The 288,358-nt window shown below is 37.3% G+C and overlaps 1 protein-coding gene across 1 annotated transcript; it reads right to left on the reverse strand.

Moving 5' to 3' along the window:
• Positions 1–6,214: 6,214 nt before the first annotated feature.
• On the reverse strand, positions 6,215–222,884 carry DIAPH3 (diaphanous related formin 3). The gene is made up of 28 exons (XM_061354886.1): positions 222,682–222,884; positions 212,351–212,383; positions 209,832–210,005; positions 204,431–204,535; positions 196,357–196,487; positions 192,626–192,700; positions 192,472–192,541; positions 191,945–192,081; positions 191,367–191,472; positions 180,239–180,349; positions 179,690–179,808; positions 179,427–179,543; positions 177,914–178,032; positions 177,715–177,779; positions 177,015–177,119; positions 174,229–174,567; positions 173,572–173,686; positions 137,972–138,067; positions 136,999–137,093; positions 130,007–130,108; positions 114,920–115,159; positions 109,792–109,921; positions 96,790–96,914; positions 84,957–85,121; positions 79,654–79,789; positions 66,593–66,688; positions 66,126–66,185; positions 6,215–8,403 (listed from the first exon to the last, which is right to left on the reverse strand). The coding sequence occupies exons 1-28, from the start codon at positions 222,835–222,837 to the stop codon at positions 8,147–8,149; spliced, it is 3,579 nt and encodes a 1,192-aa protein (XP_061210870.1). The 5' UTR covers positions 222,838–222,884; the 3' UTR covers positions 6,215–8,146.
• Between the last annotated feature and the right edge of the window lie 65,474 nt (positions 222,885–288,358).

Consider the following 288,358-nt stretch of genomic DNA (forward strand, 5'->3'; position numbering starts at 1 on the left):
TTTAAGGAAAATGAGAACCATATGAGATCCATCCTGAGTCTTGCTTGGCCTCCTCTTCCTCTTCCTCCTTTCTCTTTTCTCTTCCCTCTTCCTCCTTTCTCTTTTCTCTTCCCTCTTCCTCTTCTTCTCTTTTCCCTTCCCTTCCCTTCCTCTTCTTCTCCCTTCCCTTCCCTTCCCTTCCCTTCCCTTCCCTTCCCTTCCCTTCCCTTCCCTTCCCTTCCCTTCCCTTCCCTTCCCTTCCCTTCCCTTCCCTTCCCTTCCCTTCCCTTCCCTTCCCTTCCCTTCCCTTCCCTTCCCTTCCCTTCCCTTCCCTTCCCTGTGATGGTAACACATAACCCCTTCCCTTCCCTGTGATGGCAACACATAACCCCTTCCCTTCCCTTCCCTTCCCTTCCCTTCCCTTCCCTTCCCTTCCCTTCCCCTTCCCTTCCCTTCCCTTCCCTTCCCTTCCCTTCCCTTCCCTTCCCTTCCCTGTGATGGCAACACATAACTGTCAAGTGAAATCTTGATTGCAGGGTCATTTTCTCTGGTTGAAATTTCAGGCAGGAATTCAATTCACCTTTTCAGCATCTTATTTTTGGGCTGGCAACTAGAAAATAATTACACTTAAAAACTGCACAGATTGGAGCTGGAAGCAATGAGATAATAAAGCCCCATAATACCAGCTGTATAGCTGCCTCCAGGCTAGAGGCGCACTTTGAGTTATGCCATTTAGGAGCTGTCTCCATCAAACACTGAAGTCAACAGAAGCCTTTGATTTCTTCTCAGTAGCTGTTGGATCAGATTGCTGTAGTCTCCTTTCAAAGTCTAAGAACAAGGGGGCAAAACACAAGTTTAATGAGCTACATTGTATAGATAGAATAATACCACTTTAAGAAGAACCATTCCCTTTGCAGGAACATCAGATTTGCAGGGGGTAAGAGTTCAGGGGACTTCGATTACTACAATAACAATTAACAGTGTAGTTTGCATGCAAGGTGCTTGAAGTTAAAAAGGTATTTTACACACATCTAAAACTTCACAGTGATGTGAGATGTATCTGCTGTATATATGTGCAACACACCAATCATTTGGCAAAAAATTACCCAAAAATTCAGTTGTATGAATTGGTTAAAGCATTAGTTAAAGCATTTCCCATTCCCTTCTCAAAGCCAGTCACACAGGGGTCAGGCTGTTCTGCCAGGAAAATGTCCTAAGAGGAATATTTTATTTTACCTTTGTCAGCACTTAGGAGAGGATTTTGCTCAAGTCACCTCTGTATATTTTATTCATTAGGGCATGATCCCAAAAAGCTATAGTAACCCTCTGCTTGTAATGATTTTGTGCAGTCTGAGGGTGATGAGTACTTGTGAGGACGTGCAAGGGACCTCACAGGGTTAGGTCCTTACTTAGGCCATCTGTGTTCATATACCTGATTTCTTTTCTGAGTTAAAAAATGGGACAGGTTAATTCTTTGAGAAAAGGTGCTGAAACTGTGCTAATCAAAGCATCCTAAAGGTGCAGGATGAATGATGAATCTTCTTGGTTTATCTAATTAAAAGCAGTTCTAACTTTATTTTAATATAGGTTTGTGTATTTAGTATTAAAGATATTGGAGATGGAAAAGGAAGAAACAATCCTGCACAGCCTTTCACAGGAAGGGCTTAATTTATTCTTGCCTGCTGATTTTGATGCTCTGTCTCGGTGCTATCGAATTTTAACTGTTTATTAGCTTGTGGAAAGATTTACCGTATTTCATTCCTTCTGAGGGAAATAAAAACTTTTCATCCCTCTTTGGGGATTTGGTAATCAAGGAATAGAAAACTGTGTTACAGAGCTGAAGTTAATGAGAGCTAATTCTGTTCCTTGTGGACCAGAGACGCCCCATGTTCCCTGCAGAGGGAACAGGGAGAAAGCTGCTTCTTCCACTCTACCATCCTGAGGCTTAAGCAGTTAATCTGTAGCATGGGTTTGCAGGTTGGAACCTGTTACTCCTCAAGTGAAAAGAATTCTCTTAATACTATAGTTACGATTCCCTCTGATTCTCCACAATGTCAGTGGATTCAAGGATAGATAGGAAGATAATATTCCAGTTATCTGAACGTGATGCTGCGGCATGAAATGGCGAGGTGCCACCAACTGCACGGAGGGATCATATTTTTTTCTGTCTAAGCATTTTTAATGCAGTGCCCAGGCACCTTGGAGATAAATTCATCATAATCAATTCCACTTTTAAAGGGGTGGAAAGCTCTCATTCAATTTTTCATTTCAAACCACTCTTTGTGGTTCCTCTGCCTCAGTGGTCGTCTTTCAGAAGCAACGGTGATGGGTTGTGCTCCAAGATTCATTACTAAAGAAGTTGTGTGTGTGAAATTGATGGGTCTTGCATTATACTATCAAGGTGACTTGTTTCACTGGACTACTTTGCTATCCTATCCATTAGCAGAAAGTACTCTTCATTAGTAAAAAATCCAATCGGCAGACTGCATAATTGCCACTTCTGTCTTACTTAATGGAAGGAATCTTGTACTGCATGTTTTCAGCTACGTGCAACAACCTTCACATTAAAATGCAACAAATTAAGCAGAGTTATTACAAAAGCCGTTTTTTTTTTTTTTACTAACAGTTACAGACTGCAAAGTTTATATGGCTTGCTTTGGACTGAAAATTTCAATTAGAGGTTGAACTATATATAACAAAGAAGCCTAAATAACTGAGAATTAAAGCTCCTTCTGAATGTGTAGCTTGTGCATATTCACCAGGCTTGAAGAGTTGATGTCATGGCTGTCTTTAGAAGACATCAGAAGTATGCACACATTCTGCTGCCATTTTGACACCTGAACATTTTAGAAGACAGTTATTCTAGTCAACATGTGGCTGTGGAGTTGTGGGGTTTTTATTGTGATCCCATTATTTGAGCTCACATTTCCTGGCCATTGCCCTTGTGGCTTTCTCCACAGTCTGAAAGACCAGAAGGGCAGGGTGTCACCTGTGCTACCTTCTGTGTGTCACCCATGGTAGATACCAGAGCAGTATTTTCTGGCATGGCAGTATAGAGATGTATGGCCATTATGTGGACTCTCTATCCTCGTGCCCTTCCTTTAGCTATCAGTGTGAATAGAAGGAGCAGGACTGATGCTTGAATTTAAGACAAAAATAGTCTTAGGTTTTATGAGGCTTCATATTTATCTTTGTCAGACATTTCCTTCCTCTTATTCATCTGAGGGCTTTGAGAACTAACAGTCCAACAGCATTGCTATTCTGAGGACATTCTGATATATGTCTTCAAATACACACCACACCTGTGGCCATACCAACTCTAGATTAGCCACCATCGTTTCCTTCATGACCTTTAAAGATGTCAGATGAGACTGTTTTTTTCCCCTGTTGCTTCATTTTGCGCTAGATGCAATTTCAGGTCCCAGAAGTAAAATCAGGCAGCACATTAATCAACTCTGCTTCCCAGTCTCTGCACTTCTGTCTTTCCATAGTTTATTTTTCTGTCTAATAAAACACAGATTTAAAAATAGGGGTATATTACCCTCTCAAAATGCATATGATTCTGGTATCAGCAGTGGAATAAGCTCATTTAGATGAAAGGAACTCTTTTCTTTCAGTGGACTGAAATGCCTTATCTGCCTCTGTTTGGATGACATTCAAGTGTTTGCCTCCTACGGTATATAGGACTGATGTTACATGCAAGGCATCTGCTCAGTGTATTTTCGATATGCTGCTGGAAAATATTTCCCTTAATAATTCTTCAGTGTATGCCTGTGCATGGATCACAAAAAGGAAAAGCTGCATTACTGAAATAAAACTACAGAAGGGTTTTAAATGTGCCCAGCTAACATATGAAACGGCTATCTCTGCAGCTGGAAGGGAGGAAAAAGCATGTCTGAACCACCTCTTGTTTATTCTTCTCTGATGTCAGTGACCAGAATGCTTTATGAGCATGGTTTTATAGTGAGATGTATAGCCCTCATCTTAATAATATACTTCATGTAAAACACACAACAGTGCAATGTAGGAAGTGTATTTGGAAAGCAAGAAAGTGTGCTTGCTTTGTGTGCCAAGAAAATTTAAATCAAATTTATTAGTTGGTGGCACAGTTAATTTAATAGTAGATAATTTTAGAATTACTGGCATACAAAAGTTGCCATAAGATTAGACTGAAAATTAATGAAATCAGCAATTCATCTAATTCCTTTTATTTCATAGAATAGAGAAACATTTCCTCAAACTTCTAAGTGAAGTTATTTTTCTGCTGCAGTTCAGTTGTGTAAAACCCACATATCACATTAAAAAGAAATAGAAAATGGTATAGCAATGCTTTATTTTCTTCTGGAGAAAACAATGTTGTCATGTAATTGCTTTTTTCCTGAGCTCTTTCACTTGACCCTGGTTGCTTATTATAAAGTTTTAGAAGCCACAGCATAGGGTTTATCGACCCCTGCTTGTTGCCCATTTGTTTTGAGTTACTGAGCACTGTAAGGCTTGGAAAGATTAGTGTAAAAATTATAATTTGGTCCCGCTTGTTAGAAATGGATGTGGAAAAAGTGTTAGCAGAAAATGTCCTCTTTTTCAGCGTTTATTATAAAAGCCTGAAGGACTGCAGTACCTCAAGCAGCTCAGCATTAACTTGTTCAGTTCTGGAAAGTGTGCCTTTGGATGGGCCAGGCTGATGATTGGTCATATGAGGCAAAACAAGGAAAACTGTTGGAGGGAAGCAGTTTATAAAAGCTTCAGCTGAGACTACTTTTCCCCCCACATATAGCCTTTCCAGTCCCCTAAGCAGGAGTGTTGAGATTATTAATTGGGAACCAAAACCCAACTACATCTTTTCAGGTTGCTGGCCCAAGCTCCTTTAACACAGGGTCCAATGCAGAGCTCTGTCACATCTCATGGCATCCACCACCTCCTGATACTGCTGTACTATTCTGTAATAAAAAGTTGCTACCATAATTTTTCCTTCTGAGCTTACAGACTAGTATATTACCCACGGCCCATAAGCCAGGTGTCAAGCTTGGCTGCCTTCAGCTTGAAGAGACTGATCACAAACATTCATATCCTGAGAAGGTCAAAACATTCGAGTATTACATATGAATTTAGACCACTGCCATAAATAATCTGGTGTATACATAAAGTAAAAAATGATGTAGTCATCAACATTCTTTTACTGAGTAAAATGAAAAGTCATCCAAAATAAATGTGAAAAATCAAACAGATGCATTAGACTTTTACAGTTTTACTGGTGCAAAAAGCCATGAGTGTTTGTGCCTTCTGTCTGCTGCTCATGTAGAGAAGGAGCAGTGGAACGTACCTTGCAAGATTACTTCAAATGCTGAACTCAGGACAGCTTTTATCTGAGGAGTCATGTTTGAAGAAATCAGGAAGCTCTTTTTATAGGGATTTAGTTTCAGGTGTAAATTACAGAAAGAGAAGGGTTTGCACGGTATGTGAAACCAGTATCTAACGTAAGTGATGTATAGGTCAATCCCTCTGTTCAAGGAATGAATGACTAAAAAATGTCTTCCTAAAATAACTAGCACACACCACTAAAGCTCTTCCATAACTATTTTTAGATTTATTTAATTTTAAATAGAATAAATTTATTAATTTCAAAATTTAACTAAAGCAATTTACTCCATATAATTCAGAAGCTGAGTTTTATACTTTTATAAAGCCATAAAAGCATGGAAATAGAATACATACACAACATTTTCCAAGTTATTTTTACTTGAACTTAGCAAATACAAGCATTTTTTCCTATCAAAAATGGCATGTGTATTTGCTTCTAAAGGAAGATAAAGAAAGATGAAATGCATAAAGAAAGATGAAATGTATAAAGAAAACTTACTGTGTACTTCAACTGGACTGTATACTTTAATTCCAAATACATCAAATTATGATGTACAAAGAAATACTGAGGCGAGGAGGGAGAATTACATACTGTATGTACATGGAGTCTAAGAATTTGTATAGCTTTTTCTACTCTCCTAGTTACACAAAAGACACTGTGAATTAACTTGATGTCCGCTTGAAAGGATTAATTCAGAAATACAGTATCTTAGAAGGATGGAAATCCCTGGAATACATTTCTAAAAGCTTCTCAAACTGTAAGAAAAGGTAACTTAAGGTCTGTAATTTTAGATGTAAATATTTATTTTAAAACCAGAAGATGCTAGGCTGCTACTAGCATTTGTTCATTGAAAATATCAGTAGATGGTTTTGTAACTTTGCTTGATAAACTACTCAGTAGTGACCTGAACTGTCAGTTTTCTGTCGTAGACTATTACCCACTAATTCAAATGAACAAGTTTACTATGTTCAGGAAAATGAGGCTGCACTTCCACCTTCACTTGGTAGGTCATACTTCCAGCATTTCAGACATGGGTCTCTATTCCTAGCCCTTTTATTTTAGCATGTCCTTAGCAAGTGACATTATGCAGTGAGTGAATGGTTATATTTTTCCCTTTTACATATGTTTTCTTTGTGACTGAAACCCCATTTTATTTAGTCAAACATATTGCACTTTGCAGATAGCAATTTTTACTGCACCCTGTATACAAGGGTAGTAAGTCTTAACAGTGGAGGTGAAGACTTTAGTGGAACAATTAGCAGTAGTTGTATCTCCAGTTATCCACTAAAGGTCCATTAAGTCCCAGTTCTGTGGTTACTATACACCATTTCAAGTTACCAAAGGTGGCCCCGTGTGACAGCTTTGCCCACAGTTTGCAAGGGGAGCTGAAGAAATGACTGTGTGATAGGCTTTCCCTGTGTCTTCCCCTGACTTCTGTTAATACCTCTTATTTTTTTTTCAGTTAATGTGGGAAATGTAATTGGAGTATATAAAGACACAACAGCTGCAGAAACAAGAGGTTGATTCCCATAATGGCTGCAAACCCCTCCATGCAGTATGTATAAACAGGCCCAGTTTCTGAGCTCTAATTAACTTTATTAATGTTTGGTGCAGGAAGTACAAAGGCAACTTCAACAAGGATATAAAAAGCACTGGAGCATTGAAACACTGGTTTCATGTAACTGACTCTTGTTGAAAGATGTATTTTTCAAGCATTTTGTAAAGGAAAATAGAGTAATTTAGAAGAAAGATACTAGATACACTCTTATAATAAGGAAGCTTTAAATAATGGAGCAAAGATACTAATAATAGCTTTCTACTTGGTAACATAGGTAGCAATTCTTTATGAAGTGCAATTAATAAATACGATAGTGAACACATAATGTACAATGACAGGGCAATAAAAGAGATGCAATTACATGCAAAATTCCTATTGTGCCAGCAAATAGGACTTTGTGGGCTACTGGAAAATGAGTTTGTGAAAAACCAATTGTTAAAACTTTTTTCATTACATGTTACTTTTATAGAAGCATACTAACTCACATGTAAAAGATAAAATATTAACTGGTAAATAACCATAAAGACATTTTCTCCCACTATGGACACAATTGCAAAACCTTGCAATCACAGAAATTATATATATTATTTTGATATAATATTCGTAACTAAGCTTAAAAGCAGTGTTATATTAATCACACATAAAGTATATTATTTGTATAGATTGTTTGTTTACTGTGCATGGATTTCTATTTTGTAAACACATAGAAGCTTTGGTGCTCTCCAATGAACTCAAACTGGAATATGCTGATTTATGATATGTATTTCCTATTACTATAACTGCAGTGGATGCTATAATACTACTTTTTAGGTGCTAAAACTTTTTAAGTATAGAAATTGGAGTAGAAAATAAAGGAATACCTTTTCTGTTATTTACTGACCCTTATTTCCAGGCATAATGATTAAACAATATTTAAAAGATATTCTTATTTTGTGAAGCTCTCAAAACATGCGGTCAGCAGCTTGTCCATGAAAGGGATTGTGCCTTGGAATAATTTAGGATCTGTTTTTTTCCGATATTTTTGTATGCTAAGTAGGTGAAAACATAAAAATCATCTTGCAGTTATGCAAAACTATAGTATATTTTGTAAAGCCTTGCAAACAAACAGCTTAGAAATAGATCATTCAGCCATAGAGAACTTAGGAACTCAGAAGTATGTGATGTCAACAATAGAAAATGAGTGTATCTTTGAAGATGTAGTCTCTTATAGCCTGGTTTTAAGCTCTGAGTTAATCCTTTATATGTTTATTCTATAGCGCTCGCAGTCTTGCCAGAAGGGCTTCTACTTCTGGAATGTCTTCTCCCTTAGAAGGAGATACCATATGACCTGTTTTCTTTTCTTTATTGTCTTCTCCATGACAGGCTTCCTTTTTCCCAACAGGCTTATTCCACACCGCAGAACTTGTTACAACATCATAAGTAGCTTCTTTGGTAACTGGGCTTCTTGTCAGGTTTAAACTGATACTGTGGTGCGAACATGATTTTTCTAGTTGTCCTTTCTGGTTCTCTGCAGAAGACAAACCAAACAAACATTGTTTCACTATTAAAATACTTAGTTTCACTATTCTGTAATATAAAAAGACCTCTTGATCAGACAAAATTTTACACACAGATGAGGAACTAGAAGAAGTAATGATAGCCAAGGAGACAGAGAGGAGCAGACTTTGGCCTCTTCAGGAATCTGCTTAGTAAGGTTCCATGGGATATAGCTCTAGGGGGCAGGGGGCCCAAGACTCTTGGTTGATATTCAACGATCACCTGCTACAAGCTCAGGAGTGTTCTGTCCTGATTAGAAGGAAGTGCAGCAGGAGGGCCAGGAGACCTCCTTGAGTGGAAAAGGAGCTGCTGAGGAAAATTTGAAGGAAAAAAGAGGTTTATAAAAGGTGGAAGCAAGGACAGGGGGCCTGGGAAGAGTACAGGGGTGTTGTCCGGGAAGCCAGGGACCAGGTTAGGAAGCACTAAGGCCCAATTAGAATTAAACTTGGCTAGGGATTTTAAAGATAGCAGGAAGGGATTCTACAGGTACATAGCAAATAAAAAATAGACTAGGGACAACGCAGGCCCCCTCAGGAAGCTCTCAGGTGAACTAGCTGCACAGGATTTGGAGAAGGCTGAGGTTCTGAATGACTTCTTTGCCCTGGTCTTCACTGGCAAAGGCTCTGACCGCACCACCCAAGTCTTGGAAGGCAGAAGCAGGGACGATGAGAATGAAGACCCTAGGCCCACTGTAGGAGAGGATCTGGCTCGAGCATCTTAAGAACCTGAATGTGCACAAGTCCATGGGACCTGATGAAATCCATCCGCGGGTCCTGAAGGAGCTGGTGAATGAAGTTGGTAAGACGCTGGCCATCAAAGCTGAAAAATCATGGCAGTCAGGTGAAGCTCCCAACGACTGGAAAAAGGGAACTATAACCCCCATTTTCAAGAAGGGGAAAATGGATGACCCAGGGAATTACAGACCAGTCAGTCTCACCTCTGTGCCTGGCAAAATCTTGGAGCAGATTCTCCTGGAAGGCATGCTAAGGCACATGAAAAACAACAAGGTGCTTGGTGACAGCCAGCATGGCTTCACCAAGGGGAAATCCTGCCTGACCAATTTGGTGGCCTTCTATGATGGGGCTACAGAACTGATGGACAGTGGTAGAGCAGTTGATGTCATCTACCTGGACTTGTGCAAAGCGTTCGACACTGTCCCACATGACATCCTTGTCTCTAAATTGGAGAGACATCAATTTGATAGGTGGACCACTTGGTGGATAAAGAACTGGCTGGATGGCTGCACACAAAGAGTTGTGGTCAATGGCTCAATGTCCAGCTGGAGACCAGTAATGAGTGGTGTCCCTCAGGGATCGGTGTTGGGACCGGTCTTGTTCAACATCTTTGTCAGTGACATGGACAGTGGGATTGAGTGCGCCCTCAGCAAGTTTGCCGATGACACCAAGCTGTGTGGTTTGGTTGATACGCTGGAGGGAAGGAATGCCATCCAGAGGCACCTTGACACGCTTGTGAGGTGGGCTGATGCCAACCTCATGAAGTTTAACCATGCCAAGTGCAAGGTCCTACACCTGGGTTGGAGCAATCCCAGACACAGCTACAGGTTGGGCAGAGAAGAGATTCAGAGCAGCCCTGCAGAGAAGGACTTGGGGGTGCTGGTCGATGAGAAAATGAACATGAGCCGGTAGCATGCGCTTGCAGCCCAGAAAGCCAACCGTATCCTGGGCTGCATCAAAAGGAGTGTGACCAGCAGGTCAAAGGAGCTGATCCTGCCCCTTTACTCTGCTCTTGTGAGACCTCACTTGAGAATATTATGTGCAGTTCTGGTGTCCTCAACATAAAAAGGACATGGAACTGTTGGAACAAGTCCAGAGGAGGGCCACGAGGATGATCAGGGGACTGGAGCACCTCCCATATGAAGATAGGCTGAGAAAGTTGGGGCTGTTCAGCCTGGAGAAGAGAAGGCTGCGTGGAGACCTCATAGCAGCCTTCCAGTATCTGAAGGGGGCCTACAGGGATGCTGGGAAGGGACTCTTCATAAGGGACTGCAGTGATAGGACAAGGGGTAATGGGTTCAAACTTAAACAGGGGAAGTTCAGATTGGATATAAGGAGGAAATTCTTTCCTGTTAGGGTGGTGAGGCCCTGGAATAGGTTGCCCAGGGAAGTTGTGAATGCTCCATCCCTGGCAGTGTTCAAGACCAGGTTGGACGAGGCCTTGGTTTAGTGTGAGGTGTCCCTGCCCATGGCAGGGGGGTTGGAACTTGTTGATCTTAAGGTCCTTTCCAACCCTAACTATTCTATGATTCTATAAGACAAAAAATATTATGAACTTCAAAAGCAGTAAGCTTGGTCTCTTGGAAGTGATTCAATCTTTACATAACTTCATTAGATTAGCATCCATATTTCCTACAATATCACAGCCAGAGCCTGAAAGGATCCTCTTTTCTTACTGGAATAAAGGGAAAAACAGTACTTGGCACCTCTCAGTGTCTTCCAAAGTTTTACCTGGTTAATTACATTTCCTACATATGTTTTATTTAATGTCCACATTTTAAAATGTGTTTTTTAAAGTATATGTTACACGTTTCTTTTTTTTGTTACCCTCCCCAGTCAAGTGGCTCTTCTCTAAACCAGCATTTGAGTGGTCCCTCTCATAGATCACAAACTTTTCTGAAACAAGTGTTCTCAGTATTCATGTAACCTTGAGCAAGGCTTGAAAATGGCTTCAACAAACTTGACATGACATTTAAAGTTTTTTGGTTATTCGTGGAAAGATGTTCCATCATCCCAATAGTAATGACTTTGGAGCACAGGCAGTCACTCATGACAGTGTGTTTTATGTGAGTGCTGAAAATTCCTACTGAAAACAGCTTGTACATTAAAAGGCAGCTGCTGAAGATATTTACTGCACTGTCATTCCCTGACCAGGGGCTCTCAGTGATGGATGTGGATTTTACACACTTTCTTGGACAATCTCAGCAAATTTTGTAAGTACGATCACCTTTTGGCAAGTGGAGGAAAATAAATACCTTCTTTCTATCATCTTCCAAATCAGATAAACAATTCTTAATTAAAATTTGATAAAAGCCAGATTTTGCACTTGGCTGAAAAATTTAATTTCTATTTTACACTATAGAAAATAATTTGACCCTGAAGATGCGGCAGCACACATTTCAGTTCTCCTGCCATCACAGGAGGCCAAAGATTGTTTATGAACACACCTTTCTAATTACAGGTAATAAACCCAGCATATATAATTAAAAATCCCTGGTATGTAAACTCTTGAATAGCCCATTCTACTTAAATGTTTATATTTATTGATGTTGAACACATATTTGTATGTTGATAAAAGCATGGTACCTGTATCAATATACAAAATACTAGTTGCATCATAGCCCTTTTTGTTTATATTCAATCTAGGGGCAGCAGGAAAAATATGTGGTATACTCTTAAACACCTTGTACTGCTCCACACACTGATTCAAAACGTGCATGCACTGGTGATTTGGTACCCTATCCCATTCCACTGCCATGACTCTGGATTGTTACCACACCTCCCTCAAATCTTATGCTATAGCAGTAAAATCAAAGAAAGAATTGCATTTTCAACCTATAATTGTTGAGGTGGGTGCTTTAAAGAAGCCAGTGCACTTTGCATATGAACTTAAAACTACAAGGGTGGAAGCTGCTACAGGTTAGCATGTAACTTTGATCACAACAATAGAAAAGCTGCACTTACTTAGTTCTGCGTGATAAAGGCTATAAAGCATATAGTTATTTACTTTCAAGAAAAGCACCAAGTTGAGATTAACTGACAAAATAAGCACAAGAATAAATAGCCAATAATATGTTCCTATTAGAAATTAAAACCTTTTGAACCATCAGAGCAATAAAGGTTTGGAATGCACATATATAGAAGTGAGAACAAAAAATCCTCATCAGTTATAAGTAGGAATTTGATCTATTTCTGAAGACAACATTTGATATAACTTCCTGCCACAGCAAAGAGATGGCTTATTGACATTGGCCACCATTTTAATTCTACATTTCTAGAACAAAGGTTCCCACAGACAATCCAAAAACCATATGAATACCAACAGACTTTTCCTAAACTACTTCAAACCATTACAGCATGGACATACACAAATTTGGTTTGTGCTTTTGGCAGGAAACTATATTTGAAACAAATTGTGGGGTAAAATAAATATATTTACACACACACCTTGGTTCAAATACACTTTTAAAGAACTGAATATATTAAAGTTATAGAAGGTTAATGGGAAAAGGGAAGGTTAAAAGGAAACTACTCATGGAAAGGCACTTCTACATGAAGTCTGGTTAAGAAGAAAGCTTACATTTCTGGAGATGCACTATTTGTCCACCTACTGTAGCAACGTGTACCTTTCAGCAGTAGCAAGACAAAAAAAAGCCAAACATTAAAAATTAGCGGAAAAAGACAGAAGTTATTAACTTGTTATATATATTGGAAGTAGTTGAGACAAGTTTCTAATGTTTGGTCATTTGTAGTAATCAAAACCTGCCATTGACATGTACCATAACAATCACTAGGCAGGTAAAAAAAAAAGCAAAATTTGAATTCATGTTCAAGTTTTCTAAATGCTGGAGTGAGAAGACATTTACCCATAATAGTTTTGACTTAAACAGTTTTGACTTTGATATTGAATTCTTGCAGGTACAGGTTACACAGAGATCACACTGTATAAAGTCTCCATATCTAGATTCTGTGACATTTGAATCTTTTTATTTCCCTTGTTCAATATCTAACACTTGTGCGTCCTTCAGACCTACTAAAATTCATTTTTTTTAGATACGACTTTCCTGAATGATGCTGTTAATCAAAATCATTTCAAAATCATATTCACATAACCTAGAGCCAAATAGCTGCTATCATCTAGATACAAGTCTTGAAATTACTTTGATTAACAGCAATACTCAGGAAATTCAGTTGAGAGAAAATTGTGCTTAATAGGTTTCCATAGTTTAAATGGTGTCCTAGCATAGAATAACTTATAACGATATGCTTATACTCTATTAAAGGCTGCACACTTTATATTCAGAAAAAGGAAATTGTGCACTAGCATGTGAACAAAGAAAAATCAGTAGTATAAGACCTGTCTGTTGTGAACTCCGGGAAGCAAAATATGATCAGTTGGAGATTTTTAAAACCTGCAAAACACTGTTATATACTACCTTTAATAGAGAACAGAAATGACTGCAAGATGCTCACTTGAGATATGGAATTTTTTAAAACAACAAATAAATATTTAAAATAAAAAGGACTTTGAAAAGCTTTATTTCATTGTGCAGTTTCTCAATAAAAGTCTAGATACTGAGGACATATTTAGTTTTTATGTAAATACTTGTACACTGATTGAAAAATAACCCTTGCAAATACAATAGAGGGAACTGCATTACATGACATTATATGCGTGTATTACATTCATATATCTCAATGTGGGTCATGACAAAGCCATAACATAAGAAATAACAATTGTAGTTACAACCTCATTAAACCTTTTACCGAGTTAACAGAGAAAACTGCTTAAACCCCTGGTGGAATACTTCTTATTTCTCTGACTTGTGCTCCACATGCTACACCATACTCCTGACTTTTTGTCTCTGTTTCCCTGTCTCTGATGCATTGAACTGAAAGTCAGAGAAAAGCTACACCACGACATTGCTGCTATGCTCATGTGTTTTCCCAGTAGGAAAACACATTTTCCTCATCAGGGGAAAAGAGCATGTGTTTTTGACAGCAGTTTTTTTTTTTGTTTGTTTGTTTTGTTTTTTTTTTTTGACAGTACTTTTGTTTCACACTGTCCAAATCAGTAGTTATATGGACAGATATATATATATATACATATATATATATGTAATAAATTAATTTTCCCCAAGGTGAAACTGTTTTGCCTGTGACAGTAATTGACAGTTCTCCCTGTATTTACCTTGGATCATGAGCTTTCCTGCTCCTGTTCTTCTTATTCTGCTCTCTGTCCTATCCCACCAAAAGAGGGACTGAATGAGCACCTGGGTGGGAGTTGGTCTGCTGCTTAAGACCCAACCCACCACAACAGCTTAGAGATAAGATGATTACGTCTGTCTTTTAGGATTCCTTATTTGAAATTTTCCAATTTAAAACCCTCACAAATTCTGAAAATTGTGATTTTGGATTTCCAGATTCCAAATTCTTGGCTTTTTACTATCAGAAGCACCAACAAGAATTAATTCTTGGTTTCCTCTCAAGTATGAAACGAGGGTCTTGTTTTCTGCACTGACCCCCTCACCCCCATTCCACTTACTCCTAAGATGCTGGACAGTTGCAAGCCCTGATATTTTTCAAGCACCCATGTTTCCTCAATGTCATTTATACAGCCCAAAGTTGGTCTTTTGAAATCCATTCCCAGACCTTGGCATTGGTGTTAGAATATAACAAGACATTTCTTAAAAGTTTGCCTTACCACCCAGAAGCAGAATTTAGAGAGAGATTGCTATAGATAGAGGATCCGTGTCTATTACATAATACCATTAATAAAAAATGGGATAGGTCCTTGATGGATACTATAACGGAAAATACTTTAAATACTTTCTATTGCCACTTTTTATTAGTTTCATATTTTTTCAACAATTTCTGTGACTGACAAGGGTAGGATTGAAGAATATCCCTGAAATGTTAAAGGAGTGCTGTGTATTGTTATGACTTATTTTAGTTATGCCCTGCAGCCCCAGCCCTAACATGGAGGAATCGCACCTGTACTTGAATGATCCTTGCTTGAAAAGTAATTTCTTACATCTTAGCATGTCATGCTAAATCTTGGCAACTTGACTAATCTAAAGCAGACAATAATGAGGCATGGAAAAGTGTTACTGATTTTCAGGACATTTAGAAAATATTTTTTATGCACACTTTATTGAAAAGTTGCTGCTATTCTTGAGTATTATTTAAAAAGACGTGAAACACAAGGAATAAACACTAACCAGTAAGTCCAGTTTAGATGAGACAAAGTTTTCAGATACAGTGAATATAGGTTTGTTTGTTGTTTTCAAAGGCAAGAGTAGAGGATGCCAGCACTAAAGTGAAGCTAGCACAGAGGATCCACAGAAACGAATTTCAAAAAAAAAAAAAAAATAATTAAAAACTGTCAGCAAACCACTCTGTGACAAGAGGAACTATGCTGGACCAGCTCCCCTTTAATCAGCGCTAAAGCAAAGCCTTTAAAAACTCTCTTAATCCCTTCCCCTCCTGCATCTTCTCAAAGACTACTTTTAAGTTCCTGTTGATCAGTCCATTCAATCTTTTTCCTATCTTTTCCAAATGTACTTTGCATTTGCATTGAGATGGGACCAATTTCTCTGTTTAATATATCCTCACCTCTAATATGGTAATTATTTTTGTTACAAGAAACGCAACTTTAAGTTACTGGGATTTAAATGAAAGTCTTGAGTGCCTGTCAAGATAAAAAGAGACTAGAAGCAATGACAGAAATCACCCAAGGTTTTTATGTAAGTGAGAGAAGAAACTTCTGAAGGTTTCTGACAGCTAACTCAGATTTAGGAGTTTGTTATTCTCCCTATTTCACTCTGATTACAGTGGAACTTCCATGTCTTCTCATGCACCTTTTCCAAAACGAAAGCACATTGGGAAGTTCCTAGGAAACTGCAAAATGGGAACTTCCAAAATACAAACCTATTTTGTGGTCATTATTGATTTTTATTTATTTTTTTTATTAAAATCATTTTCATAAAACATGGGATTTATGTGCAAGTCTCATTTCAAAATGGGTAAATATTTTGGCATAACTTTATTATTAATAAATAATGAAATGGTCTCCTTATTTATGTTGGGATAAAGGGGGTAAAAAGATAAATACTGATCTACATGGTTACCCAGTGGCAGTGGGTCTTCAGGAAGTGGCCAGAAATATTATGCAGCCCAGGCATTCATGGGATTTCTCCCAAATAGGATAAACATCAGCTTTTTCTCTTCTTTAAGTCAGGAAATGATCAAGAAATTACAAGAAACTGGAAGTCAACATATTTAGAAACACTGAAATTCCTGAAATGTGGTTTATGACTTTTTTACTTTGTTCACAAGTATACTGTAGCTTGCCATTCCAAATCCTCTTTAGAGATAAAAGAGAGTGAAAAATGATGACTGTATAAGTTGGTGATCTTTGACAAGATACATAGAGGTCCATAGTCTAAAGCTGACAATAATTTATGTAGATCCCATACACTAAACTGCCACTGATGCCTTTGAGCAGTAGACAAGTTTAGTCTCTAAACCTGTCTGCATAGCGTCTGCCTATAGGTGAATACTGCTTTCAAGGTAAACTTTGATAAAGAATTTCAGGGATATGCATAAAGACTGCTGCCATCAAAGGAAAGCTACTGGCAGCTGCAGTGGATAATGATAAGTAGTATGCTGATGAAGATAACCAAAATGGAAAGGAAACACATAATTTGTGCCTTCCTTTACCGTTTGTTGCTGGAAAAATCCCACAGTAGGAAGCCTCCTACCTCTGGAAAATAAAAATCCCAACAAGTCCAATCAACAAAGCAAGCCTTAAAGACTGACCTGATATTTATGAGATTGCACTCACTGCAGTTCTAAATAACATGGTCGTTTCTGTTTTGTATTTACTATTTAGCATGATCAGTTTAAAACCCCTCTATAACTATTTCTTGTAACTGCTTTAAGAGTTTAACGCCAAATTATTTCTTATCCAGTATTATTGATACAAGCTATTTGCTAGCTATTCTAATAACTGCTACAAACCTATACAATTTGTATTTCCTATTTTTTGGCCCAAACTTCCTTTCCCAGGTTTATATAAGCCAGAGTATTAGTAGGTTGCATTGCCTGAAGGTACGGCATGAATATCTTGTAATAACAGATCAAACCGATTGTTTTTCCCTCATCCTGTTGCAATTCTCTCCTGCAAATGTTTTCGGAAGAGAAATCCATCTGCAGACTCCTGCAAACATATCTGGGAGCAGCATAAAGATGAAAGGCTAGAGCTGAGAGCAAATTAGGTGGGTCTTAGTTTCAGCAGTTGAATAGAAACGTAATTTTCTCGTATTCCTGTAACAGGCACCAGACCAAAGTCCTGGGGCAGTTCTTGCCCATACAGGTCACAGTCACAGTGGATTGTTGTTCACTATTATCCAGAAGACTGCATGAATAGCACATTGCTCTCAGTTCCTCTCATTTTAAAACTTTTAAAAATAAGTCTCCAAAGGGAAGAGGGACAACAGAGAGCACTGCGTGCCGTTAATGATATGTCAGGTAAAAGTCTAGATATTTACTGACCTGGAAAAGGATTTATGATAACTCCAAATCCTAAGTAGATTGAGAAAAGATTTACACAACATTGATGTCAGCTTAAAGATATCTGTGCGTGTTTGTAGCGTGGGTGCTTCCCAACAGGATAGAGGCAGACCTGATTGTGAAGTTTAACCCATGTAAACTAACATCCTAGATCGCCTTCATGAATACACTGGAGATAGGATGAAATTAAATCATTTAGTTCATGAACCTTTCATTGTTTAAATATTATTATTATTATTATTATTGTCCTTTCTTTCCTCTGAGAAAACTCTACAGAAAACACTTAAAAGCATGGTGTCAAGGAGACTGAAACTGTGCAGCAGGAAATAGTAAATTTTCAAGAGGGTCTTCACACAAAACTAAATATTGGGGAATAAAGACAGAGGAAAAGTGATTCATCTTCCCCTTGCTCTGCAGGATTGCATATGCACTCCTTTGACAATTTTTCTCTCTTTATATGAAGCTCTCATTAATGCTTTCACTTAATTATTTCCTCTCTTTGGGATGGACTCTAATTGGGCCTTGCTCATGTGTGGAGAGGTAGGATACAAAAAGGAATGTGTCTACTCCACACATAATCCAGCTGTATGTATATTTGACACCAACAACTGTACTTTGCAAGTGTGACAAATTGCTTTGAAAAAGGATCAAAATTCCAACACAGTCTAAAAGAGGAATTATTTTTTAAAGATGGCTTTTACTGACTCTTCCAAACATCACTGAATTATCATATGAGACAAATCCGAGATACATTGTCATGGGTAATTAATCCAGTCATTGTGAATTCAAAATGCTGTTTTTAACATCATCATCACATGAAAAATGCGTACTGTTAATGAACATGTTTACTACCCTACATTCTAACAGTTAGACTCTTAGCAGCCACTTTAGTATGTAAAAAAAAACATCAGAAGCCAACTGTAGCATTTCCAGTTTCCTCTTTTGCTGATCAATTGCATGCATTTACTGTTTAGCAAACACCAGCTAACGGAATTTAATCTTTCTATCAGAGGATTTTTTTTTTTATTCCAAGAAATCTAAGACACAACACAACTTTGTGCTTACAGAAGAAACCTCTCCCTCACTTACGAAGGAACTTAAAGAGAAAATTTTACATAGAATATGAAAAAATAAGAGAGACTGAAAAATCAAATCCTTTACAATCACTGAGAAATCAAGGCAGAAGGCAGCAGGACCTCCCAAGCCACTGAAACAAAGGATTCTTACATATAGTCTTGGTTTTCCTTTGTCTGTTATGACTTACAAAGCAGCCCTGCAAAAATGTTTAGCTCAAAAGATGACATTAAAAACAAATGGTTAGAGATCATCATGGTATATTAATTATGCAAAAGAAGCCAAACTGAATTTAATCAGAAACAGCAGACTCCAAACAGGAAAAATCTTCTCTCTTTTTATGACAGAGACGGTTACGAAAACATTTATGGTAATGCCAGAGCATCTGCTGATTACAGTCAAAGCTGCAGGATGCCAACATTAAATCACTGAACCATCTTGACAGCTTCTGGGTACTCGAGTTTAATTCTAATAATAATTTGCTGTGAAATGCACCCAAATCTGAATATTAGCCAGAAAATGTTTACAAAGAATATAGGTAAGGGCAAATAAATGAGACACAAAATTGATCTGTGTCTGAAAAAAACCCAACTTAAAATAGATATTTGTCACTCAGACATTTCAGAGCTGCATGTAAGTTGGTAAATCTCTAGAAAAGACTAAGCCCTTTAAGAACAGAATATAATTTTACCTGTTGATGGTGACCTATCACTTTTTTTTTTTTTGCTTAAAACTGTTACATGCTTGTTTGCTTAATATAAATACAGATTAGGCATTTGAAGAAGGCCTGCACCATTTAAAATAAATTTTTAATTCTGGACACCTGAGGATTCTACACAGAACAATATACTTCATTGTAAAGCTTTAATTGATGCATCTATGTGCTGCAGAGGGTGATTACTTGAATAGTAACTATAAGAGTCGTGTGATCTGGTTGCTAAGCAAATGTGAGTAAGAGAAAAAGCCCAAGAAAGGATCTAACAATGAATCAAGGTTTGATGACAGGGTAATTATTCTACGAACTGTCATGTTGAAGGACTCGCAAAACATTGACCTGCACATGATCACACATCAGAAGATTGTCTGAAGGGTAATTAAAATACTAATACAGAAGTTCAGTCAATCAGAAAGAGAAAAATATAAGCTTAACTTATTTCTCTGTAGCACACATGGTCAAATGTATTCTCATGTTAAATGTAAATGCTTGAACAGTGCAAGGATTCAGAAGACAACAGATTATGGCAAAGACCACTGAAGTTTATATGAATTAGCACTAATACTTTTCTTTCTTCAGCTACTTTGGGCATTCAACTAAATATTATTCATACTATGACACATTAAAGTGTAAAACCTGTGAACCAACTTTCTGAAGGACGTAGGAAAAAAATGTTATCTTTTTAAAATTGCACGTAAGGTTACTACTTTGCAACTATACTGATTATAAATGCCTACAGATGTCTACTCAGTGTAGACCAAAAAATAACCCATAAAGCAACCTACCTCCAGAACCAAGTTAGTCTGTGATGAAAAACACTCGGGTGCTCAGATTAAAAAATTCAGAAATTTCCCCCCCCCCCCCATCCCCCCCCGTACATCAATTCATGAAGACCAGGATGTCCACAGGTTATTCTCATTTGATACATAGGCACAATTATCGCACAATTACCAAACAGTAAATACTTTTTCTCCTACCATATTTTAAAGAGATACTAAAACCAGCTAGGACAGATGGATGGATGGCTGATGGTCAGGGTCAACCCACCACAACAGTATTTCTTTTTTAACATGTTACAACCTTGAACATATTTTGAAAGGGTTACATTAGAAACACAATCTATATAAATAATTATCATAATGGCACTTCCTTTTAGAATGAATATGTTCTGTAAACACATTGCTAGCTCATCAGTTAAGTTACTCACTCATACTAAATATGCTAGTTATATTCTCAAATTTTTCTAGCATCTTCATTAGTGCTTATTTCAAAAGACTAATGCCATACCCAAATAGCTTTGAATGCAAAGAAGGAAAACAAATGCTAAAGAAAAATCTCCCAATATTCATCAGCTTGCTGTGGTCTAAGTACAACTTATTAAAATGCAAATTTCAAGCACATCAGTAGTAATTTCAAAGTAGCATCTTACAGTAAATACATAATTTTCAGTTTTGTATAACAAAATAATAACGCAAATCTAGATTCTCAACATTAGCCAGCGGTATTAAGAATAACAATTCAGCAGTCTCCAAAGACATTTGTAAAAATTTTGAAGCAAAAGTACTAGAACAGATATTTATATATTTTTACTCCAGAAACATCTTAATGGAGGAAAACTATGGGGAAGGGAATGGGTAAGGCAGAATAACCTCTACCTCTAAGGATTCAGCTATCGCAACTGAGAATTTATCTGACAACTTCTCTTAAAAATGTTTGCTTTTTCTGAGATTACTAACCACATACTTTTTCCCATAAATTAAGCTTAATATCAGGGCAGTTTCAATAAGCTGAAGTAGATGTATAAATTTATTTCTTTTGTTATCTAAGAGTATGCATCTTAAACTAAAGTTTGATTGCATTTGTATAGGTGCACTTCTCTTTAAATTAATAAACTTTTTTTTTGGTCTTAATGAATACTCTAAAATGTTCTCAGTTAAAGTTCAAAACAGGAAACAAACTAAAATGATGTAATACATATAATTTGATGACAACGAATAGATACATATCACAAGTACAGAAAGAAAACTAGATCTTTCCTTTAGTGGTGCATAAAATTGGGCATGCTTAGTTTTGTACGTCCTTGTGCCTGACCAAAGGCCATGAGATTCACTGGATGAAATGAATTTGTGCTGGTTGCCTTAGGCTCCCTTCACAGTAAATGAGAAGTAACAAGCACTTCTAAACTGTGCTTCATTTCACCCTAATGTAGATACTTTAAACAGGTAAAGAGAGTTTACAGGTGATTAACTCAGATGTGAATTTGTGCACTCCAGGCATCTAAACTTCTGTATATGGAAGCTTCTCACTTTTCACTGCAGCAAAGTCTGCATAAAAAGATTTCCTAATCTGGAGAGTGACAGCAGATTGTAGAGATCATACATTCTCTATGAGGGAGGAAAGGGTGCAGATCTTGCAAATTAAAGGCCTGATAGAACATTATGGGTACTTATGACTTACTTAATACAAACTACAGAATTTCACAAAGGTTTTTCTGGCTGCTTAAGAAATATGAAAATAGAATTGAAATTATATTCTGGTTGCTACAGTCATTAGCTGTCACAATTTTTTCCATTTTAAAAATCTTCCATGTTCACTAAACTTTTTCTTAAATAGACACAGATCTTATAGTTATTCAGGCTCCTATCTCTTGCAGATTTGTGATACCCATACTTTTGTGCAGCTTTGCAAGATTCTGACAAGCTTGAAACATTCTAGATTTAAAATCAGCCTATATCATAAATGATTCCTACTTCTGTACTGGTATGTGCAAAGCTACCCTTCCACATGAAAATCACCACTGCTATAAACTGAAGTTGGCAAAGACTTAGTCCTGGGTATGCAAAACTTGAAAATCCAGTAGCGTACATTCAAATTTAAGAATCTCACATCCACGGAGGACTAAGTGTTTAAGTTTAGCCTTTAGGGATGAAGATATAAATGTGAAGCTTTTTATGGCAAGGCAACTCTGTGATTTTTAGATAGTACTCAGTCTTGTGTGTTTGAATTTTTGCTTGATAGCTAGCTTTGTGGATGAAAAAAATTAAGGCAAAGTGATTTGAATCCCATGAAAATATTTTATGAACTCCCTCTTAAAAAGAAAAAATCCCATAACAGTGCTTATATAGAGTATATAGCAAGATTTAAAAAAAGTATAAAAATAGTATGCAGTGCTAAAAACTCTTAACAGCACCTGTTATTCAACACTACTTAAATTCATATAGTCTCGTTGCCATTCAAAATAAGCAGTAAAAATAATATTTTCTTTGGATCTTATAATAATACTTTATTATAATACTTTATTATATATATATTAAAATCATTTGCCTCTTGCTTATAAACATACAAGATATGATGCTAAATTTGAAATATTCCATTAAAAAATAAAGCTAAAGAATCAGTAAAGAAAAGCATTAACGTTTCAACATAGGAAAGGCAATAATATTAAAAAAATTGTGGTATGAAACAAACACAAGCAGTTACTTAGGACTCAATCTTTTGAAAAGATTGTTTTGATAAGTCTTTTTATTATGTTTAGTAGACTGTAACACTATATTTCACCTTTCATTCGGAAACAAATCCAAATGACCTATGCCCATCAGAGTTAAAATAGAAATGATGTTTTCCACATCAGATTATGCACACCTTTTTATTCTTTCATGAATGTAAGAATGACTGATAAACGAAGATCCAGCTGAAATGTATTGCAAATTTAGGAGACACCTTCGTGTGTAACACAAAATGTGGGATGTTGCCTACAGATTCTATGCATGCACTAGCACTGTATTTCACTGAAACAATTTTTTTCTAGAGTATGGTAGACACAATACAGAATCATTGATGCCCTGATGCTCAGGGGGACCTTATTGCTCTTTACAACTACCTGAAATGGAGTGAGGAGGTGGTGATCTCCCAAGTAACAAGCTATAGCACAAGAGGTAACTGCCTCAAATTGCACCAGGCGAGGTTTAGATTGGATATTAGGAAAAATGTCTTCACTGAGAAGGTTGTCAGGCATTGGAACAGGCTTCCCAGGGAAGTGGTGGAATCACCATCCCTGGATATGTTAATGTAGATTAGGCCGACTTAGTGGTAGACTTGGCAGTAGCAGTTGGACTTCATGATCTTAAAGGTCTTTTCCAGCCTAATTGATTCTATTAATCTTTGATTATGCCTGACTCTGCAGGACAATAATGGCAAAGAGACTGCACTGTCAAGGGACTAGTCAAGGAAGAAAGGTAATCTTCAGAGCACAATTAAAAGCCCATACTTTAGACATGTAGTACTTTATTTTGATTCAAGAGAGAGCCATCTTAGATTAGTTTTAAACAGATAGCAAATCAGATCCCATGTAATTAAGCAGAAGATGCCAACATCAGACTGTGGACTTTATTTACCTGCCTTACATGTGTCTAAACGTGCTGGAGAACTGCCAGCTGTGAACGGCAACTTCTGATGATACTCTAAAAAAGTATTTTCAAAGAGAAGTGATGTAAGTCATATAGAGAAGTGGGCTCAAGTAGCTAAATGGAGTATGTGACAGACAGACACTGTTGACAGAATTGTTGTGGATGATGGCTATCTGGCTGTAGAGAATGCACTGACATGACTGAAAGGTTGGACCAGATGATCCTCAGGGTCCTTCCAACATGGTCTTCTATGATTCCCTGACTACCTCTGGAAAGACTGGTAAACCTCGGACTCCTCACCTGCCATTGGAAGACATTCCTGCTACTCAGAAAGCAATTCTTGACTACTTTAAAAGTGAAGGTCATTAGGAGGAGACTGTACTTTTTGTGTTTGTTCCCTAAGAACAGACTAGTTTCAACATTAATTCTAAATCAGTCATGAGAGGATAGCTTGCCTTCTAACCCTGGGAATTTCACTAGTTTTAGGTTTAACCAACTGTTGGTATTTGCAGGTTTTCACTTTGTTTTAAATGGTGTTTAAGAATTCTTAAAAAAGACAGTTTTGTAAAATTTCTAATGGCAATAAAATTATTGTGAGATACAGTTTATTCTATATTTATATAAAACACTGACTATATATGAATCTGCAATAGATAAGGCATCTTGGAAAGAATTAAACACTTACGATGGATGAGACCATTTCGGAAAATAATTTTCTGCTATTTTCAGCTGCACCTGATCGCATAGAGGGAAAGGAAGTAGAGGGAAGGGCCAGATACGCAAATTTATGATTGTATAAATCTAGAGCTTAGAACTGCACTTAAATTTTGTGCAGACTTATTTGACTTGAAGACATGAAATCCACTAACTAGGAGCATTGAACAATAGGAAGTTGCAATACAGTAGGATGCTGGGTCCAATTTAAGAAAGCACTCCATCACCTGCATTTTTTAGGTGCTCTTTTCATAAAAACAGTACAGAAAGTTTAGAAATAAGGAAATAAGATGATGATGAAAAAAATCACTGATGTCACATATGTTTTGACTGATGCTTCATACTGTTTCTCTTTACATCCATTAACTGTCCTTTATTTTTACCAAAGAATGAGGGTTTTTTTTTTAATTGGGTTGAAGTAATATACATCTAGACATAGCAACAGTTAAGTATTTTACTAGTTACATCTTCTCACCATATTTATTCAAATATGAACATAATATTAAAAAATACCTCTTACAGGGTGGATTGAATATTCAGCAATGTGAAATCACCAATCATGGAACTATTATTGTTTCAATGTAAATATGTGGAGGTTAGAAGCTACAATTATACATGGGCTATCAAAGAAAATATATGCATTATGTGAAGAAAACCATTAGGTTTCTCAGACAAAATTTAAAGTCCTTTTTAGTAAGGTCTTCACATAAAATGTTTGAGTAATTGCCATAATATTTCACAAAATAACAATGAAATGCAAGAGCTGATTGAAAATAAATAGTCATATTTCATCCTCACTATTTGAAGAAGATTTTTTATCTTTGTAAATACTTTACTAGCAGGTTTTACCCCCATGAACACTATGTTTGTCTTCATTTGAAAATGTGGTCTACCAATGTTTAATATTTTGTGTTTGACAATTCTGAATCCAAATATACGGTATTGTCCCTTTTACTACAGAGAAACACTGGTTTAGAGTAGGTTGTATACTACTGCAAGTAAGACTGTGGTAGCTGTATCACAATTCGTTGGTAGCCAGTTTTCTAACAAATGCAATTGAGTAGTAGCAGAGGAAACATCCTTATTTAAGACTATAAGGAATACAGAATAGACAGAAGCAATTAAAAAGATATGCACTAGTACACCTTTTAGAAATGGGCATTGGGAAACATCTACTGTCCAGTGCTAGTTAAAGACATTAGACAACTTCTTGTGGTAAATAATCCTCCAGAGAAATAAAAAGCAAAACACACTCTACTCTGGGTAATACTGATACTGTATATGAAGAATCTTCAATTCTTTGAAGATCAGCTTTCATCACCGGCCATAAATCAGTTTATTGTAATTATCACTGTGCTACCACATGACTTACTATTTGGGAAAAAAAGAACAAAATAGCAATTTTTAATTCTCATGGCATTTATTGCTTTTAAGCAGCAGTAATTTTCCAATCGTGCACAACTGCTTGCTTCCTTTCCCCTTGAAACAACAGTAATGTTGCTTAAATAATTGTTCATTTCAGATTATTTGGTTTATTTTTATATATAGCTTTCAGTTAATTTCAGTTAAAAGAAATACCGGACACTTATTAATAGTGCATTACTACAGTATGAAATTGAGGGCATTTTAAAAACCTGTCACTTAATGCAGTTACTGTTTCGCAATGGGAGGAATAATTTCTTGTAGACTGACATGTTTCCTTATGTCATAGCCATTCTTCCTTTACAAAAGCTGTTACTTTGATGGGGAGGACAAATGCCTGCCATATATTACTATTCAGTCCATTACAATAGGTTCATTCATATTTATAATACAATCTGTGATGTTGATGCAATCACTTTAGACTTCACTGTTATTTCAAACAAATCCATAACTGTGAAAAAGGCAGGCTGTTGACAGGAGTTAATGTGGGTTTTACTCTGTTTACAATTGCTTTCTAATCTACTAAATGGCTGTGAAAATTGATGCACTGTTAGAAGTGCTTTTATACACTACTACAGATAAAGGGCTGTTACACTGCAGTAGTAATCTCTGCAATGCTAAATTGAATTTTTGACAGTGCTTTTTTATTGTTTTTCCAATTTGAATGTGACAAGGTGGGCTACTCAATTTATGGTAAGCTTAATTTCATCAATGCAAAGTATTTTTCCATCTTTATTAATTGAGATGCCTATTATTGCTAGGAAAAAAAAAAAGAAGTTAAAACTTGGGACTATCACGATATGTACTTTAGGGAAAATCTCTTGGCCAAAGCATGGGCCAGAGTCACTAAATTTTGTTACCACATTTGTGATCTCTGGAGACTATGCAAGTGAATTCTGTAGTTAAACATTGTAGTGGAGCTCGCAGAACTGCTCACCTTGCCATAAAGGTAAACAGATTCTGTTTCAACATCACAAAATTAAATTTAAGATTAGATTATTTGCCAGAAATTAACTTTCCAGTGGAATTTTAGGGATACATGTAATGATAGTGTTTTAGCTACATAACCAATGAAATCACAGTCATAAAAAAGTCCAAAGAATGTATACTTTAGTGTACTACCCTAAAATGTCAATTGGAAAAAATATAATAAATTTTTTTAAGCTTCAGATTTCCCTGACAAAGAAGGTGCTTTGGTACAAAGACAACTTTGGTACCTTAGAATGGGTGCCCTAAAAAAATTTCTCACACAATTCTCTGAAATGTCTGGTGTCTCATTAAAACTTGAGGAATGCAAGACATAATGTCTTTTTATGTTAATTAAGGAGTTGCTAATTTTCTATATGAATATGAAAATATTACTAAAAAGTAATGAACAGAACTTTTAAATAGCTTCTGATGGAAAAAAAAATCCTTTATATTCAAGCCGTTTGCATGACTAATAACTTTAAAATTTGCTTATGTCTTTTAATACTAAAAGATCTAATAAAGAGGCATAGTTCTTAGATAACAGAATAATTTATCTCTGGAGACATTCAAGACCCGCCTGGACACGTTCCTGTGTAACCTTATCTAGGTGTTCCTGCTCCGGCAGGGGGATTGGACTAGATGATCTTTTGAGGTCCCTTCCAATCTCTAACATACTGTGACACTGTGATACTGTGATGTTGGAGGATACCTCTCTCCAGGTCATCTGGTTCAAACCCAGCTTCAAAGTGAAACACAGTTGTTAAGCCAGACCATAAAATTTTTCAAAAAATAGGATGTTAGAGATTCAAGCTTCAGAATTCAACTTTGGTGACATTTAATCACATCAGTTGAATTCAGTAGTCCAACATAACACAAAAAATGCCCACGTGTTTCATGCAAGACACATGTTTCATGCAAGACACGTGTTTCATGCAAGACACGTGTTTCATGCAAGACACGTGTTTCATGCAAGACACAAGATTATTCTATGCAGAGTACTAAGTAAAATTCACTTAAACAGTCTATCAAGGAACACAAACGTGTAGTAAGCAGGCTTCATGAACAATAAAGCTCAAAGAGAGGGTTTTTTTTGTGCTGTACAACTTATTTATTTTCTTGAATGCTCAGTTCTCTCCATGTTCAAAAGAAAAAGGGCTTAAGAACTAAGTTCTTTAATTCTTACAGACTCAGAGAAAGAAGAATTATTAAAGTTAAGTGCTACCGAATAAGTCTTACAGATTCTGCAACATAAAGAATAAATGAAAGCTTGTTTTCCAAAGACAGAATATTAGAAGATAAATCATAAGTAGGTACTTCTGAAGTTGCTTTAAAATGTACTGGGAACAATCATCACTGGTAAGCTAACACTGATTGTTTAAAAGTACCCTATTGTTGAAGTTGCAAATGGAATTTCTTCCCCTAATAAATTAAGTAAAATATTACACAAAGGCGTTCTACAGAAAAGTGATTATTTTGCTTGAGCAGGGTTAAGAAAAATCTGCTGTCACACTCCAATATTATTTTGTTATATTAGATCAGCTAATACAACCTTCAAGGAACAAAAATTTTTCTTCAAAAAATTACTGGGCATCTTGTAGACACTGTTCAGTATCATTTCATCCTAACTTGTAGTTACTTCTGAAACACAACCAAAGAAGACATGTAGTTTATCAGCCCTGCATATTCCAAATACTGTCATTCTTCACAGCTGTTCATGTTCAAGTCTATTGTATCGGTAGAGGTCCTGCTCTACAACACTGCATTACATAGTGTTCCTTTCAAATTTTTAAATATCCAAAACATTCCTGCAAAACTATATTTGAACAAAAAAGATTTTAAAAGGTAGTTTTATAATACATGAAAACATAGCCTTTCTTAGACTATAGAGTGTGGTATCTCCTTCATTAGTCACAAAGTTGAGAAAGTTCATATAGAGAGTGTCCCCTTTGGTCCATTGTATTTACCACATAGCACTTCAAAGTACAGGTGAATGACCTATCCCTAAATATGACTGAAAGGCTTCGCTATGTCCAACTCGGTTCAACCTTGTGCACATTTTATCCTTTGAATATTTCAAGAGTCAAGCTTTTTTCCCTCCCTACAATTAAAATTGAAATCAGGTAAGAGTTGTTCTGCTTATAAAACATTAAAAACCTCAACAATTATGATTTTGGAAACGCTAAGATCTAATCTAGTAACTCATAGGTTTCCATTAAGCACAGTGGCCATGAAAGCCCCATATGCTAACATTTTGGAAGGCTGACTCATGAAGGAAAGGTAGAAATTATGTAATTAGAGCATCCTGTACAACCTAAGGGAAAAGAGATGATGAAGAATGAACAAGTATATGCCTGTAAATGTATGCTTTGTCTAGGAGAATAAGAGGTCAAAACATGGCAATCGCATACGGGTCATCGGATATTATATTCCCTCACCTGTATAAGCAAACTACAGTTTTGCTGTCTGGAATCAATCTGAAATATTAATGAGATTTCTTTTTAGGCATTCATATGAATGCACCATACTTAAGAAACAAGTTTGTCCTCCAAATGGCATGAAGATGGCTTCTTGTCTGTTGCCGTAATTATTCACTGCAAATAATTTCCCAGAGTACTCTGCAACAGGCAGTAGATATGAGGATTACTTTCACAGAAACAAACACTTAAACTGTATCAGTCCCCTATGTATGTTACAGTTAAGAATCACCTACAGAATATGAAACTGGACATGGGGGTAAACGATCATCTCCCATCCTTCCTAAGAGTCTGTATAAGTGCATTCATTGGGTAAAGGCTTGCTAATTAGGGATGGACAGCAGGTCTGTCTTGGATCCAGCTGGCACTGTCCATAGTCCACTATGTCCACTGGACATAGGGAAAGCTTTTGGCATCTTCTCACAGAAACTACCCCAGTAACCCCACTGCTACCAAAACCTTACCACACAAACCCAGTTCACTATATAAGTGAATATGACCACGCAACAGATGAGAAATCTCACTAAAGGTTCCATAAAGCTTTTCTTTAAAACTTTAACATTGACTACGGTCCATTTACACAAGCAGTATTACAAGAGAGGAGTATTTTTTGCAAGGCCTGATTAGATTTGTAGAAAATCACAAAACATTTGGATGGGTACAACTGAACTCCAGTGCCATGTCTTTGCTCTGCTGCATTTATAACAGCTGCTTGAAATTGCAGCCATTGGGCAAAATTCCACCATCTATTTCTATTCTAGCAGCTGCAATTCACTACAGAAGCTCATTTCTCTTTCTTCAAGTACTATTTTTACTTGGCTGCATTTTCCCTGCATTTTTATTCTAACATCAAAATGTTAGTAATAACATAAAATACACTAGTCGCAAACTGATTCCCTCATGCAAACAATCAGACTGAAACTTAACCCAGATTTTGCTGCAATCCAGTGTAAGTGGAATGCCCTCTAAGTATCTAGTTTTCAAAGCATTCAAGTTGCCTTTGGCATGCTTTGTAGCCAAAACATGCAACTGTTACCCGACTAGTTTCTGTGAAATTCTGAGCTTTGGTAGAAGAGCTGTGGTAGCTAAATCTGTTTCACTTTTTAATAAATTACATTTCCTGAAATGCTATTCAATGAAAACAAAAAGGAAAGGATGATGTGTGACCAAATATAATTAAAATTGCAGCGACTTTTCAGTATGCAATATTTTTAATGTTTGAAACTAATGTCATTTACAGTTTTATGTCTAGCATACGGTAAACTTACTTTGTACAAAATGATGTTTCAAAAAGAAATAAACCAGATTGCTTTGTAAGTACTTGTATCTCTCTGAATTCATTCTTTAGTAGGAAGGAGACTTTGAAAGGGAAAAACTTATACTAGTCAGTTCAGTTTCTTAAAGTACTATCTCTTATTTTGGTTTCACTATTTCTAAAATAAAATATCAGATAAAGCCTGTCTTCAAAAGTATGAATTTTATAATTTAGCATCTGTGATAGTTGTCTTTTCCCCCTATACATTCTGTTTGTACAAAAGAGAAAAAGAAATGAAATACAGGTTTTATATTTTCTATTTCTTGCAATCATGACCTTAAATCATGACCTTACGGTACTTTCCAACCCTAACCATTCTATGATTCTAAGTCTTAAAGATACAATCAATTGGAAAGAAAAATCAATTACAAATGTCATCTTTTTTTTTTTTTTAAATATGCATACACATTGGTAATAATACAGAAGCTGTAGTGTAGAAGCACATAATTTAAGTCCAGATTTCCTGATTTACATTACTGACGCCCTAATCTAGTGCACTTGAACACTGAATTTAAATAGAGGTGCTTAAGTCAGGAGGGACTTCTGTATGTGCTTATATGCTGTGCTGGAGGAACATCCCATTGCAGCAGACCACAAGTACAGCATGTTTAACAAGCGTAACATGGCAACCATATTTATCAATCCATAATAAAGCTAAAAATGACATCTCCTCTATGCATTTTTGTTAGGAGAAATCAGTAAGCAACAATAACCTTACTTACTACCCACTTTTCCTTAGAAAGAATTATTTAGCATAATAAACCAAAACCGGAGCATGTATTTTGGAGTTGAAAGTGAAAGGTCCAAACTGGCATGCTTCAGCTGTTAACTGTTTTTCTCCTAATGAATTGCCCTGTTGCTCTGCATCATTCTGATTGCATTATAACAGCTTTCATTAGTCATGATAAATATGGCTTTGTGGCATGTTATTTACTTTCTTATTGCAAATAGCTAGAGCTGCACATTATAATAACTCAGGGTATTTCTGCACTTGCTGAAAAATAATCTGGTAATGCCTAATATATGATTTTACCTTAAAAAACCTTAAACCCAAATATTTAAGTTTTTGGATTAGTGGGGTTTTTCTGATACTTTCCAACCAGCATTATTCCACCACGGGCAAAGTTCTTGCCAATAACAAGGCTAAGGGGATCAGAATTTTACTGCAATTAGACTTTGCAAACTGGGTTTCTTTTCTGGTAGAACTGTCACAAGGAGAAACTGATATTCAAAGCTTTAAATATGATTATTGCTTGAAAATGAAGTAGCAGTGTAAATATGCATAAAAATGAGCTTAGGAAAAATCTGAATCACAAATATGGACAATAATAAATATTAATCAGTAATAGGATGGTTTTCATAATATACAACTTTTCCAGATATTTTCAGTACATTTCATTACGAAGCTTCATTTTCTTACCACTTTAGCAGGTCAAAAAGAGGGTAACAACTGCTATCTGAAATACTATTTGACGGCAGAGGTTCTTTGTAAAATACTTTTTATTAACGACTCTATTTTTTCCTAGGTCAATCTAAAGTCAATGAATTTCAGACATAAGTAACCTGCTCTGAATTCTAGTCAGTGATTTAGGTACAAAAGTTGGCATTTTTATCATCCAAAAGTGAAAGAATTCACTTTTTTCCTTTTTTTTTTTTTAATTTTTAAAATCAAACTGCTTCCCTAAAGTTGAAAATTGAAAGGAACTAAAACTATATTTACATTGAATAGTAACGATTACAGAGACTATTTGTCACTACTACTATTTTTTAAACCCATTACTTTGGTATTACTGAAAAATGAATGCCTGACACTAATGAGTATTAGTGTTGATATGTACATATATTTGTTTATATGTACATATAAAAATAATGGTCTGCACACATTTTATACCCACACAGATATTACATGTGCATATACATTATATTCACCTTTTTTTACTCAATGGGCTTTAGTATAATTATTAATGCCAACACAAATTTTGTTAGCAATATATGCCAATACTTTGAAAGAGTGACTTCAGAAAATCCCAACTGGCAATCTAAACTCAGTTAGAAAAAGGCACTTCACCTACAAACTAACTTACGCTGCCAAAGAAAGATTTCTCAAGTGTACTGCAAGGATTCCAAAATAATATTTACATAATATAATGGGAAAAAATACAAAGGTGTGAAAAGACATCTATAAATGAGGCTTAGTCAACAAAAGAAAAAATTAAAGATAATAAGACACCTTTGAAAGAACAACAGTGGTATTTTTTAAATTCATTTTTAACCTTCCTAAGATCAGAAATTGAACATCTTGTTCAAATAGTAAGATCTTTTCAATGAATAGAAAAAAATATTCTTGCATTTAGCATGTTCCCCTCTGTCTAGCTTTTATATTAATCTCCTCAAATTCAAACTGTATTCAGCATCTCCTGACCTACACTGCTGCTGAAAATAAACATTCTACTGTGGTTTTACAGGCTATAAAATTTTAGCAAATAGAAAACTTTTTTAATTTGATGGATGTGATATTAGGTACATTTAGTTTGTCACCCGGCTGCTTTTCTTCCCAATTACATGTTGGCAATACAATCTTCAAAGGCGCTTCTTTCCCCTAGTAACTGATTACAAGCCGTACATTAGAAATGTGGCACCTACAATACATCTGTGTAACATTTTTGGCAATGTAACTACTTAATTCCATGGCAGAACTTGTTCTCAGCACTATTTTTATATTCTTTTAAACATTTGAAATGTTCTTCTAATGTTAAACCTCCAGACACAATCTACAGGCTTTCTCTTGAATGCTAGAATCATTTTCCACCCAGTGAAGATGAAGAACACAGTGTTAATGCTGGTCAGCTGCTGCAGAGGTGAAGCTAGTTAACTGCTCATTTATCAAAGTCTCATATGGTAATTGTAATGGAAAACATTACATCTCCATTTCTAATGAAATTATTGTGTAATTACTGTATTAACAGATTCCAATGTTTTCACTACCAATGAGACCAATTTGGCATAACTATACTTAGTTTCTAGCATCAGAGTATTGCACATAGCTCAGAAAAATAACGAGCAAACTCCTTCCATCCATGTACTGCACATATTCTAGACTAATTCTAGAATACACAGGACGGTAAGTTTAGAAAGGTAGAAAAAAATATACAGATGAGGAAGTTTTTAAATATATTCAATAAAGATGTTGAATTTAATAAGATGAACATTCTGAATATAATAAATTTATATATACTAAACCTATTATATAGGTTTATAAAATGTCAAAATCAAGTAAAGCTTAGTGCTTTTTGGTGTGCATATCAGTCATTAACTATCAAGTGGTCTCAGACTCAAGGTATCTGAAATGTTCTGCATTTCCCAAATGCCACTAAAAATATTTTCTACACTTTTGTTATTTGCAGTCTTTTACAAATTATTCAAGAGTATGCTATCCATCTTCAATGTTGGTTGCATGGAAGAACAAACAGATGGGCATGAAGAGCTATCTATATTAATGGCTTAATCTGGGAGATCAGAAATTTTATCAACCCGAATTCTTACCAGAAATGGATTCTGAAATACTCCAGAAATCAGAAATGGTGTCAGGCAACATCTATATTCTATTTTTTTATATGTATCTTCTCACATGTAATTAAGGAATAGAATTAAACCTGATTTTCTCCAGAAAAGTATATTGTTCTATTTAAAAAACAACATTTTCAAGTCACTGAATACTTTAAGAGGTGAAATTAGTACTACTTATTAACAAAAATAGGTTGGAACACCAACATTTTAATTTAGATTAATGCTATGAATAATTCATATTTTTCTTAAAAAAAAAAAAAGCTTTGGAAAAGGAGAAATTAGCAGAGGCTTTATTAGCTTCATTGCAAACACAGCCTGTATTATGTTCTGCACAAAAGAAAGCTCCCATAGCAAGAAATACTAGGAAAAATGGGACTTAAAAATATTGGCACTTTAAAAGAATTCAATATAAAAGTAAAGAAAACCTGTTATCTCATTGCAGAGAAAGTACAGAAAAGATAGTAAGAAATAAACTTGATTAATTCACAAAGCCTTCTATGACTTGAAATTCAGAAAGGAAAAGCCCAAAATATAGTAATTGGATAAAATTATTAAGGAGGAATATACAAAGAATAATCCAATTGTGTAAGGACAAAATAACATTAGGAACAAAATGAGATACACTTAGCAAAGAAAGAAAGAAAAAAAAATCGGTCTATAAATACACCAGATAAAGAGAAGGAGACAAAATAAACACCCAGTACATTACTCAAAAGGGAAAGAAAGCCTCGTGTGGAAGAGGCCACCACAGCCAAAATGTTTAATGGCTTACTTTACTTCAGTGTTCACTAAGATTACATTTTAAACATCATTAATGCCAGTGACAGAGCACTAAGGCACAGCTAGCCCTGGAACTTTCTCAATAAAAAAACCCCAAAACCTAAGTCAGTTAAAAACTGACCCAGGGTATCGGTTAAAGTAACCTCAAAGCAAATTGCAGACACACCTGACAACTTCTTTATAATAACTTCCAATAAAACTGGAAGAATGCAAAAGTTGTGACCTTAATAATAACAAAGAAGAGAAGTGGCAGCGAATTGCTCAACACAACTCAAAATGTTGGGCTGTTTCTAGGAGTTATGAAAGGAGCATCATCTTTCTAGATATGTGAAATCATGCTTTAATTCTCCCGTTCATCAGCTTCAACTCCTTGTCCAGTACTAGACACTGAACTAAGGTTCAGAGGTTGACTTTTTACCTTTATATATCAAAATACTAATAAAAAGCATGATCATCTGAAAATCCTAATCCACAAGAACAGAAAAAAAATAAATAAAAATAAATTGTTCTGTTTAGTCTACAGACAACAAAATACCAAGGAAAACATAGAACAATAAAGGTACTTCAAAAGGCCACATAAGCCTTTCTTATTCCCAAGATCAGTGCTGTCTATTGTCTCTTACAGCAAGACACTCTATTCAGTAATATTTTTTAATATATACAAAGAAGAAAAAAAGGGAACAAAAATGAGAAAGAACAAACATGCTGTTCTTTTTGTTCAATGTGGATGTATTTGTCTAATTATTTTCTTAGAAAGCTGCATCAAGAATGGGATCTGTATCCTCAAACTGACTGTGTGCAAGAGAAATAGATTAAATAAACTCTTAGCTATCATACGTTTTATGATTATTAAGCATAGTGAGAGGAAAAAGAGCTATTCACCATGAGAAAAAAAATATTATTTCTCCTGATTAATATATTTTGTATTACTCAAAATCAAGGAAAATACAGCAGTACGTCAAGATTCACTAATAAGGTATATATGGATTTGCTGGGAAAAAAAAATCAAACAACAACATGTAGCTCATCTTTCACACAGAACGTGAAACTTTACTTTATTCTTGCTAAAGCATCAATGTGAAGACAACAGTGGGCTAGCAGTTAAACTGCGCTTGTGAGCCAGCATTTTAAAGTAAACTTCCTTATGGCATTCATTAAGAGAAATTCTACAGTGAGAATAAACAGAGCTAAGAGAGACAACTCCAAGTTTATTTGTTTAAGTATTTAAAATAGTCAAATAAGTTAAACCTAATTTTTCTGGGAAGTTAGACAAATACAAAACAACAGCTTAAGAACAGAATTGTACTGCAGCATCCTAGTGAAAGCCTGACTCCTTAAGCCTTGTAGTCAATGTAGTCTATATTGAAGCATTTGTACTTGTCTGTTTCTTCCTACAGAATCAAAGTTGGGGTTTGATAACAGCAATAGTCTAAGAATCTATAAATAGTCCAACTTGAGCTACATAAGAACAAAATAATATATTGATTTTATTTGGAAATTATTGCTGTAGTTACATTAAAAGTCTGAATGAACTCAAAAACATTGAAACAAACTTATATAAGAGCTTTTATCAGAATAATCTTAAGTTATTTATATGAAAAAATGAATACAAAATGAACTACTGTGGTACTCAGGCTCTATCAGAGGTGATAACTCTTCTCCCCTTTTTTCAAATAGTTTTCTTCCTGGCTACATATTTTCCTTCGAAGTACTATACTTAACAATCTGTTTCATTAGATTTCCAAAATGTAAATTTCTGTAGTGATGAATATGGAAACTATGAAGTAACTCCGTGAATAAGCTGGTGAGCTATGCAGTAAACAAACATTTATATAACATTTGGTAGAAATAAAGGTTTTAATATTAGAATGGCAGTTAAACACCCAGTCATTTAGATCTAGAGGTCAGGCTATGTACTCATTTCCATTCCCAATTATAATACTTTAAGGGTCAGTTTCCCAAACAGATATTCTTTAAACCCCTATGACAGATCCAACACAAGAGGGATGCAGATCTGCTCAAGTGAGTCCAGAGGGCCACAAAGAAGATCAGGGCTTTGATCTTTGTCTTTATAGAATAGGGCTGGAGAACCTATTCTATAAAGACGAGCTAAATGAGTTGGGCATGCTCAGCCTGGAGAAGAGAAGGCTCTTACAGCAGCCTTGCCTAACGGGGGTCTACAAGAAATCTAGAGAGGGACTTTTTACAAGGACATGTAGTGACAGGACAAGGGGGAATGGCTTTAAATTGAAAGAGGGTAGATTTAGATTAGATATTAGGAAAAAAATCTTCACTCTGGGGGTCGTGAGACTGGCACATGCTGCCCAAAGAAGCTGTGGCTGTCCCATCCCTGGCAGTTTCAAGGCAAGGTTGGATGGAGCTTGGAACAACCTGGTCTAGTAGAAGGTGGCCCTGCCAGAGGCATGCGAGTGGGAACTGGGTGATCTATAACGTCCCTTCAACCCTAACCATTTTATGATTCTATAATCCACAGTTTAGGATTACCCTTCCTAGATGAGAATTACCATTCTCAAACTAATTGTTGTCCATTTGTGGTAGGTTTCCCATAGCTTTTCTCCCTGACTTGGGATAAGACTCTTAAGTTATCAAGTGCCTAAGTACTAGCCTACTAAGGAACAGCCCTTCTTTCTGTTTTACTATCCATACAGTACGTTTAGACTCTTTTCTAGCAACACACAAATGTTACATACATTTATCTCTTAACAGTATTAGGTACCATAACCTACAATACTTCTCTAAAACAAGTCATTTTCATTTGGAATACCTCTTCACACAGAGACAACATGCATTACATTAACATACATTAACATGAAACTGATGTAGAAGCAGATAATGAATATTATAGTCACATACTTAAAAGTATTCAAAGTCATCTCAAACTACTGAAGATTTGGCATGGCTAGGGCAGATTCTGAGATATATACATACTTATGATGCAACAATGTATACTTAGAAATCCTATAGGTCTTAACACATTAGAAGCACACTCATACATGTGCATGCATACAAATGATGAAAGGGTTAGTAGAAGTCCATTGGCTGTCCTTTAAAATGTCTTAATAAAAACTACTGCGAAAGGTGATCATCGTGTTGTAATTTTTAGGTTTGCAAAGTTTCAGAACTCAGAAGCTTAAATAGCATTCTAAGAACGTAGAGGCATCATTTATATTCTCCTCTGCTCAAGAAAACAGAAAAAAATGGTGAAAGAGAAAATTGAAAGGTTTTGGGAAGACAAAGAATGATGGAGATTGTTCAGTACCTCAGTAGGATTTAGTTAGGCTTTTGGTTAAACGTTTTCAAGTGCTTTAGAAAAAGAACACAGCTAACTTAGAAATCAAATTTGCCTAACTGCAATTTAAAGAAACAAAATAAAAGAAAAAAATTCCAACCTTTAAAGTGACATTCTGCATTATTTACCTTGCTTATTAATTTCCTCTTCTGCACTGGTCTTTTGCAAAGCAATAATGGACAGAAAACTATGAAAAATAATAATAAAGCCACAGAAAGTAGAAATTGAATACATAATTAGGTATAAATGCATACAATTAAAATTTCAAGCTAAAATGTGTGTGCGCCCTGAAAACTTCTAACACTAAGAATTAAGCTGTAAATATATAATCTACTGCAATATAGCATGGCCTTACCCTTCAAGGCAGGAGAAAGGGGAGGAAAGCAAACAAAAAAAAAGAGAGCAGCTAAAAATAAAAATCTTTTATAAGAAAGAAATAAAACCTAATCTAAAGATTCATGGACAATGTTGCAGAGGCAAACAGTGAAAGCTTTCTTTGCTCCCCTCCCCACCAACACGCTAGATAACTTTTAAAGACCTTAAAGTGATCCAATTTATCTCAACTTACTGCTAGGTAACAACATTATATAGAAAATAGCTGCAAAGCTTGTTTGCTCACAGTTTGCTGCATGCATGCAGTAACCTCCATTTTGTGAAAAGCCTATGGCAGAAGGCAGGAAGGCTGCCTGTTTACCATCTCCTGACCATTGCGGAGCAGGTGAATTTGAACATTCCAGAGATGGGGCAATTTACTCCTTGCTTGAAGAAGTAATCATGCTCAGCTTTAGGCATGTTTCTTAATTCAGGATGGAGGAGGGATGCACTTCTGCAGAGGACACTGAGGGCAGGATACAAATGAGTTCTAAACTGGCTCACCCACCAGTTTTGATTTTTCACCACATACATAGTTATTTGTTTTTATGTTCCTATATAATGGGAAGATAAATAGGGAGCCTTTGGTGCACTTCCTTTAAAGCTCTGCCTGAATTGCAGTCGCATCATTTTATTCTAATCGAAAAACATGCAAGTTCCTAGGGCTTTTGACATGCCAGCCTCAGACGCAAGAAGCACCTTGGGAAATCTCAAAGGTGAATTGGCCTCAAGCTACATCAAGTCAAATAACAGTCTGATGAGTTACTATGTAAGCGTTAATGAAACACTCTCCAAAATGTTTACGGTCTAATGCAGGTGACCAGGAGAGTCTCTGAACAAGTACACTGAGAAAAATTGGTAGCTACATATTAGCTTCATAGCAAGTTTTTGAAGTAGTGGAATCACATTAACGAAAACAAACTATTCATCTGTAACTAAGCTCAAATGCCATACCTTATTTAGCTCACACGATAAATAAATCTAGATTTTACCTTTGAATGGTTCCACAGAATCATAGAATAGGTAGGGTTGGAAAGGACCTTAAGATCATCTAGTTCCAACCCCCCCCTGCCATGGGCAGGGACCTCACACTAAACCATGTCACAAAAGGCTCTGTCCAACCTGGCCTTGAACACTTCCAGGAATGGAGCATTCACAGCTTCCCTGGGCAACCCATTCCAGTGCCTCACCACCCTCACAGGAAAGAACTTCTTCCTTATATCTAATTTAAACTTCCCCTGCTTAAGTTTTAATCCACTACCTTTTGTCCTATCACCACAGTCCCAAGTGAAAAGTCTTTCTCCAGCATCCTTATAGGCCCCCTTCAGATACTGGAAGGCTGCTATGAGGTCTCCACACAGCCTTCTCTTCTCCAGGCTGAACAGCCCCAACTTTCTCAGCCTATCTTCATATGGGAGGTGCTCCAGTCCCCTGATCATCCTCGTGGTCCTCCTCTGGACTTGTTCCAACAGTTCCATGTCCTTTTTATGTTGAGGACACCAGAACTGTACACAATACTCCAAGTGAGGTCTCACGAGAGCAGAGTAGAGGGGCAGGATCACCTCCTTTGACCTGCTGGTCATGCTCCGACCCAGGTGTAGAACCCTGAACTTGGCATGGCTAAACTTCATAAGGTTGGCATCAGCCCACCTCACAAGCGTGTCAAGGTCCCTCTGGATGGCATTCCTTCCCTCCAGAGTATCAACCAAACCACACAGCTTGGTGTCATCGGCAAACTTGCTGAAGGTGCACTCAATCCCACTGTCCCTGTCAGCAACGAAGATGTTGAACAAGACCGGTCCCAACACAGACCCCTGAGGGACAGCACTTGTTACTGGTCTCCAGCCAGACATTGAGCCATTGACTCTTTGCGTGCAGCCATCCAGCCAGTTCTTTATCCACCAAGTGCTCCACCTATCAAACTGATGTTTCTCCAGTTTAGAGACAAGGATGTCGTGTGGGACAGTGTTGAACACTTTGCACAAGTCCAGGTAGATGACATCAACTGCTCTACCCCATCCATCAGTTCTGTACCCCATCAAAGAAGGCCACCAAATTGGTCAGGCAGGATTTCCCCTTAGTGAAGCCATGCTGGCTGTCACCAAGCACCTTGCTGTTTTTCATGTGCCTTAGCATGCCTTCCAGGAGAATTCTGATCCAAGATTTTGCCAGGCACAGAGGTGAGACTTACTGGTCTGTAATTCCCTGGGTCACCCATTTTCCCGTTCTTGAAAATGGGGGTTATATTTCCCTTTTTCCAGTAATCGGGAACTTCACCTGACTGCCATGATTTTTCAAACGTGATGGACAGTGACTTAGCAACTTCATTCACCAGCTCCTTCAGGACCCATGGATGGATTTCATCAGGTCCCATGGACTTGTGTATGTTCAGGCTATTAAGACGGTCTTGAACCAGATCCTCTCCTACAGTGAGCCTAGGGTCTTCATTCTCACAGTCCCTGTCTTCATTCTCACAGTCTATTTAGTATAAATATTGGTTCTGGAATTGCTTACTATTACATGGCTCATGTGAAATAGTTATACCTAAAGAAAAGAGAGCTCACAATATCTAAGGGAAGGTAGGGAATTTGTAAAATATTTACCCTTAAGGTCAGAGGCTGGAGTTTCAATGTATTCTAGCAACTTTCTTTAAATTTTGTTAAGAGAATATGAGTCTAAAACAGCAAGCAGTAAACAAAAACTGTGCAATAGTGGTGGAAGGAAATACCACTTTAATAAATGAAGTGATTTTTCAGATTTTTTTTCTGTGGGAAGGAAGAAGGTAAGGGTTAGAAACTTGTAGTATAACGAGCATACCATGAGCACAGAACAGCCAGTTTTAGCTCTATATCTCACTAAAAGTCCTCAGTGCACTGCCAGCTCCGTAATGATCAAGCATTCTGCCCAACTAGGGAACCTACTGTGTTAAACAAATCTTGGGATACAAAAATGCACTTCTTGTGGAAAAAAGTGTAAAGAGATCAGCATTAATGACGAAGTAGAGCACATAAAACAGCGAGACAAGGACACAGAAGCTCCACTAGCTTAGACACATCATTAAGCACAACACCTTTGACATGAGCAGTTTTGATATTTTACTACGCCATCTGTGTCAAAAGCCATGAACTTCAGCATGTTGGAATGGTGTCTGAAAGATTGCAGCTAATTAACCCAGACTGTCTTCTGCAAGTTCTAGACCTGTTTCCTGTGGGAAAGACCTTCCATGGTTTTGTACAGCTTAAATTGACTGGATTTACAGCGTTACTCTTCATTATAAACATGGCATAGAAGTAGACACCAAATGCATAGTTTTCTATGAGTTGTGTAGTGCTTTCAGTCATTATTTCTACATATATGGCAGTTAGTCAATAACCTAAATTAGCATATCGTCTGTCTGCTTTGATGTCTTGCTGCGGTTGTATCCAGGTAACATGTAAGAAAATAAAGACTGTAAGAAGTCTAAATAATTTAGATCCCAATTCTTCAGAAACTGTTTCTTCTCACAGGGTATTTTTAAGTATCTGTTCCTAGAGCAACATATTCAGGAGCTGGAACAGTTAGCACACTACAAGTTTCAAAGTCAAATTCTTCAAGATTATACCTGTAATATTGCCTTTACCTACATCTTTAATCCTAGTTGTTTCGATTTTCATGCTCTTTTTGGGTTCATTGCAGACTTCAATACTCCTTTTGTGTCTTCTTTAAATGTTAGCTTCAAGTGTTTTATCAAAACACCCATGTAATCGAAACAGATTTACACTTCTTATCCACCTAACACCCTCTTTAGATTGGATTTTTTTCTAGAAGCAGTATGAAATATGATCCCTCTTCACCTCCAACAGTTGTCTTTTCCTTCTTCATCCTACCTACTCTGAAATGAATATCCATCAGCATAAAACAAAATTTCACATTTTTTTTAAACAAGGATATGCTATAAAATGGAAAGAATTTAGGGATGCTTACATATATTTTAAAGACCTAATTATATTCAACATTTAGAGTGCAAAACACAATGTTTTTATTAATGTAACACAAATTGAACCAATGACCATCTTTCTGGGAGAGCATTTTGCCTAAAAAAGATCAGGAGCCTTGTAAGCATACAGGCATAGACTCAAAAAGATTACAAAAGACGGTGAAAAAAAATCAAAGTTAAAAACAGTGTCTGTAAGTCTTAAGAGATTCCAGTTGCCAATTATATTCAATGATGATGCTAATATACATTCATTTGTTGATTAATAGATGAAGTTTTTTAATATTTGACCAACCACCCATCCTACTAGAACGCTATTTTTGAAACTTCACTTGTTACTACTCTCCACTTGCTCTTGTATTTATGCTGTCAGCTAACTCAACATTTCTTCTTCCATATTTACCTTCCCATATACATACATAGCATATGTATTATAACTGTACCTTATTATATTTTAGATATGTGTATATTTTACACACACGCGTGTATATAGGTAACCATATACTTTCTTGCCTTTGCTGTGTTAGACTAAACAAACCAGGCTGTTTCAACCACTTAAATAGTCTCTGTTCTTCTACCTTATCCTAACAGCCCTGCTCTACATTTATTCTAGTTGTATTAAGTGGTATTAACAAACAATTCTGATCTTTCCACCTCTCTATGTTCTTCCTAGCTCATGAATCCCCTGTTTATAGAAAGAATATGCCTCCTCATCTCTCACATTTTCACATATATAAAATAATTATTGACACATACTACTATTTGAGAATAAAATCTGTAACTAATTGGTATACTTCATACTTACAAATGAGAAAAAGGGGAATGCACCCATGACTTCCATGCAATTATACCAAAACATGTTTTGCATATTTCTTCAGATAATTCTCTGCAGTGTGTTTTCTAATTCCATAATCCTTATCCTTGTAGGGAATGGTGAAGCAGACAATCTGTCTTTGTTCATTAACTCAACTGTAAACCTCAAACTTCTAAAGTGTTCAGGAATCAAAAAAATTACAGAGAAACAAGTAAGGTTTTTTGGACTTTATACTACAGAGTAATTCCCCCAGGCCTTATTCAATAGTCCTATTAGGTCTCCAATAGCCATCATTATTTTTCTTTCTTTTCGTTTTTTTTTTTTTTTAAACCACAAATCCCAGAGTATTACAGCGGATCAAAGTTTCATAGTGGCACTTTACAGTCACTGTAGGCATAACTGGGACAGATACTGCATCAGGGGAAAAGCTTTATCAAAAGACTAAACTGAATGAAATATTATAAGCTGCTGTTCAAGGCAAAGAAGAAAAAAGGTCTCTTTATCCATGCAAATCCTTTTAGGTCATAATACATCTATTATATTAATGGCATAATATATGATAAACCCATTTCCAGACTAACCTAAAAACTAATTGCACCTCAGTCTAAAAATTCTGATTTATAAAACATTTTGACAAACATACCCCTTTAAATCATACAACTTTGCCTCTGTGGAGTCATGTCACTTCCTTTTCATGTCAATTCTCTGCACTGCTGCATTGCCACAGTCTGCGGTGGCCACTAGAGCTCAAGTCAGACGGAGCTATCAAATCAATTATAACAGCCTGCCACTGTCTTACACCGACAACAAATGATTGATAACAAAACCTGCCTACTTTCAGTTCTCATCTGACAGCAACAAAACAGTCCCTGCCTGCTTTTACTGGCATTTGTCATAAATCAATAGCAATTTCATCACTCAGAAAGGTGCTGTCAACTCTACTCAGTCCATCTGGTTTCACTTTGCCAGTATAATTTTTAACGCATAAACTGTTCAGGAAGGTTAATGTATAAAAGTGATTTCTTTTAGAATCTCCTATACATTGGCACCAGAGCAATACTTAAAAAATATAAAGCATCAATCATTTTTAAAGATGGGAAGAGGAACAAGAGAATCACAGCCCATAATCTTACAATATATCTAAACCTGTCTTTCCTGGGAATTCTTTTTATTAGGTAATGCTATCATCTGATAAAAAAAAATTTGCTTTTTCTGAACTGTTGTTATGGCCTTACAGTAATTATAAATGCAAGTTAAAACAGTGAATCATTTAAACAAAACTCAGACTTTTCAAGTGTGAGGTGATAAATAAGATCTGTAGTCTTCCTACCATTCCCAGAAGGGTATCAGTATGATAAAACAAAGAAGTAGATCTTCAATGTTTTACATGCTTGAAAAAGAATAATTATAATATTTTGAAACAACATGAGTAGTCAGAAATATAAATTTGTACTATACTACAGAATTCAGTGATGTACTAAGTGGTGCAATGAATTGCGTGGCAACAGAAACACTATTTTAGCACACCAAAGTTTCCAGGGCTGATCTGAAAAGAACTGTATTACTAAATGAACTGCAATCTTCATTTGCTTAAAGCAGTTGGTGAATGTTTCAACTTTGTTGCAGCGTGTGAAGCTCTGAACCACATAATTTATCAGATTATAGTCTATGCTTAAGAAATACAGTTTTCTAGCAAACCACTGTTCAGGTGTTGCTGGGGGATAATGTTTTAATAGTTCATGCCTGCATTTGGGGATACAAGCCATGTTGTATTTCCACCTGGAATAACAATTATACTTCTATAGTGGTCTTGATAATTTCACAATTTGGATTAATAATACTTGCATTGACTAAATTAAATCCTTATTTAAGTCACTTAGTTTATTTCTGATGCATAATATTAATATTAGATAGTTAAGCTAGCAGGCAATAGGTCCATTAACACCTAACTCTTCTATAAGCAGCACTACAGTATGTACTCTTCTGACGGAGAATACTGATTGATCAGTTTCCTCTGTAAAAAACCATAAAACTTCCTTCTCTATAAAAAACCAAAACCAAAGCACTAACACTTTCGCAGCCATTCACAGGGTGCCCGATGTTAAACTCTAAAGGACTAATGAAAGAACACAGCGAAGTGGGTTGAAGTAACTCAAACTGAATCCTGGCAGTTTTAGGACATCCAACTTTACAAAATAAAATAAATCCCCAAATCAAGTGACATGTCCAGGCTGACTGAAACTCCCTGTCTGATGTTCCTGAGTGCTGCCACTTTCTCCTCCACATACTCCCTTTGTTAACTGAACATCTTTTGGGATCTTCCACTTGTACTTATAGCAAGGCTGTAAGATCATAACCAGTTTCCACATGACTTGGCTCTCTGAGTTTTCTTCCCTGGGTACTTAGGGCAAGTGATACCGACTAACAACCTTGTATATTTTCTATTTAACAGGTAGACCAAGACATCAAAGAACCCGTGGGTTTTAAAGGAACAAATGACGTACAAATTTAGAATGCCACAGGTGAATTAAACAAGAGGCTGCTCTCCTACAGAAAGCCAGAACACTTGACCTGCTATCCAAATGAACATTTATGCCTGAATTATCTTAGCGCTGCCAATCAATTACATAAACCATTCTAAAAGTGTGTTTTCTTCCTTATGTTTCACTGTAACAGATATATAAAAACCTAGGAATTCATTTTGAGAAATGAATGAGCTGATGAGGTGATGGAAGATGCTAGCATTACAATGCAAAATCCCCAAAAGAATGAATTCATAAAATGTATAGACCTGGAAGGACATTTTCATTTGGGTTGAAAGCCTAACATAAATGCTAGCTTAAATCGTTATGTTAGTGCATAAAAATATGGTAGGGACATCAGAAACATATGCTGTGCTCTTCAATGCTTATCTTAACCACAACAAATGGGTAGAAAAGAAGATAAAAAACCACAAAATAGATAAAATATCCAGAAAACAAGTAGTTAGTACTTGCACACCAGAGCTTAATTCATATTGATAACTATTTGAAAGAAAAATACAAGAGCCTTTTTACTGAAATTACAGAATTGATCTTGCTTCTGTCTAAATTGATGTACCATCGTTTTAAAACAATTTCTTCCATGAAAGACCCAGAAAAGGGCAATGAGGGAGATGATCTGGAAAAATATGAAGTCAAATCTCAGAAGTCACTATGTTCATTTGAATTTTCTACCAAAATATGAACCTCCAAAAGCAAAGAAAGAAAGAAAAAAAAACCCCATGCAATAGTAGTTTTGGTCCTATGAGCCACAGAACTATGTCAAACACGCTGTCTTTTATTCCCAAGGTATTCAGGGAAGGTGCCTTGGGACTGTGTCTCCAAAGACAGATAAAGAAACCTGTCATTTATTGTGGCACGTTTTCTGGGTTATTACAAACAGAAGAGTTGTACAAGAGATGAGAAAAGAAAGGCTGCAGGCATGTTTTCTTTCGATTTTACTAGCACATTCTCCACAGAGAAAATCCTGCACCTCACAAAACAGGCTTACAGATCAATGTAAATATTTTTAAATTTTTATGCCCTGACCTAAGGGTGATCTAAATTGTAATAACTAAGGCCATAGACCTTGCAACTTCACCTAAAAAGTCAGTTGTTGATTCAATGCAGTGGCTGGGTATCTTGATTAGCTTTGTCAGACCCATTTCTCACTGAGACTTAAGTTAGACTCTCAGCCCATCAGGATTGTTCCACTACTTATAGCATGCACCAACTGGGAAAGAGAAGCTAACCTGGTGGGCAGGTGACTTCTTTATTTCTAGAAAATTCGCAGATACTCTTAAGCAAAGAAACTGAACCTCTGTTTCTCATATCCTGGCTAAATGATGAAGTAATCTGGCTGCTCAGCAAAGGCAGCAACGTCCATCTCCTTCTCTATTGCTTTTCTTTCTTTCTCTCAGAAAAGCAAATATTCCATGCCAAATGGAAAGGAATATGAGTTTTCAATACAATGCAGAATACCATACTTTTTTGGTAGACTCATATTTTCTGTCTTCCTACCAGAAAAAGAAGAATAGGTATGCACAGCTCTGCTCTGGACATTTTTCTCCAGTAATAGATTCACAAACTCCTCACCAAGTAACCCATTCCATAATTCCCCTCTTTCCCCAAACATATCTTCAATCGCAAAAGTGCTTCTTAGTGGCAGTCAGCCTGCTGTTCAATGACAGACTCACTTAAAGAAGACGTACCACCTTTATCTTCAGCATAGGATTTCTCCTTAGTCTTTCTGGGTATTGCATTACAACCTTTAACAACGCCCTCTCCCTCCAAAAAAAAACCCCAAAACCCTCCCAAAATGAAACCCAAACCAATAAACCCCTCATTTTACAAGCAGTTTCAAATATTTTCCTGGTGTTGAAAGAATTGAGTGAGAGGATTAGATGTCAGAAACAAATACACGCGCACAGACAGAAAAGCAGAAAGACAAACATTCTGCCATTTAAGCCAGTTTATGTGGCATAATGGTAATAGAAATCTCTGTCATCTGAAAATACAGTAACCAGTTCTATCAGTGAACAAGTTTTCACCTTTCAGAAACAAACACAAATGATACCCTTCTTTGATGAAATTTTTAAGGCTGAAAGTAATTGGCTATTTTACCACGGCTTAAAAACTCCATTTAGAGAAGAGTAAGTAGAACACACATTTGAAACTACGGAAAAAGGAAAAGTTATGTGACCACCAAAGCTCGCTGCTACCTATTAACAAGTAAGAAGGACAGTTTCATTTTTATGCCATTTTCATGGATGGCAATTAGAGTGCCTGTGCTACAAGGAACCACGTCCACCCCTAGGTAAAACTGAAACCCAAAATATTTAATTGCATCAGCACTAGTTTCCTGAGATTAATGCCAGCATTATTTATCAAATCTACCTTTTAAGCCATGTGCATCACTTCTTTTCACCACCTAGCAGAAAAAAACACCTACAATTACAAAGTTTTGCTTAAACATGCAACAGCTTTTGACACGCTGCAGCAGCCTTTGGGTGAGCCTCTCTTCAGCCGGGGATGAAGGAAGGCTTTTTGCCAGCCAGAGGTTTGAGGGTCACTAACATCCAGCTGGCATCTCAAAGATATCCTTTTACTTTTCCATCTTAATTCACAAGGATCTGATTTTCTTCATCCTTCAACCTTCTCTCCTCCCTTTCCAGCCTATGGTCCATCCAGGTCAATTTTAATAACCAGGAACAGCTGAAATACCTTTCTCACTCCTTCCCTTACACAGCCATAAACCACCTGGAACACAGCCAGTCAAGAAAATGCAAGAAGTCTATCCAAATATGCTGATTTTTTTACAGGTGGTTTACATTCCTTTCACAACAACTGATGGAGAGAAGAAAAGATTTATTCCTAAATAACGGAGCTGCTATAGCAATGGAGTGAAGGCAACTATAGGGGTGGGCAATAGTCTGCATGGTGAGCCAAGATAAGAGGAGACTGTAATTTAATTATCCCAAAGCACATGGAGGTGTTAATTTGAGCTGAATTTGAATTAACAGAAAATATTGTACCAGAAAATAAAACATGTAAATAAAATGCTTTAGAAGCACACTTCAAAACTTTTAACCGAAACAAACAGAGAACTTCATGCTGCTTTCGCCTGTTGGGCCACACATTTAAGTCAGGAAGCTGCTGTGAATTTTTAAACCTTTAAAAACAACTACTTTTTTTTTTGTGATAATGCTTACAGAATTTATCAAATGCAAACTCCACTCAGAATAATGGCAATAAAAGGTCCTTCAGCTGACTCATGCTAATGCAGCTAGGCCGATGAATTAAAATGTCTAGAAACTAGTGCACTTAAAGTCTGCAAGAGTCAGTTTGGCTATGATGTCAGCTGCCACATTTTTTGACAGTTTCCTATATGTTGGGAAAAAGTAAAAATTAAGTTATTTTATCAAATTCTTTCTGCAAAATAAGTCCTTTCTTTACTCTTTGTTAACATGTACAGAATGGCTGTTACCAGAGTAAATTAAAAAGTGACTATCAAAAGATAAAACACAGTCTCATTTCTAGCACTCCTGTTTCTGTGAAATAATTTATTTCCCTATTCCCTTTCATATTCAAAAGTAGCAAAGGAATGAGCACAAACCAATTAATTTCTAAAAATAAAAAAGCAAGAAAACTGAAGCACTTTTTCTTTAAACTGAAAGTCCCTCTGCCCCAAGCTCTACTTGTAAGATAACTATTTCTATTGCATTAGAAATCAAACTCTTAGGTAAACTTTGATTTCAATAAAGAACTACACAATTTTTTTATCTTAAGTGCTGCTAATGGCGTTTATTGGATAATTGATATATTATCCTGTTGCTGCTTTGGAAGATAGTTTTATTAACTTGTTTTAAGCTTTAACTTAGTTTGAAAAATAATTTTGGTTAGACCACCATATTTCTTGTTTCCCTTAAACTGCTGAAAATGGAATTCATCAACAAGAAAAGTAAATTAATTGGAAACCTAACTTTGAGATAAAGAGTATCCCAGAAAAATCACTGCTTCTGTTTGATTGTTGCACTATGATCTAGTGAGTTTCAAGGTTTACTCAATTTTTGGTTAATAATTAATGGAATTTTATTTACAAAAATGTAAAATGAAAATGAGTACCGATACTTCCTATGAATATAAATTACAACAGAATACCCCTCGTGCATTGATCAGTAATGAGGCATTATACGCACTCCAATCATAAATCCCAGTGGAAAGTTTAACTGATAGAAGTTCTGTTCTTAGGTTGACTTAATAAGCCTGGGCTGATTTACTGAGCAAACTGAAAAACTGGATAAAACCTTCTTTGTCTGAATTTGTTCACTTCCACACACCACTTCTACACAAGTATAAGAGCTAATATTAAATGCAACACCACACAACTCAGCTCATGTACCTCAAAGATAAGGAACTCCTCAAAAGCAATGGATAAAACATCTGTTAAAGTACATGTTACTTTCATTAAAAGAAGGAGAAAAGATTTAAACATGCACTGAAGATGGCATAGATTCAAAGCTCAACTTTAACTTTGATACACCAAACAAGAGCATGTTAAAAGGACTTGAAATACCAATTATGATACGTTTAATACTATGTGGTGCGATATCCACCAAACTCTTTTCGTCCTGAAGACATGCAACAGAAATTGGTATTACAGAGAAGCATTGTGCTTCTATGGAACAAAAACATTCAAGGGTGATATATTCTTTTATTTTTTTATTTATTTTTTGCCAGTATACATCATGCAAACATACCAAGTATAAAATAAGCTCCAAAATCTGAAAATCTGGTTTAGCACAGCAATGCTGCAGTCTTTTCTGACTATAAAGCACCTTGAAGTGGACTTATCCACTAGCATGCTCATCATATTCCAAGAAAAACAACAGATTATAATTTTTTACTGCACTCTATTTGGTTTTTGAAAGCTGACAGATGTAAAGAGAATTTCACATTAATAACAAATAAATTAAAGCTGAAATCTACAGCTGAAGACAAGAGCATAAGGCAGTGCACTGCGCCCTTTACTAATATATACATTGGCAGCTTAAAAAGACTTTTTGCATTTTTCATATTTTCCTAACCTGTTCAGTTTGGCTTCAACAAAGCCAGACCTTGAAAGATTGATTTTAGTCCAACTTTATTTCCATACAAAATACAGTTAGTATTCTTGCTAAAAAGTGTTCTTGACCAAATAAGTTTTCTTATCACTTGCCTCAATGTATTACTGCAAACATTTAAACAACTTCCACTATGTCACTGCAGGCTAAGGGAATAAAGATTTGCAAACTAAAAATAAACAAATCCTGTGGGTTTGGGGGGTTTATTTATTTTTTGTTTGCTTGTTTTAAACTGAGCTAAATTAAAAGCTGAGATGTGCTAAGTATAAGAGAAAGTACATTCTAACTATTCAATATACTTACATTGTAGGAGCACAGAAAACCCTGTTGGATTATGGTGCACTACTAGAGCTAGCAGTTCTGAAAGTACATCTTACAGAAATTTCTGAACAAATCCAACTTCTAAGTGGCACAGTTTTGGATGGGAAATCTAAATATGCAATGCTTGAACCCCACCCCAGCACCTTTCTCTTGGATCTTTAAAATGACACAAACATTATGGCTATTTAATTGAAAAATATTTTATGAAGTTTGGACATACATTAAGTTATTGCTGACCTGCCTCTCATTTGGCTTTCTCTTAAATAGCTAGAACATACTTTTTTAAATACATCCCTTTGCACTGACAGGTATTAGAAAAATAACAGTCAAAAGTATAATGTATTTTTGTGTTACTATAGCTTTCCCAGAAAAGATCAGCTGGAGATCCTTTGCAGCCTTTTCGGTTGCTTAGTTCCTTCAACATGCACAATTTCATCAAAGCCTTACGACTAATGTGAGTGTAAACAATTTCTATCAAAAGTAATATTCGCATTTAGGCCACAGTGCATATTATAGTTCATTGGTACAGGTCAAAAATGCCCTTTTTATTAGGCTAAATCTGCAGTTACAGGTTGAAGTAGGAGTAAAATGTTTTATATACTATAGTTAAGTGGTACAGTTGAACGTGCTAATGTACTATAGCACTGATAGATGAGTAAGAAAGATGGACTTGGGAAAAGGAGGCGACAAGATGTCGCTGGGAAGAAGAAAAATTATCATTAGGTGTAACTTACACAGTCTCAGAAAAAAATAGAAATAAAGCAGTGAAAAAAGATCCGTGAAGGAAGGTCTGACCTCAAACTGAGAGATTAGGATATAGCTAGTAGTATCCTCAACTAAAGACACAGCTGTTAGCACTTTATTTTTTAACTTCTAACAATGAAGGCAAATCTTGTTTTTTTTTTTTTCTTTTTTCATTGACTGTCACTGTAATGGGAAAAATAGAAAAAAAAAATTCTACTTCAGCATGCTTTGTCTGTCCCATAGGAAGCAACTATTCCAAATAACATCTGATCTTAGACTGTAAGATTCACACATTTTTGACCCCACTGAAACAAACCCAACATTTTATAACAGGAGATCTCACTATATCAGAAGTTTTCAATAAAGTGATCTCAGAGCAACTGCTGTTAGGTGGATAAACAGAGACTGGCTAAAGTCAGCGGAGAGTAATTGGCTGTGTCCTGTTTTCATTCAGCAGCTGGCAACAGAGAAAGAACAGACTTAAAGCACTGGGGCAAGCTTGGAGACTGATTAGTCAGGAAGCTATTCCTAAAGGCAGCAAGAGTAGGAGCTCTCCCAAGAGCTCTCTCACAGCAGTTTTCTTTGCCCTGTGAGACACAACTGGAAATCCCTTAATGCACTCTGCCCTTCATTTATTTTTGCTACTGGACATTTGAGAGCATTTAAGAATGCTTCTTTGAGTAGTTGCCTGATGATGGATCACGCAGAATTAAAATGATTTTATATTTCTTAGGGAAAGGGGAAGACTACCATCTACAGTACAATTATAAAACTAGGGGATTACCTGATAGCAAAGTACCTTTTATTCTGTTGTCCTGGGTTCAGCAGTAGCAGTCATTTTTTCTCCTTCTTAGTAGCTGGTGCAGCACTGTGTTTTTTGGCTTTCGGCCTGGGAACAGTGCTGATAACACCAATGTTTTTAGTTGATGATCAAATGTTTAGTCTGACCAAGGATTTTGTGAGCCTCATGCTTTGCCAGGGAGGAGGGGAAGCCGGGAGGAAGCAGAGACAGGACACCTGATCCAAACTAGCCAAAGAGGTATTCCATACCACAGCACATCATACCCAGGAGGTAAGGGAGAGTTATGAGGAAGGGCTAAGCACACTGCTGGGGGCTGGGGGAGGTATCGGTCTGCGGGTGCTGAGGTGTTGTATTCTCTTCCCTTGCTATTTCCCTTATCATTATTATGACTGGTGGTAGCAGTAGTGATTTGTGTTATACCTTGGTTACTGGACTGTTCTTATCTCAACCCGTGGGAGTTACATTCTTTTGATTCTCCTTCCATCCCTCCGGGAGCAGGGGGAAGAAAGAGGGGGAGGGGGCGGTAGACTGCGTGGTTCGGACTTACAGCCTGAGCTTAAACCACGACAGTTCTTTTTGGAGCCCAACATGGGGCTCGAAGGGTTGAGGTAAGGACAGATCTGACTGGAGTGTGTTTAATCATATTTCCGATAAGCATTCATTGGTTTGGATTAATAGTCACTCATCACAATGATGATTTATTGGCTCTCAAAGTTGTTTCTCTTGATCTGACAGTTTCAGCATAACATACCTTACTTACAGCCTGGGCTTAAACCACAACATCTGTGCTGATTTACTCTTTACACTGAAATTATAAACTTATCTTGCAGAGAAAAAAGTTACATAGCTTAAGGCCATGGTACTGATTCATTTACTTTTAATCCATATAGTCTAATGAAACATTAGTACACTCAAAAATATTAGCATTGCAGCTAGCAGTAAAATATCAATTATACAAACACTCCATAGTAAAGGGAAAAAGTTGAGTATCAAAGTACTAGAATTTGGAAGCACAACAAAGCTATCCAAAATTTATGTAAATTTTATATATATGCATTGTAACATGATCTACATTTAACTTTTTTCCCCTCACAAGCCTATGACAGAATGTACTAACTTAAAGAGCACCTACTCAAGCTATTGTTTTATCTTCAGTATTGGGTGTGCTGTGCCATGTGTTACTAACTTTATTACAGATAGAGAACTAAAAGATGGAGTAACCTCTTCAGTCTCTTGGCCTCAATCACTTTAAATTAGAGGCCTGAACTTACTGACCATTAACAATTTATATAAGCTAACCCCTATGAAAGATAGGTATGCCCCTCTCTCTAGCCTGTATAAGGACCCATAGCTCTCTAGGTTGTGTATCTATGTTTACAACGTATTATACAACTTCAAGAGATTAAATACATACATTAATTCTGGGAGATGAGTTAAAAATGCTTAATACCTGATATCCGAAAGTAATTAACATGATAAAGCACTTCATGTGTTTAGTATTTGGATCATCCTGCGATTGTAGATGCTTGGTACATCTGTAAAGCAGCACCTGCAGATGTCTGCTTAAGAACCAAACAGTATAAACTGCGAAAAAAACCAAACAATCTAAAACCAAAGCAAATCCCACCCCCTCTATGGTTTAGGACCATAGGAAAGGATAGGGCTCTCTACTAGCTTCTAGCATTTCTTTTGATGTGACTCTTATTTAATCTTACCTCATTTTTTAAATAGTGACCAAAATTTAAAAGTCCTCCCCTAGCTCCTCCATCAGCTTAACTGCTTAATTTGGCATCGTGTTCATATGAGTTATCAGCACGTTTGGACACATTAGATCAACTCACCTAGTTCTTCAGCTAATGATGGTGAAGTGGAAGATCAGACATCATAAAGTTTACTTCTCATGGAAAAGATAGTTCAAATAAAATATTTATATTTTAGAATGTAGGAAGAAAAAAAAATTAGGCCTCCAGTAATAACAGCAATAAAAAGTACCCACAGAAATAGGAATAGGTCCTGAGATAAATTTCTCAGGAGACAGTTCTTATGCACAGAACAGAAAACAATTTTGGTAAGGAATTGAAGTATTTAGGAATGTATTTTTACTTTGAAACTATGGAAACATAAAAAAAAACAAACCACCAAATATAATTATTAATACAGTAAAACTCAAACAAAACTCCAACTTTATACAAAGTTCAGAAAACAAAAGAAGCCTTCATGTAGTAATCGAGTATATATTATGATCCCTTGTCCAGAGGCAAAAGAAAACAACTGGAAGGTCAATATATCTCATCAGTCTCCACCTTGAAGAATAATTTTTTTCTGGCTAACACATCTGCGCTATCTCAGATTGCTATCCGTCAGTTAATACACACAATTATATCATTTCTTCTTCTGTTAATTCAGTTACCAAACTAAAAGACAATTAAAATTTAGGTGTCAAAGTCAACCTGGGTAATGAAAACTCTCACTCAGCTGTGTTGAAGCCTGTTTCATCCACATCCCATTATCATCACAGAAACAAAGAATCATGTAGGTTGGAAAAGACTTTTAAGATCGAGTCCACCTGATATCCTAGCACTGACAAGTCCACCACTAAACCACAGCCCTAAGCACCACAGCTACACATCTTCTAAATACCTCCAGGGACAGTGACTCCACCACTTCCCTGGGCAGCCTGTTCCAATGCTTCACCTTTTGGTGAAGACATTTTTCTTAATATCCATTCTAAACCTTCCCAGTACAGCTTTAGGATGTTTCCTCTTGTTATTTGGGAGAATAGACCAACACCCCCACCTGACTACAACCTCCTTTCAGGTAGTTGTAGAAAGCCGTAAGATTTCCCCTGAGCCTCCTTTACCAGCTTCATTCTTTCAGGGACAGGATTTAAATCATGTTTTCCATATCCCTGGGAAGTTCCCTTCTGTTCATTATCCCCTCTTCTCATAGAGTTCCACTATAAGTAACAAATATGTCTGAGTCTAGTTATTCAAATATTCATATTGAATAGGGAAGGCTGACAATTATTCCCGTCACAAAAATCCAGGAGTACCATGACCTGGAAGCCATGAAAATATCAGCCTCTCAACTTGTGTTGCATTAGGCAGGCATATGCCAAGAAATAGCTTACCTGTGGTTCTATTAAGCTCTTCTATCTGTCAGTGAACTGAACATAATCTGAGGCATATCCTGTTTTCAGATTACTTAAAATGGTTTCCCTCTTTCTCTTTATGAAAAACAATTATCAGAAAATGCTGTCTTTCTTGCCACTATAGGTTTCCAAATTGCAGGGAAGAACCCAAGTGACAAAGCGATTCTAGATATAAAAACATATAACCTATTAAATTGGTTAATTTAGATCTTAGAAATAGAAACCTATCAAAAGAGTGCTCATTACAGAAGTGCATCCTACTTTTCTGTGGTTGAAGGCTTGTTAAAATTCTTGGACATTGCTCCTGAAATTGCATAGCTCAATTAGGTGCTGTAAACAGATACCCACATTTGTTTTGAAACCTGAAAACTGGCTTGTGATACCCACTTTTGTTCCTGCCCCAAAAGCTATCCTGATTCAAGTAGACAAAGCCGTCTGTCCAGAGGTAACTGAAGTATTGGTATGTGTTCTGTACTGTAACATACCATGTACACTCATCTATTTTCAAGTACAAAGAAATCAGCTTAAAGCCTAAGAAAGATAAGAAGAAAAAACTCTGTAACAATTATTTGTTCATGCTGAATATCTGCTGAGATTTCATTCCGTTTCTCTGTTTATGACACTAAGGATTCTTGATGTTATCATTTCAATTTCATATTTTATCATTTTCCTATGCCACAAGGAGAGGGGAAAAAATAAATCAACAATTGCAAGTTTGAATACAGTCTAGAATAAATTCATTCTTAGTTTTCTAAACCTCAGTTTTCACATTTTTGAAAACCTAGGGAAAATATGGTCAAGCTTGTAGGGTCCGATAACAGTTTTTTCTTTGATTGCCCTATATGAAGTTAGATAAACATAATCAGACAAGAAAGCATGAGAAAAACTCTTTCCCCCAATGAAATAAAAACCGTCACAAAAAAGTTCTCTTTTTAAGGTATCATCATAAACTATTGTAACATCAAGACCATGCTACTAACAAGGTATTGTTACAGTATTTCAGACAAAGAAAGAGCAGATATTAGCAATCCTGATTTTTGCAAACTTTGAGGAAAAAAAATTTGCTAGGAAATTGCATAAAGTAGTTCTTCTGATCATCCTTTAAAGAGTTGTTTTTTATAAAACATCACCATACCAAGAACAAGGATCAAACTACTTTACAGTGCATGCTGAAAGTGAAGAGATTGATTAGCCCAATATCCTCCAAAATCCAAACATTCTTTCCTGAAATTACTTAACTGTAGCTTCTTCATCTTCGTTTTGTAAGAAAAGAGGAGTTACAGTCCCAACTACCTCACATTACCCCGGATCATTTAGCCTAAGTCTGGCTATCATCTTTCCTTCTGCCATTAAAATGAAAACTGCATTTGCTCCCTACATTTTCTTCCTTTTCCACTCATGATGTATAAGTTTGAGCCACCTAGAAAAATTCTCTGACTTTTCTGCTGATTATTTTGCTGGGTGATTGATGTAGATATTGCCTTAGGCATGTATGATAGAAATAAAAAAGACATCTATTTTTGGAATGAAACAAAGAGATACTGCATTTATCAAGCAACTTACAGACACAACCCACCAGTTGTGGTTCAATTTAAATGCCAACTTCCCTTTAGAGTATTCCAAAACTTGAAAATAAAGCTTCCAAATGTTCCTACCCCAACAAAGGGAAAAAGCAGAAGGATACCTTGGTTTTTCCCTACATCTATTTAATGTCCCTTATTTGTACCTTTGCAAAGCATTGTCTTATAATAAAAAACCCCAAAATAAACAAACAAAAAACCCCAAACCAAAACACCTAACAAAACCAAGAACCCCCCCAAACCCCAACAAATAAACAACAAACAAATAAACAAAGAAAACCAAAACACCAACCAAAAAAAAACCCACAACCCAACCCCAGACAGAAAGATAACTCCAGTATTTCAGTATTTCTTTTGCATTGTACATTTGTGCTTTGATGCAACAACAACTTTGGAAAAAATGAAAATAAATTCTCCTACAGGAGGAAAAAAACCCAGAACATTAAGGGAACACATCCACTTACATGGCAAAGAAAGATGAATTAAGAAGTGTGCTTAAAGAATTTCATGAGTAACATTTTGTGTTTTCTCTACACCCTTTGAATTACTGGCTAAACAATGCTTCACAAACCAGACAGCACTCGAGTCACAAAACAGACTCAAGTCAGGGCGGATACAGTTTCACTGCTTGTTTCCAGCTCAGATTTTGTCCCCTATGTACATAGAGGAGAGTCATTTTAACCAGAGAAAACTGATTTCTAATGTCTAGCTGATATTTCCTTACTCGAGATTTATTTAAGAAAAATATCCCCCTTCAGAAGATGTACATATATTAAACAATGTAAAGAGCATTATGGCTGTTGTTCAGTCAATAGATACATAATTCATTCTATTTGGATCAGAGTTCCTAAAGATTTTGAAGAAAGGTGCAGGAGTTTAGATACCTGTTTAGTCTACTTGTTCTTAACATTCAGAAAACAGAAGTGAAAGAGTCTGGCAAATTTATACCTAAAATCTAGTTTAACAAACATGGAAGTGACTTGCAAAATACTCTGAGAAGTCACAGAACCTCTTTGCTATATAGATCAACTCAGTAATTCTCTTTGAACGGGAAGTTCCGCGTGACTAAATAATGAAAAGACAAATATGGGTAAATTGCTGGCAATTTACAGCTCCCTCTGCAGATTTAAGATTGCCCAGTGATGCATATGCAGAAGACTGCTTTGAATATATAACTTGCCTGCTGTAGCTTTTGGAAATCTGGTTACCTAGCTAGACTATTATGAAACTGACATTTAATGTATGTGCAATTATGGAATATACAGTGTCACTGCTTTCAAATGTCACCTCTTTGCCACAGTTCTTATCTTGCAGAAAATGTCCTTGCCTCCCTTGAGAGAAGCAGTTTGATTCAACTAGCACCAAGGAACACTGGCAAGATATTTACAAAAGCAATTAGCTCTTCTGAGTGCCTAATTTGACCTCTTCAAAGGGTCTCACTTTATAAATAAAGTTGTCAAACCGCTGGAGAATAAGCCCTATTATAAGTCCCCCCTCTTCGAAAGGCAGCACCTTTTTTACTCTTAAAAGGCTTTGATTCTTGTCTATGCTATGTTCACATATAATTCTTTATGAAAAGACACAGAATGGAGAATAGGCATGTCACTTTATTCATGGAAAGTCTCACAAGACTATATAAGACAATGAAATAGCCACAGACATTTTTTTGTGGGATTACAGTTCCTCCTCTCCTCTAAATATAGGCAGCGCTAAGGTTGACAGTGTGTGCTTGGGTTATATGAAGGGCAAGTTAACTTTATTTTTTTCTGTCTATACCAATATTTTCAGAGTACTAATATGCATTAACTACTAATTTGAAAAACCCATTTCCATTCTTAAGAGAGCTTGCATCCATTTTGCAGTATTTGGCATTTAAAAATAAATATAAATAAATAGATGAGTGTTTTATACCTCTCTTTATGTCAGCCTTTATTATAAAGATATATTTTTATTAACTTTCTTGGAAAGAGATATTTTGGAATGCAATTTTTCTCGGACCATCTCTGTGAGAGACTGTATGCATCTGCAAGTATGGCATTGCAGAAATAGTTCTAAACAAACAAATATCAATGAGTAAATTCACTTTTCTTGTCTGGATATTTTTTTTTCTAGACATGCAAAATTGACTCTCATGGTCACAGTTTGTTTGAACTCTGCTGCCTGATCTAGGAAAACACTCTATTATAAACAGTGCAGATGGTTTCAGGGGAATTATTTCTGTTAGAATAAGCAACAATTTTCCTTGACCTAAGCCAATATTGAAGTGAAGCTTTGGTCTTAAAATCGGAACAACTGAGAACTATGTTTTGGTGTTTTTTAATAGAAATTCTATTATATGTTTTCATTTCATAACAATGCCTGCAGATATTCCAAGTCTGCTGCCAAGAAAACTTGTCTATCGAGTAAAACTTCACAAAGGCTAACACTTTTTTTCTCCACCAGAGGTACAAACACCGATGGTTTTAGATCAAACATAGAAAGAAAAACAGTATCTACCATGAAGAACTGGTAGTAGTCAAGAATACACCTTTCCTACTAAAATGTACTGGGTAAAAAGTTACCGTCACAGGTTTCATTGTTTCTCCAGTTTTAGGTACTTTCTAATGTTTAGTACATATAGTTGTGGAAAAGACAGTAACATACAAAGCAAAGAAATAAGGAAAGAACTGGGTTGAAATGTCAATCATAGTTTGCTGTCATATACAGCTATGCTGAAATAAAAGTGACCCCTAAGTGACTGGACTGTGGGTTTCAAGAATTAAGATTAGCCTGAGCTCACTGTCAACTATGATTGTCAAAAATAAGGTAGCAGAGACATTAATATGAACCTCAGATGACAGTTCCATTACAAACAAGAGATGAAAAAACCCCAATGAACATACCAAAAAAAAAAAGGGTTTTCTTCGCCTTAATTTGGCCAAGAACGACATTACTTGACAAGGATTTTATTTAACAGAGGTGTTTAATATGCTTCAGATGAAATGTGACATGAAAATTATTCTATTGTTTATAGACTCACTGAACAAACAGCTATAGCAATTATGACTACCTCTTACCATGGAAGTTTGATTTGAATATAGAAACAAGACTTTACTGTTACCTTTGGAAATACAGTCCAAAACCCAATTAATGATTGCAACAGAAAGATTTATTTCAACCTTTTTCAGTCACAAAAAACAATTTGTATTTTTTTACTTCCATTTTATTATAGCTTTTCTTTACTCACAGCATTCTGAATAAAACCTAGTTGTAAAGAAAAATGTTTTCTGCTGCATTTGAGGTAAATATACATGTAATCAAAGCTGCATCTGAAATTCATTTTTGTGCATTTCAGATAACATTACCTTGGCTAATGTTACTGTAAATAAGTGTGTAGCCACAGCAGCAGAGAACTTGATGCAGACTGCAAAGTCTGACTGAAAACTTAGTGAATAATACAGCTTCCTGTGCTGCAGTGGGCTCCGTGCTGCCTTTGATATGCTGCTATGTCTATTTGAACTAGCTTGAAATAAATGTGCAAGCTGCAAATATGCCTTGACTGTTGTAAATAACTGAAATCAGATCAGCCATAGCTATTAGCTGCTTGAGATGATCTTCTAATGTGCAAAATCCTGATCACTGAAAATTAAGGGCTTTCTTCTACTCCCTGAATAAAATAAAAAAGCTCCCATAAGATGCTCTTGAACTACAAATTTACCAAAGTACAACACTAAAACTATACTAACACTTCACTTTGTGTCATACAGAGCTCTGAATGGGAATTAAGAGTGAAAGCATACACCACAGTATTGACAGCAGTTTGTGGCTCTTTGCAGTTAAAGTAAACTAATATTAACAGGTAGTTTTGAACATATAGGTAATTTAATTGTTAATTTAAAAATAAAAAGCACCATAAATGGAAACAAAGGAAACAAAGATACCAATACGTCAATAAAAAAATCTAGTAAAAATGATTTGTATTCAGGTGCTAGAACATTTCCAAAATCTAACAATTCCAAATGTGTATTATTTCTATTACTTATGCAGCAGGGCTTTTCCTCAACAAGAAATTATCTGACTTCATAGGCCTTGTCACGAGCAGAAAAAATATGTAATGTAATTCCAATCATGGAAAGAGAATTGATTTAAACTTGACAAAATCCACATACCATGTTACAAAGAAGCAATCTGTTCAATAACAGAAGAGTGCAGTAGGACTGAAAATAAAATAACACACCCAAGAGGCTTCCCTGGGATGCAGCATGAGAACCAGTACTCTTTCTTAATAAGAAATATATCAGTTGAAACCTACCAAAGCTTTCTGGGGACCTCAACAGATCATGAAGAGAAAAGTGGCCAAAACATGGCTAGTATTCCAGTAAACCTACTGTTCTTCTTTTTTCCTTTTTACCTTAAACAGTCCATTTAGATAAAGGAAAGAATTTCAGTTCTCAGTTCTAGAGCTAAGTAGTATTGGATTGCTCATCTGTATTACTTTGTTTTATGGGGCTTGGCTCAGCCTCACAAGCAAGTGATGGTTTGGTATGTTGAGCAGTATCATTCTGAGGATGACAGTGGTAATGGTTAGAGAGATTTCTTTCCTGCTTCCAATTTATGTTAGAGCTATGAAGTAAGCGCACACATTCTGCCTGTATTTCTCTCTCACAGCACCTTCTGTGAGACATGGAACCACTACTCTCTAGTTCCCATGTATGTTTGGGTCTGATTTATATTCCACTTTTTTAGCAAAATATCTTTACTCATATAAAGACTAAGTTTTTATTCATTTGCTTACTTTTGTTTTGAAACTGAAGGGATTAGCTACAACTTGAGGGCATCTGCCCAACAGATTGCTATACTCTGAATGATTCAGAGGACAAACATTTCAAGTCATGGCTTGTAATTCTTTTTGACTGCATGATGAGTCAAAGAACTTCATCCTAGATATGAATTTGCAGCATCTATTAAAGTATATCTACTGTAAGTGAATCTGTTAGTCTCGGCAGAATAAGCAGTAACCAAACAGTGGTTACCAGTTAAGCCAAACATCCAAAGCCAGTAGAGAAACAAAGAAGGAAAATGCTTGAATTGCTGCTTGAGGGCTTTTATCAGACTCCACATATTTTAAGCTTAGAGTAAGCCCGTGTTTTTTTTTGCCATTATATAAAATTTAGCACCCATTTGATACATTAGGTTGGGAAAAAGAGCAAATCAATGAACAACCAAGCCAATACTTTTGTCTAATGACATACCCTAATTTGTCTGAAACGGCCACATTTTTAACTTCAGTAAAGTTATTATTATCTAAAAATAAACTTTGATCCTGAGGGTCTAGTATTAATTCTAGACAGTAAGCAATCTACATAATTTCTGGTTTCCCAATAACAATACAAATTATTAAAAGTAAATTCCCAATTTACCTACAAAGATCTTGAATAGCAAAAAAAATAAATAGATATTCACTTCAAAGGGAACTTGGAGCAATGAATGACTATATAATTCTATCATAAAACAAAAAAGTCTTTGATACATTGTCGTGGTTTAACCGCAGCCAGAGGGCTTGTGCACTCACTCCCAGTGATTGGTGCTGGGCTGGAAGCAATCGAGGCCCACGCCCCCCACCCCCTCCCCAGGGGCTGCCCCCCCTTCCCAGCTCCCAGAGGGATGGGGAGGAGAATCGAAAGAATGCAACTCCCACGGGCTGAGATAAGAACAGTCCAGCAACCAATGTACAACACAAATCACCACCACTACCACCACCAACAACAATGATAAGAGATAATAGCAAGGGAAAAGAGTACAATACCACCTGCTGAACAACGAGTCCGACCCGGCAGACCCCCTGTCCTTCCGGGTAACTCCCAGTTCCCCCTGGGCATGACGTGCTGTGGTATGGAATACCTCTTTAGTCAGTTTGGGTCCTGTCTCTGCTTCCTCCCAGCTTCCCCTCCTCCCTGGCAGAGCATGAGGCTCACAAAGTCCTTGGCCAAACCAAAACATCATTTTTATCAGCTTTGTTCCCAGCCCGAAAGTCAAAACACAGCACTGCACCAGCTACCAAGAAAGAGAAAAATGACTGCTACTGCTAAACCCAGGACATTATCCACCCCTTATTCCATACCATTCACGTCATGCTCAGATCCCACATTTTCAATATACCATCACTCTGATCTCAGTGCACTTCTATCTTAGTGCATGGACTAGTCCCTGTAAAGCTGCTGAGTCCATCTGGTCCATGATGTCAGGCTCCATCTCTTGTATCAGTCTTTCAGAACAGAGAGGCTGCGTGCAGTATTGGGTTGTTGCCTGCTGATGGTGATCATTCCCTTACTGTAGAACTGGTTCTGTCAAAGTTCATTCTCTGTTGGGATGATGGTTGAAGGGAAGTCAGAGCTAGTCGCGGAGGCCTGAAGACATCTGGTTGATGGGCTATTAAAGTATTACACAGCAGGCAACAACATACAATTACTGCACGGAGCCTCTCTGTTCTGAAAGACTGTTACAAGAGATGGAGCCTGACATCATGGACCAGATGGACTCAGCAGCTTTATAGGGACTAGCCCATGCACTAAGATAGAAGTGCACTGAGATCAGAGTGATGGTATATTGAAAATGTGGGATCTGAGCATGACGTGAATGGTATGGAATAAGGGGTGAATAATGTCCTGGGTTTAGCAGTAGCAGTCATTTTTATCAGCTTTGTTCCCAGCCCGAAAGTCAAAACACAGCACTGCACCAGCTACTAAGAAGGAGAAAAATGACTGCTACTGCTAAACCCAGGACATACATAAACTCACCATAATCTACATCAAGTTTAATGCTCTCTTAGGCTCAAGATAGGTTGATGTAACATGTAGATACTGTGACAAGTGTCAACAAATCAAAACCATATTAATGAATTCTTTAAAAGCAAGCTCTGAGTTGTGTTATCCTGGTCCTGAGATAACAAGTGAAAGAGCTTGGGTTTTTTTTGGTGTTTCTGGTGCACAGCCCAAATACAGTTTGTCCAAATACAGTTAATTTGAAAACTGGAAATTACACTATCTGTCCATAGACAGCTAGAAAGATAGATCGAAAGGGTTGAAAAGAAGAAAAATTCAACATAATTTTTCTTATTAGCAGAAACACTTATAGGATGAACTCAGATGTGCTCTACAGTCATTATTCAAATATCAATGTTACGTGCCAGACAAGCACTTGTCAAATATACTTGATTCTTCTCTGAGCCAATTCCTATAAGTGAATTAATTACCTTTAAACTGTCCTTCCAGCTCTATTTTCTTAAACTTTGTGTTTAAGGTAATCCCAAATTCTGTATGCTTTTTGGGGGCTATTGACAAACAACAACGATTTAAACACGAGGAATAATTAATATCATCAATTTGATAGCATTTGCTTTATAAACTCCACAATGCATTAACATATCAAAGGATAATGCATTCTATTTAAAAAAAGAAGAAAGGAGATATTTTGATTTTTTCCCCTATAAGTTTAAAAGAAAAAAATCTCTTTAACAGAGGTATTACAGATATAAGCTTTTTCCAGAAACCACTGAAAACAGTCACTCTGGACCCCCCCCAAGCTTAACTAAAACACACCTAATCTAACAATATTCCACAGACTGTCTAACAAAGCTAACAAGCATCCACACCCTTATTGTAACTTTTCAAATATGACTAAGTCATATTTGATTACAGCGAGATAGTTCAGAAGCTTACAAATAAGCATATAGGACTAATGTTCAAAATCTGGAGAAAAATTTTGCCATGAAGTAACAGATTCATTTACTCGTACTTTGTTAATACAACATAACTTTTGCATTAAGCTGGTAAATGATAGCTTAATCAATTCCATTACTATAGGATCAAGAAAACCAAAACAAAGGAAAACAAAACAAATGCAAAAATTTTTCTGATTCAGTATCATAAGTACTTAGTAACCTTTAAAATATTCCAAAATCTCTGCTTTCTGCTATATTTCCAAAACCCATTAAAAAAATCTGCATAATTGTTCTTAAGGACTATGAAAGTACTACATTTACAAATATACCCAAGTTTTAAATACTCCCCCCCCCCAAAGATAGAAGAGTTTTCCAAAGTAATCAGTAAGTGCAGTTTCAGGTGATTTTAAAAAGCAGGTTCCAATACACTTTCAGTATTCCACCAAGGCAGAAACTGAAAAAAATCACAGCAGTCCTTTGAAAGCACAGAACAACTACATAAGCTAAGAGCAGCATGCAATTCATGAATATGGTTCATTACCATGGTTACAAGCTGTCAGCACAGGCCGCTGTGTGGTTGGACTGAGATTTTGCAGTATGTCTGCAAAAGAAGGAAACAATGGAAATGAAACACATCTTTGAAAGTTACTGAAATATTCTAACAACATTACTAAGCAGAATTATGTAGAAGTTGGATGTTCCTAGGTGTAAAGTGACAATTACATACCAGTGACACTTTTTGATTCATTTATAGGGCAAGATGACTTTTACTTTCCCCATTCAACTAAAACATTAAAGTACACGTGGCTGTATTGAGGAGATTTGTCATAATAATCATGCTATGTTAAGCTCAGTAAATTAATCTCTTAAGTGCTACTACCATCAGCAAACCAGCCTGAACACCCCTAAAAGTTATCACTGCAAGAAAAAAATTAAACCAAATAGCACTCAAATTCTACAGCTCTTGTAACTTTCTATGGGACATAAAATGTAAAGTAGAATATTCACCTTTAGACCTCGGTGCCCTTTTCCTTCGGTCTCGAAAAGCTGCACCTGATTGCAAGGCCTCCAACAGGCTATCCATCACACCAGTCTCCTCACCTTCTGTAAAGGAGAGAGAAGGAACCCTCTAGGTTACCATAGCAATATCAAAGCATAAATAATAACTATAAACAACAATAATGAAAGGTATTAAGGGTACTATTAAAACTTTTTATTTCAAACTTAGACCAGGGTTTTAACATTCACAATTTGCTCTCTTGCAATTAATCATAACTGATTTGGTCTTCTATACATTGAACTAGGCTTAATTTTATTTCATTCATTTCACATTCCTCTTTCTCTATAGTGAGAGTGAAGTAGTTTTAAGTGAAATGCCATTTCACTCATATTTTCATTTCAGTACCCTTTTGCAACCACAAATAATCATCTTCATGTCAGCTTTCAAGAGCTGTCCCTAAAAATTATTTGCTACATTAGACAGGAGATCATTTCAGTTATTGTTATAAAACATTGAAATTGTTTCTCAGCAGGAAGCTGAGTGAACAAGATTGGACTGGATAGGTAGCTTTAATCAAAAGCCGTTTTCCCTTCCTATTTAATGACTGCTGACCGATGTTAAATAATAGATGTAGCTCAGGAAAATTCTACTTATCCTATTACACATGTATGTGTAATACCCATCCAAAGACTTATGAATGTTACTGTGAAATGATAATTAAATGCAAGCACTAAAAACCCTGCTTTTATTTTCTCAAATAAAAACATCAGCAGATGTTAGACTTTTGAACCTCGTTAACCCCTTGTGTCTGCGCCTGGCAGGAGAAAGAACGCTACTCCAAGGATTTACTATATGATGAAAAATCACCATGGAGGAATAAAGAATTACATGACAGAAATATCATTATGCCTCACTGGGCAAAACTCCCTCAGTCAACACGCTACCTTGGATACAGTCAGACACATCACATGATTCTGCAGTCATTGATAACAGTGAATATTCAAATCAGGATCTAAACTAGTTGATGGGTATAACAAGATGCCGCATCACTAAAATGGAATTCTGAAAGCACTGGACGATGAATAAGGAAGCAAGGCAATCTTCTAGACCTGAAATTGGGGGAAAATTAGTATGGGAAATGTTCCTTTCCAACACTGTTTCTGTCTCTTTCTCTGCTTTAAATTTCATCTTTCAATAAGCTTTAAAGAATTCTAGCATCATCTTTCTAAGGTAAGTGGTTTCAAGGGTAACAAAAGTAATTCAGACAAAAAAGCTCAAAGTTGCAAACAGGAAGGTCTGGCAAAGTACTGTAAAACCAGCATGGACCAAAGCATGACTATGACATTCTAGAAAAAAAACATATTTACTTTCATTATTCAACATGTAAGTGAAGAGTTGAATCTAATTTAGCTTCTGAGAACCCCAAGTCTGGGTATCATTTAAAAGCAGAAAACAAAAACAAACAGAAAGAGGCACAAGAATTTGGGAACTGAGATACGCAAAAGATTATTTAAAAAAAATAATCATTTCTTGTCTCAAAATTTGAGCTTTCCATCAACAAATTGAAGAAAAATGTCCTTCATTTATATTTTAAAGTCACATAGTGGTCACCTCATAATAAGAGTTTATATGCACTTAAACATGTGTAAAGATCACAACACATGCTAATTAATATTGACTTTAATTTAAATTACATTTTCATAAACATTTTTAATTTTCTGTATTACACCAGTAACTAATTTATTATTTACAGGACCAAAATAATTTAATTGAAAATATCTTTTTGTGCAATTGTATTACAAATTGCATTTAGTAGGCACTTCAGTTACTTTTGCTTGCATTTTTACCTTTCTTTAATTTCTGCTAATTCTACATGTATATTTGGCTTTAGTGAGTAATTTTGTTTTCACTTTTAGAATGTCATGAATTTTTCCACCAAGAAGAGTCCTCTTCCTTCCTTGTAGTATTTGAATTGCCACTCTCCCAGGATGCTGGTCCTTAAAATGACAAAACTATAACCTGAGAACACCCTTAGAATAATAGAATTCTATAGGCTGGAAAATGCCAAGATCACCTTATCCAATCATAAACCTAACACTGCCGAGTTCACCACTAAGCCATGTCCCTAAACACCACATGTACACATACTGTAAATACCTACAGGGCTGGTCACTCCATCACTTCCCTAGGCAGCCTGTTCCAATGCCTGACAACCCTCTCAGTGAAGAATTTTTTCCTAATATCCAATCTAAACCTCCCCTCGTGCAACCTGAGGCTATTTCCTCTCATCCTATCACTCACTACCTGGGAGAAGAGACACCTCACTACAGCCTCCTTTCAGGTAGCTGTGGAGAGCAATAAGATCTCCCAGTTCCTTCAGTTGTTTCTCATAAGACTTGTGCTCCAGACCCTTCACCACCTTCGTTGCTCTTCTTTGGACATGCTCCAGAACCTCAGTATCTTTCTTGTAGTCAAGGGCCCAAACTGAATGCAGGATTCAAGGTGAGGTCTCACCAGTGCTGAGTACAGGGGGATGATCACTGCACTGGCCCTCCTGGCCACACTATTACTGATACAGACCAGGATGCCGTTGGCCTTCTTGCCTATCTGGGCACAAGCTGGCTCATGTTCAGTCAATCAGCAACCCCAGGTCGTTTTCCACTAAACATTTTTCCAGCCACTCCTTCCCAAGACTGGAGCGCTGCACAGGGTTGTTATGGCCTAAAGACAGGACCTGGAACTTTGCCTTGCTGAACATCACACCACTGGTCACAGGCCATTGATCCAGCCTGTCCAGATCCCTTTGTAGATCCTTCCTACCCTCCAGCAGATAACCCTGCCAACCAGCTTGGTGTTGTCTGCAAATTTACTGAGAGTGCACTCGATCCCCTTCACTAGATCATCAGTAAAGATATCAAACAGAACTGGCTCCAGTCCTGAGTCCTAGAGATCACCATTTGTTTAGTTTCCTATGACTAATGAACTATCACAACTATGAATATGGTTTGAAATGTACATAACAAATATAATTTAATTATGTATTCAGCTTCATTTTTTTAACTTTCCCTTTCTCCAACTGATGCCATGCAATTCCTTAAAATGCATATGTCTGGAATGAAAAACTCAGTGAAGAATTTAAAACCAAAATCATGCTTGAAGAAACTTTGAGGCCAAGCCATTAGCTACAGTAAAGTACATGAATGCTGGGGGAAAGTTTATAAGCATTTTTGGTAATAGTAATGCAAAAAAGACTGAATAATATCACAGTCCCAAAAAGTATACTGTAAATTTTATGGAAAAGAGTTCATAAGCTTTGGTTTAGGAAGCAGGAATAAGACAAGAAGAATTTCAATCCTATTTCAGCATGTAATCTCTTTCCTTTTAAGCCTATCCAAGACTACTATGGATATCATAGTTATTTCAAAAAATTAACAGTTTTCAGTAGAAAAAAAGAATTCCTGGAGCATTATCTGCTAAACTATAAAAAGACCCACCAAATAAACAAAAAAAACTAAATAATGGAATATAAATACTAAAAAGCCACAACTTTTTGTATCATAGCTGTAACATATTTATCTATTTTTCATACTTATCTGAAACATACCATAGTCAGAAACTAGATTATAAATTAGTGCTTCTGCTGACACGCAAAACAGTTAACAGAAGAAGAAACAAAGTGTATAGAAACTTGAATTTAAAAACCTCCCTAGTAGTTTCCCTGTATGCATGGATGGTATTGAAAAAAGTTAACCGCTGCAAACAAAACCATTCATAGTTAATAATCTATGTACCTGAAACATGCAGAAAGCTCATTTTTCAAACTCCTACTCCTTCAGTTAGGCTCCAAATTCTGGGATTTTTTTTTTCTGATTCCTAAGTGAACAGTTGACACCTTCTATGAAGCTACAGAACTAGCTATAAATACTCATACTATCCACAATGTTGTCCAAGTTTATATGATGGGAATTTTAAGAAATGAAAATGTAACATGCAGTATTTTAGAAATCTTAAATTGTCCCAGGACAACTGCATACAACATTGCTACAGTGATAGTATAAGAGTCACACATATTGTCCAATATTAACAATTCCTATGGGACCTTTAAATCGGCTTTCACAAGCTGCTACAGACTACTGCCACCAATCCAAACTGGCTTCCTAATTAGTCAAGTGTATACATCTTTTGACATCCTAGAATGAGTAATTCCAGTTGGCTTGCAGATAGTTGGATAGCCCACAATAATTCCTTTGAGGAATACACCCTCTTATGATCTAAATAATCTCTTTTAACTGCAGAATGCATTTAAATACTTTTTAATATCGTACCCAATTAAGACTCATACAAGTGTCTTTTAAATGCCATCTAAAGCAGAAGTAAACTTGTCAAAATAGCAGGTAAATTTTGCCCTTGACATTTCAGTACCAGATATAAACTACCTAATTTCATATTGTGTCTTTAAAAATGTTAAGAATATTAGAGACCCTCCTCTTCAGTGTGCTTTTATAAGCTTTACAGTATGAATTTAGTATATTTTATGATGATAACAACAGACACTGCAGTTAGTAATGAGTCCTGTATTTTAAGTTCTTATTAAGGAAAAAATTACATATACCATAATACCAGAAGCATGTCCACTGACATGACAGAAACACAAATATCATTAGCAATATAGATTTAAAATAAGAGTGGGTGCAACAACATTACTTTGTAAGAAAAATGTTTCATTTTTACAGTTCCCCTGCATCTTTCCAATACAAACTAAAACATCACACTCAACACCAGGACACTAGAAGCTTACTTTACCAGGAGGAAAACAGAAGAATATATCTATTTCCTCTTTCAAGAAATTAAAGCTTTATTCAGCTACTCAATAAAAACAAAAAGAAAAATCTGCTTTTTTTTTCCCCTCAATGAAGGCAAAAACTAAGACACTTCACAAAACCCAAGAATGCTTTAGCATATTTTTTTTTTAATCTCAGTCCATACAATAAACAGATTTATCTACAGGGACTTTGACTGTCATTTTCTACTGAGATCTATTTATGGCACTGCAATTACATATAGCTTTTTGTTACACTGTAAATAATGGAAAGGATCAGCTCATAAAGCCAGTCTCTGAATACTAAGCCCCACCTGAAATTAAAAGCTTGGACTAATGCATACATTAAAAACAGACCTGCAAATTTTGTAGTGTAACAGAACAAAAATTGTGTGCAAAAACTCAAGGGCTACTCATCAAGTTATCTGAATTAGGAGTCACTTTAATAATCTTTAATTATTTAATTATATGAATTAGCAAAGACTCCATGGCAGAACACAAGCTTTTATATAATCTAAAAACAAACTTGGAGTGCTGAAGCTATTGGATTTGTTCTTGTAGTCTGAAGTCCTGATCTCACAGTTCAGTAATTACCAGAATGAATACTTTTTTATCCTTGTTTAACTAGAATATAAGACCTAATATAAGTCTATGTGTGCGTGAACATCTGTCTCTTGGTTACTGTGTTTCTCTGAAGGAGTTCACCAAGCACAGGGAAAGACATTACTATTTCCATTCAAATTTATAAACAGATAAATCAGAAAATATACACAATAATCACTCATACTGACAGCTTTGTTACAGAGATGAGGGGCTGACGGAAAAATTAGAAGTTAAACAATTTTTCACTTGTGGAGTGAGATAAAGTTCTGAATGGATTACATGACTGAGCTTAGTCAAAATAAAAGCTTCCAGACAGTTTTGGGTGGGCAAGACCCTATTCATTTGGGTGGCTATAAATGCACGAAATTACCCAGGAGAATCAGATCGAAGGCCCTTTGTATGCTAGTAGCCAACAGCAAACATCTATAAAAGCGACAGGATAAATATGCAATGACATTTCTAGAATGGTCTCTTGGTCTCCAGCCATTTGTGATTCAGAGTTTTTATTTTCATTTAATAACTTTCAATGGATAGCAGCTGTCAGAGAAACCAAGTAACTTCTGTCAGCAAGCTTCAGAGCTTCAGAATATTTCGGTATGCAGTAACAACACTGTACTTCTGTACAACCACTGAGGTATTGCCGAGTGAAGATAAGCGTCACAGTGAACAGCATAGAAATAGAAGCAACAGCAGATTCAGTTTGAAGAAGGAGTAAAAGACATGACCTTCTCTTCTGCTAGCTTTCCAACAATGACAAAGGAGGTTCTTGACTCTTTTATAACCTTGGACTAAGGAAAGTAAAAATAAAGCGTACCCTCTAATGCTTTGGTAAGGATATTTATTCTTCCTGTCCTCTGAAACTTGAAAGAAGAAACTTTTGATGACTCAGGGAAAAAAAACAAAGAATAAAAACATTTACACATAGCAGGAATGGGAGCTTAAAGAGGACTCTGATGTCTACCTCCTTATGGAGACATGCAGCAGTATTTGGAGTACTAAATGCTTACTCAAACCAAAACCTATCATCTGCATATATGTTAAGAGTTCCTAATCTCAGATATGGCTCCAGGGACTGTAATTTTTTTTTCATGGTAATGCCAGTTTAAGTTTGCAGCATTCTTTTCATATTTGTTTAGAAATTTTACTGCTACAACACAAATGACAAGTCTTATAAGAATATTTATCTGCAGACATTACTTTATTGATCCTTAATTTTTTCAACAGTTCTGTTTGTTTTGACAATTTCTCTCTCTCCCAAACACAGCTGCTATTTATTTTTTCAGGGGCTTTGTGTAAACCTCAGATTCACAAATGCCTTTCAGCTACTATCTCCAAAGGTTCCACTTCTAAGTAAAATTTTCAGAAAGAAAATTTCTTCAAAGCATCTTGCTCTTTTGGAGCTACTACTTAGTAAAAACAAATAGCTACTGATGCATTCTGAGCCCATGGGTTGCCAACAAGTTCATGAACTAGATCGCCATGTTTGAGAAGATTTAGCACCTTTGAGATCTTGTTAGAACGACTTGTTCCTATTAGAATTGATCTGAATGTACATTAATTAAACCCCAAAAACTATTTTCTCTGCACTAAAAACATCCAGTTCCCTGAAGATCCAGCAGTGCAAGACTTGATAAGATTTTGGTGTACCTCATCTTTTGCTGTGGTATCTCCAGATGTATCCCACATGGCCTTGTTATTTATTTTTAAATGGAACTTACCTGTATTTTATGATTCTCTGTATAATTTGCAAGTACAAATGTGACAACTATTTTTGAGGGAATGTCTGTTGTAAGCAGTTTACCCAGATTTATACTTCACTGTCAAAATGATACAATTGCAGCTGAAAAACAACCTCCATAATTAGTGACATATCGGGTGACATCATTCCAGTAGATTTGTGGTCCATGCGTGTCATAACTCATTCTTCATGTATATGACTTTATTTACTTCTAACGGGCATATAGCAAAATTCGATCTAATTTCTAAGCTGTCATGGCCTTAATGTCAACTGTCCACTAATTATTAACATGAGTAAGTATTGAGCAGGCTACTTTATAAAGGTCCCACAGTTCTTTCTGCTCATTATTATTCAATATAAGAGGAAGAAGTTACACTCCTCACAGTTATTTCTTCCCCGCTGGCCTCACAATAAAAGCAATCCTTAAGAATAACTTTAAATAACAAAAAGTGATCTCAGGAGTCCTCTTGGAGAAGCGGTTCCAATTTGAGGCCAGCTGGAGGCAGTCATGGAACAACTGTAAAAAGTAATAAGCACCACGGATGAACCAGGATGAATGGATTAAAAAAGGGGAAATTCCCTACAGTAGAGAGCCCTTCCACAAAACAGTTGTTGGATATTAATATTATAACATCAAGATTTCTTTATATATATAGCACTATCAGATCTTTAGTCCCCTTCACAGTAAATTTAGTTGCACAAACCATATACCTAAATGCCCAAAATCTAGCAATAAACTTACTGCTGTCCAAAATTTTTGTTTTTCAGGAAAGTGGTCCAGCAGACAATTTAAAACAATGAATTATCAATATATGCTTGAAATTACTGACGTCATCTCGATTGTAATAGAACTTGAGCAATTTTGATAATCTGTGACATCTGCAGTCCTTCATTCCCCTCAAATGCTATTAAGAAGTACTGATTCTCCTCTCCCATTGAGAAGAAAGTAATAAAATGGAGGACTGACAAACTTGAGATAGGCAGGGAAAACAGGGTCTTTGAGGGCACCTACTAATACAAGTAGGTTTGAGGATTTTTTAATTTATCTCAAAGGCAAGAATATTATCTGTTGAAATCTGAATTTCAATTACCTAATTATGTTTACCATTCTTACTGCTTAAGCTGTCAGTGCTGGGATCCATGGTGTCCTTTTGTTCTGCAGAACACTGCAGAAATAATGAAAATATTCATACTGCACAACTTAGTAGATGGTAATAAAGCAGTAAATGTTTGTAGAACCAAAACCTAAAACACTCTTAGCTAGCTCGAGACATGAATCTATTTTTCTCCAAAACCAGACAAACAATATAAAACGTCTGCAGAAATAATTGTTTCAAAATTGGTTGCTAATAAGTTCATAACTGTCTAAATGAACTGAAACACAGATTCAAAACCATTTAGTTGCAATAAAAGTGAAACTAACACAATTGAAAACTAATATTTTAGATTGGAAATCAGATATTTTAGAGAACATTTTGGCATCTCTTCACTGTTTTAGTGTAAGAAAGGGCAGCCTTTGTAAATAACCACGGATTAAAGTGGGTTGTTACTTAAATAGTATTCAAAGTAAGACACAGTGAAGATGCCACAATGATGGAGTTCTCAATTAAATTACAACGAATTTAGCTGGTGTTATCACAGTTATAGAATTCTTTACACCGTGATAAGATCAAAATAATTGATTGGTGTGCTTTCTACTGAGAACCTGAACAGCACGAGAAAGTATGTATCTGAATGTTAACAGTATGCAGACAAGTGGCATTTACATAAAGATCCCCATCCGCTGGCTATTTACCTTTGGAAGGACAGCATGTGATAGTTTGAACTGGCTTCAAAGAAGCAAGTAAAGCAACCTTATTGACAAAGCATCTCACAATGGATATAATTTTGTAGCCCAGAGAATATTCTGAGGATAGATTTTGTTATCATAAATTTCAAAATACCAAGTACCATTCACTGCGTAGACTTTCAAAAATTTTATTGAATTCCACACACTTTTCAAGCTAAGGATAAAGCTGAAAGGAAAATATGGAGCTGATATTTTTACACTTAACCTTTTTTATCAGTGAAGCATTTGAGCTATGATCGTTAGGACACTTAAGTAGCACCGCCTATGATGTAAGGTAGAGATTGAGAATTTTAGCAAATTACAATTTAGTGATCCAAATCTGACATTGGCTTCAGGTCCAAATCTCAAAAAAACACTTGCAAGGGTAAGTCAAACAATTGCATATAATTAAGAAACCCTAACTATGGTCTTATAAGCAGAAGTCCAAATTTGTATTATAAAGCCTACCTAAAACTTCAAGTCTTTCTAAAAGACACCACACTACATATTCATAAAACTCTACACACTTCACAATCTATGTATATATTTATACCTGAAATATATAACAAAAATCAAACTGAAAACTTTATGAGGATTTATCACAGTATACATATTTATTTATTTTTAGAAAGTGACCTTATCAACACTGGGCTTGGTGTAACAGTATTTCAAAGGCAGTCTGAGGCAGAGGTATGGATGACAAACCTGTGATCTAGATGACTAAGCTGTCACCTGTGTATGAAAGGCACAGCATAGGCTAGAAAAGACTACTACAGTTAATGAGAAGGCTGGTATATGGTAGGAGCACCTTGAATTTCATGTTTGGAATATATGTCGGTTACTAGTAATGAAATTATTGTTTTCACCCAGAAGGAATTAGTTTAGGCTAAAAATCAGGAGTTACCTTAAATACAGAATCATCTTCCTTTTGGGTTAATAAGGTCTATGTAGTGCTGGTCAAACTTCATTTAATAAAGTCCTAATGTGCTATATGCAACCTACTAACTCAACTCACATATTTCGTAGACATTAATAAGATCTATATTTAGGTACATATTTCTTTAAGATCTTAAGTTTTATGTGAATGCAGAAAAAATGTCAGTAATACCCTCCAAATAGCTAAAGACTTTTTCAGTATTATGTAGGTCACATTTATGAGAAGAAACGGATCTCTCTTTCCTCCATCTTATATAGCCAAAGGAGGCACCGTAGGCAACAAAACGCAACGCTTCAAATAACTTCCAAAAGCAGATGAAAGCTGAAGAAATCCACAGAAAAGGACTTCAAGAACACAGGAGAATCTAGGACAGGTTAAATGTCTGTGTTTTAAATTAGACCATGGCTAACAAAACAATCATAGGATGTTGATATAAATCCTGTTTAAGCTTTGGATAGCAGCCCAGGCCTTGAAAGGTATGGGCACAAGCTGAAAGCAGAAGCTCCAGAACCTTAAACTAGTCACTAATGGCCAATTAAAGGTCAGTGAAAAAATAGCACAATCTCAAGCACTGGGAAAAGACTGCTCTTACATTAACAAAAGAAGCAGCGGCTAAGCAAGGGAAAAGTATCCAGCTGAAGGCACTGCTGGGGAATTAACATCCCTCCCCCTTTGCATCCTGTAATCTAGAGAAGAGGGTCAGGAACTGTCTAGAAACTAAACCGTTTTATAATAGAATAGGATCCCAAACTGGGAGCACGGAAGGGAAGAGAAGATGGTAGAGAAGACAAAACAATACCCACTTCGGTTCTAGCTTTCCTTGCAGAAGACCTATCAAGTTTCAACATGACTTCTCAACTAAGACCATCACTAGTAGCCACCATTGCCAACTTTACGTTATCAGCTCCACGGGATTTTATATTCACATCAAATTTAGGACACAGATGTTAAGGCTTTATTATGTAGTGTTAGTGATACTAAAAAGTAATTTGTAGTGGTAGTGATAATGTCATTCAAGTAATAATTGAAATAATGTTTCTACAAATCCAGCATCTGATCCAGTCACCATATCATGAAAAGATATGCAGCAAAATTCAGTTACTCCACAGTCACAGTCCAAGTGAGAGTGTTTTGCTATTTTGACAGAGGGCAAACCTGGCTAGAAATTTGTCAGCAGGTCAGATATAAACATTTTGTCACTGATTTACAGATTCTAAATCAGAAAGCAGCTTGCAATGAACTAGTTCTGGCTAGGAAAACAAAAAGAATTAGTTTTTTAATATCTGTTAGTCTTCCATTAGAACTGGAGAAACATTTGCCTCTTCAATTAAGAAATAGTTTTCATAAGTTTTTTTTCACTGTCAGGGTCTTCTAATAGACTTTAAAAATGATGTTGCAGACAAGCAAAAGAAACCTTACAAGGAGCTTTGCAGAACAAAACCCCAACTAATCAGTGGCCAGCTTAGTGAATATAACATTCAAGACATTTAGGTAATCCTAACACCATCTTTTACCATTCTGCTGTTGTCTAGATCAGTCATTCCAGACTGAACCTTGAATGGCTGCTAACAAGGAAAGGAAAGCTCTTTCTGTAGACTTATATGATTCAATAAAACCCCAAGCTACTAAGAAACAAAGCAGCTATTTATTCAATGACCCAGCTGATCTGCAGATGACAAGTATATAGCTCCCTGCTGCATTAGCAAAAGCAGTAGGTTTAAGTAGCAGAGGCTTACATACACGTGGATTAATATATGTAAGTCCGTAATGTTGGCACCTGTATTCTGGAAAGCCTGAACATGAGATTATTAATAAAGGGACTTGAGAGAAGCTTTAATTTTCCACAGAAAACTCCTAAATCTCCACCCAAAACGCTATCAGTCATACATACAAATGTCTGAGAAAAGAATGCTTAACCTCTTTTTAGACACTTCCAAATATGCATGAATTCTTATCCTTTCCTAGTCTTCAGCATCATTCGCTATCTTCCATGGGCTTTAAAAAGATTGTCACGGATAGTCTTGTGATTGGGCTTTGAATTTACTTCTGAAGAGTTAGTAATTCTGTGTTTCAGAGAGCAGCTGCCTGGTTTCCCAACTTAAGAGAAAGGTTTACTCTTGCACTTCAAAGCATGGATGTTCTTATGGAAATAAATTAAATACTTCTGGCCTGAAGAATCTCTGAAACTAAGCACACAAACTCTGTCTACTACTGAAACATGGAAGAGACACATAATGGTTTATTCCAGGGTTTGAGTGGGGAACTATTCAACAAGATCTGCTCAGAAAAAAATGAAAGCAGCTCATGAAAATTTACACAGTAAGTCATGTGTCATTCTGAAGGATTCCAGAAGCTCAGTCTGGGATAAAATGTAGCGGTATACAGGACCATGAGGTATCTTTCCCATAACAAAGAATTCACAGTGTCTGCCTTCTCTTTTGGTAAAAAAGACAACACAGCATGAGTAACTTTAAAAATGTATGGCTGGGGTTGCTTTTTAGAAAGGTGCTTCAATAGGGACCTACTGAAATAACAGTCAACATGAAAAGCTGCTTTATTGTGAAGATGACAGAACATTGCAATAGGTTGCTCAGGGAGGTTGTCCAAGGAGTCTCCTTCCCTGAAGTTATGCAAGAGCTGTCTGGACACAATCCTGAGCAACGTGCTCTAGGTAACCCTGCTTGAACAGGGACATTGGACTAAAAGACACCCACTGGTCCCTTCCAACCTCAAGCATTTTGTGACATATTTAAACTAAAATCTTAAGAGTACTCCAGGAAGGGCTTATTCTCATAAAATAACAAAAATGAATATGTAACTTCAGTTAAAATAAAATAGCTTTGCAATTTGGAACATGTTTTCAGGTAACAAAAGGGGTTTGAGCATAATTAACATTTGTCACACAAGGTTCAATATATTCTAATAGAAAAATACAAAGCAGCATTACAAGTTCTAAATTCATGAAAACAGGTAATTAGAGGAACTCATTAACAAAATAAAATTTAAGGACCTCTTTGCCGTAAACTTTAATATGTGAAAATGTTCATTTATTCTGTCTTTTCTCATAGTATGTTCAGAGAATGAAAAAATAGCAGCTTTATTTTCAGCAAATGCTTGGTAAAATGGGTTTTCTGTGTTACTTACCTGTTTTCATTTCTAATAAGCTCTTTTTCTTTTGTTGCCTCTCTTGCTTTTCTTTTTCCGCTTTTTCCTTAGCTATTTTAGCACGCCTCTGTTTTTCTTCTGCTTCTCTCCTTCTCATATTCTCCTTTATTGCTTGCTATGAAAAAGAAAGTTCCATTAAAACTGAAGTCTTATCAAAAACAAAGCTGAACCTTAAAAACAAAGAAAAAAGCTTTAAAATCACATCTCCTAACTACCAACCTTAATTTCTCAAGGCAAATAAATATTTTACATTCCATATTTAATGCATTTTATTCAAAAAAGTAAGCAAATTCAGAATAAATACCTTAAAAGCATACTGATTGTCCCCAAATGGGGATTAGAAATTCAGCAAGAAATGCATCTTAAGAATACACACATTAATGGAAGAACAATTCAAAATATCTAAACCACTTGGTTTTACAAAACTGTTACTATTTGTATTTCTAGAATAGTTTCAACATTTATTCTTTCTCATGCTGCCGCTATGCCAAATAAAACAGGGCTGCTTGGGTAACTGTGCTTTGTTCTTATCTTATCCACATGTGCACTCATTCACTGGTCTTACAAATGTTTGTCTTCAGGTTAATACCCATATACCATTGTTTATTTTGAACTACAAATTAGTACTTCATAACTTCCAATGAAGTCCAAAACAAACCATGGGTTTTAAATCATTATTTTGCGTATTCAGACATTAAATAAGAAACTGTCACATTCAGTACTTTAACAAAGCTATTTTAGGATTATTTTTTCATTATGTCAGTGTTAACTATTTTTACTGGTAAATTCTTAGTGCCAGTGCCTCCCTTTAAATGTGAACTGCCAGGCACCTATTCTTCATTGCAGAAAGTTTATCTTTTCAGAACGCAGTTATACACAAAATCTTGTCCTTCAAAATAGATCAAAGCGTCCCCCCCTACACAATGGCTAACATCTTCACAAGGTCTGAGGCAGAGGTCCCCTGTTGGCAGGGATATATAATATCTCATGTTGGTTTTAGTGGGAAAATGCCCAGTCTGCCTCTAGGAAAAAAAAAAAAAAAAAGTAAAATAGGATTAAAGGGTACTATAAAGCACAGATTGAGGATTACTGCAATATATGCACGGGCACCGTTTGTAGCATCACTGCAATAGATAGTGAACAAAGGAAGGGAAAAAAAAATCTTGTGAGGAAATACCTGCCTTTGATAACCAAACAATAAGCTTTCAATCATGAAAAATGAGAATGAAATGGACTTTTTAAACAAAGAAAAGCTGTACTTCCGCAGTGTCTTCTCCAGAGTCACCTCTGTCAATTTTCTTGACACTACGGGAGGAGGGGAGAACCCTGCTACAAACTGCTAAAATTCTGAAGTGAATTAATTTTAACAAGTTACTTGCTGAGTTTCAGACTGGGCATTCTGTAAACTGCTAGGCAAAACTCAAACGGGACTTGATCACAAGTACATATTTGACAGAGATAACACACTTCCCTAACACAGCTGACAAGGAAATTTCTAACTTTGCATATATACTTTTCCCCAAAAAAATTATAGCAGGAGGACTCAGCCACAGACTCCAGTCATCCAAATGTAGTTGTCTATTTATTTCTAATTACACTTATTAACTGGGCTTAACTTAGTAGGTCACACCTTCATATTCAGCACTTTGAAGTATCACACCTTGCTTCCAGCCTTTCTCTATCAGGACACTGGTCTTCCATAAGTTCCGTGTCATAACTTACAATTTCATGATGATGATGTCTTGGATACTGTTTAAGACACCTCCGCAGGATACTAGGCACTTCTCTTATTAGATCTCCTTTGAGTCACTGGGTAGATAATTCTCCCAAATTCTGCTAACTGTATTGAGTATGTATCAACTTGACTGTAACATGAGATTGGACGCCCAAACTCACATTCAGATGCCAATATTTAGAAGTCTATGCCCTAGAGCCAAATCTACATGGTTCTGTGTGTTTTCAACAACAACAAAAAAAAGATGTATAAGGTTCTGCAAAATGCTTATACTACAAATTGTCAAAAAATTTACACAGATGAACACATACTTGTCTCTCATACTGTTTGCATTTCAAAGATTAAATGTCTTAACACTTCCTTGCTCAAAAGGCCTAAAGACTTTGACATGGTCTGTGCCCTAGCTTTGGTGCTCACAGGGTGTAAGTAGCTGTCACAGTCACCAAACAACACTGAAATACAAAGTGCACACCAAAGTTAAGTACAAAGCACACACCAAAGAACCTGAAGTCTGTGGCTCTATATTTAAACATGTTTTTTTTAACATTTTAAACATTTTCATTAATTGAGAACAAAAAACCCCACCAGAATATAAGTAGGTAAGTACTGTACACAAATTACCAACTTTGCCTGACAACCGGGATGACTGAACTTCACTTTCCCCACACCTACTGGTGGCTTAAGTAGTCTTTTAGTCTTGGACTTTCTAAGAAGCCAATGATTTTTCAGCACTAATTTTAAAATGATTTTGAGCTAAGTTTTCTATGATGACAACCACCTTCAGTTTCTGACAGTAATCAAGACCAATGCTAAACAATTATGAAAATCAGACCTTAGCTGTCTCACACTAGGCGTCTCAAAAATCTTTTCCAAAAGGTCTCAAAACTGAGCAGCTACTCAATATTTTATTTAGTGTCATTGAATGATAAGGGGTTTCATGCCTTATCTACACATCTTTTTCATACAGCCTTCAAACTGTGTGCTGCAAGACAGAATTATTAATTTTCCTCAAGGTTTCTTCTATCATGCTCATCAATAATACCTAACTGTTTTGAAGCATTAATTAATCTGCCTTTATAATATTGCTGCAAAGCAGAGGTTAGTATCCGTGATGATTTTACAAACACAGAAAAAAAATATGGGAGTTTCCAATTTAGGATGAACCTAAGCATTTAGAATTCTTATTCTGCAGTGTTTAAATAGCAGGTATGGTTTAACCATCAGAAAATTAAAGTAACATAAGTATTTCATAAAATTTAGCAATTTTGAAATCAGATTTCTGAGATTCATTTTAGGCACTGAACAAGTCAGGAAAATATTATCACTGCTCACATTGAAAAATCTGGCACACACAATTTGCCAAACAAAATTATTCTGATGGAAGACTGTGCCTTCTAGGTTTTTAGTTGTTAAACTGTGAAGTTGCAAGAGGCCTGGTGAGCTTTAAGTGTTCCAATGTTTGCTAAATATGGGTTCCATTTTAAGCCCTATCCTCAAAATTAAGTCCTTTCCTTTTCCTTTCTGATGAAATAAAAATTTCAAACCCTTTCTCAGTATCTACAAAAAAAGTATTTTTCCCCTATCTACATCCTCAAATATTTTTGAAATTATTAAAAAAACCCCAACCATCCAAGCAAAACCGAACAAGACTGGGGAACATGCAAACAACTTAACTGTGTTGTAACAATAAGTGTCAGGTGCAAGGAGTGGATGGTAAAATGACTAATTGAATCTTTCTACAGATCGATAGGCATGAGTTAGATCATTGCTCCAGATTTTGTCACGAAGTTCATAATTCGATAATCTTTCTGCAGGAGTGTAGTCATCAAGTTAAGACATGCAGTCATAAGTAGCCAGATGTGACATAAGCCACCTTTTCCAAGTTATCAAAATTAATAAATTCATACATAATTGGGGACCTGCCTTTTTACTCTTCCATTTCTTGAGAAAGAGTTGCTTACCAGCCAAGTGTTCACAATCCATGAGAAAAAAAACCTATTTTTGCAAGGAAAGCTTAAAAGAAACAAACCAAAATCAGTCACAACCTCCACACAAAACCAGCTTCTCCCTGCCCCCCCTAAAACTACCGATCTGAATGTAGTCCTCAGTCACCAAGACAGCAGCCCCTACTAATCCTAAATAAGAGCTCTAGAAAAGTATTTTGAATTTATATAGACATCAGCTTTCCCTGAGTTGCTTGTGTTCGGTTATTTTAAATCAATGTATATAGCAGGCTTGAGTATGTATTCTGAAGTACATCAAGCTAATCATTCTTATTCCAGGGCTACACTGACAGTGGCAAAAGAACCTACAATATTTTGGAGACCATCTGATTATCCTAAAATTTGCCAAGATGACTGTTCATGGTCATACAGAATCAGCTCCAAGAATATAAAGAAATACCCTGGTGAGAAATTTCTAACTTACTTTTCAGAAACGTCTTTTGTTAAAACCTTTAAATCAAATTTTGGTAGGGAAAAAAACCTAACAAAACCAAACCATCACACCTTCTTTGGTCCCCCAAATAGAAGAAAAAAAACCACAACAACCAACCAAAAAAAAACCCCAAAACTCCCAGAGAGTATGAACTATGGTTTAAACTATGTTCTAAGTTCTACAGAAAAGGAGCAACACAACAATAACTTGAATCAGGTCAATAAACGGGATCATCAACTTGGATGAGGCCTTGAGGAACCTGGTCTAGTGGAAGGTGTCCGTGCCCATAGCAAGAGGGTTGGAACTAGATGATCTAGATGATCTTTACGGTCCCTTCCAAACCAAACCATTCTATGATTCTATGATCAACCTAATGTCTGTTTCTCAAGTGTAATTCAAATATTTCAAAAATAACAAAACAATAAGTCTTAGCCCTTTGTCCCGAATATCACCCTTTTAACGGGAAAAGACAAATGTAAGCATTTAAGATGCATAAAACAAAGTCCTAGAAAATCTACTGTCACAAAAATTTAAGATCCTTACAAAGAGAGTCTGAGGAAAATACACTATTTTTTTTTAAGCCAGGCTAAGGAGCTCTGAGTTTCAATAGCAGGGATCCTGCTTACAATTGCAAACCTCGGCACTGATCAAATGAAAAATTAAACAAAATAAAATGAGTCTGGATTTTGCATGGGAAGAACATGCATTATAAATATAGAATTACTGTTAGAATATTTGTTGTTATGTAAATAAATTTAGTTTAAAGTAAACCACAAGCATTCTTCAAACAGAAAATGCAGTAGAAAAATAGTAGAGTTTCAGGTTTTTCCTCTTCAGGTTATATATGCATAAAAGAGGTTCAGTTCTGAATTACATTCATTGTTGTTCAGAATTTGTAATTATTTCAGAAATTAAATAATTCACAAATAATAATTGAATATGCCACTACATTTAGGATATCTTAAAAGTTTAGGATGTGCCAAGTAAAATTTCTGATATGAGTATCAGGCACCATTTGAGGAGGAAAAAATAATTTTTAGATTGTTCAGTAACTGAAAGATTAGAGAAATAATTTCTAGGAAACATTAGGCATAAAATAAACAGACCATACCATGAACATTGTCCGGAAGTTATTTAAGTCCGTTAAAAACTCCTCCACTGAAACTTTTTTCAGATCAATGGCATAATATCCCATCACGTTCTGATAAAGCTTTTCCATGTTCTCATGCATCCGTGAAAGTTTACAAAAATCTTCTTTGGCATGAACCAGAAAGCTGTACACTGCTGTTAAGGCTGCAAGAATACTCAGTGAATCCAGTTAACCCCACAGATTTTACTTAACATTGATCTATATTTCATGCACAGTTTTCACTTGCAACTATTGGAAGTATCAAAAATAATTACATCAATGTCATACACACTTCCTAGTATTCATTGTGTATATTACACTTATGAGTAAATCAAATTTCATCAAATCTTCTCAATTCTTAAAATTTAAGGATTACTCTATTATCATAATATTTTGTATGAAATGAAGTGTATGAGACTAACTTCACGCACCTATGTAGCTTAATTAGTATCACTGTCTTCTTATTGAAACTAAAGTTTCAGGTATATCAATTACTGTTTATATGGAATTTAGGCATGGGTACCAATAACTAACCTGAATACATTAAAATATAAAGGAATAGTACGGTTCCTACTAAACTTAGAGTAAAAATGGAAATACTGATAACAGTGTTAAAAGTAAAGAGGACAAAAGATAAAAACTTCTTAACAGCTTTTTTTTTTTTAAATGCTGTTGTAGCAGCAGCGATGTACTGCTTTCTGTTCCTGGTGGCTGCATCAGTTATTTATGTTTTTTCTAAGGCTATTTGCAATGTCAATACAACTTCATTAAATTACAGGTGTAAACAATAGAACTACTTCCACAAGAGATAGACAATTCATAAACAGCACCAATATACTGCATAACACAAATGAAATAACCCCCCTATGTTTATTCAAGACTTTTGATAATACAGTTTGTCAAAGAAGCTCAGCAAAGAAATATTGTGTGCAATCATTTCCTTATGCAGGACAACCTCGTACGGTGTTTACTTTAATGGAATGGTAGCTAAACAAATATTTATGTTCCATTATTTTGCTGCTGCAGGAAAGACTACGAAAGACAAGAAATGGCAATTTTACCTTTACTCCCAATTGCCCACCCAACTGTTGCAAAAGAGAATTTACTGCATTTGTATACTTTATACTAGATACATACAGTACTGTCCCTTTATTTTATGAAGCACAGGATTTTTAATCAAGTGCATTAAAATTGAGACATGCAGGATTTTTGCTCTCCATGCTGTTTTTAATACACAGTAACAACTTACTGCTGAGTGACTGCTTCCACTCTTAAAGTTTTTTATGATGCACACTTTTCTAGTTTTATTTAGAGGCTGAGTTCCATTTGAATTGTACTATTAAATATCCTTCTGGTTTGTTAATATTGCTCTTAAAATACCAAGCAGTTAATAGCTTTCTTTTTGTTATTTAGAATCCATGCCAGTGTCATATGATAATGTTCTCAGACACGTACAGGAAAGGAAAAAATTCACAGCATTCAAATTAGCCACTGTGATGGCTCTTTAGCTAGGCCTGTAAGGGTAGAACAGTCTCCACTATGTCAAACTTGCAGAAAACGAGTAACTGAAGCCTAGATTTCAATGATTTTAAATTATACCTCTTCCATCATCGCCCCAACAACTTGATTTCAGGCTTTCTCTGACAAGCCTCTTTAGCCAGTGTGAGCTTCTTTCCATTTTTCTTTAACTTCACAAGTTGCAGTTTTTGAAAAGCTTCAGACTGCCTGTGCTGACTGGCTATCAACAGCCCGAACAGAATTGATGATGTTGGCCTACGTGTTCTTCCCATATCAATTGAATCTTTCTCCTTAACTTAGCTGCAAAAATGCACAAAGCTTACAAGAATCTACCCTTCAGAACTCAGTTTCTAGAAAATTATTAAGGATGTTAAAAAGCTACTGGTGGGACAGCAAGGGAGTTGATGAGAGATTAGTATGTAACAGCTGCCCAAATATTAAAGAAAAAGGAAGGATTATGAGAAACAAGACATGACAAAACACAAGTTAACACCATGAAAAGAAATGTCAGCAGTTCAAAAGAACCCAAACAAACCAAACCAACAAACTACTATAATAAAGGAAAACAGTAAAAATAAATGATGAGAAAAACTAGAAACAAGCATTTGCACACCCTGTTTATTTTTTATTTAGGATACTTACTATTTGTGATTCTTAGATCATTAACAGAATTTAAAAAAAGCTACACTACTTTTTTTTTGCAATTATGAGGCTGTTTATTTCCACAGAGTGGAAGGGTAAAGGCAAATAAGTTAAATTTGTTTTATTGACACTATGTATGAATGCCATACATCAAATATTCAAGCAACTTTCCTCAGTTTTCTGGGAAGAAAAAACTGGGGGGGGGGAAGTTAAAATTATCAATACGATGCATACTTCATCTTGTAAATTAATGTTATGCCAAGAGTATATACTGAAATGGAAACTCAGGTGGAGAGGTGAGAGAGACAAAATTTTTGTGATATACTGCAAGACATCGCTGAAGTTACAGGTATGTTAATAGAGTCTACACAGACTGCTTAGTTTATGCTGTTAAAGCTGATTCTCCTTGTATATATGATGCATAATTTTAAACTTAAAAACAGCAGTCTGGGAAGATGTTTTACTATCCGGTATTTCAATGCCAGACATGATGAATCATGAGATTTTTATTTTTCATCTGGTGCATTATGGGATACCCTAAGCTCTTGGCATTCTACTGAGAGTATGCTTCAATTTAAGTATTTTCAGTATGTCCTCTTCCTTTTTCTCTTTAATATAGCTTTTGTTAGCCAGCACTAGCTAAACTGGAGACAACAGGGAAAACTACTGAGTACAGCAGTCCCAGCTGTCATGATTATGAATAGGTTGATATATATGCATTATCAGCTACACAATTCATTGGCTTTGCATGAATGAAGACAGAAGTACAACAGAGCTGCAACACAGGTGGGAGGAAATGAAATCAAGAAGTTTGTTATTTCTTAACTTTTTCTGAAGCAGCTTCACTTCATGGACTGCCTTTTTGGAAATCATGGGACTACAGGTCATTCTGCTCATTAATAGAACAGGAAAGCAATGCAGGGCTGAGATGAGCAAGATCCGTGGCAAAATTTCTAACTGCTGCATGTTCGGTCTTGCATAATCATGGCAGTTCTTTTCATAGTGGATTACTTGTCTGAAGTTTATATTGATTTTAATATATGGTGACATATAATATCCTAATACAATGCAGAGTAAAACAAAGTAAAGCAGATGTTACCCTAGAAGAAATGGATAAAGACCTGGCTGGATGGTCACATGCAAAGAGTTGTGGTCAATGGCTCAATGTCGAGCTGGAGACCAGTAATGAGTGGTGTCCCTCAGGGACTGGTGTTGGGACCGGTCTTGTTTAACATCTTTGTTGCTGACATGGACAGTGGGATTGAGTGCGCCCTCAGCAAGTTTGACGATGACACCAAGCTGTGTGGTTCGGTTGATACGCTGGAGGGAAGGAATGCCATTCAGAGGGACCTTGACATGCTTGTGAGGTGGGCTGATGCCAACCTCATAAAGTTTAACCATGCCAAGCGCAAGGTCCTACACCTGGGTGGGAGCAATCCCAGGCACAGCTAAAGGCTGAGCAAAGAAGAGATTCAGAGCAGCCCTGCGGAGAAGGACTTGGGGGTGCTGGTTGATGAGAAAATGAACATGAGCCAGCAATGTGTGCTCGCAGCCCAGAAAGCCAACCGTATCCTGGGCTACATCAAAAGGAGTGTGACCAGCAGGTCGAAGGAGGTGATCCTGCCCCTCTACTCTGCTCTTGTGAGCCCTCACCTGGAGTATTGTGTACAGTTCTGGTGTCCTCAACATAAAAAGGACATGGAAAGGTTGGAACAAGTCCAGAGGAGGGCCACGAGAATGATCAGGGGACTGGATCACCTCTTTTCTGAAGATAGGATGAGAAAGCTGGGGCTGTTCAGCCTGGAGAAGAGAAGGCTGCGTGGAGACCTCATAGCAGCCTTCCAGTATCTGAAGGGGGCCTATAAGTATGCTGGGCAGGGACTCTTCATTAGGGACTGTAGTGATAGGACAAGTGGTAACAGGTTAAAATTTAGACACGGGAAGTTTAGATTGGATATAAGGAGGAAGTTCTTTCCTGTGAGGGTGGTGAGGCACTGGAATGGGTTGCCCAAGGAAGTTGTGAATGCTACATTCCTGGCAGTGTTCAAGGCCAGGTTGGACAGAGCCTTGTGTGACATGATTTATTGTGAGGTGTCCCTTGCCAGGGCAGGGGGATTGGAACTTGATGATCTTAAGGTCCTTTCCAACCCTAACTATTCTGTGATTCTATGATTCTAAGAGATAATGAATGACATAAATCTGTAACAAACATTTCCTTAAAAGAACCCATATTCACCACTTATGATTAAGATGTTATTAAAAGATTAACATATGCATAGATATTGCATATATTTTATCAGAATCTTCAAAATGGAACAGACTGCCACCACAGTAGCAAACAACAGTTTTCATGAGAATATGGCAAATAGACACCCCCATATTGGGTGGGAGTGTTGATATGCTGGAAGATAAGGCGGCTCTACAGAGGAATCTGGACAGGCTGGATCGATGGGATGTGGCCAATGGTATGAGGTTCAACAAGGCAAAGTGCCGAGTCCTGCATTTAGGCCATAACAACCCCATGGAAAGCTACAGGCTTGGGGAAGAGTGGCCGGAAAGCTGCTTAGTGGAAAAAAGACCTGAAGGTGCTGACTGATGGCCACTGAACGTGGGCCAGCTTGTGCCCAGGCAGCCAAGAAGGCCAACGGCATCCTGGCCTGTATCAGCACTAGTGTGGCCAGCAGCGCCAGGGAAGTGAATATTGCACTGTACTCAGTGCTGGTAAGTTTACACCTCGAATCCTGTGTTCAGTTCTGGTCCCCTCACCACAAGAAAGACATTGAGGTGCTGGAGTGGATCCAGAAATGAGCAACAAAGCTGGTGAAAGGTCTGGAGCTCAAATCTGATGAGGAACGGCTGAGGGACCTGGGGGGTTTTAGTCTGGGGAAGGGAAGTCTCAGGGGGTAACCTTATTGCTCTCTACAATTACCCAAAAGGAAGTTGTAGTGAGGTGGGGATCGGTCTCTTCTCCCAAGTAACAAGTGATAGAACAAGAGGTAACAGCCTCAAGCTGTGCCAAGGGAGGTTTACATTGAATATTAGGAACAAATTCTTCATAGGGAAGGTCATCAGGCATTGGAAAATGCTGCCCAGGGTAGTGGTGGAATCACCATCCCTGAAAGTGTTCAAAAACTGTACTTGAGGTCCTTGTGACATGGTTTAGTGGTGGTCCTGGCTGTCCCGGAGTAATGGCTGGACTTGATTTTAAAGGTCTTTTCCAACCTAGCTGATTTGATGATTCTATGAAAGTTTTCTGAGACTAGTGCAAAAAGACTATGTATGAGGTCACTTCAAACCAGCATTTTAGAAAATAAGTTTCTGCTATGGCCAACAACTGGAAACACCATAGGGCTCCGTTGAAGATTTTCCACATCACGTTCTTGGGAAAAATCATTGCAATTATCTTAAAAATATGTGTCTCAAAGACTTCCTTTTATATACATATAATGAGGTTCAACAGTAAAATTCAATATGTGAATATAGTATTTCGAGAAAAACAGAAATACTAAGATCTTTAAATTAGTACCTTCTGAAGAGTATTTGTCAAATAATTTCACCTTGACTCACTCACCCCTACTTAGCTCTGTTATAATACTAAACCAAATTGACAGCTGCTGCATACAACATATATATGGCATATATTACAAGCAAAAAAAGGGCTAGTTATAATACATGCCTGTAGTCCAGAGCAGATACTAAAGACCAGTATAAAGGAATTATACACTTAAATTTACATTGTTTGCCAAAGCCTTATCTGTCCATATCATCAACATCTCAACAATCTCCCAAAGAGCAACATGCAATCTTTTTCCCAATAAGCTCAGGTCCTGTAATCTTTCAAAGTCCTTAGGATGTGAGGACATGTTACAGACTTCAGTTTAAGTTGTGCAGAAGGAAGTTCAAATTATGAGGCTGATAAAGTAACTGACAGTTTAGAGGCAACATGTAGTCTCTTCTTGCAGTTGAAATGGGTTTCTTGTTTCTTCTACCTAAGTTGAATCAGGCTCTGGCTTGGGTAAGTACTGTTCCTTCTTTCTCTTTTCGCAGTTTCAACAAATCAACTTAACGAAAGAGGAATAGAGAACTGATCAAATAGAAAAGATTCTGTTCCTAGCTGAAAGGCAGCAACAAACTCATTGCCTCTCAAATATTAGTTCCATAAATTAGTTCTGTAAAAATCACCACCAACACTACATTCACAGGAAGGCTGAAACTTGTCAAGAGTTTCTCAGCTGCTACTTACAAAATCATGAGATGTGAGCTGGACTGATAAAGAGCATGTTGACTAAATTACTTAGTTAAGCTTTTAATAAGCAATCTAAATACTCTCCATAAACCACTAAATCTTCATTTTTGAATGTACAAAGGTATTTTGTTCACTCTGCTTTTTATTGATCATTTCACTCAAGGGATTTAATATTCTAGATCATCATCAATTAAATATTCTTTGACTTTCTTAATTAAAGGAAACAGAAGACCTGCAATGATAACTATAATTCCTTTTTTCAGCTTGCATACATAAGATGACTGACAAACTAGCACAACATAATATGTAGGAGAAATATTCATAATTATAGACTTTGTCAATAAAAGAGTGAACCAACTGTGCATATATCTGACTTCCTAAAGGAACAAGAATGCTAATCAGTTCATTAGGGGCCTTTGGGTTGTGATATTTAGCGACAGGATGTAACAGCCTGCTTGTCCATGAAGCCTAATTGTACTCAGGATGAAAAATTATTTCCAACAAAGAACCATCCTTCCTTTTTCAGATTTCCTGCTGGTTTCTTCTTATGAGCTGCATGCTTTTCAATACATCAGCATCATTCAGCTTTCCTTGTCACAGGAACAAAAGTAAAGACAGGTCCAGGCTTCATCATGCTGTGCAGGATTATCTAACCTTTACATCAAACCATTTTTACTTTGCAATTTATTGAAGTTCCTGTTTTTCTAAAAGTGAGCTTCTTTAATTAGTGTGTTCACAGACATTACTAGAACCCATATACAACTTTACTGTTTGGAAATTACTGCCTGTCTGCTAGGAGAGGTAGTAGGTGAGGGCAAACTACTCCTGTTCATAATATTTACTGTTCAAAATACTTTATTTGAAGAGTCTAATACAATGAAATACATATTATGGCTGGTTTTACCTGACTGATATATGCTGAGTAAGACCAAATACCCATCTCAACTGCTTCTGGCAGCCGTCAATATGCCCAATGATTAGGGAAAACAAGAAGGAAACTTGGCAATCATAGCATGATAATTCAGCTGGCATAGTATTTAGTTTCTAAAAGTCTGCAGGTTGGTGGTTTTTCTAAAGCTACCTCCGGACTACTGCCATTAACAGATCCAGATGCACTATCTTTAGCTAACTATGTAAGCCTTATATGAAATTAATTTACATTTTCAGTCTCTACAACATCCTAAAAGTAAATGCTGCAGTTTGTCTGTTGTGTAATAAGATATTTCTGTTAGTACGTTTTAACCTGCCCAACTGTAATTTACATGGGATGAACCCTGGCTATTTATAATGCACAGTGGCCATGTTCCTAACTTTCCTCCTGTATGGGATAAAAAGTTTCAAGCATTTTTACTGTATTTTTCCTAACTTTTTTGATTTTCCACCCTCCCAGTCCTAATCTATTAAAATATTACTTATGCAGAAATTATTGCATATCTGTCACATCAGTACGTATACAGTATGATTTTTGAGATGGGGTGATGGAAGCATTCAAGATGTGAGTATAATTGATTTTTACAACAACTTACTTATGTTTTCTGCTTGCTCTTAACTGCAGTTGTACTCATTTATTCTAATGTCCACATCTATTACTCTATAATCATTGAAATTCACTTCCTTCTTTGTCAGCATCTGCCAATATCTCGCTTTTGACATGAGGTGTTTTTTGTTTGTTTGTTTGTTTGAAGATAATAATCCAGAAAAAATAATCATTCCACTTTTAACCTAAGAAATTTCTTTTCTTGGAAGTATTTTAATACACCATGTTGAAAGACATGTGGAAATTCAGTAAAATTCTACTGACTCTTATCTGCATGCCTTAATAGCTTTGCAAGGTATGGTTTCCCTTTACAAAACCCCTGCTGACTCTCTCCAACCATATTATATCTCCCATATATACATGTTGGTTTTGCTTTTATTCAGTCTTCATCAGCTTTCTTAGTAGAGATGCCAGATTTGCAGATCCTTGTTGTAGCCGTTTTAAGAAAGTTCAGTGCTTCTTTTCAGCTTTCAGTCCTCTGGTGTCTTGGGCTAACTTAGCTCATGCAAGATTATACAGTAAAATAGGTTTATATGTGATCTAATTTTAAGATTTTTTCAAGTCTTTTGTGACCACTGGTTACTCCTGGGGATTTGTTACTATTTATTCTTTACTTTTCTTTCTACTGATTCCTTCATTTGAAATCATCCTTTCATTCAAAATATTGCAGTGGGGTCAACCAAAACTCTCCCAAGAGAAAACTGATGCAAAGAACAAATTTAGCTTTATGGCTATGGCTTATCTCCTTGGTACACATTAACAATCTGCATCTTATCTGGCAGGATTATAGCTTTTGAGATGCCTGAAAAAGATGATATGCAGATCTCCTTTGTGTTTCCTAAAATGATCACTATCCTTTTTAAGTGATCAGTAAACTGCTCTACTTTTCTTCATATACGGGGATGGAATTCTAACCCCTGGTAAAGTTACTGTATATATTGACAAGGATCCACCTATTTAACATATTTGCATTGCATCTTAATTTTTCACACTATTTCTCTACAACTGTGACTTACTCTGTCTTAAAAACAATTCATAACATTTTATCACAGTACTCCACTCACTTCCTGCTACCTACTTTCAGGAATGCTCAATGTCCGTAACACAAAGGAAAATGAAGCATCCTACATAATTTTTTAATTTTTTAATTAATTTTAGATGTTTGATATTAGCATAGAAGTACATATTTATTCATCAACTTAATTTTCCTGTGTGAAGTTAATTTTCCTTAAATGACATTGATTTTTTTCAGGGTATTCTTTGCTCATTCTCAACTGAATTTTGGTAGTTTCTTCCCTATTTATTTTATAGCTATGGGAGTTTTATAACCACATCTCCAAAGACTAAATTATCAAACCCTAGTCCTCAATATAAAAATTCAAAAGGTTGTAAGGTATTTCAACTGCCAGCATCATGACCATTTTGGGTTAGATGATCATTGTAGGTCCCTTCCAACTCAAATAGTCTAATCAGTTCTACTCTAACAGATTAAGAAGAGTCTGTCCTTTTTCATAAGTTAGATTTCTTAATAAATGCTTCCTATTCCTTAGAATCACAGAATAGTTAGGGTTGGAAAAGACCTTAAGATCGTCAAGTTCCAACCCCCCTGCCATGGGCAGGGACACCTCACTCTAAACCATGTCACACAAGGCTCTGTCCAACCTGGCCTTGAACACTGCCAGGAATGGAGCATACACAGCTTCCTTGGGCAACCTATTTGAGTGCCTCTCAACCCTCACAGGAAAGAACTTCCTCCTTATATCCAATCTAAACTTCCCCTGTTTAAGTTTGAGCCCGTTACCCTTTCTCCTAGCACTAGAGTCCCTAATGAAGAGTCCATCCTCAGCACCCCTATAGGCCCCCTTCAGATACTGGAAGGCTGCTATGAGATCTCCACGCAGACTTCTCCACGCTGAACAGCCCCAACTTTCTCAGCCTTTCTTCATGCGCGAGGTGCTCCAGTCCCCTGATCATCCTCGTGGCCTTCCTCTGGACTTGTTCCAACCTTTCCATGTCCTTTTTATGTTGAGGACACCAGAACTGCACATAATACTCCCAACTGAGGTCTCATGAGAGCAGAATAAAGGGGCAGGATCACCTCCTTTGACCTGCTGATCATTCTCCTTTTGATGCAGCCCAGGATAACGGTTGGCTTTCTGGGCTGCAAGCGTACACTGAAGCTGGCTCATGTTCATTTTCTCATCGACCAGCACCCCAAAGTCCTTCTCCGCAGGGCTGCTCTGAAACTCTTCTCTGCCCAACCTGTAGCTGTGCCTGGGATTGCTCCCACCCAGGTGTAGGACCTTGCACTTGGCATGGTTAAACTTCATGAGGTTGGCATCAGCCCACCTCACAAGCGTGTCAAGCTCCCTCTGGATGACATTCCTTCCCTCCAGCGTATCAACCGAACCACACAGCTTGGTGTCATCATCAAACTTTTTGAAGGTGCACTCAATCCCACTGTCCATGTCAGCGACAAAGATGTTGAACAAGACCGGTCCCAACACCAATCCCTGAGTGACACCACTCGTTACTGGTCTCCAGCTGGACATTGAGCCATTGACCACAACTCTTTGCATGTGGCCATCCAGCCCTGATACACTATTGGAATATTTCTGAGAAAGCTGTCACAGATATATTTTCTGTAATTTCTTAGCAATAGTTTATCTCTTGCCTTCGGGACCCTTTTGCTAGTTCTTCCATTAGGCTATTGGTCTCTTCATGGACAGAACTTACATTTCATACTGTAGAGACACCACGCTATTAGGTTGCAAGATATCTCTCAATAATGCATTGAGCTGGAAAAAAAAAAAAAAAAAGCCAGGAAGAAAACAAGGAGGACAACTTCACCAACAAAATACCTGACCTTTGAAAAAAATCAGTAGTGACACTGGAAGATTACAGATAACCCACACTGCCCAGAGGAGGCCCAAAGCAAAGCTGTAAATGTTTTGGTTGCAGCAAGTCTACTGAAGAGGAGGCTGGCCCTAATACAGCAAGAACCAGTATATCCACTTGGCCTCAGGGATACTTGCCATCTTTTATTCAATAGTGTGAGATTAATCAAAAGGACTGTCTCCTGAGTCCCCCTGTCTTTGAACATAGCAAAGTAGTCTTCCAGCTAGGTAATAACCTAACCATGCCTGCAGAGGGAATTTCAACCTGTCTCTCTATCTGCCGATATTTCTGCTTCCAGATTAGTCTCAGTGCCAAGCACATATGACCATCATCTGCTAGGAAGGTTTAAGTGATTTTTTTTTTTAACCCTGCTTTAATTAAGTACCTTCATGTCACAAAGCCTTCTAATGAGACAGACAGGCAGTGAAGTTGGCTACAGGGTTTGGAATAAATAGTGAGAAAAGGAATTTTGGCAAAAATAAAACCAGAAACCAGTTTTCATGTGCTATAAAACTCATGTCTGAAATAAGAGAAATGCTTTGGTTCTGTGGATTCATGTACAACATTCACAGTGGTGATGCATACACTACAAAACAAATGAACCCAGGGTCACAGACATCTTTACAATATTTTCATGAAAAAAAATTAACACTAAAATGTTTTTCATTTGTATTATAACTACTTTTTACTAAGAAACACACAATGTAAAACCCAACAGTAAGCATTTTTCTCTTCATTCTATCCACTATGGATGAATCTTTAATTGGACTGTTCATGTATTTAATTTTTGAGAGGAAAAAGAGATTTCTATTTTTCAAAAATAAATACTACAGAACAGACAGAAGTGATGCAAAGAAAATTAAATTTTAAGGAGATGCAGTTAAATTACTCCTGCACTGCTGAACCCAGGACAGTGGTTTTGTCTGTTCGTGTTTGTGGGTTTTAGATTTTAAAAAGAATACTCCAAAGGATATTGACATTTTTGCTACAAACTTATCGTGCTTATCTTCAGGAACTGGAAAAGTCTTCAAATCCTTCTCAAGCTGCTGGAGTTGCTTCTCCATATGCTTCAGGCTCTTCTCCAGGTTTTCTGCTGAGACTAAAAAACAGAACATCCATTCTGTTAACAACTTAAAGACAACCCGTTGTTTGTAGAATACACGAGTTAAAACCGTACCCAAATCAGCATACTACGTTTTTCATTCTGAAGTAACAGAACACTGAACAAATTACAAAACAAGATGAGGGGGTAACTCCACAAGGTTCGGTTCCCCTCATTTAGGTGGTTGTCTTATTCTAATTAGATGTAGGCTCTTTGAACACTGCATTTTGTTTTATCTTTATGCCCAAGGTTTTGCACTGCAATTAACAATCTGTTTTAAATAACTTGAGATATACATATGCCAGTCTATTTCTTCTGATTAACCAAAGGACAGGTCCTGAAGCTACACCAAAAGCCATAAAGCTTTCTTCAGTCTCACTGGACTAAAGCAGAAAATGGGAACACTAGTATGGAAGATCACGAGGAAAGTAAGACCCTCAAAACACAGACAAAATGAGGCTACTAAACACCTATGCATGACACTCAAGATTCAATTCCATAATTTAAAAGCACAATGCTTGGTAAAAAACAAACAGAATTTGTCAGAGCAAAAGTGCTTGCCAGCTGGAGGGAAGTGCAAGCACTTGAAAGGGTGTGGCAGAATAAAACAGGGGCTTAGGAAAAAATAAAATAGTAAAGATGAAACATCAGGGATTTACAGAAGGATGTAGAAAAAGTGCAAATTTTCTTTATCAGAAAAGGAGAAATACAACTTCCATCCATTTAAGATAACACATGGAAGTTGAATGCTTTATTGAAAAACTGATTAAAATACCAAGACTAGAAGAGCAACCTGAGGATAATACCTATTCGCATGTATTCTATCTTGGATTAATATTATTGAAATCAGTTAAGACTTATTTCCTAACTGTTTATAAAGCAAACTTAACATTTAAATATATTCTGTAGGAATACATATAGATAAGAACATACTCTGTCTAGTAATTTGATTCTTTTTTAATCATTATTTACTCCATAATATGCAGCACTTACAAATGTAAAGCTATCTTAATCTAAAAAATCCCTGGACAAAGTTTGTGGTCCTATAATGTTCCTAGGATCTGACATGGTTCCACGATTTCATCCACCGATTAGACTTATGTGATAGAAAATATAAGATACTCACACTGAATACATCTTTCTCTCAAAAGATGACAGAGTCCCCAGAGGGCTAGAGTAAAATGTTGCATAGCAACTACAGTTGCATTCATAGCAGAAAGGTTAACACAACTATAAAATGATCAATGGCAACCTGTTAAAATCTTAACGGAAAATTAAAAAAAAACCAAACAAACCAAAAAGACAAAAAAGCCTACAATGCAAAAAACCCGAAAAAGGTTCACAGAGAAAGGCTGGGCAGAGAAGAGATTCAGAGCAGCCCTGCGGAGAAGGACTTGGGGATTCTGGTCAGTGAGAAAATGAACATGAGCCGAAAGCGTGTGCTTGGAGCCCAGAAAGCCAACCGTATCCTGGGCTGCATCAAAAGGAGTGTGACCAGCAGGTCAAAGGAGCTGATCCTGCCCCTCTACTCTGCTCTCAGGAGACCTCACTTGAGTATTGTGTGCAGTTCTGGTGTCCTCAACATAAAAAGGACATGGAACTGTTGGAAGAAGTCCAGAGGAGGGCCACAAGGATGATCAGGACCCTGGAACCTCCTGTATGAAGAAAGGCTGAGAAAATAGAATAGAATCATAGAATAGTTAGGGTTGGAAAGGACCTTAAGATCGTCAAGTTCCAACCCCCCTGCCATGGGCAGGGACACCTCGCTCTAAACCATATCACCCAAGGCCTCGTCCAACCTGGCCTTGAACAATGCCAGGGATGGAGCATTCACAACCTCCCTGGGCAACCCGTTCCAGTGCCTCACCACCCTAACAGCCAAGAAAATAGGGGCTGTTCAGCCTGACTTCATTAGGGACAGAGTGATAGGACAAGGGGCAATGGGTTCAAACTGAAACAGGGTAAGTTCAGGTTAGATAAAAGGGAGAAGTTCTTTACTGTGAAGGTGGTGAGGCACTGGAACAAGTTATGCCAAGTAGTGGTAAATGTTCCACCTCTGGCAGTGTTGAAGGCCAGGTTGGACAGGGCTTTCAGCAACCTGGTCTAGTGGAATGTGTCTCTGTCCATGGCAGGTTGGAAGATCGTCTCCTGATCTAACCTGTCATGAAGGGTTGGAAGTAGATTAGCTTAAGGTCCTTTCCAACCCAAACCATCCTATGATTGATATTATAATTCAGTCTTCACAGGTTCCAGAAGCAGACCTGATTTACTAGAAAGTCATGCTGTCACAAGAAGCCTTTGAGGGAGGGTACACACAATTTTAAAACAGTGATTTATATAGAAAGGTGCTAAGAAACACAGAATATAATACCTTGTGTTTGATGCAACTACTGATAGGACTTCACAGTATAGCTTGACTTGCATTAAGAGTTCACACTGTAAAAAGTGACATACTTAGAAAATGTCAGAATAATGAGACTCGGCAAGTAAACTTTAAAAAAAAACACAAAAACTTAAAACAAAAACAACCCTAAAAAACTCCAACCCACCAAAAATCTTCTGTTCTTTTGCCACTGAGCAGTTAAGCAGTTGATCAAGAATCTTCACATCTCTACCTTGTTTTGAAGGGTTTTTTTCCTGTCATGATCTTAAATTATTCCTCAGTAAAAAAAATCAGCATTCCTTTGATTTCAGCAGTGCACAACTATTAGATATATTTTACTTTAAGACTATATTTCTGTTGGTAGCTTCAAGCAGAAGCTAGCTCACAATATGCTGGTGATAGTTTGGTACTATTGTCTTTGCAACTTCCAATTTAGTGAAAACAGAGGGGAAAGAAAAAATAATCTGTAAATATAAGCAGTTCCTCAACAAAAACACGTGAAATACCCACTGACCTTCCTTAGTGCACCTCTGCAAGACATGGTATAAAATCTAAAAGCACATAGAAAAACAGCAGAAGAGGATAAAAATCCCTAACTTTGACCCCTAATTATAGGAGAATTCAGATACAAATCCAAGACAAATTAAAGTAAGCAATTTATATGATGTCTTGAAAACAAAGACAGTGTTAGTGAGCCTATAAGCCCAAGTTATCTGCTGAATACAATGCATATATACCTGCACGCTCTCTCACATGCACCCTCTGAACTCCCAGACCCTTCTTTCAAAAAGGGTCCTGAGATTTTTATAGGGAATAATTACATTTCTTCAACTTCTGCATTTCATTGTTTAAACAACTCTGTTCTTGAAGTTTTTTCTCTTGATTCAGGTTTTCCGATACCATGATTATTCCAGAAGCCTCTTCACCCACTTCTGCTTTAAAACCTTTTTGCACAGCATTTCAAGTGAGGACTCATTAGCCCTTTTAATGTTTGCATTACTATTTCTACAGTTTTACTGGAAATACCTTATTTGATTATCTTATGATAAAATATCCTTCTTTTCTTGACAGAAGCTCTTATTAGAGCATCAGGATGCATGATACGTGTACTGCATCTATGGATTATCATTTCTGTTACTCTCCTTCCTCAGGGTCATTGATGACAGTGATGACAATCCAATCCCCCTCTTGGCTGGCAAAGCTGTTTATTTGTCAGATATGCTCATTGATGTAATACCACAATTTATTTATTTTTTTGCAATAGTCCTTTTTGTCAGTACTTTATATTTCTCCCACTTTTTATTCTAAGGAATTTTCTCCCATTTTCCATAATAGCAAATCATAGATACGGTTTGATATTCTTTTATGTAGTCAAAATAGATTTCATGGGTCACAAAAAAAAAATAAATAAAAAAATCTCAAAACCAGCAGATTAGTGTGCTACAAATAACTTTATTTCCATTTTGTGCTACCCTCATTAACCTCCACATTTGACTATTCTTTCCTCCATTAATTTTCGTATCAGTAAAGTCAGGTAAAGAGATGTGGAATTGCCCAAATTATTCTTTTTTCCTTCAGTTTCTTAAATATTCTGTAGTCACACAACATTAATATAGCCACAACAAAACTTGGTAAAAATGTACTTATGAAACTTTTAGTTCCATATCTCAGTTAACTCAGAATGCAGAAATGGAAACTGGTATTTACAATATGAGAATGCAGTACTTTCAGCAAATTTATATGGAGACTTTTTGCTTCCCTCTCCCCCATATCCAGATCATTATTCTTGCTTAAAATTGAAGCAATATTTCATCTAGTTTAGAGACTATACTATCTTAAATCCAAGAAATAATACTCCAAAGCAAAGCAATACTACTTATGTGCTGTCTCATTTATATTGCTGTAAACCTTCTGCTACTTTTTGGAAGAGATATTTCAGCTGATATTTCAGAAACTCTACGTGACGCCCATGTAAGATAATTCTCTTGGATGGTTGCAATCTCCATATCAAGAAAATCTTCCTCTTGCCTACAGATATTTTGCTTCCCTTTTGCTATTCTGGCTCCTATATTCTGAAGAGAGTGACAGTGACAAGCTGATCTCCAGCCTGACACAGAAAACTATGTCATATTACTAAAATAAAAAAATCTGAAAATATATTTTTGCTTTTGCCATTTGAACTTCATACCAGGATGTTGAACAGAGTTTACTGACTGTCTGAAATTGCCAACATATTATCGATGCAAGATTTAAACTTATAGCTAAATGACAAAATATAGCCTACTTTCCTTCCCCGTAACCAACAAACCACCCTTTGTATTGTCCGATGGGTTTAAAAGCACTAACAGAGAAATGTTACAGAGGTAAAGTGTCAGATGGTTTTTGTAAACACCAGCAAAACCCTGAAGTAGCAATTAACAGTGGAATAAGAACTAGTTGGATATACCCCATGTCACAGAAAACCGAAAACTCTTTGAAATCCTTTTTTCTACAAAGCTCTGACAATGCCATTGCCTCTTGAGCCCTCACTTTCTCTTCTGTAGCCAAAGCAGACTCCACTTGCACACACAGAAAAAGCAACTCTATAAGCAGGGTTTAATTAATCTTTTTCTATTTAGAATTTAAAAGTGAGCATACTAATGTAGTGTAATTAATAAAAAATGCATAAACATTTTTGTACCCAGTTCACTAGTAATAATATTATCATCAGTAGAAACAGGCTTCAGATCTTATGCTGCATCCTATACTACCTATACAAGAGCCCTGGTCTGATACACTAGTCATAAACTTATTCTGAGAACCTCCTGGTGAAATGTAGGCTGACACCACATGCTTCTTTTTACGATGTAAAGTTTAAGCTCAAAACTTGAAAACGTGGGCAAAAGTTGGAAACAGTAAGCTCCAAATGACAAATTATTCCCTCATGGTCAGTTATTCATTACTAGATTGCTATTGGAAGAAAGAAGCAGCTGCTAAAGCAATGGCGAAGAAATGGCAAAGCAATAGGATATGGCACTTGCTTCAGCACAGGGAAGTAATAACCCTCAGTGTTGCACAGTACACAGTGATATAGTTTAATGGTGGACTACGAGCTGCCAAGCAATAGAATAATCTTTTAAACAAAGGAGTCAAATTTGGAGGAGGGAAGAGAAAGACGACCTGGAATCAGTTCTGGCTTCCCCCACTGAAAAGCTCGTAAGCCTCATCACTACAACCCTTGGGGACCCAGACCGTGACGTCCTGCGATGACTGCAGTGCATTGTACATTCATGGCTAATTTAGGATACAGTTATTAATAAATAACTGCCTTGAATATGATGTGATAGTGATTAATAATGATTAAGAACGAGCCATTAGCATGAAATGTTAATGAATATCAGTCTAGTAAAGCTTAAATAAAATTTTAAAGCCAGCCAGATTTATCACTCTTCTAAACAATCCCATCACTGCAATCTCTAACTCCCTTAGACAGATATACAGGGAGCAAGATAAACAAGCCTCAACATACGTATATATGCATTTGCAATACTTCCCTACTCATTAAAATTAAGCTTTTTCACCTCCAAGGTTCTATGCACATGCACAATGTATTCAGCTTTTCTGTTCCAATGCCCTTTCCAACATATTAAGGCTCCTCCTACAAATGATTTCTGCATAACCCATTTGATATTTTTATTTTATCTTTCTGCAGATCTCTACATTTTTTAACCACAGAGTATTGATATTATTTGTCTTAATTTCACTATCACTTACAATGCTATACAGCAATGAAAGCTTTCAATAACATCCAGATATTTATACCCAGTTTAATAAACATGAACTTAAAAGTACTGAACAGCTTTATGTGAATCCTGAGCTGTCTACAGATCAAACTGTCTACACGTTTAAATAACTGGGGGGGCCCCCGGGCAAAGGGGCTCAAGGACTGCACCAGGGATTGGCCATGATACTTAACAGTATGGGATAGTATAGCCCATACTTCATGGACTACTAACATACATCAATATCATATTAGAAATCAAAGCGCTGTTTTGGTAAAAATGTGTAAAAACCCTCTTGCTTCGTATTTGATTTGCTAATTCATGCTTGTAAGAGATGCATATATTTCCATGCCCTAAAGAAATAGAATATTTCACTTATGTTTTAGTAGTTCATTGCATGATCGTTTCTTAAAATTACTTGCCAGATAACAGTACTGTGCACAACTTAAAGCCAAACATTAAAAGAAATAAGATTATTTGCAATAAATACATAACGATAGTGCATGTTTCATCAGCTTTTAAACCCCAAAATTTTTATATGATGAAATGCACTCAGACCAAAGAAAAAAAAAGATAAATTTCAAAAGAAGCTGTGTTTAATTATTTATTTTCAGCGAGTTCACTTTCTTAAAAAATGGTTCAGACAAGATTATGTCAAGTCTATAGTGAGCTGATGTAGGATTTGTGTCCCAATAGAGCAAAAATTTTATCGATTACAGGTATAAAAACGGGGGCAAAAACAATAAACACAAAATTGCACTAATATTTAAAGGTGTACTTAAACCACACCAAAATGAATTTCCCTTTGCAAATTTTTAATGCCCCTGGTATAGAATCACAGAATGGTTTGCGTTCGAAGATAATTTAGTTCCAACCCCCCTGCCCTTCTTTGTCCATCACTACTTTGTTAAATCAGTATTTATTTTAAGGTTAATACCAATACTTCATACTTAATATGTGTCTTGTTTGAAGGCCAAATCTGACCAAAGCTTTAATTCCTATTATTTTTTATATCTTGAGACACATAATTTGGTATTTGCTACTCTGAACACCACATTTATATGATTATTGTTATAAGCAACCTATCCCCATCTTAAACACAGAATCATAGACTAGTCAGGGTTGGAAAGGACCTTAAGATCATCTAGTTCCAACCCCCCTGCCATGCCAAGGGAAGCCTCACAATAACGATATCACCCAAGGCTCTGTCCAACCTGGCCTTGGACAGCACCAGGGCTGGAGCATTCACAGCTTCCTTGCGCAACCCATTCTAGTGCCTCACCACCCTCACAGGAAAGAACTTCTTCCTTACATTCAATCTAAACTTCCTCCGCTTAAGTTGTAACCCGTTACCCCTTGTCCTATCACTACAGTCCCTAATGAAGAGTCCATCCCCAGCACCCCTTTAGGCCCCCTTCAGATACTGGAAGGCTGCTCTGAGGTCTCCTTGCAGCCTTCTCTTCTCCAGGGTGAACAGCCCCAACTTCTTAAGCCTATCTTCATCAACCTCGTGGCCCTCCTCTGGACTTTTTCCAGCACTTCCATGTCCTTTTTATGTTGAGGACACCAGAACTGCACATAATACTCCCAACGGAGGTCTCACAAGAGCAGAGTAGAGGGGCAGGATCACCTCCTTCGACCTGCTGGTCACTCTCCTTTTGATGCAGCCCAGGATGCAGTTGGCTTTCTGGGCTGCCAGCACACACTGCTGGCTCATGTTCATTTTCTCATCAACCAGCACCCCCAAGTCCTTCTCCTCACGGCTGCTCTGAATCTCTTCTCTGCCCCAACCTGTAGCTGTATCTGGGATTGCTCCCACCCAGGTGAAAGACCTTGCACTTGTTATGGTTAAACTTCACAAGGTTGGCATCAGCCCACCTCACAAGCATGTCAAGGTCCCTCTGGATGGCATTCCTTCCATCCAGCATATCAACCGAACCACACAGCTTGGTGTCATCGGCAAACTTGCTGAGGGCGCACTCAATCATCACTTGAAGTATTGTGTACAGTTCTGGTGTCCTCAACATAAAAAGGACATGAATCTGTTGGAATAAGTCCAGAGAGGGCCACGAGAATGATCAGGGGACTGGAGCACGTCCCGTATGAAGAAAGGCTGAGAAAGTTGGGGCTGTTCAGCCTGGAGAAGTCTGCATGGAGACCTCATAGCAGCCTTCCAGTACCTGAAGGGGGCATATAGGGATGCTGGGGAGGGACTCTTCATTAGGGACTGCAGTGATTGGACAAGGGGTAATGGGTTCAAACTTAAACAGGGGAAGTTTAGATTGGATATAAGGAGGAAATTCTTTCCTGTTAGGGTGGTGAGGCACTGGAATAGGTTGCCCAGGGAGGTTGTGAATGCTCCATCCCTGGCAGTGTTCAAGGCCAGGTCGGACAAGGCCTTGGGTGATATGGTTTAGAGCGAGGTGTCGCTGCCCATGGCAGAGGGGTTGGATCTTGGTGATCTTAAGGTCCTTTCCAACCCTAACTATTCTATGATTCTATGTTGAACACTTGTTACTGGTCTCCAGCTGGACATTGAGCCATTGACCACAACTCCTTGCGTGTGGCCATCCAGGCAGTTCTTTATCCACTGAGTGGTCCACCTATCAAATTGATGTCTCTCCAATTTAGAGACAAGGACGTCATGCGGGACCATATAATTGTATTTTTTTCTACCAAGGAAAATATGGCTCAAGGAGGGAATTCTGTAACCCTACTCTTTCGATAGTTAGGCACATTGACTGCATTTCTAAACTGATCTGTAATTGTGGCAATGTAATTAATAGAAGTTTTTTCTTCTTCATTACCCCATCAGCACTCTAGTCCTCTTCCTGTGATATTGAAACTCTCCTCTAACAACAGCTTTTAATTTTGTCTTATCACGTCATTTACTAGGAATTTCTACTCCTAGTGAAAGCAAATCTTTACTGAACATTACAGTAAATCTAGAAATCACAATAGGTACAACTGCTCCCCAGACAAGTAAATTCCTTTACAAAATTTGCCATAGACTTTCAGAAATTTTGCAATAGGAAAATACTCCTTTCCTTGTGATATACAGATTTCTTATAGCATACATATTAATACTGTTCTCTCTGCTGTCTTAATGGTTTTAAATATTAGTGAGGGTGTTCTGCTGTTTAATGAATATAGATTAAGCTTCAGATTTACAGTTTGGCTTCTGGATTAAAAAAATAAGAAAAAAATGAAAAAAAGTCAAAACTGAGAAAAACAATAAGTTACTTGTAAAGTGACAATGAGCTAATGACTTTTAGAGGAAGAAAAAGCTGCAGTTTTGTATTGTTATTAAAATACGAAAGGCTTTATACACTGATACCTGTACGGTCTGTGCAAATTAGAGTCAATCAATAAAACAGCAGCCTGGATAAACACAATATAAATCTTTATAGTACCATAAAATAAGAAATTAGTAAAGTGTATTAAATTACCAAAATATTTCTTCTCTAGAATACTAATAGAAAAGCAGGAACGTCATTATGTTAAAAGAGACAGCTTTAATTATATGAATCTTCAGGAACTGTCATATCAGTAAGCTCATTAGCTGCAATGAAAGTTCCTCCTGCTGATCTAAATGTACTTAAAAAACAGGATGTGTTATACTTCAAAGCAAAAAGGTATCTTTAATTCATGTACTGTAACAGTGAGTTAAGCCTACTGTTAGTATTACAAAAGTAGAAACTAAAACTTCAGCACATAATGGAAAGGGGGCAAATTAAATACTTTGAAGTAAACTACAATTGCGTAGGTCACAAGTCTCTTGCTGCTTCCCTCTCAAAGTTATATTTTTTAAAATTAGGAATTTTTTTTTCTACTGCAATCATTATTTTCATTGTGAATGTTCTACCATTACAAAATGCTAAAAAATACATGTTCACAGTTAACAGACCTTGTCACTGCTCTTAAAGTCTTCCAAACTATGTTAACAGTTTACTGTATGACAATTACTGGACAATACTTAATGAGATGAAAGGAACAGAAATACTTCTTCTAAAAAAGGATAAAAAGAAAATGAGCTGCTAAACGTTATAGTGTTCTAATGTTCACCATTTTGAATAAAAAATAACTAGAAAGAGAATTTTTAAGAATAAGCAAATACAAAATTAAAAAGATACAAAAATAGGCTGGTTGATAAAAGGCCAGTCCTGTCAAGGAAGAATTCCAAAAAGGAATCTTTCTAAGAAACTTGTGAAAGACTCAACAATCACTTGTTAGTGATCAAATCAAAACCAATAAATGCACAGTATAGTCCCATTCCTATACAGTGTGTTCAACTTCAAGTCTTCTGTTCATACTTTTCAAAAGGCATTTACATATTTCTGCCACATTATTACTTATAATTTAAAAGGAAATAGCAAAAATTATGTTTATGCCCCATACAAAATGCAGATTTATTGTATCTGAAGAAATGAATGTGCAGACAGGAAATAAAAACCAGCTCAATTGAAAAAAAAAATAGCTTGCAAAAAAGGTATAGGAAAAAAAAATATTATCAAACTTAAGTGGTTTATTCTTGTGAATTACTTTTAAAAATTACTTCAGAGCATAAAGCTCAGTGAAACCATGATGAGAAAGGCATTCCATCACCTCTACAAGGCTCTAACCTCTGAATAAAAGGTAGAAAAAAGGAGAATGCTCTAGTCCCTCAGTACCCAAATCCTGCTGAAACACAATCAGTATATCTTCTGGAATAAGCATATTTGTCTCCATGACCATCAAGATAAAAGGTGTTTGATGTCTTTCTTTCTGTCTCTCTCTGTAGCAGTCGTAATGATGCCTTGTCACATCTCCTGTGTTTCCCAGTTCACAGTGGAAGCCTCACTGCAAACCATTCTTGGTCAACCTGTTAGTCCTTCTGAGCATATTGATTAGTTACATCAGACCAGGTAAGTCCATTTTGTTGAATATGGTTGATCACAACCACAGCTTCACAATGTTTTTGAACTGACCTTTTGGCAAGCTTAAGCAGTAATAGCTACTTTGTTAAAAATTTACTCTGCAAAAGCTGATACATATTAAATCAACTTGCCTTGTAAAAACATACTTATGCAAAATTACTAAAAAGTTTTTAAAATAACCCCACATGAGCTGTAATCTTTGGAATCTGCTAAATTTTCCAAAATTCCAGTGCAGGCGGAATCTTTCAAAACAAAATGCAATTTTGCAGGCAGGAAAACAAGTATAAACACACACACTGACATGCTAATCTGTTGACGACATCCTATGCCTTTGCATTTTTCATACAGTAAAACTGAAATGTAAAATGCATCTCATAGTACACTGAAGTAAATTTGATACATAACCTTGAAAACATGGTCACTGAAACCTTGAAAACATGGTTGTTGATTTCTATTCCACAATGTACGGTGTGAGATCAAAAATTCATCTGGTCAATAGCAGATACGTAAAAAGGAACAGAAAACCTGGACTAACTGGTAATTTTATTGGGTACTCTTCAAATGGTCAGTGGTTTACATCTCATCAGCTTCATGTAAGATGGATTGTCTACACTGAAAATAAGGGCTTTTAATAAGGAATATTTTGGGGTTTCTGACTGATATAAAAAATTCAACCACAATACACCCACCACCACACTAAAACTATTAATCATCATCATCTTCAATGGCCAGGTGACACTGAAAATAATGTATAAAATACTAATTTTATGTACAACAGAAACTCCTTCTACTACCAGTACAAACACTGAGACGAACAGCTTGAAGCGTTTGACAGTTATTTAAAAATACGTGACCTTCTAAGTGGTTATGCACCAACTAAAATTTGAAACTTTAAAACCCATGAGAACAGACAGTGAACTCAACGTGAGTGACCACTGTCTCAAGTTCTCTGTCAGAAGCAGGTTTTACAAAGCTGTAGTTTGTGGCAGGAAGACTGACTGAGGCATAAAAGTGACACTGTATAAAACAATACAGATAAACAGTGACATTCTCCAAACTCACATAAAATAAAAAATTATTAACCGAGACAGCCCATCCAATCTTCTTTTACTGCAAGAGTAGGACAGTGCTAAGATGGCATCAATTTCTAACTCAGTGCTTAGTCAGTTTAAATTACTTAAGCTGTGACAAAATATGGAGAAGGCACTCTTAATTAAGATATTAACTGCAAAAGAATGTTGCTGTGTATACTAAGATTTACCATATTATATAACGCATGATGAAGCAGCAAAAAGAGGAATTTATTTTTTCAGACTTCCAGTGCTGCTGCTGCATAAGAAACATACATACAGGAAAGACAAAACTTTCTGATTCATATTCAGAAAATAAAACTAAAATAATAATAAAAAAATGAAGTGATGATATGACGGCTTTTCTGCATTTCTGAATTAAAAGACACTGAATGATCATACTACACTTATCATATAGAAGATTGAAATTTGGAAATAGTTTAAGATCTGGTAATAGAAAAGAACTTCTAAAAGAAATACATTTTGGACAATGATTCAGGAAAATATGTTAAAAGAAATGCAATGGGAAATCCTGTAGTAAATAATAGAAGACCAAATAATAAATAACTTCCAAGACCACTTGCAGCAGCTCAAATTACTGATCTATGATATAGACTATTAATATGTATTTTTTAATAATCTTAGTAAAAGATAAGCATCAGCTCATAAAATATGCATCACACTCATCACACAAAACACACTGTAATGCAGTCAGAATCAAAACTTTTAGTTTGTTATACAAACCTTTACTAGCTTTATCTAAATGTTGAAAATCCTCAACAAAACTCAGGACATCCTGATAGCTTTCTTCACAGACTTCTACTAGAAAATGGAGCAATGTTGTTTTTTGATCTGCCGACTTTGTGTCCTTCAGCTAGAGAGAAAAAAGGAAACGTTAGAACACTAAGAATAAGATTACTTCTGACTATTTTGATAATGAACATATATTTCTAATTGTGAACCGAAGAAAGGCAAGAACAAACTGCTGAACTGGTACAGCTCTTTCAAAGAAAACCCTAAGGAACATGTTGTTTCATTTACCCCCTTGCTAAAAATACCCACAAAGATCACATTAAATATTTTTAAAATTCTAAATATTTGAGTTCTGTACTCAAAACCAGTACACATTTCTCTTTTTAAAATGTAATTATTTAAGCAATATAGGAATAATTGCAAAACTGTGAATAGACTCATGAAAGTGTAGAAAAATAAAAACAAAAATCAGAGCTAAATCAACAAAAGCTAATAATACGTTGCGCATACACACTTTGTGATGTGATTTCCTTATGTGTGAAGCTAACTCTAAGATAACAATATTTATGCAGTTGAACTGCAACCTCAACCTGCACAATTTCTTCCTTTTATCAGTTCTCAATAGGGCAAACAACAGTTCATAAGCTTCATTGTTTAAAAACTTTAACTTAAAATTCTTAAGCACAAACTTTTCTTTCAGCATCCTTTACACATACAAAATTATTTTAAGCCCAGCTATTTTAAAATTTGCAGTTGCTCATGTAAAAACACTGACAACTGGCAAACATTAGGTTATATGTTACTGTTGTAGTCTCCAATTTGAGCTAGTCTTTAAAATAATAAGAGAGATTTTTAGAATTAGAAAATGACATCTCATAGGAAAGTTTTTCTTCACTACTTAAAAACTTTCTACATAAACCAATTTGAAAGTATACATGAACATAGGCACGTATAAAGTATGCACACACACTGAAGGGCTGCCACAATTGCACACAGACTTGTGTATCTGAATACTGGGGGAAAAGTCTTAAGTGCTAGTCATTATAGTGTGCTAAAGTAGAAAATTTGTGGTAGTTTGTTTCAACTTCAAGACTGTTCTTTAGTTTGGTTACTATGAAAAATACAAGTGATAAGCAATGCTCAACCAGTGTAAGAGAACTAAAGCAACAAGGCAGAGAGGAAAAATGACCTCCCTTTCCCAGGAGGTTCAAAACCAGACACAGATTTATATGGGGATTACTTCTGAACAGGAAATGAAAGCAAGATCAATCCCAACCTAAATATACATACAGTACCTGTGCAGTATCCTCAGAGATCACTTAAAGGGCATTTTATTGATCTGATTTAAAAACCAAATTATATTGTTTGCTTTTTCTATACTGTATCAAAATTAAAATAAAGAATTTTGAATGGTGGTGATCACATATGGGTGATACTTCATACTTCACTGTAAAAGTCAGTGATTACTGTCAAAGATCAAAATGACACTATCTTAATACAGAATGTATATATCTTCCTTCTGACAAATGGATTAATAACGTGAGGCGTAATTTTCAAAATAAATAAAACACACAACACATACATATCAAAACAAAGAAACATATTATATGGTCATTATTGTATGCAGTGTTATAAGTTACTTCTGCTGTAGAGAATCTCAGTGAGAAATGTCTCAATAGTTGAAACATCACGCAATTTCTATAAAGTGACACTGCTTAAAATACCTGTAGTTAACAAAAGTTAGTTTTAAAAACCAATCACTGTTATAAGCATGCATATAAGTCTAATACATCACTATTTAATAAACAATTGAGTATTAGCATCAGAACATCATACCTCTCTTCTGAGAATATGCACACATGTGATACAAAACCTTTACAGTCCAATTCTACGTGATGCAGGGAGAAGGCAAGATATAGAAGTGGAAGATACCCACTTTTCTGCAAAGTGGATAGTCCATATAGATCCCTATGCATATTTGGGCACCACTGAAGAACAAATGTTATATTCTTCAAATATTATAGACATCAACATCTTCAAAGGATAGAATCCACTTCAAATTTGTTTAGTTCTTAGAACCCCTACTGAAAACTGCTGTTTAGACAACCAAGTGGTCTGCAATTTGCAGCTTTCTAGTTTTGGGCCTTGAAGGAATACTGGTTTGGGAGGGATTTTTCCTGTTTTAATAGTAATATTTGTAATAGTTGAGCCACTTCATTATTCTCAGAACAGAGGAGATAAAGCATTAACCAAGACATTACACACAGTTAAGAAAATACCCAAATTACACATACATAGTTTTACCTCCATGTTTCCAGACAAAGTGATCTGTCTGTGTATGACACTATTTCATAACCAGTGAAGACTTGGCACTCACGGACTTCCTAAATGAGGCCACAATTGAATGAGGTAAATTAGGAAATGGTGACTAGTACCCTGATACATGTAGGATAGTAAATGCAAAGCGATTCCCTCTGAAAATCTCTCAGCCTTCAAAAGAACAAGTAGTTCAATGTAGGTTGCATTTGTCCTGGGACATCTAGTGGCAGAGATCTCAGATCTTACAGACAAAATCTAAGGTGGCCATAGTTGCTTTGCTTCCCAGAAAAACTTAACATAATTCATATTTCTTTTCTAATCATAGAACGGTTTGGCTTGGAAGGGACCTTTAAAGCTCATCCAGTCCAATGCCCCTGCCCTGGGTAGGGACATCAATGAATTCATTCAACAACCATTAAAGTTGCGTTCTTTTCTCCTAGAAAAGATTTTAAGTTCCATGGTCTGGTATTTACAAACCAGCATGAAGTGATGCCAAATAAAACATGTATGAAACCTTTGTCATTGGAACTTCATTTTTTTACTTACACATTCCTTACGTAAATGAAACATACTGAGTACTATATGTTTATGCATAAATTAATGAAGTCCTGAAAGGAGTAAAACAGTATCACCATGTCTAATCAGATGATACAATGCTAAAATGACACCATAATAAGCATTTTGATAACAGTGAGTAATTTACCTTTTTTTGGTCCTTATTGCTTTGCATCTACTTCATCTACAGATTACTGGTAGTGATCAGCATTTCCCTTGACTAGAAGGTTGGATTAGATGATTACTGACATCCCTTCCCACCTGAATTATTTCCTGATTTTAAGAAACACATAAACACTTTCCAAATAGTCAACTAAATACTCGATTCAAAATATTGCTTATTTTAGCTCTTACTTAGGTCTCAAGGAGATTTTGAGTATTATTAGCATACCTAGATTTCAAAAGCTTTGCAAAGTCTTCTTCACTACCAATTCTTAACTACCCTTGCAGCTAAAAAGCTTTCTTATCTTTTATGCAAACTTTTTTTGTTATCAGTAAAGCCAATTAATTATTTCATCTCCTACCTTAGCCACATAGAAAACAAGTGTTCAAATGCCTTCTTTATCATAAATTAATAGCAAAAGGACACTATTATGTCCTCTTCACATCCCTCTCCTTGTTTTTCCAAATTAAAAACACCCAAATGTTTTTTCTCATTTTAGAAGTGTTACATGTTACTATCATCTGGATTCTTACCAATCTTTGTTTTCTGTAGTAATTAAGACAAGACTTCACTTAAAACATTATCAGTACCAACTAAGTAGTAGATAATTACCAACTTTATCGTACATAGAGGGTCCACTAAAAGAGACATTTTTTTCTCTCTAGCAGAACAGTGTAACCTCCTGTAAAGCTAAATAACCTTTAAGAGTGCAAATCTAAGCAACTATGACATCCTAGATTATCAAATGCATTTAATGCCAGAACACTATAGAGCTACCCAGGACATAAAAGGGCATTCTGGAATTCTGCCATTCACCCCTTACTTTCAATATCTACATACATCAGTTAAATTTCCTGTATGTAGTACTTCATGGTACTCTTCAAAACTGTCATATTCTAGATGTTAAATTATTCCTCCAAGATATTTTTAAATTTGATCCTGCTCTGCAAAGTGCCAGTAACAATTACCCTCATATTGTTCTCATATTTCTTTTTTTTATTGCTGTATTTATTAAAAATACAGAAAATATAAGGAGAGCTAGAACAGCTACTTGTAAAATCATACCTAAAAAGTAAATGCACCCACCTGTAGAGAGAACCTTTAATACCTTTCCTTCTGCATATGTTTCTCAACAAATTGTACTTCAAATTTAATTTCATCTACACTGTATTTCTCTATGTGGTTGATACATGCTTAAATGTTTACTTCGGAGTAAGAAAGGTATACAGCTTATTGTCTATGAGTATTTAAGTTACAGTATCACATTCAACAGTTGAGAACCACAGTGAAAGAATTATTCCAGAAACATGGAAGAGTGTGACTAAAGAATGTAGAAGTTAACATATTGTATTTTATCTTGTGTAAAAAGATAAAGAAGCTGACAGAAGACAAAGAGTACATACAAAGTCCCCAGTAATTCCTTTCTCAAAAGGAGTATTACATACGTGCACTCTCTGCAGATTTTGCAGTGACCTTCCAGAGGGCACAGGAAAAAAAATAACAACACTTATCAAGGGGAAGGCAATAAGGATTAGAGTCAACTATAAGTTTACACTCAGAAAAGTGTAGATGTCTTCTTGTATACACCTTATATAAAAGTTTAAAGAGTGAAAATGTAAGGAAAATTAGATGAAACAGGCAACTAATGAAACTGAGCAACAATAAAAGAGAATTAAATAAAGAGAAAATATCTGTAAAAGAGAAAACATAACTTTTAAAACAGATTAAAATGCGACAGTCTTAGAAGGGCTCATACATGTAAGACTACAACATCACTATGATCGCAGTAATATGGCTTTTGCATAACCTCATTTAGTTTGGTTTGGTTCGTTTAGCATTCATTCAAAGTAAAATCTTGCAAAAGTTTAAATGCAAGCCAGTCTCAAGATGACTGTACACAGTTTAGCTGTACTGCTCAAACCATCAACTAATGTTAAGAATTATAAAATAAAAAAAAAAGAAGAAACCAAAGAATTAACTGATTAACTGCAGGAAAAACATCAAAACAAGGTATTTAAGTAGCACAATAAAAACAAATGAAAAAGTGAATGTGTTACTCAACACAGATAGTTCAAAACTCACTTTACACAGGGAGCTGAGATTATATCCAAAGGTCTGTGCATTCCGAGAACCTGCATTCATGTAGTTTCCCATTAACAGTACTAGTTCCAGCAGCTTGCTAAAGCTTTTACTCTTCTTTATCTCTTCACAGGCAGCACTGACAGCCATGATGTCAGGTTTGATGTTGTTCACCTGCTCCTCAAACTGAAGCTTAAAAAGAATAGCACTGAGCCGTGGCTGTAGTCTCTTCACGTTGCTCATCTGATTGAAAAGAAAATAGGAGATTTCCTTTAAAATTCATGGTACACTTTGGCACTGTACAAATGCATACAATCTGAAATGATTTATTGGTGTGACAGGTTTGAAGAAGCAATATATCTGCTATAACTGATAGCAAATGAATGAATGAATGAGAGACACTTGGGTAAGCAACTGAAATCCCATCTTGTGGTTAATATGAACTGCCCCCATCCTTTCCCAATAACTAGTATGTGTAAGCAATAAAAGATAAAGTGTCATCATATATCACATCTGTCAACTCATATACCAAATCCTATAAAACTAATTCAAGTTTATGACCTGGTTGTTACAAAGTAATAAAAGTACTTCACAAATTTTGTGTAACTCAGGATGTACCAAAACAAGGCAAATCTCATTTTCTGGTGCAAATATTTAAAAGCTGATTTCAATAAGAGCTTGCAGTAAACTTGCAGGAAAATAACAGCTTTGAAAAATCTCAGCTACGAAACACTTCATATAGCATACATTAATATATGCCAGTATTCGTACCCCACTGTACTCTTGCATATATTAACCGTATACAGTTAATTAGGTAAACCAGAATGATACCAGAAAACAATACCTTCTGTAGATCATATGCAAAAGACTTGGCTTTTTCTATGGTTTACTGATCAGGTATTTTCAAAAGAAGATTCAATTCCCATATAGCATAGGTCACTGAATTCCCACCCCAGACATACTTAGCACATTATTTACTATATCTAAACAAGAAGATCCCAAATGTTATCACTTCTTTAGTCAAGGAACACTGAATGCATTCAGTAAATTAAATTCCTCCATCTCTCAAGTCTCCAGTGTACTCCAACTCTATCACATAAATCTTCAAACATTTTTTGGCTTGGCATCACATACAATCCCAGATGCTTACTATTTTCCATTCTTGCTCCTTTTCTCCTTAAGCAGGCATTAAATATTCCTTGCTCTTTCCTTCTTCCATGGCAGAAATAGGGTTTTCTCCAACCTGCTCTGTTTCCACATGTAAAATACTATTCTCAAATTTTTCCATGAGCTTCTTCCCTCATTTTTCCCTCCCCATTTTCTCACCAGCTCGATGAATTCCATTAACACCTTCTTCCCCATACCTGCATTTTTTCTTTTCAAGGCAAGGTTCAAGCCAATAATGCCTTGACAATTCCTGAAATCTTTAACCAGGTTTTGGGCTTTTTAAAAATAAAACACATGTGTTATGGTTTCCAGCTATCAATACTTTTCAGTGCAAGAAAAGAAGCAATAATATTGGCGTTTCTGCAAAGTAATAGGTTTCATAAAGTAGACTTAAGTTGGCCTTTACGTTAGAAATATCCCACTCCAACCCACAGTGATGCCTAAGGTTTTGCAATACACTTCTCAACCCATACCTAGTCTATCAATGTTAAAATAGCTCTGACACTGCAACGTTCACAAGTGTTTGGTGCTGATTAACCCACAAGAGACTCAGTGATGAGCATAATGGTGACACTCTTCATCTATTACAGTGGAAAATCAAACACCTTACCTTACTTAATCTGATACTGAAGGCTGTCTAATCTAGAGTTGGTTTGATATAGAATCAGAAAAGGATGGAATTTTCAGTCTATTGGGTTTACAGTGGCAGCATTAAAAAACAAAATCAGAGTTAACATTTTATGCTACCACACCACTTCGCAATATTTGCCTAGCAGTGAAACCACCTGATGATGCCCTACTGAAGAAAACATACTGTTTGTACTTTAACACAAATAAGAAATATTGAAGTAAAATAAGCAATCTTTTCCAGTAACCACGCTTTGGTTTTGAACACAGAGCACACAAACATAATGTCTTTCAGATAAGACTAAGTTAAAAATCAACTCCAGTATTAAGATTTTATCCACAGACTGCCTTCAAATTGCTCCTAAAGTAAAACACTGAAAAGCATATAGATTGAACATTAGCTCAGTATCAACTGTAGGCAGTTATTCTGTACTCATCATAGACTCATAGAATAGTTAGTGTTGGAAAGGACCTTAGGATCACCTAGCTCCACCCCCCACTGCCATAGGCAGGGACACCTCACACTAAACCATGTCACCAAAGACTCTGTCCATCCTGGCCCTGAAAACCTCCGTGGCCCTTGTTCTCATGGGTGATTTCAACCACCCTGACATCTGTTGGAATGACAGTATGGCCTGGCACAAGCAATCCAGGAGGTTCCTTGATTGTGTGGAAGACAACTTCCTTCTGCAAGTAATAGGGGAACCGAAAAGGAGAGGTGCCATGCTTGACCTTGTGTTCACCAACAGGGAAGGGCTCGTTGGAAATGTGGCACTCCAGGGCAGCCTTGGATGCAGCAACCACGAGATGGTTGAATTTGAGATCCTTAGGACAGTGAGAAGAGCGTGCAGCAAGCTCACTGCCCTAGACTTCAAAAGAGCAGACTTTGGCATCTTCAGGAACCTGCTTAGTAAGGTTCCATGGGATATAGCCCTAGAGGGCAGGGGGGGTCAAGACTCTTGGTTGGTCTTCAAGGATCACCTGCTAGAATCTCAGGAGTGTTGCATCCCAACCAGAAGGAAGGGCAGCAGGAGGGCCAGGAGACCTCCTTGGATGGATAAGGAGCTCCTGAGGAAAATTCAGATGAAAAAAAGTTTTATAGAAAGTGGAAGCAAGGACAGGCGGCCTGGGAAGAGTACAGGGATGTTGTCCAGGAAGCCCAGGACCACCTTAGGAAAGCTAAGGCCCAGTTAGAATTAAACTTGCCTAGGGATATTAAGGATAACAGGAAGGGATTCTACAGGTACATAGCAAATAAAAAACAGATTAGGGAGAATGTAGGCCCCCTCAGGAAGCTCTCGTGTGAGCTAGCTACACAGGATTTGGAGAAGGCTGAGGTTCCAAATGACTTCTTTGCCTCGGTCTTCTCTAGCAAAGGCTCTGACCGCACCACCTAAGTCTTGGAAGGCAGATACAGGGACTGTGAGAATGGAGACCTTGGGCCCACCGTAGGAGTGGAATTGGTCCGAGACCATCTTAAAATATAAACATGCACAAGTCCATGGGACCTGATGAAATCCATCCACGGTTCCTGAAGGAGCTGGTGAATGAAGTTGCTAAGCCACTGTCCATCATATTTGAAAAAACATGGCAGTCAGGTGAAGTTCCCAACAACTGGAAAAACTGAAATATAACCCCCATTTTCAAGAAGGGGAAAATGGATGACCCAGGGAATTACAGACCAGTCAGTCTCACCTCTGTGCCTGGCAAAACCTTGGAGCAGATTCTCCTGGAAGGCATGCTAAGGCACATGAAAAACAACAAGGTGCTTGGTGACAGCCAGCATGGCTTCACTAAGGGGAGATCCTGCCTGACCAGTTTGGTGGCCTTTTATGATGGGGCTATAAAACTGATGGACAGCGGTAGAGCAGTTGATGTCATCTACCTGAATTTGTGTAAAGCGTTCGAAACTATCCCACATGACATTCTTGTCTCTAAATTGGAGAGACATCAATTTGATGAATCGACCACTCAGTGGATAAAGAACTGGCTGGAGGGCCGCACGGAAAGAGTTGTAGTCAATGGCTCAATGTGTGGCTGGAGACCAGTAACGAGTGGTATCACTCAGGGATTGGTGTTGGGACCGGTCTTGTTTAACATCTTTGTCGCTGACATGGACAGTGGGATTGAGTGCACCCTCAGCAAGTTTGCCGATGACACCAAGTTGTGTAGTTCTCTTGATACGCTGGAGGGAAGGAATGCCATGCAGAGGGACCTTGACACGCTTGTGAGGTGGGCTGATGCCAACCTCATGAAGTTTAACCATGCCAAGTGCAAGGTCCTACACCTGGGTCGGAGCAATCCCAGACACAGCTACAGGTTGGGCAGAGAAGAGATTCAGAGCAGCCCTGCAGAGAAGGACTTGGGGATTCTGGTCAGTGAGAAAATGAACATGAGCCGAAAGCGTGTGCTTGGAGCCCAGAAACCCAACCGTATCCTGGGCTGCTTCAAAAGGAGTGTGACCAGCAGGTCAAAGGAGGTGATCCTGCCCCTTTATTCTGCTCTCATGAGACCTCACTTGGAGTATTGTGTACAGTTCTGGTGTCCTCAACATAAAAAGGACATGGAAAGGTTGGAAGAAGTCCAGAGGAGGGCCACAAGAATGATCAGGGGACTGGAGCAGCTCCCATATGAAAATCGGCTGAGAAAGTTGGGGCTGTTCAGCCTGGAGAAGAGAAGGCTGCGTGGAGACCTCATAGCAGCCTTCCAGTATCTGAAGGGGGCATATAGGGATGCTGGGGATGGACTCTTCATTAGGGACTGTAGTGATAGGACAAGGGGTAATGGGTTCAAACTTAAACAGGGGAAGTTTAGATTGGATATAAGGAGGAAATTCTTTCCTGTGAGGGTGGTGAGGCACTGGAATAGTTTGCCCAGGGAGGTTGTGAATGCTCCATCCCTGGCAGTGTTCAAGGCCAGGTTGGACGAGGCCTTGGGTCATATGGTTTAGAGCGAGGTGTCCCTGCCCATGGGAGGGGGGTTGGAGCTTGATGATCTTAAGATCCTTTCCAACCGTAACTATTCTATGATTTTATGATTCCTGGGTCATCCATTTTCCCCTTCTTGAAAATGGGGGTTATATTTCCCTTTTTCCAGTCGTTGGGAACTTCACCTGACTGCAAGATTTTTTCAAATATGATGGACAGTGGCTTAGCAACTTCATTCGCCAGCTCCTCCAAGGACCCACGGATGGATTTCATTAGGTCCCACGGACTTGTGCATGTTCAAGTTCTTAAGATGGTCTTGAACAGCATCCAATAGTGTGGAAAAAATCTTGCTTAAAAACAGGTAATCAGACTTATATTTAAACAGGGCATTTCACAATTGCTCTTACAACTTTATACTTAAGAATTAATACCTAAAAGAATATTGAAGTATTGGACAGAAGCAAATTTCACAAAGTCATTCTTCCATCTCCATCAGGAAAAATCAGTATTTTTTCCTTTTCCTTAATTTATTTATTAGATATATATACACACTACTGCTTCTTAGTACATTGATAATAATAATAATAATAATAATAATAGTAATAATAATAAAGTTTTGCTCTCCATTCAGCTAGGAAAAAAATGAGATTAGCCTAGAAAAAAAAACCATAAAATTCCATTGAAATTATCAATATTTTTTCTACTTCTCCCTACTCAACATGTAATAGAGGTGATCATTAATATTAAATCATGAGTGCTAACAAAATAAAGTGTATATTGCATGGATTTTGAATGGTACCAGACTTAAGATACTACTGAGCCAGCCGATAATGCAGCACTAATTGCTTTTTGGCTTCTGAGACAGGCTAGTTCTTGAAATCAAAATAATTGGGTATTTTAGAACATAAAGATGTGTCGCACAAATGTGAGCAAGTGCACACACATAAAAGATGCAAAGTTTTCATCAAAACCAGTTGAACCACAACAAATTAAGAAGCTCTGCACATAAGTTGTAAGGATCAATATATAAATATATAATCTAAAAATAAGAAACAGAAGCACATGCTAGAAACAGAGCAGAAATGCCATTGGGTTTTTTCAAAAATTCTTTTTAAACACTCAAATCCATAGTTCATCTACAATGCATGTTCTAGCAACTATTTGTTTACCTTTTATCTAAGTCAATAACTGCGAAGGGAGGCAATGGTGAGCTCCCTTAGCAATATACGGCTTTCTTTGTGACATGTAATCTACAAATACATTAAAACTGTAAAATCTATACACCTTATCACAAGAGAGGCTAGGAATTTAAGTGCTGTGATGTTGAGAGGCTTATGTTCATGTCCTACATTTTTTATACTCAGCATATAAATACATAAGCCTAATTATGTTTTTACAGTGGAATCCTGAAAACAGAAAATCTAAATAACTAAAAAGAAAAGTTGAAGTAGAAAGCTAAAGAGAGTGGACTACACATGTCAGCGAACTCCATGTAGGGGTAACAAATTGTTTTATTTTTCCAGTAATAGTTCACAAGAATATCCTCACTGTGTGCAAGACCAAATGGGAATTGACAACTGAGTTGAGCTGTCCAGTAGTAGCTATCACAGCCCTTTATCCAACAACAAAAAGAGGTTTTTCTCTCAAATACAGCATAAATCAGAAGGCACCTCCAAGTGTGTGCCACCTAGTAAATGTGTACTTTCACTGTCTGCTTTGTTGATGTCAAGTAAAGGAACATGTCTCAGAAGTTACACTGACATAAAATTTGATCACTGAATGTGATTCATTCTTACAAGCTCGTAGAGAAAAACACTGCAAGGGTTCCAGCTTCACAATATACATTCCTTACAGAATCAACAGTACCAAGGCTTTCAGACCACCTGAAAGTGTTCCCATCCAAAAAGTAAAGTATCAGTTACAGCGAAGCCACCTAAGAGAATAAACCAGAAGGGCATTTCCTATGGAAAATGTATTGTTTTCATCACTGCAGCACCAATGAACTCTACAAAGTGCATAGGTAAAACTTGTGAATTGCTAATGCTTCTCTTCAGATGGAGGCACTTCAACAGCAGGAAAAAAGTTAAAGTGAGGAAGAACTCCCACCTTAACAGGCTTTGAATCATGTTTAAAGAAAAGAACAACAACCTGCTCAATTTGAAATGTGCAGTTAACACGCCCCAATCTTAGTGAAGACCACCAGCATTCTGGAAAGACTAAACATTATTTCAGTGTATGGGAAATCAATTTATGATAATGGAAGAGTATTTTTGTTGAGATTTTTTATGGCTATCTGGAAATGGTTCTCCTTCACCTTTGACATAATCTTTTCCTCAAATTAATGGCAGTAAAGTAAAAAACTTCCAACTCAAAATTAAAATTACTTGTGAGAGATCAGAAAGTCTTTACACTTACAACACAGATATGTGTATGTGCCTAAAACTGAATTGATGACTTTTCAGCCCTACTAGCGCTGATTGAGGGGACACCCTGCTTCCCCATTTTGAATTATAAACAGCTTGAATTTGCACTGCTGACTCAATTCCGTGCAAATTCAAGATTTTCCTAAAGGTACTCAGGGCAGAAGAGAAGGAAGTGTACTGTGACACAGGAACAATACCTATTAATTACCTCCTAGCTGCACATAGGTAGTCTTGTCTTGTGGATGACAGTGCACTGATGTACAGTGCAGAAAATCCTCAGTACTGTTTTTGATGGCATTATGTTCAACAAAGATGGACTGGTAAGATCAGTCTGCAGCTCTCAGAAATGGGGGCATTCCTTTTGAATTCTCCAGAAATCACCTGTCTTAAGAAATAGAACCAAATTGCCAATGGGGGCTACAACACAGCTGTCAAAGTAAGCCGAGTTTACAGTCTTCATGCTGAAATGCAGAAATAGGCATGTTCTACTATGACAACAAAGGGGTGACTTTGTCTTACCCAAAAAATATAATTAAATTTACTGACATCATGTCAGAAAAGAATACAGAGACAACTTTTGTTTCTCCAAGTTGAATTTAGACAATGGTACTTTCCTAAAAAGGAATTATCCAAGAATGGGAAAGTCTGAATTTCCCAAATTCTATTATTTTTAGCAGACATAACAGATGTCAGAAAACCTATTTTCATTAAAAGGTACACATGGAGCAGATGACCACTAGACTGAAAAGCTTTCCTCATGGGAAACCAAGTCAAGAGTTTAATATAGGTAAAAATCCTCTTTAAAACCTCTAATTAAGCCAGGCAGCAAAAATAAATAAATTTCTACCAGAAGCCATTGAGGAATTTAAAACAGAATAATATCATATTAAACCAAATAGAGAAAAGCTTCTAAAAGTAAAACAGATCTAGTTGTATTCCAGATAGAAAAAAAATCTCACCAGCTTCACCTCAAAATAAATGTCTCATCTTCTGCCTGGCTACTACCATGAATCCACCTCCTAATGAAAAGTAAGTATAATATTACTTCGAGTCTCCCAACATACAGGCCATGAAGATGCAGACAGATGATTCAGGTATGGATAGAAAAGTCTGAGAACCATGACAGCAGGCTTATTACTTTCCATCAGGTTGAACCACCATAACAACTCGAACATAAAAGTGGAATGCAATGCCACATAATTATTTAAGCAATACACAGTGGTATCAGACCATAGTAGCAGCTGACGATAATGTCTTTAGTGTGATAGACATGACCTGTTTCAAAAAAGCTCAGATCTCAAGAGCGATCTTCTCTAGTGATCTAGCATGGTATCCAAGTTAGTTTCCTAAGCAAGAAAGGTGAGTGTCTATGATGATGACGGTACTGGCAAAGAAAAAGCATTCCACTGTAGATCTTCTAGAGTCCTGACAATAGAGAATTCAGTAACAACTTTGGAATTTTTATCCATATGTTATTTAGTGTATTTTGAAGCACAGATTGTCTGTGGCAAAAACAATCTAACATGAAGCATTATGCAAGTGAATGCTGTGCAAGACAGCTTCCGTATCCCAAAGAAAGTTTCTCAGTTCTACAAAACGATCAAAGGGAAAGTAAATCCTAAAGCACTTGGGCACCATAGGAGCTCCATTGAGCTCTGAAGTCTAAAGTTAGAACAGGTTAAATATCTGCATAGTAATTTCAAGAGGTACTGACTAGCCTCAGAATTCTTTCAGCACAGCTACCCTACATCAGCCAGTCATTTGGAGGCCTTTCTCCATTTACATGGCTAAATTCCAAGACACCCTTCAAGCTGCCAAGTCAGAATGGCAGAATCATGTACTGATCATAGGTCTTACTCAAAACAGAAGTGTTTTTCTTAAGATGTTCAAATCATAACATGAACATTAGAGCACTGTTTACAATTCTAGTCAAGCAAAAGCAACAAATCAGATTCGGAGCAGGCTAGAAAGACATACAGACAAATCTGAAAGTGAATGACTGGAGGCACAAAATGAGAACCCTTCAGGCAAACCTCACTGATCTGAAGTTGTAGCAGTATCTGCCAAGAAGAAAACTGAGATAGCCTATGTGTGTGCTAGAAGAAACATTAACCAACCAACCACTTTCAGCCATCTGAATTAACATCAGACAGCAGTAAGACAAAATTTTTTAACCTGTTCTTTAGATTAGCTACCCAAAATAGTTTTACCAGAACTGAACAGGATAAGAGAGTGAAATCTGCTGCTACTGAAGCTTTCACAGGGACATTCCTCTATAATTCAGCATCACAATCTTTCAGTGATACAGAGGAAGTAACATAATTCAATCAAATAGCAACTGCAAATGGCCACCTTCAGAAGGTATTTCTGGAGCCTGGTTCTCCAGCCTATCTATGTCCAAGGTTTGCAAGACACTAACTTAGCTGCAATTTGTCATAAAGATCTTTTGACTGTCACAGATGGCATTTAATAGAAAGTTAATCTTTGGCAACACTTCTGGAAAGGCTGGAATTACTGATAGAGAACGCGGACGAGGCAGAGCAGCAGACACATGACTTCTAGAACACAAGAGAGGAAGGTAAGCTATACAGACAGAAATTACACAATCAAAACATCTCACAACACAGGTGCACCTCACTGCTTTGAGATTTTGTACCAAATGAAATGTCAGTAGGTGTGGCTGTGCCAAATCATAAAGTGTTAGGAAAGGCAGAGTATACCTCTGCAGGTAGAGTGGTAAGTATGACATTTTTCCAAACAACAGTAAGAAACACTAATACATTCTGAGTTATCCTCAAAGCAGACATACAAGTGAAGCCATCAGCTGAATATGGAATTGATCATTTTAAGTGTCTGCTAAATTATTTAAGACAAACTAGCTTTCATCAGGCCTCACTCTAATCTTCAATTTAATCTAGTGAAATCTTTTCCTTTGGTATGAACTCATTAAAAACACATCCGTCAACGAACAAGCTGTGAAGTGACATGAGGACTGCTTGCCAAATTCTATTTGGGTTAGTTAATAGTGTATTTCACAAGGACAGGGCATTAATTTTATTATTTCTGAAATAATAATTATTTCTGAAACAATTATTTGTTTCAGAATTATTTCTGAAACAATATTTCATAATTGCCTCAATTTTTACTTTCCAGTAAATAAGCAAGCAAGAAAAAAACTGTTTCTTTCTTTTCATTCCAGGACAATACTGGAACATACTTACAAATATCTCAAGTTTTTAAAAAAGAAAGAAAGCAGCAGCTATCACATGTGACTCTTGAGACACTATTCTCAGGCGTGAGACTGGTAGTACTGTTACCTGCACCTGAGGTCAAATGTCCACTAGTCATATCCTGACAGCTATTAGCAGCTTTTAAAATCAAAAGTGTTTATAAAGAACATCAAAATCATGATTTTTTTAAATGGAATTGCATTTATGGATTTAAAACTATATTACTAAATTAAATTTGTCCAGGATTATTTTACACCACTAAGGATTAAAGGCACTGACAAGTCTGCATGCTTACTACTTGATTCAGCTCTCCTTGCAGCATAACCAAATCAGAACTACCTTGGGGAATAGTTCCTGTCGAAAAGGCAGTTAACGTACATTGGCGCTGACAAGCCTAAAGCATTAGCGTTGTTGTGTAGGCATAAGCATGGGGAGAGGTGGACCATGCAACTCCATAAAGAATCAATTGTTTCAGTATTCTGGCACTCATTTATATAAACTGCATCCCAAATAATTTGAGGAGGGTGGGGGCAAAGACTTGGAGCCACCTGATACAACACCAAACATTGCCATGCACTTCTGTGCCTCCAAAAATGCCCTGAAATATCATGTCCAACAGGTGCAGGGATGCCTGATCACCTCTATCTGGTGACCAGTGACAGGATACAAGAAAATAGAATGAGGCTGCATCAGGAGAAGTTCAGGTTGGACATATGATTCTATGATTAGGAAAAGGCACTTCACTGAGAGGATGGTTGGCCACTGAAACAGGCTCCCCAAGCAAGCGATCATGGCATCAAGCCCGTCAGAGTTCAAGGAGAATCTGAATGATGCTCTTAGTAACATGATTTAGTTTTAGGGAGTCTTGCAAGACGCAGGCAGTTGGACTCACTCTGCATGGGTCCCTTCCAATTTAAAACAGTCTAGATTATTCATTTTCTTACTAGCCTACCAGCAAACTAAACCATGTATTTTAAAAATAGATTCAAAACAAGGATAAGTAAATCAGTGGGCAGCAACCTGGTCAATCTTTACAAGAAGCTGAAGTTAGGAGATTCTGAGATAAAGACATCCTCATGTCAACTGGTGTTTTCTGACTGTATAAAAGATCTGTCCAAAAAAGCTTGCTGTCACCAACCAAGAACCACCACAAAGATATAACATGATGTTGAGCCCTGTGTCCTCTGTGCTGCACGTCAGCAATCCTGGTCACACTGCTTGAACACACACGCAAGGTGGTGCTCAGAAGAACTGAGCTATGACAGCACAAGCGAATTAAATCTGTAAGAGACTGAGCAGGTAAAAACTAATTTACATCAAGGTTTTGTAAGTAAAAAATTACTTTTCCTTTCCCATAAAATCTCACACTGAGCATTTTTCTTCTATGCTCATTTCCCCATGCAAGTGTGAAACTCAAAAGCTTTATGTTACTCATATTCAGAAGTTCAGAAAGTATACTTTAAAAAGGCAAGCAGTAAGCTGCCCTTATCAGTTGCTTATGACCCTTACACTTTTAATATCTCAGAAAAAAACACTCAGACTGGATTAATACAAATGAACATTAACAGAAGACAATTTTTTAGTACTTGAATATTTTACATTCAAAAAGCAGTGGACAAATGTTGACTCACATCTTTTATAGCTTTATTAAATAACTATAATGAACAATGGTTTATTTTTAAACTTTCCAGCAACCTCTCAAATAACTACATATTATTTCATTTCTCATGCTATACTTTTTAAAAGGCCATAACCTTTCCTGCCTGAAGTTTATACCACTGTATTATTGGATCACATTCTTAATTATGCTGTATTTGTGCAAGTGATCTCTGCTACTTTTTTGTTCTTATTTTCACACGGTCCTATGCAACTGTTAACCATAAGTCAGAATAGTATTTAACTTGGACTTCCTATTTTTTTACAAGATAATCTGTCATTAAAAAAGGTTCACAAGAGTTCTTGTTAAAAAATATTCTACAAGTTGTGTTTCCCAATAAACCACGATTTAGAAACTTTTAGCTTCTGCTTTCTTCAACATACCTATATTGTTATTTTATTTTGTCATCCCTAAGTTCTTTTCCTATGAAGTTGAATTGCATCTCCATGGTCTAAATCCCTTTATCTTACACTTAAGATTACCCATGGTGATCTTTCTCCTTAAGTTTTGCTCATGAGATTATCTGACTTAAGGTTACTTTTTCTGAAGTTATCAGCATCTTCACTTGTCACACAAATGGGGGCTTTCGATGGCATAAGCAAGAGATACGAAAAGCAGGGCTGTCCCCAGGTTAGTCAACAGTGGACTCACACCAGAACACTGTCAGTGCCTGAAGAACAAAGGAAAACACACTCTGGTGGAGTGGAACTGAAGCAATGTTAGACATTACCTTGGCTCACATGGCCAGAGAAATGCCCTGTTGCTCCTGGAAAGCCACACAACACCCTGAGAGTTACACTAAGAGGGAAAAAACAAACTAAGATCCAACCAACAACCCACACAGCTAAAACAGCTATGCATTTTGGTTTCTGCCTCATCTCTAACCAGACACATGTTGCATGGTCACCACTGTTTCAAGACAGGTGCTACACCACTCAGACAAAACCATTAAAGTCAAAATGAAGCTGAAACTTGAGATGACCAAATAATAGCTATAATTATGTGCAGATAAACATGAGAAACTCATCAACCACTGGTAGGAAATTGTTCAGTATTTCATGGAACTATTATAGAAAACAGAAGCAGTAAGGCTGTCACAGCTTCAGTAAAATGACACAACAGGGCTGATAAATGCATTCAGTGCTAGTAGGTCTTGGTCTCTGGAAGAAGCAACTCAGAATTTCATATGCAGACAGGAGCACTTCTTTGCACAACCCAGTTTTGGAAGAAACCAATCTTTAAGAATTTCACACAATCAAGATAAGGAACTTCTACCAGCTAGAGTAAGGGTGAGAATAAAATTCAAATACATGAAAAAAAAATTATTTACATGGGGAAGATAAAAGGACAAAAACCAGCAATAAGCTCATCATTAATAGTGGAACACAAGGAAAAGATAAAACCATCAGTGCTCTAATAGGGACAAAGATAATGAAGAACATAGGTAAACTTATATTTGGATAAGAGTGACTGGATATATTGCTAGAGCAGAGTGAATGTCTAAATGGCCGGCCAAAAAAAACCCAAAACAATCAACCAACAACAAAAAAACAACCAACCAACCAACCAAAAAAAAAAAAATCAACCAAAAAAAAAAAAAACACCCAAGAAAACAAATCACCAAAAACCCCTCAAAACCAAACAGAATCACAGACTCACAGAATAATTAAGTTTGGAAAGAACCTTAAGATCATTTAGTTCCAACCCCCATGCCATGGGCAGGGACACCTTCCACTAGAGCAGATTGCTCCAAGCACGTCCAACCTGGCTTTGAACACAGGCAGGGATGGGCCAGCCACAGCTTCTCTGAGGAACCTATGCCAGCGCCTCACTATGGTGATAACAGGCAATAGGTGATAGTATGTATGCTCTGAAGCATCAGCCTAGACTAAGTAAAAGAAAGGATGTATAGGAAAATAAAGCAGTTTAGCTAAGGAAAACCTAAAGTCTGGAGGAGAAGATAAGAGTAATAAAGTATTTATGTTATACTTACTGCTGAATTAATCGAAAACATAAAAGTTCAAAATAACTTAAAAGGAGGAAGTTTGCAGTAAACACAAAAGCAACCCATAGAGTCACTACAAAAATAAAATAAAGCAGCCACACTCATGAAGGCAACCTGAAGTGTTTGTAGAGTTATGCCCTCAATGTCTTTAAGCCAACAATAAAAGTTAATTAACTTTGTTTGAAGTAGCACATGCAATACTGTAACTGTCACAGCATGCCAGTGTCTCAGGGTCTAGCCGTTTCTTTCAGAGTACTAAGTCTTGACTCTGAATTCAAAGACAGAAGGATAAAAAAGGTTTCCATCATAAAACATTTTATTATCACACAAGTAGTATTATCCGTTTATTCACTACTCAGGCTTTTCCTTGGGAGTCAAACAGTTTAGCCATTCCCTTAATCAAAACTTTAGAGCAAATTATCATGGAACTCCAAACTCTCTAAAACACCATAACTACAAGACACCACTCACCTAAAAGAAAAACTGAAATGCCCTGTACTGTGGGCTTGATTGTCCTCATTTGAAAATAGCAAAAAAACTAGGCATAAATCTGCAATTTTAAGAAAAAAAAAAACAAACCAAACACAACCCCCCCCCCAAACCAACCAAACAACCAAAACAAACAAAAAACACAACCAAAAATGAAACAAAAATGCATCAAAACCACAACCAAACAGTTATACTGGGCAGAACTGCTGACTTTTTTTTTGGCCTACAACAGTCCTTAAAGAAATTAATACAAGCTCTCAGCCTGCTTTCCAGCCAGAATAAAACAAAAGATACAACCAAGCCCAATGCAGACTGAAACGTTGATGAAAAGCAAATGCATAACATTCCATATTAAGAAAGCAAAAAAGTGACCTATTGAAAACTTCTGCCCTCCAACAGAAATTAAAAATGTTTTCATGTTAAAAACTGATTTTGACTTATACTCTTCTCCCAGTCAGGAACTTCTTCACATTTAGGAAAAAACAGCTGCTATTGTTTCTATAATATTATATTAAAATTGTATTTCACAAAAAAATAATAAAAGGGATAACAAAAGAGAACTCACCACAACTCCAAACTGCTCTGGCTCCGACAAATTATTATACTCATTCTTGAACTTAGACAATGCATTCAGTTGTTCTTGTTCAGGAAGATGTTTTATTAAATTCTATCAAGAAAAATAAAAAAGGCTTAAAAAAAATCTCAGATTCTATGTTGCTTATGTTATAGGCAAATGGTATTATATATGCATCATTACCAAACACTAAAAAGACAACACTCAAAACAAAAGCTTAAAACCATTATATATTATATTTAGCATGGAAAATTGTCAGAAGTGGGAATTCAGAGCTGGGATTCTGCTTCAGTGGAATTCAGGTGCCCATACGAGGAGGCCGGACATTTTCATAAATGAATGTCTTTTGAACACAGGTAAGGCAATCTAAATATGTTAGTTTCATCTGATATCTGCAGAATTCTCAGTTACTGGAGATTTCTGAACACTTTTAATTTTGTTCTGTATATGGTCATTATGAGTCAGTAGCTCAGTTCTGTCCCTTCCCAAGACAATTACTATAATTACTATGCAATAGTCAGGGTTCCTTTAGCCTTTGTTCTCTCTCAACTTATGACTCTCGCGTTCCTGGTTACATAGTGGCTAAGCTTCCATCACAGTAAAAAAAAAACAAGAGAGAAATTGTGTTCTTTCTTAAAATACTCCCTGGTCTATTGGTAAGATAAGTCTGAACAAAGATTCAAGCCTGCTAACAATGAATCAGGTCTAGCAGACAGTATCATAGAATCATAGAATAGTTAGGGTTGGAGAGGACCATAAGATCATCAAGTTCCAACCCCCCTGCCATGGGCAGGGACACCTCACTCTAAACCATATCACCCAAGGCCTTGTCCAACCTGGCCTTGAACACTGCCAGGGATGGAGCATTCACAACCTCCCTGGGCAACCTATTCCAGTGCCTCACCACCCTCACAGAAAAGAATTTCCTCCTTATATCCAATCTAAACTTCCCCTGTTTAAGTTTGAACCCATTACCCCTTGTCCTACCACTACAGTCCCTAGTGAAGAGTCCATCCCCAGCATCCCTATATGCCCCCTTCAGATACTGGAAGACTGCTATGAGGTCTCCACGCAGCCTTCTCTTCTCCAGGCTGAACAGCCCCAACTTTCTCAGCCGATCTTCATATGGGAGCTGCTCCAGTCCCCTGATCATTCTCGTGGCCCTCTCTGGACTTGTTCCAACAGATCCATGTCCTTATTATGCTGAGGACACCAGAACTGTACACAATACTCCAAGTGAGGTTTCACGAGAGCAGAATAAAGGGGCAGGATCACCTCCTTCGACCTGCTGGTCACACTCCTTTTGATGCAGCCCAGGATACGGTTCGCTTTCTGGGCTGCAAGTGCACACTGCCAGCTCATGTTAAGCTTCTCATAGACCAACACCACAAAGTCCTCTTCAGCGCTTCTCTCAATCCAGTCTCTGCCCAACCTGTACCTGTTCCTGGGATTCTTCCAACCTAGGTTTAGGACCTTGCACTTGGCATGGTTAAACTTCATGAGGTTGGCATCAGCCCACCTCACAAGCGTGTCAAAGTCCCTCTGCATGGCATTCCTTCCCTCCAGTGTATCAAGAGAACCACACAGCTTGGTGTCATCCACAAACTTGCTGACGGTGCGCCCAATCCCACTGCCCATGTCAGCGACAAAGATGTTAAACAAGACCGGTCCCAACACCGATCCCTGAGGGCCACCACTCGTTAGTGGTCTCCAGCCACACATTGAGCCATTGACTACAACTCTTTGCGTGCGGCCCTCCAGCCAGTTCTTTATCCACTGAGTGGTCCATTCATCAAATTGATGTCTCTCCAATTTAGAGACAAGAATGTCGTGTGGGACAGTGTCAAACACTTTACACAAATCCAGGTAGATGACATCAACTGTTCTACCGCTGTCCATCAGTTCTGTAGCCCCATCATAAAAGGCCACCAAATTGGTCAGGCAGGATTCCCCCTTAGTGAAGCCATGCTGGCTGTCACCAAGCACCTTGTTGTTTTTCATGTGCCTTAGCATGCCTTCCAGGAGAATCTGCTCCAAGATTTTGCCAGGCACAGAGGTGAGACTGACTGGTCTGTAATTCCCTGGGTCATCCATTTTCCCCTTCTTGAAAATGGGGGTTATATTTCAGTTTTTCCAGTCGTTGGGAACTTCACCTGACTGCCATGAGTTTTCAAATATGATCGTTGGGAACTTCACCTGACTGCCATGAGTTTTCAAATATGATGGCCAGTGGCTTAGCAACTTCATTCACCAGCTCCTTCAGGAACCGCGGGTGGATTTCATCAGGACCCATGGACATGTGCATGTTTATATTTTAAGATGGTCTCGGACCAATTCCACTTCTATGGTGGGCCCAAGGTCTCCATTCTCACAGTCCCTGCATCTGCCTTCCAAGGCTTGGGTGGTGCGGTAAGAACCTTTGCTAGAGAAGACCGAGGCAAAGAAGTCATTCAGAACCTCAGCCTTCTCCAAATCCTGTGTAGCTATCTCACACAAGAGCTTCCTGAGGGGGCATACGTTCTCCCTAATCTGTTTTTTATTTGCTATGTACCTGTAGAATCCCTTCCTGTTATCCTTAATATCCCTAGCCAAGTTTAATTCTAACTGGGCCTTAGCTTTCCTAAGGTGGTCCCTGGCTTCCCGGACAACATCCCTGTACTCTTCCCAGGCCGCCTGTCCTTGTTTCCACTTTCTATAAAACTCTTTTTTCATTTGAATTTTCCTCAGGAGCTCCTTATCCATCCAAGGAGGTCTCCTGGCCCTCCTGCTGCACTTCCTTCTGGTTAGGATGCAACACTCCTGAGCTTGTAGGAGTATTCCACTGCCTACTACCGCATTTCAAGAAAGGCTCAGAAAGACTAACTCTAGTAGCTCCCTCTTTCAGTTAGGTCAAAATCTCTTCTGTGTGTCTGCAAGTAAATAGCTTTGGTGGCATAGAGTCAACAGAAAGGAATTTACTTAAGTTAGTGAACAGGATCTCTGTCTGAAAGTCTTAAAGTCTTAACACCCCAACCACCACCCACCCCCCCAATTTTACACACAAATTAATTTCTTCTTTTACATGAAATTCAGCCATTTATGATACACAGATCATCTTTTTGGGCCAGAGAGATAAAAAGTCAGAGATCTGCTTTGCATAACATAATTCCCTAATATAGGAAAAATGAATTCAACTCATTAACAAGTACCCAAAAATATCCTTAAACCAGCAATCAATGCAGTGGGCCTTTGAGATCCTCACAATCTGTATTAACTAATTCAAAGCTAGCTGCTAGTGTGATCCTTGGAGCACAGTATAGATATTCCTCTTGTTAAAAAGTGAAAATACTAGACTGTACCTGAAATGTTAATTTATTTTTTTTTTAAGCAACTTGACTATTTTAATACTAATTTTTTTTTTTATTTTTTTTTAATAACAGTCTCCTAGCTTTTGTAACAATTGTCATTTGATGGTAGTTTATCAGTTACCAACCCTTTTTTTTAATGGATAAAAAGACACAGAGAGTTTTTTATCACTGTTTTGGTTTAGGGCAAAAATAGTTACTATTTTAAGAACCAAAACTCTACTTTGATCCCAAGGACTACAATAAGTAATTGATTTTATAATATTTTGTCAAATCCTAAGTAAGGATCAAGTGGTTTATCAAGAAAATAAAATCAGCACGTACAAAAAGCTAGACTTAGGAGCAAATACCCAAATAAACCAAAGGAAGAGTAAATAATAGTTAAAGATCAGACTGCTTCAACAGAATGTGCACACTCAAATCAGGATTATAGCAGAAAAAAAAAAAAAGGAACTCTTAAAAATGCATGAAAGGTGATGCGTAACAATATAACTTAAATTTTATGTAGCTTGATTTGGACATAGTCAGACTGACTTTCAACATGAAGAATTTATGACAGTAGTCATATATACCCTTACCATAACTACATTTAGAAAACATTTTTGTAAGGAACAGTGCATTTATTCATGATGGATGAAGATGTTCAGCACTAAATCAGTAATACTGAGCAAAAAACGAAAGGGTACAGAGTATAAAAAGATTTATTGTAAATTAGAAATTCATAATCCTCTTGATATACAGCATCTATGTAACAAGCTCTTAATATACTACAATTCCTTAATCTTTACTGAGATTAAAGTGCTCTTGTTTGATGCTAAAATAATTTTCATATGTAGAAAAACTGACCACAAAACTTTTGAAACAAAAAAGTACTCAAGTGTTCTATTAATATTTTCAATGCTGAAAACACTGAAGGAAAAAAAAAGAAAAAGGAGCAGCTTATACCAAAGGAGCTTTATGGTGTTCAGATAAAGCTTTTGAACTGCTAGAGATGAAACACATTTTGCATACCAGACAGAATAAACAGGAGAAAGAATTTTGGCTAAATCTTAAGAAATTTTCCAATGATTAGTCAACGATTATCTGGATTATAATATGACTTTTGGAGGTCAATTTCCAACTGAAGAAAGGGAGAGAGGGAGAGATTATTTTTAATACTTAAGTATAACAAGAGCAGGAGTAAGGACAAACTTCCAGCTTTGGAAACCATGACATGAAGACACGCTGAAAAATATTTAAGGATAGACCAAAAAAAAAAAAAAAAAAACCAACAAGAAAAAAAAAAAAAAAAGAAAAGGAAAAAAGATGAAGTCAAGAAATTTCTAGAAAGGAAAAGTACCAATAATATCTCAGGTATCTTATATAAATAAATGAAAAAAATAGCCATATGCTTGCTTTTGCTCTTCCCAGAATCATGAAATATACAGGACTACATTTTCATTGGTTGTTTCAGGATCTTGTTGAGGATCTAATTACTTTAACAAGCTAAATATTCACCAATGAGAAACAGTGCTAAGGCTGAAGAGTATGAGTCTCAGAGCAGGCATAAACTATCTGAAAGAGAGTTCAAGCTGCACATAACAGCACAGCATATTCCATCTCTCCATAAAATAGCTTTTCATGCTATGTTAAAGAATTTTCACTACTATTCCAAATAAGATACAAGAAAGATACACATCATCATACTTTCAAAAAGAAAAGTGATGAAAGTGAAAACTGGAACAAACATTTTAGACGTAAACTCCTCTGCTCATCTAATAACCTTAAAGTAGTATTTTCAATGCCACTATTACCTGCATCATTGAACAAATTAAAGAAAATTACAGAATGATTACACATACTATCACTGGAGATGACAGCTCATGTTTGTTCCTTCAAATATTTCTTGAAAGAAACATCTCATTCTTCAATAAACAATGGAAAATGAAGTCCAGATAGTTCAACAGAGTTTAAAGATCATTGGAAATCAAAGTGACAAGAAAGGAGGGCCAAATTGCATGTGGGCAGAAAAGAAGCATCCTGAACATTGTACAGCGCCCTCAGTAAGACCTTATTTTGACATACCAATATGGTGGATATTTATTTTGCAAGCAAAGCACATAAATACAAATTTGCCTTGTTTTGACCTTTGTATACAGATTGCTATGTGCTCAGTACAAGTCACACTTGAATCGCAAAGAGCCTTAATGTTACAACTAATTTTATGACTCTAGTTTACCTGCATTTATTTCTTCACTAATCAACATCCCTGCAAAAAGTGTACATTTTAAAAAAATAAAAAGCTAACTTCATTTTTCTTGGATGTTTCAGTAGGGACTGGTATCTATGTCTCTAACACACACTGAGGTATGCTTAGAAAACAGCTATCTAAATCCTCTCTAACTGAAACTTATGACACATTCCTAGTAGGTTAATAAAAATTATGATTTGACATTTATGAGCCATAATGGAAATAATCTGACATTCATGGTATGTAATAAGTACTGTCCAAAAGACAATCTTAGCCTAAAAATGTATCATTGAAAATCTAACAGGTGCCCATCCAGATGACTAGGGAACACAACACATGACAGGCAAGAAGAGGTTGAGAAGTGGGTTTGTTGACCTTAAGAAATAAGCCTTGGGTGGTCTTCAGGTACCCATCTGGAGTGTACAGAGAACATGCAGTGAGGTTCCTCTTGGGGATGTGCAACAAAAAGCCAAGGTTACAAGTTGCAACAATGAAAATTCTGGTTCGATAAACTCCACCAGATTTTTCATCAAAAGGGTAGTTCAACACTGGAAAAGGTGCCCAGAAAGGCTATGGGGTGTCCAGCCTTGGAGATACCAAAAAATTAATGGGAAAGACCCTGAGCAACCTGCTTTTGTTGATGTGGCTTTGAGAAGGGGCTTGGATCAAATGACCTCCAGACATCACTTCTCAAATTATTTCTTCCCATGGTTGTATAATGAAGTATTTGTATTTTATGAAATTCCTCAACTTATCAACACTTAAATAACACTGCCCAGAAGAACATGAGGCACTTTGAGTTTCTTTCGCCTCCACACATAATCATACTAATTTTGTTCTTTGAATAAAATAATACAGAAAGGGAAAACAGTATCCAAATAAATTCCAAGGAAGAAAAGTGGATGCCCTAACACAAGTTCCTGGATTGTATCAGTTCTAAAGAGACAAGGGGAAAAATCCACCAAACAACAACAAAACCCCAACAGAAACATCAAACACAAAACCAAACAACAACAAACAAAAAACCCGAAAACACACACACACAAAACCACAACTTTTTTAACAGAACAGGTATGTGCAAATGAGACAGAGGAAGAAACAAATTAAAGAAAAGTTGTGTAACTAGGAAAGAAACAGAATATCAGATGGTGCTTGAATATACCAAAGAGAAATCTCAGTTTAGGAGTGGACAATATGATTGAAGAAATTAGAGAATATAAATTTATCCACTTTCATTAAAAAATAACACTACAAATATAAAAAAAAAATCCTACAGTTCAGAGATAAAAAGAGATTCTCACAGTGATTTATTAGCCTAAAGTAATGGTAAGGGGTTTTTTAGTCACAGGCTTCTATTTAATGATAAGCTTACGCTGAAATACTGGAATGTAAAATGTCACTTTCCTTACCTGAATCATGGACTCTGACAGCTGTGTTTCATCAACTTCCAATATCATCATTTTGATTTCTTCATACGGCACTCGGAAAGAGCCAAGGAAAATTGCTAGAACAAATATTCAACACATAACAAAGAAAGCAAGACAACATTTTTTTTTCTACTTACAAATCACCAGTTAAACAGCATACAGGCTAAAAAACACCATACAAAGTAATACAAATAAGAGACAACAATTATTTTTAACTACTGTTCTTCTACAATTCTAGCCTTCTCCATTTGTTACACAGAACATCCAGCATCACAGAAGATCATCATAAGTACCCAGTGAAAAGTCTACTCTGCAGTTGCTGTAGGATTTTGTGCCAAGCTAACAGTTAACACTTTTTTCCTTCAATGGTTTTGTCAGAGCTTTGAGAAACTGAAATTATATCAACAGTTAAAAAATGAAATGCTCTTATTAAGCACTGTTTATTCATTCACCATAATCCAATCATTTCTTATTTTATCTTTTCCAGTATTTAGGAACGTACTCTATACAGCACTCATCGTTGCCAAAACTTTATCATCTTTATTTGCATATTACTGCATAATACTGAGTATTGCCTTCTTTCTGCAAAGTACATGAGGGTTGGCCAGATATCTTGTACCAGACTACTTGGAGGGGTGAAGCAGTATTCTTTGTTGACTATGTTGAAAATATAGATAGGTAATGAGATACATAGCTGTACACTTGTGTTTCAGTATATACAGAAGAGAGTAATGTCAGTCTCAAACCAGTGATGACCTTTAATTGTTTTCTGTGTCTTTTAAAAAGTGTTTCAGTTATATCAGCTCACATCCTTTGGCATAACACCAATATGCACATATGAACATATTATCACATACTTTAAACAAAAAGTGGTTACCAGGCAGTCAGACAAGACAGACATTTTTATGGAACATATATGCAACATTACTTTGTTATAAAACCAGAATCTACTTACACAGATTCTGTGCAATCTTTGGGTCCAAGACTTTTAATTCTTTGATTCGTTTCTTAATGGATTTCTTTTCTTCAAATTCCTCCTCCTCTTTTTTTACTGCCAAAGTGAACACAAATATACTTACTGTAAACTCTTATTGTTTAGAAAAACATTAATGAATTCAGAAGACATATTTGCTATAAAGCATAATCAATTTACAAAGAAAATAACATACAGAACAGGAAAAATACAGAGGTTTTGCATTTAATTGTTTGCATTCTTAATATGTGTTCTTCAGTGAAATTTGTCAGCATATTGGCCTTCTAGAACAATTTTTTTTTTAATATATAGAAACTGAAGATGATAATATTAGTTGTATGAATTGTCTGAAATCACAAAAGTCATATATAAAATACCATTCAACTTTCTTCAGCCAGCCTGGCCAGGTTAGCATTCTAATAGGATTTTGATACCTGACAATAACAGATCTTAAAGAAGATATGTCAATATGTCTTGATATTAAGCAATAAGGAACCAACCCAAAGTTTAGGTATTTTTGTGACTGCTTTTGTCCAAGTATACACACCAAAAATATCAAAGATCACTGGCTGATGAAAAACTAACATTACTTTAGAATAAAAATGAGTTTATACCAATTTTTCTTATTTCCTCCAAAAGATATATTTTTAAATATATGGCATAATAACCTTATTATAAAATACCAAAAAGACAAAGTGATTGTGTAAATGTACATTAACATGGCTGGAAATTTTGGTTTGTATTTTCTTTTCAAAAAATAATTCATACAAATACATTTTCTCAAATGCATTATGTAAGCTGAATTTACTTCTCATTATTCACACACTGTCATAAGGATTTCATTTACAATAACAGCGTAGTCTTGATAATGTATTAGTAAGAAATATTCCAATTATTATACAAAGAAACAAGAAGTCCAAACCCACACAAATCTTTCCTTTAACCCCATCTGGTTGTCCTTTTTTATTTTCTTCCTTCTTTTTTTCCTTCTCTTCCCCCCCAGCACAAGTCTTCAGTATCAAATATTATTCAGCCAATATATTACTATTTCACAAAATTAGTTTCCAAGCTTTTACAGTATGATTGTTGCAAATTAAGTTCTACATGCTTCAAATAGTTGAGAGTAGAAAATGTGTTGTAATAAAAGTATATGCTACTGGCTTCAGAAGGAGATGGATATAGAGAAACTGTCAAGAAAACATATGATTAAAATTTGTAGCTCACTTCTGATTCTTGACAAAGCTAGATGTAATATGAATTATCAAGAGAATTTCTCTAACTTGAAATTACTTCTGTAAATTTTAAGAGAGGTCTTAGAGAGTTATGTCATTCTTAAAAAATGTTTTTCTAAGGACAATGACCTCTCAAAGTCTCTGACCTTTGTTGACTAGGAAACTACCAAAGAGATAAGAACCTAAAGACCTCACATAGGTACTGAAGGAACTAGATTCAAGTCAATCCCAAGCTGGCGGAGACACAAATTTGAATCATCTCCTAAATGACTTTTAATTGCTAGGCAGCATGATGCTCCCCTCTGAGGATATGACATAGTGCAGAAAAGAACCTGGTATTCTGCAAATGAAATTACTGAGTTAAGACATAAAGCAGGTCCTCAGAGGAAGGGCTGATATCTAGGGTCCAGGCAAATGGGTTACAAAGCCAAAATCTTCCTCTTCTGTCTTTCTCCTCACCTTACTGGAAACAACCATCTGCTCTGAATCCACAGTTAAATACACAGATTTAACAGAAAACTCGACATTCTCCTGTCCCAGGAAAAATAACTGCCTACTATGTATATGAAAGCAAAAGAAGTAGTTTTTAAACACAATGTGAGAACTCAATAGCCCGTGTTCAAAAGGAACAGAATGACATTTAAGCTATTGGAGAAAAGGAAGGTTACCACTAAAGCTTCACTTCTATTTTTTTTTTCTTCTACTTATGGCTTCAGAGGCCTTACTAAATCCAGAAGGACATGTCAGGGGCTATGGATCTCAAGATCATACAACTATTTTCTCCTGTAGTTACACACCTTAAGGACCTCTCAAATTTCTTAAAGGCTACAGGCTGACAACAGCCATTCTTAAAACTATCATTCTCAGTGGCATGTCTTATCAGCGTTAGAATTGCAGATTCCACTAGATCTGGATATCTCTATAGCACAGGTTCCATGCCATCTTCATGCCTTAACTCATCTGAATCATAATGAAAATACAGTAATGCCTTATGGCTACCTTGCACATCATCATTTTACAGAAAACAAAATCATTTTCTTCATAGACATAACAAAAAAAGCTAAATTATCTGAATTTATAAATTTGCTTAAACTTGCACTGACAGACTTGAAATGGATACTCATGGCTTGACTTCGCGAACGAAGATTTAGGAAGGGCATTTACCCACGCTTACTACAAGCGCGCTGATGACTAAGAAGGCCAATGTGGGATAGGCAAATCCGGCTACAAAAAGCACAGCAGAAGGTCTCCTTGGGTGGAACAGGTGGGACACGATTCTTCCTGCGTTGTCTTTTCTCCTCGAGACTAGTTCTTCGTGAACTCTCAAAGGAGTCAGCGGCATTATGTATGGTGTGCCTCCAAGTCTCCCGATTGGAGGCCAAGGTGGACCACTGGGGACCACTAATAGGGGACTAATAGGGGACCACCATTAGTGGGACCACTAATAGGGGATGAAACAGAAAAAACAGAAATATGTTTGCCTTTTCCAGGACTGGAAAGCAGTATTTGCTCATTAGTCTTGTAACAGAGATAATACACAGATATACAAACATACAAAAGTAACTTTCAAATTAAGGAACACTGTTGCAAATGAACTGGCTAATTCCCTCTGGAGCTTTCACTCAGGAGGGGGTTACACACGAAGCGACAGCAATACTTAAGTCATCACAACGCTAAGGAAAAAATGAACATAGAACGTCCTCTAGAGACTCATGCAGGAATTGTATACAGAACTATACAATTATGCAAATTTAATTACGCCAGACTTACATGATACTTCTTCAGGAGAATTCAGGTCACATCCTTACGTAGTTGGCAGCAATAAGAAGCAGAGGATACATATTACTTGTCTTTCCTATTGGAAATGGTGTACTTTCCAATGGAAATTCTGAAATCCATATACCTCCTTACTGCCTCTAGAAATGTTTTACCTCATTTGCTTGTTAACTTATTGGAATGGGCAGGAAGCAGGGAGGGGAGAAGAGACACAACTATTATCTATTTCCAACAAGAAAAAAGGTAAAAAACCCACAGGGGGGAAAGGAGAGGAGGGAGAGAAAAACAATACATCTGAATAAGTGAAGTAAATATCTAAAGTAACATAAAATTTAAGAAAATCAGCACTTGTATTTTTAGTTGGAGAGGGCACTGAGGGAGGGAGGAAAGTATTACAGAAAACAGAAATGGGGAACATCTGCTTACACTGGAAAAAGAGAGCACAGCCCAGTGAGAATGGGCAGCTCTTGCAGAAAGGAGATAACTATCAAGGGAAACAAGACGTAAAAAGTTGTCATGCGAACAAGAGAAGAAGCAAACTGGGGGATCTCTAAACAACTATCATGGCTCCAGAAGTTAGACCGTCACATTAAACCATTAATTGTTTCAAAATCTGAGGTCTTACCTCATGCATTATACAACCGAAAAGGAACGTTACATGTCAAGAACAGCACACTGGGGGCATACACATGGCCCCAGCATCTGAACTAGGTAATTTTTAGTCAGTAGTATCTCCTCTGATGCTCCAACTGCTCTGCTCTCTCACGCTGGGAAACAAAATGCTACGTCACTTTGAAACACACAGAATTCATCTCCCACACTTCTTAGTTCCCTTTATCTCCACAATCCCACGTACTTATTAACATGACATCAGAATTAACAGATGTGGTTGCCAGTGTACAAACAGAAAAATACCTCAAAGGAGTTTTACGTATTGGAAAAATCGCTTTTACTGACTCCTTCAAACATGTACATATACACATTCAACTGTAGTCAACTACCTGCATTTTGGCAACAATCTGACTGAAACTAGAGTCATGAAGCGAATGGAGACAGGATTCCTTTACAAACATAACATCACAGTTGGAAGCCTACAGAATAGCATTTCATAGAAATGTGGATTGAATCCTATGTAGTTTACTCAGACCTCTGAAACAATCACATTTTGGTAGGTGCAACTGACAATCTACATTCATGAAGTGCTATCCATATTTCCATTTCTGCCACAGGTCTTGATAGAATCTGCTATCCACTATCTTTGTGCAAGAAAATTAATGTCTCTGCATCTGTATGCTAAAGAAAAAAATATTCCTCTAAAATACATCATTATTGAATAAAACAAAAATACCCTTGAAATATGGGTTTTGAAAGGAACATGCAGATCTGACCATTTGTTTTAAAAAGTCTGAATTCCTAGTTCAGTTAAAACTGGAAAAGTACATTACACAGAAATCCACAGAACACTCAGTGGAGTAATTTTGTCACAAAGTAACAGAGCATACAGAAAATTACACAAGACCTTGCATCTTTCTTACCCTCTTAGCTAAAACAACAGTCATCTTGAAGTCTGTCTTCACTGAAAAATGATAGAACAAGCCTGGGGTCATGAGCTCAAAAGAGGTACCCACACCAAGACTCATTATGAAAGTAGATGCCCACCTCACCTGTTTAGAAATATAATTCTCAGAAGTAAATGATAGCTTGTGCCCCATACAGTAGGACATTCAACTGAAAGACATTCCTTATCTCTAAGAAGTTATCTGGAATCAAAGGAATAGGTCTTGAACAGAAAATGAGGTTGTAGCTGAATAAAAAAATGCTGCAAAGTTCTTAGCTATTCAAAGCAAAAATGTGGTACAACTTGCTGTAAATCATAGAACTATTGAAGTTGGAAGGGACCTCTGGAGGTCATCTGTTCCAACCCCCCTACTGAAACAGGGCCACCTACAGCCAAGTGCCCAGGACTGTATTTAGGCAGCTTTTGAATATCTCTGAAGATTGAAGGAGAGTCCACAACCTCTGCAGACAACCCATGCCAGTGATCAGTTATCCCCACAGTAAGTGTTTTGTGATGTTCAGGAGGAGCCTCCTGTGTTTCAGTTTGTGCCCACTACTACTTCAAAGTACCTGGTTTCATCCTCCTTTTACCCTCTCTTCAGGTATTAATATAAATTGATAGGATTCTCCTGAGCCTTCTCTTCTCCATGTTAAGCAGTCTCAGCTCTCTCAGGCTTTCCTCATAGGAGAGATGCTCCAATCTCCTCATCATCTTTCTGTCCCTTTGTTGGGCTTTCCTTAGAATGCCCATGCCTCCCTCTTACTGGGGAGGTTCAAGCTGTACTCCGTGTGTGGCCTGACTCGTGTGGAAACCTGAGACCTGCCAAGAAATATATGTCTTTTGGCTGACAGAACACAGCCTTTTGAAAACTTGGATTGTTTTAACAGCTCCAATATTATTGTCCCACAGTATGACATGCAACAAAGAACATAAAAGGACAGCCTATTTCCTAGATAGCTTCCCTACTGAATTGCAGGGTTCACTGGCAGTTATTTGTGATAATCTGCTTCAAAGTCAGAAAGAAATTCTGAACTAGATCTATTCTTAAGTATCATCTAAGACACCTATTTGGGGTTTTCTTGCGGGGTTGGTGTTTTGGGGTTTTGGGGTGTGATTTTTTTCATTATTGTTGCTGTTTTGTCTTAAATAAAAACAAGGATAAAATGAGGATACTGGGCACAGCCCACAGCAATAGGAAGAATGTCTGAACCTGAGAGGTGAGGAAGCTGGTATATGTTCTTTCCAAAAAGAACAACCTAAGGTCATATCAACACAAAAGTTTTAGCTTCGGGTACTGTTCATGACACCTAATAATCTAATCCAGCCTTTTCATGGGGTACAAATTATGTTTCAAGTACTATGAAAAAGCTTTCACGCTCCATCTTCCATCTACATATACCTATGACTTGGAAAATCAGTACCAAATTATTAACAATGGTAGAAATATAAATAATGTTTCACAGTTTTAACTGTTAGCTTTGAAATTGAAAATGTTTCCATTACTGAGGTGGAATGCAAGCTCCTAGAGAGTGTGGTTGTTATTCTTCATGTTGACTATAACATATACGTGGAAAATACAATTCAAAGGTGCCAATGCATTCCAAGTTCCTGTTTATTCGGGCCTCTTTTTTGACAATTTCTATTCATCAGTGCCTCCTATCTTTGGAATGGTAGTTGCTGCAATAGGGAATATTTCTTAAGTTTTACCATTTGTTTTCTAAGCAGTTTGCAAGAGATTGCCACTTCTTACCTCCCTCAAACATATGTTCAGTCATGCACACACACACTGTTGTTCCTTATATTGACAACACTGCTGTTGAATTGGCACAATTCATGCATACACCATTTTAACTCAGTCATGCTTCATGATAGCTTAAATTCATGCATCACTGTAACTCATTCAAAATAGAGGATTTTATTACAAATAATTTCTCAAGGGTACATAAGAACTGGAATCATTGGTAACAGCAAATGTACAAATATATTCAGGCATTTTATCTCTGACAGGCTATTTCAAGGTAATTCGGAAGAATATGCCTCTATAACAGGCTATTAAATACATCCAGTGACTGACAGTCTTTAATTTTCTGCATATACATTACATTACATGCACAAAAACAAGTAATTCATCTTAGAACCTTTACAGTTGCCAGCAATGCATCTTGCCCATTGACAGTCTGCATAATTGTAGCATGAATAGGTGGACTAAGAAAAAAAAACAAACAACTAATTAAGGTGGACATATAAGGTCCTTGTTTGCAAAAAGACATATCAATAACAGGCATAGGCTGATCGATCATGTAACAGGAATTAGTACACTAGCAAGTGATTAACCAAATTGTCTAGTGTTTGTGCTTCCACCCTTTTCCTCATCTTCGCAACAATCAACACAGGACTTCGCAGTTACAGAGGACTGCTTTTGCAAAATTAGCCAAGTAACTAAGAATTTTTTAACTAAGTCACTAAGTAATTTGAAACAGAAATACCATCTTTATTTTATTTTGAAAACCTAAGTGCAATCACAGTAACTAAATAATTTCTAAATGATGTTAGCTCATTCATAAAGCTGAGACAGTAAACTCTCACTTTTTTAATGGCAGCTGATTAAATTCTGGGAAAAACAAAATCAACTCTGAATTTTTCCTTCAGTAATTCTCTAAAATACTGTCAGAAATATGGCACATAAAAATCAGAAGAACCTTTTTCTTCATTACAATCTGAACACCTGCTTGGGTCCACACTAGAACCGAAAGTTTTAACCAAGATTGATTCAACTCCTGGAAGGATTTAAAACTTCATTAATTTTCATCAAAGGGTAAAAGGAAGACGTAAGGGAAGAGGTGGGGGTTGAAATGGGTTTTCTGCTACAATGGAGCCTGCTGAACAGGGAAAAGCAAAACACACTGGTGTTCCCAGCAATAAAGTTGCCTGGAGCCTAGCTCCAGCAGACACATAATTCAGACACCACCCCCCACCCCCTCCCCATTTTAAGATACATTCCTACTACCAGAATTTAGCTGCTTGGGCCTTACAAGGCTGATCTGTCACTTGACAGAAGTTATCAAAAGCAAAAGAGGACCTGAGTGCAGTTGCACCCACGCTGAATAGAACTGATTCAAGAAGTACTATCATGTTGTTTATGATCCTGTGAAATGGAATGACAGCTGTTCAAGTCCACCTCTCTGGGTCCAGTTTCTGAACTGAGGTAGAGAACCACACAAGGTTCTCTTGAACAAGGAGCCAACATGGGTCAGTCTAAACAGGACAAGGCAACAGAAATGTAGAAACATAGAAGAGTTAGGGTTGGAAAGGACCTAAGATGATCTAGTTCCAACTCCCCTGCCATAGGCAGGGATACCGGTTGAGTTAAAAAAGCAGTTAGAATCATAACTACACTGCTGCCTCCAGAAGCCTCTTCATAAAAATAATAATGCCCTGTGTCCTGGGCTCAGCAGTAGCAGTCATTTTTCTCCTTCTTACTAGCTGGTTTTCACTTTCGGCCTGGGAACAGCGCTGATAACACCATGTTTTTAGTTGCTGCTCAGTTTACTCTGACCAAGGACTTTTCAGTCTCATGCTCTGCCAGGGAGGAGGGGAAGCCAGGACGAAACAAAGACAGGGCACCTGACCCAAACTAACCAAAGAGGTATTCTGCACCACAGCACGTCATGCCCACTATGTAAACTGGGGGCAGTTACCCAGAAGGGCTAGATCACTGCTTGGATTGGGGTGGAAATCAGTATGTGGGTGGTGAGCAGTTGTATCCTCTTCCCTTGTTATTTCCCTTATCATTATTATTATTGGTGGTAGCAGTAGTGATTTGTGTTATACCTTAGTTACTGGACTGTTCTCATCTCAACCCATGGGAGCTGCATTCTTTCAATTCTCCTCCCCATCCCTCCAGGAGCAGAGGCAGGAAGCAGGGGGGTGACCAAGCGGCTGCATGGTACTGAGTTACCAGATGGGCTTAAACCACAACACCCTGCTAAATCAACCACCTCTTCCAGAGGTCAGCAAGATACACAGGAAAACATACAAGAACAAGACAAACATATGCTTCTTTGCAAGTCTCCATGTATTTGCCTTTCAGAGATTGCCCTATTCCAGAGCAAAATCTTTTTATTTAGTAATCGTCAAGATTCTTCTGTGCCTGTGTATAACTGCTGTTTACACCTACTAAATTTTAAATTGATGAAGTTTCTGAGCACAGAGTTCCCATTCTTAATTACGCATTGTACAAAGGCAGACATCCTTTTATTTGTTTTGATAACTGATCATTTTGCTGTACCTCTATTATACCTTTTATTAGCAAGGGGAAACAAAGCCACACAAAGTAAGGAGGATGTGGGCACAGCCTGAACTTGTACATTGACACTTTTAGCTTTTATTACTTTGCTTTTTTTTTTTTCCAGCACCCCTCAAATCCTATTCGCTTTCAGCCATTACTGAGAAGATTTTGCCAGTATACAACTAATATATTGTTAACCAATTCTACGCTATATTAATGATTATCTAGAACATGCACACCATGGGTTCCAAGTTCACTAACTGTAGAGCATCAAAACCCAGAAACCTTTTGAAAAAGCTGTCATCACATTTGTCACTTTGCTTCCCTTCCTCTGATGCTGTCATAGGTTCGATTAATATTTTACACAGCACAGTTCATCTCTCAGCTGCTTCAGAGAATCATAGAATAGTTCGCATTGGAAATGACCTTAACATCATCTAGTTCCAATCACCCTGCCAGGGGCAGGACACCTCACACTAAACCGTGTCACCCAAGGCTCTATTCAACCCGGCCTTGAACACTGCCAGGGATAGAGCATTCACAACCTCCTTGGGCAACCCATTCCCGTGCCTCACCAACTTCACAGTAAAGAACTTCTTCCTTACACCCAGTCTAAACTTCCCCTCTTTAAGTTTTAACCCATTACCCCATGTCCTATCACTACAGTTCCTAATGAATAGTACATGTCCAACATCCCTATAGTCCCCCTTCAGATACTGGAAGGCTGCTATGAGGTTTCCATGCAGCCTTCTCTCCTCCAGGCTGAACAGCCCCAACTTTCTCAGCTCCAGTCTGCTTATCATCCTTGTGGCCCTCATCTGGACTTGTTCCAACAGTTCCATGTCCTTTTTATGTTGAGGGCACCAGAACTGCACACAATACTCCAAGTGAGGTCTTACGAGAGTAGAGTAGAGGGGCAGGATCACGCTCCTTTTGATGCAGCTCAGGATATGGTTTGGCTTTCTGGGCTGCAAGCGCACACTGCTGGTTCATGTTCAGTTTCTCATCAACCAGCACCTCCAAGTCCTTCTCCACAGTCCGGCTTCTGAATCTCTTCTCTGCCCAACCTGAGGCTGTGATATCGTCCTCTAGTTCTCTTAGAAGTCCAGGGTGAACAGCAACTGATCCTAGCAATCCTTTACTCTCCATTTTATTGACCAATTCTAAAGCTTCCTCTACTGACCATACAAGTTGTGATTGATCCTCTAACACAGTGCTTCCTCAACGCTACTTTAGAGGCAACTTCACTACTGGCCAAACCAAAAATAATTCTAAGCTTTAGCATTTGAAAGTAGAAAAGAAATATGTTACTCAAACTTTCTTTCTTTCCTTTGGAATACAGATAAGAAGCAGTGAATTATACTTTTGTACTGTATTTTTATTGTCTTTATCCATGCTCAAAACTCACTAGCAGAAAAATTTTAACACCTTATCTTTAACTGAGCAAAGCAGCAAGAATTAGAACAGCATTTGAAACATACCGAAGTCCCTGCAATTTAAATACAAGCATATACTCTTCAGTAAAATCTAAACGAAAAAGAGACACTAAGACGTGGCTTCTGATGCTTATAGATTTTATGCAGCATATGTTAAATACCATAAATCAGAGCACACAATGACCACTGACCCCAGTATTTTTAACTGACCTCGGAGATTTAGATAAAGTTGGTCTGATACATTTCTATTATTGTGCATACTGAATGCTTAGCGGTTAAGACACATCCAGAGGGACCTGGACAAGCTCAAGAAGGGGGTCCATGTGAGCCTTATGAGGTTCAACAAGAGTCAGGGCAACCCCCAGTATCAGTACAGGTGGAGGATGAAGGGATCGAGAGCAGCCTTGTGGAGAAGGACTTTGGGTTACTGGTAGATGGAAAAAACTGGACATGAGCCACCACAAAGCCACCGCAACAATCAGGGTATTTCAAGAACTCCTTCATTCACTAAAATGGCAGAAAATCTCCAAGCAAAAAAAGAACCTAAACAAATAGTGCATAGCTTTCAACCAAAGTAAACCAAAGCTTGTGGAGTAACCATTAGATTACAATGAGCACCAGAGTGGAGTGGACCATATAACCAGCAGGGCAGAAGACATCAGTCAGGCCTCCTCCCTTCAGCATCAATGAACTGTTGGGTCTTCTCAGTTGCTCACAGAGTACCATCCCGTGATCCCAGTTGAACAGAAGCTGGTACTGCAGCTTAAAAAGGCTGTTCAACCTTTTTCCTGACACTTTATGCTGACCAGCACACTCTTATCTGTACAGCAAATGCCAGCACCTAGTTTCCAGTTGTGCCAGTTTCGTCCCAGCTTACAGTACAGCCATGTAAAACAGAAGAGACCACGTTCCAACTGGCAGCACCAGATTCACCTGACACCGAAATATGGCACAAAGCAAATTTATGAAATTGGCTACCACATTAATGATAAACAAAAGCTAAAAACCATTTGGTTTTACTTAAGGCATTTTTCCCTCAGAACAGTACACTTTAACACCTTGATGTTTTTAATTATTTATTTGATATTTATTCTTTCAAGATTTAAAGTTAATAAGGCCCATCTATATCTACAGTTGAAGATGTACATCTGATAGAGAAAGGATTCTGTTAAGATCACATATCCTTCCCTTAAACCATGGGTTTAGTTTTACTTGTGTGAAATAGTGTTATATAGTCTTTCCAGCACTCAGCTCTCAATCAGTATTTTAGTACATATCCTTAAAGATGAACAATACCTCAAGGTACTCACAAAAAAGACAATTTCTACTAGTTAGTGTGTAAAAGTCATTTGCATCACAGAACACATACTTACAAAAGCACACTCTATAGCGCAATACTTTTGCTGAACACTGATTTTTCAAGGAGTACTCTATGGGTTCAGGTTATTTTTAATTCTTTTATTAACCTCTGATCTCAGCTTTAAACAATTCAAGATCTTTCCAGCAGGGAAACACTGGATCAGGCTTTCAATCTAATTCATCAAGTGACTGCACAAAAGAACAGAACATAACAGCAGAAGAGATAAAGGAGTGGAAAGATGGGAATGAATGATCGTAAGAGGCACAAAAAACTTACTAAGCTCCCACTGTCACCTCATAGCAATATCAGTGCCTCACATACCAAAAAGGCAAGGGCAGCACTAGCCTAACAAAGGACTGATCATTAATTTGTGGGAAGAAACAACAATATATGGGACTCCAAACCAAAAGGGCAGAGGGGAGAGAGCAGCAAACTAGGATCACTAGGGAGGAGCTGGCATACCCTGAAAGAAACTTAATGAGCAAGCCACAGTTAATAGCAGACTGCTAAGTTACACAGACAGTGAGAGACAGCACATAGAATCATTAAAATCATTTAGGTTGGAAAAGACCCTTAAGATCATCAAGTCCAGCTGTTAACCCAGCACTGCCACATCCACCACTAAACCATGCCCTCAAGCACCACACCTACAAGTCTTCCAAATATCTCCAGGATGGACACTGCACTGCTTCCCTGGGAAGCCTGTTCCAATGCTTGACCAACTCCTGTGCCAAAGACATTTTTCCTAGTATCTTATTTAAACCTTCCCTGGCACAACTTGAGGCCATTTCTTGTTATGCTAGCACCTGTTACCTGGGAGACGAGGCTAACCCCTGCCTCGGTTCAACCTCCTTAACATATCAGAGATAATAAATAGCATTTATAGAATCATAGAATAGTTCGGGTTGGAAAGGACCTTACGATCATCAAGTTCCAGCCCCCCTGTCATGGGCAGGGACACCTCGCTCTAGACCATATCACCCAAGGCCTCGTCCAACCTGGCCTTGAACACTGCCAGGGATGGAGCATTCACAACCTCCCTGGGCAACCTATTCCAGTGCCTCACCACCCTTACAGGAAAGAATTTCCTCCTTATATCCAATCTAAACTTCCCCTGTTTAAGTTTTAACCCATTACCCCTTGTCCTACCACTACAGTCCCTAATGAAGAGTCCATCCCCAGCATCCCTATATGCCCCCTTCAGATACTGGGAGGCTGCTATGACGTCTCCTTGCAGCCTTCTCTTCTCCAGGCTGAACAGCCCCAACTTTCTCAGTCGATCTTCATATGGGAGGTGCTCCAGTCCCCTGATACCTGAAAGCACCTGAAGTAGGCCTCGAGATATGGATGGATCACTTCTACCAACCTAAAACATCAGACACCAGTACATAACCAGGCAGTGCAATATCTCTAGATCTGATGACGTTATGCTGAACGGCTGGCAACCTCAAAGCAGCAGGGGACTTGAAGGTCAAATGCCTGTGTTTGAATCTTCAGAGAAAGATTACTTACTCATTGTTATAACTCCTAGAAGCTGGGAAACACAGATGACAAGTCAATAAATAGCCAAATCACTGCAAACTGCAATCTAACTTTTTTCTCCTGCACTAGTGCTGCACCTGCTGCTCCTGAACATTTACCTTACATAGGAGAGAAGATAAAGAAAAGCAAGACTTTGTCTCACTTGTACATTTTTGCAACATTAATACTAACTATAGTGTCATCTAATAAATGTAAAATAGGAACTCACGGCCCAAGGTCCAGGTTCCTGCTATATGAAAGCACAACATACATATTTTTCAGATTTTTAAGTCTATCTTCAAAATACTGAGCTGTTTTTCTTAAAGATGTATTTTCAAGATAAGTGTGCCTGAACCTCTCAGATCTAGTTGACTGGAACCAATCTGCAGTTTAAATTTATTCATGACTAGGTTATACTGATTTCTCTTGGTTTAAACAGTTTCTTTCCCTTCCTAACGCTCTTCTAAAAGAGTAAGAAAACAGCACTACAACATGAGCTTGCTTTTTCTTAATTAAAGATTTCAAATCCATTTAATCTCTTCACCTGATGATACCAGCAGCTTCTATGCATCTGTGATTTAATCTCTCTCGAGTCTGGGACAGTAGAACTGAAAGTCATATTAAGCAGCATGACTTGTAAACATATTAACAACAATGCTTCCCCACTGGAAACAATTCTGTGAAATCCAGGATTTGTTCTGCTCTTCTTCTCTTACCTTTTTTCCTTTAATTTTTTTTCTTTTTGTAAACAAGTGATACATACATATACATAAATTCAAGTAAAACTCAGATTCCAGTGCTAAGCTGAAGTCTGCATTCACACTTAAATTTTGGGCATGAGCACCTTTTAATTAAGGCTCTGCTACCCTGACCACAAGGAAAGGCAAGTTCTACATTATGCTCTTACACAGCATCAATTTAAATGGGTTAGAAAAGTGTTAGTTTATTTCAGACAGCTTCTTTCTGAGCTGATTTATAACCAAGTTTTTATGCTCATCGGCACTCACACCCTCTATTCTCAAACACCACTGGTACTCTGCCGTTTTGTAAGTAGTCTGTCAGCTGCTACAGGTCTCCATAATAAAGAATTAGCAGACGGATGCTATCAGGACTACACAAAAATAGTAAGAAATATGTTAATGGCTGCTACACAACTTTAAAATAAAGGTTACTAGTTGCTCTTCCTATCTGCCTCTCTGCATTCATCCCACCCCCACCCCTCTACTTCCTCCCCACTGACATCCATATCACACATTGTGGACATCAGACAAGTAACATGCTGTTAAATACCAAATAGGCAAATACAATAACATTTAGCAATCTAAACGAGGAATTGAACATACTGAAATATCTTCATGTTGAAAAGGTTCTGTTTAAATACACACAAATATACAAATTAAGATTTGTACAAGAAGTCTAACAGTTCTTATTCTATAGATCTTAACATCTTAGTTGCTGACATGGACAGTGGGATTGAGTGCGCCCTCAGCAAGTTTGCCGATGACACCAAGCTGTGTGGTTCTCTTGATACGCTGGAGGGAAGGAATGCCATCCAGAGGGACCTTGACATGCTTCTGAGGTGGGCTGATGCCAACCTCATGAAGCTTAACCATGCCAAGTGCAAGGTCCTACGCCTGGGTCAAGGCAATCCCAGGCACAGCTACAGGCTGGGCAGAGAAGAGATTCAGAGCAGCCCTGTAGAGAAGGACTTGGGGGTGCTAGTCGATGAGAAAATGAACATGAGCCAGCAGTGTGCGTTTGCAGCCCAGAAAGCCAACCGTATCCTGGGCTGCATCAAAAGGAGTGTGACCAGCAGGTCAAAGGAAGTGATCCTGCCCCTTTATTCTGCTCTCGTGAGACCTCACTTGGAGTATTGTGTGCAGTTCTGGTGTCCTCAACATAAAAAGGACATGGATCTGTTGGAACAAGTCCAGAGGAGGGCCACGAGAATGATCAGGGGACTGGAGCACCTCCCATATGAAGATAGGCTGAGAAAGTTGGGGCTGTTCAGCCTGGAGAAGAGAAGGCTGCGTGGAGACCTCATAGTAGCCTTCCAGTATCTGAAGGGGGCATATAAGGATGCTGGGGAGGGACTCTTCATTAGGGACTATAGTGATAGGACAAGGGGTAATGGGTTCAAACTTAAGCAGGGGAAGTTTAGACTGGATATAAGGAGGAAATTCTTTCCTGTTAGGGTAGTGAGGCACTGGAATAGGTTGCCCAGGACGGTTGTGAATGCTTCATCCCTGGCAGTGTTCAAGGCTAGGTTGGACGAGGCCTTGGGTAATACGGTTTAGAGCGAGGTGTCCCTGCCCATGGCAGGGGGGTTGGAACTTGATGATCTTAAGGTCCTTTCCAACCCTAACTATTCTATGATTCTATGATCATATATGTAGCATAAATATCTGGAGATGGCTTGAAATGCACTTAAGTAGAACAAATTCTTTCAGATTTGATGGACTTAAAAGTAACAGCAAAATTTGCCAATCATACAAAACTATTTGGCTTTGTTCCCTAATTTGTTTCTACTATTCATTCAACTTATTATCTGCGACATCCTAACCTCCTTCAAAGTTGAGAATGCCTCCAAACTCTGCCATCACAAAATTTAGCCTTCTCCTAATACATCAAACCATCATTGAGACTATTTAATAATTATTCCCAAAACTCATCCTTCAGAAACTCTACTAATATCCTCATAGTACAATGCATCCTTTGATATTCCACACCTCCTCCTGAAACTACCTGTTTTACAAGTCTGCGGCTCATATCACTTTCCATTAATACTGACACATTGGCAATCCTACTGCAGTCACAAGGTTAAATCTATCACATTTACTTTGCTTAGAAAAATTATGATCTTCTCAAAATGAATCCAATTTTATCAACTGTCTGGCATAATTTACTTTTCATACATTGAGTCTGACACACATACCTAAAAGTCTACCTCTACCTTTGACTATAATTTTGTAGAAAAACTCTCCAGTATTTCTGCATATCATTGATATTGGACCAACAAATCTGTAACACAAACTCCTCTGTGATTTTTGAAATTAACTACAGAAAAGGTACTAACTCATTTTACATAGCAAAAATATAAAAACCCCTTGCTATAACCATTAAATAATGCATTATTCCTCTGCAATCATCAGTAAAAGTTATACATGCTGGTTCCTAATGGAGGTAATGAAATGGATTGATATAATTGAATAAAGAGAAAAACAGTAATGCTCCATATTATAAGTTAATGTCAAGGTCTTGTGCAAAAGCAACCAGAGTATTAGACTTGAAACAAAATATGGCTTCAGCCAACATTTTTCTTTGATAAATCAATAGCTGTCAATCAGCAGATTTGTTTATGTGGTCTCATTAGAGTACATTACTTCAATCTCAAAAGTCATAGTAAAGAATGTGGAGAGCATAACTGTACCTACTTAACCAGCACTCAGGCACCCTCATTAATTTTTTTTCATCTCACTTTCAAGCATGACATGGCTCATACCAGAACAATAACTTGCTGATAATTGTTCGAGACAACAGCTGGACAGGAACAGTGCAGAGGTGAACATTCTTATAGATTATAGAGTGCCTCAGTGAATTACAATTAGTTTAAAAAGTCACCTGCCCTGTCCAGCAGCTTTGAAAAGACAACATTTCATTAGCAACTAAAGAAATCCTAGCATATTTTCAGCTTTAACGACCCAATTGTACTGTATTTTTAAGATAGAAATTTCTCAATATCATATGACAAATACTGAAATGGGTGAGCATGCAGCTCAGTAGGTGTAATATTTCTGAAACTGTCATATGATACAAAGTGAAGCTTAGCTTGCCATTCATTATCATCTAATTTAAATGATAAGAAAATAACAAGAATTATTTAAACAGCATCCAAATTACAAGCCACCTTTACAAAACTTTCTGACTCCTTTGAAAGAAAAAGTATCATACCTAGGAATACAGAAATAAAATGAAAAAAAAAGATCAAGTACACAATGCTAAACAAACCACAGAGAACTGTATAGTTGCACTGCATAACAAGCTAAAGGAAAACAGAGTTCTCAGTTTTCTGAATATTATTCTTTCTCTGGGCTAAGGAAAAAAGCTATTCCAGAATCTTCTGGTCTCTCTAAAACTCCAAATATAATTTGCTGTAATTAAAAAATGAAATACCAGTGGAAAATGCAAAATGTATCTGCCTTTCTCTGGCAAAATACTATATCCACCTATCTTTTCTACCCACTTCAAAAACTAAGCCTTTGTTTCTCAAAAAGAAAAGAGGAAGCTGCTGCCTTTTCAAGCTTATTCAAGCAGCTGGATCCAAAATGCCTTTTGCCCAGTCAACCTGAACAGGAGCGTGTTTGCACTGCCCTGTAAGAGTAAGGAGGGAGGCTCTACAGCAGTTTCCCACTTCAAAGTAGAGCCCTCAATTTTTTATGACTCCTGTGAAACAGTTCACACTAACACTGCAGATAACCAGGACTGCACTGTATTAGATAGTGAAGAAATGTAAAATATACTTCCAAAGCTTTCCAGTTCTTTTATCTGTATTTCTTCACATAAAGCTTCAAGTATTTGAAATAGCTACTAGGTGATAAGTCAAATAGATAATGATTCAGAAGTTGGGTCAACAAATATTGGAGAGACTGTCCCTCTGCGATTTCCAAAATGAACTAGATTTAGTACCATCTCAAACCAGACACTGAGAAAGAATGTTTTTCTACACAATCCACTTAAAAACCAGGACAATGAGACGAGAAATCCACAAGCTTTTTCTAAAATCTTCTTCTTGTTGTTCATCATCATTATCAACATCATTCATTCATTAATACATGGCTGGGACATTACATAAGGTGGACTTTACACCTACAATTTGCCTTACTATCAATCTACTTTTTCAGTTTGAATGAGATTTAGAAAATACACTCCTTTTGATGCAGTCCAGAAGGTTGATAGAAAGAAAACCAAAACAAAACAAAAACCACCAACAACAGCAAAACACACAAAAAAACCAACAACCCACCTTTTTCATACATTAAATAATATTCTAGAAAATATTACCTTTTCATTTTACTCTGAGACAAAAGCCTTTTCTAGAGAAGAATCGACACTTTTTTGATTTATGGTGACATTGCTTCATTTGAAATTATAGAGGTAGTATTTCTCTAATTCTCTACAGGTGCATTTAAAGCCACAAGTTAACCATTGCTGTTGCAGACTGTAAAAAAAAAAAATCAACAAAAAAGAAAAAAAGAAACCTATACCTAAAGCTGCATAGTCATTAGTTTCAACATGCACTAAAGATTTGGTTTTTAAGGAAATACTTGAAACAGGCTTAAAAATACAGTTCTAAACACAAAGAGCGAAGAGAAAAAGAATTTCTAGCTTTATAGTCTCTAAAACCATAGCATATATATATATATGAAAAAAGCAGAGGTTGCAAGGTTTACAGAGAAGCATGAATTAGTAAGTTATTCAACAAGATGTTAAGATCTGTTGCTAGTGAGACTATAAGATGAGTAAAGTTTGGAATCTTTTTAAATATACAAAGGTCACAGTAACATAAGACATAATACAGGCTGAAAAAAGATCCAAGAATCTCGTTGCTATGGTGAAGACATGAGGAAGCAGAAAGTCAAAATGGCATGCATAAATAGTCAGAAAAAGTATTCGGATACAGAACAAAAAGATGTGATGCAAGAACACAATGTGAGACATTAAACTGATTTCACACAATATTTGTCAAATTAAAAAATAATGGATACAAAGGCAGGAATATGCATTGAAAAACTTCCTGGAAAAACTAAAGTAGTGCAGAGCCAGAAATTTAACTGACCATTACTAATACAAAATGACACTGCAAACTATAATTCCTGATCTTCATAAAGTTTTTGTTAGGAAAGTCATCTTGTTCACTAAAAAAGGATGGTTTACATAAGATTAAAAAAAAATAAAATCATACTACGTCGATATGACATAACCACTAGTCAGTAGCATAGTAAATGAGGATTAAAATAAGCTAAAATTAAGAAAAGAAAGATAACGGTAAAAGTTACAATTGTAATAGCTCAAATGTTGTAACTATACAGGTACTGAGATATATTCTGGCACATTGAATGTGACTTCATAAACCATAAACCTTGCTCTACAAAATTTCCCCTCCTTTTCCCAAATACAAACTGTAAATAGCAGTAAGAGAAAAATGCAAATATGACTAAGGATAATTAAAGGCAAACAAAAGTTTGGTTTGCTCTAATAAGTGAATGTTCATATTTCACATATCTATCGTACCTAAAGGAAACCTATATTCTACCTTACTCTACACTGCTTAACACTGTGGAAGTAGATATCATAAAACCTGGAGAATTACTGTTTTAGACTTGAAAGTCTCTTGAGTGTCCAAGAAAAATGGGCAGTATCTTTTCTTTCTGAAACTCATATTATATTTGCATTCATGTACAGCTTTCTGAGAGAAACCTCTATGAAGGAGCTTGGTCTGGCATACAAAGCTTAATACATATGTAGCAATCATCACAGGTGAGTTCCCAGTTGCACAAGGAAACACTACACATGATAAAAATATGTCAAAATAGTTTCTGAGAAAAAAGTGAATAAACCAGAATATTTACTTACTGAAAAGGGCATTAATATCTCTTTCAAACTAGCTGGAAAACAACAAACAACTAATTCATTTTTAGAAGTAATAAACAAATCTTAATGAAACTCAAATCTCTACAGCATACTGGAGTACTTGTGGGATACAGCTCTATAACTAAAACTAGTGTCAATCCAGGTCACACAAAATCCCCAGGTGGGTGAGGAACTGCCAAACTTAATAAATAAATCCAGGTATTAACAACAGCATTAGCTGTTGATAGGTGAATATAAACAATATAGTTCATGTTCTGTAGAAAAAAGATAATTAAGAATACAGAACTGCATAGCACAGTCTGTATTACAGTTCCTCAATAAGCTGAACAAATAGCTTTACATATTTTGCAATGGCAATTTATTAACTATCATGAATACTAGGCTTTCAGTCATACGCTGCATACCAAAAGTAATTTTCTAACAACAGTTTGAGGACTACAGACCAACCACTAGCAATTCGTTTCCGAGATGTTTTTTAAATTGAAGGGGTCATTCACCCTATCCATTTCAATTTGTTTTTTTAATAGTAAGTGAAGCTTTTATCCCAAATTTCAGTACTCCCTTTTGAAATTACATGCTGGTGCCTTTATGGTGAACCAGAGTCTCCATTCTCTTAAATAACAGCAACATTGCTTTGACACTAAAAAAACAAACTGAATGAAGAAATAAGCAAGATACTATTGAAAAGAAAAGGGGGACTTGAGATGATCTCAAACCATGGTCTTCACATCAAAACAGGACCCAGCAGCAAAAATTAAAACAAACCCTATAACAATTCATAAATTAAAACAAAAGCTAAAAGGAAACAATAGACAAGCAATAAACAAAAGGTCTAAACTATTTACTTAGATATAAAGGTCAAGCACCGATCACAACGCACAATATTTTCAGAAAACAAATTCCTGGTATTAGTAGTTACCACAAAACCTCCTCCTGATCTAGCAATTATTTATATAGTAGCATTTAAGTAATTTAATTATTATTTACCTATTTAAAACCATTTTGTAGCTAAAAGTAATAATTATCACTTTAATTACTATTCAGGCAGTTAGTGGGGGAAGAAGGCTGAGAGCATTACTTTCAAGTATTTAACATCTTTTACGAATGCTGGAAAGATACATGTACACTCCAGAAGGGCCTGTATTTGAAAACCCAGAAGAACAGGTCCATGATATAACATACAGAATGAATTCCAGGTTTCATTTTTCACACCCCAAAAACACACCACAACTTTTTGGCCTAGCATAAACACCAGTTATTATACTCTTCACTCAGTTTTGTGAATATGTTCAGAACTATGCCATCAGTTTTGTATGACTAAAACTGTCTTAAGACAGCTTTGAAAAACTGAGTATTCAAAAGTATGGTGAATCTCAGTAGAAAACAAGAAGTTAATTCCGTCACTCAGATCATATTTCCCTCCTCACTCTACCTGCTGTCGTGAGTAATACCGCCAAAAACATTTAAATAAACAAATGTTTTTAGAATTAGATGCCAGTTCATATAATTTAGGCTAACTTAAGCTTGTAAACACTGGATATTAATCATTAGTACCTTCTGTCTTAATTTTTCCTTGAATGTCTGATAAACAATTTCAACTTACTTCCAAAGTACGTCTTTAAATAATGTTAGAAAATTAACAGATTCAATCTGTTAGAGACTGAATTTTCCATAGGGCAACGGAAGGCAGGTTGTTTTGTTGGGGGGAGGGGGAGGTGGTGTCTGCTTTGTTCTCCTTGGGGGATTAGAGTGTTAAACTGCTCAGGAAAGGTAGGTATTACCATGAGCCTTCAATAGGCCAACAGATCTGACTGACCTCAGAAACTCAAGCTGGAAACAACTGGATTTATCAACGTGTTCTGGTTTAGGAAGTTTCAAGTTAACACACTACAGTTTACATCAAATTCTAAGAACACTTTAGACACATTTAAAGGTTGCTTGGTCCATTAGCAGTGGTAGAAATAGGACATTAGGAATACTTAATGAAGTTTTTGATGTTTTAATGCATTGTGTGTCAAGATTACACTATTATAGGGTAAACTGTCTAAGCACACGAGTTATACCATTAAGAATCTGTGTACTCGTCATATTAAAACTAAACACTCATAGTCTCAAGCCATAATGAGACTGCAAGTAAAGGTAAATGGAGCATACCTTCATTTAGATTATATGCTTTAATATACCCAGTAATAACGGCAATTATTCAAGGCTGTTCAGAAGAGTGCCCATTTTAACTATTGATTTTGGGGAAGCCTAATACAGAAAAAAAATAATAAAAACTACCAAGAAAAACATACAGATTGAGTCAATGATAGTTTAATATGCATTCCATAAGGTCACAAAGAGTAAATAAACTTTTGGTTCTTTTGAAGAAAGCCTTAAAAGAGAAGTAAACTAACAAAGCAAAAAAGAAAGTATAATCTAGTAACTGTAGCCCGAAGTTCAATTACCAGAAAACCATTAAACTACAATGAGATAAAATTTCTGTATTCATAATATAATAATGAAGATATCTACAGCATGAGGAAATTTCATCACATACCTCTAGACACCAGATTATTCAGTATCAAACTGACTTGTTTGCTTTGGGATAGACTCCCATGATCATTAAGTAAGAGCTAGAGCTTCTTCTTGCTAAAGACTTACTAAACACCAAAACAATATTTTTCAACAGCAATCTATAACAGAAATAAGCCATTAGAATTGCCCTGATTGATATTTATGTATTTATTATTAAAATATAAATAAATATAAGAAGTTCAAGCTTCTGTAAACCAATAAACAGGATGCACAATAAATGTGTACAAATCACCTTTTTCCTCTGAACTGGAGTACTTAACTGGAGACTATATTGGAATCTGCAGCATAAGAACACATCAGTGTTCAGAACAGTATTTCACAATTTCCATGTTAAAAGCTTTTAATCACTACCACTAAAAAAAAAAAAGTGAAGTAAATCTAGTAACTCAGGTACAAGTTTTCTAACCCACAAACGAACTTTTTCCATTAATTCACAGCCTCAGTACTTAGAAATATTTAAATATACTAAAAGATTCAATATTCAATGTGCTACTCTACATAAATAGCTCACCGAATGCTACAACTCTGTTTAAATAAAAAATTTCTGTTGAAAGATTTCCTTAATATAAAAGACACACACACACAAAAAAAAAAAAAAAAAGAAAAAGATACAAATATGTATCAACTAGGAAGCTTTCTACTTGGTTGCAAGATGCCACTTGGTAACTTCACTGACAAGACAAACTTACAAGAAATAACATTGACCTCGCTTTTCAAAAAATGTTTTCTAGTTGAAAGTATGCCTATGTATCTTCCAATTACAGAACCACATCTCTTCAGCATTACTACAGAAGTGCAACAGATGTTACTTCCAAAGTAATAGCATTTCTTAGAGTTTTCTCTCATCTTTCACCAAATCTGTAATAGTTGTTCAGTAATACAGATCATTTACTGTACTATGAGACACTCTTGTGGTACATTAAGGAATGAAGTGATCAGTCAATCGTGAACAGAGAAAGAAATTCAAACCGAGAAAACATACCCTGCAAGCAAGCTTTAAGATGCAGCATTTCAGAATATTATATTAAAAAGCAAGTGAGTGAGAATTGTACCATTCATTCTCACTAAAATAGTTGTACCTGCATACTATTAGATAGAGACTAAATGACATTGATGATGGAATTGCAAGTGAATTCTCATCATTATTGGCTGGAGAACACATAAATACCACACCATACTATAAAACTGAGTGTAGCTTCACTGCAAATCATCTTCTCTTATGTTAGAAAAGGATAGTTATTTCTACATTAAAAATAGATAATGGGAAATCTAACGTACCTAGCAAAGCTGGCATACCAGACAATTTCTGTGAATATACTTTTAGGCTAAATATTAAATGGTTTTCTAATTAGCATGCATTTAAAACTCTGCCCAGAAAATTTCTCATTCCTTCAGGAATTCAGGGAAACAAATTTTTTTTATCATTAAAACTTCTTGAATTCCTGTTCTTCAAAAGCTGTGCTATAATTTTGTAAGATTAAAGATGATGTAGATTGTAATAGAGATTCTGAATAATCAGTCTACTATGTAAATTCAGTTATTTTACAACAAAAATGTAATTTATCACATGGTAATAATAATATTACTTCTTTACAGTCTGGTCACATACCTTCCTATTAGTCCTAGATTTTTTTAAATGCTGGGAAAGATAAGAAGGGAAAAATGTTTTGCATTAGTGTTAGACCTTTCTGTATTGATTATATTAACATCTCTAAATGCTGTAGAATAGGATTTTATCCCTCTCTTCCTGTTACGTTTACATACGCATAACAGTTAACTACCCAGTCACTAGACCTCGCTGACTTGAGGAATTAGTCTAATCTCATGTGTATCAAAATCACTTATTAGTTCTACTTGTAAACAGTAACAAAGCATTCATTCTAACTGACCTGAATAAACAGCTATGAGAAGCATCATTATCAGTAGATGTGTTTTTTGCAGCACAATTATACTTTGCCTAAATCTATATGAATTCTCCCCCTCCATCTCCCCCGGCTAAAGACTGGATACAAATATTTCCCTGAGTTAGCAGAAAAATCCAGCTGGTGATCAAAGAATAAGCCGTATCTTCAGAGACTGGAGTTTCCTAAGTACCAAGAGCTATACAGGCAGTCCAGAACAAACACTGACAGTGGTACGAATATACGATTTTTTTGTAATTATTTTTAAAGGAAGTTAAGCATAATATTATTTCCATTTTACCCTTAAGGTAGGCATAGGTTCTAGAAAAACGAATCACAGTGTTTTTTTGACAAATCAGAGGCACAATAGCCTCTTGACACAAGATACACTTTGTCCTTAATTTCTCTTATTCTGTTCATGGTAACGTATTTTGCCACAGTTGTTTCAGGAAGCCTTTTATTTATTCCCAAATATGCTCCATACTTTGAGTTTTGGTTCATACTCCCAAATACTCTCAGCAACAGTAATCTGAAGATCAGAAATCTCTGTTATCAGTGCATACCAATATTCTGTTCTCAAAAAAACTATTTTTGTTCAAGTAGTTCAGATTCTATTTATTATAAAGTATGCATCTGCACAGTACAGCTTAATTCACTATTCAACCACACTTGCTCACTACCTCTTCCATTAATTTGCTGAAAAAGGAAGACTCAGGTGCATTTTGAAAGTCCATAGGTAGCAGCAAATGGATCCTATCTTCCCCTTTTTCAAGTTTGACCAAGTCAAATCCTGCATTTATCACTACTGTTTCTCTTCTATAGAGCATTAAAAGAAAAATTTAGTGCATGCCACTAGATTACTGTTGCCAATAAAGTTGGCTTTTTGCAATTAGGATGATCTAAACCCAGTTTAGCCTTAGCTATATCTATCCAGGTTTATTTTCACTGCAGCATTATAGATCCACTGAACTATACATGCTAAGATTTCTCCTGCTGTGTGCAACTGAGCCTTGAATTCAATTTCTCATCATGGAATCTGGTTGTATCTACCCTCCATTTCGTTAGCTTTGATAGCAGCTTTCATTCAAATGATCTTGCTGAACATTTAGTTGTTTCTTCCACCTTCTCGCTGTTTTGAATAGATGACTCAGTACTTGAGGTCTTACACTGAAATGCCAGCAACAAAAAAGCAACTTTCTGCTACGCATGTATCAAGTATGTTGCAGACAAATTTGAAGTGCCACAAGGCAATACAGCACCAATCAGGGAACTGCAAAGATAACCAGTTGCCCTAACTAGGCTCTTTCTATCTTATTACCCTTGCTAGGTACACATATGCATTTACAATTTTAGAAAGAGGCACCTCTATATCAAAGGACAAGTCAGATTGCACAGCAGGACACATTTAGTTTTAAAAACTGTTAAGCTGAATAATAGAACAGGTAAGGTTTCAAAGTTTCATTACTCAGGTGCTGTTAGAGGTAAGGCTGTAGGGCTATCTTGTGAGATGACAAGAAAAGTAGAGCCCCAGTACCATGTAAAAACAGGAAAACTGGGGAAGCAAAGCCATAAAACAGAAACACAGTTGTTAAAAGTTACAGAATACGTTTGCCCACTGTCTTCATTCTCTTAATTTAAATGAAACTGAAAGCCAACAAACTGATTCAGAAGAAAACACAACTGTTTCAATGTAAATATTTGTTATGCCAGATAATAAGTAACAATAACATCACCATGCAAACACGTCCTGTCCTATTAAGAAAATTTCCAGAATTCTGAACTAGTTTATCTCCTATGTAAAAGAATACTTAGCTAAAGCTCCAATTTAATCCCCTCCAAAAAAAATCCTACTACTTCAGTCCAATTAAGTTCTCTCTATTCTTACATAACCTTCAGAAACTGCCTGCTATTAATGGGAAGGTGGAGAGCCAACTACAGGATATTCACAAAATGCACATCCTTTATGGTGATGTTTGTTTCATAAAACGTATTGAAAGAGTCCCCTTAAAAAGTCTGTTAGGCAAGATATTTACAGAATAAAATTATCTATACAGAATGAAGAAACTGTGAGAAATTCATCATGTAGGGATCACAGAACAGCAGCCTACAATGGAAGTCTGTTTCTCAAATGAAGTCATCAACTTACTGGTTTTTATACAAAACCTCCTTTTAATTAAGAAAAAACTTACATATAAGACAACATCAGATCTTACTTACAGGGAGCTAGCAGGTAAATAGGAGCTTTCCTTAGTGGGTAAGGCAAGATGTCTATAAACAATTTTCACATATGAATAAATTAAAATATTGTTCCAACAGAACTATTTCAAATGCAAACAGAAACAAAGGCTCTGCCAAATATACTGCTATATTCTGCCTGTCTTTCCAGTGCCTACCTAAATAGTGTCTACAGCTGCCTAACTGGAATTCACTGCTCCATTAACACAATCTCCTTGTTTGAGAATTTGGGGGTTTCTTGGTTTTTAAAATGAATTGTCTTTGAAATTAATCTTCCCTGAATCAAGCCATTCACCAAAAAACTAAATGGCAGATTTTTTAAAAGACAAAAAGTAGTATTAATGGAAATTCAAATGCTAAGTTTTCATGAACAGCAACTTCGAAGGTTTGCCAAATAAGGTTTTCTAAACATTTCTTTTCTTGCATTTATTTTTCTCAGCTCACCATGAAAGAGTCTACAATAAAAGCACTGTTGTAATGACAATTTTGTTACACTCACATACGTTACCTTTAGGTATAAATGCTTGTAGCATTAGACTAGAAATTCTTCAACAGTACATAGTGTATCCTCATGTAACAAAACTAAAAGTTAGGCAAACTCCATGAAAACAGGCTTGCAGTAGGTATACAGAGCTTTACACCTCATGTGTGATATAAACACCAAATTAATTCTCACAAGATCCTTGTTGGTATAAGGACAAACATGTAAACTGTTAAAGTGGGTATCTTCATTAAATAAACAAAATTGTAATGACCTCTTTTTAGCTTGCATTTTAACTTCCAAACCTGGTTTTCCGTTCTATTGGTGTTTACAGTTTAGGACTTATACTGAGCAGACTTTCTTCCCCTCTCTGGATACATGAAAATAATATCCGTTTCCTCTAAGACTGCACTTATTCACATTGTAAAAACATCCTCTACTAGAAATCAATAAAGGAACACTCTTGTTGCTCCTAAAACATAAAGCCCTTGAAGGCTTTTCCTACCACAGTGTTCTTGAATGGGAGTGAAATGCTTCTGTTAGCCTGCGCATACTGCCATATTTTCAAACAGGAGTTCACTGCAGACTAATATTGCATTTTGCGTAGAAGTCAACTACAAAAAAGAAAAAGAAATCACTGAAAGAAAAAGGTAAAGGTGAACTACAGGAACTACTCCTTTAAGGCACTTCACTGCAGAGAAAAGAAAGCACTCGATCTGTTTTGAAGCTGACAGGAAATATTAAACAGTCTTTATGTAGAAGGTAAGAACCAACAATCTAATAATAACACATACTGCAACTCTGCAAAAAAAAAAATAAATAAAGTAAGCTAAAATAAATTTAAGGTAAAAATAGTACCTGTGCTTAGGTAGTTACCTACAAGTACAGTAACAAACTCTTCAACAATACCCCTTCACTATCTGACACAGCATTTCCTAACTGAAAATACAAGTCAAAGGACCCTTTCTAGGAACAAACTTTTTTTCTGTAACTGTTTAGAATGTCTACTGGCAGACTGCCTCTTTTCTACAGTCCTACCAGATTAATGACCTGACGTTATGGATTATTCTAATGTACTCAGATTAGGGTACAAATGACACCGTCATTCAACAATTAAATTCAAGGGAGAATTCATCCTAAAAAATTCCCAAAGAAAAAGATTAAATGAAAAAATATGCCCCAGTTTATATCTTCAAAAAGAAACAAACTACAAAACAAATGCTATTGTCAGACTATTCCAACCATTGGTATGTTAATGTCAACTATGGGTTTCCATTTTTTGTTTGCCACATATTCATGGATATGAAAGTCAGATTTTAGAAGTTATTCAGATTCCACTTCTTTAAAGACATTTAACCATCTGAACAACTGAAGGTTCCTCCTATCTGTGATAGGACATTAATGAAAAAAAAAAAGTTAAATTAATTTTACCAAAATTGGGTTTGTTTTGCCTGTGACTGTAACTGGTGAATGATCTTAATGGCCAGGCTTTTCATTTTTATTAAAGAGCATTCAGGTGGGCCTCTGGCAGCCAGCCAAGCTCAACCCACCACAGAAGTATATTCGTTCACCGATTCTTCCATATCAATCTGTACATTACAAATATACTTGACATATATCTAAATAAGATAAAATCAGAGATCATTCTATCTGCTAAGAATAGAAACAACTAATGTATTTACTAACGATGCAACAGTGAATATATCATCCTTTCTCCATGGAAAGATGACATTGAAATTTCAAGAAACCATTGACACCTCAGTGATTTACAAAACTCACTGGTAGCTGCCCTTTGCAAATGCTTAGAACTGACTCCTGCATTCTTCAGAAGTAAACTTTTCTTTCTGCATTTTATATACAAAAATCTTTTAGACAAATTTTGGTTTAAAGGGTAGTTGGAGTGATACTGCAAAGCAGCCAAACTCAGGCTTTACTTTTGTTTGTACACTTGATTAGTGCTATAATATCAGAAGTTACTAGACTACATTATTGGCAGTCTTACAGGTTTATTTGAAGCACAAATTGGAGCAACTTCTGTGTAAATCCTCCTTCAGAGGAGGAAAGTATGAGGACACTGAGATCCACCTAATTCTTCAGTTGCCTGACCGCAAGTTCTATTGCTTGTGCTGGGTAGGTTGTGGCATGTCAAATGCAGCAATGAACTAATTTACCTTGGTGATCTGACCCTCTTACTAGCATTTACTCTTTTCTGGTTTAAAATGTTTGAGGGGTGGTTGGCAGCATAGCGGTTTAGGCCTTGATGTTCTTGCTTACAGAATATACAGGAGAGGAAAGCAACAACAACAAAAAGAATTAGAGAGGACTATATTGACCATTTTAACAAATGCCTGCAGAGACAGAATTCCCATACAAATGCTTAATTTCTGAATAATCAAGTCTGGCAGGAGCTCTGGTGTGATGGGAACAAGCACTGCCATCTCCAATAAGATTAGGATGAAAATCTGTCCCAGTTGATTAAAAAAAAAAAAAAAAAAAAAAGAGAGAGATCATGCAATCTTTCTCTCTTGAGTTTACTAGGTCCCTTTGATATCTAGACAAGAAAGAAGAGTAAATTTCTAATTTTCCATGCCATCTTCCATTAACTGCAGTTATCTGCAAGTTGCTCAAAATAATGAAGAGTTTAGGAGTGGTTTCTTGTACATTTGATTTGCAATTTCTAATCCTCATTTGGACTTTAACACTTCAAACATATTTATGAAAAAAAAGTTGCTGGATAAAGTCGAATCAATTTATTAATAGGACATCTATAAACACAGCACATCACTTACAAAACATGTATTTCAGAAAACACTTCTATTTTGCATACATGAAAGAAATTGTCTTTATATTCTTCAAAAGATTTATTTTTGGTTAGAGGTCACTTTCTTTTACGCTCCATGCAGCCTCCTAAGTCTAGGAATCCCCTCTGACAGAACACTTCAAGTGCCCAACAGATGACTTTAGGTAACACGTAACTGGTTCTCTCTTGAGTTATCCTGAACACATATCTAACTTTAAGCCTAACTACTATAGTTTCACTACATTAATTACAGTTACAGACTTCCACCAACTTACTGATGAATCTTCTCCACATCAGTACTCTTCAGATTATCCCCCAAAACTAAGTACATATCTTATAGATGTGTCATTACTCTTCTCCATTCTATAACTGACAAGACCAAGCATTTGCATATCAAAACTTATTTCAGCATTGTGAGTCTTGAACACAGTAACTTGAAAGTACTCCAAGCAAATGGGCATTACTACATCCATGATTAATAAGCTAATAACTGCCCCAATGGATCTGACCAGTGATCCCTCCAGGCCAGCACTCTCTACAAGAAGTGCAGTAAGAGATGTTGCTTGAAAAGACACTATGACAGCCTTATCACTACTTGTTTCCCAAAAGAGGCATCTCATATTCCTACAAATACATTCATTCCTGTTTTCTTTGGACCTATTAACCCTAAATTTCTCTAACTTTCTTTGAACCTGCAGAACTTTTAAAGTCGTTAACCAAGTAGTCCCACCAATTCCCTACCTAAATTAATTTTCAATAGATTAAATAAAACTTTCAGTATCAGCTGAAGGACCCTTCGCATCCTAAAAGGCCATGTGAATAATGTCCTGCTTACATTTATCTAGGTACATTTAATGAGTTTTCCCCGTTATCTTCATATGGCCAGGCTTTCACATTTTTAACACTATCCTTTCCCTCGCAATACTGACTTTAACCTTCCCATACAGTCATAATCATTTTTTGTCCCATAGCCTTAGTTAGGCTTTTTCTCAATTATAATACAAAGTTTACTCGAAACTTTAAGATGGCATTACTGGAATAGCTCCTGGGTTATTAGTGGGCATGAATATCTTTCTTGCTTGATAGCTCCCTGTCCTGAAGTTCAGCGCTTGTATAACAGATTGGCTTGGATAGTTCTCTCATGGTACAAAATTAAGATAGTGATCATTCTTTCCTCCTCTCCCACTCCAACCTCCTAGATTCAGTGTGTGGCTCAAGCCCCTTTCCAGAACAGTTGCTTCTCACACTGGATACAGAATTATTTGAAACAGTCATTTGCTGCATCTAAAGCATTTATCTTCTTATAACATCCTGATGAGGAATTGACTAAACCTATATGGGGGTAGTTAAATCTCTCACTTTATTGCCACAAAACCTCCAGCTTCTCTAATCTCATTTAATAGTTTATCATTACAATCATCATCTGATTTAAGAGCTATTAATACAGTACACTATTATTTTATTAGAAGGAACTTCCATTCACAAGGTTTTGCATGGCAAACTGCTTTCCCCCTACAAGATTTTCATGCTATCTCTTCTGAAAAGTGCCACTCCCCTGCCTGTACGTCTAATCACTTGAGCAAAGTTGGCAGCACATTAACATCACACACCTGTAATTATTCCCCTTCCATCAGGCTTTCGACATCTAATATAGAGCATCTGTCATTCAACTATGAGCATTTTTGTTTGTTCATCTTATCTTTTAGGCTTCAGATAAAATTACATATAAGGTTTGCTCCAGCTCTGCTTTTCTATATTTCACATACCAGTTAACTTTAAGTCATATATTCAGTTTAATGCTTTCAAAGACTTACAATAAGAGACTCCTTTTATACCACTGTTGCCAAAAAGGCTTTTCACAGATTTTCTTCATTGATCTGCAACCACAAGTATAATCCTGATAAATCTCAAACACTTGATATTTCCTAAATTTCTTTCTCTTTCAATTCTCTAACCTACCTTCATATCAATCCTTCTTTTTCCCTTTAAAAAGAAAAGTTATCAGAAAACCACAGATCATTCATGCAAAGCATTCACATTTCTCACATTATTTTCAGAACTTCTCAATTATTTTTCCTTCTTCCCCCTGCCAGTCAGGGAGAGAGCCATGGAGCATACTTCTACATTGTCTTTAAGGCAGTGATTTCATCACTTTTATTCTTTCAGCTGCTGACACAAAGCCAATTAATAATTTGAGGTTTCTAGAATCTTTTGTTTGTTGCTTGGGGCATCTCACACTTAACGCTCATGTTTTCTTACATATATTTTAAATGTATGTACATGTTTCAGTCACAATTAAATCTTTTCAAGTATTCATATTGTGAATATTCCATCCACACACTGACTCATATTTCCAGATTCCAAGCTAATATTCTTCTCCCACATTCCTTGTGTATCAGTAAATCTATATGGCTTCCTGACAAGCAAGTTGGTTTTCCATTATTCCCTTGCCTACTTCTCTCATGTATATAATCTTAGATTTCTTTAAGATTACAAATTTATTCTGACAAGAATGCTGAGTCAGCAAGTAAATTACACTTTGTCTTTACTAAGTTACTACAAGAATACCATCAGCAAGTGATGCTTTCATGTTTCTCATTGTTCCAGCTCCAAGTTTAAATTTTTATAAAACACATTACTTTCACAAAAGGTTCAATGTCTGCAAAGTGGCTAAACCAGCTTTCTAACAATAGAAGAATGAAGATACCCTATACCACTCATAGCCTTCATTGACTCATCATTACCACCACCGTAATCATTATTTTTATTAAACAAGCAGCACAGTGAAAACATTTCCCCTCGTAAGTCACCAAGACTGTTATCAGCAAGTCAAAGAAGTGATTATTTCCCTCTATTCCCCTTCTCTCACAGGGAAAACTATCCGGAGTACTTTTTCAGTTTGGGGTTTCCCACCCGAAGGAAAAAAAAAAAACAAACAAAACAAACAAACTAGATATATTGGAACAAGTACAGCAGAAAATCAAGATGACTACAGGGCTGAAACATAAGATGCAGAAAGGCTGAGAGAGCTGTCAGTTTTGAGAAGTATCAAACTATCTGCCATCTCAAACTAGCTACCAGAAGGCTACATAAGATAAGAGGGATCCATATTCTTCCTGGACGTGCATGATGATCAAGAGGCATAACACACAAGTTGCAACAGGGAAGATATTATGAAGGAAAACAAAACAAAAAACAAACAGGAGCATATATCTCCATCTTCAGAGATATCTCAAACTCAGTTGAACAAAGCCCCAAGTAACATGAACTAGACTGATCCTTTACGAAGGTGAGTGGACTAGACGACCTTCAGAGGTCCCCTCCAAACTAAATAATTTCACAATTCAAGGACATGTCACTAACATGTCTCCAGACATCCTCCACAAGAGTGATATTTTTCTGCATGCATAGTCTTTGCTCCATGTTACTACTTACTATTTTTCCTACACTTTGAAGCTAGACCCTCTTTTACTTCTGCATTCCTGCAGTAATGTTTCTTTCACGACTCCATAACATCTTCTGTTATTTCAATTCCTTCAATACCTATTCAGAATCAACATCATTTATAACTTGTGTATAAACATCTGCCTAAAGCTTCAAATCTACACTGTTCTGTATTCCTTTTTCTAGTTGAAATTTCTCAATGGATTGTTTACATAAACATAATACTTCCTCTTCTGGATTAACACTGAAATACTTTTGCCTCATGCACTAGTAAAATTCGCCAACTGAACATTTGAGTACTTCAATCTGATTTTACTTAATTAGAATAAAATTCATTTAAAGCATCATTGAACATTCTGGTATCTGCTTCCACAACTAGATACCTCTTCTATACAATGACTTCAATGAAAAGAGTGCATAAGCAGACCCTTCAAAACAGTGAAAACCAACTCATTCTTTGAATGCTATCATTTCGCTACAGAATCATTTTAAACATTTTATCTTTCTGGTTTTAGTGACAAAGCTTTAGAAACAGTCAAGGACTGTTCCCAGATTGAGTCTAGTGAACAGTTACCTGATTCTACTCCAGAAAGTATGATGTTAAATCTCTCCAAGACCGAGATGTGACAAAAACTAGATGTCTCCAATTTCTTTGGCAAGTTTTATTACAATCAATAAGTTATTGTATAAGCCACAAACAAGCATCACTGCTCCCCATGGATATGAGAACAAACAATACTTTGCTATCCTTCGTACTAGAATTCGTGCTGTTAATAAGAGACAGATGTCTGGTGTTGTCTGTATTTCTGCAAATTTCTGTAAACCACTCTTGAAAAAAAATTGCCATCCATGTTGCCCTTTTGACACCTACTTGCTGTTCTAAATAAAGTCTTTAGTGTCTTCGCTTCCTTTGATAATTAAGATGATGGCACACTTAGGTCACCCATGTTAGAAGAAAGAGATTTCAAAACTTAAAAAAATGATTAACCAGTAAGCTCCACCTGTAAGAGAAAGAAAGTAAATTTGTCCCTGTAGGTGATAGCCTTTTAATCACACGCACACCACCTCCATTTGGTATTAAGAGTACATTTCACTGATTTTTCAACTGTAGGTAAGTGTCTTCTATTAGGTTTGGTCAAAACAATGTATCCAGTACGTTCAGTTCAACTTCAAAAGGATGTTAATCTTCTTAACTTTAATGTCCTCGCTGTCTGTGGAAATGCACAATTCTCCTCTGTGCTATTAACATTTGTTCTGAACACCATTTTGTCTCCCAAATTTTACTGTTTAATTACACATAGGAAACACTATTTCCTCCAACAGCTTTAAAACCTTCCAACGTATTAATTCAAGGAGCCTTGTTGGTAACTCTCCTAAAATTAATAAGGCAGCACAATTATCTTTTAGACTTACTCTAACAGATTCAAGCAAAAATGTCTGTGTTGTGTGAGGTTTTCTTGCCTTTTTATCTTTGCACAACATTCTTAATATTAAGTATCAACAGCAATAAAGTGTAGTACTCAACTCAGTAGAAATACCATTAGAGCAAAAAAAGCCTGTTTTGACAAAAACACAATAAAGTTCTGGGTTATTGTAAAAAAAATAAAATAAAATATTGGATAATACACACCAAAGCGTATTAAAAAGAATGGAGAAAGTTGAAAATTCCACACACTTGATTAAATAAAAATATAAAATTGAAATTTGTAATATGAACTGAAAATATAATAATGTCTCTTCAATTTGAAAAGGAACTAATCATTACACCTCTTTGGCTGACCCAAAGTACCAGATGTCCAATACCAATCAAAGGGGAGGAAGAAACATCAAGACAAACAGTGGAAATACAAGCATTTTATATATGGGGCAGAATAACCTAAACTACTAGCAAGATGACTTACTTACAGAAAGAGAGAAAAGTTTTAAAGCCAGGAATACATTTACATATTTTGCTCTACCACAAAGCTTTAAAAGCTGAAGAAACTAAACAAAGATCTATGTTGCTACAGGTTTATAAAAAATAAAAGATTTCAAAGACTCTCCTCCTTCACAGACACAGAACACATCAATTAACATATGTATTCTGAGGATAAACAAGATTTTCATTCTAGGTCACACAATTTCTATCACCTTTTAAGTGAAATAGTTCAATATTATTGCTTTAACCAGTCTACAATTCTTCCAATTATCATTTTCACACATTGCAATTAAAATCCACAAAATTTATGCTATATTCTGATTTTTTCATACGCATATTTAAGCCCCAAGAATTTTAAAGATATCTCTAAAAGCTGAAAATTAAAGCAGTCAACTACTTACCCCTTTTTTGACAACAAAATGTAAGTTCTAATTTGCAAAGCATATCAGCATTCTCATACTTGTCCTCTTCTGCTTTAACCCAAAAACATGATTCTGTCATTTCCTGAGGTCTGATCTACAATTAAGAGATGACATAAAATTTTAATAATGATTTTGATACTATGCAAAGACTGTTCTGTAGCGTCTAAAGCAAATTAAATACTCAAGAGCTCTATAAAACACATTAAATTTACATAATACTTTCACAATAAAGACAAATGGAGAGACCTGCAATGCCTCTTTCCACAGTCCAGGTTGGATAGATGGAAGACACTTGCTTGGAAACTGTACAGCTATCAGTGCAGGGCAGGGACTGATCCAGTGTAAACAGCTAAAACAGAAGGCGTAGTAGGACCCAGGAAGCATGCTGGTATCAAGGTTGTATTATTTTAGATGAGAACTGACTTTGGCAAGCACCTCAGAACATCACATATACTTGGCACAGATGATTCAGGAGTCAATGCAACACAGTTTTTAGAAAATAATGAAAACTAAAGGCAGTAAATATTCATATCTTGCCTAATTTTAACTAACATAACAATTGGTCTACATAAATTTTACTCCTGACAATCTATTTACCTTAAGCTCTACATAAGATATTACATCAATCAGTACTACCTTGGACCAGTTGAGTCTTTTCATGGTAACCTCAGGTCTGAATTCTTTTTTAGGCTTCATTCCAAATGGCAAAGTACATGAAGGTGGAGACCACTGTGCTCCCAGCAGGCCTGGGAGAGGTGGTGGTGGAGGGTGATGACCACCAGCCAGAGAAACTCCCAAGCCATTCAAAAGTGGTGGAGGAGGAGGGGGAGGCGGTGGTGGTGGAATTGCTCCATTAGAAGGCAGTGGTGGAGGAGGCGGTGGCGGTGGAATTAGATGTGGTCCTGCAGCTTCCAGTGGAACAACAGATGCATCTCCACATGATGATGGTAGAAAAACAGGTGGTAAGGAGCCATACTGATAAAGAAAATATTCATATTCAGCTTCACATCTTTATCAACAGAATGCCATAACAATCATAGTTTACAGATTAAATCCAGCAAGCCAGCTGCAAGCTAGTGCCATTGTTAATTTCACAGGACCACCAAATATGAATTATAATGAGGCAAATTTTGCTTTTTATTTCATAATTTGAATTCCCAACAAATATTTTCTAATATTGTAAACAACACTCCAATATTTTCTACAGAATTGAAAGCACAAAGTAATGATAAAAAATACTTTAAGAAAATGCAGCTGTCTTACACATTGACTTTTTATTCTGTATCAGAAGGACACCTATACTATATCATGATAGGCTTTTAGTACTTCAGTAAGTCTGAAAAAATATATTTATGTCAACTATTGGGAGAATTTCTTGCACAGGCTTTCAAACATTAATAAAAAGGTACCCGACAAAGATGACAAAGGAATTAATGAGAAAGTATTAATCAACAATTGCAACTAATAAATATGAGCTGAAACAATCTGTTTTTTATTAAATGGAGGGAAATATAACATGCAAAGGATTTAATATTTTTAAAAGGAAATAGCTAAATATCAATAAATACAAATGAATACATGCACAGCAGTATTGGTTTAAATTTCTGAACAGACACTGACAGACACTTAACAATTCGGCTCTGCTAATGAAAGAAATATATGAACAAATACCAAATACAACAAAAGAGTAAAGGACCAAGACCAGGAGAAAAACAGTCATTGAAGATGGAAGTAGCCATGCTAAGCAGCAACTGATGTCATATGGAAACCAAAAACTCCTCTTTAAGATGGGTTTTATAGTACTAAGTTGTAGTAATCAGCTACTCGATAGTTACAAATCATTCCAAGATTTGCAATAACAGTGGGATAAATGACAGTATGACAATTATTAAACATAATCATATGTTATGATTGCTGTCTACATATGAAAAAATATATTTAATACAGTGAAAAAAAGAAAAGAGTGAAAACTTACTTCACTCACAAAAAGTTTTAAAGTATGCTTTCAAGATATTTTATCACCTTCCTACTTAGAATCATAGAATCACAGAATAGTTAGGGTTGGAAAGGACTTAAGATCATCAAGTTCCAACCCCCCTGTCATGGGCAGGGACACCTCACACTAAACTATATCACCCAAGGCCTTGTCCAACCTGGCCTTGAACACTGCCAGGGATGGAGCATTCATAACCCCCCTGGACAACCTATTCCAGTGCCTCACCACCCTCACAGGAAAGAATTTCCTCCTTATATCCAAGCTAAACTTCCCCTGTTTAAGTTTTAACCCACTAACCCTTGTCCTGTCACTACAGTCCCTAATGATGAGTCCCTCCCCAGCATCCCTATACGCCCCCTTCAGATACTGGAAGGCTGCTATGAGGTCTCCACGCAGCCTTCTCTTCTCCGGGCTGAACAGACCCAACTTTCTCAGCCTATCTTCATATGATGAGGTGCTCCAGTCCCCTGATCATTCTCGTGGCCCTCCTCTGGACTTCTTCCAACAGTTCCATGTCCTTTTTATGTTGAGGACACCAGAACTGTACACAATACTCCGAGTGAGGTCTCATGAGAGCAGAATAAAGGGGCAGGTTCACCTCCTTCGACCTGCTGGTCACACTCCTTTTGATGCAGCCCAGGATACGGTTGGCTTTCTGGGCTGCAAGCGCACACTGCCGGCTCATGTTCATTTTCTCATCGACTACCACCCCCAAGTCCTTCTCCGCAGGGCTTGTATGTCTTCCTGATGCTGTCTTTCTTTAGTTAGTTTTAGACTGTGCTTCTTATTCCAGGAAGTAAGACACACACAAAAATAAAATCACTTGGTCACTCAGTCTCCTTACACAGTTTTTACAGCTGAAGCAGTTAAATGTTAACTCAAGTATTACTCTCAAAAACCTGCACTACTTGTCTCCATCCCGTTTTAAAATATCTATGCTTGAAAATTGAAAAATTAGCAGGAAAAGTTCTTATCCACCCACAGGTTATTTCTTTCACTGCTGGATATCCATAGTATGGCTTCAGCAAAGCAAACTATGTAATGAATAATTTCCTGTGGAGGGATAAAGATCATAGTGATGAATGCTAATCTAAAAGTGTAAGACTTATTACCCTATGTGGCTAATTACTTCAGAAATACATGACACTGAAAGCAAACCCAAATGAAACATAAGAAACTAGTTTAATTAACAGAGCTGAGGCACAAAAAGGATCACCTGGGAACTCAAACAGTTAATTACTGCCACACCACAATACTTAATGTAAAACAGAAATAAAGGAAATGAACAGTCAATAATAATCAATAACAAAGATCCTTTGAAGAAAAAACACAAAAAACCTCAACTGCACTATCACAATCTGCAAAAGATGCAAAATGAAGCCCCTTCCAAAAACAATATTTCATACACTCATTTAAAATCTTATACCTGTGACTTAAAAGCTTGCAATTCGGCTTCAAGTTCACTGATTCGTTCTTCTTTTTTTTGCAGTAGGGCCTGAGTTTCCTGATGAACTACAAAATCTTTCTCAAACTAAGAAAAAAAGAAAGTTGTTAATACTAGTCAGTTCTGTATAATTTCTTTAGATTCCAACATGTCCTTTTTGTTTATTAAAGCTCACATGTTAACAACAGTAAGGACACACAACTTTATTTGCTATTCTAAATTCCATGTACCTAGTAAGTGGATGTACCATCTCTATTACCACTACAAGTCTTTACTATATGAAATGGCAAAGTATTATTGCATTTAAACTACAGACAAAGTAGCTTAAAAATTTGATATATAGTAACACAGTCCATAGATACAAAAGAGTCAACTCTTACTCTCACAGTTTATCTTGAGGAAACTGGTTAACAGTTCAAATCAAATATTTAGTTGATTTTTGAGAGACTCATACTTGAAAACTTAAACTAAATAGTAAAAATACTTTTAGTATTTTCTTAAGCACTTTTCTCTGCTTCCCAGTCCACGAGAAACATACAAATTCCCACATAAACACAGAATAGTAACTTAAAAATAGTAACTTCAAGTTAAAAACTATGCCATGCTCAGTTACACCACCCATGAAGCTATAAAGTAATCCCCAGTGTCCATCTTACGACCACATAACTTGAAAATTACTTACTTTTCTGGAAAGTTCAGAAGCCCTCTCTTCACATTCTTCTAATCTTGCTTTATCTACACAGGCATCTTGAAAAATAAACAAATATACTTGCACATATATGGGCAACACAAGATTCTTAGTCACATGTACAACTTTAACTTGTTTTTTATAACTTATAAAGAACTATGATACTGTAATCATTTCTAAATACAGTACTTACCTATTAAGTGGCTGAAATCAATATCTAATCTTTTACGATACGTGAAATCTGGGTCTGTTCCACTTCGATGTAACACTATCTGGGATACACACTCTTCAATTAATTTGAAATACTGCGGACTAAAGACAAAGATGAGTTCTTTTACAGTGTATTTACTTTTAAATAGGTACTTAAAATCTTGTCTGTGGACACATTAAGGTCAAAAGGGATAGCAGGTTAAACCTTAAACAGGGTAAGTTTAGACTGGATATAAGGAGGAAGTTCTTTATTGTAAGGGTGGTGAGGTACTGGAACGGGTTGCCCAAGGAGGTTGTGAACGCGCCATCCCTGGTGGTGGTTCAAGGCCAGGTTGGACGATGCCTTGGGTGGCAGGGTTTACTGTGAGGTGTCCCTGCCCATGGCGGGGGGGTTGGAACTAGATGATCTTAAGTTCCTTTCCAACCCTATCTATTCTATGATTCTATGAAAAGTCCTGGGCTGACTTACTTCTATAGAAGTGTAGGTGCAAGCCCTAATCATAAGCTCTGCATCTCTCCCCTTACGGAAATACGAGGAAGGACTCCCTCCTGTTTCCTCCCAGTAAAGAGACTCTTCCTTCAGATTGACCCCTTCTGGTTTTGTGAATTTTCAGCTATGGATTCATTGCAGCCTTGTTTCAGTAAAAAGTATGCAATCACCTGGTTCTAAATTGCTGGGGTGTATGACAGTTGTGTCACTTGCCCAGAACGTGAAAGGATTGAATTCACAGCTTGCAGGTGGAAGAGGTCTAGCACTGGTGTACCCATGTCAGGCAAGCAATCTTAACCTTTAAGGGTACATCTATGCTAGACATTGCCTGAAACACCAGGTTATGTAGAATGCTATGTAGAAAACAGATGGCTTTCCTTCTCCACATGCTTCGCATCTGGTTTCTCCAGTTTCCTCAAAAACTACATGAACAGATTTTAGAAAGTATCTGGCAACTTTAAATATCTAAGAGTTTCCTACCTATTTCCCTGTAATTTTTCTGACAAATTTTCCAAGATACACTAACATGTTCATCCTGACCTATAATGTATATTGAGAATACTCAATTTCCAACCAAAAGTTACTCTAAATTAAGCACATGTTCAGATTTCTGTATAAAGTGCACTTCTGTGCATACCTTGTTTTGATCTTTCACTCAAAGTCACCAGAAAATTATAATGCTACTACTATGATTTATAGCCAATGAAGAGACCTAACTGATCCCTTATACTTGCAACCAACAAGGTTCACATATCAACAAAAATAGTTTTCTCCATTTATATATGAAATTGTATCCTAAGCAGAAGAAACAAGAACATACAGATGGCAATCTTATTCAGAGCTGATACTATGGAACATAAATTCACACAGAAATAGTTAGGAACACCAATTTGCACAGAAAAAGATGAAGCTGCATTTATCGTTACATTTACAGAACAAATCTTCTATTAATGGACTGAATGGCAACAAACCCCATAATTAACATTTAACATAGTATTAAACATACCGTATAAAATAATCATTCCTTATCAGCAAAAGATGTTGGAGAATTGAAAGAAAATATCCTTCAGCGCTAGTGTCCTTAACTGTATTCCACACCATGTTGTAAACATCATTTACTTCAGTAAAAGTGTTAAGGAGAGTAATAGCAAGGAAAAAAAAAATTCAGACAAATATTGACTGATAACTTTTTGTAAACAGAAATTATACCAGAATGTCCTTTATACACTTAATTTTGTTCATGTTCCTTTGCAGATATCAAAAGGATATTCTAGTTCAGATCTAATATCTTCTAAACGGTGAGAGAATTCAATCATGTCTTCTTCCTTATGCTCATTGAAGACTCTCAACTGAATATCTAATGCTTCATTCTTTATACATTTCAATTGCTGCAAAGAAGAAATAGTAGGAAGGCTTGCAAAAATTAGCATTTCCTTATGAGGTAAATATACCTTATCTTTTTAGTATCTTCCAGAAGTCTGTTATTTTTAAGTTTAAAATTACAAGAAAATGAGTTAAATCCTTAAAAGGTAAAACATGGCTTCAGCCTGGCTTAACAAGTGTCTGCACAAACATCTGTCACATGTTCTAAATCATAATGCTAAAATGCTGATGCTGAGGAATCAACAAAGTTCAGAGAGCACACTTCACCTTTTCATTCCAGTTTTAACAGTGATTCTCATATCTAACTGTTCATGCCCAGAGTTAATAAAATGCCCTTGAGAACAGTTTATTAGAACTTGGTCTCCCATTCTCCCTCTCAAGTTCAAATAGACCAACAATTTAAATAGTAATGTAAAGAGAGACTAGAAGACTTACTGGCAATATCTCTTTCAATCCACTACGCATAAATTCATTTCTGATGTGAAGCCTAAAATCCAAGTCATCAGGAGATGTAACGAGAGCATTGATGAGCTGCATGCAAGCTACCTGTAACAGAGGAAATATTAAACTATTTTATTTCTTAGAATCCAATATGCATCACAGTCAAAAAGATATAACAAACTACTAATTACATCATGTCAAACTAACAATCTACTGTAACCTTACAATTAAGACAGTTACATTTCTTATTGGCTACCTGAGCTATAAATACCAAACGCTAGTTAACAGATTTCCATAAAAACAAAAGTTTCTCACTCCATTTAATTTTATACAAACAGCAAGTTCCTTTTAGAAAATGAACTTTAGCATCTAGCTGATACATCGATAAGTATAATTCTCAACATATAAAAATCAATGTAAACACACATAAGGTCTGAAGTGATGTTTCCTTGCTGTCGTTTTTTTTTTCCTCACTGCAAGACAGTCTTTATATTTGATGTTAGCAAAGCTTGTAAAAAATTAACAAAAAGCATAAAAAGTTAACAAAAATATTAAGAAAGTAAACAACTTCTAAGGCTAGAAACTGCAAAGCAATGAAATTCTGTTCCTGTCCTTTCTTCGTATTCTTTACAGTGAGATCGATTAGATCATGGCCTAATAAGTAACAGTAAAAAACCCTGCACATTAACAAGGAACAGATAGATAGGGTGTGTTTTCCTTCAGAAAGGTATTGGCACTACATTACCAACAGTCAGTTTTAAATGAGATTAGTTAAATAGGAATATAGGTAACAGAACCACAACCTTGACCATTCTCTCTTAAATATGTTCCCTTGGGACAGATCTTTCAGATTTGGGACTTCTTTAAAGTTATAAATAAGAAACAATCCTATTATTCTTCTCTGAACACCCCACTTGGAAAGCTGCTAAATTTATAGCAATCTGGGGCTTTAACTGTCACAGTGGCTTCTTCATCTTTGTAATGCCTGTCAGAACAATTGTTATGACACTTCTCCCTGGAGTCTGTTATTTCCCTAATTTTATGCAATTTGATTCTACATGCATGTCTACAGCATTTAAAAAAAAACTAAAGGAAAATATGACTTAATTAACTTGCCATTTATTTTCTTTCAAATCCTAGTAAAACCTTTTTATTACTCCTGGAGCCTCTTTTTGTACAGGTATGGTTTCTAAGAGTTACGCTAATATTTCTTTATTACTACTGAAGCATCATCCTACACTAAGTAACAAAAAGTGGTGCTAACACCCAAAAAAAAGGAACCAAGAGATACCAAAATATAAAGAAGAAGAACATACTTAGGCTTATCTACATCTGCACACAACAACAAAAATTTAAACCCACCAAAAATGTTCAGTCCACTCATAAAAAGTGAACTGAATAAAACCAATCTTAACAACACCTAATAAGAAATTAGGACTCTACTGTTGCACAGCCAAGTATTTTTGGAAACCGAAAAAGCTCTTCATATTTAATATTTAACTGTCATGTCCTTTACATTTTTATTTAGAATACATGTCTTTGTAGCTGTTATTTTTTTTAGTAACAGGCTAACATGCTTCCAGACTCATCAGGCTTTATCGAGACTAGGCTCACCTGCCTGTAGCTTTGTTTTGGCTCATTTAGATGCATCAGGATTTGTCTTGTAACAGAATGACTATCACCCTACTAGCTTTAGATTTTGCTTAGCCTTGTACAAGCTTGTGGCACAAAGTTTACTCTTTCCTAACAAAGTTTCCTGTAACTAGAAGATACCCCATATGGCTCTAAGTAAAATGCAGCATAGACAAGTAGAGACATGGGATATCTTCTGTTAGCACTACTGACAGTAATTTGATTAGACATTATGACTTCATTTAGACTAACAACAAATTCTTGCCTTGGTCTAGAAGGTGTATTCTCTAGGCCCTCAACCTGCACAAGTTGCAGGGTCACAATGTGGCAGAGAGTGTGGATGCAACAAATAGTAGAAAATGCAGGCAACCAAAACAGTTAAAATTTAGTGCAACAACACCTTACAGAATATATTCTCTTATTACCTAAATACAGGCTGTATTCTTTATTTTTAAACCTTTTCACACTTCTTTTAGTATGGGTACACTTTACCAAACCATCCATTTTATCGGTATTTTTATTTTTCTACAGCAGCCATGATGAACATTTTTACTTCATCTAATTTTGATCTTTTTTATTTGAAACCTATTATACAACATCATCAATTTACCTCTCTGGAGTGCTTTCACTCAATTCCATTTTCTTGATTGAATTACCTCTGCCATTCAAATCCAGTAATTCAGCACATTGACAGATGCCATAAACACCTGCACTACTGTCAACATCAGTGAGGCATTTCAATAACTGTAGAGTCCATTGCACAACACTATCGTACAGCCAATAATAAGATACAGTACTGCAAGGTTACATTTACATGTCAACGTCAAGACTCCATGTTGTTTGATCACAACGGAATTGGAACCTTTGGCACTGTTATCAGCAGTTTAAAACACAGTATATTCTCATGCAAACCTTTATGTGAATGGAATGCTAAGCAAAGAATCAGCATCTATCACACTTGACTTAAATTATCAACAAGGTAATCAGACACTGAACAAAGTATGCTACTGTGAAAATCCTGATCAAGAGCAATATAGTTTTATCTTTGAGATAGCAATGCAATTTAGATGAAAAGATGTCTACAGACGTAATTCCTGCCAAATAAAAAAAAAAAAGGCATTTTCTTTTAATTTTCCAAATCAACAAGGTACACGTGCAGATTTGCTACTGAAATAGCACAGAGTGAAGATATGACAATGAAAAGAAACACATCAGTAAAAAAGTACTGCTGTTCCAGTAGTTTAGTCAAATTTGGTCACATGGGAATTCAATTTCAGGTTATAAGCAGAATATACTTTTTGATTTCCTGGAATAAACAAGACAAAAACCTACTGCATTATGTTAACAAACTATTTCTATAATACAAAGACAAAGTAATAGTAAAAGTTCCAAAACAAAAGTCAACAAAAAGCATGGCGAGAAAAGTTTATCCATGACGAAGCAAACACAGATCTAAGCAAGGCATTGTGTATATATCTACCTTTGAACAATTTGCTTTATGAAAACTTATGAAACCATAATTCAGTATCCAGCAGTTGGTATATAATATTTAAACTACACAATTGCAATAATTTCAAATTATTCATTCACATGGAAGTAGAGTGCAGGAAGATAGATCTGTCTAGTGAACCTAAAATCTATAAGGAAAAAATGGGTTAAATTCTACCAAAAGGAGGAAACAAGCTTGTGAACAGTTTAATAACACTGCAGTTTGGAAAGTTAGATTCTGGGGAAACATGTAAAAACCAAGAGGAAAAAAAAAACCAAAAACAACTCTTAAACTTGGTGAACAGCATTAGAGTAGCTTTTAAGAAAATTACTTTAATCAATAACCCAGGGAAGAATTAAAAACAAAGAAACTTTTTGCAATCCTAAACTCTGCAGTTGCAATAACAAAATATTAATACTACCCTATGTTTGACAGTAAGTCAACATTAAAAAGTAACAAGTTTAGTTCAACTAGTGCCCATGTAACAAACAGGAATAAACTTGGAGTTCTCAAGTTTGTCAAGACAACACAGTTCAAGCTCGAGATACCTGCATTTACATGCCTCTATGTAGACAGATATCTGTATGTAGTTATATGCATAGCTAAACTCCCATTCTTGTTAATCAGTACACTACTAGATTAGTCTTTAAAGCTTTTCTTTAAGATCTAAGTTCTAAAATACCTTCTTTACAACATACATGAAGTGACCAAGGCACTCTAAGATCTACTGTCTTTACTGACTAGGGACCGAAGTTATCAGCTTGAACATGAACACATATTGTAGAGAGTACCATTATGGTTGCTGCAATGACCCCCATCTGGGTTACAAATGCTAGCCATTTGTTCCTGATCTACAAAGTGTCGTATTTTACTTCCATCTGTGTCTATTTGTTTAGTGAGAATGTCTCAATCACAAAAAGGCCTCAGAAAAACAAAGTCTGTCATGAGTTTTGTTGGGTTTTTTTGTTTGTTTGGGGTTTTTTTTAACTATGGAGGCACACGACTTTTGCTTAAAAATACCAGATTAGGATCTTGTTACTTTAAAGTACTGATAAATCTGCTTAACAGCATGCTTAAAAATTCTGAAGGAACAGACTGGTATTTAGAATCATTAAATTACCAGAAAGTACTACCCACTTCAGATCTAACACTAATCAAACAACAAGTTTGATTCCTACTTCCAGCGTGCAGCTACTAATCAAAGAAATGCAGTAGAAACAATGGATATAGTAATTTCTTCCACAGAAAGAGACCATCCACTCTCTAGTGGTGCTAATAAAGGGTCATACCAAAGAAAACAGGATCCAAAGAGTTGAAAAAAAATAAATTTAAGGAAGAAAGGAAGCTACAGGTGAGTAATTCTTTTCAAGTGATGGCCTCTATATGCATTCATACTACACACAATTCCAAGAAGTATCCACTCATGATGGCTCATGTTCAATGTTCCTGAGGAAAAAATTAAAGAACAATTATCTCAAATGTAGCATCAGTCCTTGACAAATCTCAAAGCACATAACACTTAAACAAAATGCCTGTGACTCCTCAGTTGACAGCTCTATAAATGTGAACTCTTGGGACACAGAACAATCAGTCATTGCTTGCACTCCAGACTAGTGGGCCCTAACTGCATTCTTTTAAACTCAATTACCTTGGATAAGATTCTGTAAACAGACTGACAGCCTTTAGAATCTTCAGCCACAGACATAAGATAGGAAAGCTGTATCCACATCAAAAAAGATGTTTCATCTTCAATACAAGAAGAGGTACTACTGCTGAGGTAGCATGAAGTATATTAATGATAGGTAAATTAGCTTCCTAGGAATGCACAAGTCATTGTGAGCAAACATGCTGGGCAAACGGTTTATATCTAAAAGCAATTCAGTAAAAGTTGTAGATGATGTAAGTGGAGGTTCTTGTCAGTCTGCACTTGAGAATATGCATGAAGAAATGAAATTATTTTCAGCTATAACAGCAAAAGGCATATGATAATACACAGCTCTCTGGTGTATATTCTAAAATTTTGCTGTGGTGCTGAGGAGTGCAATTTCTAAGTACTCTTTCCAGAACAGCACCTCTAACCCAGACAGTAATTACATTCTGAGAGTATCCTTCTTTTTACAACAGGCATGCAGTGAAGGCATATAGAGACATTTTCTTTTCTTCAGGGACGAGCCAAAAGCAAAGCCTCCTCTTCATGTGGCAGTCCAGTGAGATGCTTCTTTTCCTTCTTCATCCCTAAAGAACTTCAACTAAATATAATCCATCTTGTTAGTTTTCAGAGAGCTTTCAGGTCTGCGAATATATTCCATATGGAATGTTTTTAACACCCTGCTGTTACATGGTACGGAAATCTGCAATATTTGACTTTGTTTATCTAGGAGATGGGCATATACTGATGGACACACATATTTGGTAGTGAATTTTTCATTGGTGATGATACAGTTCACCTGGAAAGTAAAAATTTTGAATACTTTCCTCCATGAGAGACTAGACCAATGAGATCAGATACATCCTCCTATGTGACAAGTTACAGCTTCAAATTCCAGTCCTAACTGATGATGTCTATCCAGTAACAGGATGCATTTTCTGAGGATTCCACAATCTGTACTTTAAACTTGCATTTTTCCCAGTTGACGACCAGGCAAGATATACTTAGTCCTTTTCTGGTGGAAAATGTCAGGTACATACTACTAGCTTTGAACAGCTTTTTTCTTGCATAAACAAGACTATCAATACTATGTGGCAAGTATCTTCTTATAACTTGCTCATTTGAATAAGATGAACCGCAGTAAGATTTGCTACTTCACTTTTCTCACTCTTACTCCAAATATGCTTTTGTAGAAAGGGCTCTAAAGATGCATATTTAAGTTAAATTATGCTTGGCAGTATTAAACTGGCTGTAGATTTGGCTTTAGTACGGAAACTGCATCAGTGTTCACCAATTATTTACTGTTACTAATGACAAAAAATTCTTAGCAATGGTTGAGATGTACCATCCAGATGCATGTATATTTACATGGATCTTGAACACTTATCGGTCTCTACATTTGGATAAGGTGAGCTTTGCTCTAAAATTCATCGTATTACATACTTGGTGATGGAAAGGACCTCATCAGCATAGAGCAACCAAGACTCATCAAGTGAGTCAGCTAACCAAAATATCACAGACTATACCATCTCACATTATTAGATGAAAAAGAAAGATGAAATTTTATTCCCTGACAATGAAAAGCAGTGTGAGGGTAATGCTATCAGTGAATAGAGAAGACCTTTCACTTTGTCACAAAAGCACTTCTACAACAGGCATGAAACATCTGCAGGTTTCCACAGGGATGATCAATGCTCATTTTTTAGGAACTTAATTGGAAAAGGATGAATTGCACCTTTGATTCAACATTGTACCTGTTCTCAGTTATAACTGGAAAAATTAAAAGGAGCTTGCATCTGCAACAAGAACTCTACAGAAAAGCAGCACTCTTCCACTAGTTAAATGGCCTGCTTAGCAGACAGCAATGAAAGATGGTAATTAGAAAGTAGAAGCGTTCATTTGATTCTCCATGAAGAGTAAGAACTGTACAACACAAGACAAAATTTGTTGTTGCTATTGTCTTAAAATATATCAAAATGGGTTGTGTCAGAAGAGCTGTGACATGTGACATAAACAACCGACATATTAGACTTTTTCAGCTGTTACCCTAAGTATAGAAGACACCAGATTGCCCTGTGCACATTTTCTCACGCACAGGCTTAAGATGTTAAACTACGTTTACTTTTAACAAATCCAGAAACTCAGTATTACTCCAGGCTATAGTTACAGCCTCAAACTAAGGTCAAACCAATCTTGTCTTTAACCAAAAATATTAAGGTATGCTTTCCATAGCTTTGGATTTTATAAAAGATAAAAGGGAGGATATAGTTAGGTTTCAACAACAACAACAACAAAGAAGTAGATACACAGAGCTTTCACTAAAAATAAATAATTTAAAAAATCATCATACGGAGGCCTTTTATACACACAGCCTTCAAGTAGCAGAAATGTTAGGCAATTCAAAACTGAAAAGGTCAGTAGTTAGTGTCAAACTGAACTGCCACACAGCAAGCCTACGTATATCAAGCTGGTAATCAAAACAAGTATGCCAAGTAACTGACAACTGTAAACTTTTGTTTCATTAAAACACTGTCAAATTAACCACTAGGTCAATAGCATTGTTATAAAAGTTTACAACTGATTCACATGAGCAATCTTGATTTTTCCAAGAAAAATCCAAAAAAAAAGAAATCTAGCAACCATTTGTGAAGTCTGAAAAAGATAAAGAGCCTTTCAGTGAAAAGAACATGTTCAAATGTAAATTTTAGCTCAAAAAAAGAAAACTTTCAGTAGAAGTTTCTGTGTCTACACAAGATACACCAAACAAAACAGCAAGATGTTACCCATTTTCAGGAGCTTTAGGGTAACACCCTCAGTGAAGCCAAATTAATATATTTAGCTTAAGTATTGCAACTGCAACATTTAGAGTGAATTCTCAATTTTAACAATGTTCTTATCTTCTATTTAAGAGGATAGCAAAATACCAAATGGAGGTATAGCACAAACACAAGAAGGTGTACCTGGTAGAAAAGTACTTTTTTAACATCTGAGTAGTAGTCCCATGAAAATAAAAGCTGTTACTGCACAGTTAAAAACTCAGCTAAAGTTTTCTGTGCTAACTGGGTTATCTAATCAGCAACTTTCACTAATAGACTTGAGCATCACTGTGAACAGTGAGTACGAAAGGACTCATAAAAAAGATCTAAGTGGTTAGAGATAATCAGTCATGACCTTTTTGTCCCTGCATACCAATTGTCTCAACTGCCATTAATACTGCTATCTACCTTTGTCTTAAAGGGGCTTCTTTACCAACAGCTGTTCACAGGGGATTAAAATTTCTAAATTCCCAAAAAGAGCTACTATCTGTTCACCTTCAGCATGATCTACAAGACATAGTCATAGTTCTAGAGAGGCCCTTATATTTTTATTTAATTTTTAAAAAGAAGCAAAGGGGTGAAATGCCCATTTGGGTACCCATCAGGATAAAGTGAGAAGCACATAGGATTAATTTTTTTTACTTACTGCTTCAAACAAAGTAAGGGCCTGCTTTCAAGGCAGTTTTCACATGCTTTCTTAACTCTAAAGCAAACGGAATTTAGTACCAGCTTTTCTACTGGCACTAAAACTATACACTTTTGGAAGCCTTATAACAAAATGTTAATTTCAGAACTCTGAATAACACATAAGCTACTAAAAAATACTCAGAAGTACTGCCCTACATAGTATTAAAATTTACACATTTTATGTAAGTGCAGTGATGGACGTGGAAGTTCTCAAAACTTTTTGCATTTTGGTAGGGAAAGTAACATTTTTCCCTTCTGAATGAAAATTAATTGATAGCCATATTCATGCCAAAGAAAGAATAAAGCTGCTTAACCAATACAAAGAGACACTGAACTACCATTATTCAACACTAAAACTAATTTCTGTATTTGGATTTTATCATTATTTGGTTATATTTAAAATAACATTTTCTTAATATATATTATATAGATTTTTTCCTTATTCATTATACTAAAACAATGGAAATAAGCATAACAGAAAATGAAACTTTTCATGTTTTTATTTCTCAGGTTGATCAAATAGGAACAAAAGTACCAAACAAGTAAACCAAGAAGGACTAAAAAAAAAACCATGTAAAAAAAAAAAAAAAAGTCCTTGATGGAGTGAGACAAATGCTATATTGTCCTGAAAGTCTGACATGCCCAAGCTTGCATGCCTGGCTCAAATTCATGCTGCCTAATATCAAGGATACTAAAATATGAGCCAAAGAAATCATACTGAATAGGAACTTGTTAACTGAACATCATTCACTTCGAAATCTAAATGTAACAGAAACCCCAGTGAGAAGAGAAATATGGAAGGGGGGTTGGAACTTGATGATCTTAAGGTCCTTTCCAACCCTAACTATTCTATGATTCTATGATATATGAGACCCTATATTTAGATTTAATGCTGTAGAACTGCAACGGTTCATGCAAAAATACCTAAGGTAAAGACCTACAATAAATGTACATCAAATCTGGAAAATACAGACTCAAAAGCCTTGGAAAACAAGAAATATGTTGTCTTACAGTCTACACTTCTGCAGTCTCTTTCCAGTCACACTACGACTGTAGCTCAAAGCTTTTTCTTTCTCTCCTTACTGATCTTAATTCTAGGCCGAGCCTTACACAAATCTCTCCAGCCCCAAATTAAAAATGACTACAGTTCTTTCCTGCTGCACTCCAGCCTTGCCAATACAAGGTCTCCTTTTTGATCCCTAATGGCAGTTACTATGATTTTCAGCACATTAAATACATATGCACACAAGGGAGGAAAAAAAAAAAAAAGACAAATCTTTCTGCACTAAGCCAGAACTAACATCATCTGTATGAAGACAATACCAAGCTGATCCACTTTTAAAAACAAAAAACAAATGAAATACAGGAACAAACAAAATATCCTACATTTCACCCCTTGCTGGGGGAGAGCCTACTTGGCCCTGAACTTGATTGTTTAAGGTTCCTAAGCGACTTTGACTATCACTGTAGGTAATAGAGTGCAATATGCATTATAGTAATTTAAAATCTTCAAGGTTGAAGCAAAGGAGGAAACTAGAGAATCCATAAATGATTTGATATTGTTTTCATTCAAAACTTTTTAACTCGGTGCAAAAAGCTTATGCTGAGATAAACAAACATTTACAGAACTTAATGAATAAAGAAGAAAAAAAATTATTTATTTCAATTAGAGGATTATCCTTCCCTCAATTATGAACTCCCTGAGCAAATTACACTATGGCTATGAACTTGTACTGTAAGGCAACTAAGCAGTAACTTAAAGCTGAATTTGTCCTATAATAGCAACTTATCCCAGTTTCAGCTATGACAATAACATTAAGTAAAAATCTATTGGCTCAGGACAGAGACATGTTCGAGGTCAAGTAGGACAGGGCTTTGAGCAGCCTGACCTAGTGAAAGATGCCTCTTCATGGTAGGGGGGTTGGAACCTTTAAAGGTGCCTTTCAAGACAAACCATTCTATGATTACAAGATAGAAGGTGTAAGAAAGGAGGGACAATTTTTCAAAATATATTCCCATCAGTATTGGCATAATTCAGGTACGAATGATTCTCCTCTATCTTCAAGTACTTCTTTATGGTTAGCTTTTCTCCGAGACAGATGAAACAAACAGCAATCTTTACTGTCAGACGTGGACTATTTAATACAAGAGGTGACAGTGAAGTAACACAATCATTTCTTTCTAACTTGAGATTCACCTTCTACTATTTTTGTAGTATTCATAAACAATGGCAATTATGAACAGTGGTCAGTTCAACTGAATTACATGAAAATCAGTACAATGTAAATATTCACACTTTTAGACCAATCATTTATAATGATCACTCTAATACACTATAATACTTCTGTGCCTTTCTGCAGTAAACTCTATCAACTGAAATAAATTGAAAATAAGGTGAAGGATTTCTTTCCTCAGATCCTCTGCTGCAATTTTATGAAATCATCAAGTGGGCATGAGGGTCAGATTTCCCACGGATTTAAACATCGATTATAAAAAGTAGTTACCTAAAAACTTGCTTTTTGACTGTTATTAAGCTTTAAGTTTCAGCAAATATTGCCAGAAGTGAGATAATCTTTTGCAAACAAATATACATACAAATTTAAGTCCCAAAGTCTGCAATATTTAGGAAATAGATATCAACAAAAGAACTTAAAACACTCCACTGTTTCTCAACACTGAATCTTCCCATGACACATTTTTAAAAGATAACATTATATACAACATTTTTAAATTAGACCTTTATTTGAAAAAGTATTCCTCCTTTTTATTGTAATGACATGTTCAGTAAGGAAAAATAATTTAATTTAATTATACTTGTTACAGAGGTCTGTGAAAAAAAAATGTGCTTACTTGCAGCTGAACTGAGTTATCCTGAAGGCCTTCTACGATAGGAGAGAATCTATCAACATTCTTTTCTTCTGCTGCTGCTGTTACAGCTTCCAAAATTTTTTCAAGGCTGTAAGAGAAGAAAAGCATTTCTTTCAGGAGAGAGATACAACCTTGCTGTTCATTTCTTATCTGAAGATCGATGTTGCCAAAATATTCACCTGCCTACATTTCTGGCATTCAAATTTAGGAGGATTAAGCATTACTTGTTTCCTTTGGAGACTTCCATAGCGAAAAAATTACTTACTGGATTACAATGGTTAATGGACCTTTAAAAGTAATGCTAAAAAAAATCAATCAAAAGAATGACTGGATAAATAATTCCATTTAACCAGTAGATCCACATGTCAAAAAGAAAACTCGATATGACCATAATAAAAAAAAAAAAAAAATCAGAGACAAAGGTATTCAGAAAAATGACAATATAGCACAGGTATTAATTTCAATCTGAAGTTGAAAACTTTTGCTTTTCATTCAGGTGTAACTATAATATTGGATATTGTAAAATTATGTTACTATTTCTGGCTAAATACATTACTTACATGTTTTCGTCTCCAACAATGCACATTGCAGACAGGAGTTTAACTATATCCGTCATCATGTTAGTTTGCTTGGGATCAATTGCTTTGATCAACAATAGAAGGCTTCTCTCTTCTCCCAGAATTCTTTCCAATCCATACTAAACAACAGAAGATCAGTTGTAAGGAGAGTTGGATAGAATCCAAATGACTGTATTGAATATCTAGTATAAGACAGCAACGGTTCCCTCAAGTAAATATTTCAAATGACATTCGAGTCCGTCAAACACTCAAGCAAAAATGTTGAAGGAGAGCAAAGTCCCAGTTGGGTCGCTTACTCTGTAATAAGGGCAGACATCAGGATCAAAAATTCACATTATTATCCCAGTATACTTCTGGGGAGAGAAAGCGGCAGCAGAAAGGACTTCAAACAACAGCTGACCAACATACCTCTTTCTCCAGATTAAACATAGGCTTATACCCACTGAACATGTACTTTATCTGATTGAACTATGGTAATTTATATTTCCAGATTAAATAAAATCCCATACCTTGTTATTCATGAAGGCTCTCAAACACTGTATAACCTTATGCTGACTCCTCTTCACAACTTTGTCCTGACTGAATAAATAAATAAAAAAAGTGTAACGAAATGCTGTTTACTTATTAAGAAGAGCCAACAATTTTATCTGAAATAATCCTTACTTTTTTGCATCAACCAATCTTTCCAAAACATCCAACAGCAGCCCTAGACCTTCTCGGCCAAAGTTTTCAACCCAGCTAGGAAGAAAGAAAAAAAAGAAATTATAAAGAATTGACATTTAAAAGGACTAATCACAATGAATGAGAATTGTCAGAATAGGAGCAGTATAACTGGATCATTTTAAAACCCCAAATGGGCTCTCTACTCAACAGAATATTAAGAGGCATTCCATCCACTCACGGATGCAACTAGATAACCCTGAATTAAAAATTTTAAATACTTACATTAGCCATTATATTTTAGTTTTTAAACTGACAATTATACATTCTTTGGCACAGAATTGTAATTAAGAAACCCTTCCAAAGGAAGGGAAGAAAAGCAACATATTTCTACTAAATGCTGTTCTAGGATCTCCTGTAAATGTCAGAATCTAACCGTAAATGGAAGGAAGGAAAAACCTAAAGGAACTGCAGAAGTGGCTGCCTGAAATATTGATCCATAGGAATGTCTCCAAGTGAACACAACAAAAATTTAAAATTTCAGCTATTGCAAAGCTATTTTTTGGTGAGCTTAGACCTTGGCATTTTGTTTCTACATGAGACAGCTGCTTCAGCTGTATTACAGCCTCTGCACTGTTTTCTGTTTCGTCTATTTACACACCATTGTACACATTGGATAAAACTTGCGTAGCACCACTTTTGATTAGTAACCAGAATATTTAGATACTTCTATAATGGTGTGGCCTTACTAGTGACAAATAATAAGCTGTTCTGTTGGAAATAACACAAGAGAGATGCAATAGCTGTTTTAAAATACAAAAGGCTTCTAATCCCATCACAGGATTGGATTAAACAGTTCTTCATACCTGATAGATACAGATCTGGAATGGACTTAAAAGTTATAGGAGGAGAGAATCAGATCAGATGCCTTTATCTGTTTTTTCCCTAAAAGTAAATATATATGAAAATAGATTTTGTCCTTCCTGGATGGATGCTTTGTTCCGAAACTGATTAGGCAAATAACTGTCAATTGGTTTTGATGCAGTCGGCTAAATCTGACCTGAAGATAACCCTACGAGACATTTTTTATCACATTTCAGCTGAGAATGCTGAGAATGATCAAGTGCCTATATCAGTGAATGCATTTTCCCTCTGAGGCTTTCTTTTTATACCAATGGAAAATAAACACTATGCTCTGCAGTAGGCCATAGATTTCAGCACATTTTTCTAAGTACCAGGACCAAGCTATTTAATATCACTTAATTCAGATTTTCTCTGTGAACTAAAAACACATTTTATAAAAATGACTAATTGGAAACAATGCTGTAGAACCAGTTCTTGCATTAGAAACGGAAATGTCAACAAGATTAAAAAGTTAAAGTATAGCAATTGGAAAACCAGCAAAAACCCCTAAATTATATATTGTCAAAACGATTACAGCCCACAAGTGTTAAGATTGCTGGGCTAGATGTAAATATAACTCTCATCCTGTTAAAAAAACCCCATAGATTTATTCTTATTATATGTGCACAAAATAAAATCCCAGAGTCTCATAATTATTTCTTATTGTCCACATGATATGAAGCTGGACTTAAAAATAATCATGGATTTACAGAAGCTGGACTGCAGTTCAGTATTTACGTGTCAAAGCAAGTTCTTACTCAAAGGTCTGGCTGCTAATAGGAAAATCAACGTCACTAATATCTACGTGCAATGAACACCAACTGTTGTTACTCTTCAGAAAGAGGCATGGTTTAAAAATGTTTACGTCACACATTTTTTTATGAAGAACAGTAGGCCATTGTTACATTTTTTGCTATTTTTGTATGTAAGCCCTACAGAAGAACTCAGGTTTTTACTCAGGCAATTTTAAGATGCTCTGTTTAAGCCTAGTGAGGTGTATCTTAACAGTCTTTTCCAGCACCACTCAATGCACCAGAAGACTGTTTCAGAACTGTTCTACTTGCTGCAATCCTGAGCTATTCTTAGGCTATATATCCATTAGCTTAATAACGAGTTTCACTCCAGTCCAACCATTATAGTTCTTTTACACTTCTTTCTCCTTAATGCTTCAAACTGAAGTTAAATTATAAATTGTGGTCACGTTAGAACTTAAATTCACCTGTCAAATTTTCTACCTACCATAGTTAATATTTCACTGAACAAGGGTAAAGCCAGTGTTGCAATCTAGAACTATTTTACCAATACGTTAAAGAAACTGAGCTCTCAAAACTATCAGTGTAATACTTTGATATCAACAATGCATCGTAATCTTTCTAGCATGCTTTGAAGTTTTGACATAAAATAAACTAAGCTTCTGAAAATAAAAACAGAACTAGCACCTCACGATGTTCATGGGCTCGACTTTTTGGGAGGAGGAGGTTTAACTTTTCCTTTGGTGTGTGGGAAAGTGGCAAAGTGGAATCAAATACAAAAAAAGAAAAACTATCCAGTCATATAAACAACAGAGAGAAGAGATTGCTCTAAAACTTCAACTGTCACACCTTTTGTGTTTCTATTTCCAAACACATATTAGCAAGCAAAAGTTTTTGTTAAATCAACATATGTGTAAATAAAATAAAAAAAAATGTCTCTGGGGTTTGAGTTGATTTTGTTTTTTAATTTTACTGGGGGGCTGGGAGGAATGTGGTCTTAGCGAGGTTCATTTGGTTTTCTGTTTTGGGGTTATTTGTGATTTTTTTTTTTGCAAGGTATTTTTGGTTGTTTTTTGCTTTTTAAATAAAAAAGGAAAAACAACGTATACCAAAAATTGGTTTCACATTCCTGGAAGAAGTATATCTTCTGTAAAACCCTCTATCAGAATAATTCTAGTTAATGTAAAGCATGTTTCTTCCTACATGAACCACTGCATATTCCAAATAAGATAATCCAATTCCAAAACAAATTAATAGAAGGAAAGAAGCAACCACCCATACAGAAGACTCACAACAACTCTGCTAGGCCAGATGCAGAAAGAAGTTGTCAAATCCTTTTCTAATCACATTCCACCATAGGCAACCCTGAAATTTCATTTGCATTTTTTTTAACTAAACCCAAAACAGTTTCCAAAAATCTTGTGCTCAACAACTGGCTTAAATAGGAACTCTAAAACAAAAGGTTGAAAAGAGTAGAAAAAAAAAAAATATATATATATATAATTTATTTAAAAAAAAGCCAGCATCTACAAATCAAGCTGCATGGATCAAACCAAAACTTAACATAGATATCAGTCTAACTCTTCAGTAGTTATAACAGATATAACATATCTGTTAGAGCTATCACTACTGAAGAGTTTGACTTCTTTAAAAAAAAAGCACAGGTAAACGAAACTATATTCTGTATAGATAAACCCCACAGATATAGCAAAGATTACTAAAAGGCAGGAAGAAAGAAAGCCTAAAGCTCACTGGACAGAAGGAGAACACAATTAAAAGAAATCAAAAAACAACTTGGAGCTATTTAGCTATTTGAGTATTTGATCAGAAAACAAGGTGAACTGTTCTGCTCTATACCTGCTTTACATTGTCTTCACATTATCTTGTACAGATTAGTGAACTCTACCAAAAAAAAGATCTACAGAAGACACATAATAAAAGTAAAAGCGTACAATCATTCACTAATGCATATACATTCACTAAAATCTTGAAACCTATACATCTACAGATCCATTAATTTTAATTCATTAAGAAATAAAGAATATAATTAATCTTTGCAATGTGTATTAATGACATTACCTGACAGGATTACTAGTCAAGGACACACGAAGAGATTCTAGGCAAGTGACTAGTCTTTCCTCTGTTAGCCCAGATTTTAAGTCTTGAATAAATTCTTGGGGTGAAATCTTCCGACTGCTCTTAAGACTTCCCTAAAACACAGAAAAGACATTCACTTTTTACTTGGCACATAAAGAACTTGAATAGATTACTAATGGCTAAACTTCATTTCTGTTCCTTGAAAAAATGGGGAGGGGGAGAGGGGAGAGAAGATAGGTATATAATTTACCTAAACCTGTAACTGTGTCCATATAACGTATATGCTAAATTCTGACTAAATGTTGTCAATTTATGAACAAATTTATAATCAGTAGTCAAAAGCAGCAGGCATCAAATGTAGAAACGTACCATCAAGCACACTCAGTGAAACGCAATTTTTGTAATGAATGGATTCTGTTTATGAATCTTAATTTTCAGTACTAAACAGAGGAAAAAACAAGTCTGAGGTGCTCTGAAGAGATCACAGGGCACATGTCCAGAAGGGTGACTACAGCCAGAATACAGAGGAAAGAACCAGTGCAACTGAAGAGTACTCAGGATGTTACCACAGTAACTTGAGTCCTTGTGGACACTGGTTTAAAAGGCTCTTCCCTTAAAGGTCCTTCAGATAAGGAGTATATGAGACTGGGATTATAAAAACAGACTAGCTTTGGCTCTAACAGCTAAAGCAAAGTAACTTGAAAATAAAAAATAATAGTAATAAAAAAAGAGACTTCTTCAGAATCACTAAAGTTCCAAAAATAAATCACAACTCCTCAGTTGTATTTGCCATCTGTGAGAATGCAGTACACAAATATGACTATTGATGCAATAACATAAGGACATAACTCAACCTTCGGCCTTGGATTTTGCCTTGCTTTTTCAGTTTTGCTCTTTTTTGCAGAGGGGGAAGCAAATGGGGACATGGAAAACAGCAAGATAGAAATGAAAATGTAACAGCAAGTTAATGCAACACTGCAAAAGTAGTTTATAGCAATACAGGTTGAAAGACTGGCTTTGATTCATCATAGCATCTGTATCGTCAAGTGTTGCTTAAAATAAATGCAAGATCTTAATAACTCTTCTGAAGGAAATATAGTATCCATGGTTGTAAACAAAATAATGGTTGAATTAAACTAAGGAAGCTTTATAATTTGCAATTAAAATGAAGACTTTAAGAAGCACTGACCCTATTATTAAGAGTATCCTCCTCCCCTTAATTTTTAAACATCAGCAAAGACAAAAAATTTGTAGATATATATATATCTAAAATAACATATATATATCTAAAATAAATTTGTAGATATATATATATCTAAAATAACAAGTCTATTCCACCTAATACCCATTTACGACGAGAAGGATAGATATATTTTCTGCAGAATATATTTAAATTCTAAAAATAGAGGCACATAATGGGGTATACAACCTATATTTGACTTTATTCATTGGAATAACTCATTTTTAGAGAAGAGAAGCTCAACTATTCTGTCATACAGCACTGAAGAGAGTTATGAAATAATACTTGATTACCTAGTAGCTTAAGTCAGGAATTGAAAATAATTAGACTTGCAATGCCATAACAATTTGAAGTTATCCACTGTAAATGGTGAGGCAGTCTCATTATGTTATTATACAGAGCTTTATACAGAAGATGCTTTGTCAGTTCGATAGATCCTCAAGAAGCGTTGAAAAAAAGTTCTCATTCTGAAGTAAAAGATGATAAAACTGTTTCTAGCAGAGAAGTCATGTCAAAAACTGCCAAGAGCAGTTGCAACAGCAGGGGCACCTCAATAGACAAGAGAAATGGGCAAGGAATTTCAGGGAATGCTAAATCCTGAACCTGAGAGAAATAATCCCATACAGAAATACGTGTTGGGGCCAGCCAGCTGGAAAGTAGATATGTATATAAAAACCAAACAAAAAAAAAAAAAAAACACAAAAACAAAACAACACAACAAAACACACAAAGGTCCTGGCTGATGACAAGTTGACTACAGGGAAGTGCAGCACTTCAAGGGAGATGACCCTGGTCCTCAGCTCAGTGGTGGTGAGACACATCTAGAGTATTACATCTACTTCTGGGCTCACCCAGGATGGAAGACATGAACACATTGGCATGAATCCAGTAAGGGCTGTGGGCAAGACTAAATGAGCATCTGTTGTACAAGGAGAGGTTGATAGAATTGGGATTATTTAGCTCTAAGGAAAGGCTCAGGGGAACTCTATCAGTGAAAGAATGAGAGCCACAAATTGAAATACAGGAAATCGTTTAAACGTAAGACAAACACAAAGTTTCCCTCTTGTTTTTGTTTAGCTTTTAACCATGAGGTTGGTCAAGCATTGCAACAGGTTGCAGTGTATAGTCTCCTCTATCAGAGGTATTAAGAAATGGACTAGATAAGGGGTTGGGCAAGACAATCTCTGAGATCTCTTCCAGCCTCAATCATTCTTTTCTATGACTATGATAACAGAACAGTGAGGAGCTAATGGAGGCTTCCCTACCTCTCTGCTCCACCTATATTTCCTCAGACTTAGGAAACATAGGTTCCAGTCAACAAAAACAGGCTACTGACAGAAACCACCCTGAAAATACAGCATCTCATGCTATGATCTGGTACACCACAGATCGTACAAGGAATGTGATTCCAAACACGCCTCTGAATTGATGAAGATCCTCATCTACTTACATATGAAAGGCACTTCCAATGTTCCACAAAAGAAAAGATGAGATGGCCAGGAAGGGATGAGGGTTCACAGGAACCTTAGAATAAAAGATTCATAACAACAAATGCTCCCACAGACACACAACAAAAAAAAAGTGGTTTCAGTTTTCTTTCATGTTCTCTGTTAGTTCATACCTACATAATACTCAAGCCAGGCCCTACAGCAAGGGAACATACCCTAACCTCTTTAGATATTCTCTGGGCCCAAAGAGTTAACTGTATGCTCTGGTAATGCCAGGAACAGAACACTACCTCCTCAAAAAACTCAATCTAGGAGGCAAACTTATTCCATAAAGAATTTATGCTCCTCACCAAGATGGTAGAATTGTTTACACTTGCAGAACACAAGAAAGCTCAGCTCCCCTACAGCTTTGACACAACTATATCTACAGAGGAATGAAAAACAAAACAAAACAAACCAAACAAAAAAACCCCACCAAAAAAAAAAACTCCACAGCTGGAGAGCAATCTCAAAGCCAAACGTAGAAGACGCTAAAAAAAACAATAAAGCGTTCATAACAAAGACTGGATAAAACATGAAAAGTAAAAGCTACTACACCATGAGTTGCCCAAAACACTACAAATTCACTGGCTAAGGGGAACTGCTGACAAGGGATTCTGCCTGGTTGTTCAAGAGATTAAATACTGAGCACATCCATCTTGTTACAATAACCCTCAAACATTTTAAGACTAGACAATATATACCCTTGAGGCAGTCAGGAGAATATGAGTTACAGCTGTGATATAAAGAAGAAATTGTAATAACCATGGTGTAACAGGGGCTCAAGGCTGTGCCTGGATGAATATACAGTTCCCCATGCAATCCTGTATCTTCCCAGCTGGTCTCTGCATAGATGAGACTGACTAGAGACAAGATGACCAAACAAATTCTTAGCAGCCCTCGTGACAAAGTATTTAACTAAATATTACAAGAGCTCTCCAGTCAGAAATTTAACAAAGTTCCAGAAATTATCCTGGCAGCTCCTGCTGTACATGGACTAGTTGATAAGCAGTACTTGTATGCCTAAGCATATGTATTAATATCCTGGGTGGACAATCTGTAATTTCCAGTGACTTCCTCCAGCAGTTCTTGCTGTACAATTCACCAAGTTGGATATAACTAAGGTACTTATAAGCAACCAGCAAAATTGCTTTCCTTTGATGCAGAAACAGTCATATAGGATAGTCATATGGACAGGACACATAGTTAAGATGGTCAGAAGATATTTTGGAAGTAATTTAATATAATCAATAGAAATATGTGCAGTAGAAAGGTCCTGTGAGACAAGAGCCTAACCAGGCTAGAAGAATTCACTAGAATGACATTTCAGAGTCTCTTCTGACTTATTTGAAATCTCACAAGCAATGGAGTCTCACATCAATATCTAGACAGTATGAGACATCCTTTTCAGGCTCAGTTGCCCACCCTGTACAAAAGATACCAATGAATTATGAATGTCTGTACAACATACCCACAGTACCAAGTACCACTTACTCATGCTTATGCTAAGGTTCTGCAACATAATAAGAATATGATACATCTGCCAGTGCTTAAATAAAATGACAGCTGCATTTGGTACCAATTGTGAAACTGATTATATTAACTATATTTCACCATGGGAAAAGCTGCTTAAGTTCAAAATGCTTCAGTTAACTGAGAAACAGGAAATATCTTGAGGCATCAGTGCCTCTAGAAATTTAATTGCTCAACTGAAGAACAACTGGTTTGTGAGCAGATGCAATATGAAGTCAGCATTAATTAATTCAGTTAAAACATTACAAGGGAGTAAAAGCTGCAAAACAAAAACAAAGTCTTGTGAAGAAAACTCACTTTAACCACCCAGTTTGTGTGTGTCCAACATACAGAACAGCAAAACTTATGGTAGAGTAACATTACTGGAGTGCTGCTTTTATTCCCACTTGAGTATCAACTCCATAAAATGGACTGTAACATCTTTGTATTTTTATACATCTCTTAACAATGTGGTGCTGTTTCTAACCTCAAATAATCATAATACATACAAACAGGTACAAAACCACAGAAAATACATTGGACATGATCTCCAAAGACAAATGGAATCACACTGCTTTTGGTAGGTGAGAATTCACACTTGCATAGTAGCATTCAAACACAACTGTTGTTCCCTTCTCTAACTGTTCCCTGATAAGTAAGATATGACAATACAGCAGACAGAAATTTCATTCAAAATTTCACAGCCATGATGGTTTACACAATAGGCAATATACATCTCTAAGACAATCTTTTTAAGGGAAGAAATAAGGCTTCACCTAAACACTATACAAGGAAGTACTAACAGAATACTAAAGTACTTGAGCAGAATTCTTCCAAGCATACAACTTTTGCTATCATTTAAATTTTTCATCATGTACTACTAGCATCCCAAACCCCAAGACTGTTTAGTCTTTGCAATTCTTCTACACATTATAAAGAGTGATGGTAACAGCAAGATTACAGGCAAAGATATACAGACATATATACAGAAGCATGCTTTCAGCCAACTGTTAAGAAGTCTCTAAGCAAACTAGAGTATTGGATGATGCATTTCCTGTGAAGTCAGGCTGAGAATTGGGCTTTTTCAACCTGGAAAAAAGAAGGCCCCAGAGAAACCTTAAAGCAGCCTTCCAGTACCTAGAGGGGGACTACAAGAAATCCAGAGAGGGGCTTTTTACAAGGGCCTGTACAAGTGACAGGACAAGGGAGAATGGCTTTGAACTGACAGAGGGCAGGCTTAGATTACACATTGGAAAAAAATTCTTCGCTATGAGGATGATGAGACACTGGCACAGGTTGCCCAGAGAAGTTGTGGCAAGCCCATCCCTGGCAGTGTTCAAGGCCAGGCTGAACAGGACTCTGAGCAACCTGGTCTGGTGGAAGGTGTCCTGCCCATGGCAAGGATGTTGGAAGTAGATCATCTTTAAGGTCCCTTCCAACCCAAACTATTCTATAATTCTCAAAATCTCACCATATAGAGGTAGGTCACAATATTCTGTACCTAAATAAGCACCTGAGTGCAGCCCTACCAAAGCCAGCAGAATTTCTAGATGCATCAATAACAGAGATGTGATTTATTAATATTGTAAAGGAGTTCTGCTTTTCTAAGAAACAAACCCTGACACTGAGGTCAGTGATGAAGATAGTCTGATCGCCAGAGCCTGCTTCCTTTTCAGTGATTTTTAGAGGTGTAGCCTCTGTCTTTCATTCTAACAGTTTTTGTAATAAGTGCTATAAATGAAACCTGCTCGGTACTCTGCATAGCAGTTGCAAATGAAGATATTTGTCCTAACACAATACAGGTTAGTCCCTGTCTGCTTAAAGTTTGACAAGTACCTACTATCAGATGTTACTGCAGCATCACTCATAGAAAGAGAGACTTGAGATGGGATTAGTTGTATGCAGTAGTCAATAGCTTCTTCAGCTCTTCAGAAAAGTATGACACTTCCATCAAGTCAAGGTACACCAAAATTTAGCTGAGTACCCTGGGCATGCAGTGGACTCTTCTCTCTAGACAGAAATCACTCAGACAGTAAAACGTACAGGAGGCATGAAAGAGCATGCCAGGAACAAAGAGTTGCAAGGGCAAGTGAAGGAGTTTTCCCATTCCAGTAGCTCCAGCACTAAGCTGAATTGATCTGGAGCACTACTGTATCAAACAGCTGACTCTATGCATCACAGAAACAGCTCCTCCCAGTTTCACAATGGCTGAATGCCATTTCCAGTAAGAACACAACACTAGAAATAGAGTTCACTGAAGACAAGCGCTTTCCTGCAAAAATTAGTCTTCACTGACCTCCCACAGCAGAAAGTTGTGAGATATATGCACTGGCAGCGGGCAGCGGAGGAGGGGAACAGAAAGGAAAAAATTCTATGGGGGCTTTATGAAAACATACAAGGCAACAGCATGTGGGAACAAATCACTATTTTGAGGGAGGAAACAGACCTGTCCTCTTAGTAGAGTACCTTGTACGGCTGCTTCAGGCATAGCACAAGAAGCTCCATTGCCAAAAAATAAGCGTGATGACAACCAAAGACATAAAAAAAGTATTTATTGCAAACGGCACTCAGAAAGAAGGATCACAGAAATCTACTCTGCTATAGGCTTTAGTTCTTTGCAAGTATTAAGTGCCAGGAACTGAAAACGTGAAAACCTTTCTCTTGAGAAAGGGATTCTTAACATCAACATCATCAGGATGCTAAGATTCCAGCAACAGATGTGGACGCAACCACTCTGCCAAGCCACCGAGGTTTTAGAAGGCATGTGGAGGCCTGCAGTGACAATGACATATAACCCTTGACACACTGTTTTAGGTTAAGAAACTTTAAGAATATTGTGAGATTTACTAGCCTGAAGTTTCCTGATTTCCCAGGAAATCTCTCTAAAAATGAAAAACAGGGTCGACATCCTGATCCTTCCAGTACTGAGGAACTTTTACATTATAGAAGGACTAGCAGTTTTGATGAGCTCAGCTTAACTTAAACAATCTCCAGACAGTTCACTCCTGCACTAGGCACCTACCTTCCTAAAAGTGCATTACACTAATAAGGTACATCATTTAAAACAGACAGTAAGATATAAGTAGACAAGCTCATTTAAATTACTATAGTATATTCTTTTATCAATATTTAGTTATAATTACATATGGGCGTTTTTTTACTGATCTGTCAACATACATGGAGCAGTAAGAGAATCAAATAAAAGAAATTGAAAACGTTCAAAAGAACTGAGGACAGTATGAGCACTGAAGCATTTAGCCTTGGACTCAGTACACACTTTGCAAGAACTAAGCATATTTTTCTTATTCCAATTTAATCTTTAAACTGCCTGATACACAACTCCTTGCACTTCTCTAGAACAACCAGTCATTATCCCTATAAGTAAAAAAATGGACACTAATTGGGTTCATGTGCAAACAATCTCATTAGCAACTATTTCATAGCGTCACAGCATGAACTCTGTACTGAAGTATGAAAAAGAATAACCAGTTAAGTAATTCTCTCCAAACAGTGCTAGAAAATAAAAATGTTCACATCAAGCTTTTTCGAGTTCTATGAAAAATCTTTCCATCTCCACTAATAGCCACACCTTTACCAAAAAGAAGTGCTGTTCTGTAGCAGAGGACACACTCCAAGTACAAGTGAGTATCTCTCACTGGAGCTTACAAAACGAGATAGTGCCCTTTAAAAATGTTTGTGTCTATGAAAAACAGGAGTTAGTCAAATGAATGTGACATGCAGGCATCATTTTTTCTTCTCCAACATGAAAATAACCTAAACATTAAGTAATTTTTGCACTTCAGAAACATTTACTTACAGACTTGGAAGCAGTGCTAATATACTGCATCACCATTTCTTTTTTGGTATTAAAATCCTTTTCTCTCAATGGCATCTTCTTGTCTTCATTTAAATTCATATCTTCCTAGAATGGGAAGCAGGAAAAAAACAAACAAACAAACAAAAAGTAGTTTTAAATGTCATCCAGAAACAGTTGTTTAACTATTAGACTAACTTGAAAACAACAGACACAAAAATAAAAACTTGCATGATTGAAAACTGTTACACAAAAAACTTTCCCTAGGTTAGTTAATCAAAATAATGAAATTCCTTATCCATATTCCCTAGCAACTCAGACTAAAAAAACAGCCAACTATGTCACAATAAACAAATGCATCACAAACACTAGCATGAACTCTTAGAAATCACCTGCAGTTTCACACACACCAGAAAAGCATTACTTGCCACTTCCTGAAAGATTTTATAAATGTACTCAAACCAGCCTCTTAGAAAGATTTTAAAAATAATATATTAAATTTGTTCCTTTATTGTGTTCATCAGTTACCAAATACTTAATCCTGGGCAGCAGAATCTGCTTTGCACTGAGTGTAGCTCACAAAATAATACCCTTGCAATAAAAGTAATGCCTGAATTCTTGATGATTTGATCACTAAATCAACACCTTCAACTGCCATCAAAACCCCATCACAATTCATTCATTCCAAAATAAACCAGAGGTCAAAAGGAACATGTGCAGAACTACATTGAAAGCCATACAGCAGCTATTCATTGGCATTTCTGACACAGGAACTTCTACTGTTCCAGCCTAGAAATGCTCTGATCATTGTAATCAGTTCCACATCTGTGAGAAAGGACATTTCCTATTACACTGGAGGTACAGGAAAAAAAAAAAGAGGCTTAAGAAACACACAATTTAGGCACACACACATATGAGCACATACAGCATACTATGGTCACCCAAGCTTAGCAAGAATTACTGTAGTTATTTTCAGCTGAGACTCACAAGGTGAATCCCCACCAGCTTTGGCAGTAGCAATGCTACAAAATCAGTAGGTAAGCATCTTGATAGCAAAGCTATTTCACCTAGTCAGAAATCAAACCCAAACGCAAGCAAACTTATAGCCTTAGAACTCTAAGAAATAAAAAAAAAAAAACCAAAAAACCTAAAGGCCAAAATTTTATACTACACTGAAACTTTAAGTTTTCTTGTCTTTCACTAGTTTTCATATTGAATAGGATGGAACCAAGCACAACTCCTAGAGACAGAGTTTTGCATAAATGCAAGTGAGAAGGCACTGCAGAAAATGCTTGACCCCTTATGCTGAACTTTTTCCAAGTAGGGCAATTTTGTGTAGATTTCCCCCACCAACAAATGTTAGCCTTTTGTTTCCTTAAGGACTAGAAAAAATTCTTAAGTCTAGTATGAATTTAAATTATTACTTATTTATTTAATTATTATTTAGTATTTTATTATTTATTTGATACTATTTAGTAGATTTCTATTATCAGATTTGTATATTTGATACTATATATACAATGTTATTATTTGATATTTTTACTATCAAGCAAGCACAAGGGGCATGTAAAAAATCTTTCATTCAAGCAATAATACAATCATCTGAATCCTTGGCAGCTAGCTTGTATGTTGGTGTTAAACTCCCACATCTCAAGGTAAATGCAAAACACCTTTGTCTAAACAAGCCAGAGCCAACAAGAAAGGAAGCCAAACATGGTCAGCTGAAAACCTAAAAATTTAAACTAGCTACACAACAAACCAACCTATGTATTTTAATGACTGGTCAAGCACTTAGTGTCAATTACATAACGACAGGACTTGGACAATTCATCAGTGAATTCTGGCACTGATACGTGGTTTTGGACATAGAGATTTGGAGACTGTTAAAAGGTATTTTAAATAAGAGCAGATAAGAAAGTTCTTTTCAATTTACTACTTTAAATATATTTTTTCAGTAACAAATTATTTGAAAGCCAGCAAAATACTATAACCTTAAATTCTCAACAACTGCTCAAAAATCTTTATACCTTATGTAAAGCATTTCCTTAGCTTAAAAATGGGAGGGATCAAAATAAAATCAAATTGTCAAGAACACTGTAATGTTAGTGTTCCCTCTGGCCTTCCATTTGTTATCTTACTGCAGGTATTTCTCAATTCATGTAATACTTCAGTTTAATTAACTACCTTACATTAAATTCACAACATCATATTTATGGCTGTTCTTATTAACAGGCAACACATCTGTTGAGATATGTACATGACAACCCATACTATAGATTACTAAAATCAAGTCCAGCTTAACATTACCATATGATTTTTTTTCTGCAAGTTCCAATAAATATCATTGCAAAACTGTGCCTCAGGATTCTTTCCACAGGGATACAATTGTATAGCAATACTGGCTTCAAATGAAAATACACTTTACATGTATATTTAATAAAGGTAGCTGTATTTTATTTAATACTTAAATTGTGTTTTGTAAATCTACATAAAAGTAGGAACACCGAAACCAAAGTATTCAATTTTAAGTTTCACAGAAATACATGGTTAGGTCTTTCTCACTGTTTTCTGAGAGTTATCGTCAATACCCTGCCTCCTGTATGCCAAACAGGTTTTGTTCATAGCAACATTGAAAGATATGTATATCTTATCTAAGAGGGGGAGAAAAACAAACAAACACAAACAAGAAAATTTTTTTCACATTAGCCTGTAGCTACTGTGAAGTTCATTCTTCACTTAAAAGTCCTCCTTTCAGACTACCTTTTTTAAGCTTGTTGAAAAATAACTTCTTAAATAATAAAAAGGTAAAAAAGGGTCTTGTTTTTCCTGCAAAAAATATCTAACTTCTAACCGTGTGAAAAAAAGGATGAGGAGGGGCGGAGGCATTAAGAAGCCTATTAGTAGCCTATAGCCTTTCAGCTATATTCCAGAATCCTAAATGTAACAGCAGGTTTATTTATAAGAAATATTATGTCTGTGTGCAGCAAAAAGTAATTTCTTTGTCGTTGCTTTTAAGAAATGAAACACCATAAAAGCAACCTTCCAGTACCTGAAGGGGGCCTATAAGGATGCTGGGGAGGGACTCTTCATTAGGGACTGTAGCAACACGACAAGGGGTAACAGGTTCAGACTTGAACAGGGGAAGTTTAGATTGGGTATAAGGAGGAAGTTCTTTACTGTGAGAGTGGTGAGGCACTGGAATGGGCTCACCAGGAAGATTATGTATGCTCCATCCCTGGCAGTGTTCAAGGCTGGGCTGGACAGAGCCTTGGGTGACATGGTTTAGTGGGTGGTGTCCCTGCCCATGGCAGGGGGGTTGGAACTAGATGATCTTAAGGTCTTTTCCAACCCTAACTATTCTACGATTCTATGATGCAACTGATATATACAGATTAGAGGTATTCAGCACTACAAGGGGCACATCACACGTGGCTTAGTTTACAAAACCTTCAACTCCATTCTCTTATTTCTTCTTAAATCATTTACAGTTATTCTACAGGTGAGCAATAATAATATTTTTCTCATTGCAAAATAAGAACAAGCAATTTCACATGGATATTTTCCTAATAGCAGTAACAGAAAATAAAGCAGCTTTAATAGTTTTTTCATGAGTTTTTTCACGATTTTTGCTGTCAAAAATCACACAAGAACCCACTGCATAAAATACTGTGAGAAGGAAGCCGCAAGCACCTAGGAAAACCAAAGTATACGATAACACATTCATTGAAACTTCAGAATTCAGAAACTACTCTTTTCAATACTAACCAATTGACTTTCTGTTTTGTGCAAGATCAGTTCTAAAAGCCTGGCTACAACATTGAAGTTGCTCACCACCCCCTAGATCACTTAATTTGATCAGAACAGCAAACCAGAGTTTATATATGCAATATATAATTAGCTATATAATCTACTGTGATTAAACTAGCTTTATTTCACTCCATTCAAGTGTGGATAAACTGAAGAATCCCTTCTGCATTACATGTTATAGCTAAAATAACACTAATAAAGTAGGTTAAGTGCTTTGTTATTCAATGAGAAGAGGAAAACATTGAAATTATCTTGATGTCATCATTAACATGTTTTTGCATAGTAGTTATAAAATTGGAATTAATTGCTTCAGGATCCATGGAAATAAGCCTGGATATAAGCATTTCTTTTTACCTACACACACAGTAGTAGGTTTCTGAGAATTTACCGAAAGTTTGCATTTTTTATGGCATAGTTTCAACATCACACACTATCCTATACCTGTATCCCTGTGGAATGGTAGAGAAATACATCCTACATTTATGTAGCAGGGGATGTGCACAGGGAGGAATACCTTCAATGTTATTTAAGGAAAAACCTCTCCCATTTCCTAACATTTGAGCAACTACCATTCATAGTGAATTTTTTTAAAAGTAGTAAAGTAGCTTAGACACCGAGGTACACCAAGAAAATCAACCATGTAAGAACAAGTACAGATACAAAAGTTGGTAACACAGTAAAGCTGCCCTCTCCCTCAGCTTAATCTGAAAATGAAAATCCTGAATCCTCTCTTTCAGTTATAGCTCTCAACAGTTCTACAAAAGCATCCTCATGACTAAACTAACACTATTGAGACTTGGGAATTAGAAATTCCATTAAGGTATTTCTCTCATAGTGCATTTAATTTCCTCCACATCCCAGCTCCTGGCAGTCCCTTTCTGTTTCAATAGCTACTTGTTACAGGACAGAGAAAGGAATAATAATCTAGATATCACTCTCCTTGTTAATGTCCTCTTATGCTCTTGAGATTGCAGTCACTTTATTCTCTCATGGCCATTCCATGTTTAGTTTTAAATTGCCCAAAATGTCATCGTCACCATGACAAAAAACCTCAACCTATTGGTACCACCAAGAGGCAGTACCAATGTCACATAACCTTTCCGCCAAATGACTACTCTTTTGTAGCACAGTAATGACGACAGCTGGGAAAGCAGCAAATTTGAGACTTGTGCTGACAAATGCTGCTTTGGAGGCAAGAACCTTGAGTCTTTTTTGTGCAAGAATGACAGAGAACGTAATTTCAGACCAAAACCCTGCTGTGATATCCAGAGGTATAAAATCTCTTCGTAAAAGTTTCAGGTCATCTTGAAAGGAAGCAGGATTCTCCATTTCTTGTTTTCCTCAAAATCTGTTGCATAATCTTATTTCTAACAACCAGAAACCTTTAGTTTCCATTTTAAATATATCTAGAGAAAGATCTTACCAAATAATGCAAAGAATTCAGCCCCTGAGAAACACCATGAAAAACACACAATTACAACTCACAATAACAATACTAATAACTCAGGTGAAGATCAGAACACACGAACAAAAGAAGGCCTGTAAGTTAGCCACGTTGTTATTCTTCAAGTAAAGGAAAATAACATAAGACCCTTACCATCATTTTTTCAAACAGGGCTATAATTTCTCTTTCTGACAGGGTCTTTGGAGCAAAATCTTCTGTGTCCATAGGTGTGGATGACCAATCCGTAGAATGAGAATGCTTCATATGTGGCAGAGGAGGTCGTTCCTTTTTACTTCCTGGAATTCTTATACTGGCAAATCTATCCAACTGAAAACAGAAAAGGTAACATCACATACTGCTTCCATTCTACATAACCCTAATAAAGATGAGCATTCTTGAAAACTAAACATCCCTATTTTTCTGTTGTAACTTGCTTATTATTTAACTGCCTTATTCTAGAGGGTTTTCCTATATATGCATGTAACAGTCAGTTGCCCCAGCGATCAAGTTAACAGACCGGAATTCCATTGCATTATGGAGAAATCATGCAGAACATGAGAATTTTGCAGGAAGTTTGGAGGTAAAGATATCTACAAAACCAATTTATGAAGAGTTGTTCCCAACCATTACATGCAACATATGAAAAAGCAGGCTTATTTACCAAAAGCATAGTTCTAAAATGTTTTTTTTCTGCCCTGAAACAGCTGTAAACCTCACATTGTAAGAGAATATACATATATGCATTTTTATACAGAACACAGAGAAGTTACTTCTTATTAAAAGACAAGTTAGCATAACTAAGACATTGCTCTGTTTTTTTTTATTTGTGTTATGCTACCCAAAACTGAGTGCCTTTTTGTGCTCCAGTTATTTAGAAATTCACTTAGGAGAAGCATAAATACCATCAGCTCATTTATTAAAGTTAAACTCATGGTTTCATGGATAACCCTTAGGTCTTATCACCAACATGAGACAGTCACTTGAACTTCACCCTTTCAAGAGCAAACAAAAACAAATTCTTTGGAAAAGTGGTTTGGGTTGGGGGGGGGGTTTGTTGGGTTTTTTTTTTACCTATTAGGTATATATCACCTTTTCAATAAAGGCTTACTAAGTGAAATTTCAGACATTTTCATTTTTAGAGGTTGCGAGTTTAAACGTATATGGGCAAGAGCCAACAGAATAGAAAAGCAGATGACATGATCAATGAGACGTGCTAAATATTAATCAACTCTGTAGCAGCCTTTTGAACAGATGTGAACACCGGTATTACACTTGTCAATACAGAAGGAAGTTGTTTTTACTGTTAGCCTTTTATTAAACAGCTGTCATTTCCCTTTAAAATGCATACATATGTACAAATATACAGACACTTCATATCTACTTTTCAGGTGATGTTTCTTTAGTCTGTGAAGGGGCCTTAAGTATGCTCCAAGAAATTTAAGGAGTTGGGTAGATTGCTTACTACAAAGCTATCAGGCTCTTTCTCCTTATTCCAACATGCAAAACAAATCTAGTGGCTATTATTACAAGTTAGAAAAGTCCAATAGGCTAAGGGAAGGATAAATGTAGTAAGGGATCAAGCCAGCCTGTTTAAAAAAAAAAATGAAAATCCACAGAAACAAACACCAAGATCTTGAACATCCAGGCTTTAACCCTTCCAGGACATGACCAAAATTAAGTTTTGGTTACCACAAAATACTTTGCTTTGAAAGAACTGTGAACATTTCTTCAGCATTTCGAGAAAAAAGCACAAATTTAGAGAATCAAAGTTTTATTATCAACTCATCAGACTCAAATTTCTTAATAACAATTTCCCACACATGGAACTCTGCTAAAGAAATAGCAACAGGTGATTTAAGCTAACCTAGGAATAAGAGGTGGAGGCAACATGCTCAACACAACCACCTTTGCACACCTGATCAGCAGTACTGGTTCCTCAGCTAGGAAACAACAATATTTCTCAGCACAAGCACGTTGCACATTGTTCAGCATAAAACTCTTCTACACTTAAGTTCTCAGTCATGCACAGAATTACTTCAGCAAGAACTGTGTATAGCACTGAAGTTGTAACAGGTGATCTTTAGATACCTACAGAACATTACTTCCTAGATAAATTCAAAGACTGTAAATGATCCACTTTAAGGAAAGCTGTTCTTACCAACAAAAGAGTAATACAGTGAAATAGGTAACTTCAGAAGCAAGAAAAAAAAAAAAAACCTGCTTTGTGATACAGAACACCATCTGCTGTTCAGATGAAGTTTGAGAAACAGCGCTAACATGATATTGAATATACCTACCTAACGCAGCTTGAAACAAGCATTAATGAGTTTTAGAAGCAACTGTTAGTTTGTTAAACATGTTATTTTAAACTAGCCATGCAGCCTAAACAACTTTATGATTAAATATGCAATCACAGATATCTTAACTATACTGCATGTAAATTGGCACAACTACCTGTCAAGCTTTAGCTATGATTACATCATACTTCAAAGCCATCCACAGATTTTTGCTGCTTGCACCAAGTATGCTACAGATAGTTACATTTTAGTGAGACTTTGCCAATTAACTAAATTAACTCCACAATTAAAAGCTTCTTGTATCAATAAGGTTATTTCTATTGCATTAGCAATAAGGTTATTAGCCTAGCATAGCCAAAGAAAAACTTGTCTTACCACATCATCTGTCAGTGTCTTGATATTTAAGTGCTGTAAATCAAACAGGAAACCAGTCATGTCATAATTGTGCAGGAAAAAGAAAAAAAAATAAAAAACCAAATAAAAAAGCAAGTCTCAGTTATAGTTACTGTTACTCAAAGTAAGATGCAAGTTAAGCAGTGTCAAATCATGGAACTTGATGCTTCTTGGCAAATGGTTGGATTACAGTGCACAGGAAGTTACGCCAGGAATACAGTGAGATTCAAAACAATCTGTAGTCTAACCCTTAAGATAGAATAATACCAGAAGAATATAAACCAAGCAGAGCTTCAAGCAAGTTGTGTTTGATTGTATTTTATAGCTAAATATACTAGAAAACATGCTCATAATTCAGCTATAAGACTTATGTCTCCTCAAAATGGCTGTGAGAACACCACCAAGAAATCTGTCCTCAACAGAAAGAGCTCCTCAGCAGTTCAAAACTATCTGCCAAGTGCAGCACTCAAACAACTTTGACTGTTGACTCTCAAGCAATGCCTGCATGGCAAGCAGAACACAAAGTTATGAGCAGAAAGTGACATTAGCATTTATTAGCACTAACATTCAAAAATCTAAAGATTAGTCGCTGTTGTGTAAAACAAGAGTTCCTGAACCAACTCTGACTATTCACTGCACATTTACTAACACAGGAAGCTCTAGAACGTTCAGATCTTGCACAAACCAAAAGAGCAGCACCAAAGAACTGTGGCAGCTGATGAGTCAGTGTTGCAGGCATCCCATTTCTAGTTTTTATGAAAAGGCTACAACAGACTTAGCAAAGATATGAGAAGAACATGAAGTCACATACTCAGCTATGTAGACTCTTAATCTTAGACTCCCCTCACTGCCTCATGTACAAGGCTCATCAGCAGCTACGGCAGCTGTCAGTGCTATTTCCAAATGAATCAGATTTGTAAACTCTTGCTTCATCTTCACCAAGTCAATAATAGTTAAGCATCATTACTTATGTCATCTTCTCTGGCTTCTCCCTCAGGACTGATGATCAATTTCTGTAAGTCAAATATTTCCCCATGGTAGCTCTACTCTGAATATTGTCAAGAAACCGAGGAAGACGCATCTGACGAGTGGCTGTGACGTTAAAAATAAAAAGCTAGTGAAGTGTGAGGAAACATTCAGTACTTGGTGACATAGAATAATTTCTACCATCAAAATAAAATTAAATAAAAATTGGAGCTGGTCACCACTGCACTTTTATGACAATCCCATTCCATGTGCTAATAGATAAGGATTTCTAATAAATGAAAACAACAAAGTGAAAATACTTCAATCCCATCAAGAGACTGAAGATCTGCATGCTAGTCTTTTCATTGGTGTTCTCCTGCTGCACAGCTAGATCAGATTTTTGCCCCAACACTGCTACAGAGCTGGCTTTTACGACTTGTTCTTCTCATTCTGCTAAATAGCTGCAAAGACAGCACGGGCATTAACTTCTATTGCTTGCCAGAGCTCACAACTTCATGTTTAGCAAGTTGTTGCTATAATACTTTTACCCTTAAGTGATCAAAACTGCAGGAGAAAACATTAACATACGGTCTGCAGCTTGGTAGCAAAGAACATAAACATTTATTCCTTTTTCAAACATATCATTTACATCACTAAGCCTGAAGCAATGTACAGATACCACTGTGAAATTCCTCTAACATGGTAAGAGACAGAGTAATCTGCTTAGAATAAAAATCTTCATTGTATGGTTCGAGGTAGAAGTTGGAGACTCATGTCAAACGCATGTACATTCCACTAAACACAGGAAGCACAACATCACTTCCTCTCAGGAACAGATGCTGGATGGTCTGCAACTGCCCTGTACAAGACACCATCATCATGCATGGAATCAAGGCAGTATTTTTCAGATTCAGGTTTTATTCTTTGAAAAAGATAATAGTTAATGGGATAGGTCAAGACACTGTTCTGCTTTGCAATTAAGCTATGAAATTCAGCAATGGAATTTACTGTGATACAGGATAGTAAGTTCCCCATTTAATATATCAGAACATCTCATTGACCCAGGTAAAATCTTACTATCTAGTGAAAAAAAGACCATAATGCAACCAATAAAAGACACCATAATGGTATAAGATATTCAATCTACAGATATGAGCCTCCTAACTCTTCATCTTACTATCCACCTACAGTACAGGAGTCTAAAATTACCAGCATAAGGCCTCTTTCATATAATGTTGTGGGGTCTAGTTCAAAAGTAAGTTCTATAGGGAAGCAGACCTGCTTAACCAGCACTCACCTATCAACACTGGTGACAATGCATTTCAAGATTTCTTTATAAAGCAGGAGAAAACCCATTTAAACTACAACCTAATATCCAGATCTTTTTACCACGCTAATATTAAAGGAAACAACATCTGTCCATAAGTGGAAGTGATGTTGTGCTTTGTGTCTGTTTAGTGGAATGTATGTAAGTTTGAGGTAAGTCCCGAACTTCTACCTCAAAGCACAGAACAAAGAAGATTGTCATTCTAAGCAGATTAGTTGCACTAAAATATGTCAAAAGACTTAATCTGTGAATTTTATATATACTTACATTTTATATAAATTATAATATTTCTCAGTCAGTGGAGCTGGTTAAAACACAAGAACTGGAGTTATCTTTTTTTCCTCTCCCCATCACCAAGTCCTTCTCTTCTGGCAAGACTGTACAAAGTAAAACCAGTTGCCACTTTCCTGGTCTTTAATAGCATTAAAATTAGAGAAGCACTGTGACTCAAGAATCGTAGCATATTTTTATTCTTCCCAGGCCATACAAAACATACACATTCCTAACAAGGGCAAAAAATAACTAGACAACCATTAGGTAGAGGTTGGAGTGCTTTACTAACACAGGAACATATTTTTATTTTTAGGCCTGGATGTATCAGCTCACAAAAGATACTCTGCTCAAGTGAACAGGTTGCCTTAAACTTAGGCCTGCAAGTAAATAAATCTTGCTTAAGTAATATTCCTCCAATATTCAGTTACTGTTAAAAACATGATATAAGCTTACAGAATACTACTCTGCAACGGTTTAGAAGACTAACAAGCTATACTGTGCCTTCCATGAGCTACTCCAGAATAATAAAATTATTGGTTTGGAGAACATAGGAGCTATGTATAATTATCCCTCTAGACTGGTTTTCATGTAGAAAGTAGACGCATGAAATTAAACAGCTTAACAATGTTTTATGTATGCTGACATCCTGTTTTCTAGTCAAAACTATACTAAACCATTAAGAGATTAAAGAGTTAATTAGGATACTTCAAAAGTCCAGAGTTATCAGTAGCACCTACACTCAGAAAAGCAGAATAATCACCATGGCTTTGTTTATAAATGTGTTTGTATAGCTGAAGACAACTAACATTTTGAAGTTAGATCTTCTGTGCTAACTTAGTTTGCAGTCTGGGACATGGAGGAAGAGGTCATTTTGGTTTGCTATTGAGTAAAAGCAGTTTAGTTAAAGTTAAGTCACAATAACAAAGGAGCGTACCTATGTATCATACTTTGATGAAAGCAACCAATCTGAGATAGAATTACCCCTTATTGAAGATTATTTCCCTCAGGCATACTGGTAAATAGCCAATTTCACTGGGTACAGGATCTACACATACATTTGGTGTATGGTAAAATGTCCTTGATAAGCTACCAAAAGGCCTGATCTCAAAACCATCAGAGAGCCTTAGAAACTGCAATGCTCAACAGGACACACATCAGCTGAGGTTCACAACATATGCACAGCAACAAGACTATTTACAGAACAGAAAGAATACTCTCCTGAAAAGGTCGTATATGATGAAGCCATGTGTGATGCAACTTCTGCATCACCCAGCTACAGAAAGTAAGCCAAATACTACTTGGCTTCACATGTATTAACAATAAAATAATCTCATTGTCATGCAGAAAAGAATGATCATCTATTGCATATCCAAATAGTAGCACATACTGATGGTTAATCTGCAAGTTGAGTCACTGTCTACTTAACTGCCCACCAGTCAACTCTGGGTAGAAGCAGTAAAGTGAAGCAAAGAAACGAGAAATGCCACTTAATTGGATCAACAGTACTAGTGTGATCTTTTGTGTCATTACATTTATTTCTTTATCTTTGCATATGTACGTTTATAAACAAAATTCTACCTAAATGTGGTACAAGCAGTCCAGGCAAGCAGAACCAGAATTCAGGAGAGTGACATCTTCTCACACAGTACTTCTGTCTGAACCATTTCAGCATTTTTTCCACCAGCACTACAGCTCACTGTGGCCTGGAATCAATGAGGAATATCCTAGCACAATAAAATGTATATTCTATATCATCTAAAACGTTTGGCACTCTACCAAAAGGGACAGTATCTCCGGTTTCCACAAGTGTTCTTTTCACCACCACTTGAAGACAGAGCAACATTGCTCATCTAATTCTGAATTAAAACAACATGTTTAAAAACAGTATGTTTGGCACATGAACTCAGATCATGCCTGGCAGGGATGGACACGTTTGTATGCCACACGGGTGGACAATGTCCGGTTTGTTGATCTTAAGTGAAATTAGAAGACAGACAAACCATACACCACAGCCTATGTGAGAGGAGTTTTCAGCATGCAAAGTAACAGGTTCTCAGGGAGCTAAACATGAATTTCAACATTCCACTGGACTGAAATACTTCAACTTACCAAAAATAAAATAAATCCCACAGACTGGTATCTAAATCTTTTGATATATTCACTTTTGCCTTCCTTGCAGAAGAAGGCAAAAAAAACAACCCAACAAACAACAGATAACACCCCCTTCAAACGACTGACATATGTGGAACTTCTTGATACAGTTTACAGAGTTTACAGCCTACAGGTGGATGTAGAGAAGAAAAATAATAAAAAATTAGAGGGTTTAAACAAGATGCAATGAAGCGTTTTAGAAGAACTGTCCAACTTAAGCCTGAATACTGAAACTAGATAAAGGCTAAGGATATACATATAATCACATAATCCCCTCTGTGCCTTTATATACTGGAAAGTGAGAAAGAGCTCACAACACACTGCCATTAATTCTACCACCGAAAAAGATTTAACACTAGCTTTTTTTTCCCCAAAGGCTATTCTCCAGCAGAAACACAACCACAAGACTGAAGCAGGGATTGCAAGGAAACATGAAGTCTCAAGAGAGATGCAAATTGGATGATTACAGTGAATGCTATTACTTTAGGATCTCCTTTGTCACAATATTCCTTCAGTAATTTGCTACCTCAGTTTATAAGTGCAATTTAGAAACTGCTGTATAACCCCACAGCGTTTCCTACTTTTAATTTTCAATATACTACTTCAGCATTTATTTAATGGCTTTATCACACACTCTGTTGCTTGGAAAGCAGTCTGAGAAGCAATCAGGAGCAAAATTATCTTAACATGACAGTTTCCACACAGTTATATTCTTTAGACATTGATGAGTTAAACTCAAAATTGGTGCTTACAGGTAAGATTATACAACAAAGTGCTACAACACGACACTAAAATTTAATATCATAACCCACAGTGTTAATTCATGCCAACAAAAATAACAGCATGAGGAATTTACAATTCTACAAAGCTGCAATAAAGTCTTTTAGGTAACATCTGTTCAGCAATCATTTCTTTAAAAGACTAATTTAGATTCAAGGTCTTACACTGCAGTGTAACTGCAGCAATAACTCAGTCACTTTGTAATTAAAGATATTGACACAGATCAGTCTTACCTTTCTACTCTATGCCAAAGAAATTGAAGTGGTTTTGCCCTTAACTACATTTTCTTTGATTTACAGACACTGTTAAATGTAAGTGTTAATTTGTCTATTTTTAACAGATTGGTGCAAACAAGACAGCCATTTTGACTCATAAATTTCATGGAGAACCTAATAAAAAACATAACCTGAAAGTCACTGAAGACAAGTCAATGGTATATTGAAATTAATAGAAGCACCTCTAATTTGAGGTAGAAATTGAAGGTGAATATAAGTCTTTTGAGGACTAGCGTCTACGAGATATAATCCCAGTGAAGAGCAATGGAAGGGGAAGGGGAAGCTTTTTACCCACCTCTCAGCTGATTTCAGAAGTTTCCTGCTCGGTCTGTGTAAACATAGAAAACAGGTATGGTCTCTGCCATTCTTCAATTAATTTCCTTTTTTGACCAAGCCCTAAACCTCAATGTTTAATGTAAGAGCTTTCAGTAAGCCAGTGTACCACAGAATATCTTTTACCCTTTTAAGAGTCCTGCTGAACAAAGCCAAGCTGGTATGTGCTTCAAAATTAACTATCACCCCTTAAACAAAACAAAACAGAAAAATTAGTCTGTAAGACAACTGATGCTTACAACTATTCACTTCTTCTGAGAAGTTTGTGTATTCAGAAAAGCAGTACTTCAAAGCCACCTTTGGCCTCAACCACAACTGTCCCGCCTCCAGATGAAGTGCTTTTTAAATAGAGATACTTACCTCCTGCTGAACAAGCTTGTCTTTGCAAGGAAAAAAAAAATATAAAAAGGAGGTACATGTTAATGATGCCAACTCTGTCAACTAGCAATCCAATTTCACCTCAAGGTTTGTCAGAGAATCAAATTATTTTTCAGATTAGCATATCTGCTGTGACAGCTCAATATGTTGCATTGATTGGAAGGGTCCAACCTGGAACTTACTTTCAAGCCTTTTGCACTGAGGAAAATTAGACTAATACAATCTGGAGAACTTGAGTTCACTGAATCTAACAGCCAACTTCATCCACATTTGACAAACAACCAGAAACATAATTCAAGTCACATGAATAGGTATGGCATTCTAAGTATCCCAAACATTGAAAAGGCTACAGCCTGTATGTAAGACTATATTACATAGAATTCAAGGGCTGAGGTAAGTTGTATGTCTTCTAACACAAAACTAATTTACTAATAAAAGTGTATTGAAGATGTCTTACAGGAAGAAGTAGATTGGAACAACACAGAACAACAGAACAACAGAATAATTTAAATTGGAAAATACCTCTAAGATCATTGAGTCAAACTGCTAACCTAATACTGCCAAATCCACCACTAAACCATGTCCCCAAATGACACATCTACACATTTTTCAAATATCTCCAGGGATGGTCACTGCACCACTTCCCTGGGAAGCCTGTTCCACCCACCCCACTACAACCTCCTTTCAGGTAGTTGTAGAGAGCGATAAGGTCTCCTCTCAGCTTCCTTGTCTCCAGGCTAAACAACCTCAGTTCCCTCAGCTGTTTCTGGTAAGACTTGTGCTCCAGATCCTTCATCTGCTTCACTGCCCGTCTCTGGACACACTGTAGCACCTCAATGTCTTTCTTGTAGGGGGGAGGCCAAAACTGAACACAGGATTTGAGGTGGGGTCTCACCAGTGCTAAATGCAGGGGGATTGTCACTTCCCTGGTCGTGCTGTCTATGCTGTTTCTGATACAGGCCAGGATTCCATTGGCCTTCTTGGGTGCCTGGACACAAGCTGGCTTATGTTCAGCCGGCTGTCAACTGGCTACCAATACCAGCAAGTCCTAAGTCAACCAATACCACCCCCCCCACGTCATTTTCCACCAGGCAGCTTTACAGCCACTCTTCCCCAAACCTGTAGCTTTGCATGGGGTTTTGCATGAGGCCCAAAAGCAGGACTCAGCACGTTGCCTTGTAGAAACTTTTACAACTAGCCTCAGCCCATCCATTCAGCCTGCCCAGATCTCTCTGCAGAGCTTTCCTATCCTCAAGCAGATCAACACTCCCACTGAACTTGGTGTCATCTGCACGGAGGACATACTCGATCCATCCCCCCAGTTTTGGGGGAGAAATATAACCAACTCCTCCTCAAAAAAAACAAACAAACCAGCCCTGTAAGACAACAGGAGGTAGATAGGAAGGAGAGTTTACCAACTTCAGATTTAATAGCAAAGGGATAAATATTCTGTATTGCAATAGCTTAGGGCATAAATTTATAAAGCGATAGAAATAAAAGTGTATCTCATAGTACCCTTCAAGAACCAAAGAAGCTGGCTGATGTCAACAATTATTAAAGTAATTCTACCTCTACCACTGTGTGTTTCTTCACCAGAAATTATTATCCAGAGCACGCCAGGGATTAGACTATAGTTCAAAGGTTATAGTAACTACAGTAACTCCTAAAGTTTTGATGCACAAAGCAGCCTGCTCCTCTTTAGTAACCTCTGAATTCCACGAATGACATTCGTAAACTATACCACTCACAGCAATTTACATGAAGGCAGAAACAAAATCCTAAATTCCATTCAAGAAATATTCACCAATTATACTTCTTAAGGTCATCCAGTGAGCTAATGGCATATCTAGAACACCAGGCTTGCAGAACTATCATTCTTCAGTCCCTATCAACACCCCAGGGCAAAATCTTTACTTTAAGTGATGACTTAAAGATGAAAAAATAGGACTACCATCTACGGTCAAGTTGCAGTTTGACAATTAAGGGTATTCTCAGTCTCCCTGCTTCAAGAGCTTCAGAAACTGGGCAGAAGAGAACAAAACTAAAAACACACACATGATGATCATATACACTACAAAGCTAAGTCAGATACTCAACTGAGCTCCTTTTCTCTTTGGTACCAGGGTCAAAAAAAAAAAAAAAACAAAAAACCACTGTGACCTGAAAAAGCAAGGCAGCCGATGCCCACATCTCCACATGCTCAAAACTACTCTTGCCTATCCTGGGAAGGCTAGACAGATATCAAACAAGATCATTTACACCAAAGAGACTGCCTTCTTTCACTGAAAAGCCAGTAAGACCAAGGAAAAAGCCTTTGCAGTTATACTTCCTGTAAATGATTGTATTACCATTTTAACACATGGTTAGGAAAAAAAGCTGAATACGTTGGCAATACCTATTTCTGTTTTGGCACATAGTTGAGGGGGGGAAAAGTGAAAATGTTCGCAATCCCTTATTTGCATAGGAATTTAGCAATCGAAATTTCAATAATAAGTAAAACCTCTTGACTCAGTGCTCTTGTCAGTCTCAAACACACAAATCCATCTCTCCACCCACCACAGGAATAATCCAACCATCAAGTCATATACTAGTAATGCTATTTAAACTTTTAGACTCGGCAGATCATGCGGTTTTTACCCAGGGATCCTATACTCAGGCATGGCCAGTCAGGGCACTAACATGACAAAAATGCATGTACCCCCAGTAGATACATAGCCATTTATGAGGACAACCAAACAGCTGTCTGTCACAGTTTCATATATGCCCATTCTAACATGCAAAACCAGGCACAATGACTTGGTTGAAACAGCAATATACACAGCCACAATATGAAAAGGATTCCAGGAAAAAGGAATGCCAGGAGCAAGTTGTGACCTCCCAGAACAGGTTTGGCCAGCCTACAATTTGATATCACTCATTGGCTAACTTTTTTGAACCTGTGTTCAAGTGTCAAACACTCAAGTATCAAGTATCACACAAAGACACCTTAGAATCAAGAATCCACTCTATGTTTTGCATTACAGTATCTATTTCATAAGCAGGTGGCCCTAGGGATGGCTGAACAAAGACTAATGTGTATCTCCTAAATATGAATAAGAGATGTATATGCTCTGCATGTGGTGGATATGAGAGTATGTATTTGTCCCAGCTTTAAATATGAGAATTTCATGATGCCCAAACAAAACCTGGCTGGTTGTGAGTGCTTTTTAGTTAGAGCACATCTTACGGACATACTGTCTTGTGGACAATTATTAGTTGCCTCCAGTTCCCTAGCTTATTGGTGCACTACCCAAAAGGCTTGTAAAAGCAGGGCTAGGGAGAACTTTATCCCTTAAATTCAAAGACTCAATTTTTCACCAAAATTAAAAAAAAAAAAAACACAACACCCACAATCCAGTTGTATTAAAGGTAACATCGTTTAAGAGCTAGAAGTCTCTTATGTTTCCCTTACACCTATAGCTGTCAAACCGCCAGAAAAACAATAAAGCTTTATGATGACAAGGAGAGACCCGAAAACTTGCAAAATAAAGCCGTGTCCTGGCAGTCAAGGAAGAGGCAACCTGGGGGGGGGGGGGGGGGGCCCCACCCCTTGAAGCCCAGTCGAAGTCAACAGCTCCGTTTCGTGGCCCGTGTATTCTTATCCGGCGCCCCGGCCTCTCAGGGGGCTCCAGGCCAGTGACCAGCTCCAAGGGGAAGTCAGGCCCTATGGCACGGGCGTAAGAGGTAGGCGTCGCGCTGGGTCAGGCTGGGCCTGGCCGCCCATGAGCCCACACCTCAGGCAGCCCCGCCGCAGTCGAGGAGGGGAGCGGCTGGGATAGACTCGTACTTACGAATTTGGGTTTCCTGCCGTCCGCCACCTCCTCGGGGCCGCCGAGGAGTCCGCTCCCCGAAGGGCCCTTCCGACGGAGTCCCTTGTTCTCCCGCCCACCGCGACCAGGCGGCGAGGACTGAGCGTGGCAACGGGGCCGCTGCCGCCGCGGCTCCATAGCCGTGCTCAGGAAAGGAGAGGAAGGGAAATGAGGGGAAGCGGCCGCCCGCGATCGGGCCCGGGCCTAGGCCCAGCGGAGCTGGCCGCCTGCGATTAGCGCGGCTTAGCTGGACTTGGCCGGGCAGAGCCGCGGGGGGAGAAAGGGGAGGCTCAGGGCTAAAGCCGCCGCCACCACCTCAATGGAACGAAGGATTTATCCAGGAGCCACTAATCCCGGCAGCGGAAGCAACGACTGCTACCGCCCGAGAAACCGCCACATCGCAGCACAGCACGGAAGAAAGAACACGCAACCCCAACGGCCACACTCCACCGCCTGTCAGAAGCTAGGAATGTAGCGCCGTCCGAATAGTCCCGCCACTGCCGGTCCCGCCCGCGGTCTCCCCGCGATAGCCAATCCGTGACGGCAGGGTGGAAATGCCGTTTTCCGGTTGGCTGGCATTCTGCCAATCATCGGTGAATCAGCTGCTCTCAAGCTGATTCGAGCGCCGGCGTGCAGTACAAATTACCGTACCTTGGTTGTGTAACATACCGGTTCCCCTGCCCGGACTACATGTCCCTGGGTGCAGCGCGGCAGAGCCCGCGGAATAAGACAGGGCTGCTCGGTGAGAGGCGCCGAGGTAGTTTTAGCCCCGAATGGGTGGCGACGGAGGGGCAGCTGTGGTCCGCCAGCGTCTGTAGGCACAGACAGGTTTCCTTCAGGATTTGGGCGCAGGAAGCTTTATGCTTTCCTAACAGCAGCCATCCGGAGTAACGCCTCTTGGGCGAGGGGATGTCGTTCACCTCTGGCAGAAGGGATGAGTGGTGCTCCCCCTGCCTCCCTCATCACCTCTTGTCAGAATACCGACAGAAATGGGGTAAATCTCCGTGTTTTGAGGTACGACCTTCTCCATCTAGGGGGTTAAGACGAATCTTGACACCCTCAGGAGTGTTTTATTTTGTTGTCCCGCAGGCCCTGCCTTTGCTTCGAAAAGGATCTGATCACACTCAGCCAAAGGATAGGACAGGTACCCTAGCTGTTTGGCCTACGATAGTGACTTCTAATACCTGGTTTTGTTAATAATTCTCATTTCATGTGTAGAGCCACTGTTTGACAGGTGAAAACTTGTGTATGTGTTTCTATATAACTTTTTTACATCTTTAGAGCCCTGTAAATAGACATTTTTTATGTATTTTATATATATATTCAATATTTTTCTAACATAAATTTGCTGGTACTGGGTTAAGACAGGAGAATAGTACAGGAGAGACAGGCCTTATTCAAAACAGTAGCAGTATTTCCATCCACCTCTTCAGGGCAAGATTTTGGTTTGTGACCAGCAAAGTCTTTACAGACGGGCACGCAAGGCTGCAAAGCATACCTACATCCTGTATTTGTATATTGTAGTCTGTTGTTTTCTGTCACAGAAAGGCCTCCAAGACTCTGGGGAAATACACGGATAGCCAGAGATTTCATTACACTATAGACTAGCAATTTGTATATGCTTAAGAAAGTAATTGAATTCTCATTACTACAATCAATACCTTGCTTTTATCTGTATGTTAAATTAGCACTAGTAAGAATAACAATGCAAATTGGAGTTACACAGGGGAAAATCTATTTCCAAATCTCAATGTTAGGTAATTTTAAGAAAAAAAAGGCTAACACTCAACATTTGTATCTCTATAGAGTATCTTCTAAAACAGAACAAGTTTCCTTTTTTTTCTGTCATTAAGAAAGATGCTCTGTTTTCCATATTGTTTTTATCATTTTGTGCTGTCTTGAATGCAGAAAAAATAAAATGCTGCCTCCAACAGCTGCAGTTGCTTTTTCCACGCAGTTTGAGGGGCTTTCATTCCCATGCAATGACATCAAAAGAATAAAGATCTCAATCCTTCAGCATGACTTACATGGGCAGTGACCAACAAAATGTCATGACTAACTACATGGAGCTCATGGAGCAGAATCTGGGCCCAACTGGACCTTGACAGGACAGGGATTTAACACAAGAGAGCTGTGGGGCTACATAGAGTAGATGCTAGAATTAATTGCATATATGAAACTGTTTGTACTTTGGCATATTTCTATAGATGTTTTGTAAATTTATATTGGAATTCTTTGTGGAGAGTGTAATTAGCACAACACTGTTTAATGTCATGGTTAATGATTTCCTGGAACATTTGATTAGAAAATAAATCAGCCCATGTATGTGTATGATAAAGCTATTTAAACAGGCCTCCTAATTGCACTGTGGTAGAACACAATGGCTTGTGCCAATATTATCACTTTCAAGGTACTGTATTGCAATAATACAGGAAACAGTAAAGGGACTAATTCCTCAGACAGTTTTACTAAGCCAAAAGTAAATGTTAGTACTTCTGATCAATTATTTTTATTTTATACTACCCCTCTTGTGCTTTTTAGGTGCTTCATAGCCCTAAATACATTTTTCCAGCAGCTTAGTTAGCCAAGATTAATCATGACTGAGGAAAAATATGTGAGAAAGAAATGAATCTAATGCTATAATTGTGCAGAGATTATACTTGGGCATAGCATATGTATTGTCTGGGGCATCTGTGTAGCTGACAAAAGTCTGGATTTAATTAGGCTCTTCCCATTCTGTTCCTTTGTTTTGTTTTTTTTTTTTTTGTAATATACTGTGATTCAGGTCTTAAACCAAAAAATAATTAAAAAAATAAAATAAAAAAAAGAAACAACCAAACACAAACACCCTCCTAATATTCATTGTGCTAGGGAGGGAGTATTTCAAATAAATTCCTGTGCACAGTGTTTGTAAGCTGGCTTTTGACAGAGCTTAGGCAGCTCTCCATATTTCAGTTGGAGATACCTAGTCCTTTCCTATGAGAAGATAAAACAGTTAATTAACTGTTCTTTAATTAGGTTCACCCTCTTAAACTCGCATAAAAGTTACTAAGAATTTTGTGAGCAATGTTGTTGCTTTTATACAGCAAGCATACAAATTTAATACTTATACTATGTAAGTATTCTCACAGTCAGAACCTTCCAGAGCCGCTGTTGCCATAGAATCATAGAATAGTTAGGGTTGAAAAGGACCTTAAGATCATCGAGTTCCAACCCCCCTGCAATGGGCAGGGACACCTCTCTCTAAACCATATTACCCAAGACCTCATCCAACCTGGCCTTGAACACCACCAGGGATGAAGCACTCACAACCTCCCTGGACAACCCATTCCGGTGCCTCACCACCCTCACAGGAAAGAATTTCCTCCTTATATCCAATCTAATCTTCCCCTGTTTAAGTTTTAACCCATTACCCCTTGTCCTACCACTACAGTCCCTAATGAAGAGTCCATCACCAGCATCCCTATATGCCCCCTTCAGATACTGGAAGGCTGCTATGAGGTCTCCACGCAGCCTTCTCTTCTCAGCTTGGCAGAAGCAAGGCAAACGGCAGATAGATGTGTCTTTTCAGGAAAATGGTTTCTTCTTTCTCTCATGAGAAGCACCAAACAGGTCATTCCATTACCAAGTCCCTTAACCCTGAATAGCTGTTCATAAGTCATAGCAATTGAATATGTATCTTATACATTTCCTAATATCTTATCCAAACATTTAATAAAAAGTGCTTACACCAAGTTATAGGATTGTTAACTCATAATGCTGGTAAAAATTATGTTGGAAAACATGCCCTGTCTTCATGTCTTACACAGGCAGTTGATGTTGTTTTATCTAAGAGACTCTTTAACAGGTACACTTTCATATTGCAATAGAAATCATTAATAATTTAAATGTATTGCAATATAATACCCTTAAATGTAAGCTATGGGTAAGATATTACTTAATTTTCACAGCATGGGTGGTTCAAGAAGCACATTATTCCATTATTAATATAATGGGTAGATAAGAACTCAAGTCGTTCATCTAGTCTGTTAACTCTCCTAAGGAACCTGGCTGTTAGCAAGTTTATCATACTAATGAATGAACTAATTTATGTTACAGTTATGAGAGAATTCGTGTTCTATCCAAATAATAAAGTTTTATTGAAGAAAATTTAATATGTTTCTCCTATAAAACAAACATCTGGAATTCTTATGGATTTTTTAACATCATTTGATTGAAGTTTCATCAATATCACTGCCATTATACTAGTATATGTAATCTCTGCTGTCTGTTTGGGGCATAGACTAGGAAAAATGAAAATCCATAGCTATAACTCTGTGCCAAAAGATCATGGTTATCAGTCAGAGAAAGGACACAACTAGAAATTTGCAGCCTCATAAGACACTACTCTGAAGTTTTTATAAGGGGAACGTTATTAGACGTTTTCTGATGTACAGTTATAGTTACAAACTTAGTTATGAACAATTAGTTGAAAGTCTACTGAAATGTGATAAAAAGGAGTTTGGGGTTTTGTAGTCTTTTCATAAAGGATTGAATTTTTCCTTTGCTTAAGCTCTTTATCAAAAAAGCTTCTGTTTGTCATGAATTTCCTTAAAGGAAATCCAAGAACTGAGTTTAGGCTGAACGGTAAAAAAAATCTCATCTTCTTTGAGATTCCTTGGGTTCTATTTTGGTAACAAGGTCGTTTTACTCATACGATATTTTAAGAATGTCTTAAGAATTTAAGAATATTTAAGAGTGGTGTTACTTGTCTTATGCTTCTTTTTTAAGCCTCTGCTCTTACTTTCTTCTGTCTGACTGCCCAGTGCACTACATGCAGTTGGAAGTACTCAAACCACTTATTTAGTATCATTCACTGGCACCCTGGTAGACTAAGTGTGAACTGTGCTAGTTACTATTTGTCTAATAATTTTGAATATTTTAGGTGGAATTAAGGCCCTATGACAGGACAGATAATTAAAGAAAATGCTGTCTTGCTTGGTATGCTGAATTGTCTTTAGAGACAAACAAGCAGCTTTGAGCCGTTTGGATCATGGACTTGGTACAGCTGAACTAGGTCACACCTCTTGGCATGTACACTTCTTGTTTTTTAAAAGTCTCTGAACCAGTATCTTCTAAACCCAGTTGTTTTCTTTCTTTTCTGAAAAAAAAAAAAAAAAGTATTATTGTTGTGCTGCTTGTAATTAATTTCTGTTATCTACAGAAGTAGTTTTGGAAATCAGAATCTTGCTGACTTTGATCCTAATTCTTTACTGCTAGGTGTCTTGATCAGTCACACCTGCACAGTGCTAAGTATCAGTGTTAAGTATCAATGCAATATATATCTTGCACCAGTTATAAAAAATGCTCAGGTTTTTGAGAAACACAAAGGATACTAGGGCTCAATTTCTATTCTGCATGGCAGTAAATTCCAGGCACTTAAAAAGATGTAATCAAAGGATTCAAGCTGAAATGAAGCTTTCACTGAGATTTGTCTTTAAAATACTTTCATACATTTTTAATTATTATATGGGAGTTGTTACAGAAGAAAACAGCAAAGCAAATGGTTTTAGCAGATTCTGAAGTTATAGCTGTATAGCTGCCTTTACTCAAGAATGTACAGATGAGGAAGGCATCCCTGATGACATCATATGTAACAATCCTGTTATTGATTTTGTATCAGTTATAGCTTTTGGAAATGTCAAAATTTTTCATGCAGGAGATTTATTTTCTCTCTTTTCTAGCTAGAAATTAAATTAAGGGCTTTCAGAAGTAGTTGTAGTCTGAATAGCACCATTGTCCTTTTGGAAGCTTTCAAAGTCACCCTGTTAAAAATGAGGATATAAGAAATGGGAAAGTAGTTTGCTTCCTCAATTTATTGTGGATTACATGTTGCTAATAATTTCTCACAAAATATTTTAGGCTGGCCTCTCATTCAGCTGAGGAAATTTAATATACCTCTTTCAAGATACTGCCTAGATGGGGAAAATATCAGTAAAGAAGTCCATTATACAGTTCATCAAATGGATCTTTATGAGGATACTGGAGATGTGATTTGTGGCACTATTTATGATACATTGCATACTACATTATTATAAAGTTCAGGTTTGTAATTTAATTATGGTCCAAATTATCTTCAGTTCTAAGTTTAGTCAAAGTGACAAGGCTAAGCCTGACAGCTGGTATAAATTACAAATTGTAAGTGGTCTGAGTGTCACGGGCTGCAATAAAGACTGTGTTACATAATTTTATACTTTGTGTGGGATTTTCAGAGCCGCCTAAAGAATTAAATGAGCTGTTCAAACCTTGCTTGCTCTGCCATTGCTCTATTAAATGTTCCTAGCAAAATTATTGCAAACAGTTAACTTTTCCCAAAAGAAAATGAGGATGTTCTGAGAGGAAAAAAATTGTGATGAAGTTTCCTATGAATATAAGGGTCTGTAGTGGTGTTGATCAAGCACAGACATTTCTCAGGGCATTTACTATAAAGGTTTTTAGGCTTATGTCAGAATTCTGGGATGTGATTATCTTTCATTACTTCTTGATAATTCTCTGAATTCCTCATAACTTTCCTTTTTTAATATACTTCTGTCTTTTTTCATGATTCAGTTTCCAAATTTCCTTCAAAGATTCTTTCTTTCATTTTTACTTCTGATAATTCATATTACTTTCTACAAGGGCATGATACTGTCTGCTTTCAAAAATCCCATTTTCTTTTTGACAGATGTATCATTTTGTTATATATATATAAACACATCTATGTATGTGCATATATAATGCTTTTTATGAGTTAGTTATATATTGAGGAAGTCTGAAAATTGACTGTAATTTATGTAGCTTTTATTTGTCTCTGATCCATCTTTAAGTTTCTCACTCCAATTTTTCCTCTTGCAAGAATAACAGATATAATCATATCATGGTTACTGCAACTTGATATTCAGCTACACTAAGTACTGTACAAGTACATAAAGAAAAAATGCTTCCTGTCATTTAAACATATTGTCCTGGGTTCAGCTGTAACAGTTATTTTTCTCCTTCTTAGTAGCTGGTGCAGTGAAAGTCCTGACACCTGCAGCCATGGTCTTCCGACTCACAAGCCCAGGGAGCCCAGGTCTACCATGCAGATGGGGCAAAAGCGCATAAAATGCCTCTGTCTTTTCTTCATGCCCAATTTTTAGAGACCATCGAAGTATCAGTCCGATACTTTCCTTAGACCTCCTATTCTTATATGCATACTTCAAAAAGCCTTTTGTTGTTGTCTGGCAGAACACTGGCTTCTGTTTCTTGGATTACAGGAAGTAGTAACATCCTCTGTTCTTTCCTTGTCAAGACCTTTTCTTGGCTGCAAGTGTCTCCTCAGGTTTCTTAGGAGAAAAAACAAATTTCTTGGGAAAAAGCAAAGGCTCATAAAAGTGCAACCATTGCATGACCTTTTTCTCTTCTTGGACAACTAAGTATCAGAGAGAGAAATGAAACCCAGAGAAGAAGAGAGGAATAAAAAGAGACTTATCCAAATATAGAGACTGGCCAGATAGTCTATTTGACACTTTATTTCTCTGTGTGTAAATGGTAAGAAAATTCAGGAAGGCATACATATGAAGAAGTGCTGAGAACTGCAGGCAGTCCATACAGTGTATGGGGAGGTGTCCCTGCCCATGGCAGGGCAGTTGGAACTAGATGATTTTAAGGTACTTTCCAACCCTAGCTGTTCTATGATTCTATGATTCTATTCCAGCAAACACAAGGGCAATACACATGTATCAGTCATTCAGCCCCATTACAAACAAATCACCCTGTTGGTACTCGGATTTGAGACAGCTTTGTTTGTAGATGCATGCCTGCTATTTCCCAATGGCATTTAAATAGCCTTCTGTTCATAAAGTATCACAATATACACTGGACATCTAAGGTAGATCACACTAAGAGCTTGAGATATGATGTTTTCCCTCTTGAGTGCATACAGAAATGAGGGATTTTTTTCTTTTTCTTTTTCCCAGAAAATAATTTAGGTAAAGGTTTTTGTGGGTTTTTTTCTTTTTTATTTCTCTTTTGTGGTTTTTGTTTGTTTGGTTGGTTGGTTTGGTTTGGTTTGGTTTGGTTTGGATTTTTTTCAGTTCATTTTTTCTTGGCATTTTTTGTTGGGTTGGTTTGGATTTCAGGTTTTTTTCAGCATCTCTCTGCACAGAATGAGTAGCTGTAAGTAAAGCCATCTGTCATTTCTTTCTTAATAATAGACTCTCTCAGTGTACTTTCTTCCCCGTTTTGTATTCTGCAAGATGCAGATGGCAAGGTAGAGAGATATGGCTTTTGTGATTCTTCTACTCTTTTCCTAATAGAGCTGAAAAGTCACTCTAAGACTAGTCTCGTGAAATCACATCAAGTTACCACAAGTCCTTTCCAACCCTAACTATCCTATGATACTATGAAATAACTACTGCCTAAATTGTAAACCCACTAAACCAGAACTCCTACCATTATAACTATATTGGTTTAAGGGGAGGAAAGGGAGCTAAGACACTGCTTTTGCAACTTATCCTGTAACATGTTTCCTAAAATATATCCTGATAAATAAACATAGCAATAAACACAGTAACAAACATGGTAACAAATGTAGTAATAAGTGCAGTAATAAACATGCAGCCCAGCATAAGTGTTACCACCACTGTCCCCCTCAGAGGCTCTTCAGGGCCATTTGTAAGGGGAAGTCCAGAGGCCAGCTCCCCACTTCAGGTGCCAGTGGATAGGCATTTGCTGGTGGAGCTGAGGAGGGAGCTAACAAGGCCCCCTGGGGGCTGAGATGCGTCTGAGGGTGCTGCTCTGGCTCCAGGACAAGCTGGTGGAACCTTCTGGCCAGAGCAGAAGGACACGGTGATGCTGTCGTCACCCCTGCTGAGGTGGTTCTGGGGCTGCAGGATGGAACTGGAAGCCCAGGCAGCAGATCTCATCCAGGGAATCCAAGCAGCACAAGGAAATAGTCACCTACAGGGGCAGAGTCAGAAAGCGCTGATGAAACCATGAGAGCAGGAGCAGGCGGGACTTGACCGCTGGCTTCTTTGGAAGTATGCTGTAAAAAGGGTCGTTCCTAGCACAGGGGAGAAGCTCCTTACTGGCACCTACAGTGTTCCTCTGGTCCCTTCTCAATGCAAGTGATACCCTCAGAGCACCGCAAGTTGACAGAGATGTGCAGTGTCCCCTTGCTAGGCAGCAGGGTTTGGCAGGGAGCCTTGGGAAGCTGAGATACGGTTCTTTCCAACACCCAAGCAGCATCATCCCTTGCTCTGCCATACTAAAATCACAGGTTGGCAGGCAAAGCACACCTTTTTTTTTGTTATTATTGTTTTGGGATTTTTTTTTTATTTGGTTGCTTGTTTGTTTTGACACACACACACACACTAGTTATCTCAGGTAAAGTAAAAACTGCCAGTATCTCAGCACCTACAGATACTTGGAACAACTTGCATGTCTCTGGGGTTCAGACAACACCAGCAAGCACTTGGATTGTCCCCTGGCATGAGCAGAACAGCAAGAACTCAAACTGTGAGTCTGCTGATCATGCTGGGGTGTCTGCTCAGACTTACACAAGCAGAGCTTCTACAGGGGCAAAATGACCCCTGCCAACACTGCAGTGGTATGTTTCTCCTGACATACATGCTCCCCCAAGGGCAGGTACATGCCTCCTGTCTAGGGCCATCCTGTGCACCTCAGGAATATTTCCTATATTCAGAGCTTGAAAAGATGGAAAACAGGGTCTGCTACATACCCAGGCTCCTCCTTCTTCTTTCCCTGCTTGGAATTCCTTAATTGCCCGTCCCTGAGAGCTCGCTTGACAACCTGCTCCTTTTCCTGCAGGATGGCCCGTCACTGCCATCTTCAGTGCTTACTCGTTGCTTTCTGCTCTGTTGTGCAGAGCCTGGGAACCTTTTCATTCAGTAGTTTTGTTAGATAGGTGAAGCCATGGTTACCTTGAACCAAGCAAAGCTAGGCAGTTTCACCTTTTCTCCCCAGAAAAGCTTCTCTGGTGTTCGCTCTCAGGAGCGGCAGGAGGCACCTGCAATGGAGATGTGCAAGTTAGCAGGGGGCAAGGAACTCCCTCCCCCATTGCTACACTAGCTCTGAAAGGCACATCTCTTGGACAGGTTTGCTCAGCTCAGCTGAGCCAGCTGTGGTGTGGGATCACCACCCAAAGCATGATGGCCAACCTGCATCAGCCTCGCTGTGCACTTTGGCAGAGCTGCAGGCTGGTGGCTGACAGTGCTTATACCGGCGGCAGCAGCCCCAGCTTCTGAGGGGGGAGGCTTTTGTTGTCACACTGCTCGTGCACTTCACATACCTCTGCTGTTTCTGGCTCTGCCGGCAATGCTGGTGGCTCTTCGTCCCCCTCACTGGCCAGCCTGGCCACCTCCTCCCCAAGGAGTTCCTCATGCTGGTCAATGAGGAGCTCCACGAGCTGCGTCACTTGCACACAGCAAACCACTGGTTTCACTGGGGTGGTTGATAAGGGCTCAAACAGCCTTTCCCAGCCTGACCCGCACTTCTGTGCAGGAAGGTGCAGCCGTGGGGCTGCTCTTCCCAGCTGCTGCCCCATGGCTTTGCTGACGGGAGGAGGCAGCAAGGACCCTCTGAGCAGCAAAGCTGGGGTGGGCTGGGGATGCTGTAGCTGGGTGGTGAACACAGGGTACCTCCCTATCTCCTAATCCAGGACGTCCAGGGGCAGCTCCTGGGGCGAGGGGGCTGAGCAGGTTCGATGCCAAACAGATGGCCAGGTTGCCAGCAGTCATTTTGCTGGCAGCCACATTCCTGCTCATGTCACTGAGCAGGGACATTAAGTGCTGGAGCAGGAGCAGGTTGGGCTCAGGTAACTTGCTGGCCACCATGGGGGAACAGGAACACAAAGCTGAGGAAGTCGGTGTTAAAAACACAGGTCACCCAGGCTGATCTCACCCAAGGCCATTGCCTGTTCTACAGCGGAGGGACTGCCTTTGCTGAGCTACGGCCACCTCCCTCCCTCCCTGCCCTTCTCAAAGAGGCGCTTGTTGGAGCAAGCCCCAATGCCTGCAGGAAGTGCTCCCTGGAGAGAAATGCTTTTCTGTGCCCCTTTCCCCCTAAACATAAACCCCACAGCAGCAGGTGGTGCCTTGCAGAAACAATGGCTATTTCAGACAGGCCATTGCTTTGCAGGTGAGTCCCAGCCTGTGACAGTCCCTGTGGAGCAAGCAGGCTGCTGCCACACTTACTCTTTCAGTGCTGCCAGCCTCTCCTGCTTGCTGGTCATCTGTAGGGTGCTCATCCGCTCCTTGTAAAGGTGGTTGTCGAGGAGCTTGGAGGGGATCTTGCAGAGGAGGTCCTGCAGTGCCAAGGGCTCAGCCTGTTATCATTACAGATATTATGCTACTTCCAAAACTGTGGAAGTCTTAAGCTGCCAATATACTTTTCCTGTTTTATGGTCTTACTAGAATGGTGATTAAAAGGATTAATGCTGCTACCAAGCTAAATATTCTAGCACATTTTATTGACAAAATCTATCCGATTTTTCTGTTTAATATTTTTTCTTAATTATTTTTCCCTTTTCCTGTTACAATATATTTTTCTTTCTCATTTGTAAAACTTCCTCTTCAACATTGAAAACTTGCAATGTGAAGAAATGATGTCTCTAATCAGTGCATGACAGCAGTCCCATCATTAATTTGTTAGATTTTTAAACAGGTACTTGTGTGCCATTCTCCCCAGATGGCAGTACTCTATGAAGAACTAATCTGTAAGCATCGATGAGCACCCTGATTATTCTTTTTTGAATCTTTCTTTAGATTCCTCCTTTGCCAGTATGCCCATGGAAATGTAGATTTTAATTACAGCCTCCCTCACTGTTAGGTGCTGCTTCTGATTTGGTCTGTATCTCCTGTCTCTATTCTACAAAAGGACAGCAACCTTTTGGGGCATTACCTTGTTTTCATTCAAAACACAGCTGCAGGACCCTGGCATTTTACAGTAATAAACACTTTGATTAATACACAGAGCTCGGTACTTATATTACATGCAAGAACCAGAACACCTAAATTTCTAGACTTTCTGAGTTTCTGCCTGCATTTACAGAGTAAAATTCACCACAACAGATTTATCAGAATAAAATACACTTTCTTTCCAAACTTAACATTCCACTCTTCAAATAGGACAAAAAAGTCATTAAGTGCCTGTTGTCATTTGTCAGTGTTCACCATATTTACAAAATAACTCACATTTTACTGTTGGTTTTGTTCAACAAAGCTTTCAGACTTGTGATATTTTATAGCTTTGAACAATATATGTGCACAGTTTCAGAACTGTTTATCCCTGTGTCTGTTAATATAACTTGTGAGTTGGGGGTGGATGTAATTATCCATTTATGTTTTAGGTGGAAACAGAGGAAAACTTTGCCTGTTTGTCTAGAACTGAAGTCTGTCATTGTACAACCATTTCTTTCGTACAATTTTGTACAATTGGGAGATGATACAGGATATATTCTTTCAGATTCAGTCTCATGTAAATCATATTAATCTACATTGACAGTGTTCAGCAGAGTCTAGAAAGTTGTTTGATTTTACACTTTGTAAATGACAGTTCTTGATTTCCTGTAATATTTTGGATCACAGACAAAACTGGTTTTCAGTAACTACGTATTAGGTGGACAGTGACAGATGAAATGCAGAATTGTGGCTGGATGATATGATCAACATTCATCACAAGCTAATAACAATGATTTTGAACAACTTAATTGGAGATCATACAACGCTGTGCAGTGTGAAATAAGATGTCTGGATGATTGCAAAGATTTTGACTGGTCCTTGTGCTGATAGCCAGCAGGAGATTTTAATATTTTGAAGTCACACCACATGCACAATCTGTATGTACGTTGGCTCAGTTTTAAGCTGCAAGGGTTTGGTATCTGATGTTACCTCAAGGGAAAAATAATAAGCAGATGGACTAATGACATTTTTTCATCTCTGTACTCTTGATTTACCTAGGCTTTGATTGGTGCAATAGTCAGCGTAAGACAACTGTACAAAGGCACAAGCCTTCTACAACACCAACATATAAAAATGCATAAGGGGATCAGAAATGGAATGTGGAAAAAAAAAAAACAAGTATTATTCAACTGCTCTATGCCCGCCTTCTAATCCTCTGTGGAAAATTTAACTGTTGTTGCAAAACAGGTTTGGAAAAGCATACAGATATAAGAAAAACATGGCAGAGTAATCACAGTTTTAAAATGTGCATTGTAAAAGCATACAGCTAAGATTTTGATTCATTTTTATAGCTTCAAGAAATGCAGTCAGTTTTCTGGATCAATGGACTTACTTATTCTGGGAGTAAACAGATAGCAGTACCAGCAGTCCCCTACTTCAAGGTTTTGCTGTATAAATTCTTTCATAGAATATTCCACGGAAAACAACCTGAGTATGTGAATTCTGTAGCCCTTGATCGCAGTCCCCAGAATTGGTCTTTTGTCCATTTTGATACTGGACAATTCCTGGATTTAGGTGTTTCATGGTGATGAGTATCTATCTATTTCAGTGGGGAATTTCAGGACAAAAAAAAAGACTCATAATGTATGGTTCATCAGTTGGGTGAGTCTGACCAATAGGTTATTCAGTTAATATGAAATACAGGATATATTCAATGTTTTGATCTGCTGTTGGTTTTGGTTTTGTTTGTTGTTGTTTGGTGGTTTTTTTAAACCAATTGCTTCAGACTATATAGCAAATCTGTCATGCTAAAAGAAAGAGAAAAATGTGAGGAATTAGGAGCTGTTGTGGTAAATGTCTGGCTTTGAATTACGGAACCAAAGAAGGAACTACAATAACTTGTATTCTATCATGCTGAGGCATTTAGAACTGGTCACTGAACCAAAAAAGACCTAATTGAAGTGCTTTGCCCTACTGTGGCTGCTCAGAAATTAGTAAATGGTAAAGGAAATAGTCTGAGTTGAAAAGTAGGACAGGTAAAAGATAAATAGAACTTTCACCTGGATTGTGAAGGGAAAACAAAAAAAAGGTAAGGAATGTTTACATTTGAAATCTAAGCAGTGAATGAGGAGGAAGACAGTCCAAAGGTCCCTGATTCCTGACTCTGTCTGCTTGTGTGTCACTTACTATGCTTTGTAGTTTTTAATTAACTGAATCTAATTGTTAAATAACTTCATCGTGATAATAAACTATGAATCCTCACTGAGAATGGGGCCTTCCACACAAGAATAAAATGCCTGAAGGATGCATTAAAAAACCCCAATGGAGATATGTAAGAGACCATGAGTGATACAGGAGCCAAACGTATAATGCCAAGAAAGAACAGACGTCTGATGAAAGTCCAGATTGAAATTAGAATGGAATGTGTGGAATACACAACTGAAGATACAGAATTAACACATAAAAGTATAACACAGCCAACGTTTGCCTGGATACTCTATTCAGGGAGGGCCATAAATAGGCTTAAGGAGGGTCAACAGTGTATCATTACAGGCGGGAAGGACAAAAAAGATGATAGGCATATGTTTAGAGACACAAGGGTTCAAATTTGGATAGAGATCTCTTCATGCTCTGGTAACCAGGACAATTACCAGCCTGCTAACTAAAATACAAAATTGACCCCACTACTTTGCAGACCTTAGAAGTTATTTCAGTCTGCATACATCAGAAAATAATTGTGCCAGTCTGTCCTGGTTTCAACTGTAACAGTTATATTTTTCTCCTTCCTAGCAGCTGGTATCTGAGAACAATGCTGGTAACACCGATGTTTTAGTTGTTGCTAAGTAATGCTTACCCTGATCAAGGACTTCTCAGTCTCATGCTCTGCCAGTGAGGAGGGACATGGGAAGCTGGGAGGAAGCAGAGACAGGACACCTGACCCAAACTATCAAAGAGGTATTCCATACCACAGCACATCATGCCCAGTATATAAACTGGGGTGAGTTACCTGGAAGGCCCAGATCGTTGCTTGGGTTGGGCTAAGTGTCGGTCAGTGGGTGGTGAGCAATTGTATTGTGCATCACTGCTATTTTGTTGGGTTTTTTTCCCTTTCCTTTTTAGTTTTACATTCTCTCCCCTTGATATTTTGCTTATTATTATTAGTGGCAGTAGTAATGGTTTTGGATTATACGTTAGTTATTTGACTGTTCTTATCTCTACATTCTTTTCATTCTCCTCCCATCCTGCCCAGGTCAGGGGGCGAGAGGGGATGGGATGAGTGAGTGGCTGCATGGTTCTGAGTTACCACCTGGGCTTAAACCATGACACTGTTCCATCACTGATCCCAGTTAGTCTATCGGTACAGTAATATATAAAATTCTCTGGAGTAATGGGGCATTCAGGCTGGCCTTTTCGCTCTTCCAGAGAGTCAAGCTATATCAAAACCTGACACTGGGACAGGCAGGGAATTGCTGGAAAGCTGTTGTGTAGTTCCAATCTATTTCATGTACATCAGGTTAGGAGACTAAACTCTGAAGTTGGGACAAGATGCTGACAGAGCTCGATACTCTTTGCAGTTTTCAGAAAAAGTCTTTCCACCTTCTGCCTCTGTCATTAAAAACCTTTTTGATTTTTATTCATTAAGAATCCTAGAAATTGAGCTAGAATTAAGAAGAAAAGTTGCACAGGACTCTACTGTAGCATGTTATGGGATAACTTACATTTAACTTGCCATGAATACACTGAAAGGTCAGACAGGTGGTGATTTGTTTTTAAAGTGTGATTTGCTGAAACATGTTTCTTCTGTTGGAAAAGCCACAGATAAACCAATTACACTAACTCTGGAGAAGATGACTTCAAACTGCTTAACACAAAGACCTAAAGTGTATTATGATAGACAAGGCTGCCTTATGTCTGAGGTCTGCTCAAGAGCAAGTGATGCCAGGTGCTACACACCTCTGAAGTACTGATGAATGAACAAAACCCTTCCTAGAACAAGGGGTCTAAAGGTCTCCTTTTAAGCAAGGATGTATTTTTTCATTGGGATGCACAGTACATTACAATGAATTAAAGGCATTTTGGAGTTTTGTAGCTGAATGTCATTCCCTTTAAATGAGACCCTGGCAGTTAGATGGCTTTGATTGCTGCCAGCTGTCAATACCCCTAAGGCAACCAGAGATATTTCTGTGATGGAAGATGAACAAGAAGCCTGCTGATCAAACACATCACAAGTTTTGTCAGAGGATTACTGAGTTAAATAAAATAGATGCATGTTTACACTCTTCTAGTCATAAACAAGCTGTCTGTGTTTCCTTTTTTTTTTTTTCCCTTTTCCTACAAAAAGTATTCCATACCCCAGTAAGTTAATTATTTTTTGTAGCCTCTGTTCTTGCATTTCTTGTATACGTATCCATAGATGGAGCTAAACCAGCCATTTAGAAGTGTCTGTCTACTGCCCTTGGATAAGCATCATTTAAACAGACAACAAGAGTAAAAATTATTTACTAGTTGCAGTGACTTGTTGTAGTAATAGATACTCACAACTTGAAATATGCAGTTAATTCATGGATCTAATACCTGCTGTGCAGTACAAGTCAGGCGTTGGTGTTCCACACAGTTAAGTTACCTACTATTAGCTTCTATGGGCATAATTCAGAAACACACACTAAATTATGCCTGATTATGAAATATGTAATCCATATGTTTTATGAGTCCTATTTCTTCTCATTACACCTGCTTAATCTGTGTTCAGCAAAAAATTAGCTGAAACCAGTAAAAGAGGAAGTGAACACTAGCAATGCATTTTTGAAAGTATAAAAAAAAGTATTTTAAAGTTTAAATCTGTCTTTATACCTCTGCATTACCAAGTGTTTGAGAAAAAGAGTTTCTGTTGAGTTGGCATGTTTAAAACCTTCAGTGCTAGCCAGGTGACACATTTTAAAGGTCCATGGAGCTAATTAACTGTTGGGTGTAGGTAAGTTATCTTAATAGAGATACCTAATGGAAGGACATGTCCAACCGTAACAATCTCAATAAAGAAACAAAGAGTATCTGATTATTGTATGTGGTGAGGGAATTTAAAGTTTCTGTACATTTTATTCCTCAAATAAAAAATACTTTCCTGATAAAGGGCTAGATTTAATGGAAATTAGCCTAAATTAATATAAGAACATATCTGAGTGTTGTATGAACATCAAGGTTTCCAAAGTCTGCAAAAAATTCTTTATAAAACTGCTGTGCCTTCCAGGGCACCAACCACTGCAGAGAATTTTCTGAGTTTCCTGAAAGCTTCAAGAAGTTTTTCATGACAGGCAGTCATTATGTAGCAGACTCGGAAAGAAGTCCAGTAGTGTTATACATCTTATTTGTCAATTGTCTTTCCACTTGGAGATTTATACTGCCTAATTTGGGAGGCTGATCACCAAAGCCCCCTATGCCCTCATGAGGCAGTCTTTAAATCTCTTTCAAGGGATAGAGAAATCCTAGAGAATTCACAAACTGAAAAACAAAGATCAGACTGAACAGTCAGTCAACAGCAATCATATTGAAGGGAACGAGAGAAGGGTTAAGAGCCATGGGTGTTAGTGTATCTCCTGTTCTTCAGAAGCAGACTGTGTGCCTTTTCCAGTGATCCTAACTTAGACTTACCTATGTGCACAGACCAAGGCAACAGTTCTTAGGCAAGAGTTCTTAGAAGTTTTTTGTTTTCTTAGTTATTCTGGTGTGAAGGATACAAATACATTACTGGAATGCGATTTAGGACCCAAGTTCAGTTTTTGCTCAGATACAGATTCATGGTGACTATGAAAAAAACAAGTGGAGGCTGTGGAAACCAGTCATTAAAGCTGTGTTTATACTTCTCATTTTAATATTATCACCAGCCTTCTAGATAAGAAAGCAACTAAAATGTGCTGTGGCTGTCTTCCCCAAATGTGCATTCCTTTTCTATGAATGCCCAATGATAGCTGGGAGGTTGGTATGTGCAGTAAGTCTAGCCCTGATAGAGAGCCAGCCTATGCCTCAACAAGGGGAAACCTCTACTGCTGATGTGGCCAAAGAAGTGCCTTTAAGAAGTAACAACACATAACATAAATTTCTTTCTGAACATTATGTAGGTTAGTTTTCTTTTATCTCTATGACAGCCTGCTAATGCATGCACCTGACTCAGGCTGTGTACCCTCCTTCCCTTTTGTGCTTTGAACCTCTTAGGTGAGATAGATACATTTTTCAATCTTCCATATTCTTTTCTTTTACTTTGAAGCCAGCTTTCATTCAGTATCTTCATAAAGGTATTCTGGGGGGGATTTTTTAGGCCTTTTGAATCGAATGTCTGACCACCTCAAAACTTGAGTGTTCTGATCTTTAGAACAGCCCTGTGAAGTGGGCAGGCCCACCACCATCTCAGAGAAAAAGGAACTGAGGACTAAAGTAGTTCGAATGACTTCTCAGCAGCCACACACTCAGTATGTGATTGAGCAAAAACTCCAGTCCTAGATGCTGTACCTTCCTCAAACAGGATGTATGGGAGGTGTGCCTGTGGGTTCACTGGCATACTCCAAGCTGGACCAGCTGGGGAGCCAGAGGCAATGGATCTGGGCAGGGGTATCAGGCAGGTGGAGGATCTGTGCTGGTAGTAAGAGGGATCCACAAGTGTGGGGTGCTGTGAGACAATTTTTTGTAAAAAGGTGTCATGTTGGCCAACTTCTAATCCTCTGGGACCTGCCCACTAGACCACGACTGCTGACAGATGATGGAGGGTGCCTTGGCAAGCTCCTCTGCCGGCAACTTCAACACTCTTGCGTGTAACCCATTCGGCCCCATAGGCTTGTATATATCTAAGTGGAGCAGGAGGTCTCTAACCTTTCTTCCTGAATATTGGGGACTTCAGTCAGCTCCCCATCTCTGCCATCCAACTCAGGTAACTAAGTAGCCTGAGAATGGCTTGTATGACAGTTAAAAACTGAGGCAAAGGCAGCATTAAATATCTCAGCCTTTTCCTCATCCTCAGTCACTAGTTTTCTCCTGGTATCCAGCAGAGGATGGAGTTCTCCTTGGCCCTCCTTTTATTGCTAATATATTTGTAAAAGTACTTTTTATTATTTTTTATGCCAGTGGTCAGGTTTAGTTCCATCTGTGCCTTTCTAACTTGCTCCCTACATAGCCTAGCAACATCTTTTACTTTTCATGGGGTGACTGTCCCTTCTTCCACAGGTGATAAATGCTCTTTTTTTTTTTTTTTCCTGAGTTCAAGCAATATCTTTTTGTTCAGCCAGGTTTGATTTTCAGTACATAGGGACCACCTGCTCCTGCACCTTAAAGATTTAATTCTTGAAGAGTGTCCAAACTTCCTGGACCTCTTTATCCTTCAGTAATGTTTCCCAAGGAGTTCTGCCAACCAGCATCCTAAACAAGTCAAAGTCAGTCCTCCAGAAGTCTAAGGTGGAGGTTTTGCTGACCTTCTTCCTGACTTCTCCGAGGACTGAAAATTCAATCATTTCTTGATTGCTTTGCCCAAGATGGCCTCCAACCCACACCTCCTTCTCTGTTTGCGAGCAGCAGATCTAGCCAGGCATCGCCCTAGTTGGCTCACTCACCAGGTGGGTTAGGAAGTTGTCTTCCACACCCCCCAAGGACCTCCTGGATTGTTTCCTCTCTGCTGTGTGGTACTTCCATCAGACATCTGGTAGGTTGAAGTCCCCCATGAGAACAAGGGTAAGCGATCATGAAACTTCTCCCAGTTGTTTGAAGATCATTTCATCTGCAGCTTCATCCTGGCTGGGTGGTCTATAACAGACTCCTACCAGGATATATGCTTGGTTGGCTTTCCCCCTGATCTTCACCCACAAACATTCAGCCTTCTCACTCACAACATCGAGTTCAAGGCAGTCAATGCACTCCCTGACATGCAACACAACCCCACCACCTCCTTTTCCCTGCCTGTCCCTTCTGAAGAGCCTGTAGCCATCCATTGCAGCACTCCAATCTTTGTCATTCCACCACATTTCTGTGATGGTGATTATGTAATGATTTCCCTGCTGCACAATGGCTTCTGTCTCCTCCTGTTTGTTGCCCATGCTGCGGACATTGTTATAAATGCACTGAAGTTGCCCTATAGATCTGGACTCCAAAGGCAGCACAGTACCCCACAGCTTATTTCTAGCGCGCCTGGTGCTGTCCCCTTCCTCCTTGAAACCTAGTTTAAAGCCCTGTCTATGAGGCCAGTTAGCTCCTTGGCTAGACTCCTTTTCCCACTTTGGGACGGGCATACCCCATCTGCCACCAGCAGTGGTGCCGTACAGACTGAGCCATGGTCAAAACCCCCAAAACTCTGACACCTACACCAGTCAGGGAGCCAGGAATTAATAACTGAGATTTTTCTGATGTAACCATTGACACTGATTGTGACTGGCATGAGGGACAAGAACACTACTTGAGCTCCTGAGCCCTGAACCAGTTGCCCCAAGGCCCTGAAGTTCTTAGAATCATAGAATCTTCTTGAGTCCCCTCAGGCTTGAAGAGATTTCCTCCTTGCCCACCTGGAAGGCTAATAAAGGATAGTAGTCACAGGGCCATACCAGACGAGCGAGTTTCCTGATGAAGTCCCTTACCCTGGCCCCAGGGAGGCAGCAGACTTCCCTGTGTGTCTGGTCATATCGACATATCTGTTGAGAGATCAACCCTCTGTTCCCCATGTGGGTGCTGCTGGAGGCAGCGCATTGTCTGTGGCCATCTATGTGACCAGCTATGTCAGTGTCCTCTGTGTGACTGGCCATGTGTATGTCTCTGTGTCTCTGTGATATGTACTCAGCTTTGCTGCTGGTTGAACTTGCCAACAGGAAAGCATCAGCCACGTCTCTCAGCCTGGGCAGAGAACCTGGGTCCCTGGTCACTGGCTTGGGTTTCAGCTGCCAGGTCCACAGGCCTTGGAACAGTTCATTTTGCTTTTGTATCACTGTGTTACCTGGGTACTTCCCAAACCTGAAAAATTTGATTTCTTATGCTGTCTTTCAAAGTTATGAAGGCATTATGCTTATGGAGGTACAGACCAAAGAGAGTAACAGTAATATTTTCAGTGACCAGTCCTTTTTAGCTCCCCCACTTATAAAAAAAAAAAAAAATGTCCAGCTTAAATTTAAAAAAAAAATGAGGGATGAAAAATCGTTTGACATTTTTGAAAATTTGGCTTCTGACATGGTTAATATGACACAGCAGATGTACTGTGCCACAGAGGCCACAGCTCACTGCCTGAGGTGAGCTAACTGAGCAGAAACCACAAGGAGAGATTATACTCACAGAAACAGTTTATTACAAGCAAGCTGAAGGGCACTGGCTGTGAATAAGCTAGAGAAATTTATGCACTAGTTTAACCATCACTTTAAACTCCTGAAGCTGCCAAAAGAGGCATTTCAGCCTTCCCCAGATGAGTTTTCCTGCTGCTGTGCTCACACAGACAGTTGTGCTGGACAAAGGGAGGTGATGGCAGAGGGGCAAGCAAAATAAATATTCCATTTTTAACTTGGACCAGTTTCTCTGCCTAGTTTACCACCTGGAAGCACAAGCTTTTGCGTTGGCACAAGTGAGGAGTTCATATAAGGATGGGAATTGAATCGCAGAGTAAGGGAATAGGAATGGCTCTCTTTATTCAGCTGGTCTATGGTGCATAAAAATGACTGCAGAATTACGGCATTGTAATTGCTCTATGGACAAGTGGGAAAATGGATTCCCTTATAGTTCCTAGCATAATTCAGGTTGGAAAAGACCTCTGAACGTTGCCTAGTCCCAAGTCCTGATAAGAGCAGAGCTTGCTTCAGCAGTAGTTGAAGTCGATCAAGGCCTTCCTCATTTGGGTTTGGATGTTTCCGTGGTGGAAATGACACAACCCCTTTGGACATCCTGTTCCAACTCTTAACCCCTCTTTGGAAATACTTTTGTTCCTTATGTCCAATTGGAATTCATTTTGACAACATCTCTTGTCTTGGTGAGCCCTGACCCAATCACTGTATTTCAAATGCAGCTTCCATAATGCTGAATAAAGGGAAATAATCAGCTCTCTTGACCTGCTGGCTAAGCTTTTGCTAATGCAGCTCAGTATGTGGTTAACCTTTGTCACAACAGGGTACATTGCTGACTTGTGTTGAACTTAAGGGCCATCAAGACAGCTTCATTTTTGCTTGTTTTCAGAAACGCTGTTTTCTAGCCCTGCCTGTACTGTTGCATGGAATTTTTCCTCTTACCTTGCAGATCGCCAGCATGTGACTGTGTGAGGTGAAATAGCAAAATGATTCAGAAAACTCTGGCAAAAGCCCATGTTGCAAACCATTTCCTAAGTGATGTCTTAGCCTTTTTGGGTCTTCAGAAATCTTCAGTTTGTTCTTTCCATACTTCTCCCTCATTTTACTGAGATTCACCTTCCCACTCTTGCTTTCTACCCATACATCAAAAACATCCAGCAAAAAATTTAAAAATTCAGAATATAGATGATAAAGGAAAAGGAGAAACATGTGATGCTTAGTTTTGCAATTATTAGGACTGTGGCAGAGATATAGGTTGTATAAACAATCAAAACAGAGGCTATGAAACTAACGTAAGTTACTAACGTTGAAATAGTGTAGCCATGTCAGATAAAGCTCTTGTAAGAGTACATTTTGTTCCCTTTGTAATGATTTTGCTTTTGAAATTACACTGCATGAAACTGTGTTTAATCATTACAAGTGTGACTATCCCTAACTGTGTTCAAATGCCTTCTCTTACTTCACTTTATTTCTTATCAGGAACAGCACTCCAAACAGTTGTCTCAGTATTCATATCAAAGCAGACAAAATTCAGACCTCTAAAGGACTGAATTGCCTCATGCATTTTTGCTCACCACAGAGAACAAAACCCATACTTTCAAGTACACTAAGTGTATTTGTAGTGCCTTGCCCTTGCAAGGAAATTTTTCTATTCTAACATTCTGCTTTGCTCACTCTTTCCTCCTTTGTTAAAACTGAATTCATAAAACAGTTCTCTATTTTTTTGTCTCACGTTCTTCAGGAGCAGAACAAGAATGTGTGCACAGAAATCACTGAAGAGTCACCTCCATTGGAAAAAAACCTCTTAACTTTCAATAGTATTATAAGTAGATGTAATAAATGATGACAAATATATGACAAAGATACCTTTATTGTTTGCTCACCTTAAAAATATCAAGTGTCACCAAGCAAAATAGTTTGGGAATAATTTATTTAATACTATTGTTCTTCCAGAATAATTTAAAGATAGAGACACACCTAATTAAGGTGTCATTTTATGGGGGAAGAAAAGTGTTGTAAGGTTCAAGTGAAGATTAGATTCAGTAGAATCTGCTCTATATTCTATAATACAGTAGTTACAATGCAGTAGCTCTGAGAAAAAGATCTAATGTGTCCCTTTTTTCAAGTTCGTGCAGCCTGCTAAGTTTATTTTGCTGTTCTATTTCAAACACGCTAAGAGACTACTTTGTCATTATATCCATCCCAAACAAAGAAGATTATTAGACTTGTATTTGACAAGGTGAGATTAAGCCACACCAATTTGAGAAATGGTGACAGCTAGAAAAGTTCTTGTGGTTTGGGTTATTTGTCTGTGAAGATCTCCCATACATTTTGCTCCGCTTTTTTTTTTGTTCTTTGCAGTTATATAGAATAATAGGTGAAAAATAATACATGCAAAATTTTTCAGTATAAGTATGGCCGGCTTTATGAATAATTCATTTCCGTCTTGTATGACTTCATTATGTCATGTATAACTAGCACTTTGTACTGTCAGACTGAAAAGATACAAAAAATGTTTAACCTTGCAGTATAAATTCATAACTTGTAATTTGAAAAGTGACATGATATTGCACAAGCCCTAGCACTCTCAAATGTGCTTTCTGAGATACCTTATTTAAGATAAAAAATACCAGTCTTTGAGCTGTTTTTTCTACTCACTGAAGTCTGGTTTTTACAAAAACAGATCATATATTCAATAATCTTCACTGGCCTAAAAGCTCTCATAAAGGAATTACTGTCAACTATTGGTCTTAATTGTCCAGAATAGCTAAAGCCATAGCTAAATATTTCATCAGTTATGTCAGATAACACAGCATAATATTACACCCAACTTCTAAGTGAGGAACCTGTGGCACTACTCAGGAACTAATGAATATTGTTCCCTAATTGCCTAGAGAAGCAGTCAACCACACAGCTGTGAGGCTGCTGTGGTTTGAAGCCCAGAGAGTGATGTGGCCCATCTGGTACCTGCACGATTGTTTAATTGATTGTTCCAGTGGGAAGAAGATAAAGGTTTCATTCAAGACTGTATTTGCAACTACAACTGTTTGGTTGTGTTCCTGGAGAAAATGTTCCCAGAAGGACGGTAAATTGTGTATAAGTTTAGCTTTGGATGTCCTCCTGCAGAAAAAGGAAAGAAAGAAAACCAGCTTTCCTCTTCTTGCATCTCACAAGCTATGGAAAATGAGTTGCAAGGTCGTACCTATTATTAGGACCTATTAGGGTATTATTACCTTTAATAATAATGTAATCCACACATGGTGATGAAATACTTCTAAGCACTTAGTTTTAGACACTGTACCTTATATTTCCCTTTAGAAGTGTTTTGAAGCCCAGGCTTTTCTCCATTGAATATAGAACTAACATACTTTAGTGTTGCTTCATTATGACTTTAAGGTTGTGACAGATGCAAATCTCATACTTAGTTAGGTTTTCTTTTTTTCACTGTGTGAAATATTGTTTTCTAAAATCACTATCCATGGTTACCAACAGTTACTCCTCAGCAGTATTTAGAAGAAGCTGCGTTTGGGGTCAACAATTTCATTACCTTGTCATAAATCCATTTAAGAGCTGTGTGTACAGATGTTAACTGGCTTGCCAATTTGCCCAGTAAGGAACAGAATCAGTATTAATCGGTAAGTCTTACCGCTCTAGTGCCCTTCAGTCTCAATGCTCCGAGCAGACTTAAAAAAAAACTTCCTGGTTTTAATTTCTTCATTTTTCCATCACAATCTGGAAGTGAGAAGAATCACAGGGATTGATACGGATTTCTTCTGGGGGTAAATAAGCTTTGCTTTGCATTTTAAACTGTTGAATATTTTAGTTTTTCTTTCAAATATGTATTTTTCCTTTCAAGCATGCCATCATGTATATATCTCATGTATGCAGAGAAAAGATCACTGTGCAGAAATGGAACATGAATGACATTTTGCTATCGTGTATCATCGTGGCTTTAAAAATAATGCTTGTTTAGTTTTCTCTCATCACAAACTGTGATCCAAGAGCAAGGCAACCTCATGACAACTAACAATTACAGGCAAAGCATCTCAGAAATAGTCTTTAAAGGATGAAGCCTCAGGCAAATTCTGTTGCCTGTAAAGCCAGAAGAAAAGTTAATACAAAGTGAGTCTTCAAATGAACGGAAACTAATTTGATACTTGGCAGTAGCTATGGAAAAACTTCTTTCTTCTCTAACTTTTCATTTCATTTTGTTTTTCCTCTGTGCAGAGAGATTTTGCAGCTTTTCATACCTCTAAATCAAATCTTTAAGGCAGAAGTGTCTAGATAAAGCAAGTGATTCATTGAGCTGGACTTCACAGGTGAAAAGTGTCTGTTAAAATTGCATATGAAGAATGCAGATAGGAAATTCATATTCAACTATTCCCCACAAAAGCCTGGCATGTGAAATTATGTGGGGATGCAGATTTGTTCACTGAATTTCATTTTTACAGTCTTTGAACCAGCAATAATGCAACTATTGCTCTTCTGTGCAGGTCACTGTAAAACTGCTGGTTCAGAAGCTCCTCCTCTGGCCTGCTGTCACCTTTTCACAACAAAAAAAGTTGCTAAAGACATCAGTTCTAAACCCAAAGAGGACAAATAGATGACTCTGCCATCCTCCCTTTGTGGAGGGGCTAGCGCAATGCTTTCTTAGGACACCTGACCTTACAATGTCATTGCAACAAATTAATTATAGCCTGTAGGTAACTTATTTGTGTAGAAGTTTGCAGAAATTGGATGATTTATCAATCTTGTCCTTCATTTGCAATTGTAAATAGAGTATTGAGTAGGCAAGTTCTATTTTCATCATACAAATTGACTATCTGGTGCAGAATTATTCAAATACTAATCCTAATTTGCAGCCAGCAAAATACTATTAAAGTCAAGGGGTAAAGCAGACTTTTTGACCTTACACAACAATTGACCCATTTATTTTTCATTGTGCTCTGTTTGATGCCTAATTTATTTGGTAGTAAGGACTGTATATGATGTGCAATTGTATTCCCATAGATGAAGAAAATTTAAGGCCCTTTTCTGGGATAGCATTAGGTATTTGAGTACCATGATCTCCACTGCCGAGGCATGGTTGTCACCAATTAATTGATCTTCTTCTGAAGTTTTAAAGCAGTGATAGCTGCATGTGGTCAATACAGATCTTACAGCCTCCTTCCCTTTACTGTGTTGCTGGAAGGATTTCTGGCATTAAGGATGTAACTGCATAAAGAGTTTGGAATTGACTAGTGGGTTTTTTTTGCAGAAAATGTAACTTGTTACGGAATCTTCTTTTCTATAACCTTGGTTATGCTCCCTCAGAGGTTTTCTAATCTTTAACAATACCTGTATTCATTATTTACTTTAAAAGTTTTCAAGCAAGCACCTTTGTGTTTTCTTTCAGGTCTCATCTCAGGATATCTTGGGAGTAACACTTGGAAATTTAGCTCTTTATCCTTCCTTAATTTCTCCACAGACTAATATTTTTTACTGTTAAGTCTACACAGTTTTAGGTATTGTTGGACAGCTTGTCTCTTAGAACCCCACTGCTCTGGTTGACAAAACAGTGTTTGATTAGTTTCAAAGTCCTAATGCAACAAACTCCTTATCCACCCATGTCCCCTTTTTTAAAGCCTTTGATGACATTTTTTTCAGGGATTTTTTTTCTTTTTTTGTTTAATACTTTTCTGTAGTGTCTTTTCCAGTGTGATACCATGATAATCTGTGACTCTGTATAATAGTCAATTAGAAAAACACAAATTCAGGTAGCTGATTTTTATAATGTCAGCAACATGATTGACTAATCCTACTCTGTATACTCACTTTTACAAGCAAGAAGAAGTAATAAAAATAATTGGCAGATTTTATATGTAGTTCAAAGATTAATCCTTATCCCAACCGCTAAAATGCAATTCGATAAGGTGACAGGAGACATACAAGCAAAATGACTAAGGTGAAGCCTGACATCTTAATTCCTTTTTTTTCTTTCCTGTTACTTTATCTGGTTTGTCTTACAGCCTGTCCTCTAAACCAGTGTCCTGCTCCCCCACCTGCTGTCTTCATTATGGATTTTGATTTGAACTATAATATACAGGGACTCACTGTCATGAAGCAAATAAATGGAATCCTATAAAGCACTTGCCTACACACTTTACAACTTTTCTTGTTCATGAATTTGTATCTCAAATTTATTGTTTTAATATCTCAAAGTCCAACAGCTTATTAACTGCTCAGACACTCAGAATACACTTTTTCTGATCATGTGCCACTCATTCTAATGGCTTTGTTTTTTGAAGGACCACTAAATCTTATAAGCAGAGGTTTAATTTCCTCCTTTGACAGAAAAAGGAAAAAATGATGAAACTACTTGATGTTGGCTGTATAGCAATGAGGTATTCATCTCTATTTCTGTCTGTTGAGATGCTTTTCAGTCTAATAATTGGGAATTGATCATTGTAAAAAGCTATATTACAGCAACAAAGAATGACATATGCATTGCACTGATAGGATTTTAATATTGAAATCAATTTTTCAGAATAATATTGTATTGGGAAGCATGAACTTTTCACTCTAAAAATGTATTTAAAGAGTTTCAAGAATACTTTGTTTCTCTAATTATTTAATATAAATTTCAATTCCCCTACTTGTATTGTTTAGTTAATAAGTACTGGAATTTTAAGTTGTTGTGCTCTTACATTTTCTCATTATTGTGATGAGAATTTTATCTTCTTTGGGCATTTATATTTCCATAGGTAATAAGCACCGTCAGTTGTTGCAAGTTTCCTAATTCTGAACTGTTTTCTGCAGGTTTTCTTTCTGCAAAATTAATTAATGTAGTTCACTAGTAGAATAGTTGATGAGCATTGGAGTGGGGTGAGGGGCAGAATGGAGATGGGGAAATTTTAAATGTGGAGAATTACTTGAAGGAGGAGAACCTAAAGAAGGACCTGAGCCACACAGATTTAAATAATATTTCCTGTAGTCCCAGATGTAAGCATTCCAGTTTGAGCAGAAGAACATGACAAGGTGGGCTTTGTGGTTCCAAACTGACTTTTGTCACACTGGACCTCTGCAAACAGCTTGGAGCAGCTGCTGCTCCTTGATTTACATGAACCAAAGCTGTGCTTCTTTCTCAGTTCAGGTAGAAGTTTTGAAACAGGAGGATAAATTCAACCCTCCCTAAAGTTTTGGTGCTCAAGAAAAAGAGGTGGAACTAGGATGACCCTCTGATAAGGGTACCTTGACAAGCAGGTTCTGAATCTAGTCAGGACAGGCTTTACATTTTGATTCTCTTGCCTGTTTTTCTCCTGCCTATACAATTAGATGCCATGGATCCTACCAAGGAATGGGAGTTGAGAGACCTGTTTCTTCCTTTCCACTTGAGCAGAGATGCTCACTGCGTATGCTGGTGTCATTCTGTACTGGATGTCCACAGTGAGGTGCTGGCAGTGGAAACTGCAGGGTGACCTCTGTGAGAGGACAGGGCTGCCCCATGCAGAACACAGTTCCAGAAGGCTTCAGCCAACCCACTGCAGAGCACAGCTGAGCCCCGCAGACAAGAGCTGGCACCTCAGAGAAAACATAGTTAAGAAAGGTCAAAATACTGCGTGCAGTGAGGATTGAGGGGAATATGTGAGGAACTGTCTTGCAGACATCAAAGTGAGAGAAGGAGAGCAAAGAGGTGCTCCAGGGAAGAGAGCAGTCCCTGGAGGAGACTTTCTTTCCTTCAAAGATCTACTGCAGAGATCCCTACTTCAGAGATCTTTACTTCAGAGATCTGCCTATAAAGTGATGCATCCTTGTTACTCTTCACAATTATGCAGTGAGTTAATAGTACATAGCAAGGGTGTGAGGAGGAAGGAATGGCAGATTTTAACTGTCAATAAATGAAATTAGTTTTTCCCAAGTTGAACCTGTTCTTCCTATGATAGTAATTGGTAAGTGACCCCCTGTTCTCATCTCAACCCATGAACTTTTTCATAGAATCATATAATAGTTAGGTTTGGAAAGGACCTTAAGATCATCCAGTCCCAACCCCCCTGCCATGGGCAGGGACACCTCACCCAAGGCTCTGTCCAGCCCGGCCCTGAGCACTGCCAGGGATGAATCATTCTCAGCCTCATCGGGCAGCCCATTCCCGTGCCTCACCACCCTCACAGTAAGGAACTTCTGCCTTATCTCTAATATAAACTTCCCCAGTTTGAGTTTGAACCTGTTACCCCTGTGCTATTGCTACAGTCCTTGATGAAGAGTCACTTTCATCCTGTTTTCTCCCCCATCCCACTGAGGAAGGGGGTAACTCAGCAGCTGGGTGGGAGTTTGGCTGTTAGCCATGGATAACCCACCACACCTGCAACACAGACTTATACATGGTCTCTAGTTCTCTTGCTGACTGACTATCCATAACTTTTTCTTCTGAGTGAAAGAGATTCAATGATACTTCTCTTGCAGGAGTACCACAGGCAGTAAGTAGTTCTACTGCCTATAAAGTGATGCATCCTTGTTATTCTTCATAATTACGCAGTGAGTAGAGAGTAAATAGCAAGGGTAATAGTGAGTAGAATGTATTTTGTTAAACAATCAGCGATATTACAAATACAGACTTCAGAAAGAAACTATTTCAAGTGCCACGATGTGCCCTTTGGTTAAAGCCTTTTATTTTAATATTGACAAAATTATTAGCCACCTAAAAGCAGTACGACTATCTTACTAATAAGAATTGATACCAGGTATTGATACTAATTAATTGATGCCATTACATTTCTGACAATCTCTCTTCCTTTTTAATGATCAGCTTAGCCATTATTTTCATGGCATTTTTAGACACACACAAGATTAATTGTATTTAGGTGCAGTTGCTATTTGTTCTGGGTAGTAATGGCCTATCGACTTTCTGAGATGAAGACATGAGATCAATGGGGATTTAGAGAAGATGAGTAAAGTAAGTCCACAAACACTGATGTCTTGAGGGACATAAATATCTCCACCTTTGCTTCTTTGCTTTATGCAGTCAGAATTAGACAAAAGCAGTTGCTGGTCAGTGTTTTCTAATTAGCCTTTGTGAAATGAAAAGGGGAGAGCTCAGTCTGCTTTGAACACAGTACTAACCCACTAACTGATTAGTAGCAGGTTAGCCTTTTTCGTGGGCACTTTCTGAAAATAATGGGGGCAGCAGCCACTTTAGTCCTTTATACCCATGCAACTGGGAAAAGTGTAGGCTGCTATGCCAGGGCAACATATTTCCTCATCCAGTGTGGATTTCTGGTCTTGGTGTATATGGTGTGTCCTATTCTGATGTGGGCCTTGATTCTGACATATGTGCTGTATTTTGTGCAGCAAGGAAATAAGCATCAAAGATTTTATGGAAGGTTTTAATGTTCTGGAAATGAATCCTTCTACCCAAGGTAAAAGCCACTCTTGCATAGGGGTGATTTCTTCTGTAGTCACTAATGTGTATGATATACTCCATAGACCCAGGGCACCTGCACAGTTGATTGATAGGTATCTTTTTCCTTTCTTTCTTTTTTCATCTTGAGTCTTGCTCACCTGTAAATTTCCTCCAAGTTAGAGTTCTGAAAATAAAAAAGTATATTAAAAATGTAAATGGTATATTTTTGAATTTACTTATTTTTAATACATTTTTTTCTGAAATCATCTACCTCAAAATATCTCAAAAAATAAGTTGGAATTATTGGTACAAAAAATAATTTGGAATATTTTCTCATGCACAATGCATTCTGCCTTCCTTATTTAATTAAGAAAATACTTGTTTTTTTCATTTACTGCCTTTTGGATTTACATGTTTGGCGTGTTTGCAGAGGATATTACATGTAGATCTGTTGTAGGATATTACATGTACATCTGATGTAGGATATTACAGGTAGTTTTACGGTTCTGCAAGTGGTGCTGTAGTTTCTGTGTCTCCTGTAAATTCTGGTTCAGAAACTGATAATCTTTTTCTTTTCTCAGATACATAGGAAAGTTTCTGGTTTCAAATGACAGCGAATTATTCAGAAGGTCTGCTTACATCTTGAAATGTGTAAACTGCATTGACCTGAACAGATCTGCAAAAGGGCACTGAGAAGTAAGCCAGCCAGAAAACCTGGTGGCTTTTGGAAGTCCTGTCAGCTACTTAGCCAAGGTCTGATGAATATGACAATCTAGTGAGGTGGAGTAAGTATGGTTTTCATGATTTTACTGGAAATTGCTGACTAGAGCAATTTAAGTAAATAGCTCCTCTGTTCTCCAGAAAACCTGTGGAAAAAAAAAGGAAAGCTGAGATTTCAGACCTGTTTGTCAAATGCTTCTCATCATTTGATATAAGCATATAGTCATATTAGTTGTAGATCAAGTATTTATTTACTTACAGAAGCAAAGGGATTTTTACATGAAAAATGCCCATGTATTCCAGTGGACCTATTCACATCATTACAGTTATTTCTGGGAACTTGTATAGAACTGGAGCCCTGTAATCTCATCTATATACATATGCAGAACAGTCACAGGTTCCACTATGCGGGGCTTTGAGTTGAATGAGTATGTGACAAAGGAAAATATCTTCCTTTAGGACAGTCAATCATATGCATTTTATGTAACATGCGGCAACTCTCTTTCACAACAGAGTAGCCACCCTTGTCGTCAGTTGAATGATACAGTTTTAGTGTGGCCATACATAGAAGTAAAGTACATGCCTTGATGACCTGCTGGGTTTGCTAGTCTATCATGAAACTTGGGACACTGGCACCAATACCAGCAGTATTAACAGAAGTATCATTAAGAGTGTCTTTGTTTCAAACCCACCTTAATTTTTCTTCACAAATACCTGAGAATTACCTCATTTGCTATCTGAGATTTAAAACAAAGGCAATGAATGATTGTGAGCAAGTTATTTCTTGCGTGAGACATTTTTTTTCAATATCTGTGTTTAGTTTCTCCAAAGTCCTGTGAAAAATAATGCAAAACATTTATTTGCTTGGGATTCCTTCTGTCTTTCCACCATCCCTTGCACCCTATACCTTAAGAAACAGAGGTGCATACTCCTTCAGTATGAAGAAGTTCAGGTTAGCTATAAGGAAGAAGTTCTGTACTGTGAGGGTGGTGAGGAACTGGAATGGGTTGTCCAAAGAAGTGGTAGATGCTCCATTCCTGGCAGTGTGCAAGGCCAGTTGGACAGAGCCTTGGGTGACATGGTTTAATGTGAGGTGCCCCTGCCCATGGCAGGGGGATTGGAAGGTGATCTTAAGATCCTTTCGAACCCCAGCTATTCTATGGTTCTAAGAAATAATGCCTATTAGCCATAACTGTAATGAAGGTTTCTGACTCTGACTATTGCAAAGTGATGTCGCTGGCAGGATGCACTTTACAAATCTGGGACCACTCCCAGGATCAAGCTTTCCAATATTTTTATCTATCTTTACACAAGATCAATTACATTTGAAGAGCTGTCATGTTTCCCTCTTATAGTGTAAATTATTAAGCTGCTCCAGTACATAGGTACAGTTTTGGGTATGTAAAATTGGGAATTATTAAAGCAAAAGGATTTTTGGACATCAGCTGCAAAACTGAATGTAAGCTTATTAACCACTTCTGAAGCTGAAGTATGGGAAGTACCAGAGAGTACATCCATATTATTGGGGAGCCTATAAAAGCAGCACTGTGAAGACATCCGAAAGACAAATGACAAGGATAGGGAATAGTGTCGTGCTAAGGAGACAACAGGTGAAGGTACAGAGATAGTATGAAAAGAAGCCCATGGTCACCACTGTGACAGTTTCACATCTAAAAATCCTGCAGAAAGGAGAAAAGGATTCCTAGAACCCATGCATTTCTTCTGTATCATCTGCTTCCACAACTTATCTGTCCCCACTGCCATTGCATTCCCCTGGCCTCAGTCTACAGAAATCCCTTCTCTGCCACCCACAGCTCCCTGGCAAAGCTCTTGTTCCTGAACTTTTAACCTGTGAAGCATTTTCCAGGATGTGCCTCTCCATGTGAGATCCATCGGGTAGGTGGTATAAGAGGCACTGGAGCATATTCAAAGTGGAAAAACAGGGAAACAGGGAATATGTAGAGCTCTCCTGTCCACTATAAAGGAACTGCTTATTTAAAGCAGTGAAGCTGTATTAGCAAGTTATTTGCCCTCATCTTGTTTTGAGCTAGTTAGGAATCCCCCTGTGCTGCTGCACTGTATTACCTGGGCATACTTTGCCTAATCCCTCAACTGAGGACAGGGAGAGTCTCAGTGTGCTGTGTACACACTGTGCAATAGCCATGATTAGCTCAATCCTGCTATTATCAAGTGGGTCTTCCTTGTTACATTAGCTGAGCAAAAAGGAAGAGAGGCATCAACAGACTATTTGAATTTGTATAGCTCTCTTCTAGGCATAAAAAGCATTTGACATGTCTATTAGCAACAGGGTTCAAACCTATTTGATGTTTGCTAGTCCAGTATTTGACAATAAAATAAAGTGCACAAAAAAAGCGAAGGCAAAAAGGAAACATGAAATTTTGTCTGAAGCAAAGTTATTCCCTTAATCACTTGTGATTATGCACCTAGCAAATAATTCAAACAATAATAGGCTGGGAATTGAGAGCTGTGTAAAGGTTATTTGCAATGAAAAATGTTTATAAACACTGTGGATTTAAAAGTATGAATGTATTTAAATGAAAGATATGCTCTTACAGTCTCAATGTCACTAAAGTTTGCCTCGTAAAAATAAACACCCAGTTGCAATGTGTCAAGCACATAAATGAGAAGGATTGTCATGCATGTGAAAAAAACTCCATTGTTCTGCTCTTTCTGAAGTAAATGACAAAAATCGGAGTAATTTGCATAACTTGGAGATTAGAAATGTATCCCTTTATCCTTATTAATATATTTGCCCTTCTTAATTATAAAGATTTGAATCTTATTTTAAAATCCTTTCCTATGAAATATTATTGGGGATAGAAGCTGCATGTTAATTCTGAATGGATTATTTGCTTAACCTCACAAAAGAGATAAATTGCTTCTATTTGATAATAGCAAATTAAAAAAAAAAATAAAAGATTTATGGTATCTGGCCAACAGTTGATACCTGTGTAGGAAAAGTGTTCTCACCATAACTTTAGCTATTTTCATTTGTCATAGACTTCTACCCACAAAAGTTACATTTCTGTTTATGTCAATTTCCTGTATATAAGAAGTTATACATTACAGAATTTCAGATAAACTTTTGCCTATGTTTGCAAAACTTTTAATTGAACTCAGTGTCAGTTCTCCTGTATGTCAGTCTGTAATACAAGGTTCTTTACTTATTCACAGAATTACAGAATCTTTTGGGTAGGAAGGGACCCCTGGAGATCATCTAGCTCAGACCCTGGCTGAGGCCAGCAGTAGCTACAGCAAGTAGCCTAGACCCATGTCCAGTCACATTGTAAGTATCTCCACAGGTGGAGACCTCACAACCTCTATGGGCCATCTGTGCCAGTGTTTGATCAGCCTCACAGCAAAAAGAGAAGTCTTCTGTTCAGATGGAATTTCATATGTTTCACCTTATGCCCAGTTCCTCTTGTCGTGGTCAGTACTGGGAAGAATCTGTGTCTTCTCCATTTCCTCCATCAGGTATTTATATACATTGATAAGAACCCTCTGATCCATCTCTTCTTCAACCTGAACAGTCCCACCTCTCCCAGAATCTCCTCATATGAAAGATGCTCTAGTCCCTTAATCATATTTGTGGCCTTTTGCTGGACTCATTCCAGGAAATCTCTATCTTGCACTGGGGATCCCAGAGCAGGACTCAGTACTCCAGATGTGGCCTCGCCAGTATTGAGTAGCATGCACAAGAGATTCATTGGGAGATTCATATGATGAATTCGAAGTGGTTGCAGATAAATGGGGACAGTATTCTGGATTTGGGAGGAAATCTAACCGCTGCTTTGAGAGAAGAAACGTACTGCTTTGAAGGGATGGAAGCAGGACACATCAAAACACTGGTGGAACAAAATAGGATGAACTCAACCATACAAGTGAAGGAAATGGGTGGCAAACAAAGCTTCTGTGGAGGGTTCCCTTCTCCCATGAAGCCCCAGCTTCCACACAAAGAAAGACATTTTACTAGTCTAGATGATCAATAAAAACAGTACATGTGTCGCAGCATATATCAAAAGGTAAGCACAGATATGGTGTAGAAGACGACTGTTCTTTCAATAGAACCATTTCTGCTCCGTTCCCCACACAGAGCTCTGTGAACACTACACCCTAACTAGACCTTTTTTCTGTGAACCCCAGTACAATTGTTCTTTATAATTTTGAGCTCAGTATTTTCCATCACTGTATGATTTGAATCATGACAGTGTCTCTGAATTCCAGAAAAGCAGAAAACTGGGGTAGGAGATATATCATTCACCTCCTGGCCAGGGAGAGCTTGTTGCGCATGTGGAGTGCTGTAGTAGATGGAAAGCTGTTATGAGAAACCTAACCACATATGAAATGCAGGCTAGAAATCAGAATGAATGACTGCTAAGTTTGTCATTCTTAGGAAAAAAAAAAAAAGCCAAACAACAAGTACACAACATTTGCAAGCAACAGTTTTACTCAGAGTCCCCAGGGTACAGTAGCACTATTGAAAGCATCTCGCTTGGGCAAGCTTCACTGCTTTTAAAAGGCAGAAAAAGTCAGTGAACATCTGGCTGAGATCTATTGTCAACATAATCCTAGCACTGTTTTTGTCCGCTCATTCAGTTATCTGGAGACTCCATCTTTTTAGCAGTATTTCTTTATCTTTGGTCTCCATAGGCTTTTCCATCTTTCAGTGATAAAAAAACCCTGGCTTCAAATGCCACTATTCAATGATAAGAACTAAGTGTGGGTGACATCTGTACATCCTCTGAATTTCAATGTGCCTGACAGTTAGAAACTGGAATGTCAGAAATAACTATGGGAATCTGGAGATTAGTAGTAATCTAATTTAGTGGATTTTATTATCTTAACTTACCCAGGTTTTACAGAAGCACCTATATACTGACGATTAAACAGATCTTTGCTGTTTTTTCAGAAGTAGGTACTTTGTATTTACAGATAGTATTTATTTAGTATGGGTGTTGGGGGTTTGTAGCTGGTAAGTCCTCATGTTTTTCCTCAAAATAATCGTTTCTTCACAAAAGAAAATACTCATGATCTAGTGGTTTCTACACAATCAAATTTTAATATAGCTACTTTAGTTTATTCAGCTATTTTAGCGTATCAAAAGTAGAGAAACTGGGAAGGAAGGGGATCTAGCTTTTAGAAAGTGATATTGCCTATATTCTATTTGTTATTGAGACTTTTAAGTAGCTTTTGGCATCTTCCTGGACTTGACAAGCACAGATATGAATCAAGTAACATAAGAAATAATATCCCTATTTGAGGGAGGTAAGAAAGCCAGAATAGCTACAATTAATTCCTAAAGAACAACATTAGCAATCTGTAGTCTTTTTGCCTGGGGGGGGGGGGGGTGGCGTAAAATGTTCCTCCTCTTGCAATTATTTGCATTCACAGTTTGAAATCATTGGGGATTACTGGGTAGCACTCGTTCAGAATGAACCAATACAGTGGCACATGTTTGTGTGAGCTAACCTGCTCTTTGCTAGCTGTACCTCATGCTCCCAGGCCCTTGCTAGCCATGCTTGCCTGGTGCTGCCAAGGCTAGCTGCTAGCACCCTATACTTGCCACTTTTTCCTCACCAGCTGCTCTCAGCCAACCTTACCTTGCTCTGAGACCTGCTTCCCTGCCTGTTCTCTCCACCCCTCAGCCCTTCAGCTCTGGCCTTCACCTATACCCAGCACCACTGCTCAGTCCTGCCTTTCCCACAGCCATACCCGGAGCTGCTCCTCTCCCCACAAGCCCCCGAAGTCCCTTTATCTACCTAAGAAATGATTTATTGCCTTGGAACAATGCTTTATACAACAACTTGTGTCCACTGCAATGGAACATGAACATAAATGAGCAAGTGAAACATGAGCACGGTGTAATTAATAAGATTCACACCAAGGCTGAGACTAACTATGGAGACTATTGCATTTAGAGCAGAACATTTGAAAAAATAAGTCGTTTACATAATTTTTCTGTTATAATCTTTCATACAGGTAGGTGCATAAAACAGGGATACAGAGCGGAAAAAAACCCAAATTTAAGTGTTTAACAATTACATACAAATTTATGTATTACATACAAATTTAAGTGTTTAGGAGGTTGTTGGATAAAATGATGGCAGAAGCCACATAATCACACAGACACAAAAGGCAAAATTAAATTAATGTAAAAAATGAACAAGGGACAACAGTATGAATTTTGGGTCTTTCACAGACTTCAACTTTCACAATTTTTATTCAGTATGGTCATTGGATAGATTTATCCTGTATCTGTATTCCTAATGATACTTTTTGTGGACTGCTCTTGCTTTTCTGAGGAAAGAAAATTTCGTTCTAGTATTTTAGGAAGGCAAATCCTTGTTAATGGTACCTACAGGGTCTTAAAGTTTTTACATTATTGGCAAAATTGTGTATGGCTTAAGATGTGAAACACTTTTATTTGAACACTTTTTTCTCTGCTGGATTTTGTACTCATCACCCTTCACTGTACCACTATTTTGTGTGATATGTTACAGCATTGCTTTCCCTGACAAAGCAAAAGAAATCAAAAACCAGCAAATATGTCACATCCTTGAGGCAGAGCTGAAGGAAACCTTTCAGAAACAAGTTGGTAGCATTTAATTATTCTAGGCCCTTCAAGATAAAATCCATCATATTGCTGTGTTATGAGGTTATCACTGTCTATTTCTTGAGTGCACATGAAAAGGTAACTTTAGGATTTAGCATCAAAGGACAGAGATTTAAGAACGTCCTGATCGATGTGCTGAGGTTGGTTGATGCAAGTCCAGAAAAAACACCAGCTGTACAATTGATGATGCCCGTACAGTGACTGGTGAGACAAATTGTTCTTCTGGCAAAAGAGAAGTTTGGGTCATAAAGGTCTACTGCAGACATACTTTCTTGTGATATTTCATTTCCAGCTTTACCAGCCACTTGACAAGTTAAATTCCCTTTGTGCTGTTATAAAATGGTGAGTGCAAAATGAAGATCTCAAGTTACAGGCAAATCTGGGCAATTATGTAAAGTATTAAAATCTTGCAGTCTCATAGCCTGTTGTAACATACTGAGGTCAAATGGTTTTCATGAAGACAAATGGTTGTCCCCATCACACATGCCTTGCACAGTGGTAGGTGCCACAATTTTCAGTTCTAGATGACATCTATAAAATACTTGTACTGTGATGCATTTTTTGGGCTAATTCCAGTTGGAAAAGATTGAAGTCAGCTGAAAGCAGTTACAATATAATTGCAAATAGACTTTGTACTTAGTGGTAATTTTTGTGTGCTTTCTGGCTGCTATCTCTCCTGCTTCTGCTTATCAGATGCAGATTATGTGAGGACAGAGATCTCTTCTCACACATCACAGGGTGACTACATGGGTCTTCCTGGCTCCTTGTATCTGTGGGTGAAAACTGTTTTACCTTCTCAGATGTGTTTTGGTACCTTTCCTTTGCCAAACGGAAAACAGGGGAGAGAAAACAGAGAAGAGATTAGAGATGATTGGTCCTCCTCCAAATGGGATTGTCTATAATGTTAGCATTTAGGTAAGGTAAATTGGTTCCTGCTGATCTCCAGTCTCTTAGGGTTTTAGGGTCATGATACCTAACACCCTGACTGCACTAGACTTTGGTTTCAAATTTAGATTTCCTTCCTACACATTCAGGAACCTTCATACCCTTCTATATTTATATTTATTGGCTCTTATGTTACTTTCTTCTCTCTGGCTTTGCTATTAGCAGTATCTATATTCCCACTTCCCTCTCAGCCTAACTTTATGCCAAACCCCATGTTATTCACAGCATACTTTTTGAAATGGGTGAGAAGGCTCTGATGACCTTCTCTTCCTCCTGTTCAGCTCTCTCATGGGTCATAACAAAAATTAGCAGATATCTAATGCCTAGACACAATAGCAGTTAGAGAAATATCTTATTCAATAATTTAAACTAAGAAAAGTGTCAGGAAATATTTTTTTCCACCACTCACTTTCGTCTGTTAATCTTTGGTTCATCTTTGCTGCAGAGATCTGTCTTGTCCTCTGTTTAGTGCCTACTGCATGTTGAGGTCTCTTGTGATCACCCAAATGGCAGAGCCGCCATTGTGCCATTGTGCTTCCCCATGTGCCTACCTCCATGTTGTCACAGCAGTAAGAGATGTGGTAACTCAGCCCTTGAGGAAAGTGTCCCTGGCACTTGGTACCTTGCCATTTAAAACTATTTTGGAATTAGCTGCTACTGGACATTGGAGCATCCTCCTTTCCCTTCTAGGACCTTATGTGAAGATTTCCTCATTGGGCAGTACATTTATTGAACTTGGGTTCTTCCTGCTCTTATGCTGTGCATGGTGCAACAAGGTCCAACAATCATGAACTGTGAATGGATGAGCCCTTTCTTTTTGTGTTTCTGCTATTTCTACAGTATGGGTAACAGGTTGTATAGTGACAAGGTTTATGAGCAGCAGGGAAATGTGACATTATTACAGACCCTTTACCAGAATTAACATGGTTTTTTACTAGAAGTAATTCTGAGATTTTGTGCATCTACTGGTATTCAGAGAGTGGAAAAGGGGGTAATATTCCCATGTTACCTGCATATAAGACAGCATCAGAAATAGATCCTAATTATTTTGCAGTAGGAGCAGGTAGACAGTAAGTTGTCAAGCTTAGGTGCCTGTCACAGGGTGAGTTAAATAGACCAGTTACCGTTGACTGGATTAATTGATCCATTTGCTTACATGTAGGCATGCAGTGTCCTTTGAGACACTGTACAGTACTACCCTAATACCAGTTATTGTTCCTAATATCAGCTGCAGTTGACGATCTCCTGTAAGTTCTGTATACATCTGTTAACATCTGGCTGATGTCTTTGGGACCTTAGGCTATCCATCTGAAATGAAACTGAGCAGCCATGTGTGGGCACCAAATTAATCTTTGTTGACTGCAGGGAGACCTTGTGTATCTTGTGTAGTGCATAGGCAGTCCCCCGTATTTAGGTATCTATGGCCTGGACCTTAATCCTGCCCCATATGACTTTTAGTTAACTTATATGTCAATTGAAAGATTGCCTTTAAAAATTATGCTGTCTAAATCTGTGTTTGCGCATCCAAAAGGCTCAATATAAGACAGCAAAGCTAAGAGAGAGAAGCAGAAGCAAGAACAGTCATGCACTCTTACGGACTTGCCCATCTCCATGCTGCTGTGTGAAAGCTGAGTCCAAAGGCAGAGCAACGCTGGTCTGCGTGGAGGCAGGCAGTGGTGCAAACAGTTGACCATGCATGTGTCCTGGAGCTACAAAACCCCTAAAACACATTGGGAAGTGTGGGGATGGTTGTGCCTTCCTCCAATACAACTAATTTTGCCCCTTGATAGGACTTCAATGGTATATTTGGCTAATTCTTCCCACTCTCCACTGGGGCAAGCAAATGTGCTGTTGCATCTACTTAAATAAACACAATTGCAGTAAGACAAGAAAGAGGGGTTATTTACGTTGGGTTATTTTTTCTTTTTTTCTTATTTCATAGTGTGCAATGGCAATGCAGGCACATATAGTGTCTTTATTTTCCAGGTTGAACTGTACAGCATAGGTTTGCTAGCCCTACCATTGGTTTCTTCAGGCTGCCATTTCCAGGTGATGGTCTAGTAGCCACTCTTCTGCCACCAGACCACTAGCTGTATTTCAGTATTTAGCATTTTTGTTATATATAGCACTGAGGTTTAATGTATCCAGGGTGTTTATAAGCTGCTGAAATCACATATTATTCTTCCTACATGAACTCTGATCATTCTTTTAGACAGTACATTTTCAGATGCCATCTTTAATTTGTGATACTAATACTGAACTTGATCACTGTTCAGTGGTTTTACTGAAGTATTTACATATAGATTAGTGAAGTAATTTTTTCAAGACTATTGAAAGCTCTCCAGGCCTAATTGGAATCATAAACTTAACCACAGTATCTCTATGACATGAATAGGATTTTTGCTTATGAAGTGGCCTTGGAGGTTTACTTTCAAAACAAATTGAGTGTATTTCTTCTGTCTCATACATTTAGCTCTGACTACTTGGGGAATGATTTGGCAAGTGAGTGTTTTGAATGAGCAGCAATGAGTGTATTCTGATAATTGTTTGTTTCCACATCAGCACCCTCTTAAGTAAGATGAACTATCTCAGTGAGTTTTACCCAAAATTACATTTTAAAATAATGAACTAATTAGTTAAGACATATATCACTTTATTGTGTAAAAAAAAAAACAACCTTTCCAGGAGTGACAGCTTAGTTACATAAAGTGCCTTCTCATTGTATACTAAAATGGAAAGATGGACCTGTTATAGAACACTTGGATCAGTACTATTAATTATCTGATTTAAAGATCGCCTCTGGCTATTACAAAGATTTCTATTAATCTGTACTTGATAGATTTAGAAGGATTAAAGGAGTGAAGGAGAGCGAATAAAAAGAGAACATCTTCCTGGCTTCATTGTTAGATGACCTTGTGCCATGGTACGTTTAAATTGCTTACTTCCTCTAACTCTATAAAGTTCTGTGTTTTCATTTCTGGGTTAGATTGAAGTGTCAACTGCTTTTGATGAATTACACTAGTAATATATGTTCATGTTCTTCTTTGCTCTTTTCTTTTTTATTTATATATGGCCAGTGTAATTTAGTTCACCTAAAAAAGCTTTCGGGAAAAAAAGCTTTTTTTTTTTTTTTTTTTTTTAATTAAGTTTTAGCAAAGTATATACATTTAAATGTCTTTAACTTTGTTCTGAAGAAATAAAATATATGTTCAGCTGTTTAAAAAAAGCTCAAATGAAAAGTTTATTCCAAATGTCCTCATTTTCCACATCCTGAAACTCAGCATGATTTGTAGAAAAAAGAGAATTATAGAAATAAAATGGACAAGTTATTGCAATTAGTGATTTAAACCTTTACCCTTTACTTTGATCTGTGTGAAATACTGCTGAAATCAGAAGGTCTCCTTGCAAAAGCAAGGGTTTAGCCTTACCTTCAAGATTGGGGTCTTATTTATTTATTGCTGAAAGGTGCAGAGGGAAGCAGAGGGCTTTAAGTGTTTTATTTCTGTTATTGAAGAGTCTCATTGATGCAGAACCTGAAAGAACAGCAAATAAAATCAAGACACGTTTATATACAGTATGTGTGCTGCCGGCCGGAATTATAAAGGGCTGTACATACATACTTTGTTTTATAGCCATAGCCTCACATCAGATGGGACAGAGATATCTTTAGTCAAGTGTATTTTGTGCTGATCAAGTGCAAGCAATAGAAATAAATTATACTATTGAATCTATATTTTTTCATGTTAAAGTAGTATAAAGAGCAGCAGCTTCTCTGTACATTAGTCCCCATGTGTTAAACTGCAGTGAATAAGTTTTATGTATAAGCAAATGAACAGTCATTTAGTGTACCCATCATTAAAGTAGACATTTTGACTTTTCCTTAACATTGCAATTTAAAATCATTGTAAAACCTGGTCTAGTAGAAGTTAGATGAAGGCAGGTAGGTTGGAGCTAGGTGATCTTTAAGGTCTCTTCCAACACAAAACCATTCCATGATTCTATGAAAATGAAGAACTTCGGGTTGTTTTCAGGTTTTGTCTTGTCTTTAAGAAAACTCCAGTCTGAGACAAATGCTGATTTTTCTAAAGGAGCAGGGTGGACTTGGAGATGTCTGAGACAGGAAATCTGTTGCTGCAACTTTGAGCAGTGTCACAAATACTAAACAAAACTAATAAAATACATACAAATATTTTATCCATATTTTACGTATTTCCTTGTGTCAGAAGCTGTCATGAGGGAATTAATTGCACTATACAGTACAGGGGAAGTGGTACATTGTAGTATCTGGTGCATACAGTTCTCATATTTTTCCCCAGTGGATGTTTCCACGAGCTCTATTCTACGTAAGAGCGTGCACATACACTGACTAGAGGGAGAATAAAAACAACCCTAAGTTATAAAGGGTTAAGCATCAGAAGAAGTTTTTTATCAGAGCTTACTGAATCTCATGAATATCAAGGGCTCTTTGTCTCTTTGTTAAACCAAACCATGATTTCTCTTGTGGCTTTAAGCGGCATCTCTGACTATTATTTTTCTGTATCCCACTGTGTGCTGCACCATCTCAAACAGAACTGGAGCTGGAGTTGTACTTCCACTATGAACAGTGATAAGCAAGTACATGCCCTTCTATCTGTTGTTTCCAAATGCAACATTTGATTGAGTGGAACAGTTTCTCAAATTATATAATCTTGCTCCTAGTGCCACCTGTTATTTAACATTGTTGTTGCTGGCTTTGGGCTATGTTGTATTTTGCTTTCCAAAACAGTACAGGATTTTGAATGAAAAAACTCAGAGAAAATCTTCTCAACAAAATGAGACATCTGAACAGAAGGGATTATAGTAACCACACTGTCCTCCACAGTTTATTACTTTAGTTCAAATATAGGAGTAATTAGGAGATGTAGTTTTCTGCTCTTAGCAAAGATTTTCTGTTGTTGGCTTCACTGATTAATACAAGGTAGTGTGATTTTGCTCTCTGTTTGTCTATGGCTTTTATGCTTCTTCCGTTTGCTTTTACATTACAGCTGAAGTTTTTGGGCAGAAATATATTGCCACAGAGAAAACACATTTACATAGGAAGTGATAGCTCTAGGAACATCACTTTACGCAGCTCAAAAGCCAATTGCTCTGTTCCTAGGAAATGAGTTAATAAAGTCCTATAAAACTCTACCAAGTAGATGTGAAAGGCTGTAGATCCTGATGCTGTAAGTTATACTTCTACAAAATTACAAGTCCTCTGACCTGAAACATCCTGCCTTGCCTTCTTTTGGTAGTAGGAGCTTTGATGTTAGCGGGGGGGTGGGGAGAAGGAAAGAGGCCAAAGGGTGGCTTGGTGAGGAAGGTCTCTATAGATTTCCTCAGCTGTTAGTGGAAAGACAGAAAGAGAAGTGTCTCTAGAAGGCCCTTCACAAGGGCCTGTGATAACAATCTCAGTCTCAAGCAATACTGAGGAACAATCCCTGGCATGGCAGCTTAGCTGTAGATATGTATCATTTTTCAGGATGCTTCTTGGAATGTTTCTGGCCCAGGCAAGCTAATCGCCTCTCCAAAAATTCCCAGGCACTGTTCAAAAGCTATGGGACCATTTTCAATAGAGAGTTCACATGCAGCTATCCTGATTTTGAGGGTCAAATAAATAGTTTTAAGAGCATGAAGGCAGACCCTTCTGCACTAGGTCTCAGTGTCAAAAAATGCTTGCAGAATAAATTATATATTCACTTAGATGTAGCCTAAGCTGCCTCCTGGACTAAATAAAAGGCATCTGAAAAACAGAAGTGTTAAATCACTAAGCAGTAAATACTGCTTAGCTATGGTGATGGCAGCACAGGGCAAGAACAAACCTCTGGAGTCATCTTCATGTCAAGCTGTATGAGAGCTCCTGAGTAGAAGCTTAGACTTTTAGGAGTGATGAAGGCTGTAAGTCAATAGAACAGATTCACCAATGCTAGCAAGGCTCTAAAATGTCAGCCATAGTAAAGAAACAACCCCAGTGGAAATATAAATACCATGACTTGAGATCCACAAGAAGCTAAGCATAATTATACCCGAAGTACATTTCCCACTTACTGATGACTGTAATGCCTGAAAGTGCAAGTGTATCCTGTCTAGAACTGTAAATATCTCTTCAAACTCAGCACTTCCTATATTTTCCAGTGTCCAGCTTGAGCAAAACAGAGGTGGAATGGCAGTGGAATAGGCAACTGCTGGAGCATAGCACCATAGACTGGTTAGAATTGGATGGGACCTTAAAGATTTCAACCCCCCCACCGCATCTTGCAGCATCTGCTAAGGATGATAGACAGTTACTTCTATCTAAGGATGATATGTAGCTAATTTTTATTCATGTGGGTCACTCTGGGAAAGATAGAAGGTTGTGAGGAAAAGGTGGAAGGTTGTGGAAGGACACTGTGAGCTCACCTTCTTGACGGCAGCTGAGGCTGTGAAACAGAGAAAGCAGGATTGTCTTTTTCCCAGCATACTACAAATAGAGAAAACTTTGTCTAAAGCCAAGTGTTGCAAATTGCTCCAATGTTTTAAACCTTTCAGTAATAGTAAAATCAGCCATAAGGAATGGGGTTTGAAGCAGCTCATGCTATCATGCTGGCTTGGTTTCACCCTGAAAACCTGCTGCTTTCTTTGCAGAGTTTTTCTTACACATGCCAGGGGTATACTCTGATATTAGTCTGTTTCTATCTTCATTTCATTATCTGCTTTCAGTTTTTGTATCTTTACTTTCTTTTACCTTGAATTAATTGTGTACATTTTCTGTTCTCCCTAGACACCTGAAATTTTATGCTGCTTATGTATCTTTTATATTCATCTCTCAATATCTTTTTCAATTCCGTGTTTATTTGCTATGCTCTTTTTCTCCTTCTAGTGTACATATTGTTGGATAATATTCATCACCCTTGGATATACAGTAATAGCTTTCTGAACAGTTCCTATTTCCTCTGTGTCCTTCCCTCCTCCTACTCCTCCCATGAGACGCTTAACCCACTGCTCCAGCACTTCCCCATTCTTCTGTGTTCAAAGTCCTTGGGTGTTTTTTGTTTCTCTTGCAGGTACAGTCTGCAGTAATGAATCCAACTGGATTGTGGTCATTAAGGACTCCTCTACCTCTGCCTCCTAACAGCTGCACTGTTGAAAGTCAGAACTTTTGTCTTCCTTGCCACCTTTTAATACATTGAAGCTATAGTACATGACTGTTGCTTGATTTATTTCTCTCACTGTGTCCCTGTTTCTTTGTGTTTGAGTAGCTGAGATCTCCTCTTATTAGTTTTGACATTTTGCTGTATCTCATCATCTCCTTGTTCTTTCTGATCCTATCTTTTCTGGTTTATATCCAGTCTGTACTGCCACTACATCCAAAAAACTTTTGTCTTCTTCAAAGTTTGGTCCTGTTGGAAGGAAGAGTTTTGAACTAAGCCATTACAACCTGAGCAGTGTCTGCTTAGCAGAATGCCTTCCTCCACCTGCGGCTCGCGGCCACAGCATTCTCAGCACACTGGCCCCAGATCAAGCAATTAAGTACACCCTTCAGTTCAATCATGTGAGGAGCACCGTTAACTCAACAGGACTACTTACATGCTTGAAAGTTGGCACAGGATTAAACACTTTGCTAAATCAAAATATTGGAGCTGTGATTTTAATGCAGCTTGATTAATGAAGATTATACATCCCCGTGACATGAAAGGTGCCCAGTAACTCATTCTGGTAGACAGTCGAGTGTGAAGACAGAGAATTCAATCCCACGTTTAGGTCTTAATAGCTCCTGTGTCTGTGTGCATTTGCATACACACACACAATTGCAGGGAGGACAGCACCATATTTGAGAATATCAAGCAGATAGTAAAAGCAAATGTAAAAAATATGAGACTTATTCATTGCCTATAGATGCAGTAAGAAATTCCCATTGACTTTAATAGCACAGTATGGGGACTAAGACAAGCACTGCAACAGTATTTATCAAACAGCTCCATACCATGGACACATTTCTCATTGCAGTTTAACTTTACCGTGTCTTATACCTTATGTACAAATTTTAGAGAGCAGTAGGTTGAGTTAGCATCCTTCTCTTGGATCGTGTTAATGCCTGACAAAATATTGAATGAAGCGTGTATAAATCATCTAATTTTCTTACCCTTTATCCTGGCTCATGATCAGAGTCTTTAAACATTCGAGTGATAATCCTACTGAGCATTTAAGTAATTATGTATCAACCCCTTTCATCATAGGTGACTAAGCAAATAGTGGATTTGCCTATTGTATTTCAGTGCTAGGGTGAACATTGCCAAAATTAATATCCATATGAGACAAGGATATTTATTCTAATATGGTCATGTAGTTTTCAATAATGTTTTAAGGAAAATTAAATCACCTCTGAAAACTGAATTCTCAGGGTGAAATTACATATCGTCATAGCCATGATATGTCACATTCATTTTGTTACAAATGAATATATCAGCTTAGATATATTTTAGCATGGCTTATGCTTTCCAAATTCAGGTTTTAAAGGTTCACTCTGACTAGGGTTTCAGCAAAATGCATCTGGAGAGACAGTTGGATCTCATTTATAAGCATCTCTCACTTTCTGCCTTATGCTGTAATAAATGTTCTTGACTGTAAGATTTTAGATGAGATCCTGCTTATCCCCTTCTTTACTGGCAAATATGAAAAAAGGACAATTTCTTTTTCACAGCCATTACAGAAGGAGACTCACTTGACTCCGTTTTTAAAGCAGACCACTTAATATTTTTGGAATTACTGCTTGAATTCCATCTGCAGGGTGGCATTTATTATAACAAGCAAACGAAGAGAACTGCTCACATCACAGCTTCTTTCTTTCACTGCCAAGAACTATTTGCCATATCAAAGAAATTCATCTCCAAAGTTTTCTTTTTTTAATATGTTCTATTTTTAATGGTTATCTTTGACAGGTGACTGCAAAAACTGGATTCCCAAAATGCATGAAGAGCCCTAGATCCAGAATGTCCTTTTATAGTCTTTGCAAACAGTCCTAGCTTGGGGGAAAAAATTAAATCCTTGCCTTCAGATTAAATTGCTTAAAGTATGGGCCATTCTTTTAAAAACTGAAGTAATTTGTGCCTCATGGCATAGTGAATAAAAAAATTGGGATGCAGATATTTGATGCTTGCCAGCTTTAGTTAAATTTATAACAGAAGGAGCCCACTGTAGTGGGTCTGGCTGGGATTGAGTTACCTTTCTTTATAGCAGCCCTTATGGCACTGTGCTTGCATCTGTGGTTAAAACTGTGCTAACACACCAGTGTATTGGCTACTGCTGAGTGGTCCTCCCACAGAACCAAGCCTGTCTCGTCTCTCGCCTCTTCCCCATTCCCCCAAAGGCCAGTAGGTTTAGGGTGGGCAACAGGTTGGGACGGGACACACCTGAGACAGCTGACCCCAACTGATCAAACTGACCATAACAAAATGGAAAATTATGAAAGACCACATTTTTTTGCGATGCTCATGTAATTCCATGGAAACTCATACAAGAGTTGTAATAAAATAAAATAATCTTTGAATGGAAGGTGGCAAAAAGAGGCAGACAGAGATTCACGGTGTCAGCTTTTTATTCAAACACCAGTGCACAATATATATACTCCTCAATTTCCAATATTGCCATTACATGAAAATATTTATCGATAAAGTATTACATGATAGTAAAGGGAGAAAAGTGAGAGATTTTATAAATTACATCCAAGAATAAGTCTCCCAATGACTGAAAAGTGTTGATGCTTAGCATGTGATGCTATCACTGATAGATTGTACTTTGTAAATTAGAAGTGATACGCCAAGAGATACATAAATTAAACAATATATTTTCTAAAAGAAAACTGGGGGGGGGGGGGGTAGGACATGACACACACTATTACATGATGACAGGGTTCATTCTCACAGGCAGAGTTTGAATTCTCTTCAGCTGTCCTAGCAAGCATCCAAGTTCCTGTTTGCCACATTCACCCCAGGAGGACTCTGCCTGAGCCAGCAAAGCTCCAGTTTGCCATAAAAGAGGAAGGGATTTTGTCCAGCTCTGCCAAAGTGTTAGCTGAGAGGTAGCGTGCGGTGCCACTTGATGATGAATTGAATGGTGCAGTTGCCAGCTGTCTTAAGGAAAAGTCTGAGGTCTTGCCACACAACAAGATACACAGACATACAATATAGCTATGTGAAGAGGGGACAATCAAGTTTCTTCATTCTTAGGTCTAAGCACTTTCCTTCTGCACATACATAAATAAGGAATCTCTCTCCTGCAGATGAGTACCGTAATGGAAACACATTTCACAGTATTTCGCCCTAATCAGATAAATCAGTAAAACAGACACCTCCGTAGGCTGAAATGTCTTCTTTCTGCAAAATCAAATCTATTCCATGTTTCTGATCGTACTACAAAATTAATATAACTGCATGTCAGTGAGACTGAAAACATGAAATGACTCCCATCTAACAGAACCATAGTCACAGTTTTTAAGGAAGATTCAGCAGAAGTAAATGTCATAAATGTAATGGTGGAGTCATAATAACCTCCAGCAGGTGGTCTAGAGAAGGAACTGCAGGGCATGGAGGAAGCTACTAAATTCCCATCCTTTTAAATGAGAAAAAAACAAGAAACGATATCAGGAAGAGGCATCTCACAGGCAGGTATCTTTCTGTTGGAAAGTGCTGCCAGTATTTCTATTAAACTTGCTACCAGCAGCTGCAGTAAATGCAAGTGCTGGAGAGACCACGATGAATGGGGAGAAAGTTTTTTGTTACAGGAACACCTTACATTTAAGTGGAATTATTTGATGTTAAATTATTTAGTGTAAGAAAGCGTAGAAGCAGTTTCTGCTTAGATTAAAAATTACTGAGCAGATCATGGGAATACCCCTTGATAAGATCTTACAACATATGTCCCTAATTTTCCTTCATGCAAGGCTATATGACCTGGCATCTGCTGGTAAAAAGACAAATGAGTGTAAGTGGAGGGTGTTCATGAGGCCATTAATCACTTTTACAGAATGATTCAAATATGACTTATTTGTTAAGAAAAGGTGGAAAGACTTTTGCCACCTCTTTGGCCTGGGATTTGCATGTCACCGAGACATTTAACCCCTGATAATTATGGGTGAGTGTCCAGCCAGTGGGTTACCTGGACAGGGAGAGAGGGGCACGGTAGCTGATTTTGTGCAGGTCTTGGTCAGATGATTCAGGCACATCTTTCCATGAACACAACTGCACTGCTTCCAGGGTCAGCACTAGTAAGTCAAAAGCAGTTTTAGCTACTTCTCCATGGCCAAGTGATCTATTAATGACTCCTACAAGCCTGAGCCTGCTCCTTACAGTGAACCGTGAGTCCTGGGGTGCATGTTTCAAAGGCAATTAACTGTCCCTCAGCTGAATCCACTGGGCTCATTTGCTCTGGCTCGGTCCCAGCACCCCGCTGAGCACCGCAGAGCTGCACTCACAACTTCACATTATTCCTTGCAGGGCTGTGAATTCCGGGAGGTTTATTAACTTCCTCAGCAGCACTCTGGAAGCAGACAGAGCCAGCTTGGATCTGGGGCTGCGTGCCAGGAACTGTTGATCAGAGGGTGCTAGAGAGCACAGCAAGGAGACTAAATCTGTTCTCAGCTCCATCTCCTGCTGAACGCTGGGTGACCCCTGTGGTGCTTCTTCAATGTCTCTGCGCTGTATTCTCTACTAAACATGCTTTGGGGGATTGGCATTAGTTTGGCTTTTTATACCACAGATAATGGAGAATTTACCTGTAACATTTTTGGAGCTTACCTCACTGGCAGATGGAAGAGGGAATTTTCCCAAGGGTGCTTCCTGTGTGGCTTAGTGACCCCACAGTGATCTCAGCCCTAAAGTATATCAACTGGGAAAGGACTGGATTATGTTAACTGTATGTACGACATGCAACCCAGTATTAAGGTTGAGATATTTAATCCGATATTTAAGAAGCACAGCACTTTTATCAGACTTCATACAAGAGAATCACTTCCAGAGGTGATCAAAGGCACTCATAACATGGATATGTAGCTTGTTAACTAAAACAGATAAAAGAAGTGTCACTCCCTCCTCTTGGATACTGTACCCTCTGCAAGAGGAGGTGAGAACTGGCTGACCTTACTATGGCAGCTAGACAAATCTGCTGCTTTCTATTATCTGTCCACCTCCTTGTTGGTGAGAACAAGGTCCAGCATAGCCACTCTCCTCGTTGGCTCCACTATCACTTGGAGAAGGCATTTATCATCACTCCATTCTGGGAATCTCCTGGATTGCTCATGCCCTGCTGTCTTGTCCCTCCAACAGATACTGGGGGGGTTGAATCCTCCATGAGGACCAGGGCTTGTGACCATGAGGTGGCTCCTATCTGTCCATAGAGGGCCTCGTCCACTCAGCCTTCCTGGCTTGTAGCAGACCAGGCAGTTCCTCATCCATTCCCAGGCAGAGCTGCATGCCCTCCAGCTGGTCACTGACAGAGAAGGTGACACCCCTTCCTCGTCTCCCCTGCCTGTCCTTAATAAAGATGCACACAGGTGTCCAAAAATTTAAGCAGACTCCTGTGTCAGCTATTCTTCTGCCAGTGCATGAAAGCACAAACAGTGGATTCATGCGCTTCTGAAAATACACGTCTGATAATGCTTTCTGAAACCCTAAAATCAGTTCCCAAATTGGTCTTTTATGGTAGTAAGTGCTACCAAAGTTACAAAAGTGCTTTCTGGAGCAACTGTTGTGTGTAGAAACCTGTTGCAGTAAACACTCTTCTGTTTTATTTCTGTTGCCTCGTTTTCAAGTTGTTATGTGCAATAGGGAAGGTAATAAGAGCAGCAAAAGAATAGCTACTAGAATAACTGTGACATATAAAGAAAATTGAAAACAGCAGTGAAATTGTAGCTAAGAAAGCCTACTTGGTGTCTGTACTTCGTTGAGAATATCCAGGCTATGCATAACTGTGAAAGCAGTCATGACAGTTGGACCACTGTCAGAAAATCCCTACTGCTGTGGGGAAAAAAAAAAGGAACAAAATAGTTGTATTAAACTGAGATACAACAACAATTTCTTTCATAATACAGGGCTATAAAAAAAACAGGTTTTTCTTCTTTCAGCCTCATAACTGGGAAAACTGGGCCTGACTCCTACTTGGATTATTTTGATAATCTAAATCAAACCGCCATGTACTTGCTGATTTTATTCACAACAGTATTTTTAATTTGATCGTTGTAATATCTGAGATTTAGTTTAATAGGTTATGGTCTTTCAGTCTTAACTGCTTTGTTAAGTCCTTATATTTGCCATCTAAATTTCTTATAATGTGCAATAAGGAAAACTGTACAGAATAATTTGTTCTTTCAAACTGCATCTGTTTCAGCATGTCAAGAGAGAAAGTAATATCAGCTGTAGTGTTTATGTACCGGTTATTTCTCATGCTTCTAAAGGAAATGTTTGGAAAGAAAGGAACTGTCAGGAAGAAAATATCTGTCTGTTGAGAAGTTTCCAGCGAAAAAATTAAGAGATCATTAGACAAAAATAGTTAATAGTGATGCCTTCAGGGGAAATTCCCTCTCATGGAAAACAGATGATATATTTGGGGCCAGTGAGATGACAGAACTCGATTTGCCATGGTGCAGAATGAGGATTGAATTCACCCCACAACTTTCATGTCTTAGTTTTGAAAACTGACTGCCCTCGTGGCTTCATTCTTCTACTTCTGTGGACCCTGAAATATTGTTGTGAACACTCAGCCCCTGATTACTCTCCAGTAGTCAAGACTGTTAATGCCTTGTCCTCCCGTCTCCTTCCTCCCCATGATTCAGGAAGCAACATGTACTGAACCTTTCCTTTTCCTGAACTGCTACTTTCCAGGTTGCTGTGGTTTTATACAAAGGAAGATTCTGACTAAACAGGTCTCAAAAGATGTACCAGAATCTGTTGGGTGTCAATGCTGTATGCAGTTAAGGTATTTAAGCTGAGGTGCACTGAAAACAGAGTTAGAAAAGGACTTTTCCTCGTAGTTAGCATGAGTTTGTTATCATTAACTTAGGCAGTACTGATGACAGCTATTAATTGGCAGATAGCTCTGAAGAATGCACTTTTATTTATGGTTTGCAAAGGGTTACCCATGCACAATTTCTTGCAGCTAGCGCTAGTAGATTGTGGCTCTGTGCCTGCTGCTGCTGTCAGAAATTACATCTCATGTTTTGGATTATCAGATGGGTTTTAGAGAATTGCCCCCAGGCTTTTCAGTGACTCTCCTTATTACTGACACAAGTGAATCAGCTGTTAGCCAAGCTTTGCTAATGTGGACCTATAATTGGTACCACAGTGCTGCTCACTGCTCAGTACTTACTGGCACCTCCCGCATTTCTGCTCTTGGTCATTTAGAGCCCTTGCATAAGTCATGGAAATGGTAGAAACCTATTACTTACTGATCATAGCTGCCTTCAGTTCTCATAAAGAGGACTTCCCTTGCAAGTAACTTCAGTTTCCTTCAAATCCACAGCATCCAGTATTGGAGAGCATCAGACTTTTTTAAAAATTGGAGATTTGAGTGGGGTGAAGAAGGGTTTGAAAAGCCAAGGAGAGTAACTGAATGAAAGGAGAGGCAGGAGAAGGTTGTTTGAGAGACAGCCATAAGGAAACCTCTCTCCTTTTCTGAAGGTGTGTTTTATAACCTGGTTCTCTGAGTAAAGCTGAGGGGTTTTCTGTTTGTTTTCTCTCCTCTAGGCTAAAGGTCAATCATTTAATGATCTCTGCAGAAGCTTTGTCTGCCTTCACCTTCCTCTAAATCCAGACTATTAAAATGATGTGTCTGATAGTAGTTTCTTTGTATATAGAAATGACCAGGTCAGTTGCTATTATATACCAAAGGATTGTAATTAAAGTAAAATTGAAACAAAGGAAAAGCAGGAAGTGGAGGCTACATTAACCTGCCTTGCTAGCCCAGATCCAGAATGCAATCTTAAAAAAAAAAAAAAAAAAGGCATTTGTCTGGCTGTAATGATATATGACTAATAGCGGAAATTTATTCTAGGTCTCATTCATTTTGGATTATCCTTACTTGTAAGATAAGCAATTGAAAGGACCTTGATCAAGGAGTATATTTAAATTGCTCACCATTTAATGGAAGAGAGAACAGAGATCAAGAGATAAGTTGTACCTAAGAGAAATGAAGCAGTTAAGGGAGTGCAATGATTAGTGAGATTTTTTTCTCTGGAGAGCAGAGAAATCTAAACCTCCTTATTCAGATTACAGTCCACTTTACCTGTTCCACTTAGCTTCATTTTAAATTTGTATACAGGAAAAATCTGCATTCATTTAGCGTGGGCCACATTTCCAAATGCAAACCCAAGGCTCTCTGTTGGGCAGCACGTTCACATCAGTCTTTAGTTGGAGACTTGGGAACGGCAGGGCTGATACATTCACAGAAGTAATAACCCCCTTGCAAGTGACAGCAGAAAAAAGCCCTGAATGCATACTACAACCCTGCTGCTTATCCTGTCTTTAAGACTTATTCAAGGTATTTTTCTGAACAAAGCCAGCCTGGAGGAAAAGTTATTTAAAAGTTTTTCAATACATTTATATAGAAATATATATAAAGGTATAAGTTTATAGGCACACATACTTTCAATTTACATTTAAACACTTCTGTGATTACAAGAATAAATATGTCACATTCCTGCATTCTCCTCTTCCACCTCCTGACATTTCAACACAATTGGTTTTGTACATAACCTTTGCCACCTGCTAGAATTCACTCTGATAGCTGTAGTTGATTTTTTCCAATAAAGACACTGCAGCAATTTAGAAGTAGTAGTAGAAGGTACAGCTGTAGAATGGCTGTTGAAAAATGGGCCCCATTAGGAGTTCTACTTTTAGTACTCCAAATTTGAAATGAAGGTTTTTATCACAACAAAAAAAGAAGAACCAACCAAACTCCCAAACTCTCAAACAGGCCCTGAGACTGGTGGTAAGTTCGTTGTTAAATTTGAAGAAAATTAATCAAGTCAATGTGGCCTCACAGGTCAAACAGCATGTTCCAAACAGTCCTACTTATTTGGGTATCTATAGCTTAAACTTAAATAAAAATTTGGGTTTCTAAGACTTTGTTAATTGAACCAAATAATCAGCAGTAGCTAAAATGCAGCTGGAACAGTGAAATGGGAAACTGCAGTTTACTGACTCAGCTTCCCAGGGTGAAGGAAAGGTATTAAGTCATTAGATCCAAGTGTCGTGGGTGACAGGATGTGACATATTCAGTTTACCTTATATCCAAATGCTGTTGCCAAATCTTCTGTTCTCCAAACCCATCTCTTCTACGAGCTAAGGCAGTTACAGTGAAACTATTCCACCTCAAAACCCCCTTGTGTTGAGTTAGGTAACTTCACTATTTGAGCATCTGGAGAGCAGCCCATGAGTGAATATCCTTCCTTACCGTGAAAATAAATGGAAAGAAGAGTCTTGAAATACCACCACTTGCTTATTGCCTGGATCTGAGCTAGAATCTGTGTCAAGATGCATCTCACCTAAGGCTATTTATTTGACTCATCAGATAGCCAGTCCACTCTAAATGTGATCTAAAAATTCATTATCTCACCTTTTCTTTGTGTGGTAGAACACCCAAATCACTAATTTGTTAGTCAAGTTTCTTGTTTTCATTGATCCTCTGATAAAAAAGCTATTTTTCTGCTATGTCACACCCCAAATCTATGGTTTTCTGAAGGGTCACGTATATTACCCGATTTTCAATTAGTAGTCTATAAAAGCTGATAACAGTATACCTTTGGGAGACATAGGCAAGAAAAAAAAAGTTCTACCAGCTGAGCTGGCTAAGCTGACTAAAAGTGCATAGTGGGGCAGTTTTCTGTTTTCTCTGTTGTTTATTATATATTCCTTATTGGGTCAGATTTACCCAATTATGTCTGAGCAAATGATCAGTTAAGTATGTTCCAATAAAAAGAGCAGAATATTCTCAGTCTTCTACCTGCACGTGCAGCTAGGTGGGCAGTTGGTACTTTATCATGTGAGTGGTTGCCTTACAGGAACATCAAATGTTGAAATCTCCATTTTGACTTAACATGGCTTTGAGCAGCTCACCTAGAGACAGAGCTCTGTATTCCCCTGAACCACTCTTGCATATATCTTTAATATCATCCCTCTCCATAATATGCTTCTACGGTATGTTATGTTTTATGAGTAAATCTTCCAGCCATGGGAATTTATAATTAAAATAACCTTCACATTGAGGACATTTCTGATATTAGCTCTGTCCCTTATTATCCTACTTCTGCTCATCCCCTTGGATGTGAAATTGAAATGTTTAGTTGTACATGGTAAAACAAGAAAACCCTATTTCCATTTTCAAAAGATGACACTTTCTGGTGCATTGGCTAGGACTAAACTCGAGGGCAGTAAATTTTCAGTATGGTACGTAGGGAGTTAGCTACACGACTCATTAACGTCAATTCCCATCTGTAAATAATTTTGAAATACTTTAACTAGCAGGGGAGCTATTTCATCTTTTATACTTAGCTGATTGTAAAAATGTATGCTGAAACCATCTGGCCTTAGTGTTTTGTCGGACTTCAGACTTTTAATAGCCAGTCTGATTTCCTTCACTGAATTGGGGTTTTCTAATCCCTAGCTCAATTCTCCTTCCAAACTAGGTAATACCGTGTTGCTATTTGCTTGTCAATCAATCCCTATCTCACCAATTGAGATGAATAACAGAGTTGCTATAAAAACTCAGGAAGGCTTTGGGCCTAATTCTCATTCATGCTAAAGTTGCTTTACACTACTCCGGTTGCTCATTTACTGGGTGTAAATGCAATTTACTGCCTGGGCAATATAAAGCAACTGTAACATAAATGAGAAGCAGATCCCCTATGTTCAGAACAGCTAACAATTTCAAATTGCCAAGTACTATTTTCCCACAGGAGTTAGTGTACTAGGGTTTCAGTACGTATAAAGAATGCAACAAGCCAATTAAAATGGAGATATTAAATGAGAAATTGAATGGTTATTTCTAAGGTCTGTTTAGAGCTGATTTTTCCTAACAATGGGGCTGATTAAGCCTGGCTGTTATGAACATGCCAGCTTCATCTAAAGTTCAACCCTGCGTGAAGCTTGGATATTTGCCACAGTACATGGAAGGAACTCTCTATATTACTTGGAGAAGGAGAATTGTATTTCAGAGTGCACACAGGGCTCCCTGACTCACCTGATAGCACTTCTTTCCCAGGAAATCACTGAGATTCAACAGTTATGAAGCAGTGATGCACAATGGCATGTTTTGATAATAGGTGAGTGGGGGGATAATGGCAAAAGTAATATGAAACTGTAGTTACCACAGATCATAGAATCATAGAATAGTTAGGGTTGGAAAGGACCTTAAGATCATCAAGTTCCAACCCCCCTGCCATGGGCAGGGACACCTCGCTCTAAACCATATCACCCAAGGCCTCGTCCAACCTGGCCTTGAACACAGCCAGGGATGGAGCATTCACAACCTCCCTGGGCAACCTATTCCAGTGCCTCACCACCCTAACAGGAAAGAATTTCCTCAAAGACATTGATACCTCACACCATTTCCCATTCCTGAAGTCATGTTTTTATTGCCTAAAGACTTAAATAATAGTTTTCATTATAATTCCCCATAATGACTGAAGATCTAACCTTGGTGTTCTGTACTAAGAAGGCATTTCATAGAAAGTAGATTGTGGAACGGGCTATTCTAGTTTAGACAGAAGTCAGTCATCCCCATGTTTTTCTTACACCTCCATTATATCAGCATGAATACCCACTTTGATGTGAAGTCCACATTCCTCCCCCCCTCCTCTTTCTCTTTTGGTCTGCTGAAGACACTTCAACAACCCACATGCTAATAAAAAATTGTTCTACCTCAAACCACAGACACAGGAAGACTGATTTGCTAATACATGAATCCTTATATGCTGTAAGTAAATTGTCCTCTGTGCTGTTCACTGCTTCAGACCTATAAATCTTGTGCCTATTCTTCTCTCACCAGCTCCTAGTCAGCTGATTTCAATCCTGCCTTCACCTTGCTGAAGAACATAGGGAATGTAGTGTGTATATCATCTTAAACAGAGATTAATAGCCTTCTGTGGTTGCTGAATAACAGCCTGGTTGTCTAACCTAGGTCTGCGTTAAGTTGTAGTCCAAATCCCCCATCTGCTATAGCAGCATTCTTAGACAGGGTGGTGTGTTTGTAGTATTCCTCATGCTAACTAGCTCTTGAGGCTGGATTATGTAAAGAAAATACCAAGCATTTCCCCTCCTGAAGGATCAGGAATGTTCCTTCCGCACAAAAACCAACGTATCAGCAGGCTTTGTGTCCATCTGAAAGTGACTTTTGCACTGTCCTAAGGGAGACTTATGTTTACAATGACTTTGCTGATTTTTAAACAAAAGGTAAAAATAATCCTACTGCTCCCATGTAAGTACACAACAGGCTTTATTGGTGCTTATAAACAGAATCCTTTTCTTATTCTTTGGCATTGAACATTGTGATTTACACCAATGTAATTAAGAGTGGAATATTTTCCTTCCTCCTAATTCAGATAAATCATTGTAAGTACTAAAATCTTTTTGAGATGTTGCTCCTGCTATCATAACTGTTTTGCTATGAGGAAAAATCTATATCAATGTTTTAGAGCAGAGTTGATCATCATATATTTCTTACGCAGTTATGATTAGATCTGCATATGTTACAACACTATAACATTATTTAATGCTGTGGTGAAAGCAGGAATTACTAGTGCCATCTATTGTTGACAAATGTATCCCTGTAAACGCTAATTTGCATATTCTGTGGTAAAAGAGCATTAAAAATTTAATATTTTACTGAGTTTTATTGCAAAATGAAATAGTTTATGTAATTGCATGTTTGGAATATTTGCACTTTGCATTCTTTGAGATTTGTTTGTCTTCAGAAACAGTATCCCTGGGTTTTATATTCATTACAATATTTCATCTGAAACAAAAATGTATTTTAGGTTTTTGGACACTGAAAAAAATCTTGTAGGCATCTACTGTAAAATATGAGAGAAACCACATTTTCACTTGCTGGACACAGCTAATTTTGGGTTGAAGTACCTTCAAAAATTCACTGCAATCCAAGCCTGGGTGTCATACTCCAAGGCAGAGCTCTGATTCAGAAGTCTCCATCACACTGACTGAGAAACTTAGAGCCAGATTTAGACTATTTCTTTTACATCTTCAGGGTGTTTGAAAAGCAGAGGCCCAGCCTCTACTTACGGCAGAGAGCTGAGGCAGGCGAGATGTCTGTGCTGCTAACTCAGGGAGGAAGTGAGTGGCTTCAAATAGACCTAATGTTGTTCTTACCTGTCAGCACTGATGCAAAAGAAAACCTCTGATGGGCAAAGGTCATAAAGCGGAAATAAAGAGACATGGATTTTCTCAGTGTTAGCTTGCTTGGGAGCTGTTGCCTTGGGAGTTGCAGTGGTAAATTTTTTCCTGAGGGAAAGGTAAGAGCGGTTTCCCTGCCACCAGAAGCAGCACAGAAGTATTGCTACAGCATATCCAGAACTCTGTGGTCTCCTGATGCCAAACCAGGTGACATTTGCCTTGGTGACATTTGAAACAATGAAGTCTCAGTATTATTTTTCTGTATTGTAACAGTTCACTGTGGCTTCTGCATGGAAAAAGGGCAGTGATCACCTACATCAACCAGTGTATCTGAAGGACAGTTACATAGAATCATAGAATAGTTAGGGTTGGAAAGAACCTTAAGATCACCTAGTTCCAACCCCCCTGCAGGGGGGGCACCTCACACTAAACCATATGTCACCCAAGGCTCTGTCCAACCTGGCCTTGAACACCTCCGTGGATGGAGCATTCACAACTTCCTTGGGCAACCCATTCCAGTGCCTCACCACCCTCAGAGGAAAGAACTTCTTCCTGTCAAATCCTTTTTAAATCAGGCTAAAACTCAGCTTCAGCACCCACAGCACTCCATTTCACCTTGTCTAATCCTCTAGGAAGTTAAATTTGTTGGTGGTGGGCCTGACACTTCATGCTCCACTGCAACCCCCACGTAGGCAGGCATTCCTTTGACTCAACACAAATGCCCTAAATATACCCTGATTTTCAGACATGATGACATCACGACTAATGTAACATTTTATAGATAGGAATACAAGGATCATGTGAAAGAACAGAGAAGCAAAGACTAAATAAAGGTTTGTAGTTAAGGCAGTCACACAAGAGGGAAGAGAACTCTGATTTCCAGATCAGGCTTCTCAAACATGTATGTTTTACATTAGACCATCTTTGATTAAAAATACTAGCAACCTTGAGAGCAAGGACTGAGGCTTTGCCCCCACCATATTCTAGCAGACTGCCCTGTACACTTCATACTCTATCTTTAGAAGCTTGGGTGGTTTGTGGTTTTCTTTTTTTAACATGTTCATTTGATAAGAAGGGAAACATAAACTTTGAAGTTATTCTATTCCTTTATCTCTGACAGGATTAGTTTTAACAATTGAAAAATAATCATGTAAGAAGGAATAGCTGTATCATAGAACAATCAAGATAACACTAAGTGAAAAATATTCCATTTCTGCATGGCAAAATGGCTTTCTTATGACAAATCAGTTTTGCTGTTTTGCTTGGGGGAAATCAAAAGAAAAATATAACATTTAAGTGCAGAACAATTTACTTTTCAGTTACAAACTGTATGTTTTGGCTTTAAATGAATGTGCAATAGCCCCTTACTGCCCCACAAATATCTATATATTTTTTCCTTTAACTTGTAAGACACAAACTATAACATTTTGGAAATTACACTTTGTTTTCTCTTACTAGTCTACAATAAGAAGAATAGCAAGATGATACAATGCTATATAGGCATATCTTGAGAAGTTACGCAACTTGAGACTTCTCAGATTGTTTATTTTAACCCTGAAATTGATTTTGCAAACAGGTACGCCTTTGCGATGATCTTGTTTATCTTGGAAAGATGTCCATGAAATCCTGTTTTGCTGAATATGGTGGAAAATAAGAAAAAGAAGACATAACTTTCACTGGATAACATTTAACTTCAAGTTCTCTGGTTTGGATTGCTCTCTGACTTATACAACTAATTCTCTTGCGGTTTTGTGTTTTTCTTCTGATGGATACACATGCATACATAGTAATTTCAACTCAAGTCATATATTACCACTTAATCTTGGAACACTTTGAACGCAGTTCCTACAAGGAGCAGCTAAGGACTTCGGGTTTGTCCAGCTCACTGCTCTCTAAAGCTTCCTGAGGAAGGGAAGTAGAAAAGAAAGTGCTGATCCCTTCTCCCTGCTATCCACTGACAGAGCATGTGGGAATTGTTCAACATTACACCAGAGGAGGAAGGATTTCTTTACCAAGAGGGCTGTCAAACATTGGAACAGGCTTCCTAGAGAGATGGTTGATTCCCCAAGCGTGTCAGTGTTCAAGAGGCATTTGTACAATAGCCATGCTTTAATGTTTGGTCAGCCTGAATTGTTCAGGCAGTTGGACTAGATGATCATTGTAGGTCTTTTCCAACTGAAATAGTCTAAGTTTCTATTGCTGTTTGCCATTAGTAAAACAATCAGAAATTAAACAGTTTCCTTGTTTGGCTTGAATGAAAAAGTTGACCTTGCAAACCAAACCAGCTTTTGAAAATCTGTGACCTTATTTCAGGTAAAGACTAAACAGTTATAATCCATTCATCTTCCTGAATAATAGCTGAATTGTGAACAAAATATTTCATTTAAGCTTTTCAATTGAAGTATTTACCTCCTATAGTTTTATGGCACTTGGGGCAATGGAAAAGATAGAATCTTGAGTGTGTACAGATTATTAATAATATAATAGTTTTCATGCTGAGTTTCAGAAAGAAAAAACTATCACAGGCAAACATGAATTTTTAAACCTGAAATACAAAGACATGGGGAGTACTCTAATCTAGAAATCAGAACCTTTTTTTTTAAGGAACTCATCTACAAACGTTAACTTCATTTTTAGCATTGTGTTGAACTTTTTAACTTTTTGGATTTGGTTGGTGTCAACAGATGAGCCACTACCATAAACACATAAGAACTGCTTTTCAAAATCCTTACGGACAGCCACAGGCAGTTTCAAAAGTATAAACCCCAGCTGTTTTGATAAACACATCTTGGCAGATTTTCAGGTGCCAGATTTGTTTAATACTATTCTGAGACTGCATAGAAGCTTAATGGAGCTGATTCTTCACTCAAGATAAAATTAAAATCTATTAAGTTGCTCTCTAGATCTGGTAGCTGAAGTAATTAGGTGTCACTAGGCAAAACACAGGTCACATACAAGGTCAGTCTGGCACCTGAGTTTTTATGGATCAGATGTGCTCGTAACAGCTACGTGGGCATTCCACTTGACTGAACACCACATGTGTCTCAGATTCATTAGAAGCACTTCCAGATACTGTAAATATTTTTGGAAGGTTTAAAGACACTTAGGGTAGATGTTGTCAACATGTCTAATACCACTTGCAGCATTCCTTGCATTATCTTATATAGCTTGTATTGGCTCCAAAGTTTAAGCCATGCTACCTTTAACATATTGATTCTTGGATCTAAGAGCTCAGTTTAAATTTATCACTATCTGATGTCTTGAACTGTCAGAATGCCAGGTGGATCCATGTATGTAATCATGCTCAATTGGAGGAAATAATGGCAGACAGCCTGAGCTGCAGGAAGCTACAGAAGACTGCCTTAGCTCTGCTTGGCAAGTGATGCTCCAGCAACATTTCAGAGACAAAGGGACAAGATATTAATGTCATTGTGGTTACATATTCACATCTTGATAAATACTACCTTATGCATACATTTTATAAACCGAACAAGAACAGTTATTCAAAAGTTATTCAGAGTAATGGGATTTATTTCTACCCCAGACCTGTAATGAAATATGAGAAACAAGGGAAACTACTGAGGATAACCTTTGAGAAATTAAAAAGTCATAAGGCTTATAGATGTGTCTTTTGCTAGAGTCTCCAGTTTTACCCACAAAATGTCAGTGAAATATTTCATGGGACAATCTGAAGTTGCATGCACATATTTTTTATAATTGTGACTTTCTGAATGGATTATTTGATAGAGATAAAATTAGGGATGATAAAGAGATGATACACTGGTGTGGTGGGTTAGCCATGGCTAACTGTGGAGACCCAGAAGGAAAGACATTTCAGTCTGTGAGAAAAAGACTTATGTTGGAAATTGGATAAGGAGATGATTATCAGCTTGAAGACTTACATAAATGAGTAAATAATTATTTATGGCCTTCAAAGATGGCCAGTCAGAGGTTTGGAAGTGTACACTGTTCATGTAAAGGTGTTTCTGCTAGATCAGCAATGGCCATTTGTTCAGTGTGGGATGGCTGTGATTATGCTGTTGCTTTCTCTATTGACTTAAAATTAATTTGGAAAATTATTTTAACCAGAAATGTGATGGTGCATAAGTGCCGAAGAGTCAGAATCAGACTGAGGTTTCTTCTCTTGCCAGCAGAGATTTGTCTCGTTGCATGACCATTCATTTCTTTTCATAAGTGGTGGTGTCTCATGAAATCCATGCAACAGCCCTTGTGGAATTATGAGTATTATCCTCCCTTTCCTGTATTTCAGAGTATGCAGCAACAACACTGCCGTCACTGAGGTACTGGCAATGGGTATCTGCTATGGATATATTCTATAGAATAGAAGATAAGATGATTTAAAATTTGTAAGCAATCTGCCAGGTTGTAGAACTTAATTTGCAAGACCAAACTTCCGCAATATTGTGTTTATGTTGCAGTGTCATTTACTCTATAATAGAAACATTCACAAAGCCCTAGTTCCATCTGTTGTAAATAGTGAAGGCTGATAAACACTATGCAAACACAAGATGCAGCTTTCTGGCAAATTATGCTTACTACAGCCCCCAAAATAAAGCAGGATTTATAATATTTGCATCTCTTTTTTTTTTTTTCTTCCTTTTACTCTGCAGTAATTACTCCAGAGCTTTGAGTAGATACATAAATAAAACACAAAGTTTTACATTAAATTATTGTTTGAGAAGTATATGCACACACACATACATACATTTCAGAGCTTCAGTGATACTGCAGTTACAAATCTTGTTATGGCTGCAGAATTTTTGATTCAACTATTTGCACATACTTTTTTTGTCAGATACAGTGGAAAGGCAAGCCCACACTTCAAGCCCATACAATCATGCATTGTATGAACAAAACTCAGTTTTCAATTAAAAAAATGGATGTGAACCAAACAAGTAGCAATAGACTTGCAGAGGACTTTCAGATGAATAACCAAAGATGAAACCACTGCTGTTCCCTGCTCTCAGCAGAAAGAGAGGAATTGTGTAGCAGTAGGGTAAGTGAGTCACTGAACAAGACGCCGAAGGTGTGGATAAGGTGTGGTAGCGAAGTTTCCTAGCAATTCTGTTTGGGTGTGATCGCTTTATCATCTGCCAAGCCTGAAAAGCTGCTCTACACAGTTAAAGAAAAACTTACTTGCAACCTGAAACACCTGAGACAGCCTGCAGAAACACTCAAAAAGACAAAGTTTTAAGTAAGTTTATGTCTGTTGCTCAAGCCAGATGCTGGCAGGTGAATCACACTTCCCCTAAAAAAGGGGAAGAAAGATTTTTTTGTTTGGTTTATTTTTGAAACCAATATATTTCAAAGGAATTATCTTGACAAACCTCACTGTAGTCACTGCTGATAATCTTTAAAGTTAGTAGATATTTCTTCTTTTGAATAAAATACTTGTTTTTCCAGTTGAATTGCCTGACTTTGACTTAACTGAACACTTCCCAGAGCATCACTGAACCACTTAAAACATCCTGGTTGTGTGAGCAGAACATGTTATTATAGTCTCGACTTTCTGAATGCTAAGCTAAAGCACTTGCTTTTGGAAAAAGAAGGTGTAAAAAGCTCTGAGTTTTGCACATCCATTTGCTCAATTATATTTGATCTTGGAGTAATTAGCAGAAGGAGACATATTTAAGGCAAAAAGTATGACGGAAAACAACTGCTTCTCAGGCTGTCACCCCAGTATAAGACACTTCTTCCATATCCACAGCCTTTGATGAGCAACCCGCAGTGCTCATACATGCCTGGTTTCATCTTCTGTTTTTCCACGTTTTGAGTGTTGGCTTCTGAAGTCTTCTGTCGGTAGGGAAATGACTCTGACATGAGCCTCAGACTGGAGAGGAAAATGGGGAGGAAGATGTGTACACTTGCAACACACTGGCCAATGTAGCTGTAGTTTAATTCATTAACGTGTTTATTTCTGGTGTTTTGCTGCAACACAGTATGTTTGGTTTCTGCAATAAAAGTGCAGTATTTTAGGTATATCTAGTCAGAACATACAACCAAAAAGTGACCTTAACCTGAAATACGGTAAAGTGCCAAGTGAAAGGATTTTCATCAGAAAGACATAAGCTTACAGAAAATGCAGGTCCCTTATCACTGTGGCCATTATTTCTTTATATTTTGGAATTTTTAAATGTGCATTCTTCCCATTCTTTGTTTGTGACCTTTCTTGTAAGAACAGGCATTTTCTTATCTTTTTCTTCCCAGAGTCAAGTTAATTTAATTTATTGATCATATCAAAAGCATAATTCTTATGTACGTGTATTTCACTGGATTAGTTTAACTGGGTGTAAAAGAATGTTAAGATAATAGGGTGATTCATTTGAACACAACAGGTACAAATTAGGTTGTTAACTGTA

Source organism: Neopsephotus bourkii, unplaced genomic scaffold, assembly GCF_033783945.1.
Source record: "Neopsephotus bourkii isolate Nb327-2 ecotype Australia unplaced genomic scaffold, CSIRO-AGI_Nbou_v1 NB_83, whole genome shotgun sequence".
NCBI classification, from domain to species: Eukaryota; Metazoa; Chordata; class Aves; order Psittaciformes; family Psittacidae; genus Neopsephotus; species Neopsephotus bourkii.

Excerpts from the sequence above, each read along its gene's own strand:
- DIAPH3 (XM_061354886.1), bottom strand. The coding sequence starts at position 222,837 with ATGGAGCCGCGGCGGCAGCGGCCCCGTTGCCACGCTCAGTCCTCGCCG. Across the intron at positions 174,568-177,014 it reads TGCAAGCTTTTAAGTCACAG|TATGGCTCCTTACCACCTGT; the intron begins GTATAAGATTTT and ends TTTCTTTATCAG. Across the intron at positions 173,687-174,228 it reads AAAGACTCAACTGGTCCAAG|ATCAGACCTCAGGAAATGAC; the intron begins GTAGTACTGATT and ends TCTTAATTGTAG.